The following is a 288,358-nucleotide window of genomic DNA, read 5'->3' as shown; positions in this document are numbered from 1 at the left end:
GGAAAAATTTTCAAATGATAACTCTGCATTTCTGTTTTTAAACTCCGGGCTTAAAAAAATGTGAGAACAGAACTATGGGATATACAGTTCAGCTAAGATGGATTACTAAATGTAACGTTCATCCTAGGTAAGATAACTGCAACTTAGAGGGCTAAAATAGACTAACTAGACTTTCCCAACTATTTTAGCCCTCTATTTACAGTTATCTTACCTAGGATGAAGGTTATTTGAATTTAGCCCATTTTTCAAATGAAATTCGCAAGGAAAACAATCTCCGTGTTCTACTGAGGATCATTTATAACTCTCCCCTGAAATGGCTCTGGGACCTATCTCTTATGCAAGATGGCAAGAGCAATTTTGGAGCATCTCCTATATGTAAAGCCCTGAATTTGGCACTTGGGAACACATAAAACAAGTAAAGATACAGGATCTGCCCTCAAGACACTTATATTTTAATGGGGGATAAAGGGAGAACAGACCATTTATTAAGGGAACTGTGAGTCTTAAGCTTTTCTGTCAGACTTCAGATTTACAAAAGTTCTATTACTCAATTTTAGGACATACTGAGATGATCCGCTCATTTGTGGGCAGGGAATGTGTCTCCCAACTCTGTTATATCACACTCTCCCAAGCGCATAGTACAGTGTATGGCACACAGTAAGTGCCCGTAGATACAACTGATTGATCGATTGGTCACATATCTACTAGTTCATGACATAGAGCTGGTGCCTTTCAAAATAAACTTTTAAAACATGAAAATCATGTGATTGATCGATCCTTCTGATCATTTCGGGGGTGTGCATAAGGTTTTTCAGTAGCTCTAAAGCCTCTCATAATTTGGTTTTAGGTGTGAACTTGAGACCTTTACCATAAGAAGCAGGCACAGTAGTTGCTAGCGCTCAGAACGGTGCTTGGTACACAGTAAATACTTAACAAATACCATATTTATTATCTTGATGGTATATCCATCTTTTTCCTAGACAGAACCCATCTTTTCCTCTGCTCCTCCTCCCCTCCCTATTACCCCTACTCCCTCCCTCTGCTCTACCTCCTTCCCCACCCCACAGCACTTGTGTATACTTGTACATAATTATTATTCTATTTATTTTATTACTGATGTGAATCTATAATTCTATTCATAGAGAAGCAGCATGGCTCAGTGGAAAGAGCACGGGCTTTGGAGTCAGGGCTCATGAGTTCGAATCCCAGCTCTGCCACTTGTCGGCTGTGTGACTGTGGGCAAGTCACTTAACTTCTCTGTGCCTCAGTTCCCTCATCTGTAAAATGGGGATTAAGACTGTGAGCCCCACGTGGGACAACCTGATTCCCCTATGTCTACCCCAGCGCTTAGAACAGTGCTCGGCACATAGTAAGCGCTTAACAAATACCAACATTATTATTATTATTCATCTATTTTGATGCTATTGACACCTGTCTACTTGTTTGGTTTTGTTGCCTGTCTCCCCCTTCTAGACCGTGAGCCCGTTGTTGGGTAGGGATTGTCTCTCTTTGTTGCTGAATTGTACTTTCCAAGTGCTTAGTACAATGCTCTGCACACAGTAAGTGCTCAATAAATACGATTGAATGAATGAATGATTGAATGACTATATCGGGGGTTCTAATTCTCTCTAGACTGTAAGCTCATTAAAGGCAGGGAGTGTGTCTGCTAATTCTGTTGAATTGCATTGTCCCAAGCATTTAGTAAAGTGTACGTACATAGTAAGCGCTCAATAAATATGACTGATTGATTGATTCCGGGGTGAGTCTCAGCCAAGCCCTAGCCAGGGGATGTGGGGAAGAGTCTCCAACTGGTGCTCTAGTCTCTGTTCTGGGCCCCCCCATTTGCAAGGCAGTTGTCTTCAGGGTGGCTCAGTGGAAAGAGCCCAGGCTTGGGAGTCAGAGGTCATGGGTTCGAATCCCAGCTCTGCCACTTGTCAGCTGTTGACTGTGGGCAAGTCACTTAACTTCTCTGTGCCTCAGTTCCTTCATCTGTAAAATGGGGATTAAGACTATGACCCTCACGTGGGTCAACCTGATTTCCATGTATCTACCCCAGTGCTTAGAACAGTGCTCTGCACATAGTAAGTGCTTAACAAATACCAACTTTTTTTTTGCCACCTGCTCTGCTGTCTCAGAGCTGGTAAGGAACTGGAAGGCCAGGTTTGTCTGGCCCTGAGATCCTGCCCTGTGTATTTTGGGGTCCCTGGCCTGCCAACCCTCCTTCCCAAAGCTGGGTGAGCCAAGCCTGGACCCCAGGGCTACCTACCTTCTCTCCTTCTTGGGGGTGGATCCCTAAACTCCCTTTGCCTGGCTTCCTCACACCCTGAAACCAAATGAAAACAGTTCTACTGACACTTCCCACACCTCCACCCGGCAAAGCCCCATTGCTTCCCACTGCTCAGTGGTTCCCTGGCCCAGATTCTGCTATCTGGACTCATATGGCCATTTGTAGACCCAATGAGAGCAACTTCTGAAGGGCTGTAACCTCAGAGATTCTAGAAAGTACCGAAAAAGGAATAATGGTGTTTCTCTGTATTTTTCTTTGCTCTCCATGTTCTCTGGTTCTAAACCTCTCTTCCTGTTTTTCTGGTCATATCTCTCATTCCATTCTTTCTCCCCTCAATCTCTGGAAGTCTCACCTTCTTCACTACCATACTCAAAATGAAAAATCGGCACTTTCATTCGATTGAAAATGTTTTGTATTTAGGATTGTATAAAACGCTTGTCTTTTTTCACTAAGCCAGAGAGGTAGGAATTGAGGATGTCTATGGTCTAATTTAACTGAAAATGTTGACACTCCCTGAAGAAAAGAAAAGCCCATGGGGAGGTGGCTGAAGTGGAAGCATCCAGTTCTCTCTAGAGTTAAAACCATATCTGATCATCTTAAACTTGCTTTCTTGTCCTGGTCTAAGAATATCCAAATAGAAAAGTCTAACAAACTGAGGATAATCAACACTGAAGCAATTATTTTTAGAAACAAAAATGAATCTATGAAGCAACCCTATATTGTCTTGTGTGATAAAGGATCTTCTCTGATAATGCTGCAGGATCAGGGCCTGGCACACAGTAAACACTTAACAAAGACCATAAAAAAGGCCTTTTTGTGTGTCTAACCCCTGTCTTAAGGTGATGGGGTGCAGGTGGAAAAATCTGTATCAGAAAACTGACAAAATAAGTTTTATCTTTCCCTAGAGAAAAAAAAACTTAGGACATGCTGAAAAAGGTAACAATTTAAACCTAATGATTGTGTGCAGAAACTAGTAAGATTCAGTTCTCTGGAGACCCAAATGGCAGTTCAAACTATATCACCCAGAAAATTATCTAAGGGGAGTTTCACCATAGAAAATGGCATTCTGTACATCGGCTCAGAGAGGAGGCGTGGTTCTGTATTATCTGAAGGGGAAAAGAAAAGCTTTGGGTTATTAGATTTTGATAAGGACATCAGTCAATCATTCAGGAGCATTTACTGAGCACTTACTGTGTACAGAGCACTCTACTAAGCACTTGGGAGAGTACAGTTGAAATAATATACATGATCCCCACCCTCAAGGACCTTACAATCTAGCATTGGTAATGGTGAGACTTTAATAGAATACTACATACTGGGATCGAAAGCTGTGATTTCCTCTGGTAGTTTGTAATTTCTGTGTATGCTACTTTTTAAATTGAAAAATAGTCATCGTAACACGTAATTTTCATTCTCCCCAGTACAGTATCTACATTACTCCCAATTTCTGTAGTGAGTTAGGTGACAGTGGAATATCTTAGACCAAAGATTTCTAGAGCAGAAAATCTTATTCCTATCTGCCCTGAAAATCTTTCATCCCTCTTATTTTAGAGCTATTATTATATTTTCACTCAATTCATCATTTAGGAAGCATGAAGTTTGTCAAACAGTGGATGAAAAAGGATGATGATGATGATGATGATGATGATGATGTACTCTCCTGCCAAAAATGGCAAAGAAAACTCAATCCGGTCACTTCTGGTATGTTCTGAGGTGCTCCTGGGGGTTGAGGCCCACAACCCACCGCTGACTATACCCACTGAGATCAGCACTGGTTGTTCTGCAGCACTGAAAACTTCTATAAATACAAGTAATTTATAAAAATTCAATTACTAAAAAGTTTCACAGTATCTATATAAAATAGTTATTTTTAGTACCAAGTGAATGAAAATAATTTGACTGAAAAGTATGTTCCTAATAGGCTTTGAGCACAGTTGCCAACTATTCATTTTGTGGGTGGGGAACAAGTGGATTTGAGTTTGAGAATGTCAGGGGAGGGCTTGGAACAGTTAATGGTTCTCAAAGACCCAATTTGGAGCTCCTACCAAGCTTGCTTAGAAATGGTAAAATCTTAATGGAGGCCTAGAATGAGAAGGCTGGAGGCCCAGCCCAAATCACTGTGGGGATGGAAACAGTCATTTCACTCCAGTAGCCAGAAATCTGTGGGACAATATCCCCCACTGTCATAGCTGCACCTCGATCTAGGCTATGTCACCGATGACTCCTTGCTCATGTCCTGCCTCTGGCCTGGAACTTCCTCTTCTTTCGTCAGAGCACCACTTTCCCCACCTACAAGACCTTATTAAAACCACATCTCCTCCAAGAGGCCTTCCCCAATTATGCCTTCATTTGCCCTACTCCCTCTCCCTTCTGCTTCGCCCATGAACCATATTCTTTGAAAATTTTAAATTCGCCCCACCCGCAGTCCCACAGCTCTTATGTACTTATTATTTATTTTAATATCTGCCTCCCCCAATATCCTGCAAGATCCTGGAGGGCAGGGAATATGTCTACCAAATCTGTTGTGTTCTCCCAAGTGCTTAGTACAATGCTCTGCACATAGTAAGTGCTCAATAAATAATTTTGAATGAAAGAATGCATCTGTAAGGACTCAATAAATACCACTGATCAATTGACTGCTATCTCTGCTAGACTTTTGCATCAGCAGCGCGGCTCAGTGGAAAGAGCCCGGGTTTGGGAGTCAGAGGTCATGGGTTCGAATCCCAGCTCTGCCACTTGTCAGCTGTGTGACTGCGGGCAAGTCACTTCACTTCTCTGGGCCTCAGTTACCTCATCTGTAAAGTGAGGATTAAGACTGTGAGCCACATGTGGGACAATCTGATTACCCTGTATACCCCAGCGCTTAGAGCAGTGCTCTGCACATAGTAAGCACTTAACAAATACCAACATTATTATTATTATTATGTATTCCTGGCTCCATCTCTTCCCTCTCTAGTCCTTACTTCATCCTGATATCCAGATCGTATTCTTAAACCTTAGTTCTGCACACATCTTACCCACTCCTCCATAACTTTCAGTGGTCACCCTTTCCTCTCCACATCAAGCAGAAACTTTGGACCACTGGTTTTAAGACAATCAGTAAACTCTCGCACGATTACTTCGCCACTGTCTTCTCCCACTAAAACTTAGTTGGCACTCTTCATTCATTTCACTCCAACTTTTCACTGTGCCCTGCTCTTGTCTCTCTAGCCTCTGACACATTGCTCTTGCCCTTTGCCCTACCTGGAATTCCCTCCTGTTCCCTGTCCACCACACTGTAGCTCTCCCCCTTTAAAAAATGAGTCTTTATTTTTTAATAGTATTTGTTTAACACTTACTATGCGCCAGGCACTCTTCTAACCGCTGGGGTAGACACAAGGTAATCAGGGTGGACACAGTCCCTGTCCCACATGGGGCTCGCCGTCTTAATCCCTGTTTTTCAGATGAGGTAAGCGAGTTGTCCAAGGTTGCACAACAGATAAGAGGTGGAACCGGGATTAAAACCCAGGTCCTTCTGACTCCCAGGCCCATTGCTCTATCCAAATCTCCAGAACGCCTTTCCTAGTTAATTTCTCCTCTCCCCTGCTTTTATCCCCCAGACAACCATCTGTCTGACTTTGTGATAACCACACATAGAGTATCTACCCTCTAATGTAAAGCTGCACTTATCTAAATATCCAGTCTTCTTCCTTTTCCTCTCTGTAAATAATGTTTGTGCCTGTAACCCTCCCCTTGTATGTAATTTTCTCAAAGGCAGGAATCATGCCTAACTCCACTGTACCCTCCCAACCATTTAGTTTTGTTTTCTGCACTTCATAGGCACTCAGCAAATACTATTGATTGATTGATGTAATGGATAGGCAGCGCAGACCATCAACCAGAGCCAAAACATAAGCGTAGAGCTGAAATTATTTCTGCATATCATGAGGCAAGCTCAGACACAGAACCTGCCCAGAGATGATCTTCCCATGACTGCTTAGTGACAAACACAACAAGTTCTTCTTCTACACAAGGCCTCCTATTAAGGAACATTTGTGCTGTAGTTCTCATTCTGAAGCCACAGTTGCCATTAAGTACTTAAAGATAACTGCCTTCTCTTTTAAGATATGGAGGGACATGGAGTGCAGAATGGAAAGAGCGAATGGGGTTCTTTCAGCCCCTATCTTAGCATTCTACCAAGAAGAGACTTGGGCACTGGGGAGAGTTGTTTCCTGCTGATTTAGCTACTACTTGTACACAGGGGTCTCCACATGGTTATTAATTTCACTCCTTAAAAATCAATAAAAAACTTTATAAAACAAATGAACCGAATAAATGCAAGGGCCTCCAGGATTATGCTCTAGACTTCCGTCTGTTCTTGAGACCTCTACCTTCTTACCTGTGGAAAAAAAACAAATAGAACTGCAGCCAGCTGTTAAAAGCTGGCCTTGGACTGGCCCTTCAGTTGCTTTCCAAACCTGCCCTATTTAGTAAATGAAACGAAAGGCTAAAGAAGGAGGCCGTAAATACCACAGTGCACAGCTGTGGGGCTGGAAGGTTAACCTTCCTCTGCATTATCAGGAGCTGGCCCGCTGCCAGAGACAAGATCTCCGACTGTGTGTACCAGGAAACCTATGACCATGGCTACACTTTCTTGGTAACACTGAAAAGATATTAATGGAGCTAATGAAAAAGCAGATAGGCCTTAAGAAAGAATTTGGGGACGGAACGTGGCATTTTTCCTGCTTTATGAAAATCCTAATGCTTGTGGTTATAGCAGATAGGAAAGGGGTAGTGTAGTTTCATTTTAATTAAAGTAAATAGTGGGATGGTTTATCTACAGGCAAAGCTTTAACCACTAAAACTTTGCAGGTTGCTTTCAAGGTCCTCCTTGCCAAGTTAGAATATGCTTCGTGCCACCCCACTTGAAGTACTGGGAATTCCACAGGGGTCTAAAATCATTATGAGCTTTCTTCTATTCCTGTCTGGACATTTTGCCAGATGTTGCCAGTCAACTTTCCATTTCCTGAACTCTGTGGCCTGGATTCCATATTCCTAATAAAATGCTAAGGTTTAACTGGGTTCACCTTCTAATTTCCATTAGCCAATAAATGGCTCAGGAATGAGGACTAAAATTCAACAGGCTTCTGTTTTGTCAAACAGGACAATAGCCTCAAGGAGACCATAGCTCTCTGGATGCTGGCCTGCCACATCAAATTGAAATCTAAAGATGATTTATGAAGCCCCATTAGGCTATGTTCTAGAGCGCCTGGTGTTAAATGCTAAATATGAAATGCTAAGTAATTGTTGGATGAATTTCTGAAATAATTATTTTAGGGCTCACTCTGATATCCCTGTACCAAACCAAAGGTCATCTCCAGAGAACTGTACTCTACAGTATTGAGCTACTAATTACCATGAAAGACAAGAACATCTTCATGAAGGCTGTCAGTGTAGAAGAATCTAGATAGGATTGATGCCTTACGTTTTCTGGAATGGCTGTGGTTTACATCTCTGTGCTTTTAAATGTTTAGAGCTTTAAAAATTCAATAAGATTTCCCAAAGGTCATTCTTGTTCCCATTTCCTCTATTTTATCATCTTTTTTTTTCACAGCTGCCGTTAGCTGCTGTCATTCCTTCGCTTGGGTGAGCAGGTGAACAGTGTCTCTGTTGCCTGAACTTAATGCCTGCTAAAAGGAGCCGGTCTGTCTTCATTTCATTTAGCCAAAAGTACCCCTCAACTTCATAGTAGTTTCTAGAATGCAGCTGCTGTAGCTCCATCTTGTTCTCTGCCAGTTCTGACTTTCCTTGCTCTTTTTGTTTTAGCAGGATATATGGATCTGTGTTTGTTAAATTCAGGCCCTCATTTTTCCTCTATTACCTCAAAGTCAGGCAAGCTCCCTCAGGCCAAAGAAAATTCTGCCAGTGAGTTAGGAACACAGGAACTTTAAAGATGGAAAAGAGCCTGCATGAACCCTTGCCAAACCCTTCTCCTGTCTAGCTAGTGGAGATTAGTAAAATATTTTTCTTTTCAAAAGCTGATTGTAAAAAAAAATATTCCTTTCTGTGCTGAGAGCAAATGAGTCCTTGCTAAATAAAAAGTAAAATTATTCCTAAATTTCTGCAGTCCCTGAATGTTAACATTTTCTTAAACCCACATGTATTTTCTGCTTATGTCTAGCCTTACAAAGACAATCAAGATAGTGGAAAATGCTCTGGGCACAAGGGGAGAAAAATGTCTCCTTTCTCCTTAATAGGCAAGTCATTCCCTGGGCTAAAATAACAAATCATTATCAATCAAACAATTAATAGTCAAACATCAACAAAGTCAATCAGCTGCATGTCCTTCCATCTTTTTCGTAACAAGAAAAATATGCTCAACCATAGAGCAAGTCCAACGACTAATCTCCCTTCCTTTCCATGCCCAACAAGAATTAATTGGGAAAGAATAAAACAGATTTTACATTCTCTCTTCATGAAGAAAGGAGGCAGATCCTCATAGACTCACAAGTGCTAAGTCTTGACAGTTCTTTTTTTTATGGTACTTGGTAAGCCCTTACTATAAGCCAGGCTCTGTAGTAGGCACTGGGGTAGATGCACAGTAATCAGGTTGGACACAGTTCCTGCCCCACATGGGGCTCGCAGTCTAAGTCGAAGGGAGGAAGAAGATTTTAATCCCTATTTTGCAGATGAGGTAACTGAGGCACAGAGAAGGCAAGTGAGTTGCCCAAGGTCACGTGGAGGAAAGCTGGCAGAGCCAGGACTAGAACCCAGGCTATCTGACCCCCAGGCTCATGCTCTTATCATTAGTCCACACAGGTATGCTGCTTCTCATTCTCCACAACATTTCCAAGATCCACCTCTTTAGATACCCTCTTTAGCTACCCTGGTCTTAAGTCTTGTCACATCATGGTTATAATATTGTTTCAGCCTCCTTATCCGTCTTCCTACCTCCAGCTCTCCCCGACTTCAGTCTCTACTAGTTACTGCTGCATAAAGCAGTCACTGGAAACACATCTCTCCACTCCTCAGAAACTCCCAGTGGCTACCCGTCTCTTTCTATATGAAGCACAAACTCCTCACCGCTGGCTTCAAGGCTCTCTGTTAGTTTCCTCTATTTTACGCATCATCTCTCATCACCTGCTACTTCCCAGCTTGTATTTTCACTCTCCTCAGGGTCACTTTCAAACCATACCTCCTGCTCAACTCTCCTGCCTCCATACCCTCACTCGTGCTATTTCCCCCACCTGGAGCCCCCTCCCTCACCAAAATTCAGCAGACCACATGTCTCTCCATCTTAAAATCCTCCTAAAATCCCACCTCCTTTGGGAAGCCTTACCTGATTAATTCTCAGAACCCCAGTTCCGTCAACCCATCATCAAGTCATACACTTATATGTTTTATTCCTTTCCCCAGTCCTATTGTACATATTCTTTATTCAGTTATTTCATCCAGGTATATTACTATTATATTTCCTGCTATGATTTTCCTCCTCTGGCATCCATTTGTAAATAATTTATGTTTGTCTATAGACTCATGGGAGGCAGTGATTTTGTGTCTTATTTTTGTTGTGCTCTCCCAAGTGTTTAGCACAGTTTCCCACACTCAGTGGTGTTCAATAAAACCACTGGTAATGTGTTATTCCACATCACTGGAAGTAAATTTGCGGGAGTTTGGCATTTAAGACATTAATTTTTCAGGCCACAAATGTACCATTTAGTGCAGGCAATGGCACCCTTTTCATTTGGTGAACGGCGTCGAGAGGCGTAAGAGAGGGCAAATCAATGGTTGAGGTCCATTTCCTTAGGGCTAAATTATCCTCACCTTCTCTGTCCTGCCTTTCCAAACGATGTTGGGTGTAAGGACACGGATAAAATACTAAGCCTTCAATTAAGTCTCCCTCAAATTTCTTTACACATTTTAAGGGCTCCCACCTGACTTTACATAACTCAATCTTCCTTCTCACAGACACTAGTGTATTCTCATTCCCACTTCCTCATCACTTTGAAGAGCTGAACCCACCCTTTACCATTTGCTGTCTCCAAAAGATTTCTTGTGACGTAAGAACAAAATGGTAAAGAAGAGGCCGGTAGTGAAGAATAGAATGACCCCACCTCCAGTCTCCTGACAAGGCACTATGGCAGATGAAATTGCCTCCTGTTGGACTGGACACATGGGACTGGACAGCAGACACTCTGGACCACATGGCTCTGAGCTCCACCTTTACCAAAACTCGGTGTTCAGAGAGGGCAACCTGACTGCCAAGTCCACCTCCAACCTGAGTCTGAATTTGACTCAGCTTGTTTACATTTTGGTATATTTTAACTACAACACAGCACTGGTCAAACTCCTGATTTCTCTTCCTTAAAAGTATAAGGAATTGATAATCTTCACATGGAAAATGAAGGCCATGCTGGTTTTTTCCCTTATGGGAGACATTTTTAAAGACTAAAACCTGCAGCAGAGATTTACCTCATTAATATTTTGCACTGGATTTAGTTATGAGAGATGCCGTCACAGAAATGAAAAGTGGTTGCTAGCCTTTATGTTTTTGAAATGTCACATTACTGTGCATTATCCACTAACACCACATTATAAAGAACAATTTGAAAATTGAAAGCTATATTTTAAATACACTTAGTAGCTGGTATACAGGGCAGGACAATTATTTAAAGAGGCAAAAATGCATTTGATTAGTTTTTTTAAAAAAACTTTGTTAGAAACAGCCTTCAGTATATCTTAAAGGACAGCAAACTGTCATACATCACTTAATTTTTTTAAGCAGGCCATAAAGTTTTAATTAGCTTCTCCCGTATCGGGATTCTGATGTGCTCTGGGCTCAAGATTCCATACTATCTCTATGTTCCTCAGATTTCCAACATTAAGCATAATTCATAAAGGCCAGTACAACTCTTTTCTTTGTAGCTTAGTAACCATTTATGTTTGAGGTGAAGATGTTAATATGGAAATTTTGTGAGCTTGGGAAGATGACGAACTCGATCATTCTAATTTATGACCTTTCATCTAAGGCCAAATGTAAAGGCAACTTCAATTGTTTTATATCTCAAGGCCAGCACATAGCAGCTGTATGAAATTTGGAGTGTTAGACATAAACTTTTATTACCAAATTATAAATAATTTCTCCCACTTAGAATGTTCACCTTTCAAGTTCATCTTGATTAAAACACAAGGGCAGCTGCACCGATTTCACTGAATTACCTTACTACGGTTCACTGTGAAGCACTTCAGTCTTTAAAATAATCCTCCAGCAAGAGTACAGATCTATATCCACTCTTCTCCAGAACTGACTCTCCAACCCACCAAATTAGAGCCAATGCATTCTTCATTTTATTTTAACTTCTCACATTTGGAAATCTAAAAAGAAATCCTTGAAATGTGGATTTTGCAAATCTTTGCGACCAAGACTCGTGATGTCATAGATATTTGTCACTAGGAATAGCAGTATTCCTGGGGTTGCCCATTAGCCAATGTACTTAAAATAATCTCTCAGAATGCATTCACTGAAGAATTCAATAGCTATGACCTTTTTTAAGAAAAGAATAACCCCATCTTTTCTTACCTAAACTCACACTGCCCAAGGAATACAGTTTTCAGCATATTGCTGACATATTCTTATTTCTCCAATCCAAAGAGGGGGCACTGCACCAGGAAACCAATAATACTGATATGGTAAATTGGGAAACAGAACCAGGGGGCACAAAAAGTGCAAAATACTTTGGCCAATAAGGTGCATCAGTAACTATGGGTTGCTTTAAGGACTTTCCTGCCCTTTTCAGCTTTCTGCTCAACAACTCTAGTATTTCTCTGTCACTGATTCAGATGCACACAACCCCCCCCATCAACTGTTCTAAACTTTCACTCCCTCCTGGAGCTCCCAGCCATGCCCATCACCTCCATCCCTAATTCCTGATGACTTTGCCCTACTTTATTGGTAAAATGGAAACCATCATATGTCGAATTTCCAAAGTCTTCCTATCATTCCCTCAACAGTCCTAGGAATTTGCCATTCCTGATCACAGTTACTTTCAGGGAGACAAAAATAAATTATAAATCCAATTCTCCCCTGTCACTTTTCAGTCTTAGTGGTGGATCCAATTGGTTAGAGTTGAGGCGTTCTGCTGGAGTAATGGTCCCTTTGGCCCTAACTTTTCCTATAGTTGTTTAAAGAGCTTTGATTCTCATGTTTCACTCTTCTCAATTTAGTGCAAAGGACACATATATCAAACTTTTGATTAATAACATCCGCTGCTATTTTTCTTACAAAAGGTCTTGGCACAGACATCGGGATCCAAGCTTAGCTGCTACATAACAGATGGGGTGCAGAAAGGTGGGAAAGAAATACTATTATTCCTCAATAATATTAGCCTCAGAGACTGGAAATGGAAGGCTTTGAGCCCACGGTGGTGGTGAAGAGACAGGGCAATTCTTTGGAGTCAGAGGTCATGAGTTTGAATCCCAGCTCTGCCACTTGTCAGCTGTGTGACTGTGGGCAAGTCACTTAACTTCTCTGTGCCTCAGTTCCCTCATCTGTAAAATGGGGATTAAGACTGTGAGCCCCACGTGGGACAATCTGATTCCCCTGTGTCTACCCCAGAGCTTAGAACAGTGCTCAGCACATAGTAAGCGCTTAACAAATACCAACATTATTATTATTATTATTATTAAAAATGCTCCTCCCTCTGTTTATTTCCTAACCCAAGTGTTTGCTCTCGAGAACTCTCTTTGTTGGCCACTTGAACTCATGCTGTATCTCATCATCACTGGTCATGGAGTCATTTATAACCTTCCCAACTCTGAAATCTTCACCTTCCCTCCCTAACTCTATCCTCCCCTGATATTCCCATCCACTGTTGATAAAATCATCATTCTCCCTGTCTTACAAGCCCACAGCCTTGTCATTATCCTTGATTTATCTCTTTTTTTTAATGGTATTTGTCAAGCATGTACTAGGGGCCAGGCATTGTCCTAAGTGCAGGACTAGATAGATCATCAAGTTGGACACAGTCCATATCTCACACAGGGTTCACAGTCTTAATCCCCATTTCACAGATGAAGTAACTGATGCACAGAAAAATGAAGCGACTTGCCCAAGCTCACACAGCAGACAAGTGGTGGAGCGGGATTAGAACCCCATCCTTCTGACTTCCAGACCCGTGCTCTATCCACGAGGTCATTCAGTCATTCACCAAATCCTGATGGTTCTATCTTCACAACATCTATAGAATCCACTCCTTCCTCTTCAGCCAAACTGCCATCGTGCTATCCTGTCTCAACTATTGCATTAGTCCATAATTCACTCTACTGCCTGTGCCATTTTTTGAAAATATCAATCTGAGCATGTCTCCCCACTCCTCAAAAACTTCAAATAGTTGTCCATCCATTGCTGCAACAAGCAGAAACTCCTCGCCATTGGCTTTGACCATCGATCAATTATATTTATTGAGTGTTTACTGTGTGCAGAGCACTATACTAAGCACTTTGGAACGTACGATATAATAGAGGTGGGAGACACTTTTCAGTTCTCTTTCCCTTACTTATCCTCACTCCTCTCCCACTACAAAGCAGCGTGGCTCAGTGGAAAGAGCCCAGACTGGGGAGTCAAAGGTCATGGGTTCAAATCTCTGCTCTGCCACTTGTCAGCTGTGTGACTGTGGGCAAGTCACTTCACTTCTCTGGGCCTCAGTTCCCTCATCTGTAAAATGGGGATGAAGACTGTGAGCCCCACGTAGGACAACCTGATTACCCTGTATCTCCCCCAGCCCTTAGAACAGTGCTCTGCACATAGTAAGCGCTTAACAAATACCAACATTATTATTATTATTACAACCCAGCTCACACACTTTGCTTTTCTAGTGCCAACATACTCGTATTTTCTAATCTTCAGAAACACTAGCAAATACTCCTCTTCTCTGCCTGACCATCATCGATTACTTCCTGGCAGCTCCTATGTCACTGTCTTTAAACTTGCCCATGTCCATTCTAACCTAAAAAAACTTTGTCTGGATCCCACAGTCATCCTATATCCCTTCTCCCATTCCTGTCCCTAGTAATATCCTGACTTGACTAGTGGATCATTCTCCTTATTTGTGTCTCTGCCTCCAGTCTCTCCCCTCACTACTCAGTCCCCTCAATACTTCACTCTGCTGTCTCGATCATTTTTCCAAAATGTCCTTCAACATGTTTTCCCCACTTCTCAAAAACCTCACATTCTTATTCTTTTGTGCATCAAGCAGAAACTCCAGACTTCGGCTTTTTGGCATTCAACTCCCTCCCTCATTCTTATCCACTCTTTTCTCCCACCAGAGTCTTTGTTTTTGCTCAAGCTAACCTACTCACTGAGACTTGTTCTCATTTTACCCGCTGCTCACCTCATTTGCTCACTCCCTTCGTCTTTCCAGGAACTCCTTCCCTCCTTCATAGCTGACCTACCACAACTCTCCCATTTCCAAAGCTGATCTATGCCAAGACATCTCCCCCGTTATTATTTCCACTATTTCAACAGGACATATTTCTTGGGGCAGTGAATTCTCCCAAATTCCTCAGTTACCCAGAATATCAGTCTGCTAATAACGAATATCTTAATCAGAGAATTAGTATTGTTACAAGCGGTTGAAATCCACTATCTGCTGAAGAGAGATACTTTACCCGTGCACCTGTACGATTTTTTTAAAGTACCATTTTCGACCAGCGGTAGTTAGCATATGCAAAGAGAGCATAAATGAAAGAATCTCTGCTATTAGTCTTCCTGAGGCATGTTAGAGCCTCTGATCAGTTAATGGATTCCTTAGTTAAACAAGACAAAGGAGTTCCTGGCAGCTTTTAGCAACTATCAATATCACAGTGCAAATGCGCGCTCCAAACAAATCTGACATAACCCACTTGGAAACATCATCACTTTGAAAATGTATTTATCGCTAGTGCATAGTTTCCCTCTCCCCCCCCCCCCCCAACTGCCCCCAGAGGGACAATAAGGCACCCCCAAACTCTAACCTTGGTTTTACACATTACCATTTCTGTGGCTCTCTGGGAAGTAGGTAAGGAAGGGGAGCTCTGTGAGAAGCAGGGATACTAGAGGCAGATTTAGGATGCTATGTTATAGGCATCTCACCATCTGATCATTGATGCCCTGTGCTGGAAATGGAGAGGGGATTGGGACAAAAAGGTCGCTAGGTCCACAAAAAGGCATCAGCAAGTGTCACTGTACTACTAACGGCATCACATCAAAGACCATGTATTAGATGGATCTTGCCAAAATAAGAGAAAAAATATATTGGCTGACAAGTATAATGGCAATAATAAAGTATAATTATAAATGCTAAGTAAATCAATACAATTTTCTTCTAAGAATTCCTTCCTCTAGACTTTAAGGTCACTGAGTGCTGGGAATGTGTCTGTTATATTGTACTCTCCAAGCACTTAGTATAGTGTTCTGCACCCAGTAAGCACTCAAAATACAATTGATTGATTACTTGTATTAGCTTTGTTCGGGCAGGAAGCATCTCTCCCAACTCACATTGTTCTCTCTCAAGCGCTTTAGTACTATGCTTTACACACGAAGATTGATAATTATGATTGATTGATTGATTTCTCAGGATTTTGGTCCCTTCAGCTTTCTGGAATTGACCTGAAAGCCTTATCTTCATATGTGCTAATCCTTTGATGTGCTCTTGCAAAAAGGAACTCTGAGCAAAAGGGTTAGTGGTTAACAATCAACCTAAATTTCACCTTCCTAGGGCTTAAGAATAAATGGAGCAATGAAAGCCAAGAACACAGCACCACAAAGTTGCCTCATCCCTCTTTCCACTAGCTTAACCGATGGCACGGTGGCCAAACAGTTCCCCCACGCACAACAAAAAAGGAAGTGGGGAAGAAAAGAGCACAAGGGTCTTGACAATGAGACTCCAACGGAAACCACCTGAGTGTGATGGAAAAGCCTGAAAAAAAAAAGCACCCAACATTTCTCTTGAAAAATCACACGTAGGATTTACGTTTGTCCAAAGGTGCGGCTCGGGGCATGGAGAAATAAAGCCACGCATGTCAGTGAAAAGCATGAAAAAAACATTTCTCTTGAAAAATCACACGTAGGATTTAAGTCCCATGGTGCTGCTTGGGGCATGGAGAAAAACCACCAGAGTTTCAGGGAAAAGCATGAAAAAAACCCCCAACCTTTCTCCTGAAAATCACACGTAGGATTAAATTTGTCCCACGACACAGGTCGGGTCATGGAGGAAAAAAACACCTGAGTGCCATGGAAAAACATGGAAAAAACCCCCAACATTTCTCTTGAAAATCACATATAGGATTTGTTTGTCCCATGGCGCAACTAGGGGCATGGAGGAAAATAAAAATTAAAAAAGTGATTTTTGCAGCATTTTGTCTCTTCATTTCATCCACAAAGATAAGTGCGAGGTTAAAGAAAAATGCAAATTCGTGTCTCCACAGCAAAATTTATTCGGCTATTATCAGAGTTTTGGTTTTTATTAAGCAGGACTGTCGCGACAGATGGGCAATTGCTCTGGTCTCGCCCCATTTCACTTTCTAACTGTGGACTGGAGTTTCCGGGGCATTCCTTCAATCGTATTTATTGAGCTCTTACGTCATTCACTCATTCAATAGTATTTATTGAGCGCTTACTATGTGCAGAGCACTGCATTAAGTGCTTGGAATGTACAATTCGGCAACAGGCCATCCCTGCCCAATGACGGGCTCATAGTCTAAATGGGGGAGGCAGCAGAGCAAAAAAAAAAACAAAACAAAAACAAGACATCATCAAGATAAATAATAATGTTGGTATTGGTTAAGCCCCACCCGCCCAGGCGCCATCTTGAACTCTGACCCCTCCCGCCTTCCCGCCCTTCCCGCGCCGGGCGCGCGGCCCTGGGGCCGCCATTTTTGTCCGCGCGGGCTTCCCGTAGCGAGGCCCCCGACGGTTGGCTGGGAGCGGGGGGCGGGGCCTCGGCGCGCCCGTCGTCGCGCGACCGCCGTTGGGGGGAGCGGCGCGAGGACCAGGGGGCTGAGCGCGCGCCAGCGGCCTGGAGGTGAGCGGCGGGGGGCCGGGGAGGGGGATTTGCGCGCGCGCGCTCGCGCGCTCTGCGTCCCTTGGCGTCGCGTGGCGTCGCGTGGCGGCTGGGGCCTGAGCGGGGTGGCGAGGCCTCGCGCCCGAAAGCGGCCTCAGCGCCACCATTTTTCGCCCTCCATCCTCCCTCCCCAACCCTCGCTGAGCTCGGGAGGGGAGGGGACTCCGTCCCTTTGCCGTTGGGCGGTACTCGCCTACAGTGCTCTGCCTCAATAAGCGCTCCGTAAAGAGGGTTGAATGAATGAATGGTTAGGGAGGGGGACCATCCTCCAAAGCAATCCTCAGGAACAACGGGCTTTTAGGGGGACAAACAGGCTGAGGCCCTGGGAGTTCAACTTTGGTATAATGTACTCTTCTAAGCGCTTAATACAGTGCTCTACCTCAATAAATGCTTAATAAATGCAGTTGAATGAATGAATGAATGAATGTGTAGGGAGAGGGACCATCCTCAAAAGCAATCCTCAGGAACAACGAGCTTCTAGGGGGACAAACAGGCTGGGGCCCCTGGAGTTCAACTCTGATATAATGTACTCTTCTAAGCGCTTAATAGAGTGCTCTACCTCAATAAATGCTTAATAGATGCAGTTGAGTGAATGAATGTTTAGGGAGAGGGACCATCCTCAAAAGCAATCCTCAGAAACAACGAGCTTCTAGGGGGACAAACAGGCTGGGGTCCCTGGAGTTCAACTCTGATATAATGTTCTCTTCTAAGCGCTTAATACAGTGCTCTACCTCAATAAATGCTTAATAAATACAGTTGAGTGAATGAATGTTTAGGGAGAGGGACCATCCTCAAAAGCAATCCTCAGAAACAACGAGCTTCTAGGGGGACAAACAGGCTGAGGCCCCTTGATATAATGTACTCTTCTAAGTGCTTAATACAGTGCTCTACCTCAATAAATGCTTAATAAATACAGTTGAGTGAATGAATATGTAGGGAGAGGGACCATCCTCAAAAGCAATTCTCAGAAACAATGAGCTTTTAGGGGGATAGACTGGGGCCCTGGGAGTTCAATTCTGATATAATGTACTCTTCTAAGCACTTAATACAGTGCTCTACCTCAATAAGCGCTCAGTAGATATGGTTGAATGAATGAATGATTAGGGAGAGAGGGCATCCTCAAAAGCAATCCTCAGAAACAACGAGCTTCTAGGAGGACAGAGAGGCTGGGGTCCCTGGAGTTCAACTCTGATATAATGTTCTCTTCTAAGCGCTTAATACAGTGCTCTACCTCAATAAATGCTTAATAAATACAGTTGAATGAATGAATGTGTAGGGAGAGGGACCAACCTCAAAAGCAATCCTCAGGAACAACGAGCTTTTAGGGGACAAACAGGCTGGGGCCTTTGGAGTTCAACTCTGTTATAAATACCATCATTATTATTATTAATGTGCTCTTCCAGCCACTTAGTACAGTGCTCTGCCCACGAGTAAGCGCTCAGTAAATCCGGTTGGATGAAGGAATGATGAGGTCAGAGAGGCAGCATCCTCAAAAGCAATCCTCAGAAACAACAAACTTTTAGGGGGATAAACAGGTTGGGGCCCTTGGAGTTCAATTCTGATATAATGTACTCTTCCAAGCGCTTAATGTAGTGCTCTGCACACGAGTAAATGCTCAATAAATACGATTGAATGAATGATTAGGTCGGAGAGGGGGCATCCTCAAAAGCAATTCTCAGAAACAACGAGATATTATGGGGACAAACAGGCTGGGGCCCTGGGAGTTCAACTCTGTTATAAATACTGTCATTATTATTATTAATGTGCTCTTCCAGCCACTTAGTACAGTGCTCTGCCCACGAGTAAGCGCTCAGTAAATCCGGTTGGATGAAGGAATGATGAGGTCAGAGAGGCAGCATCCTCAAAAGCAATCCTCAGAAACAACAAACTTTTAGGGGGACAAACAGGTTGGGGCCCTTGGAGTTCAACTCTGATATAATGTACTCTTCCAAGCACTTAATATAGTGCTCTGCACGCGAGTAAATGCTCAATAAATATGGTTGAATGAATGAATGATTAGGGCGGTGAGGGGGCATCCTCAAAAACAATCCTCAGAATCAACGAGCTGTTAGGGGGACAAACAGGCTGGGGCCCTTGGAGTTCAACTCTGATATAATGTACTCTTCCAAGCGCTTAGTATAGTGCTCTGCCCACGAGGAAGCGCTCAATAAATACGGTTGAATGAGTTAATGATTAGGGCGGTGAGGGGGCATCCTTAAAAGCAATCCTTAGGAACAACGGGCTTTTTTGGGGACAAACAGGCTGGGGCCCTTGGAGTTCAACTGTGTTATAGTGTACTCTTCCAAGCGCTGAGTACAGTGCTCTGCACACGAGTAAATGTTCAATATATATGGATGAATGATGAGGGCAGAGAGGGGCCATTCTCAAAAGCAATCCTCAGAAACAACGTGCTTTTCTGGGTACAAACAGGCTGGGGCCCTTCAAGTTCAACTCTCTTATAGTGTACTCTTCCAAGCGCTTAGTACAGTGCTCTGCCCACAAATAAGCACTCAGTAAATACGGTTGAATGAATGATTAGGGCGGTGAGGGGGCATCCTCAAAAGCAATCCTCAGAACATGGGCTTTTCTGGGGACAAACAAGATGGGGCCCTTGGAGTTCCAACTCCGTTGTAGTGTACTCTTCCAAGCACTTAGTACAGAGCTCTGGACACGAGTAAGCGCTCAATAAATATAGTTGAATGAATGTATGATTAGGGCGGAGGGGGCATTCTCAAAAGAAATCTTCAGGAACAACGTGCTTTTCTGGGGACAAATAGGCTGGGGCCCTTGGAGTTTCAACTTTGTTATAGCGTACTTTTCCAAGTGCCTAGTACAGTGCTGTGCACACAGTAAGCGCTCAATAGATACGACTGAATGAACTGGGCCCTCTCGCCCCCCCGCTGGGGTTCAATTATAAGAACACATGATATTAGAGGCAGGCAAAGCTTCAGCAAAGGCCAGGGCTGAATCTTCCTCTACTACCAGGCTAGTTGGTGTAATTTGGTATGGATGTGTCCAAATGGATATTTGCATCAGCCCCTCTAATACCCTTATCAGTCATTCAGTAGTATTTACTGAGCGCTTCCTGTATGCAGACCACTGTATTAAACACTGGAGAAAGCAAGTAGAGTTCGCCAAGGGCCTACGTGAAGGATCCCGAGGCTACCCTAAAAGGAAAAGTGTTCGATGTACCTGGCAAGGGCCTCTCTGCTTGGGCATATGCCTTTTGGGGGCTTTTTTCTCCGGGGGGGTGGGCAGAGGGTCAGGGAAAGTGAAACAGCCTGAAAGAGGGGAATGTGAATGACTTCTGGGCTGTGCCGTAGTAGTGAAAGTTTCAGACTGGACCTTGGGTGTCTCATGTGGACTGGTCCGACAGGACTTGTGAAAATAGCCAGCTGTTATGGGCGACAAAGACTGCAACAGTTGCTGAGGTGCCTCCCCTGCCGACAAATAGGTGTGTGGCACTGTGGCACAGCATCAACATTATGCCTTGGTTGCTTTGGCTGCAAGTAAATCGTGTATATAAAATTATTGCGTGCACCTTGCAATATGCTGCCCCCCTGCCAGCGTCTATTCACTCGTTGCATTCTGTGCTGTGGCAGGAATAAGACCGACAAGGATAAGAGAGTACAAGTGTCATTGTCAGCTGTGTGACTGTGGGCAAGTCACTTAACTTCTCTGTGCCTCAGTTACCTCATCTGTAAAATGGGGATTAAGACTCGGAGCCTCATGTAGGACAACCTGATGACCCTGTATCTACCCCAGCGCTTAGAACAGTGCTCTGCACATAGTAAGAGCTTAAAAAATACCAACATTATTATTATTCATTCATTCATTCAGTAGTATTTATTGAGCACTTACCATGTGCAAAGCACTGTACTAAGCGCTTGGAATGAACAAGTCGGCAACAGATAGAGACAGTCCCTGCCATTTGACGGGCTTGCAGTCTAATCGGGGGAGACAGACAGACAAGAACAATGGCGATAAATAGAGTCGAGGGGAAGAACATCTCGTAAAAACAATGGCAACTAAATAGAATCGAGGCAATGTACATTTCATTAACAAAATAAATAGGGTAATGAAATATATACAGTTGAGTGGACGAGTACAGTGCTGAGGGGATGGGAAGGGAGAGGGGGAGGAGCAGAGGGAAATGAGGGGAAAAGAGGGTTAAACTGCAGAGAGGTGGGGGGGGGGTGGTAGAGGGAGAAGGGGAGCTCAGTCTGGGAAGGCCTTTTGGAGGAGGTGAGTTTTAAGTAGGGTTTTGAAGAGGGGAAGAGAATTAGAATAATTTGCATTATTATAATGCAAACCCCTAACATTTGTCAGTTCTTTCAGCATCTTCTTGGTCTTAAAGTCTTCCTGGCCGGATGATTGCATAATCATTCATTCATTCAGATGTATTTATTGAGCGCTTACTGTTTGCGGAGCACTGTACTCGGCTCTTGGGAAGACACCTTCCCTGCCTAAATTTGGCACATGCCTCTGGTGTGGGAGTAAAATGATTTATGTTGCTACATGGTTGTACAATTAAAACAAGAGCCCAGAAGAAAATGTTGCATCAAAAATGGTGCCGTGCTCCCCCATTCCCACCAAAATGAATTTTCTAAAAAAATGCAACTGGGATCATATTGCATTCAAGGGTGTGACCACCGCTTCTCTCTTATCCCTCTGAAGTGAGTGAGAAGCACCTAACAAATACCATTAAAAAAAGCATTTATAAAGAGCTGGATTATTCTGAGCAGCCCATTGCTTAGCAAAGTGGTGGTTTAAAATGAGGGAAAATAGCACTGTTCCTTCTTTCTTTAGTAACCGGGAGAACCTTTCATCCTGTAATGATCCACATCTTCAATTTCTTTGGTAACTTTTTCTTAACCCAAAGCGTTTTCTTCAGTTCTTGTCAGGAGAGTAACCAGGTACCATCATCCCCATTTTACGGACTGAGTCGCTGGATACTAATAATGCGAGAAATTCACTATAACCAGCTTGGACACCGTCCCTAACCCACGTGGGGCTCACAGTCAAAGTAGGAAGGAGAAGAGATCCTGAACCCCCATTTTACAGATGATTGGGATGGCCAAGTACACAAAAAAAATAAAGGTCCCGCTTTCCATTGAACCACATGGTTTCAAGGACCAGGATTCCTTTGTGATAGGAACTATAGAAATGGAGAGATTAATCCCCCAAACCATTTGTTTCTCTGCAACTTTTTGATGTTCTGAATGTTGCTGCTGATCTAGAACTGCGGGCGGTGTATTAGGTGAGATTTCACAGGGAGAATCCATGAGGGAAAGTAAGGATTATCACTTTGGTGGCCGGTGACGTGTCTCTGTAGATGATCAAAAATCACACCTTATTTTTTTTGTGAGTCTTTTTTTGGCCACTATATCTTATTGCAAGCTGTTACTTAATTTACAGTCTTCTGTCACCCCCTGTCTGTTTCAGCACTGCTGCTTTTCAACTACTGCCCCCACTGACAGAGACTCTTTTTGACTCATCTTCCTCAAAATCAGTTTTAGCAAAATAATTTTCAAGTACTACCTAAAGTAGCACCTTGAACTTGTTTTCATGTGCTTCCCCTCCCCAATTTAAAAGCTGGCCTGGCTAGAGATATATATAGGGAAGTTTATTAGAAGCTAAGGATCTGTGTTGGCATTTTAGTTGCTTATGGCAGAAAATGGACTGACTTTAACTATTTAATCAAAATCTATTAATTTTGAGCCTTGAAGCAGGAGGATGTTAAGGCCTATATTCTGAGGGGAACTTTTTTTCCTGAGATGACCTTGCCCAAAGGGAAACCCCTTATGGGCTCTAATGGTTCAAGACTCTTGTCTCCTGCTTCCGAAACTGATGTCAAAAGAGCTGTTCCTTCTGCCTTATCCAATTTGGAAGATTAGAATTTAGAATTACTCGAGCAGAGGGGTGATGGAAGAAGGTCATGTCAGGAATGATTAAATCCCACAGCGAAGGTATAAAGACAGGTGCAAGAAACAGAACTAAGAAAATAAACTACAGAACAGTCCAGTGTCAAATAATTTGGACCTCTAAATGTGAGATATTATGAATCCATTTTTTTCAACTGGGGAGGAAGAGGAGCCGATAAGGCTCCACCTAAGAGGCTTCTTAAAAGTCTGAGCCCAATATTCAAAGCAGCAGTAATTTCCCTTTTTTAAATCCACAATTGGTGATGAGGATGGAGTCTCCCATCAAACAAGATGGATAAAACTCAGTCCTGAAACTTCAGATTCAAGAACATGAGAATTGAATATAGTACCAGTGGCTTGCACATGTCACTCATGCTCTCTCATCCCTGCTAGTCATGCACCCCTTCCTCTGGGTAACGGGGTGCCCCGAGTGAGTCAACGGGAAGGGTGTAGCACATTGGGAACTGCACACAAAGGTTTACATGGCCTCAGTGACCGTGACCTGGAAGGTATTTGCCTTGGTAGTCAAAATGGTCTTTGCTGCCAGTTTTTTTTTAGGATTCCTGTTCGGCCTGCCCACTTTGAAAAATATCCTCTGTGCTTCCGGGTCAGAATCCTTCACCTCTGTTGGCGGAGCCCCAGTGGGCAGAATCAGGACTAGAACCCAGAAATTTCCCAATTCCCAGAAGAGAACCAACCACGGGGAATTGCCCACAAAGGCCAGATAGGTAGTCTGTGGTTCTGGGATTTTCTCCTCCAGCCTGGTCATTTCCTTGGAAGCATCTCAATGAGTTACGTACCAAATTCCAAGTCATAACCACACTGCTTTTTAGCAACCTTTCTGAGATCTGAATGTTAGTAGTTTTTTAAGCATCTTTTTTAGTTAAGGAAATAAAGGTGGAGAGAATTGAGATTTTCTCATTCTATTACTTTGAGGCAGAGCAAGAGCTTAACTCAGGTGCTCAGATTATTGGGAGTTGGCTCTCTGTCTCTTAGCCCAGTCAGGGATTTTGCAGATCCCAAGTCTTGGTCTGAAATCAGGGTGCAGGTGAGTAAGAGTTTTAATAAGAATGGAAAGTATGATCTACAGCAGTGATTCAAAGTTCTTTGAGGTTGCTGAAGTTCCATTTTTGCTCCCGCTTTAAACAGTACAGAGTTAATTGGGTGTTTATACAGGTCATCTTTTGACTGCTATTTCATTGCTAATTTTAAAAAAAATTACTTTTTTTCTTGCAGATAATTATCTTTTAAGAGGACTCTCATTTCTGTTAACCCACTCGATACTCTGTAAAAACTTTTGTCTTTTGTTCCACTGATTGACTTTTTTCCGCTTATTCATGTTCAGCACTTCCCAGAGAAGCAGCGTGGCTCACTGGAAAGAGCACGGGCTTTGGAGTCAGAGGTCATGGGTTAAAACCCCGGCTCTGCCACTTGCCAGCTGTGTGACTTTGGGCAAGTCACTTAACTTCTCGGTGCCTCAGTTCCCTCATCTGTAAAATGGGGATTAAGACTGTGAGCCCCACGTGGGACAACCTGATTCCCCTGTGTCTACCCCAGCGCTTAGAACAGTGCTCGGCACATAGTAAGCGCTTAACAAATACCAACATTATTATTATTATTATGTGCACTGATCCAAAGTGGGAGGAGTTGCGAGGGGATCATGTGAATGTCAATTGAAGGTGGAGTTTTGCACTTTTTAATATTCTTCAATTAGTTTAATGTGTTGGGTTTAAATGAATAGTGCACTGTGTTCTCTTATCCCTTCCCTTCAAGCGTTTTGTGATTTCCTTAGATTTTTCTGTCAACTTTTTGTATGTTCAGTTGAAAAAAGAGTAATCCTAGGAGTATTTCTAAGTGCTATGTTCAGCAACCCCCCCCCCCCCCCCGAATTAGCCAGATTTGTTGTTTTGGAGTTGTTTTACCTATCAGTGGTATTTACTGAGCGTGTACTATAGGCAGAGCACTGTGCTAAGCAGTAAAATTGGAGGATGCATTCCCTGCCCACAAAGAGTTTACAGTCTAGATCATACTTTCAGAATGTTCAAAGTTCATCTAGTCCAGATTTCAGGAACTAAAGCATATTTATATAGAAAGTTGGAAACTAGAGATCTGGAGTTTTAAAGAGCCTTGACTGTCTTTTTTAAAATAAAGCTTTTATGTAGTTCTCTGATATTTTATTCAGAGTAAAGATTTTGAGACTCACAGTTTTCTTTCTGTGGTAGAAAATTAACTTTTGTCTATTTTCTGTTCTTCACATTCTAACCAGGATTATTACAATGAGTCTACGGAAGCAAACTCCCAGTGACTTCTTAAAGCAGATCATAGGACGGCCAGTTGTTGTAAAGTTAAATTCCGGAGTGGATTACCGAGGTAATATGTTACTTCTTCATCTCTCACATTCAATTTTTTTTTGACTGTCTGTTGCATATTATTAGTTTTGGCTACCTCCAGCTCTGCAGTGATGGTGATTTCTATGGGGATACTGCTGTGGAATAGAATTTTGACTTTCAAGATCCTTTGGGCATGGAATTCTTTGTTCAATTTAGTATTCAGGTATTGGTTGATGACATTATAATGGAGCTGATGTGGTTCAGGAAAAAATAGTTTGCTGTGTCTTGAAGGCAGAATATTTGGATAACTACATTTTAGAAGAGCAGCTGACTTTCTTGGCACAAATACAGATTCAATGTGTATATGCCACATGGTAGATTTAATTTTAGTTCCCAATACAGTATCTTTGCTCCTATGGAGAGGAATTAGAATCCTATACTTAGACTGTGTCTCTTTAGGTAGATAAACTGGAAGACTACAATTATCCCAGGAATTGGATCAAGCAGACCTACAGTCTGAAATGTGAATAATTTAGGCCCTTAAATCCTCACTCTGCCTGTTTAGGGATAGCTTTAGTACCTTGAAACAGTAGTAAACATCAAAACTAATTGACTAAGTGTGGAGCGGCAGTATTGCTTTTCCCATATAAACTTTAATAAATCCAGAGGTGATAATCATCTTTCACTGGTTTAAATGTGTGGGGTCCGCCTAGTTTCTTCTTTATTTAAGTAGAGGTTGACTGTCTGTGAAGAACTGTCAACTTGAGACCAACTGACTAGTGCAGCAACATTGTATTTTTTATGTCCTGAAGATCCCTAGTAAATTGGCAGTGCCGGGTAAATATTAAGTCGGTCACAAATCTTTCACTTTTGTCGCTGCAAAACATCAATGCGCTGTTGCAGCGATTGGCAGCCAGAGATGATGCTTCTACAGGGGAGGGCTGGGAAGTTGGCATAATTCATAAGTCTTCTGGTGGAATCCAGGGTCTTGGCGCTCTGGCAGCTGCCTTTTAGGAGATTGTGGCATCAAAGCTGCAGCCCCAGGGCCTCATGCCAGGCTTGTCACCTGCTGCCCTTGAGGTGGTTAAAAGTGAGTAATTGGCAGGAGTTTGCAGGTCCGTGATGGGTGTTCGGAGAAGCAACCGCTCGGCCGGTGTGGACCTTCTCCCCCCAGGTTGGAAGTGGATCTCAACGGTCTTGGCACGGCGTGCCACAGTCAGAGTAGCTCGATATGATGCGTGGACTGGGATTGCTAGCCCCAGTACTCTTAAAAGGCATTGCAGTTAAAGCTGTTCTTTAGGGTTTAAATCTTTAATCAGAATGGTCCTCATTGTAGCGGTCATTCCTCAATCCCAAAGTTTTTAACATTTGAGAAAAATACCTAACTCTTTCAAGTCATTTGTCCCTCGTGAGACAATTTCAGGGGAATGAAGAGGTAAAGATTCCAGATTGATTCTGGAGGTTTGTGAAGTTCTTCCTCAGGTTAGATCGTCTAGCTTGTGCCGTGAGCAGTTTTGTTTTAATCGGCTGGAAGTTTAGCTAAAGGGTTTTGATTCATTTTTCACACTGTTGTGTGACTGGAGGTGGAGGCCATGGAAAAAAGCACACCAGCCATTACTTCCAAAAAGTGTCTTGAATTACTCAGATTGAAGTTTAAAAGATGAATAAGTTGGGGAGAGATTCTAAACACTGATGTTTTCCCTCCCACTGTATGTAGTTTACTTGTAGAATATAAAAAATGTAGCATTATCAGTTGTATCAAATTTTGATCTTTGAAAAAAAGCCTTTCCAGTAATGTATCAGGATTCTAATGAATGAATTTCTTAAGCATTCTCTCCTTTCACACCAAAGCTAGAAAGAAATCGTCATTGTTGTTTTGGGGGAGGATGGGGGTGGAGATGGTGAGTGAGGAGCATATTAACGATGTTCAGACTTAAAAGGTCTCTCTCCTTTTGGAGGTTTTTCTGACTGAATTTGACTGCTTCTCCTTTACAGATTTTCCTGGAAAGCAGTGTTTCATTTTAGAGACATGGATGTGGAGGCTTACAGATGCCTTTTAAATGACATGCTTAAGTGCTGCATAAATAGAAATAGAAGTTGACAAGTGAAACTTTTGCAAGATTTATGCCTCTGTGACAGATTTAGAAGGCATCTTCCTAAGTGATTTCCTAAAGAGCAACCAGGTTGTGTTTAACCACCTTTCCCTTTTAGCTTAGATGATTTGACAATATATTTTAACAGCAGGAAAATAAAATAGAATGTGTGACAATACAATATGTGGCCCTGTGCTCTGTTCCTATTTTTCGCTGCAAGGTCCAATTTACTGAGCCTCTTTTCAGAAGCACCTGCTGCTGCCTTTTTATTTTTTTTATTTTTACAGACTGTGAAAACTTCGTCTTAACAGTTGGGTAAATGTATCTGTGGGGTAGATATTGGAAAAGGATAGAAGAAATTAGCAAGTATGCTATTAGTTTGGGGTTTAAAAGTGAAAGATAGTGTCATTAAGGATCATGTCAGTGGGTTGTAATATAGAAAAATGGTCTTCTGCTTCATAATTGTCATCTTCAGGCTTAGCTTTCAAACTTCAGGGTATTGATTTGCAGATTATTGATCGAGTAGTAGTTTATTTTACCAGGGTTTCTAAAAGGATTTTTAAAATTGTATTAACCGTACACTTCTTTCTACCAGAAAATGTGCTTTCCTAATGGGTTTTGGCTAGAACACTGTTGAAGAACAGTTTTCCAGTGTGAACCTCTTTGGATACAATGAGTCCTACTGTCATAGTTTCCATAATGATGGGTTTTGCACTGAAGGAGTTCTCCAGTTCTGGTTGCACTCCAGTGGATTTACCTGATGAGGTGCTTGGACTTAATCATCATTCAGCCCGGTATAGAGTAGTTGCACTCAGATGTTTTCTTCCTGTGATGCTTCCCCTTCCAGAAACTTTGCCCCAGATGATTCTTCTCCCTTCCAATCCTCCCCCTCCCAAGTTCACTTTACACTTCTCTTGAAGGCACAATCAATCTAAAATGGTGGATGTGAGGTAGTGCAGGGAAGCATACAAGAGTGGAAAAAGCTAACTTTTCCACAACCAGATAAGTGTTCATCTAGTACTCAGTTTACCACCACCTCTTCGACAGAGGTACAGAACTTTGGCGTCCTAACTGGGTGACCCCTTTGAAACTCCCTTAAATTTCTTGAGGAGCTGCTCTCCCAGTGAAAAGAAGCATTTTGGAGTGCTGGACATCATCAAGCTCGCCTCAGTTCAGTTTTATAAAGCATGCTGTATCGACTCTATAGGATATTGTAAAAGAATATGATTTACCCTGTAATTTTCTAATCCGATCTCTTTAACTTGTATGCTTCCAGGTGTCCTAGCTTGCCTCGATGGCTATATGAACATAGCCTTAGAGCAGACAGAAGAATATGTAAATGGACAGCTAAAGAACAAGTATGGAGATGCCTTTATCCGAGGGAATAATGGTAATATTTTCTGCATTGCAGGAATCTCTGTTTCCAGATGGACTAGTTGATAGTTGAAATCAATAATCTTGAATGTTCTTAGGTGTACTTTAATTTTGGTTTTGATTTTTGTTTTTGTACACCTAAGATCTTTGAATGTTTGAAGTAGCTTTGGAGCCGTGTACTGATTCCTCATATGCTTGGGATGAATAACTAGATGACTAGCTTGTCCCAACCTGTACTTTTCCTGGAAGGTATTTCAAAACCATTTTGCAATTGTAGGAATTTGTGTGGCGTATTAGGAAACATTTCTCTGAAGGGGCTTTTCGTCTCTGTAATGTAATTCTATAATTGTTCTATTTAAAAGAAAGAATTGCAAATGAGAGCTGCAAAAGAAATCCTGTGAACAGATCAGAAAAATCTACACAAAATCAGTTTAAACTTGAGTTTCCTTTTTAGATTTCTGATCTGTACCCTGAATTTTGATTTAATATTTTGCTGAATTGTTGCTCTCTGGCCTCAGACCTTCTTCTGTCTCTATTGCTGGCTTTGCCCATGTCTGGCTTCTGCTACATATCCAGACCTCTTCAATCAATCAGTCAACCAATCAATGGTATTTATTGAGCACTTACTATATGCAGAACACTGTACTGAGTGTTTGGGAGAATACAATATAACAGAGTTGGTAGATACGTTCCCTTCCCACAGTGAGCTTATTTGTTAGGTGATTACTATGTAACACACTGTTCTAAGCGCTGGAGTAAATACCAGGTAATCAGGTTGGACATAGTTCCTGTCCCACGTGGGGCTCACAGTTTTAATTCCCATTTTATAGATGAGGTAACTGAGGCACAGAGAAGTTAAGTGACTGGCTCAAGGTCACACAGCGGACAGGTAGCAGAGCCGGGATTAGAACCCATGCCCTCTGATTCCCAAGCCCGTGCTCTTGCCACTAGACCATGCTGCTTCTCAGAGGACTTAATAGAGGAATAGGGCGTTTAATCGGGGAAGGCCTCTTTGGAGGCCTCTTCCCTCCACTGCTGTTGAAGCAGAGATTAGGAGCTGTGGCCCATAGCTGTCCACTGGGCTTGACAAAGCCCTCTTGGCCCTGATCCAGGCCCCGTGTTGCCCTCTCTCACCGCCATGATGAAGGTGTTAGGTGTTGCTCTGAAGCAAATGGAAGACATACTTTGCTGAGGATCATGGCGGCTCCAGTCCAGGTTGGAAGCACTGGGAGGCTTAGCGGGGAGGGAAGGAGGAAAGGCCCATGAGTCTGAAGCTTGTCGCCTCTTCCCTGCTACAGCAGTGGTGACTCGAGGAAGGGATTTGGGATTGCACCTCGCCAGGTCCTGCCTCCCTCCAGTCCTGCAGAAGGCATGTTGGAAGTTGAGGAAGGGGAGGGCCCACCTCTGTGGCACCCCTTTCCCAGGCTCCTTCTCTTAGCTTTCACTCTTTTTTCTGAAGAGACCCCATACCCCAATAGGCTACCTCAAAGAGAAAGAAGCCTGGTAGAGGACTTGGTGGCTACTCCCATCAGGAAGCAAGGTACCAGTTCCGGTGAAGGCAGGGCTCTGAATGTGCACAGTGTGTTCAACACTGTCGGTCTACTCTTGTGGGTTACTGGGCACGTGTAATCCCAGAAGGAGCACTGCCCTACTCTACAATGTTTGCCATGGTAGGGGAGTCCAAAATGGAGTAAATGTGGATCACTGCTTGCTGGCACTAAGTCCAAAACATTGGATTGACTGTGTGACCCCAAATTCCAGCTCTTAACCCTCAAGAATTCCAGGCCTAGTGATGGAAAACCATTGAGATGAGTAAGCATCAAGAACCTGTATAGCCTGGGGTGAGCTGTGCCTTTTGTCCTCTGCCCAGTACCCTCTGTTGGGAAGGAGGTGCCACTGCTGGTTTTTCTTTATTTCCAGAGTAACCCAGAGGACAGTCCTCCGCTCGTCCAGGAGTCTTGACCAGCATGTTTGGTAACCATGGTGATGGCTACCTCTAACACCCACAGTTATCATTGAAAACAAAGTACTTTGAAAATCTGTTCATTTTCCTGTGATTCGCTTTTACCCTCCCTTGAGATAAATGAGTCTTCTGCTGAATTTGCCCATAGCTTTTTCCCATGATCGGATTTTAAAAGCAGTCATCTTTTAACTCGTTAGGAAAATAACACACCTTAATTCATAGTCCCAGCTGCCTGATGAGACCGTTTTCCAGGACTTGGAGAGGAGCCAGGTTTCTTTCTTTGACTCAGAGATTCCTTAAGGTTCAGTCCCCACAAACCTGGCAGCTTCTAAGCAGTCAGCGATGTGAACAACAAGTCCTGACAGACTTGGCCTAAACCACCTTTCTTGACCAGGGTGATAGAGGAATAGTATCTTAAACCTTGCCCATCCTCCGTAGTGCCGCCTCCCGAGTTCAGGTACAGCTGCTGCTGGGCAAAGGGACAAAGCGAGCCCCTAGCGAGCTTGAGTTTATGTCTCTGGAATTTCCACAAAATGGCCGTACCTATTAGTTGTTGGGCAAAATAGTGATGGGGGCGGGGAGGTTGTCGTGGGAAGTTGAGATGGGTGATATTGTATACAGTAAAATCAGAGTAAAAAGAAGATGCTAGGACAGGTATTGGGAAGATAGGGTGTTTGTAGGATGTGTGAAATAAGATCTGGTGTCCAACAGGGTGATTTGATTGTTTTCCTCACCTGCCTCCTGTTTCCTCAGGGGGAACCTGCTTGCCAAATATCAGCATGAATGCTCTTCCTAGGTGACTAGACATTTTCCTCCCAATGGAGCAAGAATTCTGCCCATTTCCCATCTGTTATATGCCATCCGAGGTGCCGGAGTGTCGGCTTATTTTTCTAGAAGCGTAATAATGCCATCTTGTTTTTATATGGTGGTTTATTTCCAAAATATTTTTCCATATATTGATTCGTTTATTTCCATGGAATCTTGGTGAGGTAGGAGGGGCAAAGAATAAAAATCTTTCCCCATTTTGTGTCTCATGAAACATAGTAAGTCTCGTGAAAGTCAGTACCACAGCTGGGGCTGGAACCAGCTTTCTTTGGTGCCAACACAATGCTCTCATCAGTAGACCAAGGGTTTTCAGCACTTTTTGAAAACTGCCCCCCTGCAAACACAAGGTTTTGCCTAAAATGCGCTCTTCCTCATATGCATCTCTATTACTCACCTCTGCTCCCCGCCGCAGGCATTTTGCAGCAGCAAAGCGGCTGACAAAAAAATAAAGCTCTCTATGCCTCACTCTCCTGGGATGCCCTCTTAACACCTGCTCTTGCTGCTTTTCTTCCAGACCTTCCATCGTATCCCTTTCCTGTTCCTACGTTCCTCCTGTAACGATAATTGTATTTATGAAGCGTTTACTATGTGCCAAGCACTGCTGAAAGTACAGGGTAGATACAGGTTATTCATGTTGGACATAGTCTCTGTCTCCCCCCACTAGTTGAATAATAGTATTTATTGAGCCCTTACCGTGTGCAGAGCACAGTACTAAGTAATGGGAGAGAATAACACAGACTACCCGGTGTCCGCCAGAGTGGCTATTTGCCCTCTGAAGTGGAGTTCCCGAAGGCCGTGTTCATCATTCTGCCTGGGGATTTTCTGCAACATTGAAGGCTGGGCATACAAATCCGTTTTTGAGATCAGTTATGTTCTTCAGTCCTTCTAGACTGTAAACTCCTTGTGGGCAGGGAATATGTCTCCCAACTCGGGTTGTATTCTCCCAAGTGCTTAGAGAAGCAGCATGGCTCAGTGGAAAGAGCCCGGGCTTGGGAGTCAGAGGTCATGAGTTTGAATCCTGGCTCTACCACCTGTCAGCTGTGTGACTGTGGGCAAGTCACTTAACTTCACTGTGCCTCAGTTCCCTCATCTATAAAATGGAGATTAACTGTGAGCCTCACGTGGGACAACCTGATTACCTATATCTGCCCCAGCGCTTAGAACAGTGCTCAGCACATAGTAAGCGCTTAAATACCAACATTATTATTATTAGTAGTACAGTGCTGTGCACATAGTAAGCAGTCAATAAATGCCATTGATTGATTCTTGTGAATTGGACCTTTCTTTTCAATTAGTTTGAAGAGAGTTTGGGTCAAACTTTATTTCCTTTTAAAATTGGTTGTCCTGTTTTTCGAGAGGGTTCCTTTTAATGGATTTGTATTTCTTTTTTCCAGTGCTATATATCAGTACACAGAAGAGAAGGATGTGAAGAGAGCCAGCGAGTGTTACATTTTGGACTTTGATATATTTTTAAAATCTGATTTTTTTCATTTGGTTTTTGTTATGTAAAGTTCCTGTTGTCTATAAAGCTGGAGAGAACTCTTCCTTCAGAGCAAGAGATTTTGTAGCCAACACATCCTCCACATTTGAGTTTTGCTGTTTTCTTATGCCTCTTTCAGCAATATGCAGAAAATTATAGTAATAAAAGGATGACAGGATGTGTGTTTGAATGATTTCCCATGACGTGATTGTGCGATATCTTGGAATCTGGATACCCCGATTGGCCAACAGCAGGCCCACGCGAGGCCAGAAGAATGCCGCACCACCAGTCTCTTTGACTTCTTGGTACCTGCAGAAGGTCAGGGCCTGTGGTAGAAGTCCTGGTGGTGAACCCGATTTCTGAGTGTTTTTTCTGGGCTGGGGAAGGATGTGGTTGGGGGAAAGGGAAGCTGGGAGAGTGACAGTACCTCCAAGAATGGCCTCTCCTCTGTCCTCTTTCTTGGTCTCTTTAGACCTTGGATATTTTAATGGTCACCCTGATTTCTTTTGCTTCTGTGACTTGCTGGTCTGTGCCACTAATCTGATGGGGCCCACAGCAACAATGTTTGGCCCAGGAGTTGCCCACTGTCTTTGGGGGATGCTAGGTTTGTATCACTGACTTTATGTTGACCTAAGACCATTCCAGGGTGCACTGGGGGCTAAGAAGGAGTCTTCACCCCTCTAAGACCCTCACGATAGGTTGGCTTCGGCCCCAGAAATTGGGATGACCTCTTGCAAGACTCTATGGGTTCTAGGCCCCCCCTTGCAGGTCCTGTCTACTTTGACGTGTCCTGAGTTTTTTCCACTGGGATTCCCCAGACCAGTAGCTGGCTTGAGGCATGAGGGACCCTCAGTGGTAGTGATCGCTATCTTATATCCCTACCACCTTCTGCTCCCCCTGCTCCCACCCCCAAACACACACACATCCCTCTCTCCCTCTCTCCCCTTCTCCCTCTCTCCCCAGGGGCTTTCTGGAGCTTCTCCAAGGTTTCATGTGGACCAGAAGTGTCGGTGCTTCATGAACGTACATGGGACTGTAAATCCCCCAGTGCTTTTGATTTTAACAATTGCAGGGATGAAAATCAGTGTTGCCTACTGGGAAGGCCATGGGCCTGGGAGTCAGGAGACCTGGATTCTAATCCCAGCTCCATCACTTGCCTGCTGTGTAACCTTGGACAAGTCACTTAACTTCTCTGTGCCTCAGTGTCGTCATCTTTAAAATGGAGATTTAATACTGGTTTGCTCTTCCCCTTAAACTGAATCCCTTGTGGGAAAGGGACTGTGTCTGATCTGGTTATACCGTAACTAATCCAGCATTTGCATGTGGATATGTATCCCTTAAGCACTTGAGATCCACTCAACCCTCAGGCCTTCAGCAATTATGCAGTGTGGCTCAGTGGAAAGAGCCCGGGCTTGGGAGTCAGAGGTCGTGGGTTCTAATCTCAGCCCTGCCACTTGGCAGCTGTGTGATTGTAGGCAAGTCACTTAACTTCTCTGTGCTTCAGTTACCTCATCTGTAAAATGGGGCTTAACTGTGAGCCTCAGGTGGGACGACCTGATTACCCTGAATCTACCCCAGCGCTTAGAGCAGTGCTCGGCACATAGTAAGTGCTTAACAAATACCAACATTATTACACATCTGTAATTAATTTTGTCTGTCCCCTGCCCCTAGACAGACCTTGTGGGTAGGGAGCACGTCTACCAACTCTGTACTGTACTTTTCCAAGTACTTAGTACACTACTCTGCACACAGTAAGTGCTCAGTAAATATCAGTGATTGAGTGGATGGTTTAGCACAGTGCTCGGCATGTAGCATACCACTTTATTGAAGAATATAGGATGTGGAAATATTTACATGCGCTCTCCCATGTACTTAATGCAGTGCTCTGCACAAAGTAAGCATTAATGAATACCACTGATTGATTTCAGTTATTGCTGATATGAAGTCCTGCTTTTAGCTTCCCATGACAGTATAGAAAGGTCTGGCAGGGGATAGCCCTCTGGCACAGGGCCGGGCACACAATAAGCGCTCAATGAATAAAATCGATTGATTTCAGCAATGGCAGGTTCAGAAGGTATGCTCCCTCTTTTATCTCCAGCTTCCCCACTGCACCTGAATAGACCATACAGATAGTCTAGTGAGATCTATAAAAGCACTGTCCAATTTCCATCTGAAGTCATAAAAAGCAGTGGAGTGTAGAGTAAGAAACAAAGCTACTGGCTAATTAAGTTGGCCAAAATAAGGGGAAAAAAATAGAGCTGAGTATTTAAAATAAGAAAATCGAATGTTGGCATTTAAACAATGAGGGCGAAAGGATTTGGACTGAATAGGGTGAGAGGACTGAGGATTAGCCTTGTGCTAGTTAAAGAAGCAAAAACTTTCTTCAGCTGGAGTGTCTGTCAATAAATCATCTCAGCAAATTTTGTTCCCTAGTTCTCTTCGTGATTAGCTTTTCAGATTTCTTCTTTTCCTCACAGCATTTGTGGCCATTAATTTCCTTGTTTTACACACCCATGAGGGAAGTTGAAATCATGGTATAAAAGTTAGAGGAACACTCTTTGGCCAACACGTGGCCCTTCTTCCCCTTCCTCATCACCCCAGTGGATGCTCAGATTACAGCAAAGCTTTACCTGTATAAATTCAGTTAAATGCCAGCCCAGGTTGTCGTTCGAAAAAAATCTCCAGCTTTGATAGTCCCACTTGGAAAGTTTTAGGGATTCATTTCTGGGGAAGTCTGAGTTGAGTTTCACTGGGACACTATCCCGGCAGCAGAGTCGAAAGATCTTTTTGTCTTGCTTGGCACAAGACAACAGCTCTGTTTGTGCGTCTCCTGCTGAGAGGCATTTATAATTTGTTAATGAGCTTTCCAAAGCCTTGTTTAATTCTCTGAACAGTTTTATGTCGTCTTCAGGAACAACAAATACATCTAGACCCTGGTTGAATGAACACCAAACAATTGTGAGAATGTAGTATTGGCTTTCTTTTCCCCATTCCTACTTCCCTCCCACTGTTCCTCCCCCAATGCAAACAGGCTCTTGGGTTAGGGAACCAGAAGTTCAGTTGAAACAGATCCCCCTTTAAACAAATCACCTTCTCCCCCCTTCTCTCCCTTTCTCAGCCCTTCCGTCTCCTTCCAGACACACAAGTACAGGCTAAGAAAGTGTGAGATGTGTTAAGATCGGAAATAGTTCAAAACAATTATTTTTTAATTAATAATAGCGAAAAGGTTAACAGCGAAACATTTCAGAAAGCTTTACTGAGTGCACATAGAAAATAAAACACGCTATACTGTGCTTCAATAATTTATCACTTCTTGACAAGGGCTTGAAAAGGATCCAGTTTGTAAGTACAAATCACCAATTTGCTCTTTTATAAATTACTTCTTTTAAGAAGAAAATGGATGTTCCTCCAAGTGGAGCAGGCATTTGCTCATTTGTTTCATAGAATGTGTGGGGCTGGCAGCTTATGGTGTCCCTTCATTCACCAAAATTAGTTGCTTTTAAAAGCAATTGTTTTTATCTCTGAAAAATCTGTTAGCATCCTATTTTTGCTAACTTCTCTTTCCTGCGTGCATAAGTCTTTATTTCCCTTTTGCCAGCTTCATGGTAGTGTAGTGCTGGGTTCAGTCAAAAGCGACTTGGAGACGTGTTAGGTAATGTTTATGGAAACAAGTGCTGGAACATAGAATTGTAACCACATCAAGTTTACCCAAATAGTGAAACAACATGGTGAAATTACTTTTTCCCCAAATTGAGTTCTCTTAGAAGTCACTCACTGAAGACTTTCCAAATGTATTTTAGCTAAGGCATCATTTGTTCCCAAAATCAAAGTATCACTTGGTTAAGTATTTTTTTCCCCTTCATCTGTGGCCCCAAAATCGGGGGCTTTGGAGTTATAGGTAACTGGCTGTTGGTAAGACATAGAAAATTGGGATGAAAATCGACTGCTCTTCTGTATGATGGACAGATCTAGGTTTTGTCTTTTGAGCTACTTCCTGGCTGGTCTGCCAAGTAGCTAAATTGAATCCTCTTACCTCAACACTATTTACCCCCAAACAAAACTTAAGTAGGGTGGTCAGCATGTGGTGTTATGTTCAGAATTTTCTCCCAGTTTCCAGTAGTTTGTTTTCTATGCTCAAAAGCGTCTGCTACTGGTAGGAGATTTACATCTTCAATATGAATATAAATTGCTTCCCTCATTTCTTTAGGACACTGTTAGGGAATGTAAAACAGCAAATTTTAATGGGCTTGAAATGATAACGAGTAAGATTTGGGGGAGGGGGGTTAAGTTTAGAAACATCTTTCACTTTGACAGTTTTAATATATTCCTTTTTTTGAGAGTGGAATCTCATTTTCCTGAAAAAAAAATCCTCATTTCTGAGCAAGACTAATAAACATATTTTTGGCCATCTGCCGAGTTCGCATGGGTAACTATTGTCAGGTTGAAAAACTATTAGAGAATTATACTGGCCCAATCTGAGTTTCTCCATCTTTCTCTCTCTAGGCAGCTGAAGCAGGATGCAACAAATGCTCTTGGTTACATTTTAGCTCAGAAGCCTTGAAGAATGTCAGGTTGAGGCAGTAGAAATGGGCTTTTTTTATGTTTGTGTGCCCTCATGCCTGCTTCCTGAATTACCCAGAAACCCACATAACTGGTAGCCTTTACCTGCTTTGCTTCCCTCAGCCCACTGCCAGTTAATTCATAGCTGTCCTTATTCAAAGATGCTACTGAAAGTGAGGTCTCTTACCCACCTCTCCTCCATTATTTACAAATAAGGGTAGTTCCTTCTTGGTTTGACCCACACTGGGCCTGGTCAATAGTGGTAATTTATTACCTGTCTCCTATCATTTTTCTAGAAAAGCATGTAGTTCACATCTCCCTCCTCAGAAGCCTCCAGTGGTTGCCCATCTACCTCCACATCAAACAGAAGCTCCTTACCATCAGTTTTAGAGAACTCAATCAACTTACCCCCGCTCTCTGACTTCACCAATTTCCTATTACAATCCAGTCCACAAGCTTCACTCCCCCAACTCCATCCTACTCGCTTTACCTTGATCTCATCTACCTTACCGCCAACCCTTGCCCGTATTCTCCCTCTGGCCTGGAGTTTCCTCCTCTCCCCCTTCATATCTGACAGACTACCACTTTCCCCACCTTCAAAGCTGTATTAAAATCACATCTCCTCCAAGAACCCTTCTCTGAATAAATCCATATTTCCCCAACTCCCTCTCCCTCACCCTTGCGCTTAGACCTGTACCCTTAAAGCCCTTGATATTCACACCACTCTCAGCCCCACAGTACTTATATTCACAGGAGAAGCAGCATAGATTATTGGGAAGAGCATGGGCCCAGTAGTCAGAGACCTGGGTTCTAATTCCTCCTCCACTACTTGTCTGCTGGGTGACCTTGGTTAAGTCACTTCACTTCTCTGTGACACAGTTACCTCATCTGTAAAATGGGGATTAAGACTGTGAGCCCCATAGGGAAAATGGATTTTGTCCAATCTGATTAGCTTATCGCTACACCTGCGCTTAGTACAGTGCCTGGTACATAATAAGCACTTAACAAATACTATGAAAAAAGTCCATCATTTATTTTAATGTCTGTCGCCCTCTCTAGCCTGTAAGCTCCTTGTGGGCAGGGAACGTCTCGACCAACTTTGTTGTACTCTCCCAAGTGCTTAGTACAGCCTCTGCCTGTGCTACTGATTGATTGGTTACAGTGTGCTAAGAAACAGATGAGATTTAGTCCCTGGAACCTGATCAGAGGTCTCCAAGATGGCAGAAAGGTAGTGGAGACAGCTGGGGGCTGGAAAAGTCCAATGTGCCTCCTGTCAGGATTCCTGAGATGCATCCTCTGAGTCAACTGGTGATTCTTGAAGCCTTAGTTGTGTCTACGTAGAGCAATTCCTGCTGAGAGTTTAGTCTTTAAAAGCTATGTCCTATACACATTTAGATTTTTTAAAAAAACCCTTTTCCCCTAGTAGTGATAGTTTTTTTAGGCACTTACTGTGGGCCATTTGCTGTAGCAGTCACCAGGAAAAAATACACATGAGAATAAGACACCGTCCCCGGCCCTCGGGGAGTTCAAAATCTAAAACATCTCTAGAAACTTCTGTTTCAAAAATAAGTCATTGAGACATATCGGTGTCAACTCTGATGATGATGATGATGATGGTATTTTTGTTAAATGCCTACTATGTGCTAGGCACTGTACTAAGTCCTGGGGTGGATACAAGCAAATCTAGATGGATACAGTTCCTGTCCCATGATGGACTCACAGTCTCAATCCCATTTTACAGATAAGGTAACTGAGGCACAGAGAAGTAAAGTGACTTGCCCAAAATCACACAGCAGACAAATGGCGGAGCAGGGATCAGAACCCCTGAACTTCTGACTCTTAGGTCCGTACTCTATCCACTATGCCATGCTGCTTGAAAGAGCCCGGGCTTGGGAGTCAGAGGTCATGAGTTCGAATCCCAGCTCTGCCACTTGTCAGCTGTGTGACTGTGGGCAAGTCACTCAACTTCTCAGTGCCTCAGTTACCTCATCTGTAAAATGGGGATTAAAACTGTGAGCCCTACGTGGGACAACCTGATCACCCTGTGTCTACCCCAGCACTTAGAACAGTGCTCCGCACATAGTAAGCGCTTAACAAATACCAACATTATTATTATTATTATTATTAACATCTTCCTTCTCCTCACGTCAGTCTTGTTCTCAAAGCCAGAAAGGACCCTTGCATAGTCTGGGATCCTTTCCCGACCTCTGCTATTCATAACCAAATCCCAAGCCAAGCTGGGAACAGGGCCAATTTCAATTCCTAAACACTGCATTTCTCTGCCCATCAGGACATGATACATGGGGAATGACTGAGCGCTGCAGCTGTTTCACCAAGGACCTTGTCTCAGGGCTAAGTTTTTGAGGAGAAACCGTGGAAGCGACCTGACTGGTAGCGACCTTGGCGGTCCAGAAACTGGAAGGTCTGCTCACTCGTGCCACTGCGCTCCTGGGTTTCCATGGCCCAGTTGGAGCCATCCCAAGCCTTTGCCGCAGCAGTGCAGCTGACGTCCATAGCGGTCAGTGGACCCATGTTATTTATTCTGAAGAGACCCATTAAGAGGATGAAACTGTTCCAAACCACACCTGACACATTCTTCTCTTTTCCTCTTCTCTTTCCTTGGATGGGGAGCAGTAGTTCCCTCCTGAGCTGCAGCATGGCCAGGAATGCTCCATGCCAAGTATACTTTGCATTTCAAACACCCATTTAAGTGGCCCTTATTTCTCCTAGCTGTGCTCTTGGTGATGCTTTCATTTAAGCAACTTGTATGTTAATGGAAAAATGACCATTCACTTTAGCTTCAGAGGGGAAATAAGGAGGTTTCAAAGCTGTGCTAAAGTCACTTCCCATTTTTAAGGAAAGACACTACCCCATTAACGTTGCTTATTAACATTTAATGCCCTTGATTTAGCTTTATAGGGATTTGCAGAAAGTACTCCCTATACACACTAGGAGCTTACAGTGTACTACAAAAGTGTGGCCAAATATCCCAGCCCATTTAGTGCATCACCTTAAAAAGAAGAGGCCTATTCAGGGAGTTGTCCTATAGTGCAGGGATTGTGTGTTTTGGAAAAATCGTGTGAGGAACCATTGAGTCAATGGGAATTAATAGGTTAGGGGGTAGATCAATCAATCAAATCAGTGGTATTTATTGAACACTTACTGTATTCAGAGCACTGTACTAAGCACTTGGGAGAGTACAATACAACACAATTAGCAAGCACATTCCCTGCTCACAACGAGCTTATGGTCTAGAGCAAAGATACTCAAAAGGTATCACCATACTGACATTTTTCAATATAATTTTCCATATTATGTCAGCCACTAGCAGAATAATAATAATGATATTTATTAAGCACTTACTAGGTACCCAGCACTATGCTAAGCATTAGGTTTCATATAAAGTAAACAGGCCGGACACCACCCCTGCCGCACATAGGGCTCATCGTCTAAAAGGGAGAGAGAACTGATATTTTTTTCTTTTCAGTAGATGAGTTACACACAGGTTCTGAAAATAACAAGCCCCATGTTTCCAAAATAGCCCCAATGCTTTGCAGCAACCTTACAGGTGCACTAACTAAATACTACAGTGCAAATCAAGGTTTTTTATGTAGAGCTCAGTACTTCCGCACCATATGAGATAACCTTGGCATGTAGAGACTCTTCCATTTTTCACAATTTCATATCTTGATCGTTTCAAATTACATCAGTCTGAAGTGTGATACATGTGAAAAATGAAACCTATTAAGGTATTGTTGAGTTATCATTGCCACATTACCTTGTTCTACAAAGTATTGTCTACTTAACTAAAAGTTCTTCAATATTATGTCAAGGCTGCTTAGTACAAGAAGAATAACATATAGGTGCTTTGTGTGATTGGGTGATAAGATACAATATTGGGTGATAAGAAGAATATTGCTGCCATTCCAGCTACTGAGAAAAGGAAATCAGTCAGTGAACAGTTTTTAAAGGCTTTGCGAAGATGCGTATTATCGATTTACTAATAGTAGACTTTTTGGTGGGGCCTCAGAAATGCCACTGCCGTGATGAATATTGCTTCCCTTATTGGTATGTTATTATATGAAGGACATGAGTCGGTACTGGATCAGGTTGGGTAGTTACTTCCAACTATCCTAATGATTGCTGGGTAACTGGGGAAAGAGTACAACCTCTCTGAACTTCCCTGGGACCTTGTAACAAATGGAGCCAAAAGTGTGCTCCTTAACTCTTCCCCTTCTCACCTTGCCTTTACCAAATCATGTTCCTCCCCTCCCATTCTTCAAGCCTTTTTAGAAAGGCACCTCCTCCATGACATATTTTCTGATCCCCTCTGTCATGCTTGTGCCCTCAGCCACATGAGCACCCATAATCAACTAACATGTCTGTTTATCCATTTGTTATTTCGGTCTTATGCATTAAGCAGTGTGGCCTAGTGGAAAGAGCAAGGGCGTGGGAGTCAGAGCCCTGGGTTCTAATCATGATTCCACTACTTACCTGTTGTGGGACCTTAGACAAGTCACTTAACTTCTCTGTGCCTCAGTTCCTTCATTTGCCGAATGGGGATTCAATACCTGTTCTCCCTCCTACGTAGACTGTGAGCCCATCTACCCCAGCACTTAGTAGAGTACTAGGCATATAGCAACTGCTTAACAAATATCACTATTATTAGTAATTATTAGTTTAAACTTTTGGCTATTCATCAACCTGTTACTTGACTTCCCAATAAATTGAGAGTTCCTTGAAGCCAGAAATCAGCTCTTTAACTGCTTTTCACCCAAGTGCTAAATGCTGAACCCAAAATAGGCCTTCTCAGTGCAGTTGTGGATGGTGATGATGATGAAAGAAAAGCAACTAGAAAAGGCAGGGAGAGACTAAAATAAAGGGGGAAAGGAAGAGAGGTAGAAAGAAACCATACTTCAAAGAATATAGGGAGAGAGGATGGGGAAACATAGGCTTGAGTACAGAACGACAAACTGCCACGCGATTTAATGCACCGTTGCCTCAGAGCTAGCCATACCTGCCCACAATGGCTCCTCCATCACTCCCTTGTAGTCGCAGGTGCAGATAGCAACCTTCCGGCCTTCTGCAGCCCTGAATCCCAGGATGTATATAGGCTAGTGCCACTGTCCCTGGCTGTCTTAGACTCAGGAAACTCGCTGTGGGCAGGAGATATGTCTACCAACTCTGTTATATAGTTAGACTGTACTCTCCCAAGCACTTAGTATAGTGTTCTGCACACGGTAAGCACTCAGTAAATGTGATTGATTGACCTACCTCTCTCCCCATCCCATGGGCTGCCACGGAGGACTTGGCTTGCAGCTCTCCAGGCACCTCAAGAGTCTGTGAATAGACACTGCCTCTGGCCTTCGAAATGGCCACCCCCTGTTCTATTTATCATTCTATAGGGGTTGCTGTCTCCCTTTGCCTGTACCGACATGCACCAGAATAGGCAGGCATGGGCCATGCTTCATAAGCGCATAGATTTGGGGGTGCACACTTGCTTCCAATCGCTGCAGCTTGGGGGCCCATTCACCCACTGGCATTTCCCTCCTTTCTGACTGCTTTCTCTACTCTCAGAACCAAAGCCCTACCCTTCCTCCACCCAGTAGCACAAGCAAAAAGCCAGAGAAGAGAGCCAGATTGTAAGACCTTTTTTCCCTCTCCTGCTGTTAGTGCTGCCATGGCAGCAGCCCCCACCCTGCTCCCAATATACCACAGTGGCCATTTTCCTATTCAGAGTCCGGGAAGGGGAAGCAAGAATGTGAGATAGAAGACAGGAAAGACTTCAGAAAGACAGAGTCAGGAAAGATCATGGAGAGTCAGAGACAGCCGAGAGAAGAGAGTTGAGAGAGATAATCAGCAGAGGGCAGAATCGAGAGTGAAGTGAGAGACCCTGAAAAAGATCAGGTCCATGAAGAGATGGAGAAAGAGAGTAAAGGAAAAGAATGACAGGCTGAGAGAAAGGGATAGAAAGGGATCTGGAGGAACAGAGAGAGATGGAAAAGATAAATAGAGACATGGAAGATGAAGGGAAATTGGTCAGCCAAAAGGGAAATGAGAAGGGAAAATGAGCAGAACCAGGAATCTCAAGTAGGGATAGAAACAGCGATTAGAGAGAGGACAGAACTGACAGAGAAATACAGAAAGACAGACCAAAAGCAGAATTGTAGGGCTCTAGGGCGAGTGGAGGAGCATGACAGAAGAGAGACAAAAGGAGGAACAGGGAGAGAATTATAGGAACAAAGGATTGGAAAAGGAAAGAAAAGGGAAAAGTCAAATTTTTTGTTAATCTAGCAAAGGCCATGCATATTCCCTGGTAATAATACAAGTTCTTACAGTGGGGCTATTGTAAAGGTTAATTAAACTAAGATGAAATCTACAACATGCTTTAAGCACTTCAGAGATTAGGGCTATAAAATGATATTTTCTTTATAATTAATAACAATAATAATAATAATAATGACATTTGTTAAACACTGGGGCATGGACTATTTATAACCTGATTAGTACACTCCAGTGTTTAGAACAGTGTCTGGTAATAGTGTTTAACAAGTACTATAAGAAAAAAAAATGTTGGTGGGAGAATAGATATTGAATTCCCATTTTGTGGATGAGGAAACTGAGGTACAGAGAAGTTAAGTGACTTGCCTGAGATCACATTGCAGAAAGGCAGACCCTGGATTAGAACCTAGGTCTTCTGACTCCCAGGCCCGTGCTCTTTCCACTAGACCACACTGTTTTTTCCCTGTTAATAATAATGTTGGTATTTGTTAAGTGCTTACTCTGTGCAGAGCACTGTTCTAAGCACTGGGGTAGATACAGGGTAATCAGGTTGTCCCACATGAGGCTTACAGTTAATTCCCATTTTACAGATGAGGTAACTGAGGCACAGAGAAGTTAAGTGACTTGCCCACAGTCACACAGCAGCATGGCTCAGTGGAAAGAGCACGGGCTTTGGAGTCAGAGGTCATGAGTTTGAATCCTAGCTCTGCCACTTGTCAGCTGTGTGACTGTGGGCAAGTCAAAAAACTTCTCACTCTAGGCTTCAAGGCTCTACATCACCTTGCCCCCTCCTACCTCTCCTCCCTTCTCTCTTTCTACCGCCCACCCCGCACGCTCCGCTCCTCCACCGCCCACCACCTCACCGTCCCTCGGTCTTGCCCATCCCGCCGTCGACCCCTGGGCCACATCCTCCCGCGGTCCCGGAACGCCCTCCCTCCTCACCTCCGCCAAACTGATTCTCTTCCCCTCTTCAAAACCCTACTTAAAACTCACCTCCTCCAAGAGGCCTTCCCAGACTGAGCTCCTCTTCTCCCTCTACTCCCTCTACCACCCCCCCTTCACCTCTCCGCAGCTTAACCCTCTCTTCCCCCCATTTCCCTCTGCTCCTCCCCCTCTCCCTTCCCATCCCCTCAGCACTCTACTCATCTGCTCAACTGTATATATTTTCATTACCCTATTTATTTTGTTAATGAATTGTACATCTTCATCACCCTATTTATTTTATTTTGTTTAATGAGATGTACATCACCCTGATTCTATTTATTTGCCATTGTTTTTATGAGATGTTCTTCCCCTCGACTCTATTTATCGCCATTGTTCTCGTCTGTCCGTCTCCCCCGATTAGACTGTAAGCCCGTCAAATGGCAGGGACTGTCTCTGTCTGTTGCCGACTTGTTCATTCCAAGCGCTTAGTACAGTGCTCTGCACATAGTAAGCGCTCAATAAATACTATTGAATGAATGAATGAATGCTCGGCACATAGTAAGCGCTTAACAAATACCAACATTATTAAGTGGCAGAGCTGGGAGTCGAACCCATGATCTCTGATTCCAAAGCCCAGGCTCTTTCCACTGAGCCACGCTGCTTCCCAAAGCTCTTGCTTTGTCCAAAGCATCTCTGTTTGAGGGACAGAAATCCCTAGAAGCATTCACCTTGTTGACTAATATCAAAGAGTCTGTTACTACATAGGGCATGAGTTCAGGATAGGTATCTGATTTAAAACACAGGCTTTCTTGGTTTTTGCTCTGTCATAGAACTGTGCTTTAATACCAGGCAAGCCATTTTTCTCCGAGGTTTGTTTCTGATGCGGCACCCCTATAACCATAGACCGATTCTCACCATAAGACCAGCACTTGTGTCTTCAGGCAAGAATGTTTCAAGAAGCAAAGAGAGAGAGAGCTGAAATATCTTCGTGGCGAACACCCTCTCCACAGCAGAGAGAAACAAACAAGGGCTCCATCCTATTGAAGCTTCAGAACAGGATGCCAAGACTGACCTTGTACTAAAGTAATTCTTTCCTCCTTTTTGGATCTGTTTTTGTGACAGAGGCTTGAAGTTTGAAATAATTACACAGATGAGGGTTAGAGAGAGAAAAAGGAAAGGATAGAGAGGGAAAGATAGAAAGAGGGAGAGGGAGAAAAAGGAAAGGAGTGAGAAAGAGAGAAAGGGAGAGTGCGTGTGTGAAGAGAAAACTAATAAGATTAAGGCTGGATTTGGGGCTCTGAGGGATAGTTCACTTAGATGTTGAGTATTAGTGGTAACAGCTGTTGTCTTTCCTATTAGAGGAGAAACTGAAGGAAAAAAAAAAGAACTTTGTTTAAAGGATGTTTCTCTAGAATTCTGAAGGGGAAACAATTGCACAAGGCCCGAAGGGAACATGTGTTCCAAGGTAAGTGAAGGATAATGGCAAAGAATGCAGATTCCCCTGACTTCTTTGTGAAAGGAGGAGAAGGTGAGAGAAGGAATAAGTCAGAAGCTGCGAAAGGTGAGTGTGTCAGTAGCCTAGGGCCTAGCACAGTCTCTCCCCCATACGCAGTCTTTTGTATTTGATATACAAGGGGAAAAGGGAGCCTCCTGTTACACAAAGAGCTCCTAAGCTTTGCTTTCCAGGGGCCAGTGAGGAGCAGAGGGGCAGGAAGCCCCTTTCCTTGCTCATCCAATGCCACAGCTAACTCAGGTGCCCAAGCAGCTACAGCAATTGGTCACCATGGTGGGCTCAACCTCTCACTTCATTCCTGCTTTGATACCAAGCTCAGAGAGGGAAAAGGAAAAAGAGGTAGGATGTTTTGAGGGAGAACACTGCTTAGGGCTTCCTGCAGAAAAGAGTATACCGCCTGAAACAACTTTTCTGATTAAGGGGGGGAAACAATTCTGGAGTAGGTAAAAGAATACATTTTGAATGTAATTCACCCACTTCAGCACCCACCCCACTCTCGCACTTTTTTTCTCAGTGTTCTATCTTTATTACCATCTTTTTCATCCCTTTCCCAAGCTCACTTCTTTCTTTCACAAAGAAGTCAAGGTTGGTACTTTGTGTAGCATCAGACCATAAACAGTCAGTCAAATTATTTAAATGTAGAAATATTGTGCAAACCTGTGGTACAAGATATGATGTTCAGATTTTTTTCTTCTTTTTTAATGGTATTTGTTAAGCTCTTACTATGTGCCAAGCAATGTTCTAAGTGCTGGGTTAAGGCATACGTTCCATGATAAATTTAAGAACTGAGGGTTTACCTAGTAAATAGTCAACTCCTGTTGGACTGGATCTGCACAGCTCAAATGAAATTGAGGATTGAACAATTACCTGGTTCGTTCAATGATGGCCCAAAACATAATTCAGACCCTAAAGAGGATTTGGGGGGGGGGGGGGGGTGAGGGGGGAGATTGTTTCATCTGTTTGGACTGTTCTCTTGGCATCTAATCAGAATATTGCTTAGGTCCATCTCACTTGGACTGTGCAGTACCTGCCTTGATTATCGAGAGTTGTAGGGCAGAGGGAGAGAGACGGGGAAAATGAAATCCAGAAGTCATCCCCAAAGTTTATATCGATTAATCCCTCAAACCCTTAACCAAGTTGTGCCCAGGCTATAGCCAGATTCGGGTTTGAGTTTTCCCTGTCCACTTCTGGTGGCAAGGCTAATGAGCAGAGACATGTTAGTAAACAGTGGGAAGGAAGACAAGAGTGACAGGTTATAGATAATTCACAATGCCTTGGATAATTGAAAGACACTTGAGTATTTTAATAGCTTGTTATTTATGGGACAGACAGAAGAATTATGGGTCCATCAGCTAATAATTAATTCCATAGCTTTTCATAGCTTCACATAACAGGCTTAGCTTCAGAAAATGAATTTCATGTTTCTTCTCTGAGTTGTTAAATGTACGAGAGTTTACATACTCAAGTTATCTCTTTGCCATGGGCAGCCTACATAAATTCTAAGCAGGGGAAACTGTAGTGATACTGGAACACCAGAAGGAAGGTGGTTTAATCCTTAAACACCGACTCTAGTTTTGAACCTAGCTACCTGAGCCATTTTCTGATTGTTCTGGGGGCCAAGCACTTGTGGTATACTGATGGATTCATCAATCAATTTTATTTCTTGAGCACATACTATGTGCAGCGCCCTGTACTAAAAGCATGGAAGAGTATGGGTTAGTCAAGAATCTCTCACATTTTAGAAGTTCCTTGTGACTCTCACATCCATATGGAATGTTTCTTTTTTCATTTCCTTGAATTGCATCTGGAGTGAGGTTCCTGATCCTTTTCCTGGCACAGGTTGAGGTGAGGATGAAAGCCCAGGTGGCGGTGTTAGGGTGGGTGTTCACCACCCTCTGCTTGGTCTCGTACACGGCTGCCTTCTCCCACGGAGCAAGTCTTGTGGCCTGTTTGGATATGAAACCCAAACATATCAGAGCCCAGCTCCAGAGCCCCAGGAACAGCTACATCATCATCCACTCCAACATGTCCTCCTTCTCTCCTGGTGACAAAGTGCCAGGTAAGTGCTGCTTCCCAATCTAATGAAATGCGTCTGGGGAGGCCAGTTGGATCAGTCAGTCAACTGAGTGCTTACCTTGTGCAGAATACAATGTATTAAAGTTGGTAGACACCATCCCTGCCCACAAAAAACTTAATAATCTTAAGGAGATGACAGGCATTAAAATAAATTACAGATAGGGGAAATGGCAGAGTATAAGGATTCGTACATTAGTGTGGTGGAACTGAAGGTGGGACGTGGCTAGCAGTGGAGAGAGCTCAGATGGTGTGGAATGACCTCTTGGAACTTCACGACTCCACAGAGTTTCAAATTCTCCAGGTCACGTTCCAAGATTGTGTAGCTCCCAGGGCCGGGTTGTAAGAAAGCAGTTATTTAGCCAAAAATCAGGCACATCCTGGAAGGATTTAAGGAAGAACATTTGTACATATAAAAAATACATGATAACTAATCTCCATGATAACATTCATCTTTATAAATCTTTATAAATGAGGCGGGCAGGGTAGCTCACAAGTGCCACTGCCATGCATGAGTTATGTTTTCTTGCGTCGCCAGGGATAAATGCCATTAGAGTTAGCCACCTTCATGTATTATATATGTACATAAAATATGCATTTTTCTTGTCATTCATCAAGATTAAACCAGTTTGAGGTGTTAGTTATGAGAAATGAAAATGATCAAGACCCCACTGCTTTTGCTCTTTGTCAAACTTTAGGTAACTTTTGGAAGCTAAAGGTGTGCTTGGAACTATCAAAAACAACTCACCGAAATATCTCCATATTGTAGCGAAACTAAAAACGCAATCCAGAAACCAGTATTTCAGCTCCTATTGGGTTAAATATGTGGATCCTGTGGTTAGTTCACACTTGCATTATGCGAATTTCACTTCTAGCAGAAATGTCTTGTTTAGGGCTTTGGCATCTTGCCTTTCATTATTCTCACAGGTAACCTTTCCTACTAAACTTGCAAGACTGGGCAGGATCTGTTGTATAGAAGTATTCCTGTGCAGACAGCACAGGTCAAAGTCTCCTGCAATTTAGCACGTCCACAACAGCAGCACTCTCTTAGAGCAAGGATGACTTTATTTTTCACATGGGCTGATTTTGCATATGGCTGAGTTTGCATACGGCTGATTTTGCATAAGGCCAATCATCGTTTGCTGCAGCTTGGGCAAATATTTCCATAAGGGGAATGCACTTTTGTTTGCATACACATACGTCTTATTCATATATATCTACTTATATACACACAACTGCTTGTTTTCTGTATGCTACAGTGCTTAGAATTTCCTCGTAGGAAATTATCTGGTCTCCAGAAATACTCAGTAAGCACAATGAGCTGTTTTATAGTTAATCTATGAATGTTTTCTATGTATTCATCATTCACAAGTCTGTTGATATAGTCGGGGGCTCCATGGGCCAAGCACAGTTTTTGAGGAGAATTTTCCTGTTGAAAATTCCACTTCTGGCACCAAACTGCATGGGGCAAATCTAATGTTTTGTGCCAACCTAACACTATCAGGGATTATACTGAGCAGGCAAGAGGTAGAGCCAACATTTTGGGAGTCATATCTAGCACCTCGGAGCCTTAACTGAACCACTGATGCCAGCCCGGCCCTCTGAGTTGGACTGAATTCAGTCTTTCCATCTCCCAGCCTCTCCCCTTACCCCTTTGCTCCCTGGAAAGTCTAAAGGCCAGTCTACAGACCCCAGGCACCGAGGTTGCAGAGAGTGGGGAGGGCAGCCTCAGTCACCACCATCTATGGCCAGCTGCTGTGATTTGATTGTAATAATAATGTTATTATTATTATTATGGTATTTGTTAAGTGCTTACTCTCTGCCAAGCACTGTTCTAAGCACTGGAGTAGATACGAGTCAATCAGGTTGGATACAGTCCCTGTCCCACATGGGGATCACACTCTTAATCCCCATTTTAACAAATGATGATGATAACAATAATAATAGAACTTGTTAAGCACTATGTGCCAACCTTTGTTCTAAGTGCTGGGGTAGGTACAAGTTAATCATGTTGGACACAGTCCCTGTCCCACAAGGGGCTCACAGTCTTAATCCCATTTTTACAGGTAAGGTAACTGAGGCCCAGAGAAGTGAAGTGGCTTGCCCAAAGTTACACAGCAGACATGTGGCAGAGCTGGGGTTAATAGTAATGTTGGTATTTGTTAAACACTTACTATGTGCAGAGCAATGTTGTAAGCGCTGGGGTAGATACAGGGTAATCAGGTTATCCCACGTGAAGCTCACAGTTAATCCCCACTGTACAGATGTACATTGCACAACTGAGGCCCAGAGAAGTTAAGTGACTTGCCCAAAGTCACACAGCTGACAATGGCAGAGCCGGGATTCAAACCCTTGACCTCTGACTCCCAAGCCCGGGCTCTTTCCACAGAGCCACGCTGCTTCTCTCGGTTAGAGCCTAGTTCCTTCTTACTCCCAGACCCGTGCTCTATCCACCAAGCTATGCTGCTTCTCTTGCTGCTGCTTGTAGTGCAAAGTTCTTGGCACATCGTAAGCACTTAACAAATTCTATGAAAGAAGAAAGAAATGAATAGGCCACTGTGCCACTGAGGAAGAAATCTGCTCATAGAAATCATTCCTCATCCCAGTGAGCCTCAACTCATTGCTCCAGAATTCTCTCATACCAGGTTGCAATCCAAAAGCACCAAAATTCAAACTCTCTCCCCTTACCTGACTACCTAGTTCTGAAACTACCAGAGTGGTTATGATGCAGGTGAAATCGATAAAATTTTCCATTAGGTTTTTCCACTGCAAATGTATTAATATGTGATTACTGCATTGTCAAAAACTTGGCTATCTTTTTTCCTGAAAGGTACAGAGACTAAGATCTTTAGGGAAAACCTTGATATATAAAAGCGATTTTCGTGAAAGTGAAAATTGATTTTCAAAATCACGCAAAAATGAGTGATTATTTTTGTACAGAGAAAAGTTAACAGGTAACAATTTTCAAAAGAAATGTGGACAGATCATTTAAGTTAGAAATATATTTGCAATTTCTGCTCCTTTTTCATTCTAGTGGAAATATTTGTTTTCGGTACAGAGGAATGAGAGTCTGCACTGCTTAGGGGTTTAGGCAGTAGGGTGGAAAGTTAGGGGCCTTGGGGTCTAACCCAAAACCTGCTCTTGACTTGCATTGTGACCTCTATCACACACAGCCTCTCTGAACCTCCCTGGCCAAAAATCATATTCTTCCCAAGGAGGATTGATAGGAAAAATCAATTTACTTTGCAAATGCCTATGCAAATACCTATAGACTTATCATGAAACAAAACAGTTCTTGTTATTTGGTTTATCTTTGCAGTGACTGTGAGGAGCAGTCGAGACTTCATGGGGTTTTTGCTTCAGGCTCGCAGAGTGTCTAATGATGAAGTAACTGGCACTTTTGTTTTTGTTCCGTCTGGTTCCAAACTGATGAATTGCTTTAAAGAAGGTGACACAGTCACCCACTCAGATAAATCCCTGAAGAGAAACCTGTCTTTTGTGTGGAAGGCACCAGATCAATCCACTGGGGACATCAAGTTCTTGTAAGGAAAGTGAGAAGTCTTGTGTTCAAATATTTTTACATCTAAAAACTTTCCCTGTCATGTGTGTCCTCCTCGGTAGATATTTAAACTTATGTGAACATATTCCCCCCAGATGGAGCTTTGTGGGTAGAACACTAGTTTAAGCGTCAGTAGATTTAGGTGCCAATCCCCCACTGAGTTGCTGAACAACTCAGGACGATCTCTGAGCATCTCTGGGCTTGGTGCTCCCAGCTATAAAATGGAGGTAAAATTACTTGCTCCTCCTCCCTGCCTCCTGGGGGTTTGTGGTGAGGATAAATGAAATAATAGCTATGAATGTGCTTTAAGATCTTGGAAACCAGTCAGTTTCAACTCAGTAATAAAACTCAAGACAAAATCATCACTTGCATAAAAACATCCCCAATTCACCGAGAAGACCCTAATGCTGTATTTTTTTAGTCAGGCCTTTTTTGTTGAATGGAAAAGACTAGGAGGAGTATCGAGTGTAAAATCCCCCGAGGTTTTAGTCTTTTTTTGCTGCAAATGAGAATGAGGTCAGTCAAAAAGTGTAATAAAATAATATCCCTTTAGTTCTTGTATTAATAAAATCTTTCTTTGCCTTTGGATGGCTATTCTTCCCTTTCTGTTAGGATGGCCTGGGTATAATTTATGGGAGACTACATCCTTGTGTCACACTGCTATTCCTTTTTTCAACAGTTTATCAGTAGTCCAGTCATATTTCGTTTACTGGGCAAGGATTGAATCAGTTGTTGTGTCTCAGCAGACACAAAACAGAACACTTTCTGATAGGAGCGAGGAGCCTGGCCCTGACATGCCAACAATGCTGCAGAAGCCTTATGATCTCAAAATCATTCCCTCGGAAGACAGAGGTACTACAGCTTACCCAGCGTATATGTCTCTGACAACCGATGCCTTCATTTTCGTTCATTTCCACTTATAAGTTTCTACTATTGGTTGCCTTGTCTCTGCAAAACCAGGGACCGTAGAAAAGAGCCAGGCTGTGGTAAGTCCACAGGGGAAGTTAGAACGCCCTGAGGCTGGAGGAGTGTTCTGAATTGCTCTGAATCCCCAAGTCAGATTTGACCGATCTGACAGGATTGAGCAAGTGAGGGAGCAAGTTCCCCAGGAATCTGAATCTGCTTCCGGAACAGGCCCCGAAGGACAAACCCCCACGCTCCTTCGGCCAGTGAGAATCGCGCCTTTGCTGCAGCTCCTCAGGAGTGGCAGGTGGTTACTGCGCCCTGAAAAATCCAACTCGGGAAAAGGGCAAATCAAGCCAGTCAGGTGGGACTCAGGGGACTGGGGCTGGGGCTGGGGCAGCTCTCCTATTCACCCTGCCCTCTCATTCTGACCACTTGGAGCGAACTATGAAATCGGGGAATATTGTAACTTCATCCTGGATGCCGATTTGCCTTGGCCCAGATGAGCTCTTTGCCAGAATTGGGGTCAGGACTACTTTTTGATAGCTTTTTGAGTGACTTCAAGGCCTTTTGCCTCATAATGGGCAAATCATTCTGGTTTAAAAATCCCCGTGAGTGCAAAACTCATTATCATCATTTATAATTCTGTAGTAATTAGTATTTAGGCAGATACATTTTTCTCCAGCCAGTTTTCTATTAAAGTCATGCTGTATCTGAATACATCTGCAGGCCTTCTTTCTGATCCACAGTCCATTAAAATCATGTATTTGTATTTCTTGTGTAGATATAAAATCCACCCTGGATTATTCATAGTTTACATAGTAAAGCCAATTATTAAATAAGTGACTGGGCATGGAGGGGTTAACCCTCTGAAGGAACTGGGAGTTTCTTCGATGTTGGCCTCAATGAAGAGGGTGGCATTTCTGGGTGCCGGACACATAACTCAGATTGTTTCCAAAAGATAAACAATAGATTTTTCTAATAACTCCCTGAATTGTTTTATGTGAAAAAATTTTAAATGGGATTAAAATGCTCTAGATTAAAAGGTAACTTCTGGATAATGGAATTACACTTTTCCAAGAGACTGTGAAGTTTCTAAATTTTCAGCGCTCACCTCCACCAAAGATGTAAACCCCAAGAACTGAGACGCAGCAAAGAGTAGACCTTACGAGAGATACGATAAGCATTCCTGAGTGGGTTACATTGCTTGGACAAGGGTTGAGGTTAGCTGCTTTTTCTAGATCTGGTTAGAAGGATTTCAGTTTATATCCAGGAGGACCCTGGTATTTATCCAATATTTATCCGTTGGTATTGGAACTGTTGTTGTGATAGTTGTGCTGTTGTGTTCTTCCACTATTTCTGGATCTCGTTAATATAGCTCCCAGTTCCAGTATCCTTCTGACACATCCAGTGGAATTTATTCCCACCAGCCTGACTAGAACTGCAGCGACAGGATGGGAACACATTCTCACAGGAGATGGGAACCGAGAAATTCCTGGGGATGGCCCGAATCCTCTCGGACCCTCTCTGAGCGGAGTTACTTCACAAAGCAGTGACGGAGGAGAGCAACCAGGCTGGCGCAGTAGCACAGACACTGACGAAATGCTGGAGCCGTCACTCGAAGCCTGGCACCTAGAGGGAGCTTATGCCTTGGGAAGTTTCGGTTTTGAGGAAAACTCCTCTAGCCATCACTCCCTCGATAGGTACTGGGCAAATTCTGAGGGTAATATTCAGAATGGGCCAAGGACCCAGAGCTAGTGAGAGATAAAGTTGTGCAAGTCCCAAGTACATTAAAGAGATAAGGAGCCCCACTGTTTCACCCCTTAATGGAGGGAGCCAAATTGGTAGGGCTTCTCACTTTGGGAGTTTTGGCGGTGACTTACAACTAGTTCAAGCCCAGCTCAGCCACTTGTCAGCTGTGTGACTGTGGGCAAGTCACTCAACTTCTCTGTGCCTCAGTCACCTATCTGTAAAATGGGGATTAACTGTGAGCCTCACGTGGGACAACCTGATTACCCTGTATCTACCCCAGCACTTAGAACAGTGCTCTGTACATAGTAAGCGCTTAACAAATACCAACTTATTATTATTACAGGGACAAGTAGGGAGCCGCTTTAGAGAGGGGTGGATGTGGAACTGAAGCCTGTGACTGAAGGGGGCGGCTCCATCTCCCATCCCAGCCCAGGGGCTTTTCCAGAGAGCCCAGGCTGGCTCCTACAAACAATCCTTTATAGCTGTTGTCAACTTCAGTTCTTCCCCTTCAGTTCTTCCCTTTTCATTTCAGGGCCCGCAGCTCACCAACATCTCCTGGGACCCCCAGGTCCTGCCTGAACTGTGAGCAGAATGTTCAGGTGAGGGGAAGGCTGTGGGGTGCTTTGGATTTTGAGCCTGAGGGTCAGTGGTGAGAGGGTTCCAAACCATCAGGAAAGCAACAGAAGTCTAAGAGTTCCTCCCCTCCTCCAAACTCCAGACGGTACTCAACAAGCACATTATACACAAATGCTACTTGGTTTTCCTAGAGCAGGTGAGGAGGGGTATATGTTCTGAATGGACCCCACATTAATGAAAACTTGCATTAGAGTAAGCACAGTCTGAGCAACTGTATATGTATGTGCTCAGTAGAGTCTGAGCAAATCTATATGTATGTGCTCAGCTCATATTCTATTGTATCACATTCTATCTAGATTGAGGTGTGTTGCCTAAAGGTGTTCACTTAAGTCCCCTGTGGCGTGTTCTGTATAAAGCCTATATGGAAAAAATGCATTATGGAAGAGATAATAATAGTAATGATGATGATGCACAAAGTATGCGCTCAATAAATACTATTGAATGGCGCTCAATAAATACTATTGAATGAATGATAATATTTGTTAAGCGCTTACTATGTGCCAAACACTGTTCTAAGCACTGGAATAGTGACGTCTAGTGGAAAGAGCATGGATCTGGGAGCCAGAGGACCTGCATTCTAGCCCCAGCTCTGCCACTGGTCCGCTGTGTGACTTTAGCCAAGTCACAACTTCCCTGTGCCTCTGTTTCCTCATCTGTAAAATGGGAATTAAATATCTTTTCTCCCTCAATTAATCATATTTGTTGGGTTCTTACTGTGTGCAGAGCACTGTATTAAATGCATGGAAGAGTACAATATAACAGAGTGGACATATTCCCTAACCACAAGTAGCTTATAGTCTACAGTCCCTTCTACTTAGACTGTGATCCTGTGTGTCCTATCTGATTTCTTGTATCTACCCCAACACTTAGTTCACTGCTTGACACAGTAAGCATTTAACAAATACTATATTTTGGTTGCTTTTATTATTATTGTTACTGCTGAGAATGGCTTCATGTGCCTGTCCCCCATGTTTAAATCCGAATGGTACTCTGACTTTAATGCTTTTTTTAAACAAAACCCTAATTTTGTTCTCTGAATGTTATGGTTAAATTGCAAAAGAAATAATTTACAATGAGATCCAATTTTAAGACATTTTAGATCCTGAAAGGGATTTTATTTCTTGTTCGTCAACCTCCTAAACTGAAGGATTTGGCTGGGAGTTGGTTGCGAAAAGAGATCCCACACAGGCCTGGTGTCGTTAACCTGTCAAATAAAATGAAAAAAAAAAAAATATTTTCCCCCTTGACTTTCTCTCCACCCTTAATGAGAGCAGCAAGGGAAAGCCCGTTGTCTAGACTGTGACCCTGTTGTCTAGACTGTGAGCACGTTGTTGGGTAGGGATTGTCTCTCTCTGTTGCTGAATTGTACTTTCCAAGCAATTAGTCGAGTACTCTGCACTCAGTAAGCGCTCAGTAAATATGATTGAATGAATGAATGAAAGGGAATGATGAAGTCACATTGACCGTTCTGCTGTCCCTCTTTGGGATGTCAAAGGGGCCCCGAGACTCATGGTTGAATGGAGAGAAGGTGGCTGAAGGTCAATTTGCAAGCTCCTTGAGGGACATTATCCATTTCCCGAGAGTCCTGTACAGTACTCTGTTTACAGTAGGGGCTCAGCACATTTTTTAGTACAGTTTTGCTTTTTTATGGTACTTGTTAAGTGCTCACTCTAGAGCTTAGTACAGTGCCTGGCACAGAGTGGATTCAAGATAATCAGGTTGGATGCAGTCCCACATGGGACTCATGGCTTTAACCCTCTTTTACAGATGAGGTAACTGAGACACAGAGAAGTTAAGTAAGTTGACCAAGGTCACACAGCAGACAAGTGAAGGAGTTGGTGTTAGAACCCAAGTTCTATGACTCCCAGGCCTGGACTCTTTCCACTAGTCCATGCTGCTTCTCGTTGAGGCCGGGGAATATGTCTTCCAACTCTGTTGTACTCTCCCAAACACTTAGTAGAGTGCTCTGCATACAATAAGTGTTCGATAAATACCATCAACTGATTGATTGATTATATTCTGCTGAAGATGGTGATGATGCCAGTGAAGGAAAAGGTTCACTTGCACAATATAGCATTTCACGAGATCAATACTAGCCTCTCTATGGCATACAATGTCTCTGAAGTTATCGGCAATTGTAAAAATTGATGGGTTTAGTGATTTGTTTTCCCATTTAGCCTCTGTTAGTAATTTCTTCTCTCAGCCACTCCTCATAACAATCGCCTCAAAAACCACGTACGGGACCAGGGGTTAGATCAATGGACAATATAAAATATACATGCCTGCTGATTTACTATTCCTTTGAAGTCTTTGAAGTAGCATAAAGTAAAACATGATATAATATCCTCACTCAAATTTATCAGAAATTACAGTAAGATTAAATGGCCCCTTTTGCATAGGGTCCTGGCATGGGAAAGCCTACTAAAAGCTTTTAGGCCACTCAGAAGGGGCACAAGCAGCCTATCTATATTTGTGAAGAAGGCTATTTTAAGGATACTGGTCTGGGCCTCATCTTGACCACCACAGCCTCTGGGGACTCCTGGTGAGCTCTCTTCCAACATCAGTAATGAATAATTACAGAACCAAATTTCTTTCCTCAAGCTCCAGGCTTCCAGGAGCAGAACTAGGGCTCTTTTTCAGTCTCTTCTAGATCCAAGTTGGGTCCATTAGCCTCTCTTGAGCTTGGGTTCCAGCTCCCATTCTTATTCTGTTTCTCCATTTTGGTTCATTTTAAAGGCGATCCCTGGGACTTCTAGCTTGGCTTTGACAAGAGCTCCTCTGCCCACAGAGATCCTTTTCCCAGCCCACCTTCTCGGCCCTCAGCGCCTCTCAGCCACAGAGGCGGTACCTCGGCGTCTCAACGGGAAAGCCAACTCAATCATCCTTGGAAATGCTCCCACAGCCTCCCCACAAATGGCCACGAGGGAGTCAGCGATCCCCAAAGCTTCAGCCAACTTTTTGTCCCAATCAGCTAAAGGTGGAGAAGAGGAGGAGCAGGAGGAGGAGGGGCAGGAGGGGAAAGAAGATGATAAAAGGGAAGATAGTGGATATACTTCTCCCTGGATGACCAAGCCTATGCCGGGGACTGCAAACCCAAGGCAAGATGGCAGGGGCTCCCATTGGGAGACCCAAATCATGGCAGCCCAACTGAGCATCCTCCTCTGCCTCTCGGCCACTTTTGGGATGGCTCTAGCTGCTGTTCTGCGCTGTCTCCATGACCAATATTGCCACAAGAGAACAGAAGTGTCTTTCAGTGAACCAGACAGTGACATCCCCACAGGGACAGATAGTGAGGAGGTGATGCATGTCAAGAAAATTCGGGAGAATAGTTTTGTGCTGGTTCAGGCTGAGTATAACTGGATAACCCCTTCAGCGGGGATGAAGAAAACTCTAGTCTGAGAACACAATCCCACTGACTCTTTCAGAGAACCTAATGGCAGGGCCAGTCTGAAAGAGCCATGTTAAGCAGAATACCTAGTGCACAGCTACCATAACCACATTCCCTTCTGAATCTATATCAACAAGTATTCTCCAACCCAGAGAAATGATGGAGGGACAGACCAAATTGTGTTTGTTTTTAAGCAAAAGAAGGGATACTTTGTGAGCTCTGTTTTCCTAACACTTGTAATTTAGCTTTTTTTCCTTGCAGCTGCAAGTTCTGTTTGAAGAACTAAATTTAACACAATGAATATTGTATAACTGGCTCGTTAATTAAGCTGCCGTGGCCTCCACGTTCCCTAGTTGCCTTAAGGACCCAGCAGAAATAGAAATAGTGTCCCTCCTCGATGTGTCAGTGTCAGCTCTCGTTTCTCTCAGAAGTTGCGGAGGTGGAGAAGCCAAACCAAACTCCCTCCCTATGCTCCCAGGCTCCCCCCTACCCCATCCAGAAAATCTAACTTTAAAAGAAAAAGTTCAAAATTGATAATGGTCTGATTTAGTAGAAATGGGTGAAAGGTTTTGCAATGGCATGAATTCTCCTATTTGCAAACCTAGAAGCCTGCCCCTTTGGCCTCAGCAATTGATTGGAAGGAAGCAGAGGCTGGAAAGCTTTATTGAACTGAATGAAAGGAAGCAAACTTGTGGTCGTAAATGCTGGCTTTAGGGGATAAACAAGCCGCTTCATCAGGTGAAAATGGATCTGGAGCTCTCCCTGTGCATTTGCACCTGGTGGAGCAGCTTGTTCAGTCCTACAAGCCAGCTGCCGTTCCCCAAAGACCAGCTCAATAAAGCTATTGGCACCAACATCATTTGAAGCACCACCTCTTCCGACCTTTTAGGGAATCCAAAGAAGGGACAACTCCGGCTAGAAGCACTGCTGCTTTATGGAGAATCGTCTGAACCAGCAAGAGCACCCGGCTAACTGAAGTGAGTGCACCTGGGAGGTGATGCACTTGTTTCATAAGACTGCCAGAGACCAGGTGTTGCAAATGATCATTTTCCAGTCAGCGAGTCAATTATATTTACTGAGCGGCTGCTGTTGACGGGGCTCGGGTTGACTTAAAGAGGAAGAAAAGACACATTCTCTGAGTTCAAGGAGTTGATAGTGTATGAGCGGGACAAGGCCCTTTTAAGAAATGGGATAATCAGGGGGTCATATCAAGGAATGGTGCCAGTGTTGCAAGAAAACTCAGCATTCCCAAGGTGAGGAAAGTCAGAGGTATAAGATGGTCAGGAAAATACAAAAACAGCAAAATCAAGGGCCTGGGGCACCATCTTCCTCTGGTTCTGTGCCCCTCTCCTGGGCTTGCCAATTCAGCTTAGTTTAAACCCCGAGTTGAATTTTACAACCTGGTTGCCTGCTTCTTTAAGGAGCCAGGCTGTCATAGTTTAAGGTAAATGGTTTACAGGTGGGAATGCTTCAGAAAACTGAGGGAAGCAGCATGACCTAGTAGAAAGAGCAAGGGCCTGAGAAGCAGCCCCTAGCCCTCCTACAGCAACCTTCATTTCAGGGTAGGAGCAGAAGAGAGACGTCCCTGATTGCTGATGATGGTCTAAAAGGTAGGATCTTGCCTCCTGCAGCTTTTTCTTTCAGGTGAAAGGAGCAAATTCAGAGAATTCTTATGGACTTTATTAATAAGAATAGTAATAATAATTGTGGTGTTACTGTGCTAGTGTAGTGATAAGATAATCGGATCAGGCATAGTCCCTGCCTCACACAGATGCTGTGGTCTAAGGGAGAGGGAGAACAGTTATTTTACTCCCATTTTACAGATGTGGAAACAGGCAAGGGTGGTGCCAGGATTAGGATCCAGGTCCCTTGACTCCCAGGTCTCTGCTATTTCCATTAAGCCATTCTGCTTCCCTACTTTCCTTTCTCCTTTTTAACCTGTCCCCTTCCCACAACTCACTTGGTTGCACAGATAGCCGTTTCCTTTAACCTTTGGGGGTCTGATATCCAGCTGAGAAATTTTTGTTGACCCAATTTGAGTCTTGTACTGTAGGAGCCAAGTAGTAGCACTCTGCTGGCCTGTAATCAGGATTACAGACATCCTTCATGGCCTGGGTCTAGTTCTTCCAAATCTTTCTATAGAAGTCCAGTTGAAGATTTAAGGCACACCAGCATGGGGGGAGTGTGTGGGAAGTGGGTTTTTTTTTGTTTTATTTTAAGGTATTTGTTTAGTACTTATGTGCCATGCACCATTGTGGTAGATAGAGAATAATCAAGTTGAATATAGTCCCTGCCCCACTTAGGGCTCATGGTCTTAATTCCCATTTTACAGATGAGGTATCTGAGGCACAGGGAAGTTTAGTGACTTGCCCATGGTCACCTAGCAGACATGTAGCAGAGCTGGGATTAGAACCAGGTCCTCTGATTCTCAGGCCTGTGCTCTTTCCACTAGGCCACACTGCAGTGTCAGAGTATGGAGCAATTAAATATTTTTAAAAGAGCCAACTGAATATCTTAAAATAGCTCAATTGTTCTACAGGAACAACCAGACCATTAAATGTAAGCAGCTGTGATTTGGGAGGAGCTAGACTTGTACTGAATGTTTAGGGGAAACACAAAAACTCCCATGGTAAAGGGGCCTGTTTTTTTGTGCAAATGTTTATTCACTTCTTGAGGGGTAGTTGAATTCCATGTGGTTGCATTACGTATTTATTCTAGGATGCACTTCTTTTTTCATTCAGAACCCTTTTTTGATGTTTCCAATGGATTGTCCTTTGGATACCGTCATTTCTGTAAATCACAGTTTAGAACTATCCCGTGGAGCTGAACTGCCTGGCTTCTGAAGCTGTCTGGCTGAAATTGTTAGTACTAAGAAATAAAATCATAATTAAGCGAGAAAATAGGTCATCAAACCGGTAAATATTTAAACAAGCGTCACGTTTTATTTTTAAAATTCCCTAGGAATGCATGGTAGTTTATGAATAAATTACAGATCATTTTGCCTTCCCTTAATATCTCTCTGTTAGTGTTTAAGCACTAAGGCTATTCTGGATAAAGGAGCTTTGAAGAAAAATTGGCTTGGTTACTAAGTTACCTCAAGAAAGCCAAAGGCACTCTTTGGAGCTCTGTGAGGGTTTGTTAGACAGATGGTACTTGGTGCAATTCAAGGATTCAGATGAAGATAAAGTTACCAACTCTTCAGTGGCAGAAAGAACTGTGAATGGGGGTCCTTTGTCAGGACATTAATGAGAAGTGTAGGTGTCTCCCTAGGGAGACCTAAGGAAATTGGGATAATGCTATTTAATCTAGCCTTCCCAAAAGCTACTGGGCCATTCATGCCCAGTAAAGGAGCAGAGCAGAGTAGAAGGCTGATTTCCTTTATTTTTTTTTTTTAACTAAACTTACTGGGGGAAGCTAACGGGGAAACATTTTAACGGGTGGGTTTACTTTTTGTTTTCCTTTGAGAACTGACATTCTTTCTGCTCACCTGTAAGAGAACTAGACAAGGCAAGTGAATTCATGTTCGTAAGGCACCAACTGCTCTTGACTAGAAAAGGACCTTGTCTGTGCTGAGTGCTGTATGATTCATCCAAATTAGCATGGTACCTAGTGTTGGAAATGCTATTTTGGATGATCACCAGGGGCTGGATCTCTCTCAGGGTTCGGCCTTTTGATGAAACCTGTACCATTTGCCATAACTCAACTTTTACTCTTTGGACAATAGGTAATAATGGAAAATCTTTTTCAGGCATCTCGGTTTCAGGGAATTACAACTTGAATGTTTTGGAGGCCATGTACCCTTGGGAGCTAAGGCTAAAGGTCATTTTAGTGTAATGATGTTCAGGATGAAATTGCCTCTCTCTCTTCCATTCATCCACTGGTTTTCCTGAGGTGTCTCTATCCACACTTTCTACTCCTTGTGGGCAGGGGTCATGTCCATTGTAGAAGCAGCATGGCCTAATGGATAGAGCACGGATCTGGGAGTCAAAAGGACCTGGGTTCTAATCCCAGCTCCATGACTTGTCTGCTGTGTGACCTTTCATTCATTCATTCAATAGTTGCAAAGCACTGTACTAAGCGCTTGGAATGTACAAATCGGTAACAGATACAGTCCCTGCCCTTTGACGGGCTTACAGTCTAATCGGGGGAGACGGACAGACAAGAACAATAGCAATAAATAGGATCAAGGGGATGAACATCTCATTAAAACAATAGCAAATAGATAGAATCAAGGTGATATACATCTCATTAAAATAAATAGGGTAATGAAAATATATACAGTTGAGCGGATGAGTACAGTGCTAAGGGGATGGGAAAGGAGAGGGGGAGGAGCAGTGGGAAAGGGGAGAAAAGAGGGCTTAGCTGAGGAGAGGTGAAGGGGGGCGGGTAGAGGGAGCAGAGGGAAAAGGGAGCTCATTCTGGGAAGGCCTCTTGGAGGAGGTGAGCTTTAAGTAGGGTTTTGAAGAGGGGAAGAGAATTAGTTTGGCGGAGGTGCGGAGGGAGGGCGTTCCAGGACCGCGGGAGGACGTGGCCCAGGTGTCGACGGCGGGATAGGCGAGAACGGGGGACGGTGAGGAGGTGGGCGGCAGAGGAGCGGAGCATTCGGGGTGGGCAGTGGAAAGAGATAAGGGAGGAGAGGTAGGAGGGGGCAAGGTGATGGAGAGCCTCGAAGCCTAGAGTGAGAAGTTTTTGTTTCGTATGGAGGTCGATAATAATAATAATAATAATGTTGGTATTTGTTAAGCGCTTACTATGTGCCGAGCACTGTTCTAAGCGCTGGGGTAGACATAGGGGAATCAGGTTGTCCCACGTGGGGCTCACAGTCTTAATCCCCATTTTACAGATGAGGGAACTGAGGCACGGAGAAGTTAAGTGACTTGCTCACAGTCACACAGCCGACAAGTGGCAGAGCTGGGATTCGAACTCATGAGCCCTGACTCCAAAGCCCGTGCTCTTTCCACTGAGTCACGCTGCTTCTGGCAACTACTGCAGGTTTTTAAGAAAGGGAGTGACATGCCCAGAGTGTTTCTGCAGGAAGATGAGCCAGGCAGCGGAGTGAAGAATAGACTGGAGCGGGAAGAGAGAGGAGGAAGGGAGATCAGAGAGAAGGCTGACACAGTAGTCTAGCCGGGATATTACGAGAGCCTGTAACAATAAGATAGCCATTTGGGTGGAGAGGAAAGGGCGGATCTTGGCGATATTATAAAGGTGAGACCGGCAGGTTTTGGTGACGGATCAGATGTGTGGGGTGAAGGAGAGAGCCGAGTCAAAGATAACACCGAGGTTGCGGGCCTGAGAGACGGGAAGGATTGTCGTACCATCCACAGTGATAGGGAAGTCAGGAAGAGGACAGGGGTTGGGAGGGAAGATAAGGAGCTCAGTTTTGGGCTTAGACAAGTCACTTAACTTCTCTATACCTCAGGTACCTCATCTGTAAAATGGGGACTAAGACTGTGAGCCCCTTGGGGGACAGGGACTCTGTCCACCCTGATTAACTGGTAATTACTTCAGCGCTTAGAACACTGCTTGACACAGTAAGTGCTTAACAAATACCATCATTATTAGTAGTAGTAGTACAGTGCTCTGCAGACAGTAAAAACTCAAATACTATTGAAAGGCCTTTAAGAAAGAGATTACTTGGCAGGAATCAGTGGATGGTTGTGTGAGGTGATGGGGGCCAGAAATTGGAGTGGGAATAAGAGTGGAGGGGCTAGAGGAGTTAACCTGTGAGGAATAGAGTATGAATAGCATCTCTGTTCTCTTCCTATTTGAAGGGAAGTTTCTGAGCATAAGCAGTCCTCACCTCTCTGATTTCTGACTCAGAAAAGGATCCCATGATGAGTTTGTGGCTGTAGAGTATGTTAAGAGATGGGGTTTAGGGGTTCATCACTTAGGCCCTTGGGGAGATGACCGTCCATTTCCAGTAGGTGGACAAACCTTCCTCGAGCAGCTCTGTTATCAGGAAGAATCCTTTATTTCTGGCCTTCCCACATCTCTAAAAGATGCTAGACCACAACCTATTTTATATTAAAAAAAAAAAAGAAACATTACTTGTCCCTGTACAGAGGCTTTGGAAACCCCAGGGGCTGAGTTTACATGTAGTGAACTTGATCTAGGCCACTGAGAAGTGTTTCTCATTCTTTAGTGCTCCCCCCCGCCCTTTATTTTTTTTAATGGTATTTGTTAAGCACTTACTATGTGTCAGGTACTATGGTAAGCGCTTGGGTAGATACAAGATAATGAGGTTGGACATAGTTCCTATCCCACTTAGCAATCACAATCTTAACCCCCATTTTACAGTTGGGGTAACTGAGGCATGGGGAAGTTAAATGACTTGTCCAATGTCACACAGTAGACAAGTGGCAGAGCCAGGCTTAAAATCCAAGTCCTCTGACTCCCAGGCCCTGTACTCTAACCACTAGGCAACATGGCTTCTCCTTCCCCAGCTTGGAACCTTGGTTGCAATACTCCTTTATCAAGGAACTAACTGTAGGCTTTGGGGTAGATGAGCACCAGCAAATGCCCATTTGACCAGGTGATTTATCACCAGTAGGAGCCATCCCAACATCCCAGCTGCCAAAAGCCTTTTTCATCCCCAAGAAGGGAAGTCCCAGGCTAATGTCGGAGACCATGAATCAATCTGGTCTGACCCCTTTCATTCATTCAATGGTATTTATTGAGGGCTTACTATGTGCAGAGCACTGTACTAAGTGCTTGGAATGTACAATTTGGCAACAGATAGAGACAGTCCCCGCCCATTGATGGGCTTACAGTTCCTGGGACTCTCTTCTTTCAGATTCAGGACATCTAGGTCGGGTGTTCTCTGAGTTGGGTGAGCACAGGACTGGAGTAGCCTCTCAGTTGTGGTTCAACCTCTCTAGCAGGCAGGATTCCAGCTGGTGCACTTCCTGTGGAGTATCCAGCTGCCTGCAGTCAAGGAAGCTCCAGTCTTCATTCATGTTACACAGTTTTATCTTCCAACACCAGCCCTCGCAGCTAGTTGCCCGAGGAGACCCATTCCCAAAGAGTAATGGATGGGAATTGCAATGAGAAGATAGAGGAGGTAGTTGGACTGTTTGAGGAACCAAGCGGCAGGATAGAAGTCATTGGAGTGTTTTGTTCTGCTCTAAAGTCGGGCAGGACAATTGGATTTCAGAGAGTTGGCTTTTTTTGGCTGCTCTCAAAAGGGGACCTCAGGAGTAAGACACAACCAACAGGGACAAGGAGAGAGTGAAGGTGGAGGAAGAGCTAGAATCTTGGTCTAAAGTCGAGGGGTTTTGCTAGTCTGTCCTGCAGGGATCAGTCCAGTACAAATAGAACCAACTTAATCATCACTTCGCCCTCCTCCATCTTGAGCTCTTTGCCTCCCTTCAGTGGAACTCTGTACTAACTCCCTATTTCCAGGGACATTTCAGGACATCCCATCTCCCTACGGATTGGCAGCAGAACCTCCTGCATAAAAGGGGCTGCTAGAAATATATTCCACTAGATATTAAAGGTCCATATGTGTTTCCTTGATTTATTGCCAGGCCAGGCAGCAGCATCTCTAAGCCAGGGGTGGGGAGGGGGGAAGAAGTGTCGGGGATATCCATTTTGACTAATGATTAATTATTATATCCTAAGGTGATGTTCTCCTATCAACCGATAGGCTGAGAAAAGACTCAAGCCTGCTAGGTTACACCACAGGTCACAGCTGCTCCCTTCGGATTTTCAGATTGTATTATCCATTACAGATGGCCTCTTCTCATTTAGAACATAATTTGTTGTTCTCTGGAAAAAAAGCGCTGACATTTCATATGCGAGCCAAAGATTAGAATCCCTGCCCAGCTTGGAGGTGGAAGTACATTAGGAAGTGGTGTCCCTGTATCAAGGACATTAAGCCGTTGGTGGTGAGAGATGGCACAGGCAGTGACTTCCTGATCTTTTTTATGCAAATGCCTAGTTCCGGAGGCCAAAATGTTTAACCCAGTCACACGAGATGTCACCATCATTTCCAGCTCCAATTGTAGCCTGAGAATTATTATTATTATTGTTGTTATTATCATCATCGGGCTTGTAGGGACTGTTATTTTCCAAATCACTTTGAGGTTGGTTTTCAGGGAATCAATCTCTCTTTTTTTAATCTTGGCTTCTTTGCAGAAAGTGCCCATGTGTTTTCGCACCCCTCCCTGCCGACTCCGGTCAACCGGCAGGGAGCAAAGTAGGTTTGCCCTGCTTGCTGTGGGGGGAAGAAACCTAAATCCGGAGTTGCGAAGGCCCTCTGGCCAGGGACTGCTCTGAATTCAGTGACTCGTCTGGGAAAGGGACTCAGGCCTGCTGCAGCCTGGGTAACTAGCTCACTTACTACCCTTTGTGCCATTTGGGCAGTGGTAGAACAACTTGTATGAGAAGCCTGAACTCGTTTAACCCCTTGATCTCCGCTCAGTCAGCACCATGGCCATATTGGAGGGCATTAAAGTTCACAGCTGCTCCCGATGGAGTCGAGTTGGGGGTCAGCATATGCATACCGGAAGCTGACTCTCCATACTAATGTAATGCTGCAAACCTCAGATGCAGAACCTTCTGTGGGGCACTGACCTGTCCCCTCCCCCCACCCCCCCGCCCCCGAAAAAAGGGCAGAGGATCCCCTACCACACACAGTGGTCCCTGACCTCCATAGACCCTAGGACTGCTGCGTCAACTCTCTGCAAGTGTTGATTCAGCTCTAGAGGGGCCAAGCCATCACACCTCCCACCCCCAAAATCACTCACCTCCTTTATCCCCTTCAGGAGGCCCCCACTGTCCTTCACTTCAGAGAGGTGTGTGTGTACGTGTGTTCGGGAGAGTGACGTCTGAAGGAGTCATTTATTATGAGGCTAAAAATGTACCTTGATTTGCTGCAGCCTCTTCCTACTGTGATCCGGGGAGTGATCGTCCTCTGGATAAACAATCCCAGCTCCAGGGCCTAGGCCTATACGTGGCCCCATATTTCAACCCCAGTGGGCAGCCTCTATAATGATCCAAGCTAACTTCTTCCTTCTACAGGCTTCCTGCTATTCCCACCCCAGTCAGGAGAAATGGGTCCCATTGCTACTCCATGGAACACAGGCTTCCCTCCCAATTCCAACCAATCCCTGTTTATCAAAATCAATTCATTGGTGGTATTTGAGTATGTACTATGTTTAGAACACTGTATTAAGGACTTGGGAAAGTGCAATACAACAGAATTAGCAGACACAGCCCCTGCCCATAAGGAACCTGATATCACATGACACGAGAACTGGGCATAGGTGGGGAGCTGGGAGAACAGGAGAAAATTGCAAATGACCCTACCCAACCAAGGCACTCGATCATCTCACTCTCCATTAAGGAAGGACTGATCTGAATGATTACCAAAGATAGGGGAGGAACAGCAATCTATACTCCATTTTCTTCCGACCTCAACCGGGCTCTGTGCCTCAGAGGATTCTGGGTACTAATTCTTGACCACTGACCCAGAGGTAACACCCAAAAGTCTCTTATATTCTCTTTGACTCCATATCTCATCTGTAGAATGGATTTATAATTCTCCTCTTGACCACCTTCCCATCCCACAGGTTGATGGAGCGTGGCTATAATGTCCTTCAGATATGTAATTCCAGGTGTCGGTTATCTAAAATTTATCAACAGATAGAGAGAGCTGTTAAGAACATAATCAGTGTTAATACTGGACCAGAACAACAGTAAAATCCAGCCCACCGTTCAGTCTCCAATGCTGACAACGCGATGCTGTGTGCAAGTTGCCGTCCGTGACTTGGAGCACCTTTCATCTTTAACTTTCCTTCCAGTGGTACATGTAGATCGCTTGTCCTTGAATGATCTAAACTCCTCTTTATTATGGTATTTGTTAAGGACTTACTACGTACCAGACATTGTACTAAGCCCTGGAGTAGACACAAGCTAGTCAGGTCGGACACAGTCCACATCCTGCATGGAGCGCTCAGTCTTCCTGTTTTACAGATGAGGTAACTGAGGCACAGAGAAGTTAAGTGACTTGTCCAAGGTCACACAGCAGAAAAGTGGCAGAGTCGGGATTTGAATCGAGGTCATAATATTTTTGGCTTGCACAACTTCCTGTTGTAACAAATTCCAGATTTTTACACTTGTGTGAAGAAGAGTTCCCTTTTTTTGCTTTATATCGCCCACCTTCAAACTTAAGGTGGAACTTACCTTGAGGGGTGGAACCTGGGGAACAATTCCTTGTTGGTGCAGTGTCCTTCATGATTTTCTGAACTTCAATCATGTCCCCTCTGAGCCTTCATCTTTCCTGGTCAAAGAGCCTCAGTCTTTTCGGTCCAACCTTGATTGGATATACTTTTGTAACTAAGGCCTTGGCCAATTACAAACCTGCCTAAGAAAGCTTGGGTTAATCCCACAAAGGACTGTTTGTTGAAGCAAAACTATAATTAGATGAACTTTATCTTCCTGTTAACCATCCCGTTGAGGCGTGAAGTCAAAAAAATCATTCCTGTTCCTAGATTTGGGTTTAAGGAAGAAGAGATTGTAGCAGAAACATTTATTTACTGCTTACTGTGTGCAGAGCATGAACTAAGCACTTGGGAGAGTACAATGCAACGGAGTGGGTAGATGTTTTCCTGCCCACAAGGAGTTCACAGTCTAGAGGCTAAAGATGTCTTCACAGAAAGGGCCTCACAGACAGAAAGATGATTTTCTGTCTCTGTCATGATTTTCTGTCTCTGTCACTTTCACAAACAAACTCATTTCTTCCTCTGCCCACTCCAACCCAAACCAGGGTCAAGGCCAGATGCTTGTGTCTGTGGGCCTGTACAACCTCTGGATTTGAGTTTGGGACACTTCCAGTGAGTCCAGATGATCTTTCGAGGGTTCGTTTTCTGGAGAAGGGGCTGCTAGAGTTTGGGGACTGCCTGTTCGATGTCATTAGAGTGTGAGGTGAGGACAGAGCAGTAGCTGAACTCTGTAGTTGTTCAGAATTTTTTACTGCTTTCCCCAAAAGGTCACCAGGAAAATATAATTAATTATGATAACTACTGTGGGCCAAACATTGTGTTAAGCATTTTTTGATGGTATCTGTTAAGCACTATGTGCTAGGCTCAATACTAAGAAGTGGGGTAGATACAAACTAATCAGATTGGACACGGTCCATGTCCCATATGGGGCTCTGTCTTAATCCCCATTTTAAAGATGAGGTAATTAAGGTACAGAGTAGTTAAGTGACTTGTCCAAGGTCACCCAGCAGACAAGTACCAGAGCCGGGATTAGGATCCTCGTCGATGCTCTTTGCACCGGGCCACGCTGCTCCTCAATGTATTTAAAACCGATCCGTCACAGTCCCCGTGTGTTGTCTTGTTTTTGTCTGTCTGTCTCCCCCAATTAGACTGTGAGCCCGTCGTTGGGCAGGGACGGTCTCTATCTGTTGCTGAATTGTATATTCCAAGCGCTTAGTACAGTGCTCTGCACATAGTAAGCACTCAATAAATACTACTGAATGAATGAATGAACATGGAATTCCAAATCTAAGAAACAGAGAAAACAGGCCTCTTATTCCCATTTTATAGATGAGGAAACCGAGGCTTGCCCCAGGTCGTATCGCCAACCAGTGACAGAATTGGGTCTAGAACCCAGGGTCTCCCGACTCCTAACTCCCTGCTACTTCCTCTGCTTTAGAGAAGCAGCGTGGCTCTGGGGAAAGAGCCCGGGCTTGGGAGTCAGAGGTCATGTGTTCGAATCCCTGCTCCGCCACTTGTCAGCTGCGTGGCTGTGGGCAAGTCACTTCACTTCTCTGGGCCTCAGTGACCTCATCTGTAAAATGGGGATGAAGACTGTGAGCCTCACGAGGGACAACCTGATGACCCTGTACCCCGGCGCTTAGAACGGTGTTCTGCACATAGTAAGCGCTTAACAAATACCAACATTATTATTATTATTATCATTAAACCGCCCTCGGGAACAGCTCAACCCACCCCTAGGCTTTGTACCTTTTTAAAGGTTAGAACAGAACCGAAGGCCTAGAGCCAAAACCTGGCCTTGACCAGGGCAGGCCGGCCAGAACCGGGAAGGAGGACAAACTACTCATTGTCCCCGCATCCTTCGAGGTGAAATTCTCAGGCTGTGTTTAGGGTGACTGTGGCTCTATACTATTACAACACTGGCTTCCTCAACTGCCAAAATAAAAGAGCTTAACGAGGATTTATTAGTCACAAATAAATCGCTCGGAAGCAGAGACAATGAAGCTTTGTTAGACTGTCCCACCTATCAAATCTCCCCGTACAAAATGTACCTTTGTTTCAAAAGGTCTCTTAGAAAAGTAAGGGTAGCTCCCGGCAAGGGTTGGTTACATCTCAGGGGCTCTTTCCCCACATTTAGTGGTGGAGGGGGGAAAAAGGAGCCCGATGGGCGTTTCGCGCAGTGTAGTCATCGATGGAAACGACTTGGAATGGGTCGCTTGTAATTTGCGCGTCTGTTACCGCTGTGTCTCCACTAGAGGGCAGCCTTGGTAAATGTATAAGGTGCTCTGTCACGACCCGGGGATGTCTTCGCCTTCCAAAAGCAAAAAGGCCCAGGCAGTTTCAAGTTTTAGAGAGGATTTCTCTCCCCATTTGGCACTCTCCTTTACGGCCCCCAGAAACACAGATGAATCCCGAAGCTGTTAGAGGAACCAGCCAGCTGGGTCCCCTTTGCTGTGGTCTCTGCTCCAGGATCTCATTCATTCATCCAATAGTATTTATTGAGCGCTTACTGTGTGCAGAGCACTGTACTGAGCGCTTGGAATGGACAAGTCGGCAACAGATAGAGAGTCCCTGCCCTTTGATGGACTTACAGTCTAATCGGGGGAGACAGGCAGACAAGAACAGTGGCAATAAATAGAGTCCAGGGGAAGAACATCTCATAAAAACAACGGCAAATAAATAGAATCAGGGTGATGTACATCTCATTAAACAAAATAAAATGAATAGGGTGATGAAGATATATACAGTTGAGCGGACGAGTACAGTGGGATGGGAGAGGGAAAGGGGGGAGAAGAGGGTTTAGCTGCGGAGAGGTGAAGGGGGGGTAGAGGAAGCAGAGGGAAAAAGGGGCATGGCAGGCATGGCTGGCAGCTTACTCCTGAAAATCTCAACTACCCCTCACCTGTTGGCAAACCCTCCCTCGTTGCTCAGCACCAGGCAGCCCATTTTCAGGCTTCGTCAAACTCGTGTGAGGTCACCTGAGAGCTTTCTGAAGTGGGAGGGAATACCTTTATTGCCGAATTGTACTTTCCAAGCGCTCAGTACAGTGTTGTGCACACAGTAAGCGCTCATTAAGTACGATTGAATGAATGAAATGTCTTTGTAAGAACTGGGAAATCCACTGCTACAATCCATGGTGGCAGGAGGCGGTCAGAACTCTTGGGCCTGGTACTTAGAGGGTGAAGTGAGAAAGACCAGTGAAGAAAAGACCAAAAGGTCAAGGATGTTTTCCGTGTCTGCGTGGTGTAGCGGAGAGAATTGAGAGGAAGGGCGAGAGGAAAAGGAGTTTCAGTGACACCCTGTCCCAATGATCTTTTTTTCTTCTCCTCCTCTTCTTCCCCTCTTGAAGCCATTCTTCCCTGTTAGAATCCTGGCGGAATTCTGTGACTCGATCAAAAAGGTCTGGGAGCCAGGGTAAAAGAGGAACTTCTAGAAAATCCGTGCGTCTTTGTCGACTTCCCCTTGGCTAGTAGTCTCCTCTTCGGTAGAGATTTCCCCCACTTACATAGGAGGTCGTTACTGGCCAGACTTCTTGGAAAAGCACCAGGCAAGATCAGAGCTGTGGCTCAGGAGTCAGGCGATTACAACCCGGATTTCAGGCCCTGCGATTTCTGAGGAAAAAGGAAGGGCAGCTTAAATCAATTTGAAAATCAGGTTAACCAAATTCTTCATAACTCTGGGGAGGAAATGTTGGGAGCAGAGAAGATTGCATGATAAGGATTGGCCGTCCCTTCGGGAAAGACTCGAGGCCGGGTAGCTACAAAACATTTTACCATTCTAGTTTGGTTTACCTTCTTGAGGTATTTGAGGGGCAGTAGCGTACGAGGAACGGACAGAGCCAAAGAAAGAGGGATGAGTGCTGATGATTTCCCCCCAGTCAGTACTTCTCTGAAAAGTGAAATGGAGGCTGGAGGCGCCCTGCTAGAGAATTCAGTCAAGGTTTGGCTGTGAAAGCAGGTCAGAGGTAGGGCAAGTGAGTCAGACCCCTCTTCCCCCCCATTCCTCAGAGTCACTTGGGATATTGTGGGAGGGGTCTTTTTGGGGGGCTAATAAAGGTAAAGCTCCCTCACCTCTCCCTCCTGCCTACGTAGTGCTCCCGGCTCTCCTGGGAGTATAGTGAAGGGAGGTGACTGAGAGGGAACTGGGCTGTGAACTGGGATGGTGTCTCCTAATCCCTGATTTGCAACCTGAAAGGATGTTCATTTGTGGGGTGAAGATTTCTCTCCTCTCAAACTATACCTGGGCTAAATTTGGACATTAGTGGCAATTTATTTTAAACGTTATTTCCCAGCTTCTCCCCAAACTTAGCGCTTAGGCAGCAAGCATATGGTCAGATCTTCAGCTTGACTGAAAGGTTTAAGCTTCAAGGGTTATAAACACTACCTTACAAACTTTGTCTTAGGGTTGTCTGTTGCAATCTTTCCCATCTGTGTTATTCATTATATCCCAACTGGGATCTTGTCTGGTTCGGTCATTTTCTAAAAACATCATTCTATGCCCATCTCCCCACTCCTCAAAAACCTCCAGTAGTTTTTCCTTGCCTCTCAGCATTGAGGAGAGACTCTTATCGGCCTCAGAGCACTGTCAGCTCTCTTTCTCTGTTCTCCACCCCCACCACCTTCACTCTTCTCCCACCACACCCCAGTTCACACCTTACATTCTGTGCGAACGTCTCTGCCCTGACCGTGGCTCTTGGGTAAATGGCAGGTCCCAACTTGGCTGTGTGGCGCAGAGGGAAGGATGGATGTGGAAGCGAGTGGTGGAAATGACCCTCAGGCCTGGGTGTCAGTGCGGTTGTGGGAGTTCGGAGCTCTCACCGTGGAATACCCCTGGGCTGGGTGATGGGGCTCATGCCCCGCTTTCCGATATTAATGCTCTGTGAATGGCAGCCACAGCCGGTTCGGTTATCAGAATGGCTGTCTGAATCCGTGTCTCTTTCATGTCAGTGCAGTATCACTCTTCTGGGAGGAAAGCGTTTATTTAGTTTGGAATTAGGTGAACACACAGAGGATATTGCCCCTTGTTGGCAGGAGGCAGTCAGAACTCTTGGGCCTGGTACTTAGAGGGTGAAGTGAGAAAGACCAGTGATGAAAAGACCAAAAGGTCAAGGATGTTTTCCGTGTCTGTGTGGTATAGCGGAGAGGGTTGAGAGGAAGGGCGAGAGGAAAAGGAGGTTCAGTGACACCCTATCCCAGTGATCTTTCTTTCTTCTCCTCCTCTTCTTCCCCTCCTGAAACCATTTTTCCCTGTTAGAATCCTGGTGGAATTTCTGTGATTTGATCAAAAAGGTCTGGGAACCAGGATAAACGAGGAACTTCTAGAAAATCCGTGCGTCTTTGTTGACTTCCCCTTCTTTTGCTATGAGACTTTAGAGCACATCGTTGCCACTTGTCTCCCCTTCCAGGCTAATTGTTGCTTTCTGGGGAAAAAGAGAGTCTCTTTAAAACTTTGATTCAGGGTGATCCAGACCAGTCATTCATTCAATCATATTTATTGAGCGCTTACTGTGTGCACAGCACTGTATTAAGCACTGGGGAGAGTATACTATAACAATAAACGGACACATTCCGTTCCCACGACGAGCTTACAGTCTAGAGGGGAAGACAGACATTAATATAAATTAATTACAGATTTGAACATGAGTGCTGTGGGGATGGGTCGGGGGGTTAAGTAAAGACAGCAAGTTAGGGCCATGCGTAACGGAGTGGGAGAAGAGGAAAGTGGGGCTTAATCAGAGATGGCCTCTTGGAGATGTGACTTCAGTAAGACTTTGAAGGAGGGGAGAGTAACTGTCTGTTGGATTTGAGAAGGGAGGTCGTTCCAGCCCAGAGGCAGGACGTAGACGAGGAGTCAGCAGCGAGATAGACGAGATGGAGGTACAGTGAGAAGGTTAGCATCGGCATGGGGAAAGGGGAAAGTCAGGCTCTTGTTTTTTTCCCCAGAAAACACACAGGCCTCGCTACTTGGTCCCCACAGAGTTGGGAGCTGTGAAGGGTCAAATGTGACATGGATTTCTGCCCAGAGAATGGAGGAGACAACCTTATTTGCCGATGACCAAATAGCCTGCCACAGGCTGGTAATGATTTTCTGTCATGGGCGGCCTGGTTGGATTTGAACCAGTGACCTAGAGGTAAAAGACTCTGTGTAACCCTCTGTAATAAACAGCTTGCTTTTTCTTCCTTATCCTCGGCACAGGTCAGACTTGCTGCTAATAGAGTATCTTTACGCGATCTTTTTTTTTTTTAATTTTTGGATATTCTTCTAAATGGCCCTCAGGTTGGGTGAGCAAGGCCCAGTGGCCCCTCTTCACATCATTAGAATGGCAAAGCAGGAAATCTGGTCACCCTCTCTGACAGAATCCCAGCCCTGGCTCTGCCTGGCTAATAATAATAATAATAATAATGGTATTTGTAAAGTACTCACTATGCACCAAGCCCCATGCTAAGCACAGGGGTAAATACAATCAGATCAGACATGGTTCCTGTCACAAATAAGGTGCTCAGACTAAGGGGGAGGAAGAACATGTATTTAATCCTCAATTTAAATGAGGAAACTGAGGAACAGGGAAGTTGTGACCTATCCAAGGTCACACGGCAGGCAGAATCATGACTAGAACCCGGGCCTCCTGACTCCCAATCCTATGCTTTTTCTCCTGGGGTTCACCTCTTCTTAGCTGGCTCACTAGAGTGAATTTATACCACCCCAGAAGCCCACTGGGGCCTCGTCCAGGAGATGCCATCCCTCCTGCATGTTCATGCATGCACAGTTATCTTAATAGAGCTCTGAGAGGAAGCCTGGAATGTGAGAAGTGCCCCAACCCAAAACTCCTAAAGAAGCAGTGTGACCTAGTGCTTAGAGCACAGGCCTGAGAGCCAGAAGGATGTTGGTCCTAATCCCAGCTCTGCCATTTGTCTGCTGTGTGACTTTGGGCTAGTCATTTCACTTCTCTGTGCCTCAGTTACCACATCTGTAAAAAGACTATGAGCCCTATGTGGGAGAGGGATTGTGTCCAACCTGATAACCTTGTAACTACTCCAGTGCTTAGAAGAGGGCACTAGAGTAAGCACTTAAGAAATACCATTAGTAGTATTAATAATAAAAAAGTGTGGTGAGGGGGGCGAGAGGAGACGGCTGCAGGTCATCTGGGTGGGCCAGACTCAGTTGGCTGGATCTATCCTGGCTCAGTCTGTGCCCGTCCATACTGCCGGGAGCCATGGGGTCAGGGGCCAGGCCCTGCCCATGCCACGCTCTGCTCTTTGGGGCGGGAGAGTGGCAGGCAGATGGATGAGTTCTGGCCAGGGGACTCATAAAGAACCATTGGTCAAGGATTATGTTTCTCAATCAAGAGGTCAGGCCTCCCCAGACCCAGGAGGATTCTGGAGGGTCAGGGAGAGCGGCAGGGCGCTGCTCTGAGCCATTGTTTGCAGAGAGCGGAAGCAGAAGTCCCGGTCTACCTTCCTCCTAGCCTTTAAGACCAGATGCTCTGACCCTTCGGACCACACCACCAGGTCTTTCTTGGACCTAGCTGGGCCCCAGGCCAAAGTGGCGGCTTTAGCTGAAGCCTCAAAGGTATTGGGTCTAAAGCGCTCTAGGGGTTGGGATTTTTAAGCTGTGCTTCTCACTGAACCTCGATCTCGCCTGTCTTGCTGCTGACCCCTGGCCAACGTCCTGCCTCTGGCCTGGAATGCCCTCCCTCCTCAAATCTGACAATTACTCTCTGCCCCCTCCCCTGCTCTAAAGCATAACTGAAGGCACATCTCCTTCAAGAGACCTTCCCAGACTAAACCCCACTTTTCCTCATCTCCCACTTCCTTCTGCATCGCCGTCTTGCTCCCTTTACTCTCCCTGCCCTCAACCCCACCGCGTATATCTGTATATTTATCTGTAATTTTATTTATTTGTATTGATGTCTGTCTCCCCCCAGCTAGACTGTGAGCTCATTGTGGTCAGGGATTGTAACTACTTGTAGTTGTTCTTTCCCAAGCACTTAGTACAGTGCTCTGCACACAGTGAACTAAAACCGGAAGGAAAGGGAAGCAGAGCATCAAATGTGAAGCTCACAAAACTAGCATTTTTTGGTTAAGATGGACAATACATTTTGTTCTGCCGGAATGCAGGTTTTTTCTGTGTTTGCCCACATGGTGTTGGGAAATTAGGTAGTGTCCATCCAACGTGGGAGTGGAAGCTGTGGCTCGTGTACCTTGTTGGGCATTGTGAATTCCACAGTGTGTGCTTCCCTCAACACGGGGTTTCATGTGAACCCAATCCCTGTGTTTTGGGAGAAAGCGTGTAGGCTGCTTGGTATTCTTAGAGCAAGCAGGGAGAGACTAGGGAGAGTGGATCCTGTCTATAGATTTTTCTTACCTCAGAGCTCAGTCAGAGGTGCCAGGAACATTACAGGGGTGACAATACTCACCAGAGTAAATTTAAAATTCAGCCTCTGATGCCTTGGTCAGAAAATGAAGTGGTGATTCATGTCCTGGTCACTTTCAGACTTGATTGCTTAAATTTAATGAACTCTTACATAGATCTTCTATGCAGATTATAATCTATGCGTAGGTTGTACGCTACATTTTAACCAGCTTCCATCAATCGCCGAACTGCATCTTAAATCGCATATCCCTTTTAAGATCTCTATTCATCTAAAGCCCTGAAAACATCCAGGAAATTAGCATTCACCCGGTTTGGAACCTTCGATCCAGGCAAAAATAGGTTTGATAATAGGGATGCACTTCTTTCTCAGCTTGAGACCAAAAGCTAAAGATGATTGTCCCTCTGGAATTGAAAAAGCAAAGGCAAAACTGTAGGGAGTGGAGAAATCTCTGGGGGTAAGTTGAACAGTCACATAAAAATCTGTAAGTGATCAGTTGGGCACTTAAAATATCAAAATAGGTCACTTCATTATCAGTGATATTTGAGAGCTTATTGTGTACGAAGCACTGCACTAAGCACTTGGCAGAGAGCAATTCAGCAGAGTTGGTAAACGTGTTCCTTGCCCTCATAGAGCTTACCTCATAAAAGTGTATTTAGTCCTTTTCCTAGATTTCTTAGGGAGTGGGGATATGAAACTTAGGATCATTGATGCCCTATTGATTTTTAGATTCACTGATGGTAGATCTAAGCTACTGTACTTAATATTTAAAGATGTTTCTTGCCACCCAGGTTAGGTAATAATAGTATTTGTTAAGCACTTGGGAAGATACAAGATTATTAGGTTAGACAGAGTTCAGATGAGGTAACTGAGGTACAGAGAAGTTTAGTGACTTGCCCAAGGTCACACAGCAGGCACGCGGTGGAGCCGGGATTAGGACCCAAGTTCTCTGATTCTCAGACATGGGCTCTTTCCATTAGACCACACTCCTCCTCAATGTGTTGTACTTCACATCATTGCTGCAGTTTAATATGGGAATCTCTAATTGTAGCAAATGCTTGCAATTCACTATTTACACCCTCTTGCTTTTATTCCTGGCGCTCAACAGCAAACAAAGCATCCCCAGCGTCACAGGCTTGAGTCCCATCTAAGATGCTCAAACAGCATCTTAGAAGCAGCGTGGCTTAGTGGAAGGAGCACGGGCTTGGGAGACAGAGGTCATGGGTTCTAAACCCAGCTCCGCCTCTCGTCAGCTGTGTGACCTTAGGCAAGTCGTTTAACTTCTCTGTGCCTCAGTTACCTCATCTGTAAAATGGGGTTTAAGATTGTGAGCCCCAACTGGGACAACCTTGTATCTCCCCCAGCGCTTAGAACAGTGTTTGGCACATAGTAAGCACTTAACAAATACCACCATTACCATTATTATTACGCTCGGAGAGGTTTCCGAGTCTCTCTCTCTCTCTCTCCTTAGTATTAGTGGCTGCTACCTGAGTCTAAGACTGCTGCTCTACAAGTCCTTCGTACTCCCTTCCTCTTCTTTAAACATTAAATCTACAGGGCAAGTCAAGTAATTATGACAAGACTGGACTATACTAATCTTCCTCCTCATCGTCTTCTTTCCACGGATGTGTGGAAATTTTGGCATAGGCTCTGCTGTTAAAGTTGGCTGGGCTAAGTATGTAGCTGGCTGGCTCTGGCTCTTCTGGCTCTTACAGTTTTTCTGACCTTCAACATTTTATACAAATAATGTCAACTCCCATAGTTTAGTACAACTAGTTGAATAGTTTCTGTCCTGCTGCCTAGATCAGCTGGAAAGGACTGGTATCTCTGCAGAGGTAATCACTGAAGATATTTAAGGTTTGGGATAAAAGAGACCCATTAACTTCCTTGGGCTCCTCTGGCTGGGGGATTTCTGCCTTGGTCCCACCTTTGCACAAAGAAGACATGCCTGGCAATATCAAAATAAGGAGTGGCTTTGGTTTTCAAGGTTATTAGAAAAAGGTAGAATTTATTTGATATGGACCAGTTATGTGGAACATTATAAGGTGTTACAATGCAGTATCAACTGGGAGTAAAATAAACAACAATTATTTTAAATCAATGAAAATATTGAGAACTCTTGAGAGCAGCCCCTTTGATTATTAACCGATCTTTAAAGTCAAGTCAAGGGTTTCCAGTGACATAGGAGACATCTTTTGTTACAGAATTATAGAATCTCCAAATTCATTATAAACCATCAGAATCTTTGATACATCCTCGAGAGACAACATTTTGGTACTTAGCATAAATACAAACTAAAATGTAACTAGATTGAGGTGCATTTCAAAGAGGAAGATATTTTAAAGTTAATGGCACCACTATTCTTTAAAACAAAGCTAAAAATGAGAAGATTTACATTATCACTGAGCAGAAGTATCAAACTAGAAAACATAGAGAAGCAGGTCCAGGTGACAAAATTTGCTTTCCCCCCCCAATACAATTACATAAAGTTCACTTTCATAAAAAAAAATATTTAGGCACAAAGGAATGAATGAAAAAGTTTAAAGGACTACTAAAGGTAACAATATTTCAGGAACTTAATACATTTCTTTGGGAAGGAGTTAGAGTATTTCAATTTTGTTTTTATGTTCATTTCCAAACAATATCCAGTATTTGTATGAAAGCACTTGCTGAGACATATGGTAAAAAGGGCTGAAGACCAGTCCTAGAAACAAAATATAGACTATTTCTAAAAGCAAAATTAAAATTGAGTCATTCCATCTGAGGTTGAATTTAGATCCATGAACACATCTACGCCAGGTGTTTGACTCAATAGGAGAGGTAGATCAGTTGGCAAAAATAAAAGCCGTGAATCAAATGCCAGGGAGAAGCTACAGTGTCTCGGGGCTGGGATTTGTTTTTAATGGTAAACACACATGGGTTTCACTTTTCAGTAATTCTGGAGTTGAAACCAGCTCGGAGGAACCAAACTGCTAAAAACTACAAATACGCCTTGTTTCCCTGCCATCTGGGTTTTTAAAGCATTGGGGAAAAAAAATCACAATAAATGGACAAGAAGATTATATAGGGGGGAAAAAATAGCAGCGGGCTTCTGTCTGGGAGAGAAAATTCTGCTTCTAACCTTAAGTGCTTAACAGGGATAATGGGAGCAAGCGCCCCAAAAGCCTGCTATGCGAGACTTCCATATTTCCTCTTCTCAAGTCCCTGATAGCAATGGAGGGGGCTTCCAATCAGAGTTGCAAAGGTCCAAAATGGTGGCTTTCTGCCCTGATAGTTCTTTGAAGTTTATTGCCCCCTCCCCAGTCCTCACCACCCCCTCTTAAATCCCTATTCCCTTTTCACCACCAATCTCAAAATGAAATTGACACCTCTGCTTACAATGTCTTCATTTTATATAGTACTCTCCCATGCGCTTAGTACAGTACCCTGCACATAGAAGCACTCAATAATACCATAGAATAATTGACTGATTCATATCAGTCTCCTGATGAGTCTTTTTGAGGGGTCTGATACCACAAGCCTAAATTCCCACACATAAGTACATGTGCTCATATACTGATTAAATATTTAATACAAAAAGAAGACCAGGGAAGGGAAATAGCCTTTTAGAAAGATTTAACTACGACTATCAGTTTCTTCTGCAGGCTAAGCACTAACAAATTCAGATTATTTTTCCAGGAATAATTATTTTTTATCACCGTAGAAGTAAACCAACTGCCTGTGGGAACCTACTGCTCATGAACTGGGGCATTCCCATTCAGAATCAAAATGGCAGGGCCATACCTTAAACCAAAGATAAAAGACATCTGGACAGGATTGGGGAATTCCTGAAGTCTAGGAATTAAAAAAAAATCTCAGTCGCATTAATTCATCAGCACCTCTGTAACAGTATTTTCCACATTAGTGTTTGAATCTACTTCAACATAATTTTCTTCCTCTTGTCATTTTCAATGCAGTCAGAACCTCCAAGTCTGCAGGGAAAGCCAAATCAATCCTTGAACGTATAAAAATTTAGACAGCCATTCTAGGTTACTCAGTTTTGCTGTCTTTTGAATAAGCAGCAATGTTCCAGTTGAGTACTTATTTTTCTTTACTGCTGGCTATGCAGAATATATTTATGTAACATTTGCATACATCCTTGATCTTTGCCCCATCATATACAGAAGAGCATAATAAAAGTTAATTTTCAAAGGTACAAACAACTCTGAAATCTGCCAAGAAAAAATTGCCTTGAGAAAATCTCAGTGTTCAAAAGCTCTCAACTACAAGAATATAAAAGACTGTGTTGTGGGTCAACTCTTTCTGTAAAAAAAAAAAAAGTCTATTATGAATGTGCATTTAGCTGGACTTTTTATTTTTGCTACTGCTATTCAGATTTTTGTGGTAACCTGGTGTTTTGATACCTGGTGCTTGAACCTGATTGCTCTAAATTTGGGTGCATTGTGTTAGTAAATGGAAAAGGAGAAATAATGAAGGAATTAGGAAAAGAATGAGCTGAATAATTTGTTCAAATCTCAGTATCAAACCTTTTCCCCCTCACTGCCAATACACTTCATAACCCAACCATCAGTCCATTTGTGTAAAGAAACTTATGATGCACTTTATATAATAAAACCATATTATCATGCACAATAACGTTTTTCTTAAGAAACATCTCTTTTTAAGGAATGTCTGGATGACTATTGACAAATGCTAATGATTTACACTTTTTCAGCTTTTAATCAATGAATGGTCCCATGCTGAGAGAACACAAATAACACAGAAAGAGGCATGTCACATTTAAAGGATGAGGGAAAATCTCAGAAAAAACAACGTGATTATGAATAAAGCTTTAGAAATAATTGTCCTAGAACTTGCCAGCCAAAGGGTATTCTCTTGGTCCCTTTGACCTCTTCGAAACAGTGTCTACTTGGAGGCTAGAATAGCAGGAGAGATGGTGAAGGGAAACCGTATTTTGCTTGTTGTTAAATAGTATGTCTCTTCACTCCATTAGAAAAATAAAAACTTCAAAATACTGTACAACCGCCGGCAGTATCCAACCAAGTTGGTTTTGGAAACAATGTGCTTGCCAAATGCATATTAAGGCACTTAAACAGGTAGATCTTTTTCTTATAAAAAATAAAATATGCATTGAAGCAACATTCACAAATACAAGTCTTCTGAATTGTTTGTGTACAGTATTGTACATATATACACTGTGACTGTAAAAGGATCATTTCCAGTGTTATACAGTCGGTCTTGTCAACTTCACTCCCTAAAGAAAGAAAGATATTCAGTTCAAGAGTCGCCAGGTAAATACTAATATACATTTAGTAAAGTTGCACACAGAATTGTAAAAAAAAAAAAAAAAAAGCCCCAAGATCTCAAAATGCACCCGCAATTAGCTATAATTTTGCTACCAAAGTTAATATATATTACATTACATATTCTCTATATATATTTATATATATATATAAATCCACTATACTGGATTTTTTTTGCCTTTTGAGGCACTTTTCAAGATACAGTATGTGATAATTTATTCACCTCTGCCACACAGGTTCTATTTAGGTAACATACTTGGACATAGAGAAGCAGCGTGGCTCAGTGGAAAGAGCACGGGTTTGGGAGTCAGAGGTCATGGGTTCAAATCCTGATCCGCTGCTTGTCAGCTGTGTGACAGTGCTCTGCACATAGTAAGCGCTTAACAAATACCAACATTATTAACTTCTCTGGGCCTCAGTTCCCTCAACTGTAAAATGGGGATTAAGACTGTGAGCCTCATGTGGGACAACCTGATTACCCTGTATCTACCCCAGCGCTTAAACAGTGTTCTGCCCATAGTAAGTGCTTAACAAATACCAACATTATTATATGAATCACCAATATATGATCAAGCAGTCAATGGTATTTACTGAGCACTTACTGAGAGAAGAGCATTGTACTAAGTGCTTGGGAGAGTACAATACAGTACGTAGATGTGATCCCTGCCCTCAAGGGACTTGAAGACTAGTGGGAGCTCATATTATTATCCTAGTATTTATTTGGAAGCGGATCTCCCTTAACAAATCACAGAGTAACAAATTGACCTATAAGTCTCTGATGAGGGAAGCCTTAAAATGCTTTCCTTAATCTTGTTTCTGGATCTCTTGGTAAAATGGCAGTAAATGACTCTCTTGGGAGGCAGCACTCCGTTTGTAAGGAGTCATAATTTACCAAAGGATAAGTTAACAGTCTGGATGACAATTTATTTCTGAAAGACAAGTTAGTTACTCTACTTTCCACGGCAGAATTAGTTTCATTTTTTTATCTCAGGAGGCAACTAAGAGCTGAGGTATTTTGAAATAGAAAGATGAATTAGCCAAACCAAGGTCAGACCACAAGTCAGTGGGTGAGCTGGGGTGGAGACCCAGAATTCCTTAAATCTCCCTTTTCCTGCCATCATTACTAGATCAAATCTTGCTTTTATCAGAATAATCGTTAACCTCTGGAGGGTGATCAATGTGGCTAATTCATTTCTATGGCTAAACACTTACAAATAGAAAGCATCTTTTCAATTAAAAAGAATTGAGGGAGAGGAAATACATGAATGCAACCGAGACTTAAAAAAAAAATACTTGTCACAGTGACGGGGCCTTTTTTCATGGCTGAGGCAGTTCTCTGAGATCTTGGGGTGGGGGAGTGTCTCACTTTTCAAGTGATGGCCTCCTGCATGCCTACTCACTTCCATTTTAACTTAGGTAGCTGACAAAAATGACCCTACACACTCAGGCAAACAAGTGTTGTTATGGGGAGAAAATGACTCCTAAAGAAGGGCTTCATTTTATTGGAAATGAAGCTCCCTATTTTGTTTCCAAGTTAATGAACCAACCAAAGCAAGTTTATAACAACTGCTCTGCAAATCAGAATCGCTGTGACAAGGGAAAACATTGCTTAATTATATTTTGTTTATCATTAACAAAATTGTAATCCAACCTCCATGGTTTATTTTATCCCATCTGGTGGTAAAACAGATAGAATGCATCACCTATTGCTAGTGTGAAAATAAATAATTGTAGATAGACAGATTTTACATAAAGTGGATCTGGAAAGTCACAGACAAAACATTAATTTCAGTGGCCATTCCTTTGTTGAAGTGACTTTTAGTCAGTCAGTAAATCGTATTTATTGAGTGCATACTGTGTGCAGAGCACTGTACTAAGTGCTTGGGAGAGTACAATATAACTGACACATTGTCTGCCCACACTGAGCTGACAGTTTAATATGTGAAATATCAACCATCACCCAAATACAAATTGTTTCATTATATTTCTTTCCAGAAGCTGTTGCGCATGGGAGAAATGAGGAATGCTAACAAATACTAGAGCATAAAAATCAAGACCTCGTCAATAGCATGTCAATATTACTGTTTACTCTAGCACAAATCCTTTCCTCTATTCTAGCCAAACCATACTTACCTTCTGTCTGGAAACCATCCATGACTTTATTGTGGGGACTAACACGCTGCCCAGAAGAATCTGAGCTGGATGATAGATGAGTAAGGGCACAGATATTAGGGACAGATGTGCGTGGCCTGCAAACACTATCTTCAGCATTGGAATTCCTGGTGAAAAGAAAACAGATAACAATGCCTCAGTTTCTGTTTCGAAAAAATTTTCTAATCAGAACAAAGAATAGTTTTCCCCGAACCCCACCACCCTTGCTGGACTGTATGCTCTTTGAAGGCAGAGATTACACCTCCTAAACTCTATTATATTCTCCCAAGTACTATAGCACAGTGCTGTACACCAAGTACTCCACAAATACTGCTGATGGCCAGATTGAAGTATTTGCATTTCCTTGACATTTCAACTTCAGAAAAGGAAACATTATTCGAGTCGTTCTTCTCTGGAAGTGGTCTCGGAACTTGGGAATGGAAGATTTGGGGGTGTCAGGAGCAGGCTTTGAGGAACTGGGGTCCCCTCCTGCTCTGCCATCATGGGGTGCACTACCCGGAGTGCTGGGAGTGGCAGGCTGTGGCCAAGGCTGCCTGTGAGCTGGTTGGCTTGCATCTATGGCAACAGCTTGCCATTCCCTATGGCCTGACAAAGCTGCCCACCTCAGGGCCCACAGGGCCACTTTCAATTCACCAGTACGTGGAACTTGCTCTCCTCAGCGTGCGTGGGGTTTGGCATCATGGTGCCGCTGTCTCACTAAATGTGGGTCTTGGGCGGCACCACCTCGGCACCCAGGGGTAGGGAGCTTTGCCAGTCCAGAAAGAAGTGGTGGGACTGGAAGAGGGAGCTATAGCATCTCCCATTTCCTGCCACTGCCCCCAAGGCGCCCGCCCTCTAGCAGCTCTGGCTGCCCATCTCCACCCGTTCTCCAGCCTCTAATCGGGGCTCCTTAATCACTTCTGGGGTTTCTCCGCTTCATCCGAAGGCAGAATGGAATCGGGGTAGGGGCTCCCTGCCAGCTTGGACCGACTCAGCTGCCACCTTTTCCTTTTCTTCTCCACACACACCTCCCTCCTTCCTTGGCATGCCAGCCAAAGGAGCCCAGGTGCCCACAGAGAGGGTAGAAGGTCAGAGCTGTGAGCCACTGATTAGAGCACGGTATAAGAGACAGTGGGACAAGGGGAGGAAGGAGAAGGGAGGGGATTAATTTCCCTGCAATGATCGGGCGTAATGTCAGGCAGGGATCCTGGGCTACATCATGAATTAGTTCATTGTGTCTTCCTGGACTTTACGCATGTGTATGCTGAGAACTGGAGGTTTTCCTGTGTCTTCCTTGTGTAACATATCATGAAACGTAGGCTCTCAAAGTCAGTTAAATTGTCTCAGTAAACTATGTTATGAATGAACTTATGAGTTATTTGTAATTACAGTGACTTCACTGAGGCGTAAAAATAGGTGGGGAACGGAACCCTGATTTTTAAACATTCTCTCTGCTTCCCGTACTACTGGAAAACACTATACATTAACTAATTAAGGTATCTGTTAAGTTCTTACTCTGTGTCAGGCACTGTACTAAGCACTGGGATGGAAACAAGCAAATTGGGTTGGACAAAGTCCCTGTCCCATGTGGGGCTCACAGTCTCAATCTGCATTTTACAGATGAGATAACCGAGGCACAGAGAGGTCAAGTGACTTGCCCTAGCTCACACAGCAGACAAGTGGCAGAGCCAGGATTAGAACCTATGACCTTCTGACTCCCGGGCCCATGCTCTATCCACTACGCCATGCTGCTTCTCTACAGATGGTGTCATGGGTGTATATTTCAAAACAGTGCTCTGCAATTGTCATCCTTTACTGAGGACCTGCAGTGAACACTTTTCTCTAGTTTGGATCGCAAGGAGTTTAGGTATTGCCAGTCAGTTTTTTTTATTGCTTGGTTTCATGCTCTAGATTGTTCTATAAAAGACTCTGTTTTTCAGGTGAATAGCTTGAGTAGCTGACATTTCCTGTTTTGCTTTGTTTCGGTTCCCCGGAGAACAGCTTCTGAAAAGGGCCTAATCTTCTAAACAATAACTAGTGCTTTTGGAGAACACAAATAGCTTTCATTAGTACACAACAAGGGAAGCACCCTGCTTGTTCAATTATTTTTACCTTTTCATAAATTTCAAATCTTTATGCAAAATACATTTCACAGCTTTTTTTCCCACAACATAGCATCCATTATAAACTCCACCACCATGAAATCCTCGACAAGAAAAGCTTTGACAGTGGATGCTCAGATATTTTTTCCAGCTTTGACTTTTCCAAGCTTGTAATATGTGCTATTCCTCTTTAACACATGTTTATTTTTTTTTAATTTCAATTCAGAAGGGGCACTAGATTCTTTGGACCTGAAAGGTGAAAGGCAGTAAGACCAACAGAAGGGGACAAAGAATGCTACCATTCCTGATTTATAGATTCATCATGTCTCAGACTGTAAACAGGTTGAGATCTGAGGGTAGTTGAGAATCAGTCAATCAGCATGGCTTACTGGAAAGAACATGGGCTTGGGAGTCAGAGGTTGTGGGTTCTAATGCTGGCTCTACCACTTGTCTACTGTGTGTCCTTGTGCAAATCACTTAACCTCTCTGTGCCTCAGTTACCTTATCTGTAAAATGGGGATTAAGACTGTGACCCCCATGAGGGACATCCTGATTACCTTGTATCTACCCCGGTGCTTAGAACAGCACTTGGCATATAGTAAGCGCTTAACAAATACCATCATTATTATTTGAGTGCTTATTCTTACAATATAGAGTGGGGAACATACATTAATATACAAAAATGAATTATGGATATGTATGTAAGTGCTGTGTGCTGAGGGTGGGGTAAATATCAGGTGTCCATGTGCATAGATGATGCAGAAGGGAGAGGGGGTCAGAAAACACAGGCTTGATCTGGGGAGGCCTCTTGGAGAAGACAAGACCTTAATAAGGCTCTGAAGGTGAGCAATGATAATAATAATAAGAAGAAGAATTGTTATATTTGTTAAGCACTTACTATATGCCAGTACTGATACGAGATCATCAATCCCATATAGGGTTCAAAGTTTAAGCAGGTGGGAGAACAGGTACTGAATTCCCAGTTAACTAGAACTAAGTGAAAACTAATGAGAAATAGAAGAGTGTGGTAAAAGAGAGAGGGTTGAATTAAAGAAACATGAAAATAACTCTGAGCGCAAGTTCGGTCTGATTATTTAAGCAAGACTGCCCTGATGTTGAATTTCAATCTCTAGACTATAGTCCCATCTTGGCTACAAATCCAGGCTCCCCACCTAGCTACAGTATGTTTTATGGCAAATTCCATTTCCTTAAAAAAGTGGATTTGAAATAGAAGCACTGGTTTGCAACCAAATTTCATTAAATGGTGGTGCTTTAACTAGGATAGTTACATGAATGGAAGAAGTTCACTTGTATCTTGTAGAAAGAAAGAAAAATGTGAGTGGAAAGGGAAAAGAAAGATCTTGATATTTTTACTCATGTCTTTTGGTTCCATATCATTATTAAGATACCAAGATATCACTGTAAAGATACCAAGATCCTTCTTTTCCCTTTCCACCACATTTTGCTTTCTTTCTACAAGATACATACAAGTAAACTTCTTCCATTCACACTGGAATTAATATCATTTTTAATTTTGAGGCAATATAATACTTATAATACTGAAGCTAAACAAACACAGCAATGGCATCACTATAATAAAAATCTTTTAACTCTGAATTTTGCTATGACCCCAGTCCTGCTATGACCCCAGTCCTGTTCATCTGCAACCCTACACCAGTCTTTTTTATCTCAGTACCTCTTTTTTCTAATCAATCTGAAATAGCACTGGAAAATATCTTTTTCCAGTACTGCTTTGACCTAGTCGTCCCTTTCCTAAAAGACTTCCATTGGCTGCTCATTAGAATGATCCTCCTTAGATTGGCCAAATAAGTTTGTGGGGCAAGTTCAGGGCAGGAAATCGATCAATCAATGGTATTGATTGAGCGCTTACTAAACTAAGTGCCTGGAAGAGTACAATGTCCTAGAGTTGATAGACATGATATCTGCCCACAGGGAGTTTATGGACTAGAAGGGAGACAGGCATTAAAATATGCTACAGATAGGAGAAATGGCAGAGTATAAGGATATGTATATAAGTATTGTGAAGATGGAGTAAATATCCAAGTACTTGAGGATACAGATCCGAATGCATAGGTTTCGAAAAATGGAGGTGAATAGGAGAAGTGGGGGCTTTGTCAGGGAAGGCCCTTTGGAGGAGATGTAATTTTGGTAAAGCTTTGAAGGTGAGGAGAGTGGTGGGCTGTTGGGAAATGAAGGGGGAAGGAGTTCCATGCCAGAGGGAGGATGTGGGCAAGGGGTCGGAGGCTAGACAGGCAAAATTGAGCTATGATGAGTAGGTTACAGGTGAAAAGGGTATAGAATGGGTTGTAGGAGGAGATCAGTGAGGTACGGTAGGAGGGGGAGTGCTGATTGAGTGTCTTACAGGAGTTTCTTTTTGATGTGGAGGTGGATTGGCAAACATTGGAGGTTTTTGAGGAATGGAGAGATGTGGACCAAGTTGTTTTTCAGAAAAATGATCCAGGCAGATAGTGAAGTATAGACTGGAGAGGGGAGAGACTGGAGGCAGGAAGGTAAGAGAGGAGGCTAATGCAGTAGTCAAGGCAGTATATAAATGCTTCAATCAGTACGGTAGCAGTTTGGATGGAAAGGAAGGGGTGGACTCTAGAGATATTTATTGTGAAGGTACAGTTGTCATGATTTGGTGGCAGACTGAATATGTGGGTTGAATGAAAGCTGACTCAGAAAGATAGAGGTGTCATCTTTAGCAATGGGAAGGTCAGGAGAGGACTGGGTTTGGGTGGGAAAATGAGAAGTTCTGTTTGGACATGTTACGTTTATGGTGTCAGAAGGCCATCCAAATAAAGAAGTCCTGAAGGCAGGAGGAAATAGGAGATTGCGGAGGAGAGACATTGGGGTTGGAGAGGTACACTTGGGAGTGGTCTACTTAGAGATGGTGATGGAGCCGTGAGAACTAATGAGTTCTCTGAGGGATTGGGTATAGATGGAGAATAGAAGGGGCCCCAGAATTGAGCTCTGAGGAACTCCCATAGTTAAGATTCAGGTTCTAGTCCTGTCTCTGCCATTCACTGCTTGACCACGGGAAAGTCAATTAACCTCTCACTGAACTTCAATTTCCCCTTCTGAAAAATGGGAACAGCAGTACCTTTCCTCACTTCTTTTCAAGTCAAATGAAGTGAGATATAATAGACGCATGCTATTCAGCTTGCTACCATCTAAGCATTAGTAGCTATCTACTTTGATCCCCTCTACATTCAATCTGCTTCTTTTTCTAGACCATGGACTTTCTTTCCTGCCTCCACCACTGACTTCCAACATCCTCCACAAACCATTCATGTGAAACACCTCCTGCTTCTCATTCACCAGCCGACTGCTTTCCCCTCAGGATTCCATGTCAAAGAATTAACATTAAATGATGGCAGACAGCAATTTTGGCACATGTGCAGAATGAAAAACTCCCATCCTTTTGCTGCCTAGAAAAACAGTCCAAGAGGGCCGAGACTGTGTTTCGGACACTGAGCATTCGGTCATCTCTGAGCACTCAGATGGAATGTTCTGAACTCATAATTGTTTTCGCTCAGCCTTGGCTCACCTTGTTCCTTCTTTATTTTCAATTTGGGGCATTTCTTTCTTCCATCCCTCTCTCTATCCCCAATTCCTTCTTTCATATCTGTTCCCATCCATATTTTAGCAGAGCTCCTACTCGGAGCATTTTTACTTATTTCATGGAGCCACAACTGGAGCTGGCACAGAAAGAAAGAGGAAGAGAGACCAGTTTTTTTTTCCCTTATTCCCTTGATCTTCCCCAATTTTCACTGATCCATATTGCCATTCCTTTAGGGGAAGTGGAAGTTGATGCTTCTAGCTAGTGCATCCCTATTAGTGCAAGTAGCCCAGCAGGAAAGACCATAGATAAAGAATCATAATAGTAATAATGATAAATAATAATTTTGGTGTTTAAGTGCCAGGCATTCTTCTAAGCACTGGGGTAGATACAAGATAATCGGATTGGACACAGCCTCTGTCCCACATAGGGCTCAGAATCTTAATCCCCAATTCACAGGGGAGGGGACTGAGGCACAAAGAAGTGACGTGACCAGCCCAAGTTCACACAACAGGCAAGTGGCCAAGTAGGGATTAGAACGCATGTCCCTCTGACTCCCAGGCCTCTACTCTATTCTCTAGGCCATGCTGCTCCTCTTGAGTGTGTGTGAATCTGGGAAGAGCCATCTGGGTTTGCTTCGCTGACATTTCAGCTCAAAAGTCAGACATTTGGTCAAGCCTGATCTGAAAGGAATCTGTGCCATCTCAGGTACCTAGATCCCATTCCATTTGGCTGACGTCATCCTGCCTGCTTCTCTACTCCAAATGACCCAACTGTTCTCTCCCTCTTTACTGGGTTCATATTTTTTCAGACTTTATTAGCCCAAGTCAATCAACCAATGGTATTTAATGAGCCCCACATGGAACATAGACAATGTCCAACCTGATTTGCTTGAATCTATCCCAGCACTTAGTAAAGTGCCTGGTACATAGTAAGCACTTAAATACCATAAAAACAAACAACACAAAAACACTTCTGTTGGAAAGACCAGGCCACCTTTAGCAAACTGTAAAAATGAAAATAATAAAAACTTCACAGTCCTTAAAAGTGTTTTTTTAAAGCACACTTAAGTAATACGGTTCTTTTCATCTAGCAATCACTGTAGTAATATAAATGAAGCAAATTAATTTTAATGCTCCAAGATACTGATTCTGTGTCACCATGGCTGACAGGATCCAACTAGGCTTTCTGAGATAGCATTTGACTTTATGGAAGTGAACACCATGCCCACATTTACAATTTTACAGGGACTTTATGCTGTCATGCTGAAAAATGTTGATAAAACATTAATCAAAAAATGCCTCTTTAATACAATGCATTGTCTGAAAGATGTTAGAAGGCACATATTGTAAATGGATTCTTTTTCTGACTAAAGTAATTTCTACCAAAAGCATTTTCCCACTGCTATTCAAGTACACAGTGTGGATAGATAAAGAGCACTTTCTCAGCGCATTACTACCTGATCCGAACACTTGGGAAATCACTAATGTACAGCATGCCATATTTCCATGTCACAAATGACACATTTGTCTAAAATTATCCAACAGAGTTTGACAATGCAGCATATTCCATAAGCAGAGCTTTCAACTGACATCTGCCAAGTAGGAAACTTCAAGGAAGAGCTTTCTTCTTCTAACAAGCAAGTAAGAGTTTTCTTTTATCTTATGTCCATGATGGAAAGGATAAAACATGAAGTACCTTAACACAGATATTTATGTTTATTTGATGTTTTCTGCATAAGCAAGCTCCCATCAAGGCAGCATGTCACTCTGCACCATTTATAACTTTTTACTGGATACAGTTTTGAGAGAATTTGAAACATTTTCTTCACTTATTAGATGGACTTTTATTTCCACCTCAGAAGAGTAGGTCTGCGGATATTAATCTACTTTTACAACTCTTTCATTTGCAAAACAAGAGTGATGGGACTTTCTCTTGCTCTTCTCTCCCTCTCCTCTCCCCAGTCTTACCTTTCTCTTCATTCACTTTCTGCATTTGCTTCTTTGCTTTACAAGCTTTTAGGACAACACTACAGTGGCCCTGTTCAAGATATACAACTCACCTACCTCTATCGATTTGCCTCTTCCGGCCAACATTCTGGACCAAGTCCTCCTCTCCTCCCAGCTGGACTGCTACAATTATTGGAGACCTTATTGGTCTCCCTGCCTCCAGTCTTTCCCCTTCCAGTCCAACCTACAGGCTGCTGCTCAGGTCATCTTTCTAAAAGGCCATTCTGAATGGATTGCCCTTCAAAAATTTCTAATGGCTATTTGTTTCAGTTTGTATCCAACAGGCACTCCTATCCATTAGCTTCCACACCAGGTTTCTCCATTTGGTTTTTCTGCAATTTTACTCATTCCTAACTGCACCACGCTAGTGATTATTCGGTCTCCGGCTAATTATTTATGCCATTCTCTGTACATAGAACTCCCTCCGCCCTCAAATCTGCAAAACCATGTCTCTTCCCACCATAAAAATAATAATTATGTGGTACTTGTGTGCTTACTATGTGCCAAGCACTGTTTTAAGCACTGGGGTAGATACAAGTTAATCAGGTTGGTCTCAGTCCCTGTCCCACATGGGGCTCACACTCTTAATCCCCATTTTCTAGATGAGGTAACTAAGGCCCAGAGAAGTTAAGCAACTTACTCAAAGTCACACAGCAGGCATTTGGCAGGGCCAGGCTTAGAACCCAGGTTCTTCCGACTCCCAGGCCCATGCTCTATCAGCCTTCCTAAAAAGTCACCTCCTTCAAGAAGGAGGCAATTCATGAAAAATTCCTACCTTCTTGGTTATATCATTCCATCTACCCCCTCTGGCACTAATGTGTATGTATACATGTATATTTATTCTACAAATGTATCCTCTCTGCTTTTGCTTTATCCGTTGTACCAATTAATCAATATTATTTACTAAATGCCTACTTGGAAAAGTACCACAAAAGCAAGATGCACACCCTTTACCTTTAGACTGTAAGCTCCTTCTGAGTAGGCAATGTGTCTACCAACTCTATATTATACTTTCCCAAGTACTTAATACAGTTCTCTGCACACAGTGAGCACTCAACAAATGTGGCTGACTAACTGCCCTCCCAGGAGCTTACAATCTAACAGGGGAGGGCAAAATTCTTTAGAAGTGGTGGAAGCAGGAGGAAGACAAGGGTGTAACCAGTAATAGTGGGTCTAGATAATTTGCTCCGTTCTACTTCCATCAAGCAATCGGATGTTTAATACTGACATTCCTGCAGCTGCTGAGCACAGAAAAATTAGACCCAAACAAATTAGAAATCAAAATACCAGCTAAGCTATTTATGGACTGTATACCGAGGATACTTTTTATTTGTATGAGAGAAAGACTGGAACAAATGACATGGGGCAAAACACAGAACTACAATCACCATAAGAATAGGCAAACAAATTTCCTGCATAAAATGGAAAAAATAATTGGAATGGAACATCTAATTTGTGTCCTTCGAAGTCTAGCACTGGGTCTGTTTTTTATCGTAACAGAGCTGGACATAATTTCATCACCCGGAAGAGCACAGTTCTCTTAAAGCTTCATTCAGCTGAATCCACAAGGCTTTCCCCATTTAAATGCTTTCTCTGACATCTATTGAGCTTGTAGACTTTCTGGACAGCTTGGAACTATACTGCTTTCCTGCTTTGGTTGGCACAGCAGTTTTTATTTAGTCCTTAAGCAGCAGCATGGCCTAACAGATAGAGCACGGGCCTGGGAGTCAGAAGGACCTGAGTTCTAATCCTGGCTCTGCCACTTGTCTGCCTCGTGGCCACAGGCAAGTCGCTTAACTTCTTTGGGCCTCAGTTCCTCATCTGAAAAATGGAGATTAAGACTGTAAGCCTTTTGTGGGTCAGGGACTGTGTCCAACCTAATTAACTTGTATCTACCTCAGTGCTTAGTACTAAGCTTGCTAATAAGCTTGCTAAGCAATTGACCTTGGCCATTACTTAAATTCCACCTCCTGCTAGGAAATCCTTCTAAAGGGCCCATATTTGGCATGATCACCTCTGGATAACCAGACCTCCACATCAATAGTATAGTCTAGAGGGTAGTCATTGTTTCAACTCTATTATAGTGTACTCTCCAAAGTGCTTAGTACAGTGTTCTGCACACATTAAGCATTCAATAAATATGATTAATGCAGGTGCTCTTTTTCAGCATCATTTACTACAGACTATCCCACAAAATCTCAGCTACCCGGGCAGTGTTCTACTTATTAAATGCATATAAGGTTTGAGGCAGAAACTCAGTAATCTGCTCTGAGAAGTAAGAGAAGTGAGTGGCAAGTGGTTCATAAAGGGGTCCTGGAAGCATGTGAAGAAATATTCCCTGGCAAATGTTTAATTTTGCCCTAAATTTCATGTAGAAATTTAGCACAACAAGTATAATAATAATGATGGTATTTAAGTGCTTACTATGTGCCAAGTACTGTGGTAGATACAAGGTAATCAGTTTGTCCAGAGAAGCAGCGTGGCTCAGTGGAAAGAGCACGGGCTTTGGAGTCAGAGTTCATGGGTTCGAATCCCGGCTCGGCCACTTGTCAGCTGTGTGACTTTGGGCAAGTCACTTAACTTCTCTGTGCCTCAGTTACCTCATCTGTAAAATGGGAATTAAGACTGTGAGCCCCACATGGGACAACCTGATTCCCCTGTGTCTACCCCAGCGCTTAGAACAGTGCTCGGCACATAGTAAGCGCTTAACAAATACCAACATTATTATTATTAGTCTTAATTCCCACTTTACAGATGAGGTAACTGAGGCACAGAAAAGTTAAGTGGTTTGCCCAAGGTCATGCAGCAGACAAGTGGCGGAGCAGGGATTAGAACTCACGTCCTCTGACTCCCAAGCTCGTGCTCTTTCCACTAAGCCACGCTGCTTCTCATCTACACCTTACTTCTTGAGTAGGGAGTGACAATGACAGCGTTGCATCAAAACTGTGAAAGACCAAATAAAACACAATGGAAAAGAGCATTTGATGCATGAGTGTCAAAAGGGAGGAACTGTGGGAGAGCCATGGAGCACTGTGGCCTTGACCCTCGAGATCTGGATCTCAGGGAACAGTCGTAGAGGTATTTTTTGAGATTCCACTTAAGGCAGCACACTGTTCCAGTTGGATATTTGATGTCTAGATGATCAACTTTCTATAGGATTGGTTCTAATTATTTTGTTACAGTGAACCTTCATCACAGGAGTGAATAACTTCACAGGGGAGAGAATAAAGGTTGTAGCCGGACTAATAAAAATCAATCTTTTGGACTGGCTGATCCAATAGCACTGGATATTTAATGTTTAGTGTTGATTGGCTAAAGGTAAGATTAGCATTAGGGACAGAGGGAAGGTGACGGTGTCAGAAGCTTCATCACTATTTCATGTCTGAGGATCAGTATTCACGATGGCTCATCTTTGACTATTCCATTTTGCTAAATGATTTTTGTGGTAAAGTATGTTTTTACTTGTATTTATGTGCTAGGATTATTTAAAGTTTTGAAGTCACTCCATGATCTGACTCTGCCACTTACCTGCTATGTAGCTTTGGGTGACAACTTCTCTGTGCCTCAGTTTCCCTACCTGCAAAATGGGGATTGAAAACCTGTTCTTCCTATTATCTTGTATCAGCCCCAGCGCTTAGTAGAATGCTTGGCATATAGTATGTGCTTAACAAATACCACTGACATTATTATTACTTACATACATCTTAAAAACATCCTCACTCAATTAGTTCCAAGGCAGGTTAAACACAGAGCATACCTGCCACACAACTGCCTCTGTAAAGGTGTCCTGAGACCAGCACATACCATGTTTTCTCACATGTGTCAACGTTACAACATCATTAGCGATCTCAAGCTTCAGTGTAAGCTCTCAAGCTTTGGTGACAGTCCAAAGCCTTCAGCATCCTGAGAGCATCCTGAGACTAAGGAACCTTCTGAGGCCGTCTAACTTCACATCTCCTCCAGGGTGACTTGTCAAGGAACCCACCGACTATAATGTAGCTTTAAAAAGTATGGAGAATTACTTGATTTTTTTTGTTTTGGGGTGCTTTGATGGGGGAAAAGATGGGACAAGGAGGAGTTGGTGTCATCATCATTTTGGATCTGAATGCACATCTATTTTTTATTGTAACAAGGCATGGGGGCTGCTGTCATTTCAAACCTGCAATCTGTTTTTTTAGTGTCTGATTCAATTAAGTGAACCTCAGGGAAGAGACACAACTAAATAAATAATTGGAGAGATGGAACTCTGAAATGACAATTGTTATTCATCGATCTCTGTTTCCAAGTCAGGATTGAGAGATGTAAACTTCAAGTGAATGATATCTCCTGGGTGAAATTCTTCAGTTCAAACACAGTAAACAACTGTTGTTCTCTGATGCACATTTTAGTACTGCTAGAGGCAAACTTTCTAAATATTAATAAAAACTTCACTCCTGGCAAAGGACACGGATGAGGGAAATGAGGCTGTTCTAGGTCTCTCAGATATGTTAAAGGACTAATTGAAAAGCATATGCTTCAGGACAGAGGAGAGGGGATTACCTCACTTCTTGTGTAATTTCCCTTTTGGAAATACAGAGGATCTGCCATTTGGAGAAGGGTAGTTGATCAAATGTAACATGGGAAATATGTAGACAGAAGTAGCATGAGCCTCTGTGGGATTATGTAAAAACCAAGAATTGTATTTTATATTCCTCTTAGGCTTAATGAAAGGATGTACCTAGCCTAAAATCTTCACAAACTGACACTCTGGATCTAGGACTGCAAGTCAGCTTTCTTGAGACTCATCATTTTTGCTCCAATCTCTAATTTTTTGGAGATATTTCTAACCATGATAGTTTCTCATATATTAACTTCTATTAAATGGGATTCTAAAATCATAACTTGAATGGACAAGCCTTTTTCCTAACCCCCTCCTTTTACATTTCTTAAATGGTACTTCCTACGTGCTTACTATATGTCCAGCATTGTACTAAACACTGGGAAAGATACAAAATAATTAGATTGGACAAAGTCCACATGGGGCTTAGGGTATAATAATAATAATTGTGGTATTTGTTAAGTGCTTACTTCTATATGCCAGGCCCTGTACTAAGCTCTGGAGTGGAGATGAGTAAATTGGGTTGGACATAGTTCCTGTCCCACATGGGGGGCTCACAGTCTTAATCCCCATTTTACAGATGAGGTAACTGAGGCACAGAGAAGTGACTTGCCCAAGGTCACAGAGCAGACATGGCAGAGCCAGGTTGAGAACCCATGTCCTTCTGATTCTTAGGCCTGTGGTCTATCCACTAGGCCGTGCTCCTTCTCATATAGGAGAGGGTAGGATTTAATCCCCATTTAACAGATGAGGAAACAGGCTAGGAGAAGTTAAGTGGCTAGCCGAAGGACAAGCAGCAGACAAGTGGTAAGCAGAGTGACTTAATGGAAAGATCCGAGGCTTGGGAGTCAGAGGACTTGAGTTCTAAACCCAGCTCTGCCATTTGTCTCCTGCGTGACCTTGGGCAAATCACTTAACTTCTCTGAGCCTCTGTTACCTCATCCGTAAAATGGGGATTAAGATTGTGAACCCCACGTGGGCATTGGCCTGTGCCTGACCTAATTATCTTGTATCTACTCAAGTGCTTAGTACAATGCCTGGCACCTAGTAAGCACTTAAATACCATTAGAAAAAAAGGGGGGAGATAGAGTCAGGATTAGAACCCAAGTCCTCTGCCTCCCAGGCCCATGCTCTTTCCACTAGGTCACACTGCTTGCCACTGAAAATACTTCAAGAAATATGCTGTTCAGCCGACAGCCAACCTCAGACCACAGAAGCACCTTCTGCAGGTCCACTCAACTGTCATTAAGATGAAACAGAGAATCAGCTTCTCCTCATCAATCAATGAGTTTGAGTCTACGCAGGCGGTCCATTAGAGGCTGGGTGAGCGGCAGATAGCGAGCTCTCTGGGCGGCCTCATCAGGGGGTAGAGCACTCTGATTATGACCTCCTCAGCACTGACCACTGGGCTCACCTCAGAAATCCTTTTTGTTGAAGGCTGAACCTCTGCTCCCCACTCAAAATGGGGAAGCTGGGCTGCCTCAGAGGAAAATGACATCTTAAAAAAAAGTGTTTACTCTGGCTTCCTTCTCTCCCTACGGAGAGAGAATGTGTCTTGACCTGAACTCAAAGAGGAAAGCACAGATAGCCTGGTACCGTCGTTGATGACAATCTGAGACTAAAACATTACATGTCACAAGGACCGGCTGCTCTTGCGAACCAACCATCAGACAGGAACAGAAAGTTATGTCGGGAATTTCCTTAAGTCCAGTTGTCCTCTAAAGTACATGCCAGGTTCTGTGGCACCATAATAATACTAACAATAATAATATTAATGTGGTATCTGTTAAGTGCTTACTGTGGGCCAAGCACGTTACTAAGTGCTGAAGTAAATACAAAATAATTAAGTCAGACACAGTCCCTGACCCACAAGGGGCTCGCAATCTAAACAATGCTAATAACTAAGGTATTTGTTAAATGCTCACTATGTGCCAAGCACTTCACTAAGCACTGGGGTAGATATGAGATCATTAGCTTTCCCAGTGGGCTCACAGTCTAAGGAGGAGGAAGAACAGGTATTTCATCCCCAAATTCCAGATGAGAAAACTGAGGCACAGAGCAGTTAACTGACTTTCTCAAAGTCACCCAGCAGACAAGTGGTGGAGCTGAGATTAGACCCCAGGTCCTCGGACTCAGACTTGTGCTCCTTCCTCTATACCTATGCTTCTCGTAGGTCTACCTATACCATACTACAAAATAGACTACATGCTGATGCTTATTTGTCCAAGCATCATCTGGCACATGCCTTTCCATTTCTTAAAAAAACAAACCCCAAAACAAATGAAAAAGCACTCTTCAATCCAATTCCTTACCCTTGGTTTCCTAGTTTGTATCCAGCCTTTCCTATCAGCTCTCTTCACCCACTTCTTCCCAGATCACATCCTTGGCTCCTTCCAAGCTCATCCTATAACTGTACCTCAACCTGGAATCCCCTCTCAAAATCTGTACAGTGTTTTGCACTCAGCAGGTGCTCAGTAAACCCAATAAATCCTCACCTCCACCGACTCTAGCAAGAAACACTCAACCCTTGTAAGCGAACATCAATCAACCCGTGGTATTTTTTGAATGCTTACTTGGTATTTGCTTAGGATAGAACAAGACAACAGAGTGGGGAGACACATTCCTTGCCCACAGTGATCTTACATGAGGGGCAGATTCGATAATGTGAAGGGGCTTAGGATCCTCTCCATGACATGGGTGGATGGAGATCTTAGGGAGTCTCACAAAGATTTCTTTTCCACAACTGCAGATCACATGTATGATCCCAAACAGGCAATACAAGATGTTTGTCACATAGGGGCCAGATAAGGAAGCGTGGACCATTTAGTGCAATCTTTCATCACTACTGGAAAAACAAATCCAACACATGTTCTGTTGATGACAGGATATCCACCCTTCTCACCCTCTAAAATTAAACTTAGGTTAAATAGGCAGGCCAAAAGAGCTTCTGAGTGCCTCAGAGATAGGTTTATGACTTGGGAATTGCTTTGTTAGGAACTGTTTACTCCAACCAGACAGGGAGACATAAAAATGTCCTAATATCTCTGTGTGAGCAGTACAGAAATTAGACTTTTCAGTCAAACTCATATAAAAGATGATTTTGCACTGACTAGAGCAACACAATTCAAAGCAACACAGTTCAAATGAGACAGAGTGTGTGCATTCTCCCTTTCTCTCAAAGACTTAAAATCACCAAACGAATAGAAAATTTTCAACTGTAGATCTGCTTACCCTACATTTTAAATTTTCTCTGAAAATAACCAAAACAATCCCAAAATATATATATGCTCAAAACAGTTACAATTTGATTTACGCGCACCCTCAGGAACAAACATAGGTACACACCTCTTTTCTCCTGGGGAATGTTCATGTGAACGTATGGGGTTAGATAGATAATTTCCCAGGAAAACAAATGGCCCATCAAATGCTCTAACCTCTAAAACTCTTGAGAGGAATGGCTACATGAAATTTAAAAAGGAAATTCAAATTCCCAAGTGTTTTTTTAAATGACAATCCTTTCTCAATCCAATTGATATGGCTGGCTTTTGTATCAGCGATGGTCCTATGAGCTCTTAGCTATTTAATCTCTGCTACATAAAATATATTTTCATCATTATGTAAATAATGAGCAATGTCAAAATAAAGCGCAATTTGCAAGATGGGTATGATGCTATATGAGTTACTTAAGTGACAACCTGGAAAGGGCTCCATACTGATAAAATATAAAATTATCTTCCACATTAGACTGACACTATATGTATTGTTTTAGTCGAACCACAGTGATAGCCTCTGCACTTCCTTGAGGTCTCCTCTTTCTTCCTGAATGAACTCCAGGGAATGGCAACATGTCAGGCTTTCCAGATGGATTATGTGAAGTCATAGCTCAATGTCATTTTCAATAGGAAGCCTCATAATTAAAGGTCAAATAGTCACTTCATCTGCAATCAATCAATAGAAAAAGTACTAATACTAAGTACTCATCAATCAATGGCAAATGCACTAATAAAAGCAATGAATCAAATTTCTGCACGTGTGTAGTTGCATGCACTGTGCATGTGTGTGAAGAGTGAGCTGGAGCAAAAGCAAGAAAAAATATTGAAGATGCATGCGTCATGTTGGAACGGGGATACTTCATCTTTTGGCGGGAGATCTTGGGACTTAATTTGAGAGTTTACTTAGAAGAGTGAACAAGAACTGGTTGAATAAAAATAAGTAAATAATTATAGTAGTCAAACTTTATACAAAATGTTCATGTTACTAGAAATATTGATCAGATGGTGATGGTAAAGGGGAATATAAGCTTAAAAAGTCTTCATCTTTCCCATCATCATCTGATTCATATACCTAGTTATATAAATATTTTGTATTTTTTAAGCTTTAAAGCTTCTTAAGTTATTTTATCTTCTCAATAATCTTCAGTTGGTAGATGGATAGGCATGCTGATTATTTCATTTTCCCTGCCTTCAGATAAAAGTCTTCCATTGTTCTTAAGAGAGATGTTATTATTGATACTTTCCTTTTCTTACTTTTTACTGTCTCTCCATCATATAAATGAGGGGGCTATCAGTATTGGAAAAACGGATGTGAGACGGGCTGACCGAGGAGGGAGTAACTGGAGTGAGAGTGGAGAGGCAACAAGGCTCTGCACATAGTAAGCACTCAATAAATGCCATTGAATGAATTAAAGGGCAGGGGTGATGCAAAAGGGAGTGGGAGAAGAGGAAATGAGAGTTTGGTCGGGAAGGCCTCTTGTAGGAGATGTGCTTTCAATAAGGCTCTGTAGATGAGGAGAGTGATCATCTGTTGAATATGAAATGGAAGGGAATTGCAGGCCGGAGGCAGGATGTGGGTGAGAGGCTGGGGATGAGAGAGATAAGACTGCAGTTCAGTGGGAAGGCTGACAATAGAGTATCAAAGTGTGCAGGCTAAGTTGTAGTAGGAAATCAGTGAGGTAAGGAAGGCGGGGACTAGGTGACTGAGTGCCCTGAAGCCTATGGTAAGGAGTTGTTGCTTGATATGGTGCTGGATGAGCAACCACTGGAGATTCTTGAGGTGATGACCTGGATTCCTTATTTTCTACACCTTACATGGAAGAACACTGGGGCTATTTTATGTTATTCTCCATAAAGTACCTGCCAATTCCCTAGAGTCTCTGAATGACATAGATTTTGATAAGGTTTCAGAGTTTTCATTCAACTTTAACAAATAAGCAACATGATCCACAGATTTTTTGCCTGATGACCGGGATAAATCCTCTTAACTGGCTGAAGCTCAGTCCTTAGTGATCCATTTTTATAGACTGAATGCGTCCAGCACTTTTACTCTTAATCAGTTTGAGTTAATAATAAACCTGATTGTTTGACCTTTCAGGAATACATCCAAAGCAGTAATGAATTTTAAGAAAAATCAATAGTGGATTAGAGTAAGACCTTCCAAACACAAGGAACAGCTTTTCCTAAAGAAGAAATCCATAGCCTTATCACCCAACTACTGAACTTTCAACTTTAAAGTTTTCCCTGCCTCCTTTTCATATGCATTTATTTTCCTGATGTAACATTAGTTCACTAACATTCTTGTTGGGCTGCATTTTCTTTGGGAGGAGGAGCTATGGGACCAAGGCAGGAATCTTGAGTAGGGAATCCTCTCTAAGGAGACTAAATTTCCCAGAAGGGAATGTACAGGAACTGGAAATAGCAAAACCTCCTTTAGCGGCTACATTTCCCCAGAAGTTATTTCCCCACACTTCCTATTTACTCAAATGCCCTGGAGGCAGGATATTTAAAAGGAGACAGCGTGGCTCAGTGGAAAGAGCCTGGGCTTGGGAGTCCGAGGTCATGGGTTCGACTCCCTGCTCTGCCACTTGTCAGCTGTGTGACTGTGGGCAAGTCACTTAACTTCTCTGTGCCTCAGTTACCTCATCTGTAAAATGGGGATTAACTGCGAGCCTCACGTGGGACAACCTGATTACCCTGTATCTACCCCAGTGTTTAGAACAGTGCTCTGCACATAGTAAGCGCTTAACAAATACCAACATTTATTTATTTTTATCTTCACCCAGGGTTTAGGGGTGCCTGCTGAGAAGGATGCTGCCTTGATCCCTGGATGTTTAGAGAAGGTGCTAGGGAATGTGGAACTTTCTGTTAATTTCCTGCTCTTCTGTTAATTTCTGCCCTTCTCTGAATTTCAAGTGGCAGAGTGGGAATTAGAACCTGCGTCAGAAGAACCTGGATTCTAATCCAGGATCTTCCACTTGTCTAATCTGTGACCTTGGGCAAGTCACTTCACTTCTCTGTGCCTCAGTTACCTCTTACCTTATCGGTAAAATGGGGATTAAGAATGTGAGCCTCATGTGGGACATGGACTGTGTCCAACCTTGTATCTACCCCAAAACCTAGTACACTGCCTGGCACAAAGCAAGTGCTTAACAAATACCATAAAACCCAAACAAAAAACATAAAACAAACAATACCAAAAACCAAAGCCTCCTGTATGTGAATACTGATCCCTTTCTAAAATATATACCCCTCTCTCAATGCTTCAAGAGACGTCTCAATACTTTTCAAAGATCTGCTACAGCTTCAAATACCCCTAGATTTGCCCAGGGCAGTGGAATTACTGATATTTTTCCAAGGCATCATTATATCACCCAACAATGGTAATATTAAGTTTGAAAATTTTTAATATTTTCCACTTAAAAAATGAAGGACAATGAAACAGCATGGCCTAGTGGCTAGAGCAGAGGCCTGGGCGTCAGAAATCTGTGGTTTCTAATCCCAGCCATGCCACTTATCTGCTTGTGACCTTGGGCAAGTCACTTTACTTCTCTGGGCCTCAGATACCTCATCTGTAAAATGGGGATTGAAACTGAGTCCCATGTGGAACAGGGACTGTGTCCAACCTGATTTGCTCATATCTACCTCAATGCCTAGTACAGTGCTTGGCACATAGTAAGTGCTTAACAAATACCATAATAATAATTTTTTTTATCATTATTCTTTACTTACACACGGGGGGAATCGATTGCCTGTCAAATCTAAATCTTTTCCATCAATTAGAGCAAATGGCTAAATACCTCATTTTTGAAAATGAACCAAGGATTACTGCAAACGATAAGTTCTGAAATTTAAGGAACTATTGGAGCCTAGAATTTTAACTACAAATACTGGATATCTGAATTCTGATAAGTGAAGGCCCTTTGTGCATCTAAATTATAAGACTTGGCTGTAGTGGGGTCGCACTGAAAGTTATCTTTCCTTTCTTACATTCACTTACCTAATGTGAGAGATTTGTGTGTAGAACAGAAAATGATAGCCACCGTGTCCGCTGGTGTGAAACCAGAATTATTCCTAGGGACAGAAATAAAAAAAATTACTAAAACTTTTTGTAAAAGCCTGTTTAAAATAACATAGATCACAATACCAGTCAGTATCCATTTGTGTGTTCATATCCTTTTGATCAACCCCCGGGAGAGAGATAATTCTAGCCTCAAATGGGTAGGAGTCATGGTTTGCAAAAAAATTGTTAGTTTCTAAGTTACAGCAACTCTGTAACTCTTTTGAAAAGTATACAGTTTGGGCACTGTAGGTCATCCAAAATTACTTAGGCATTTTACCTCATTCTTGTCAAATGCACTGCATCATTAAGTTACTTATTTCTCCTTGCACTCAACAAGAGCATGGCCAGCAATACAAGAGTAGAATCAACTCCGTTACGTAGGGTCTCGATCACCACAGCTCACTCATCTTTCTCTATGAGGCTCCATCATCAATATCACCATCCTCATCTGGCAGAAGCTATTTAGTAAACTGGGTATACTTGGAGCTGTGGTAACTATTTCTTCTTCACTTCTTCAACCTACTGATTAGCATCCTTAAGGAGTTAATGGGCGGTAACCATCGTTCCTGGCTAGTTAGGTGTTTGCATTGATAGGAGCTGGAAGCTGGAAGTAATGATGTATTGAGATGCCTTTCAGCTCTCTCCATCTATGACTATTTCAACACGAATAACTGAACATAATCAAAGCTCTTCTCAAAACATTACATAATTCATATGTAACTCATAACTTCATTATTGCTAATGATTATGATAAAAATGATCCTGGCCTCCTTTTCATTTTCATCAACTTCATTTTTCCTTCTGAAATTTTATTATTATATGGTTACGTGTTTTTCTAACCCTCTCAACCTTTTATAATGTTCACGTTCTGTTCCTATTGCAGAATTGTTTTTCTTTTAATTCATTTGGCTTTCCCTTGCAATGCTTCATTTCTTTTCCTTATTTGTGATTTTTTTCTCCACACTTTTACTTTCCCCTTTTCAAGCTGGGTTTTATTCCAGACATTTTTTTTTTGGCTTTTCTTTGCTACTTTTCTCTCTATTTTCCCCTTTCAATGAGCTTCTCCTCCACTGTGTCCCTTTAAATTTGTTTTACCTGTGGCTATTTTCAGGGATATCTTTTTTCTGCCATTTCTCTCCTGTATTTCCTCTGCTCACCAAGCCAGGCACTTTTTAGTCCATTCCAAAGATCATTTCTAGTTTCCTCATAATCTCTTCCCCCCTTTGAGCCTCTCCTCTCTCTCTAACTATATTCTCTCCCTGAATTCCAGAGACACTGTAGGACTTTTACAGGCCCACAGAGCCACAAACACTGGGGAGAAGAGGCTAGAACTGTATATGACCAAATGTGGTTTCATGAATCATATCACTTCCCAGGCTTTTTACTTGAGAATCTGGGAAGTATTCTAGAGCCAAAGAAATAACCATAACATTAGACAAGTCCATTACTTTTCTTTCCTTTTAATTTTATTTTTGGGGATTATAGACAAAGATAAATGGATACATGGCAATTTGTAATAATGCACATAGATAAATGAGAACACAGTGTAATAAATCTTAATACATAATACTATTTCCAATAAGGAAAATAAATAAGAGTCAAATGCAGCAAAGAAACAGATCTGGCAAGAAAGGTATTAGAATCAGGACATTTTAGGAATGGGGATCATGTAACAAAACATTTCAGACTTGTATTTTCTTTAAGTCTTTTTTTTCCACACCTGTCCCTATCTCACAGGATGCTGTGACGCTCCAGTGTAATGATATGACAGTACTTTGGAAAAATGAAACCACTGAATAGATTTAAGAAATCTGTAAACATTTGTTTAAAATGTAGCCTAGAAAACTGCATGTGTGGGGGAGAAATGAAATATACTTTAAAATTGTAGAAAAATGTAGAAACAGCATGGCCCAGTGGAAAGAATATGGGCCTGGAAGTCGGATGTTCTAATCCAGACACCAGCACTTGTCTGCTATAATAATAATAATAATGTTGGTATTTGTTAAGCGCTTACTATGTGCCGAGCACTGTTCTAAGCGCTGGGGTAGATACAGGGTAATGGGGTTGTCCCACGTGAGGCTCACAGTTAATCCCCATTTTACAGATGAGGGAACTGAGGCACAGAGAAGTTAAGTGACTTGCCCACAGTCAGCTGACAAGTGGCAGAGCGGGGATTCAAACTCATGACCTCTGACTCCCAAGCCCGTGCTTTTTCCACTGAGCCACGCTATATAACCATGGGTAAATCACATCTCTGTGCCTCAATTACCTCACCTGTAAAATGGGGATTAAGACTGTGGGTCATGTACCATGTGCGACCTGATTATCTTGTATCTACTCTAGTAATTAGTTTAAAAAAAGAAAAGCTGTGAAAATGCCTGGCCCATTGCCTCCTTGGTCCCTCGCAGTAAGTCAGAACCTTACATCTCTTTTGCTAATTTTAGCTCAGACCTCTTGGATCATCTTGGAGGATTCAGTTAGTCTCTATTGTTAGAGTCCTTACCTATAGACACTGAAAAAGTGGTATTTGGAGATTGTAAAACAATATATAATACAACTTATGATCCATTGACTCTTCTTCAACATTAGTGACACCAATATTGTGTACAAAAATAAATGGAAAAAAATTATGATTCTGCTCCAGTTGAAATATTTTCAGCTTCACTTGCAATACTGTTAGGATATTTGTTTCAAATAGAAATGATTTCGAATACCTCATTTATTGGATTTGGGAGTGGGAAGTGGGCAAAACTATTTCCAAAGCATGTTTGAGAAGCAGGGAAATGCATCCTAGACATTTAATTGAAGAGAAATTGAAGGTTTTATCTGAACCTAAAAATGGAATGTCCAGTTCACCTTGTGGCTGAAACTTTGAAATCCTAGTTTACACATCTTGTGATCTTAGGTACTTTTTCATCTTCACAAATGACAGTGCACCAGCTAATGCAAACTTACTCCAAAATTACTCCCTTTGTCCTAACTAATGGAAATGGGTGAAGCATGTCAGCAAGTATCTGTGGAATGTTTACAGGTGCAAAAGTTGTGAAGCCCTGCACTAGGCTGTACACACCATCACATATTACATTTCTGGTATATATATTCAGCAATGTACATACCTCGTGGAAAAGATGAAAGTTAACAGCATAAAGCTTAGCTGAACTGAAAATACTGAAAGAAAAGGAAACAAAAATAAGCCTTAAAAAAAGCCATTTAAGCCACTCACATTTTAGGCTGTCACGCATAATGACTACAAATAGAAAGAAAAGATGAAAAAATGGTACTGTGTATCATTGTTATGATTGTTGTTACGTGTCTATGCAGATCAATTCCACTTTTAACTTTATCTCCCTACTTCATTCCTTCTTCCCTGAAGAAAGATAAATGGTTCGCTTTGGCTTACAACAAGTTCGCATGCAAGTCTTTCTACTTAAAATCTGCAACTCACTTATGATCCTGTCTCACCCAGGCCAAAGAAAGCAATTTCATATATACCACCTTATCTCAAATCTCCCCTTTTCCTTCCCAACACGCAATAGTTTAGGCATAGCATAAGAATGTTTGATTTATTTATTTTCAGGCAAAATATCAGTATTGTTATTTGCTTCCAATTACATTAGGCTGTTTATCAAATACACCAGGTGTGGGATTTCAAGATATCTTTGAAAATTTCAAAGATAATTTATAAAAAAATCTGACTTCTTTCAGGCATAATAAATTTATTAATTATTTCATAGCACTCAGGGACATCATTACAGAAAAATTTGGAACAATGTTACTATATGAATAGGAGGGTTGTCACTGTCAAGTTCTTAAGACAAAAAATTGTAATCCTGCTTCTGTTTTCACTTGAAAAATGTGCAAAGCTTAAGGGAAATGGTTGGATTCTGTGAGATTCCCACGCAATTCAAGCTCAGGTCACTTCTTGACCTGCCTTTAGACAGTGGCCAGCAAACATTGTGAGTGCTTAATGAATTTCTAACACTAGGAAGATTAACACCTAGAGTAGAGTTCCTTTACCACACAGTGGGATTTATATTTTTAAGAGATTCTTATGGAGGAACTAAAAATGCCTCATGATATTTAGGGCACACCTAGAACATGGCTTGTAGTAGATTTCTAAAATACTATCCTCACAATCATAATCACCAGTATTTAGTGAGCCCTATTATGCACAGAACACTGTGCTGGGCTCTTGGTAATATCCAATAGAAGTTACATGGTTTATGGTTTTGATTGAATAATAAACTTAAAATGTATTTTAAACTAAATGTACAGCAACAGCAACAGTTCATCCATTATCTCTACCAAATGGCAATTCCATTTGCCAAATACCAAATCCAGTTCCTATGCCACCTTTAGCATGATAATTAGAAACTGTTCACAGTGAGTTCATAGTGGGTGCTGAAAGGTCATCTCAATCTTCCCTTAGCAACCATGACATCAATATAATGGGTATTCTGTTTAACAATATACTGAATAATACTATTCTTTTAAAAAACAAGACACACCTAGTTCTTCCATAATACATGTTTTTTACAGCAGAATTTGGACAGAATGCTGTTAGAAAACTAGGGAACGTTTTTCCAGCAATGGATATTTATCACGACAGAACATGATATGATATCGGAAGGAACGGTGATGAGCATGCTTGTGGCATCAATCAAGGTGCAATTATTATACATGTGTTTTCCTTATTATAGACTTCATCAGGAATGTAACCCCTTTGTTTAGGAGAATTGAGTAATGCTGCCTTAGAGGGAAACCTAATGGTGCATTAGCATCATGCTTCTTTTTACAGTGGAATTACAAAAATGTGTTGAGAGAAAACAATGGAGCATTTAGAATTTTTTCTTATCTAACATTTCTAAAATCTATTTTAAAAGGGGAAAAAGTCACTGATCATTTTTGCCGAGGAAAATGAATGGTGGGAAGGATAGTAAATCCACAGACTTACTTATGAACACTATTATAACCAAGCTGAATTTATCCAGGTCAATATTTGGATTAGAGAAAGTATCACAGAACGTTGTATAGATAATCATAAGGAGCACACTGCTGCTGATTGCACCAAAAGGTGGTTTCTTCCTCTCGAGCCAATCCTTTATATATCTTCGGACAATCTGAAATACAGAAATCAACAGGTTGCCTCTTTCCAGAGATGTAAAGAGCTAAGTTGGGCATCACAAAGTGAATCTGACAGCCGAAAGACATAAAGGGAAAAGAATAATTCGGATGATGGCCACAGTGGATTTCAAAGCTTCTCTGACACACAGCTCTTCTTCAGGGGAATTTAACATTTGTAGTGCAACTTCCACTGGGCGTCCATAATGAGAGTATATTTTCCACTACATTCAAATCTGTCCTTAATCATGCCAAATGTTCTTTGCTAGCTGTCACTGAGATATGCCCATTAAGCATCCCCAAAGTTTATCTCCTCTGCTGATCCTAATGGATGTCTGTAATTATCATGGTCCCCTTTGCATCAACAGACAATTCCAAGGGCAACTTTGGGAATCTTAAAAATCTGACATCTTCAGGAACTTCATGATGGTAGATAATCGAAAGTGATCCATGGAACACATTAATATTTAAAAAGCTAGAGATGCACCAGAAGTTTTTAATTAAATTATAACTCATGCTTGAAAAGCAAAAGTGCAAGTGTTGTGGGAGTTTAAATAATTCAAACTCTGACTATCTGGAGTTTTTATAAACCCAAAGACAAATGCCATTTGCACGCTTTTAGAATGCCAGAATTAACACTTAAAAATGAACAAACCTGCCGCACGCAGTACAACTTCACAAGAAGAATGAAACAAAAAAGTTGTTTTGTGGGATTCTTTAGCTGTAAAAGTTACTCTGATTGTAAAGTAGTACTTGACAGAATCAGAGAGAAGTTTGGCTTGAACATTACATGTGTGCTGCTGTAGTTAAATCTTCTATTCCATTTTTAGGGACAAACTTTTAAAAAAGTTACATCCTAGATGACGCTTGTGTTATTTTTTCACTTATTACATTATCCTGTGAGCCTGCCTGACAGGAACAGATTTTATTATGGCTGCTTACCACGATCTAAAAACAATAACAAAATCAGAGAATTTGTTCTGGCATTCCAAATGGCTCCTGTTTTGTCCAAATCCCTTTATCATTAATGTAATTTTTTTAAAGAAAGACTTATTTCAGCAGAAATCTCTAGTCTGTGGCAGGTATCATGCCTACAAACCTGTTATACTACACTCTCCTAATGCTTAGTACACTGCTGTGAACAGTGTCTGCACTCAGTAACTTCCCTTGATTGATTAATTAAAAAAAAATCTCTGGATGCCCCAAATTCACACCTTTCTAAGAAAAATGCTGGATTTTCTTCAGAATTACCCACAAATGACTTACTCCTGTTAAGGAGTGTCTATCATTAAAGCAAGGCCTTGAAAATAATGCTGAGAGTAGAACAAAAACATGAGAGGTCACACTGGAGAAGCAGCGTGGCTCAGTGGAAAGAGCATGGGCTTTGGAGTCAGGGCTCATGAGTTCGAATCCCAGCTCTGCCACTTGTCGGCTGTGTGACTGTGGGCAAGTCACTTAACTTCTCTGTGCCTCAGTTCCCTCATCTGTAAAATGGGGATTAAGACTGTGAGCCCCACGTGGGACAACCTGATTCCCCTGTCTACCCCAGCGCTTAGAACAGTGCTTGGCACATAGTAAGCGCTTAACAAATACCAACATTATTACTGGATGATTAGAATGCCATGTTGGGTGTATTAAAACAGGGGCAGAGGACAGAAAACAAATCTGGTTCTAAAATACAGGTTGAATAATGTCCATTCCCCTCCTCCAACCCACAAAAAAAAAAAAGAGGTTGAACCACCAGGTAATAAACCCACAAATTTAACCCACATGAGAATTTTCTAGCCCTTCCAATTTAGACACCTAATAAGAAATACTTTCAAAAAACCTAGTTATATATAAAATTAACTGTATAAACAGGTTGGCGTACTTTCCACTCACCTCCCTGCCTCTTCTTGGGAAGGCAAATTGATGGTGGTATAATTAGCGTATTCTTCCCAGGTAATTTTCACAGCAACTTTTACGGGGACTTGGGCAGAGAGAAGAAAGCACTTCCACAGGACTAACATAGTATAAGTATGTTAGCCCACTTCCTCACATTGGACACAATCTTAAGAGCAGTACCCAACACCAATTGTGTTTGGGGAAGTGGAGAAGAGGGTGCCAGGATGTATTTTCATATTTTATATTTTCAGAAATGTTCATAGAGTCAGAATTTTCATATGTCCAGCTTTCATATTTTTAGAAAACAACAAAAGCCTCTTTGTAGTCCCTGGTCTTCCTGAATATTTCTCTAGGGAAGAGGGGACATTCTGAAACTCTAGAACACTGGTGGTAGTGACCACAATTTTAGGATCAAAGTATAAAGTTGAGGTGAGATTAATGTACCTTTTGAAAAAGGTTCACCAAATCTTATTCTTGACTAATTTCTCATAAGTGCCACTTCATATTTCACTATAAAATACACTTCAATACACTTCAGCTCCAATTCTGGATGGATTGGGCAACTCTGATGTGCATCTCTGAATGTTAAATTTAATAAATCATTCACTTGCCTTTAATTACCAGAGATTATGGCTGCGTTTAAAAACTAATGGTTGAGAAGAATGTGTGAAAGCAGAGTTTTAATAGTTAGGTAATGCCTTCTGATTATTGATGCAATATTTCAATTTTGTACGAGCTTGAACTACATCATTCTACAGTAATTAAGATCAAAATCTTCAAAGTTTGCACTGAATGTTAATAGGATTGTAACCTAAATTTGATTTGGATTTTTTATATAAGTCTTTGATCTAAAGGTAGTTTCAATCTCCTAAAGATAATGTATGGAGACTTCATACAACTTAAGAAGAATCTTCTAAGAAAAACCTTTTAAGAGATGAATTACAATAATATTTCCATGAAAGAGCAGACATCATAATTTCTGCTTATTAAACGATCCACAAAGTTAAAGTTTTGGATGGTAACAATTCTTTGATTTGATTGTAAAGTGCTTTATTAGAGTCTAGGAATACTATGGGCAAAAACTGTGACTAATCTAAATGAGTCGCTAAACATCTAAATATAATGATATGTTCCCTGTAGGTAATTGACTACTACATATTAGATTATTATAAAAACAATTTGAGTTGATTTGATAAAATAACATCTCTGAGATACATTGTCTATAACCTCTACAGTTTATCTGAGGAAAATACCTTTAAAATATTAAATCCTATGAGCACAATCCCCCACTAAAAAGCAGCCCCCAGATTCAGTCTTAGCAAGAGGAAGCCATGTACCAAGTTATGTTCACCCAATGTCACAACATAAGTGTTGATGTGGCAGTCTTTGACACATTCCTAGGAACAGATTTTGGAAATTTATAAAGATTTTCCTAATTTCATAATTATTAAAGATTTTCCTAATTTTATAACTATGGAGGTATGTATACCTAATATGCACTCACGTTTTTCTTGACTTGATTAAAGATATTTATTTTACAACATTCTTTTAATGGCAATACAGACCCCAGATTTTTCTCTAACTGCCATGTAGGGAAGCAGCGTGGTTCAATGGAAAGAGCCCGGGCTTGGGAGTCAGAGATCACGGGTTCGAATCCGGGCTCTGCCACTTGTCAGCTGTGTGACTGTGGGCAAGTCACTTAGCTTCTCTGGGCCTCAGTTACCTCATCTGTAAAATGAGGATTAACTGTGAGCCTCACGTGGGACAACCTGATTACCCTGTATCTACCCCAGTGCTTAGAAAAGTGCTCTGCACATAGTAAGTGCTTAACAAATACCAATATTATTATTATTATTCTTATTACAGAGAAAAAGTAAATAAAATGTGGACAGTTTGCCACCCATCAGAGCTGTAAACATTATCCTTCCCAGAAGTAAAGCATATCTCTGTAATTCATATTAAATGCAACCTGGTAGCAGCACTTTTCATCTAAATGTTTGGTTGAGAATTTATATCTACCCTATGCCTACCTGGTAAGCTTCTTGAAGTCAAGAACTATATATTATTGTTTCTCTGCACCAAGGATCGATTGATAAATATAATGGTAATGAACACGATAATACAAATGATGGATTTTTTTTAAATTCTAGCAAACAACTAAAGGGGCTGCCTGTGTCTTATGTTCTGCACAGATGCCCAATTTTATCGGTTGGGTTGGAGGGGACCTGAACAGTGCATCACCCTGTGCTCAGCTGCCTTTTGGACGGTTCTTTTATCTAACCCACTGAACAGCAAGCTACAAGGAGAGGGGAGGTAAAAGGGGAAAGGAACAGGAACTTTTTTCCCAGAAAAACCACCCTAATGCAGTCATCCCAGACCCGAATGAACCCAAGATAGAGGCTGGAGAGTGTGTGTGGGGGTCTTAGAACTGAGTCATAAATGATGCTTTAAGAATATTACTAAAGATAGTACTTTGCAGCCTGAGTATTTGTATAATTCCACAGTGTGGACCCAAGTTAAAGTCCCTGCCTTCAGGGAGTTTTCACTCTAAAGGGGAGGCAGACAAAAATGACTCATAAATAATGGATGCAGGAGGAAGAACAAAGATATAATACACCAGGATGAGATAGCTTAATAAATAACTGAATATACAAATGAATACACAAATATACATAAGTGCTGAGGATAGAAACAAAATACACTAGTGCTAAAGGTGGCTGTAAAGTTGTCAGTTTCTAGGGCTTGTGAATTCACTGGAAGTTTCCCTTGAGGTGAGGTTTTACAAGGGTTTTAAAGACGGGGAAAACAGTGGGTAGGCTGATTTGGTGAAGGGGAAAAGAGTTCCAGATAAGGAATAATGTGAGTGACCAGGCAGAGGTGAGAAAGTCAAAAGTGAGGTAAGATTAAAAAGGAAGCTTTGGCAGGAACAAAAATTGTGAGTGGGTGAAAATCAATTTGTACATGAATAGAGACTGGTGGAGAGCCTTTAAGACAATTTTTAGTAATTTTTGCATGATGTTTAGGAGATGGGCAGTCACTGAATATTTTTGAGGAATGTAACACAGTGTACCCAGTGATATTTCAAGGACATGGACGTGGTATTAACTGAATAGGGATAAGGCTGGAGGGAGAGCAGCGGAAGCTGACGTAATGGTCTAGCAGTGCTACATGAGAGCTTGCATCAGGGAAATAGCTGTTTGGGTGGGCAGGAAGAGGGAGATCTGGGAAATGTTGTGGAGGAAAAACTGGCAGGATGTATCAGGTGACTCATTGTGAGGGCTGAAACATAAGGAAAAGTCCGTGACGAAGACACTAAAGTAACAGGCTTTGGGATGATCTGGTAGGAAAGCTAATAGGTGGGGAGGGTTAGGAGGCAAAATGAGAAGTTCAGTTTAGACACACTGAAGAAACAACTTTGACTTGGATAATAAATGGGAAACAATCAACACACTTTGACAGATAAGTGCCCCAACTGTCTCTTTGCAGAGGAAGAAAAAAATGATTCTGAGAGGCAGAACGGGCATTCTGATAAAGAGGTTAGTTATGTATGCCTGCAGGATCTGTACTAACTCACTTATGTAGTTTATAGAAATTTAAGTGCAGTATTCTGGAATATGTGACAAGTTCTCATTATTTTCCACCTCTCTCCCTAAGGAGACAGAAAATATGACAACTTCTTTTTATAAAGCCTTTATCTTATTGTTTCACCTCTGGCACTTGAGTTTTTCTTCATTTCTTAATTATCAGGAAGGGTCCATGGCCTATAGATTAATAGAAACATCCTGGAGTAGAGAAGCTTCAGTTCCATTTTCTGTGGCACCAGTGAGTTGCTTCCAACATTTAACATTGCACATAGCCCACCCTTTGATGAATGGGAATAATGATGCTTAACAATAAACTCGGCGCTCCTAAGATGATCCGTGCTATGAAGTATCAACCCACTGCTTGTATTTTTCACTTTTTATCTAAGATTTCTTTCCTTTTCTCCCTTGTCATTTTCCTCACAGGTCACTTTTAACAGGGTGCACAATAGAATCTTTTTTTTCTGAATAAAACGTAAAACTCATTCCCCTAGCAGAAGGCAACTCCCCATTTTCCCTTTCACCCCAGTTAGCCAATATTCTTCACTTACTGAATACCATATTCCAGTATTAGTGTTGTCCTTTGGTTCACAGATGTCACTGCCAACGTTGGTGAGACTGTACCCACAAATGTGAGTGTATTTGAGAGAGACTCTCCTGCACACTTTGTTCATGGAAATACAGAAGTGTTCTTTTTCTAGCTCCTTGCCATACAGCTGGAGCATTGTTCAGGCACTAACGGTCAAGACAGGAGACATATGTTCTTTTGCCAGCATGACTCTATTCCACTGAACCAGTTAACTGATATTTCTTTCTTATTGACTAGCATCTTCATTCTTTTTTTCCTTTTTTCATTTGAGTTTTTCCTACCATCTTTTTTCATTTCTCAGTTCTGTTTTCACTTCTGCCTTATTTACTGATGTTTTGTAAAAGTAACACATCACTGCCCAGTCCCCTGGAAGAGAAACATTTGAAACTCAGTATGTGTAATTCCTCTGCCAACACTTCTTCACTAAATTGGGATATTTGTATTTGCTTTCATGTCCTTTTCATACACTTTTGTTGGACAGTGATCATTTTCAACTTTGATGTCCTACCTTCTAGTAGCTTGAACCAGGGCAAAAGCTTCTGGCTATTGATGAGATACTGGAGATTTTTTTTCATGTCCGTCAGTACATGATCGATCTAGTCCTGGATTTGTCCACTGGGATATTCCCCTTGCCATCTTATTTTTGAGTGTACTGTATTGTAGAAGGAAAAAATGATAAGGAATATGTACTTCTCCTGAGAGAAATTTGGAATGTGATTTGGAAAGGAGAAGCAGTGTGACTTAGTTCACAGAGAAAAAGCCTGGGAGTGAGAAGGGCATGGATTCTAATCCCAGCTCCACCACTTATCTGCTGTGTGTCCTTGGGCAAATCACTTAACTTCTCTGTTGCCACAGTTACCTCATCTGTAAAATGGGGACTAAGCCTGTGAGCCCCATGAGGGACAAGGACTGAATCCAACCTGATTAGCTTGTATCTACCCCAGCGCTTAGAACAGTGCCTGATACATAGTAAGCGTTTAACAAATTTCATAAAGAAAAGAGAAAGGTTTATAAATAAGTTAAAGGTGGCAGCATAAATGGGGGAGAGGGGGAGGGTGAAAAGAATAGGAAGAAATATAAGGCTGAAATAGATGATCTTTGTGGCCCTGAATAATGAAAATGGAGAAAGGAGAGCAAACATAGTATAAAATTCTGAATTCAATCTGTCACCAAATCCTCTGGCGCTAACCTTCATAGTATCGCTGAAATCCACCCTTTCCTCTCCATCTAAACTGCTACAACATTAACCCAAGCACGTATCCTCTCAGCCCATGGAATACTGAGACTGCACTGGGAAAATCCAAAGACAGAGATCTGGAAAGAGATAGATCAGCACCCACAACTTAGAAGAGAATGGTTTGTCATTGACTTGTGACGGTAATTCTGTTGTACTCTCCCAAACACTTAGTACAGTGTTCTGCAAACAGTAAGTGCTCAGTTAATGAGAAGCAGTAGATAAAACATGGCACTGGGAGTCAGAAGGACCTGGGTTCTAATCTCAGCTCCGTCACCTGTCTACTGTGTGACCTTTGGCAAATCACTTAACTTCTCTGTGCCTCAGTTACCTCATCTGTAAAATGGAGATTAAGACTGTGAGCCCCATGTGGGATATGGATTGGGTCCAACTTGATGAACTTGTTTCTACTCCAGTGCTTAGTACAGCGCCTGACACATAGCGCTTAAAATACTATTAAGAAAATAAATACAATTGATTGATTGATGGAAGGAACAAAGCTGAGTCAGATAAAAGGAAAAAATATGAAATGACCAGGCTCCTAATGAAGTACAGCCTATACATAGCTATGTAATTCTATAGGTATCAAAAAATTCTAGAATCCCAACAATAGGTCTTTAGCTTTAAAGACTGTTCAATGTGAAGTGCCTGCTTTTAGGTGACAGACAATTCACCAATGGGGAGACCCCAGAATGCATAAATGAAAATGTTCAGACATACTTTTTTTTATTATTTATTCATAGAAAACAGTGGGATTTTGGTGTACTGCTTTGAAAAATGTTCAAACTAGTAGAATATAATGAAAGTGTAGTGAAAATTCTATTTCATTAACATTTAATCATAAATCACACTTAAACATAAAACATAAAATAAAAAAGCTGTCATAAGCACTTAGGTGTTGAAAGAAGAGAAGGCTGTAAGAAAGGAAAAGGAAATATTGCAGTGGCTTTCATAGTTTTTTGTTATCTGTCAATTCTGAAAAGAATTAAAATCCTCAAAACAAAGAAACAGGCATCTCTGGGCAAACTTTTCAAAACTAAAGGAAGAGCAGAAACTGCTTTAGAGACTGATCTTTCCACACACACAAAAAAATCTTTTTAACCTACTCCATGCAAGGGAAAAGTCTCTTGACACTTGAATGTAGCTCATTATTAGTGATATCCAATATTCATGTCATCTTTTTATAATCCTGCTCTATGCTGACAAAACTATACAAAAACTTAGACACTTCAACAAACACCAACTTTCACATGCTTCAAAATGAGTTTATTCATACTGTAGGTCTCTGAGCTCTTCCCCAGTCCACATAAAGGAGTTACAGAAATTGTAACTACAGATTACCATCCATAACTGACTTTTTTTTAAGACCGACAAAATCAACATGATGTTAGACTAACTTCGTTCATGACATAAGCCAAATATACAGTGGCGAACTACTACCTAACATTCGGAATGTGATCAAGAATGTCTCAGCTTAAAATCACCCTCAACAAAAGACTGACCTGACTTCCTCTTCTTCATCATTTCTTTTGTATTATTGAAAGCTATTTAGATAATTTCTTTTTCATAATTGCTCTAATAATAGTTCCTTTTCAGTGTCTAAAATCCAAGGTATATTTTACTTATCGAGGATCAACAATGGTACAGTTTCTTCCTTTAAGGAACTTGCATGTACAACTCACTAACTTTTGGAGAATTTCCCAAAAGTGTGGAATCAGATTCCACTTTGCGAAATTATAAACAAAACAGATGAAAACAAATTTCCTTCGAATTTTAAAACGAACCAGTAATCATTGCATAGGGAGTTAAACAAAGACTTCTGCTGCTGCCTTACACGAGTGAGGGTGAAAAAGGAAGTATTTCCAAGGCTCATTTTTGCTAGTGATTTCATGATTTTTCTATTATTTTCCCCAAACTTTTCATTGATGTATACTCACACTTAAGCAAAATAGTAATAGTGAGATGATGGATCTCAACTATGAGGAATATATAAACCCAACCTTATGAACCTACTTCTCTGAGGTGATTTCCTATATGTTTAGTTGTTCTAAAACTGAGTTTTCACTTGACATTGTGCATTTGCCTGGATAGAATATAATGTAATATCAGAAAAACCGACTTTGGGGCATTCATTGGTCAAGGTGTGAGGCCAATAACCTGACTTTTCTTCAAAGTTCATTAAGAAGCCCAGCATAATAGAGGGTGGTAGTCTAATTTGTGATGATTCTTTAAATTTTTCACATGAATTTTGTTTTCTTAATCTTACTTTGCAAATGTTGACAGATCAGTCTTCCTAATATGTGCACAATATATCAGCTTCCTTCCATTTCCTCATACTACCATGAAATCCAACAACAAAAATCAATATTCTTCCAAAAAGGCTCGAAATGTGTGACAATCTGCAAGCCTAATATATATGGGAAGCAGCATGGCGTAGTGGATAGAGCATGGACCTGGGAGTCAGAAGGTCATGGGTTCTAATTCTGGCTCTGCCACTTGAGTGACCTTGGGCAAGTCACTTCATTTCTCTGTGCCTTAGTTACCTCATCTGTAAATGGGGATTGAGAATGTGATGCCCACATGGGACGGGGTCTGTGTCCAACCCGATTTGCTTATATCCACCCCAGGGTTTAATACAGTGACTGGCACATAGTAAACACTTAACCAATACCATTATTATTATTATTATTACATCACTTAGATTGAACTAATGTGATATATAAAAATGAAATACAAATGTTTACTATAATTTTGTGATGAATTTGGCACTCATTCGCAATAGCACTCACCCCAAACTTCACTCTGCCCTTCCAGCTCTTCCATTCACTTCATTCATTCCATTACATAGAAGAATTCTAACATCATTTCATGCATAAATGAGAAAGATCTGACTTTACCTGCCCAATAATGAGAGGAACGACCACAGTCATAAAAAGCTGAGAAAATATAGATGAAAAAGGCACAGAAGAAGATGATCCAAGCTGGAAAATAAGAGAAGAAAAATATCCGGTTAATGGCTATTTATAATGGTCTTATAACTTGAGTTTAACCCAAACAAAACCCTGTTAGTAAAATAATGCATTACAGCACAAATTCACACGCATATACACATACTAGCTAGCTATGTAGTTGGAGAAAATGAAGTGCTTTCATTTTTATAAATTAAAAATTGCTCCATTTTTAAGTCATTATAAATGGAGTGTTCTTTGCAAAAATTGATACATTTGATAATTATTCTAGCAGTGAATATAGAGCATTCAAACTTTTAATTTAAAATGTTAAACTTTAGAAATGCTATTTCAATAGCCATGCTGATAAAAATACATATTTTTCTGTAATGGGACTTTTCTTCATGCAATATTTAGATATGACTTCTTGATTTTCAATTTTAAATATTTATCATATGTAACTAAATACAGTTGTGAAACCACTAAGACATTCATCTGTATTACTGCAGAATGATTTTTTATTTTCCCTTTTGGTAAAACTTGCAATGGCTTATTCAATGAGAACAATCTTCCATTATGTTCTTAATATATGCTACTTTAGTTTAAGTTCATATTGTCTGTTTGTGATATCCAATTTCTGACAGTTATCTTACCTTCATACTAAATTTACACTACTTATGAAACTTAAAAAAAAGGATGCCTCTTTTTCCATGTCACTGTTGGGGATCTTTCTTTCTTCACAATGTGTGTAATTTTACTTCAAGTTTCTCCCTTCTCTGAAAGCAGATAATGTCTTAAGATCCTGATGGGCAGCAAGGGGATTGGGGGTGGGGGGAGCGTAGTTGGGGAAATATGGGAAGGAGATGAGGGAATAAGAAGGCAGAAGACATCTCAGATTCTGAATCTTTTTCTTAGGCTTCAATAGTCATCAGGTTTTTTCCAGCTTTTCCCTCTTGTGCAAATCAGAGAAGGTCCTGGGTCTCAGTTCTCACAACTAAAACATTAGACAGCAAAAGAAATATCCAATAACTTAATACACCCTCATCTCCTCTGTTCTTCTAATCCAGTGTCACTCATGACTGCATACTTGTTTGCTCTTCCCATATTTATTTTCCCTCTGACAAATTTAAAGCCACAATGAAACAAAACCTCAAATAATGGAGTTTATCTGTGGACCACTAGGAGATGGTAGGATTAGGATTAGCATATTTCTCTTTGAGCAGAAATAATAATTGTGTTACTTGTTAAGCATGTACTGTATGGCACACACTGGTGTAGATACAAGATAACTGAGTCCCATATTGGCTCACAGTCTAAGTAGGAGGGAGAACAGGTATTGAGTCCCCATTTTTGCAGATGAGGGAACTGAAGCATAGAAAAGTTAAGTTACTTGCCCAAGGCCACACAGCATGTAAGTGGCGGAGCAGGGATTAGAACCCAAGTCCTCTGACTCCCAGTCCCAAGCTCTTTCTATTAGACCACACTACTTCTCAAGAAGACCATCTGGGTTCGACCTACTGCATACTAACTGCTGCAAACTGAGAAGCAGCGCGGCTTAGTGGCAAGAGCACAGACTTGGGAGTCAGAGGAGGTGGGTTCTAATCCCAGCTCCGCATTTGTCTGCTGTGTGACCTTAAGCAAGTCACTTATCTTCTCTGTGCCTCAGTTACCTCATCTGTACAATGGGGATTAAGACTGTGAGCCCCACGTGGGACAACCTAATTACCTTTTATCTACCCTCAGCACAGAGGAGTGCGTGGCACACTAATCACTTAAATACCATAATTATTACTATTACTATTCCTTTAAAGCCCTGACATCCAGAAACAACACTGTGTTGATATGTTTCAATGAGAAATAAGAAGTTGGAGGAAGATGATTTGATGATAATGGAAAAAAGGGGAAATTTTAACATGAAGCTTATGTTACTCCCAAGCCTCATATCAAGGAAAACTCACTCATAGAACATATTCAATCCAACGCTAGATGAATGTGCACTCTCAGTTTCTTCTAATAATGTAGCATGCCAAGCACCAAAGGGCTAATATTCTTGTCAGAATTTTCCTAAATACATTGTAGCCAAAATGCATTACGGCAGAATTGGGTATAGCTCACGGCTTCTATCACACCTAGTGAAATTCAAGAAGGCTTGTATAATAAAAAAGCCTGTTTTAAACTTTTCAAGTTTTGTAAAACTAAAACTTAAAATGAACTACTGTTCTTTGTTTTTTCTGGCAATTTCCTGACACTTAACTGTGGTCATTAGTACATCTACAAGGAATCAATCAATCAATTGTATTTATTGAGTGCTTTCTGTGTGCAGAGCACTGTACTAAGCACTTGGGAGAGTACAGAACAGACTTGGTAGACATATTTCCAACCCACAATGAACTTACAGTCTAGAGGGAACTCATTTCCACTGCTTAAAATCAATTTCTAGCAACATCTGAATTCTGTACAGTTGCAAAGGGCTCCCTTTGTAACACTAATGAAGGACTGAAAACACAGAGGCCATATGATCCTGTCATCTGCTAGAAACAGCATTTCCTTGTAATCAAATCACAATCAATTCACAACTGCCTTACGGAACTATGCCCTCTAGTTTTGCCATAACCTTCTTTTCAAAGAGTACAACGGAAACACGTTTAGCAGAAACGACCACACCATGAGGCAGTGTCAAAAAAACAGCCTGGATTTGAAGGTAGCAAACAACATCAGGAAGTGACAATCTTCATATGCACACATTATAGGGATTTCTGGTTGTTCTTTTCGGTCACTTTACATACCTGATTTGAATCTCTCCATCAGTAGTATCCTCCTTTCGCCCAAGGACTGTAGAATATTTCCTGATTTAACAAGTGAAACCATAGCTTCACACAACCCCTACGACTACCGGCTTGAACACTTTCAAAATACTGCCAACTGCCTTCAGTGGAAGAGGAAGAGGAAGACTGCAATGGAAGAGGTGGTGTCAGGGAAAACAGTTGCCAAACCACTGAACCCGAATGGGTTTGGCACTGTGCTAGTTCAATTCAATGCACAGGCTCCAGGCTCATGGGGCCTGTGGAGAGATCCAGTCCCACATAAGCCTAGAATGGACAGAGTCAGGCACATTTCTCTCCACAATTTCACCAAAGCACTTCAATCCCAACTCACTCATCCTACCCCAGTTCCATCCCTGATCAGAATAGATGTACAATTTGAGAAAACCACCAGTGATTTTCAACACAAAGCAGAGCTTACAAAACAAAACAATGAAAGATACCTTTAAAATGTAAAGATTTAAAGGCCACAGATGGAGTATCTACTTGCTCTTTAGTTAAGATTGACTCTGCATGAAAAATGAGCGAGCCTTGTACTTTTCCAGGCATAATCTCAAATGTGCCTTTGGCCAGATGCTCAGTCTTTTCTTCTGGTTGCCAGGCAAGTCTTCACTGACTCAGCTGCCTCCCTAAGGATGTCCAGGAAGCTACTTAAACTGGCCACAGTTGATTCAAAAGAAAACAACTTATGCCAATTAATGCCAAATTAGATTCCAACACTGAGGTTTCCTTCTGCGCTGAGTCCATTTCTGAGGGAGTTGTCCTTAGGGCTCGCTTTCTCACCATCTCTCTCAGACATAATCTGCTTTCCCTAGGCTGGCTCCTCGCACTTCATTAATTACACTTCCAACCTGTTTTTCCCTGCCTTGGGCCTGAACACAGCTTTGAGAAGGAGGCTGATACACAGAAGTGATAGCAGCAGTATTTATTGAGCACCCACTTGGTGCAGAGCATTTATACTAGGCACTGAGGAAGTACTGACTGATCGAATGATTAGGAAGTACAGAATAATGACGTGATACATTACTTGCCCACAAGGAGCTTAAACTCTAACATAAGACAAACATAAAAACAAGCTAGCGAGGTTAATAATAAATTAATTGGCTCTATACATGAGTGCTAAGGAGGGTGTAAACAGGTGCACTTATCTGCTGTGTAAACTTGGACAGGTCACAACTTCTCTGTGCCTCTGTGCCGCATTTGTAAAATGGGGATTATAGCCTACTCCTTCCCAATTAGACTGTGAGCCTCAAGTGGGACAGGGACTGTGTCCAACCTGATTTTCTTGTGTCTAGCCTAGTGCTTAGTACAGTGTTTGGTACATAGTAAACAGGCAAATACCATGGAAAAAAATGGGCCTGGAGTTGTCTGAAGGGATGATATGGCTCAGTGTACAGGGAAATTCATCAGGGAAAGCTTGCTGGAGAAAGTGGAATTTTATATTTTACTTCTGTAAACTAGTAGGGCTTAAATACCTTCTGCAGCCTCCCATTTGGAAAGCACAAAAGTTCTAAGTGAACAAACTTCAAAAACAGGTGTGATGTGCACTAGCCACCCACTGTTTATAACATCACTTCTTAGGACAACACTCTGATTAACACATCACATATATCATTAGTCATATGAATTCTTATGAAAACTACAGAATCCTGGATTTAGTTTCAAAACATTGGAAAAAAAATCACTTTCTTGCACTGCTCCTTAAACAAACAAATAAAAAAAAGGAGCTGTAATTGCTGCCCAACCTGTTGGCTATTTTCCCTCCTTTAAGCCATGTCTCTACCCTTCCCATTGCTCACTCTGCTTGACTGCTGCAGGCTAGTTTGCCTGCCATTGTTGTCTCCACTGCTGTTTCAGTTTGTGAGATTTTGCTCCACTGCTGTCTGTTCAGTCTTCCCTGCTTGCAGATGCACAATTTGGCTTAGAGACAGACAGTTCAGTTTGATGCCTATTGTTAGCACACTATCAGTAACATAAAAAGGTGCTAGTCTCCTTGATACTGATAAAGTTTTTGGTTTCTTATTCTACTTGGTCTAGTCATATATTGTTGGATATTGGAGGAAGCCAGGGATATATCTGGTACAATGTAGATGATATCATTATAAAGGAGACTTTCCTTTGTGCAAGATGGTTCATAACATCAGTTTTCTTAAGGTCAAAGAGTCATGTTGATATTGCAAAGTAGCTGACATCCTCCTGAGAATCTTATTTGTGTGTATTTCTGGGGCAGTCATCATCATCAAAATCATTATCATCATCACTCAGAAACACATGCAGGACTGTATCAAGGACTTTCAAAGATGCCTTCAGCTTTGAGTTGGAAGACTTGATTCTAAATTTCTTGTTGCCTTCTCAAGCAAGGCAGCATAGAATAAATAACTTGAACAAGACTAAATCAATCATTCATTCTGGCTAAACTTTGCTACTGATGGGGAAAATGTCAGACAATGCAACTTTCACTGACTTGACTGATCAAAAAATTGCAAGCACCATTAGAAGACCAGGGTGAAATTCTACAAATCAATTCATCAGTGGTATTTACTGAGTGCATACTATGTGCAGAGTGCCTAGTAAGCACTCAGGGGAGTACAATACAAGAATTAGCAAGACTGAGTGCATTTAATTCTCTTCATCTTCACTGGTCCTACCACAGGCAATGAGGGGGTAAAACACTGCCACCCCCTACAGAGCTAAAGGTTAATGGGTTGTGAGCTTCATTTATTCATTTGTATTTATTGAGCGCTTAATGTGTGAAAAGCACTGTCCTAAGCGCTTGTGAGATGTTCAGAAGGTACAAGACACAGCCTGGAAATTGGATCAACAAGCTGGGAAAAAAATTGGAAATTCTGGGGAAAGACATGGGTGGGTGATTGTAAATGCAGCACTCAAAAGGGCAAAAATACATACCAGTATTTGCCAGGCTCTTAGAACAGTTCAAATCTTTTTTACACCAATATCGAATAATTCCAGTGGAATATGGATTTCGTGCTACCATCATTTAAGTTACATTCATAATTCAAAAGACAACACTTTTAGAACAAAGAATGTAACATTCTTGTTAACATTCTGTACTTATTTCAGTTCCAAAAGAAGTGCTGGGTCTCAGTTTAAGAGATGGAAAGTCATTTTTCGAGCCTCAAAACAAACTGCATTTAATATGTAGGATTAAAGAAGGAAGAAGGGATAAAGGATAACAGAGCTTCATTTAATAGTTTTTTTCAGGGCTTACCTTGGCCTCTAAGAAAAGCCAGCTAAGTAGTGAGTTCAAAATACACCAAAGGAGATTGTGATTAAATATCCTGAAATCCTTTTTTGATGCTCAGTCACACTGATATAACCTATCTATGCTTTAGCTTTTCCATTTGGATAATAACACCTGTGCCTAACTACTTTAATGGATTTTGGAAGTAAAAAAAGATAATATATATGAGTGCTCTCTGAGGTGAGCTCTTATGAGGAAAAGTGCTGTCTTAAATCCAAAGAATCATTACGGGAGCTAGCCATAGTAAACACCAGGTTAGTTTATCTAGAGAAGTTGGGGAAAACTCCTTATCAGAAGTTTTAAAAATGGGTTAGACAGTCATCAATTTAGATGAATTTCAATGTTAGTATGGTGATCTGCACAGAGTATGCACTTAGTAAATATGACTGAATGATTCTATACCCCCATAGGAGTCAATAGCAGGCCCTCGAGGTAATTCCTATCACAACTGTCTATTAGTATTGTTAAATGAAGAAATAGCTCACTTTTTTGTATTAATTCCCACAAAATATTATGAATAAGAAGAACTTTGAGGACATTGAGTGGAGTGGCCTGGGCAAGGGATACTGGTCTCTATTTCTACTTTACCCAAGAGCAGATCATCATCACCCTCAATGAGTCACTCAATAAGATTGAATGAATGAATAAATCAAAAGTCACATAACACTGGTCTTGGAGATAGGGGTACTCTTCAGAGAACCAATCTGGTCCCTACCATCAAAGCATTTCATTCATTCATTCAGTAGTATTAATTCAGCGCTTACGATGTGCAGAGCACTGTATTAAGCGCTTGGAATGTACAATTTGGCAACAGATAGAGACAATCCCTGCCCGATGACAGGCTCACAGTCTAATCGGGGGAGGATTTACATTCCAACTGCAATAAAATCTAAAAAAAGAAGTGTTTCCCTTCTCTGGTCTTCAATATTTCCAACAATTAACATGGGAAAATAAAAATGTCTTTTAGACCATTTCTAGGTGATAAAAAACCCAGCATCTAAGCACTTGGGTACTGGCCATCTCCCTCCCCTCCATCTCATCCTACCTGCAATCTATCTCCCCTGTTAAACTGTAAGCTCCTTGAGGGTAGGTTCATGTTTACCAACTCTAAAACACTCTCCCAATCATATTATTACTGCACAATGCTCTGCACAAAATAGCATTCATTAATATCACTGACTGAGCTTCTGGAGTTATAATGACAGTTTTGGGTGCTGGGGTGAAGAAATTTGTACATTTCCAAGAAGGAAGGAATTTTTCCAATTCATAGGCACAATCAGGAGTCAAACTTACAAAATTAAATGTCCTTTTGTGATCAAAACCCACTCATAGTTATTTCTTTTAGTGAATGCACTGCACTGTGATATGCAGAAAACTCTACTAGGCAGGGAAATAGGAGGAAAATTAATAAACAGCATTCTTGACTTCATGGAGCTTATTCTCTAAGTGTGGGGGAGACAATGATGAAGAAAAATCTAACTTTTGAAAACATTAACAAAGTCTTTAATACAGCAACAGCACTTGACCAAACTTAGAACCAACACAAATAGCCAGCTCAGGGCCCCAGCAATTTCAAATCTTCCCTTCTCTTAAATCAAGCATTTACATCACTACACATAAATTGACAGCCGAAGCTAAACAGAGACTCAGGAAACAGTATGAATGCAGTTGGGCTGGCATTACGCTATTAAGATCCTTATTTCTTAAATTATCTCTCATTTGGATATCTCTAAGGCTTGAGGCCCAATACTTGGCTGTTTTTCAAGTTGATCTGAAAATGTATTCATCTCTTAATCCTGGTTTTAGAATATTTTTCTGCTGAACCAATAGAACCACCATTTTAAGCAAACCGAGATAAAGAATGCTGAAATAACATAAATCTGATGTTACAGTACAATGAATCTAGAAGTAGAAAGTTTGCTGGACTGTGATTCTGACAGTAAGAGAAGTGTTATGTAGCCATACCAATAAAGGGGGTAAAAAACAAACCCTCCCAACCTAGCTTTCTCAAAAAGCACTCACTCAATAAATACCACTCCTTAATTAACTGGGAAAAAATGGGTAAGGAGAGACACAATTCAGGAATTCCCATGATTCTCCTACGGATGATTTCTGTGACCTTGGTGATTTAGGGTCACCCATCACATATGATTGAATGAACATCAATCAAGGCTAACCACTTCAGCTCCAACAATTTCTCTTAAAGTGGCCATCTTAACAGGGCAACTATAGGGATGGTGCTTGCAGTCATAAGGAAGACAGCTACTGTGACAGTGCATGACTTATTCAGTGCATTATTGTTTCGACAATTGGTCGTTAGAAAAATGTAGAATACTTAGGAAAGAATTCATCTTGAATGACCACTCTAGGATTGAAACAGAATGTAGGAGGGTCTGTGCTTTTTGTGGTAACATCACTGAGTTAGGATGAAGAATTAAGGTCCTGTCCCCTGCTGGTCTTTAATTTCATGTCTCATGATACTTTTTGTAAGAATGGAAATCTTCACTCTGTTAATTTGGTCAAATTCTGGTTGGGCAATTACAATGTAAAGTCAGAGTTTCCTCCTGAAGTTTCTATTAGATTAGAAACTGATGGGACATTTCTAAAGTCAGAGTTTCCTCCTGAAGTTTCTAATAGTTTAGAAACTGATGGGACATTTCTTAGTTACTCTAAGGGTGGATGCATTTTGGCTGCATTTCAATTCACATAAAAAGATGGTGGGAAGCAAAAAATGGAAGAATATGCAATTTGTAAAATACATTAGGTGTTACTAATGATTACAAGTGCTTTATTCTTTTTGAGATTTAATTAGCTGCTACTATTATCTTTATAGCTCATCTAATTCCTCAAGTGCTTAGTGGCAAAACATTTTCTCTTTTCAACTCAACAACTGCTAATCCAGCATCCAGAGAGCCAGACAGCTGATGAGAAAATGCAAGGACAGAATTTAAGCAATGAACCCATGAACTATTAACAAATCAATAGTGCAGCCAGGAGCTGAGCTCAAGACATCCATATCCTAATCTCGCACCCAATCAGCTCTGCCAGGTGGCTTCACATTGCCCAGAGGAGGCTGCCTCACTGATATTAATAAATACTGATTCTACTCAAAGAATGATTCAAAAAGTCATATGCAAGCTGTGCCAAGAATTCCAAACTTCTATTTTTTTTCCTAATGACCTCCTCTAACAGGTTGTAGATGACTTTTAATAAAAAGGATTAAAGACTAAACATCAAAATACTCACAAAAAGCAGCAGTAGCAGAGGTGTTATAATGATGCCCTGAAAGAAATAAAAGAGATGATGATCATTTATCAGCCTGAAAAACAGAATGCTTTCTTTGCTGCTTTTAAACCCTGATACATGGAAATACTTATTCTCACTTTGGTTTAATAAAATCCAGGAGATAAAAATGAGGGAGGTTTGGGCTAGAAAGAACTTCTTAGCGTCTGTGGGAGAGTTATTTGTATTCACTGCTGTTAAAAGTACAATCACCAATCTTCCTTAAACCTGCCTTTTACTTTTTAGACCAAAGTCCTCCTTGCGCATTACATGTGCATTATGGAGGTACAGGCTGATGCCGGCAGAGCTTTCTACTAACTTGGATAAAGTGCCCCTCTTCTAGAGAAGACAGGTGGTTCAATCCCAGTTGTGGGTCTCTCCTGTGCAAAGACCACGTCAGCTGTGATGAATGAGATGTCGTGATTTTATAATGTGAACTGATCTCCCCTAGGAAATGAGCTGAGATCTCAAAACTCATTTCACTTGATTAGACTCTACGTCTCCATGGTAGAAGGCAAGTCTTTCATCTAATTTAGTCACACAGGACCTCCTCAGTCCCTTCACCTCCCCTAGGCGGAGAGAGGAAAAAGATTTGTTTTCTTCAGTGACAGGGAACAGGTTTGAGGCTGTAGACGATCAGGCAGAATACAAGTTTTTAGGTTTCTTAAGGGCAAATCTTTACAAGGAGTTGTTTGAGTTGGGAGTTAACATGACAAGTTTCAGCTTTAGAGCGCCAAATGATACCATCCTCTTACCCAGTCCTGCCTTCTTGGCATTTTATCACAATTTAAAGATGCTATTAATTACATGCCTACTATGAGCTAAGTGTTGTTCTATGCACTGAAGCTGATACGAGATAATCAGATTAACACATTCCATGTCCCAAACATGGCCCAAAATCAAAGAGGTAGGAGAGCAGGCATCTCATCTCCATTTTTCAGAGGAGCAAACTGAGGCATAGAGCAGCAGCATGGCCTAGTGGAAAGACCACAGGATTGGGTTCTAATCTCATTCTGCCACTTGCCTGCTGTGTGAACTTGGACAAGTTACTTAACTTCTCTGTGCCTCAATTCTTCATCTGAAAAAGGGGGATTCAGTACCTATTCTCCCTCCTACTTATATTATGAAACCTCATGTAGGACAGGGACCTCACCCAGCCTAATTAACTTGTATATACCCCAGTGCTTAAAACAGTGCTTGACACACACTAAGTGCTTAATACCACTATTATTATTATCATTATAATGCATAAGGTCACAAATACAAGGCTGGGAAGAAGGGGCACGGAAACCTGATGCAATTAGCTCAGAAAAAGGTACATGTGACTTTGGATCCAAAACCTTCTCTTGGTGGGCAGAGTGAAAATCAGGCTGTGAAATGCGCCACTGACCAGCCCACGGAAGAAGGATCAGAAATTTTTTATCTGGGCTTTTAACACCATTAAAACTTCAGAGATATATGTGGTAAAGAGGGTGAATTATATAAACTGGAACAGCAAATGTTGCTGAAGGCAAATATGGGAAAATGTATATATTATACCTAGTTCACTGTGAAACACCATCATTTAAAACCCCATCTGGCTCCCCTCTTCTCTGGATGAGTGCTATCAAAAGTTGAGTGCACAGATATAAGCAGATTGAAGACTGGTCCGTCTGACTGAACACTGTGGCCCGTCCTTTAGATTCAAGGTCACAACACAGTTTTAGCATCCTCAAAATTGGGGTGGGGTGTTAAACTCTCTGCCTGCTGACCATAATGGAGTCAAAGTCACAGAGTGATTTGACTTGCCTTTCACAATCTGCTGAGAAACATTCAGGAAATCCATTTACACCTCTGATGTGAAAGACTGGCTGAATATATTTCAATGATTATTTTAGTGGAAAGGAGAAAAAAAATTCAGCATGACCTGAAATACTAATATTAAAGTATGGCTCCAAATAGAATCAGACACATTATGAACCTGTGAATGCACTTCTCTGCGCGAGGACTCACACAAATGGTAAAATTGAAGAGACCATAGTACAGTTGTTTACATTCCAAACAGGAAATGGTTAGCCAAAGGTATATTTATTCAATATTTCATGGCAGTGATTAAAATGGTCAAGTAGGTACTGAAGTTGGCATCTCACTTCTACTTCCTCCGGAATGATTCTTTAGGACAAGCTGTACAAAAAGTGTATTTTTTCATTGAAGCACAATACACATATAATGATATATTCAAGGGGATGATGAATTCAAGGTACTGGAAGGAATCGAATAATGGTTCATTCACATTGGCATCACTTAAGTTCACTGCAAGATGACTTCTTAGCTTGGGATCTCACTCATCCTGCCTCCCGATATTGATTTCAATAGCATTCACACCTGGACTTGAAGACCTCCTTTCCTACGGTGACCACTAAATCAACCCTGCCAACGTACATTTAGTAGACTGGTTTCTTCGATTACAGCATTTCTGAACAGTGACCTTTCTTCCTAATACGCCACTGATGGAATTGAAGATATTAGCCCAAGCCAGTACTAGTCAGAACTCAAAGACCATAAAGAAAAACATTTAAAAAGAAACAAAGTGTTGCCATTTAAAGTCTGGTCTCTTACCACATTTAGGAGACAAAAAGATATCAGTCTTATCAACCCTGTCAATATTTCCAAGGGTTTTACAAAAATCTGTCTTTGAAAGGATTTTCCAATTGGGAATATCTACAAATTGTTCAGATTTTAAAATAGGTTTCCATGAGCTCTGATGATTTATTCCTGCTTTTTCTAATCAATATCCACAGTCTAGATATACCTATATGAAAACCAGAGAGACAACTTGGGGCAGCACCTACACTTTCCCTAGAGGTAACGTGCTGCAGAGATCGCGCCAGATGGGCAACACTGAAGATTTTGAGAGAGTTTGGTCCATGATATTCTCCAGTAGCTGATTCAAGAATACTGTGGCAATCCATCAATCAATGGTATTTACTGAGCACTTACTGTTTGCAGAGAAATGCATTGAGCACTTGAACTAGCCAATAAATCAATCAATAGTATTTATTAAGCACTTAATATGTACCAAGTGCTTGAAAGAGTACAAGTGTTAGCTGATATGTTCCCTGCCCACAATGAGCTGACAGTCCAGAGACTGTAACTCTGAGACTCTGTAGCCAGCAGAATAATGAGCTGCTTCAATCTGATCCTTTAGCTTTCTCCTCGAAGATGACATTTTTGAGCCCCTGTAGCATCTCCTTAGCGTAGCCTGTGTTGAGAAAGAGCTTAGTAAGTGTTTCAGCAGGGCGTATGCTTCATGTTTGTAGATCCCAGTAAATATGCCATTAGGTCCAGATGCTTTGACATTTTCTGTGATTCTTCCGCAATGGGGGCTTCCTCAATAGCTGGTATGTGTCATGTCTTCACATGTTGGAAGGTTTTCCAATGTTTCTACTTATTTCTACCTTCAGTAGTTGAAGGCCGACTACGGAAATGCCACAGATCACTGTACTTGCCTACCTACCTGCTGTAAACATCAGGTGCTCACTAAGTGATATTGATGATTAATAATTCTACACATTCAAGAGCCTCTAGATATGTCCATCTGGCATTACACTTAGCTGTCTTCAATCAAAGGCATTTATTGAGTGCTTATTACGTGCAGAGCACTGTACTCAGCACTTGGGAGAATACAATAAAACAGAAATAGAAATGTTCCCTGTCCATAATGAGTTTACAGTCTAGTTTTCAGCCTGACACACTTCTCTTTAGAGGGGACTGCATTTTTACATTTTTATTCCTTGCAAACATTTTGGTATCATTGGTTCTGGATTCCAAGAAGCAATTAAATAATGAACTGAACATATCTTTCAGGAAATTAAAATAATATAAAATAATTTTTCCAGTTCCCCAGCAGAGGGCAACTGTTACACACTAGGACTCTGTAATTATACGACAGGTTTATACACCACGAATACTAAGAACCACTTTGGAGTTCAAGTAATTTTAAAACAACATTGCATTCTGAATATATGCAGTACATTATTTTGGTGGAAAGGCATAAACTGGCATGAATTTATATGAAAAGAATGTTCATTTTGTTACTAACACCACTCCAATGGGAATGAAAATTACAAAATTACACTACAAATGAATACATGTGACAAATATGAAGTTGTTTTTCTACATATTCTCTGTCTACCTAATGCAACTTCTTCATCATGAAAGCAGATGATGGATTCTCCTCACAGCACTGAACTTTTTTATTCATTAAACTGTTATCTTCAAAATCTTGTGATTTAGCCTTTAGTGGAGCAAAGAGGTGTAAATCTGAGAGTGGAAGACTGAGGCTATAATGAAAGCATCCTGATGTGAAACTAAGGGTGTGAAAGAGACCAAAATCTTTTTCACGTGTCAGTCATGCTGAGTTTTTTCTTAAGGGTTTCAAACAACTTCCCTGAGTTAATCATGGCACCTAACGGCCCAGAATCCACCAACATGGCTCCCTCTCTGATCTACAATAAATATGCCATAAGTTTGAAAGAGTTATCTCCTTGAGGGCAGGAAACACATCTACCAAATCTGTGCTACTGTACTCCCCCAAGCACTTAGTACAGTATTCTGTACTCAGAAAGTGCTAAATAAAAACACTACATTGATTGACTGAGGTTGTGTTTTGAACTATTACTTGGCTGGTGATGTCTGATGGTGGTATTTCACTGACTGTTACTTAGTTTCAGTGATATAACAATGAACCCACGTGCCATCATCGCCAATGACAATGAGCAGTAGAAACTCCTCACCTTTGACCCCAGTGTTCAACATTCAAGCTTTTTTTCCCCCATAAATTGATTCTTGAGCTCCACTATGCACAAATCTTGGGAGTATCTAAGTGCTTATGATGAATATGACTACAGGTATTACCAACTGCCTCACATAAATCATATGTTGCAAATACAGATATCCTGTTTAACCAGAATGCCAAGCCAACTTTTGATGATGATGATGATGATGATGATGGTGGTGGTATTTGCCGAAGCGCTTTCTTTGTGCCAGGCACTTTACTAAGTGTTGGAGTGAAGACAAACTAATCAGATTGAACACAGTCCCTGTCCCACAAAGGGACTCACAGTCGCAATCCGCATTTTAATTAACTGTGGCATTTGTTAAGTACTTACAGTGTGCAAGGTACTGTACTATTGCCGTGATGGATACAAGAAAACTGAGTTGGACACAGTCCCTGTCCCATGTGGGGCACACAATCTCAATCCCCATTTTAGAGATGAGGTACCTGAAGCACAGAGAAGTGACGAGACCTACCCAAGGTCCCACAGCAGACGAGTGGCGGTATCGGGATTAGACCCTATGACCTTCTGACTCCTAGGCCTATGCTTTACCCACTATGCCATGCTTTTTCTCCATGCTGCTTCCAGTGTCACTGCAGGCTAACCTCACTGAGGTTAGCTGGCCACATGGATATTCTCATTCTTGAAAGCTCTGCCATTCATACAAGAAAAATCACATAGGAGCCCAACAATACATATACCCTAAATGCCTATGAATATCTATCTTCAATATGACCCTCTTCTGTAGAAAGAACCTCCCATACTATGTTCTGCTTCACAAGCATACCTTTGAGTCCGTCATTCTGAATGTGTGATGTAATGCTCTTTCTTGACTGACTACAGCACTGTTCAACTTGAAATTGTCTTCTGTGAGACCTTGGAAAAGTCACTTTACTTCCCGGTGCCTCAGTTACCTCATCTGTAAAATGGAGATTAAGACTGCGAGTCCCATGTGGGATGTAGACAGTGTCCAACCTGATTAGCTTGTACCTACCCCAGAACTTAGTACGGTGCCTGGCACATAGTGAGTGCTTAAATAACATAAAAAAATGGACAGGAAATACATTCATCATGATCTCATATCACTTTCCTGGATCATTTTTGTTATGGGGTAAGAAATAAGAGACTTTGCCTTCACTTAAACCCTCATAAAATGAAGAATTATGTTTGGTTAAACAAAATTAGTTGTGACCATTTTGTGTGTGTGTGAGTAGGTGAAGGTTTATTATAGTTAACTCATACAGACTCATATAGAAGCAGTACAGTAGTAGATAGAGCACAGGCCTGTGATTCAGAAGGTCATGGGTTCTAACCCCAGCTCTGCCACTTGTCTGCTCTGTGGTACTGGGCAAGTGACTTCATTTTTCTGTATCTCAGTTACCTCATCTGTAAAATGAGAATTGAGACTGGGAGCCCCTTGTGGGATGGAGACTGTGTCCAACCTGATTTGCTTGTATCCTTCCCAGCACTTAAAACAGCGCCTGGCACATAGTAAGTGCTTAACAAATACCATCATTATCATTATTATTATTATTACAGATGTTTCTCCTAAATTTCCACAACTGAACTTTCTTTGCAGAAAGGGTATGCTGTGCATCTTGTGCAGCTAACTGATGCTCTATCGTAGTAATTTTCATGGACAATTCTGGGGGGCAGAATTTCTATTGTAGTTCCCCAATAGGTTAGCGTAGTGGTTTTCTTGGACTTAGAAATATGGACTTAGAAATGTGCTTGAATCTCATTATTAAAAACATTAATAACTCTTGCTAATGCTTTTCTGATATGTGTACATGTTATCACTCATTATAATGGAGACCATGGGTATAGGGACATGCACCCATGTACACAGTCACATATTCATATAAGAAAGACCCACTACCAAATGAAAACTAACTTGCCTTTGACTATTGCAGTAGCAAAACAATTAAAGTGAATGACAAAGTTTTCCAAAAATTTTGAAAACCGATTCTTCCTTGGGCAAATCACTTTTTTGGCCCTCCACTAGAATCCCCTATAAAATAAAGGTAATGTTATTAACTTTTAGTAAGGGCAGACTAGAGTGAATAATTACTACATGACTGAAATGATTCTGCATACATAAAACTGTTTAATATTCCAAATGAGGTAGTAAGCGTCTTCATTACAGGGGAAAATTACTGAATTAAAACATTACTTTTACAGTTCTGGTTCTAATTCTCTTTAATCAAATTGTTTTCTACTTGTGTAGTACTTACCAATAAAAAAAATATTCCCAATGCCACAGAATTACAAAAATATTATGCTATATGAAATGATTTTGCACTAGGTGGTGCTGTGGGACCTTTATACCATCTCTTCAAAAGTTCCACATTGCTGAATTTGTTATGCTGTCGATTCTGTACATATATATCTACATGTAAGATCTTTTGAGTTACTTTCTAGAAGCAGCCAAAGATATACAAGGTCTAAAATGAAACGACAGAGATGTTCTGGCAATAAACTCATTGAGGAACACATGCCCCCTTTCATAATTATATTAGCTTCTTCCAACTCCTCTAAATACACAATAAATGCCACTATAATGAGGTCACATTCTTTAACAGTTACACTTTTCAATTACCTTAGAATAGCTTAAGTAATTCTATCAATGTGACTAAAATAGCCTAAAAGTTCATGCCCAATAATTTTCTGTTGAGAAAATTAAATTATGCATTTCCTAAATCACAGATCTGGATTCTTAAGTCTGATTACTTTATCCTCCCTTTTTCTATTTTCTATTAGTCTAGAGTGACTAGACTATTTCTCTCTCTCTCCCTCCAATCTCTAACCTGTCTCAATATTCACACTCCAGAAAGACACAGGCTCAGGGAAGACATAACTGAAGCCTACAAAAGCATGAATAATGCGAACAGGGCAACAAGAATTGCTGTTCAACAAATTCCACAGTATCAGGATGGGGGGGGGGCACACATGGAGCTGCAAGATGGTAGATTAATACAAATGAAAGAAAATACCCATCACACAGTAAATGGGAAGCAAATTGAATTCATTACCATAGGAAATTCAGAAGAAACCAGTAGGTTCAAAATGACTTTGTACAAATTCACAGACGAGATGTTCATAATGAACCACTAGAAGGAAAGATAGGAAGGAGTTAGAAGGGGAAAAGTTAGGAATGATAGATATGTCCCTAAACGTCAAGGAGGGCAATCATCATTGTTCTTCCAAATATCCTTCATTCATTCAATCCATATCCTGATGTCATTATGAAAGTCAGCATATTGGACAGGATTCGACCACAGGTCTGATCCAGTTGCATCCATATAATTACGGGTGCAGCTCACAAACATACACGCAAATGTTTACGAACACTTGCCATAGAGGAGAACATTTTCCCAACCGTATCTGACCTGTCATTAAATCTTCATGCTAGTTGGATAACAAGTATCTGCATATTTCCAGAGGGGATTAAGTTATTTGAAAAGCAAAATCTTCATAAAGACTACCTTAATAGAAAGTGCTAACAGAAAGTACTTGTCTGGAATGTTAGCTCTCTGATGATGTTTCAACACAGATGGATCATTTAAAGATTGTCTCTACCCAGGAGAATGAAATAGCTACTCAGTTAGGTGATGAACTAGAACGACCAAGAGTTCACCAGAATCCAGGGATGAGCTGCTCAAAGAGCATTTGATATTAGCTGGTATCTGCCCCTGTTCAGGATTACAGAAACTATCTCCCTCTTACTTTCAGTTCCTTTGTAACTGTGAAGAAGCTGAAGTTCAAGCATTATGGACATGAATAAACTAGTTAAAATAGGGAAGAATCAAAATAAGGAAGGAATAAAAGATTCCAATGCTGATGTGGGTTACAGTTCTATGTCTTGGAAAAATTAATTTGTCAGGTAAATAACTTTTTCTCTAATGACTAATGCACTACTGCTTATGGCTCTGACAGTGTCCATGTCATGTAAAGCTTAAATGCTAAGTCCAAGAGAAAATATGTAGACTACTTTACTACATTAGATGAGGCATTAGTCTCTCACCAGGATCTGAAGTACAGCTATGAAATTTCAAATAGTAACAACTTTGGAAAGGGAACAGAAATATTAACCAGGGAACAGTCAAAAAACGGCAATGAGGTATTGCAATCTCCGAAGCGCTTAGTACAGTGTTCTGCATATACTAAGTGCTCAAAAAATACCATTGATTGATTGACCCCTGTCTGCAGGAATGCTCATTTTGCTGAATGACACAGTAAATATAACAAAGTCACTTTTTGTTTGTGGGGAGGGAGGGTCAAGACAAGGAAAAGTAAATGATGAAGATTAGCAGTCATGATTTTCATTCATAGTCTCTCTCTCTCCCCACTCTCCATTTGTCTACGGATAGGCTTCAGGTTTTGAAGATGACTAGCAAAAATGAGATTTTATCAATGTAAAAGACTGTGCTTGGTACAACTCATATGAGACCTGTAGTCCCTTCCACACATGTAAATGGTGTCCTTTGTTGGAGCATGGCCTATGGAAAAGAGCATAGACCTGAGAGTCAGAGGTTCTGGGTTCAAATTCCAGCTTTGCTACTTAATGATGTTGGTATTTGTTAAGCACTTACTATGTGCAGAGCACTGTTCTAAGCACTGGGGGAGATACAGGGTGATCAGGTTGTCCCATGTGGGGCTCACAGTTTTAATCCCCATTTTACAGATGAGGGAACTGAGGCAGAGAGAAGTTAAGTGACTTGTCCACAGTCACACAGCTAAGTGGCAGAGCCGGTATTCGAACCCATGACCTCTGACTCCCAAGCCCGTGCTCTTTCCACTGAGCCATGCTACTTGCCTGCTGTGTGACCTTGGTCAAGCCACTTAACTTCTCTGTGTTTCAGTTTCCTCATCTGTAAAATGGGGATTCAAAACTTGATTTCCCTTCTACTTATATTGGGAGTGCCATGTGGGGCGGGGACTGTGTCCAACCTAACTTGTCTACCTCAGTGATTAGAACATTTAGTAAACATTTAACAAATTCCATAATGAATAAGGCCCTCTCACTTCACTTAATCACAGATTAAATGTTGGGATGCCCTGCCAGCGAAAATGTGAGCTCAGTACCATTTGTGATTCTGTGCTGCCATATGCTGAGTATAGTAGGTAAGTGGCACAGATAGAACTCAGGGCACTAATGGAAAAGGAGGACATAGGTCATGTGGTACATATAGGTTTCACAGCTGTTTGGAAGGTGAAGACATTACAACTGCTGTATGGGTCTTCATTTAGTCTGAAGCTTGCTTCCAAGTAGTTATAATTCTTTATGATTCTCCCAAAGGACCTGTTGGCCTTTTAAATGTACTTTTCTATTTGTTCATTCATTCCTTCGATTGCATTTACACCTCTTAGTTTGTAAGTTCATTATGGGCAGGGGACGTGTCTGCTAATTCTGTTGTATTATACTCTCCCAACAGCTTAGAACACTACTCTGCACTTAGTAACTGCTCAATAAATACCACTGATGGATTGATTCTAAGGCTGCATTATTGGACAATTTGGATCTAGATGATAAATTCAAGGAGAGTATTTAATTATTACTGATGGAGCTTCTTTATTGTGCCAAGTGTTTACCAGGGAAAGCTGGTACAGACGCTTGGTTATTTTCAGTTCTAAAATTGGTTTGAAAACATTTGCATATTAGGGCATAGTCTAGTCAAAGGATTTATAGTGAATTCTTCGCTTTTTGAACTGTATTGAGGAGGTAAAGAAGTGAGGAAGTGGTGATAGTGGAGTTCCTTCATAGGTCTGGGGTTTAGGAGATGAGTCAAGAAGTGGAAAATAAATCTTTACCTCCAGAATGACAACCCACAAAATGTTCAGCTATACCAAGTGTACATAGTAATAATTTGACATAAATCTCTTTCTAAATACTCTTTTGTAACAAAAGCCTATCAGAGCTAATATAACATATATAAATAAAGTATAACTATGAATTATTTCCATTTTAATCCTCAGCAAGATTTTAAGGCTGTAAAATATTTTTGACAGATCTATAAAATGAAAAATTTAAACCTAATCGAGCTCTATCCGCACCTCCCCCTCACCATCATCTCATTTTCCAGAAGAAAAATAGGAAAAAGAAGCACTCTTTATAGACTAAAGAATATTTAATACTGTCAGAATTCGAATAGGTGTGATTCATCCACCATTCCACCATACAAATCTTTATACCATGTTGCTAATTCTCATATATCCACTGATTAATACTCTCTAGGATGGAGTCCAAAACACAGACATTACAAAACCCATTACATTCACAACTCACAATTCTCACACTGCTTGCTAAGACACAGGATTTGAGAGTTTATTAAATAAAGGAATCTAATTATTCTATTTGAAAATGTCATTGTCAATACCAGGTTCTGAAGCATAAAAAAACCAAACCTTTGTGAATATCCAACTAAACCCCAAATTAAGTGAGGCATCTCAAGGATACGTGCTGGAAGGTTGAGTTTTGCTAATAATACTGTACTAATAATTTTGAGCTGATGATAAAGTTTAGATATTTAGATCACCGACCCATTCTTCAGCTGTAAAATGCTCTATCCTTGCTAGAAGAAACTGTTTTTGTGAAATGCAGGCTTATTTCTTCCAGACTACCCTTCTAAGATTTTGCTATTTCTAGGTAGACTTGGAAAATTTAAAGAACTTAAAGTGCCCCCACAGTATGATAATCTACAGTGTGTTTGTACTGGTGTTTTCTGCCCACCCTTAAAGCATCAATTATAAACAGAATGTACAACTAGAGCTGTAGCCAGAGTCATAGACTTATCATGGTTTCTAGAATGGAGCAAAAGCACAGGTTTGCCATTTTATTGTGACTTTAGAAAATACATCACAGAAGGTAATACAGGGGGAGATCTGAAAAGGACAAATAAGATTAACCCGTAAAATACTAATTTAATTTCAGAAATATATGAAAATTGAATTGAAATTTTACTGGAAAAAAAACAGAACGGCAAACATGAAACAAAGTCAGCAATCAAATAAAGTGTTTGACTTAGGATTAAAGTATGGGGCATTTATTTCATATATGCAGAGAAGTAACAAATTTTCCCATAAAATGAGATTAACCAACTTTTAGAAACAAGAAATAATCAATCATATTTGAATCTTTTTTGTTAAAACATCCAACCTTAGCAGTGTTGGTAATACAATTCTGTTGTACTGTACTCTACCAAGCATTTAGTACAGTGCGCTGCCCATAATAAATACTCACTGAATACCATTGACTGATTGTGACCAAATCTGGTTGGTTATTGTTATGAAAACTCTTAAACTCCTCCTCCATTCAAATACACTTGGGTACAAATACTTAAACTCTCTTGCTTTTCATTACCTGTATTTCAGTTTCTAACTCCCCCAGCTAGACTGTAAATTCCTTGAGGGGAGGGATCATGTCCACTAACTCTGTAACACTCTCCCAAGAGCTAATTACAGTTCAAGGAGTAAGTGCTCAATAGCATTAATTGATTCTCCCTTAATAATTTTACATCCTCTCTTGAAGCCCATGAATATTAAGAATAGGAATTTATAATGTGTGATATTTTAAGGAATTAAAAATTTTTAATTTGTGGAGTACTGTAGGAATTTCATTATTCTACCATTCTTCAATGGTTGGGAAATATATCACCTTAAGTATTTTGTTTCAAGTGTAAAATAAAAACAAAACACCACCCTTGGCACTCCAAAATGCTTTACAAATATTAGGGGGAATTGACAGTGTCTTTTTCCTATGAGGTGCCAAAGAATATTTAAGAATTTAGGGGTTCAGTGTTCAAAGAATACTCTTTTATGGAGGAAACAACAGTACCTAGAGCATAGCATTTAAATTCATGTAAATTTTCTGAACTACAGCATATTTATAAGTAAATTATTGTGCTGCAACACTTTGGGAAGAATTTTTTAAGCCTGACAATAAAAATAATTTTGTGATAATATAAATGGTAAGCAACAGGGCAAAGAGTATGTAATATTAATTTCTGGGTATATAACATGTTCTTCAGCTAAGTTTATAAAAATTAAATCATGTTTAAAGATCGGTGGTAAAACACTGTTAGTGAATACCTGAAAAAGAGTTAGAAACCAAATCAGTGCTCTTACTTCAACATTAAAAATGGTTACAATAATTTCCCCAGCATCCAAAGTGCTATAATGGGCACTGAATAAAGCCATAAGAGTTTCACAAAAGGTTACTTTCTAGGCCTTAGAATTTTTAACAATCGTTTTATACAAATGCCAGATTGAGCATCTTAAAAAATTCACAAGCAGCAATTAGCTACCCTGTAGCACCAAATTCATTACCACTTACTACAACAGTCCGACTATGTGTTCCATATATAACTATTACAAGCATCCGCTAAATTACTTAAACCCATAATAGAACAAGTTGCCCGGTTTTTTTTTAAAATTCTGGAATTCAAATGCTGAAAATTTTCTATTACTCTTCTCTTTTAACTACTGTAAAATAGCTACATGTTATCACAATCTGAATTATTCAAACTATTTTCTAGAAATGCAGGTTTACTAAGGGTCTTTTCTCAGATAGCCGACTCCAACTAGCCCCCCAATAATATATAATAAAAATAACGATAAGTAGCATGCCCTAGTGGAACCTGGGAGTCAAAGGACCTAAATTCTAATCCCAAATCCACCTATTTCCTACTCTCTGGCCTTGGGCAGGTCATTTAACCTCTCTGTGCCTTAGTTGACATCCATAAAATGGGGACTAAAGACCTATTCTCCATCCTACTTAACAAATAAGATGCAAAAAGATAGTGATGATACTTGTGAATTTAATTGCTTACTCTGTGCCAAGTACCGTATTAAGTACTTAGGTAGATACAAGATAATCAGGCCAGACACTGTCTCTGTCACCCATGGGGCTCACAGTCTAAGGGGTATTTCATCTCCATGTCACATGTCTAAAAGGTATTTCAGCAGGTATTTCATCTCTGTTTCACAAGAGAGGAAACTGATGCCCAGAGAAGTTAAGTGACTTGCCCAAGGTCACACCGTAGACAAGTGGCAGAGCCAGGATTACAGCCTAGGTCCCCTCTTGCCACTTTGCCAGGCTGACTGGTATATGCACAGCCAAAGGGAGAAAAGCCTTTAGAACAGTTCAACTGAGTGCTTGTTTCTGTCTGCCAAATTTGAGCACTTTAAGGACATTTACTAAAAATAATAGATATGTTAACCATGCCAGCGCACTAAAGTTTCATTTTCTCTGCCAAATTGTCGTAGTGACTAAGTGGTAAATGATGGAGTGGAAAAAGAGGACTTTGCACAATATAATCCTTTATAAATTTAACTTGGGTATCTTGGGACAACTTTGCTTCTCTATCCCAATGATAGGAGAAGATATATTTGCAATTTGCTTTGTCATCATGAGACGAAAAGAGCTGGATGTAGGTGAGGCATTTTTTTAATGGCATTTAAGCACTTGCCAGGTACTGTACTAAGCACTGGGGTTGATTCAAGCTAATCAAGTTGGACACAGTCCATGTCCCCCATGAGACTCAAAGTCTTAATCCTCATTTAACAGATGAGGAAACTGAGGCACAGAGAAGTTAAGTGACTTGCCCAAGGACACACAAAAGACAAGAAATGGAGCGACAATAAGAACCCAGGTCATTCTGACTCCAAGCTTGTGCTCTATCCACTAAGCCCTGCTGTATTTCCGCAGGCTGCATGTGGACTGGTGAATCTGGTATCAAATTTTGGAGAGATCTATCTTTTGGAAATACCTGTATAAATAACAGATATATTCCTGACAAGAGCTCCACTGAACTTTGTATATCATTTTCATAGTACTCAAAGCATAGATTTGCCTCAAGTAAAGTGCACATTAGCTGAAAGCTTCCAAACAATGTAATAACTTTCTAAGCAAACCCCGAAGGCTTTATTCAAGGCCAAATATGAAAGAAATTTGATGATTATATAGTTCATTTGATCCTTGAAGATGGCCCAACATCCACTTTGGAGATTCAATCATTCCAATTGACTTTTTTGTGGAGCAAATGAGCCGGGTAAGTAACTGGCTACATTCCACTTGAGTCCGTACCTACTTAACAATACACTGCAGCCCAAGTCCTATTTTCAAACCTTTCACTGACTTGTTCACATGCTGGTGTAAAGACAGAACATCTTGCCTTCCCTGGAAGTGCTACACTTATATAAGAATGTATACATTTGGGTTTAATTACCTGCAGATATAAGAAATGTAAAACTAAGTCCACACCTACGATCCATCCTGTTCAGTATTCAGCTTCAGAATGGCAGTAAAGGATTCTGGGAAGAACTGTGTCATGGTTCTCTCCTTGACATCTCTCTTCAGAGTCAAGGATGAACCATCTAGTATGCCTAATTTTCCCCTCTAATTACTCATTTTGGGCCTATTTTCCACGAATTTATCTATACCCCTCTGATAGATTTGCCATTTTATGCTATTTTCTGAGAAAACAGAAGTCCTAATTAAGGAATGGATCCCCCACGAAGAAACTATTGTTTCATGAATATATTTCCCTATTTTCCCTTTGCTACCACAAGTATTAAAGGGCTTTTTTAAAATAGGCATATGAAAAATTATATGATACAGTAAACTCTGTTATGATGGGAATGAATGACCACAGTTTACTGAATTTGGAGCACTTCAGGAGATGCAAATCACTCAGAAATTTAATAATGAAACCAGTGATTTCAAATCAGCCATCCAACAATACTTCTCTTTGATTAACAGGCCTCACATAAGTGACAAGGAAAGTAGATTGTTGGCTTCTCCTGTGAGACATCAGCCTTTATCTTGGAAAACTACATATTCTCTAGCAGGTGTCATATATGTTCATCAATAACATAAGCACTTTTGAGTTGAAAACATGCGGGGCTGGTTTGCTTATGAAGCAAACTTCTACCATTGTCATACAGTTTTATCCACCTGATTTTCCTGTCACTGTAGACAGCAACACCACCCTTCCTGTCTCAGAAACCCTTAACCTTGGCATTATCCTTGACTCATCTCTCTCATTCATTCCACATATTCAATCTATATCACTAAATCATGAAATCCTGTCAGTTCAACCTTCACAATATCACTAAAATCTGCCCTTTCCTCTCCATCCAAACTACTACCACATTAATCCAAACACTTCTCTTATTCTGCCTTACTATATCAGCCTCCTTGCTGATCTCCCTGCCTCCTCTCTCTCCCTTCTCTATTCCATAGTTCACTCTGCTGTGCAGATCATTTTTCTAGAAAAACATTCAGTCTATTATTTCCCCACTCAAGTACCTTCAGTGACTGCCCATCCACCTCCACATCAAACTCAAGTGTAGGTGGATCATTTACTTTACATCAGCCATTAGAGGGCAAAATACTTATCACAATTAGTAAGAACAGTATTATAATACTGATAATAATAATAATTTTGGTGTTTGCTAAGCACTGGACTAAGCACTGGGGTGGATTCAAAGAAATCGGGTTGGACACAGTCCCTGTCCCAGATGGGGCTCACAGTCTCAATCCCCATTTTACGGATGAGGGAACTGAGGCATAGAGAAGTTTAAGTAACTTGCCCGAGGTCACACAGCAGACAAGTGGCAGAGCAGGGGTTAGAGAAAGGAGAAATGAGTATTTTTTCCAAGAGTTATGAGAAATGCTTGCAAAAAAAAATTGGGGGGATACTTTGATGCGGTCTTTATGTATTCATTTATTTATAGCATTTGTTTAGCTCTATTTGTACCTTCATATATACATATGTCCACAGATGTACATATACATATATATGTATATTATATATATAATATATATATTTAAAGCACTGTTCTAAGTCCTGGGTTAGCTACAAGTTAATCATTCAATTGTATTTATTGAGCCTTTACTGTGTGCAGAGCACTGAAATAAGCACTTGAGAGAGTACAATATAACAATAAACTTACATATTCCCTTCCCATAATGATCAGGTCAGACTCAGTCCCTTCCGGACACGGGGCGCCCACTCTTAGCAAGAGGGCCAAAAGGTTTTGAATCCCCACGTTACAGTTGAGGAAATTGAGGCACAGAGAAGTTAAGTGACTTGTCCAGCAGGAGATGGGGGGAGATCCGGGATTAGAATCCAGGTCTTCTGTCTCCCAAGCCTATGCTCTTTCCACTAAACCAGGCTGCTTCCTTCAGTCCTGAAGTTCAATAGGAATTCCAATTAGGTTCATGACGCCTAATACACCTCATCTAACTGTGATTATTCTTGCTTCTCATTGGCCACTATCTGTTAATAATAATGTTGGTATTTGTTAAGCGCTTACTATATGCAGAGCACTGTTCTAAGTGCTGGGGTAGATACGGGGTCATCAGGTTGCTCCACGTGAGGCTCACAATCTTAATCCCTATTTTATAGATGAGGTAACTGAGGCACAGAGAAATTAAGTGACTTGCCCACAGACTCTCCTCCAATGTTTTGCATCTATAAGACTTTCAAAGAAAATCTTCCACAGCATATACCCAACACAAAGTACCCACAATTATTTCAAAACCATCTTCAGTCTTCTAAATGAAATGTATTTGCAGCTCCTCAGTTCAAGTTGAATTTAAATGTTTTACAAAACATGAATTATCTATTTATTCTTCTGCAAACAAGGGACCCTTTCTGTGGTACATTATTTTGCTGAGGTTGGTTGACAAACTAATATACTGCTTTTTCCAATCTAGCTGATGAGCTATACTGCTCACCTATATGCATCAGTAATTATGCTTTCAATTTATTATTCATTTTCAATTAGTTTTGTATAAACTGGGAAAATAAGTCTCCAAAAGTGTCCATGGTCAGATAACCATCAAAAACACAGCTGATTTAACAAACGAGCACTCAATCAATGAGGCACTGAGGCACATGACAAAAGCCAGTCAAAATTCATTATATTCAAGAACCTTTTTTAAATTCCACTTCAGTGCACTGACCCTGTGGCTCAATGCTAAAGACTTTACAAGGTTTTCGGAAACATTCAGAAGGGAGTTTTCTTTTTTTTTTTCTGGCATTCACTCAGTTGCACCTCCCAATTAACACTGCCAGACTCCTTTCTAATCAATTATTCATTTAGATGACTAGCATATCTTTGGAGCCCCCTAACTCTTCATCAGAAGTGTGCAAGAGATGACACATACATGTCTACTCTACAGAATGAAAGGCGGACTCTAAACTGGTTTTAACGCCAAAGGAGAACAAGGCTAAAAGAAGTGAAATCAACAATTTTAGTCAAAGTTGAGCTTCAGGGGAGCTGCAGGCAGTGCACAGCATGAGAGAATTTGGCTTCAGAAAGTGCCCATGTGTTGACAGCTGAATGAGAGTTTGAAGGTTTAATGGTAAAAAATGTTCTGTCGATGATAACAGTACACATTACTTCATTTAACCTGGAATGCCAATATTCTTCAGTAATTCTGGTAGCCGATAGTAATCAAAATGCATTCCTACGGGTTTTGACATTAACAAGCCAATATTTTTACATTGTTAACCATACCCACCTTGATTAACTAAATAAAGGAAATGGAGTTTCGAAAGAATTGTTTTGACCATGATATATATTAAGGGAATTAGCCCAGGTTACAAACAAAAAGACTCAAACCTTGTAGTTATTCTTGTGTCTAAATGTTAAGTGCACCAGGTATCATGATCAAATTGTACCATACTATAGATGTTATGTAGATTTCTGAAAATTTCATATCTGAGGTGAACTCCTCAAGAATGTAAATATTTGAAATGATGTAGTTTGGGATTAACTTCGGATCAAACAAGATCCTCAAATCATATTGCTTTGGAACATCAATATCAAACCTTGAAATTGAGAGTTTTCTCCCAAAAATCAATTCTTTAAAGTACCTGTACCTCAATTTTAGGGAGTGGAGCCAATTTTTGAAAAACCCACCCAATGAACTACTACTTGTTCTAAAGCCCCTACTTGTTCTTATGTTTTCAGGGCACGATGAACTTTGCTAAAGATGAAAGGTCTACACAGAAGTTGGACCATTTTCTTTTGTAAATAATTTTAACAGTAATCTGGGAGGGAAACATTGCTCTGAAAGGCTCATGAAAATGAAATATTCCTTCATGGCATTTCATGGCATTTATATTAGACACAACCTCACCACTTTTATTACAGAAATGGGGAACTTCTTAGAGGAAAGGGCCTAGAGAACACAAAGGCACAAGTATTTCCAGGGATATTAAGTATCTTCTTAGCATACTTTGGTGGGTGCCCATTTCCAACAGTAAGCTACATTCCAGTGATCACATTCATATTTTCAAAATCTTGTAAAACATCAAAAGATATTGTTTAACACAACTAAATTTAATTGCATACATTGCTGATGCAATGCCCTTAGTGGACCAAAAATAATGCTAAGTCATCAGTAACACAGTTGATCAATATTTACTAATCAAATATGAAAGAGGAAGGGGAGGAATGTATAAGAAAACAAGTTAAACAATCCCCCAATTTAAACAAGATAAAACACTAAAATAATTTGCAAAACAATTTCCCTGTTATGCATTTAATAAACATGTGTCAGAAGAAACAAAATCACAAGAACTCAAGGAAAAAAAAATCAATTAAAATAAAGTCACGGGAAATGGCAAAGAATTGTTTCTGGCAGTTATTTGATATAATATGGTTAATATTTCTAGTCAGTCAAATTAACGCAATTTTGCCACTGTAGATTTACAGTTACACAGCATACATTCCCCAGAGACTTGTTCCAAGAGTCAAAGTAATAAATTCCTTTTTCTTTTTAAGTGGGAATAACTTGACCATTTACTTATCAGAACCATACAAGGAAAGCAAAAAACCCTCAAAAAACCTAAATGAATTTGCTGTACAGTTAAACATTAAGTCCCATTTGGCCATACCTTACTCCTTGGGTTGCCTTTTGAAAGTCCTTAGATAGAAATTGGTCTATTTATCTCTCCATCTGTATCAATAGATATGCTTTTATTTCTTATCTGTTCACCTAGCAGTATAATGTGTTCTGTGCCACACCATTATTGATTGAAAGAAGCTCAGGCAAGACGGTGTGTCAGCTTTTATTCCTACAGGGAAACCACTGAGCTGAATGGCAAGGCACTTAAGGTCAAATCGGGATTCATCTCTCTGTGTAGCTATGTTAAAATTGTACGGCACAAAGGGAGAAAAAAAAATGCAGACTTTGCAAGCACACAAAACAAACACCAGCATTTCAACCTTTTTCTTTTCATCTTTCTCAAGGGGCTGGAAGAGGAAGCCTTTCAGAAGGAAACTCTTCTTTGTGCCCTGGCTTTGTAAATATTCAATTAATTAACTTTAAGCAAACACTGTTCCCTTAATTATCTCCCACTTGATAACTTGTGCTCTCCCACTTTTTTCCTTTTGTTTCATAATGAAAACTGGAGGACCCTTAGGGTCCAGTGGCTAGTGCACCACATATCCCTTCCAATCATCCCGGCTCTGCCACTTGTCAGCTGTGTGACTGTGGGCAAGTCACTTCACTTCTCTGTGTCTCAGTTACCTCATCTGTAAAAACGGGATTAACTGTGAGCCTCATGTGGGACAACCTGATTACCCTGTTATCTACCCCAGTGCTTAGAACAGTGTTCTGCACATAGTAAGCGCTTAACAAATACCAACATTATTATTATTATGATAATGATTTGGATTTTCAACCGAATATGAACCCAAAGCTCTGGAAGGCCACATCTGAGAGATTCTGTTTTCAGAAACTCAAGGAAAGATCCCTGTCTAAGAACTAGAAATTTTTAGTACCTAAGAAAGAAGAAAATTTAGGATTTCCTTTTGTGGCATTACCCTGACTTCCAAAGAACTGTTCTTGCTTTCCCATCCTACACTAACATCCAGGTATTCCCAGAAGGAATGTGGCTCTAATTTATCTCCTCTGGGTGGACGCTTTACATTGGCCTCCTCCCTTGCCAAATCTAATGGCCTCTAATCCATTCTAATCTCCCTCAACTTTTCTGCAGCTTCAAAATTGTGAATCACCTCCTTGTCCTGGAAATGATTACCTCATCTTGCTTTCACTGACACTGTTCTCTTCTCCTAGCTCTTTGGCCACTCTTTCTCAGTCTCTTTCACTGGCTTCTACTCTGCCTTCCACCCCCTAATTGTGTGGGGGTCCCTCACAGCTCAATTCTGGGTCCTTCTAATCTCCATCTACAGCCACTCCCTTCATTCACTCCCATGGCTTCAACTCTAATCTTTACACATGTCCTACACAGAACTCCATATTTTTCCACCCAAACCCTGTTTTCCTGACTTTCCCATCACTGTAGACAGCACCACTACCCTTCCTGTTGCACGAGCCCATATCCTTGGTATTATTCTTGACTCATCTCTCTAATTCAATACAAATATTCAATCTCTAAATCCTGTTGGTTCAACCTCCATAACATCGCTAAAATCCACCCTGTCCTCTCCATCCACACTACCATGTTAATCCAAGCTCTTATCCTAGTCTGCCTTGATTACTTTATCAGCCTTCTTGCTAACCTCCCTGCCTCCTGTCTCTCCCCATTCCGGTCCACACTTCGCTCGGCTGCCCAGATCATTTTTCTACAAAAGCATTCAGTTGATGTTTCCCCACTCTTTAAGAACTACTGGAGGTTTCCCATAGACCTGTTTCAAGCGGAAACTCCTTACCATCAATTACAAAGCACTCAATCACCTTGCCCCCTCCTACCTCACCTTGCTCCTCTCCTACTACAACCCAGTTTGCACACTTCCCTCCTCTGATGTTAACCTACTCACTTGATCTCTTGTACCTCACCACCGACTTCTTGCCCATATCCTGCCTGTGGCCTGGAATGCACTCCCACTTCATATCTGACAGAAAATGCCTATCACTCCTTTAGAAGCCTTATTGAAGGCACATCTCTTCCAAAAGGGCTTCCCTGACTAAGCCCTCATTTCCTTTTTTTCCACTCCCTTCTAAGTCACCCTGACTTGCTCCCTTTATTCATCACCCCTCTCAGCCCCACAGAATTTATATATATATATATATATATATATATATATCTCCATAATTTCTTTATTTTTATTAAAGTCTGGCTCTCCCTCTAGACTGTAAGCTCATTGCGGGCAGGGTACGTGTATGTTATATTGCTATATTGTACTCTCCCAACCACTTAGTACACAGTTCTGCACACAGTTAAGTGCCCAATAAATATGATTGATTATGTGATTGTACTAAGTGCTTGGGAGAGTTCAATATAATTATAACAGAATTGGTAGACACATTCCCTGCCCACAGTGAGTTTACAGTTTAGAAAGGGAGACAGACATTTATATAAATAAATTAAGGATAAGTACATAAGTGTTGTGGGGCTGAGGGAGGGGTCCTGGCTCAGTGGAAAGAGCATGGGCTTTGGAGTCAGGGCTAATGAGTTCGAATCCCAGCTCTGCCACTTGTCAGCTGTGTGACTGTGGGCAAGTCACTTCACTTCTCTGGGCCTCAGTTCCCTCATCTGTAAAATGGGGGTGAAGACTGTGAGCCCCACGTGGGACAACTTGATTCCCCTGTGTCTACCCCAGCGCTTAGAACAGTGCTCTGCACATAGTAAACGCTTAACAAATACCAACATTATTATTATTATTAAAGTGTATGGGTGACAAAGAGGGAGTGGGAGAAGAAGAAATGAGAGATTAGACAGAGAAGGCCCCTTGGAGGAGATGTGCCTTCAATAAGGCTTTGCAGGTGGGGAGAGTAATTAAGTGTCGATATGAAGAGGGCGGGGGCTCCAGACAGAGGTGGGACATGGCTGAGAGGTCGGCAGTGGGATGGATTAGATCGAGTTATAGTGAATAGGTTGGCATTAGAGGAGCGAAGTGTGCGGGCTGGGTTGTAGTAGGACAACAGCATGGTATGGTAGGAGGGGGCAAGGTGACCGAATGCTTTAAAGCTAATGGTAAGGAGTTTCTGTTTGATGTGGAAGTGGAAGGGGAACCATTAGACGTTATTGAGGAGTGTGGAGACATGGACTAAGTGTTTTTATATAAAAATAATCCAGGCAGCAGAATGAAGTATGGACCAGAAATAGAGAGGTCAGCAAGGAGGCTGATACAGTAATCAAGGTGGGATAGGATAATAAGTGCTTGGACTAATGAAGTAGCAGTTTGGATGGAGAGGAAAGGGCAGATTTTAGCAATGTTGAAAAGGTTGAACCAACAGGATTTAGTGACATATTGAATATGTGGGTTGAATGAGAGTGATGAGACAAGAATAACACCAAGTTTAAGGGCTTGTGAGACAGGTGATTCCAAATTTATACCTCTCCAGCCATGATCTCTTTCCTTCTCTGCAGTCACACATTTCCTCCGGCCTTCCGGACATCACTACTTGGATATCCTATCGACTTCTCAAATTTAAGCTAATCAAAACCCAACTCCTCATTTCTCCATCCAATCCCTGCCCTCCCCCGACCACTCTTCTCACCTTTAAAGTCCTCCTAAAATCATAACTCTTCCAAGAGGCCTTCCCTGACTATAGCCTCATTTCCTCTATCTGCCTTGCTCGCTGCACTGCCGACGCACTCAGCTCTGTACCCCTTTAACAATCGATAGCCACTCCACACTTGGGCCTATAATTATAACACTTCTGAAATGGCACTTGTTTGTTAAGCCCTTACTAAGTACATATGTACACATCCTTATGCTTTGCCATTCTCCCTATCTCTGTCTCCCCTATAGACTTTAAGTTATTTGTGGAAAGGGAATGTGTCTAGCTACTTTATTTATTGTACTTTCCCCAAATCTTAGTACAGTGCACTGCACACAGTAAGCACTAACAATCCATTAATTTACTTCCGAGAAAAAGCTGAACTCTCCTTGGCTAACCATGAGCCTGGACCAATAAAGTAGCATCAATCCATCAACTGTATTTATCGAGTACTTAGTGTGTGCAGAGCACTGTACTAAGCTCTTGGGAGAGTACAACACAACAGTTTAACAGACACATTCCCTGCCCACAACGAGCTTACAGTCTAGCATCATTCTAATATGTTTTCACATCCCAAATCTTTCAGGAACCAAGCTCAATTTTTTTCTGACATTCTTGCTCCATCAGTGAAAATTCACATATACAACAGCTCTGGTTAGAATTGTACAGTGTAGGCTTCTAACCTGGATTTTTCTTTAAGGTCTTTTCAGAAGAAGACTGACAAAGTCCCCTTTGATTAAAGTTACGACTTCACAGTAGTGGAGGCGGATGAACCCAGATTGCAGCTGGTTTCCCATATTTTCCATAAACAAATCTGGCCACCTTAATTTCATCAATTTCATCATAATGTTTAATTTCATCATATTATATTCCTGCATCAGTAAGAGGGATCCTAAAAATATGATCCTTTCATTTTAGGGCTGGACCCAGAGCTTCACTGAAGACTTGTACTCACAAATCACTGCTCCCAACATCTGGCCTACCTTAGCTTCCAAACTTCCCAGTATAATAATAACTGAACCAGGGCCCAACAAAACCCTTTGGCAGAACTCTTCACAACTGCTCTGAATCTTATCAGAGAAAACATTTATTACTCTCAATATTCAGCTATCCTCTAATTCTATCAAAATAATCATCTCTCTCAATGATTTAATATTTCTTTTTCAGACTAAGCATATATTTAATTCACCAATATAAATGTTTGCTGTTGTTGATAGGATTTGTTTCTCAGAAGATTCGACCAGCTCAGCAGTGTGATCGGTCTTTGGAGAACAATGACTCCAACAGAGAAGCTCCCTGCTAATTACTGGCTAAGGCTATATACTGCAACTGTGGAAGAAGGGGATTCAAAAATAGACATATGGATTAAAAAGGATACAATTATCCTCTTCGAGCCCACTAAATTGCCTGATTGCTTTAGGAATAGAATAGAAAGCCAAAGAGCAAGCCTGGGTGAATGTATCTTTAAACCACAAAACTTGAGGCCCACTTGGTCAGTGAGAAAATGATTGGAAAGGGAACGTCTGTGTTAGCAATTAGATGCTTTTTGCTAAACCAATGCCTTCCCATATTGCTTCTCCTCTCTAAAGAGCTAATATACCGTGGACTCCCCTCTCTCACTGGGTATTTTCAAGGATATACAAAAAAATAAAACAACAGCTCACCATTTAGTAATGAATCAAGATATATTGCTTCTGGCTGAGGGATGTAAAACTCCTGATAGCTTGAAGAATGGCCCCAAGCTCTTGCCAAATTATGCAGTTCAGAGTTCATTCAGTGATTCATATTACAGAGATCGGCTTGCAATATGTCTGGGTTTAGGGATTTTTTTTTTCCCTTTAGGGTTGAGGAAAGGGAGCTTGGTGAGATCTCCCATCTTTGTTAGGACACAGGTTGGACAAAATTTGATATCCTCCCAGAGAATAGCTATTCAAAGGATATATTCCTTGTGAAGCTGTGTAACAAGAAGTGCAGTTGATTAGGTGCAAGTACCTAAAACCCATGAAAATGGTATTATTTACATAGATAAAAAGTGTGTTTCTGCATATGAAAACAAAGGTATGTTGTGAATGTAAATTAGAGGGATGATTTACAGAGGACTCACTACAGGTTATTCACTAATTAGGAAGCAATACGGAGGCAGAAATGTGAATGATTTTATTGTGGCTGTACAAGACAAAGAGTTGATCCTAAGATTATTGAAAATATTGAAACCATAAAATTAACTTGTCACTTTCACATGTATAACTACATTTATTTTTTAAATTGAGAAATTGATGATTGGAAAGTGATAAAACTTTCAGTTTCTGAAAGCAATATTTTATTACTCTGTGCATGATGATTATCTAAAAGAGTAACTAGGGACCCTGAAAAAAATAAACTCCCTTGATTCTTAATTATGGTTCTTACAGCCATACTGCATAGACAATTGAATTGGTAGTTCTATTTACCTGAGGATCACAAAGTGTTAGCAGTTAAGTAAAGAAATGAAAGAACCCAAGGCACCTGTGGGTGATTTTGGAGTTCAGATCTCAGAATTCCATCTTGATGGAATGCTTGCCTTATTTTTGGATGACCCTAATTTCAAATAGAAGCCCATTATTGGGTAGGGATTGTTTCTATCTGTTGCTGAATTGTACTTTCCAAGCAGTCAGAACAGTGCTCTGCACACAGTAAGCGCTCAATAAATATGACTGAATGAATATCACAAAGTGGAAACCTTACCCTTGAGAAACAACAATCCACTATTTCCATTATGATGAACACTGATCCAACTTCCTCCAAAAAGCAAACTACTGATTTTTACAGTAGTCAGAGGTAACAAGTTTCCAGAACTCGACTGGGACAGGACTATTCTTCCCTGAACATGATAGGAATGTTAGGCCATGTGTGAAGGTGATCTACAGAAACTCTCAGAAATCTAAATTAACAAGGGATTGCATACATGTGTAGCTACAGAATGAAGCACAACCCAGGAAGGGACCCGAGGTCAGTCATTCATTTCCGCTTTAAATCTGTTTCAATTAAGGGTATGGGATACTTCATTTAGTCTTTTTTTCTTAATATTCTCTGAAGACTGGGAGAGGATACTTACTACTCATCCCAAATGAACTTCACAACCTCTATATTCCCAATTCCATCCTTTAAGAAGAATCTTCATTGGGACATGCAGGAATGGCCATGACCTCCCTCTAGAGCCTGTCAATGCTACGCCTTCATCAGCCAGAGGGAGTTCATCAGTCTTAAGGGGCGTAGAGTACTCTATTCCCCCTCCCGGAGGGAGCAGGTTGCCCGAATCTACAGCACACTCAGCCCAAGATGGCCTTGGGCGATTGTTCTTTAACTACCATAGAAAGGCCCTTTCCAGAAGCCAGCCTTGAAGACAGACCAATTGTATTATCAATCACCAAGACAACATTTATATCCTTTTTGCAGCTGTTATTTGGCCATCACAAGAAAACTGCTTAGCTCTAGAGTTTATAATCTAACAAAGGGAGAGATTGCAATGAATCTTAACTTACAAAGCATTTGTCGCTACAAGATGTGAAAAGTAGTTAAATTTCTAAACCTATAAAAGAGTAGTTTACCCCCGTAGAAAAAGAAAATGCACAAATCTATTCTTATGCTCATGGGAACTGGGCAAATTATAACCCTAGAAGAGGCTTTGTTACAAAGGTTAGTCTTTTATTTTTGACGGTAGTCTAAATAGTTTTGCTTTTACAAGCATGATGCAAAGAATCCAGATGCACAGCACTTAAGAATCATCAGTAGAATTGTAAACTAATATCCATAAATGGCTACTGAAATCTATTTACACATCATCACATACAGGTAATTCATCTCATCATTCTTTATATGAACTAAGCCCCTTAATGGGCTCTTGAAAAATGGCCTATTTATGATATCTCTTTGACATGCAAATGCAGTTTATAATACAGCTCCAAAAATGGAATTTTTAAGTCAGAATATTTTTTTACATCATTTTCAATCATTAGAGCCTTCAATCAAATTTGGTCTTCCAAAAAATAACTAGTATCTTAATAATACTTTCCCTTCAAAGCATAAGTGATACATGCCAAAAATACTTCTCCCCCCTGAAAAGTCCAATTATATCATTTCAAGTTTCAGAAAATAATAACAACAACTGTAGTGTAAGTGCTTACATAGATATGCTGCAGGGTCCTCTTCCTACAATCAGTGCTATTTATTGAGCACTTACTGTGTGCAGAGCATTGTACTAAGCGCTTGGGACAGTACAATAGAATTAGTAGACCCAACCCCTACCCCAAAGAGCTCATAGTCTACAAGCAGCTATTATTGACCAGCTAATGAAATACACTCAGTTCCCCTTTAATGTAGGGTTGCTTTATGGACAGACAAAAAAAGAAAAGTCAAAGATATGATCTGATGGAAGAGAGAGGAAACAAACTGATGAAGCTACCATAGTTAAAAAGTATGAAACTAGATATTAATAATTGGCACAAATGAATTAATAATAGTCACAAATATACATCAATACTTAAGTGTTACAGAGATGATGGGATAGCATGACAAGGAAGGTGGGAGAATGCAAATGTCCATTTACTACCATGAAGTATTTTTGTTTTCCAAGGATCCACTATTCCCAGAACACTGAAGTAAGATGTTGGGAAACTATAATGAACTACCAAAGTCAGGGCCTGTTCACAAATACCTTGCAGTCTAAAGGAGATAGAGAACACAGAAAAAGGCAGTTTCTCCAGGGAAGAAGTCCAAATAGTCATTATTCAAACATGGAATCTAACACGCCAAGTGAAGTTTTCTCCCATCTCAGGGCCTCCAAGCTCTTGGATAATTTTCACAATGTTCTAAGGCCCAGAATGAGAGCTTGTGCCCCTTGCTCTTTCTGCGGGTCAGGACTTCTCCCAGATGGAAAGCATTGTCAAGCCCCTGTTTTCTTTTTCACCCGCCCTTATCCTGAATCCATGACCACTGTCACCTTTCCCCTCTCATACAGTGACCTGGACTCTTGGTGGCTCAAGAGATGTCGGATGTCTGAGCCATGAAAAGTAGCATGGCTCAGTGGAAAGAGCACGGGCTTGGGAGTTCCAACTCTGCCACTTGTCAGCTGTGTGACTGTGGGAAAGTCACTTCACTTCTTGGTGCCTCAGTTCCCTCATCTGTCAACTGTGAGCCTCACGTGGGACAACCTGATTATCCTGTGTCTACCCCAGCGCTTAGAACAGTGCTCTGCACATAGTAAGCGCTTAAATACCAAGATTATTATTATTGTTATATTGCTGCTGCTGATGAAATTTTCCAGAGAGTGGAGAAAGTGAGTTTGACCACAGTGTCCCTCTATGGGAGGTGGGTAGGGGGGTGGTAGGTGATGGCCACAAAACTTTTTGAACTGGATTCTCAGGCTTGCTCATCCCAGGTGGTAAACAAAATCTGAAAGTTTCCATTAAGGGCTGAAATGAGTCAAAATGGGACTTTCTGGCCAAACAACCCTTTGAATCCCATCTCCTCCCAGTCCCACTGCCTAAAATCCCTGCTCCCTTTCCACCCCGAAGTATAAATGAAAACCAAGCTCCTCTGTGTCCAACGAAGCTTGAAGGAGAAATATTTCAAAGTTAAAGTGACTGAAATTCTGAAAACTCCAAAACATCCTTATTTGCCATTCAAGAAACATGCATTTGTGAGTGTTAAAGGGGGAGGAGGTTGGTGAAAACTAAAAACCAGAGACTGCAACAGAGGATAACTGAGGAAACACACATTTGAACAGTTTATGACCTACATAAACTGGAATTGTAAATTCAGAAGGAAAATTGATGTTCCGATTGAAAGAAGAACCTAGACATATAAATCCCTTTCCGGTAACCCATCAACCTCTACAGCTATACCAGGGTCAGCACTCTTACTTGGCCTCAGGAAAACAGATTAAGTAAGCACGCGTGTAAAATGAAGTACATAGGAAATAATGTGAAGTGTATTAATGTGTTCCCAGGGTCCAAAAATAGACTCCAAATATAAACAAATTTTTTAAAATTATTTGTCCATAGTGAAGTATTTTGAATTAGCTTATTTACTTTTCAGTATTATCTTTCACATTCTATTCAGCAAAAAAAGTGCTAACAGACCAGAGGTATTATTACTGATGTTAAATAGATTGGCCATTATCTATGCTAAATTGAAATGGGCTATAATCACAGCTTAAATAAGACAATATAATTCAAAAAGAAAAGAGAGAATAGCCTAAATCAAGGTAAACCACGAAGCATTCTCTCAAAGTAAGAGTGTGTTCTCAGCAATACTTCCTTAAAACTCATTAGCCTATCTGGAAAGCACACGAAAAGAGTGTGGAAAAGAGAGTGTTATAATGGAGAATTGTCCTAAATCTAAATTCCAAATCAATTTCAACATTCCTGTTCACATAAAATATAACTGAGAATAAAATTTCTGTATTCCTAAATCTTGGAATACTGACAAGTTAATTGCAAAAGAATGTCAGGCATCCATGCATGACTGTGCAAATTAATGCATCTGAGAAGAACCATCTTAGCTCCAGACTTCTTGTTGCCAGAAAGGCAAATTTGGGCTATGTGACATCATCACTAGAAAAAGGACTATTCCAGGAAAACACAGAGAAAGAATGTTTGAACCCTTCCTCTTCATCTGACTTCAAAAATGAAGACTACTTCAATTCCAGTGCTCACAGTCTAAGAAATAATTCTGTAGGGCATTTTTTATCAGTCTTGGTCATGTGCAAGGGGGTGGTGGATCCACTATATTAAGGGCAGATGAAGTCTTCTTTTCTGAAAGTCAATATATCTTCTTAAAGGTCCCTGAACATCCCTAACTACAATCAGTAATTGTCATTAAAAGCTCTCATTATATGGAGTAAGTGTAATTAGAGAGTCTTGCCCTCACAGGGTGTAGCACACAGAGAAGCCTGGGAAGGTTCATAAATTAGTGCCAATTCAGTTTCCCTCTATCTCCTATGTAATCTGCTGTGAGAGAGAAAAATGGTATTTACACACATTAAGGCAAAAGCCCACTGGCCCCTGCAAAATTAGCCTAAAACACTAACTGCAGTTATTTGAGGGACTCCCTATTTCATTATGTGCCTCAGAAATAAAAGGGATAAAGTTTGCCATCAATAAACCTGTACATAACTGCTGAACCCCGCAGATTCCTAGACATTAATAATTCAAGATCTTGTGGGAATTTTGTCATGGTGGAGATACGACTTGTCTGCAAACGGAGCTCAGGGGATGTTCAATATGATCTATTCCAGTATACACACACAACTACTACATTCATCATGGGCTAGAGCACGGAAAACATGATTCTCTTCTACAAGACTTTTAGAAATAATTTTGTGTGGTTCCCACTATAGCATTCCCAAAACACAAAATGAACACACTCTCCCACCCACTGCCACACACGGTTTAGTAGATGAAATAGCATTAAATCTTATCAAATAAAAGAGCTGGCATGCACATTTGATTGTGTATATCCACATACATACAAACATTTACAAATGTGAGCAGTCACCTTTTGAATAGATAGTCCAAACACAATGACCTCATGCCTTTAACACCAGGCTACTCATTGTATCTCAATCTCCTCTACCTTGCTGCCGACCCCTCCATCCATGTCCTGCCTCTTGCCTAAAATGCTCTCCCTCTTCCTATCCGAGGGATGATCACTCTCTCCACCTTCAACGCCTTATTAAAAGCACATCTCCTCCAAGATGCCTTCCCTCACTAAGCCCTCATTTCCTCTTCTCCTGCTTCTTTCTCCATCACCCTTGCAATTGAATTTGCTCCCTTTTTTCACTCCTCCCTCAGCCCCACAGCACTTATGTACATATCCATAATTTATTTATATTAATGCCTGTCTCCCCTCTAGACTGTAAGTTCTTTATGGGCAGGGAATGTGTCTTCCAACTCTATTATATTGTACTCTCCCATGTGCTCCGCAAACAGTTAGAGCTCAATAAATAAAACTGCCCGACTGATTGATAATGGCCCCTTCCTCTTCACTCAATTGAGTACTACACTGATTTATTATCTTAATCATATCACAATTAGACTTTTGCCTCAGCCTCTACCTGCTTCAGATTGAAGCCCAGATCTGCAACTTCGTTCTGCACGCATCTCTTCACTTTTCAAAAATTGGAGATAATGGGTATCCATTTTCCTTTACAGCAAGCAAAAATCTCCATACCGATAGCTTTACATTCTCACTTTGAGATAATGCTTCAAGGTTCTCCACCTACTCCACCTCTTACATGTCTGTTCTCTTCACATACTACTCTCTACCACACACTTTTTATTCCTTTTTCCCAAGCTTACCTTCTGATCGCACCCCACTCTCAACTCTCCCACCTGCAAACGCCTTGTTCATGTGCTCCTTTGGCCTGGAGCTCCCCATAATAATAATGGATAATTATGGTACTTTAGCCTATGCGCTAAGCACTGTTCTAAATGCTGAGGCAGATACAAGTTAATCCGGATGGACACAGTCCCTGTCCCACATGGGGCTCACAGTCTAAGTAGGAGGGTGTAACTGAGCACAGAAAAGTTAAATGACTTGTCCAAGATCACAGAACAGACAAGTGGTGGAACCATGATTACAACCCAGGCCCACTGTCTTCCAGGCCTGTGTTCTTCCCATTAGGCGACACTGCTTCTCTGCTTCCCCACCTCTTCAAATCCATCACATCCCAGCTCTCCCCATCTTCAAATTCCACCTCCTCCAAGAAGTCTTCCTCAATTAATTCACAACACCTAAACTTATATCAACACAACATCCACCCTTCGCACTTTAGATATTTTATTCCAACAGGGAATGTGTCTGTTATATTGTTGTGTTGCACTTTCCCAAGTGATTAGTACAGTGCTCTGCACACAGTAAGTGCTCAATAAATATGATTGATTCCCATCCTCAGCATTTACATCCATATATGAATTCAATTTTTCAGCAATTTGCCCCAGACACATTTGTACTATTTCCTGTTATTTCCTTGGTCTTCCTCCTGCTTTTGCTATTTGTATATACTGCTCTATGACTCTTTACTAGATGATATGCTCCTTGAGGGTAGGCAGTGTGTGTCTTGCTGCTGTTGTAGTCTTCCAAGCACTAAGAATAATGCTTTGCACTCAGTAAGTGTTCAGTTGATTGACTGATTAACTGGAGGAGCAGAAGGCATATAGAAACCCTCTAATCTGGCATACTCTGCCTGCTGTTACCCTCAGCTGTCCTACTTTTCAGTTTGCAATCAATCATATTTATTGAGTGCTTACTGTGTGCAGAACACTGTATTCAGCACTTGAGAAAATACAATTCAACAATGAAACAGACACATTCTTGGCCCCAAACAAACATAGTCTAGAGGGGGAGATAATCTAGAGGTGGCTGGATTGTAGTAAGAAATCAGGGAGATGAGGTCGGAGGGGGGAAAGGCAATCGAGTGCTTTAAAGCCAATGGTAAGTAGTTTCAGTTTGATGTGGAGGTAGATGGGTAACCACTGGAGATTTTTGAGGAGCAGGGAAACATGGACTGAATGGTTTTGTAGAAAAATATCCGGGCAACAGAGTGAAGTATGGACTGAAGTGGGGAGAGACGGGAGGCACAGAGGTCAGCAAGGTGGGTGATAAAGTAATTAAGATGGGTTGGGATAAATGCTTGGATTAAACATGGTAACAGTGTGGGTGGAGAAGAAAGAGTGGATTTTAGCAATGTTGTGAAGGTTGAATTGATAGGATTTAGAGATTTATTGAATATGTGGGTTGAATAAGAGAGATGAGTCAAGGATAAAGCCAAGATTATGGGTATTATCTAACTAGAGGTTTGGGGTTAAGGTCAGGGGTTGGAATGGTTTGCAAGTAACATTAGGTGTGAGGTACCAGGGGTGAAACTAGCCAATACCAAAATTCTTAACATTTATAAGGACTCTCCAGATACTTTCCAGGTACAGTTTTCAAAACTCTTAAGAATAAACAGAGTCAACATAAATTTCCCAGAATGTCAGCCAAAGGTCAGCATGAGAAGAGCATGGCCTAATAGATAGAGTCCAGGCCTGGAAGTCAGAAGGACCTGGGTTCTAATCCCAGATCTCCCACTTGTCTGCTATGTGTCCCTGGGCAAGTCACTTCACTTAATAATAATAATAATAATAATAATAATAATAATAATAATAATGGCATTTGTTAAGCACTTACTGTGTGTGCAAAGAACTGTTCTCTGTGCCTCAGTTACCTCATTTGTAAAATGGGGATTAAGACTGTGTGCTCCATGTCAATCATATTTATTGAGCATTAACTGTGTGCAGAGCATTGTACTAAACGCTTGGGAAAGTACAATTCAACAGACATCCCCTACCTTACAGAATGTGGGACAGGGACACTGTCCAACCTGATTAGTTTTTAATCTACCCCAGCGCTTCAAACAGTGCTTGATACATAGTAAGAGCTTAAATACCATCATTATCACAAGACCACTATTTTCCAAACCACTACCAGCACAACTGGCACCTTCTAAAAGTTCAGGCTGTCTGCTGGCCGGGGGCATGCCCAAATCAAATGTCTGGGGTTTAAAAAGCTAAGGGAGAAGCTGAGCAAAATGGACTCATGTGTAGTGGGTGGGACGGCCCCCGTTTAGACTGTGAGCCCGTTATTGGGCAGGGATTGTCTATCTGTTGCCGAACTGTACATTCCAAGCGCTTAGTACAGTTCTCTGCACATGGTGAGCGCTCAATAAATACTATTGAATGAATGAATGTCAGGCCCCACAGCTGCAGTGGCACACCATCTCCAGCTAGTCAGGAACTGGAAATAATAATAATAATGGTGGTATTTGTTAAGCCCTTACTATGTGCAAAGCACTGTTCTAAACGCTGGGGGGATACAAGGCAATCAGGTTGTCCCACATGGGGCTCACAGTTTTAATCCCCATATTACAGATGAGGTAACTGAGGCCCAGAGAGGTTAAGTGACTTGCCCAAAGTCAGCCAGCAAGCGGCGGAGGCGGGATTCGAACCATGACCTCTGACTCCCACGCCCGGGCTCTTTCCATTGAGCCACGCTGCTTCTCTGTCCTTCCTTCCTTACAGTCTTTAAACTGTAAGCCTGTTGTGGGCTGGAAATGTGTTTACTAACTCTGTTGGACTGTACTCTCCCAAGCGCTTAGTACGGTGCTCTGAACGCAGTAAATGCTCAATGGATACCATTGATTGATTCCTTTGTAATGGGTCAGTAGCACTTCTTCCAAGAAGCAGGTACCTAGCTACTCTAATTTTCCCTCCCTGTCCAAGGTCACGTTGCATTATTTAAGTCTGAGTTGGATTTTATGAGAGAATATGCCAACTACTCCCAATGAAATGCAAAGGTTTCATATGATTCGTCAATTATTGGAAGGTGACCATCATGCCAAAAGAATGACAGGGTAAGTCTCAAGGCACCAGATATATGAGAAATACCAATAGCCTCGCTGCCAGTCAGTGGAAGCGAGACCGAACAAATGCTGTGGATAAACTGAATTTAGTATTCCTTTTTAAACTGCATATAGATGAGATCCTTAAAATGCCATAACCGACATATTCAATGCTGTTATTCATGATCAAAGTGTAATGGACAAGATAATAATAATAATAATGTTGGTATTTGTTAAGCGCTTACTATGTGCCGAGCACTGTTCTAAGCGCTGGGGTAGACACAGGGGAAGCAGGTTGTCCCACGTGGGGCTCACAGTCTTAATCCCCATTTTACAGATGAGGGAACTGAGGCACAGAGATCCAGCCAATGGATAATATCCAGCCAATACGATGTCATTTTTGAGGGGAGGTATTTAATATCATTGTGCTTTCAGGTATTTTTCTTATTTCAAACGATGGATCGATGCAACATAGTTGGAGTTTTTCAGTGCTCACTTTTGATTTAAGAGCATTCAACAGCTGTCAGGTTCATTAGTACAGTGCCTCCAGCATTTAGTACAATGCCTGGCACATAGTAAGCACTTAACAAATACCATAATAATTATGACACTCTCACCTGAATTCTTCTCTGCTGTGTATCACAGGTTCTTCTCATTAGAGGATAATGCCTTGTAATGGCTTTTCATTTCCTTCCAACACCAATTATCCTTCCTCTCTGTCAGAACAGTCTTCAGAGTGCTAAGCAGAGGCCTGCTTCCAAGGCACCAGTTCCACGAGGGCCCTGAGCTCTGGAAAGCCATTAGCTTTGCTCCCAAAGCTCTTTTGTCAGGGCAGGTATCTGGCTACCTTTACCTCAGACCCAGAAAGGAGCCAGAATTGGCACCAAGAGGTCAGTTCCTTTTCTGTCCCCTTGCTGGCCCCCAGAAGCCCCTAGTCCATTCCAGTGCTTCCTCATGCCCTCATCAGTTCTGAAATAGGGCCAGGATTTCTTCTAGTCCCTACTCCCCACTTTCTAGAGATTAGAGAAGCAGTGTGGCTCAGTGGAAAGAGCACGGGCTTTGGAGTCAGAGGTCATGGGTTCGAATCCCTACTCGGCCACTTGTCAGCTGTGTGACTTTGGGCAAGTCATTTAACTTCTCGGTGCCTTAGTTACCTCATCTGTAAAATGGGGATTGAGACGTGAGCCCCATGTGGGACAACCTGATTCCCCTGTGTCTACCCCAGCGCTTAGAACAGTGCTCTGCACATAGTAAGTGCTTAACAAATACCAACATTATTATTATTATTATTATTAGTAGTAGTAGTAAAGATCAGCCATCCCATCAGTCTCACCTCCAGCCCCCACATACTACCCCCATTAGGCCAGTCCACCTAACCATCACTCCACTTCCCAGCGCAGCATAAAGTCACAGTTCTGGTTCTGCCCGCAACTCTTGCTTGGGGGAAAGCAGTTGCAGCAGCATTAGAGAAGGCAGTCCAGGAGAGGAAGGTAAGTACACTCTTCCCTCCTCCTCCTTCTCTTTACTTCTTTCCCCTTCCATCTCCTCATCCCACTCTCCTTCTCCTTCTCCCCATCCCTACCCTTGGTTCCCACTTCACCCTCCTCATCCTTCCCTCATTCATTTTCTTCTTCCTCCTGCTCCCTCTGGCCTTTCTCTCTTCCACTCATCTTTATCTTCTTTCCCTTGTCTTCCTTTCCCTTTCCCTTGTCCACTCTCCTTCCTTTTCTCCTCTTTTCCTTCCTCTCCATGGGTCCGGGCTAGGGTGGTCATTCACCCAAATTTATGCTGGACAGTCAGTTTTATAGCTAGTCTGATCCCTCTTCAGCACTAATATGGCACCAGCTGCCTTTATTTCTGGTATTTTTATTTAAACCTGCACCTGTCCCCCAGCACCTCCTCCCCTCCCACACACACCATCAGTGGCCAAGTCTCTAAGTGAGTGGGGCAAAGAAGAAAGGGAAAGAAAAAAAGGGAAAAGGGGGCAAAAAGGAAGGAAATTTTCTTCCTCTACTCACTGGCTTCTTCCTATTGCATATGTCCCACCTCCACAATACCACACCCAAATTTGCCCTGGAAACAAAGAAAAAAGTTGGCATCCCTGTCCCCTTCAAAGAACATAAGAAAACACCAGATTGTGCTGCCATTTTCAATTTTCTTATCCAACTGGCTCATCCTGCTGGTTCCAATTCTTTAAACACAGTAAGAAGATATGCATGAAAGGAAAGGGTTAGAGCTCCCCTGAAAAATCAAAAGATTCAGAGGCCAGAAAGGAAAATAACATTTGTGGCAGAATTTTTTTAAAATGAGTTTCTCTCCATGATGGACATTTTACTAAAAGCTTTAAATAAAATGTGTTATTTTATGCATATAGTATGAGTCTAAAGCTCAAGAACATAGAATAAGGTTGATAGTTTTATATTGCATTACTCTAAATAAAGGAGGAATTGTTGCTGACATCACCTTAAATATACCGCATATTGACATGTTTTTGAAGGAATTACTGTTGTATGGCACAAGTCAAAATCAAATTTAGTTCAATCAACTGCAGTATGTATTTTAAAAGCAGGGATACATTATGATACAAATATTTGAAAGAGCCTCTATCAACGTCCCTTTTTGAATGCCCAAATTTTGGTGCAGCATTTAGCTGAGGCAAAAAAAAATCCTAAGATGTATGAATGCATCCATAAGGACACATTACACTGTAATTGGCCAACAACTGCTACCTCAGAAAATACAAAATACAGAACTTACATCTTAGATATTCAGCCTTAAATGTATAAACCTATAAAAAAAGTCACTAGTATTTGAACATAAAAAGAGAAAAAGGGAGAGGAACAAAAACAAAAGAATTAAGTCAAACACACTATAAACTGAATTCAGACTTGGGGATTTTATAGGGAGTTAATCCAATATAAGCTAAATTTGATTTTCAAATTCTATAGTATTTGATTTCTTTCCTAAAACTAGTTTATGCTCAATCCCAGAAGTTTTTCTTTCAATGATAAACTACAATTCTAAGTAGAATTTTTATTCAAGTAGGAGTTCTGGTGGTTTTATTTTATTTTTTTAAGTATTTATGAATTGTATTTGTGATTTTACTCTCCCTAAACATTACTTTTGACTTTAACACTGTTAGGACAAATGTAAGAACCAAAAGATGGCTAGTTAAAACAAGCTCCATTTAAAGCCATTCTGCATTAAATGGTGCCTGATTTTAATGCACCACAAAAGAGCACACAATGGCATTTTGAAGTAAAGGAGGCTCTTGAGACTGATGGGACCTATTTCAGATAGCATGGTTCCACCTCTTATAGAATATAACAAATAAGAAAGGCAGACATGCTTTTATGACTTTTTTTCACAATGCCAATAACATAAAATTGGACTAATCTTTATTACTCTTTGGTAAGGGAAACAAAAACAACAAAGATATAAGGAATGAACAGAAGGAAGCACACTGAATTTTAGACCCCCAAATGATACTTAAGAATAAAAATTGTGTTATACTGACTCTCAAAATACTCTAAATGGAGAAACGTTCATAGCAGCTCAACTGCCCTCTAATCTCTGGATAAAGAGACAGATGACAATATAGCATCAAAAGGATTCTCCAGATTCGACAGTGGAGGGGGCAACTTTACGATAAAGCAGAGAATCTAAATAAACTGTACTAGATCTTCAGACAAAAAGACATTTAACAAAATCTAAGAATGATGGACAGGATTGGGCATCATGATCAGGCTGGTAGATTAATAGAGCATAATAAGAAAACATTCACAGACTTCAGCATGACAGAAGCTTTGTACTTTATAAAGGAAATTTAAACGATAATGACAAAAGGCCATGAAGGATCAAATGTGGCTTTATAAAGATTGATCAAAGATCAAAAAAATTCAAAAATTAAAGGAAAAATGTTGCATGAGTTATGGCTTGCAAGCAAAGGCCAGTAAGAAAAAGAAAAGGAGGCAAACTAAAATGTCAAGAAAACGTGTTGTAGAAATGCATCAAGGAGTTCAGAAACAAGGCAAAAAAGAGAAAGCTATAGAATATTGAGCTGGTGAGAGAATAATAATAATAATGTTGGTATTTGTTAAGTGCTTACTATGTGCAGAGCACTGTTCTAAGCACTGGGGTAGATACAGGGTTATTATGTTGGTATTTGTTAAGCGCTTACTATGTGCAGAGCACTGTTCTAAGCACTGGGGTAGACACAGGGGAATCAGGTTGTCCCACGTGGGGCTCACAGTCTTAATCCTCATTTTACAGATGAGGGAACTGAGGCACAGAGAAGTTAAGTGACTTGCCCACAGTCACACAGCTGACAAGTGGCAGAGCTGGGATTCGAACTCATAAGCCCTGACTCCAAAGCCCGTGCTCTTTCCACTGAGCCACGCTGCTTCCCATGTGAGGCTCACAGTTAACCCCCATTTTACACATGAGGTAACTGAGGCCCAGAGAAGTGAAGTGATTTGCCCACAGTCACACAGCTGACAAGTGGCAGAGCACAGCTGACAAGTGGCAGAGCCAGGATTCAAACCCATGACCTCTGACTCCCAAGCCCTGGGTCTTTCCACTGAGCCATGATGCTAGAAAGACAGTGAAAATAAATGCAAGAGTGAGAGATAGGAGATTCAATACTACCAAGCCTCAGAAGCAGTGAAATGATATTCAAGGGGAGTAGCACATTCAAACCCAGTCATTTTTTAATAGTATCTGTTAAGCATTTACTGTATGCACTGTACTAAGTGCTGGGGTAGATACAAATTAGTCCCTGTCCCAGATGGGGCTCGCAGTATTTATTCCCCATTTTACAGTTGAGGTAACTGAGGCGCAGATAAGTTAATTGGCTTGCCCAAGGTCACAGTGCAGACAAATGGTAGAACAAGGTTTAGAACTCAGGTTCTTCTGACTCCCAATCCCACGCTCTATCTACTAGGCCACACTGCTTCTTTAGGACATGCTCTTCCAGTAGCTCCAGACTGTAAGCTTGTGGTGGACAGGAAACGTGTCTACCAACTCTGATGTACTGTACTCTCCCAAGCACTTAGTACAGTGCTCTGCACACAATAAGTGTTCAATAAATGGAGAAACAGCATGGCCTATTGGACACAGTACAGGCCTAGCAGTAAGAGGACCTGGATTCCCTTATAAAACTTCAATTAGTGTAGCTTTAAAAGTTCATCAGTCAGTTTACCCAAATGGATGCAAAGCTTTATCAAGTAAAAATTGGATATAGCTTTTTGACAGCATCACCTAAATTCCAAAATATAAAAAAGTAAATTATAATGGCTCAAATATGGATAAATAAAATTTGTCCTAGGTCATTTTTTTAATCTTAGAAAGTCCAAACCACATTATAATTTGATCCTTATTTTTCTAATTACCAATAGGATAGGGCTTTGCTTAGTAACCAGCTTGTATACAGCATTGTTGAAATTCTCAGAGTACAAAGTTTTGAGAAATTGCAATAATCAATAAATAGAAATGATGAAGCAGGCCACAAGATAAACAAAAATAAAGAAAAATGGGGAGGGGAAACTTTGAACATACTAACATTCAATGGCATTTACTTAGTGCAGAACACGGCACTAAGCCTTGGGAGAGAACAGTACAACAGAGTTTGTAGACATTCCCTGTCTGCATGGAGCTTGTAGTCTAGAGGAGGAGACAGAAGTTAAAAGAAGTGACATGCTTATGAACAGACATGACATAATAAAGACTTTGGGGAAGCTCTCCTGTATTCATCAGCTTTCATCATAAAAAGGCAGAAGCCACACTATATTGGATATACCTTTGCACAGAGTAAGCACTCAATAACTCTGAGTGAATGAAAGAATGAAAATGAATAAGAACTTTCTTTAAGTATAAAAGCTGAGATACTACCAAAGAAATCCCCTTCCTTTTCCCCACACCCAATATCTCCAAAGGTTGTTTATCATCTGGGTTTCTGCATTAAACTAGGCCCACTAGGGGTTGGACCATGGAAAATGAAAAGATCACGCTGACACCATGTTTCAGAAGGAATGACGGCCCAATTCCATAACAGCATAATTGATCTTAAATCCCTTGTCCAGAGGGACTTTTCCATATTAGATAGCTACTTTTGCTCTATTTTGGCAGTAAAAATTACCAACTAGGAATACCTAGGTCTGTGAGTGAGGGTAAACTGGTGTAGACATAATTAAAGTGGTTGTGTGTGAGGCTGATTGTGACTGTGGCTACCTTGAAGATTCCTTAAATCAAGATGTTTCAACTGAAGCAGCAGCATGGCCTAGTGGAAAAAGCATGGGAGTAGAAGTCAGAAGATCTAAATTGTAATTACAGCTCTGTCACTGGTCTGCTGTGAGATCTTGGACAAATCACTTTCTGTCTTGAGTTGCAAAATGACAAGATATCTGCATTCCCTGATTCCTTAGGCTCTATGCTCCATGTGGGACAGCGACTGAGACCAATCTGGTTTTCTTGTACCCATCCCAGGGTAGAGCACAGTGTTTTGGTATATAGGAAACACTTCATAAATTCTATAATTAACTGTTCTCCTCTTTTACCTGGCTGTAATTGTTTGGCTGTTTACACTAGTTACCCGTCATCTGAATTTGAAGTCAAGCAACTCCCTCCCCGCTGACATGGAATCTTTGCACCCGCCTTCGTTGCAGTTAATGAAAAACGAGGAACTGAATTTCCTGTCTTCTGATGCTTTACAATGACATTTAAATGTGGAAGTTTGTTATTTCTGGATACTTGCCTCTTTATTATTTTTATTTAGAAGTAACATGAATTCAGTTGCTACAACAAAACGAAGTGCACTTCACTTGTTTGTTGTCAAATGCAGATAAAAGGAAAAGAAAAAAGAACAGTTTAAATGTAAAAGCCACCTTCTCCCTAACTGCTGAACCAGCTCATACAATAAAATGAATAATTAACTACTTGAAACTTCACATGTGCAAAGCACTGCAAGCAGACCAGTGGCATTTTCACTTCAAATTTGTATAGTCTTTAGTCAATACACTTCATCTGCATTTCTAACACCTGCTTCAATGAGCTGTAAAGTACCCTGTTATCTGCAAAATCTTCTTTCATCTATGTACTGTCCCTCTATCCAAAGGAAATTCACAAGATGGCAGATAATTATTTAGTTTAAAAGATATACAGGCATTCTCATGATCTGTGAAAGGCATTTTCCTTTCATATTTTTTTAATTGAAAGATCATTTTTTAAAAGGAATCCCTCTAATTGATACTGTCATACTTTTGGAGCTTTCTTTCTTCAGTGTTAATAATAATTTCACCCAGAAAAAAAAAACAACTTCTCACTATCCTAAAAATATACTATAATGCATTTAGAGAATGACAGAATATGCATTAATGGGCTATTAATGCATGCCTCAAGTGTACTGGGAGACTGAAAACTGTACAGAGAGACTTAAACCATTCCTGAAGTGTACCAATAGTTCATTAGTGCATACCCCCAAAATTCCTTCTTAAAAATTTCATGAAAAATCGCACATCTCTAGTTCACATATAAAGGTTTGTAAACAAAATGAGCTAGTTTATGCACAATATACATCTCACTCTATTTTATATGTAAATGTATATTTAAACATATGTGAATACGAGAAGCAGCGTGGCTCAGTGGAAAGAGCACGGGCTTTGGAGTCAGAGGTCATGGGTTCGAATCCCGGCTCGGCCACTTGTCAGCTGTGTGACTGTGGGCAAGTCACTTAACTTCTCGGTGCCTCAGTGACCTCATCTGTAAAATGGGGATTAAGACTGTGAGCCCCACTTGGGACAACCTGATTCCCCTCTGTCTACCCCAGCGCTTAGAACAGGGCTCGGCCCATAGTAAGCGCTTAACAAATACCAACATTATTATTATTAATACATACTTGCAGACTAATGTTTCAAGCAATTACAGATGTATTGTGCATGCCTGAGAAAGAAGTTGGGGAGTAGAAATAGAAAGAGATACACACACCCAAGCAACCACAAGCAACCACATACACAATCAGTCACTGAACATTCACACTCCTAGAATTTGCTACATTTACTCTGACGAACTTGATGTTGAATCAAGCAGCAGTGGTGATGGGAGGAGGCAAAATTAGTATTATTGGTATTATATTTGTTAAGCACCCACCATGTGACAAGCACTGTTCTAAACACTTGGGTAGATACAAGTTAATGAGGTTGAACATAGTCCCTGTCCCACATGGGGCTCACAGTTTAAGTAGGGGGGAGCACAGCACTGAATCCTCATTTTACAGATGAGGAACCTGAAGCACAGAGAAGTGAAATGACTTGCCCAAGATCACACAAGAGGGAACCAACAGAGAACAGGTCCTCTGTCTGTCGGGACCGTACTCTTTCCACTGGGCCACACTGCTCCCCTAATGAAAGCACTGCAGCTCCAGCAGTTTGCCAGAGCCAACCCAAATATAGCTAGTCAAATCTCCCAACTCCCAATTCCCACAGAAGTCGGTACAAATAATCAGTCTTCTCTTGCCTGCATTGCTCTTACTCCACTCAATGAGGCTCCGCTCCTCAGCCATTAGCTGTCCAATTTTCCCGATCCAGCACTCACATAACCTGCACTGTGAATTTTGGCCAGTCAGAACAATGGCAGTGACATTAAGCAGCTCTTTCACTTACCTTACCTATTATTTGTAACTGCTCTGGCCTGCTCCTCACCAAGATCATCTTTCTGGGAAACTATTATTTGACGTAAGCAGGTGTGTGTGCTTCAGTGACTATATGAGGAGTTTTTAATCTTTCTCTATGTCTCTATGTAATTGGGTGTGTCTGTGTTTGTATAAGTGATTCCGTGTGTGTACGTGTGTATACGCAGCAACTCTATGGTAGGCTGGTGTCAAGGGGAAGGCTCTGCCACTTGCCAGCTGTGTGACCTTGAACAAATCACTGTGTTTCAGTTTCCTCATCTGTAAAACCGGGATAAAATACTTATTCTCTTTCTCTATTAGACTTTAAGTCCTATGAGGAGAGGGGCTGGGTCCCATTTGATTTTCTTGTACCTACCCCAGTGCTGAGCACAGAGCAAGAGATTAATAGATACCATCATTATTAAGTAGTTTTGACTCTGGGATGGCAACTTTTATCAATTTACATTAAATTGATGAAACTAACTTCACATATATAATTCAGTCCAATCCACTAAAAAAAAAAAGTACCATTAAAAGCAGCCCAAGAAAGTAAGAACTGTCATTTCTAATAATGGCTGTAATTTTCAGGTGGACCTCTAATTGCCAATTTGGTTAAGGAGTTGATTGGTAGTGGGGCAGAAGATGAGTGAGGAAAAAACACTAGTGATTTAACCTCTAGTATTCCCCTAAAGACAAACATTTGTCACCTTGACAGCAAGGTGAAAGGTTTGCAGCTAGCATGCTTATAACAGGGCTATCCTGTTTCTCTTCACCCTGGGGACTTCTGATTTCTGGATGGGCATTAGCTGAACAGATGATGCTGATGAGCAACATGAAGGAAATGGGGAAGAAAGGCCAAGACCTAGCAAACTCACAAGCTTCCAACTGAAATGTTGCTTTGGAAAAAGGCCCCGAAGGTTTCACATTTTCTGATGTTCTTATAGACATTTGACTTTAGGCAAGAGTAGACAACCTTATAAATTATCAACTAAACACTCATTGTCAAGGGTTATTAACAGCATGGTTCACATTACTAATAGTTAACAGTCTGTCATGATTCAGATATCCTGGGTATGATATTTCTATTTCCAATATAAACCTCTAATTTCCAGGGCTTATAACTCTAATGTAAAAATTTGCTGCAGGCTGAAACTCGGCGTAAAAATGAGTCTGATTTTTATTCTTGATGAATACACATAACTCCAATTAGCATTAATGTGATTACGCCCATGCATCAAAAAAGAGTTATAGGACCCCCATCTTAGCCTAAGAGCAAAATTGCCCGCACTGTTTTCAAAAGTAAAATCACAAGGGCTGTTTAGAAGTTAAAGATGTTTCAGACGCTGAAGCTGTTCATTTCAGAGGCACTTTAGTACTCATGTGACGTTAGGAATTACAGGCATTTCTGAGCTCCTTTGATGAATGGAATTTTAAAAGTGATTAGCCCATGATTCAAACTTATACTTTCACTTTGAAAAATATCTAAGGATAAATGGCAAATTCAATGTTTAAAAAAAAAAAGATCATCACTCCAAGTGCTTTCCCATTCCTTTTGAATATTTATACAGCACCCGATCATTTTGGCCTTTAGGCACTTGATTTAAAGCAAGAACAGAATTCTTTGGAGAAGAGTGTAAGGTTTATCCGGACAGTAAAATCAAACACCTGCAACAAGGAAAGGGAGCAGGAAAAAGCAGAGGATGGACAAAAGAGAGGGTATTCAAATAGGACAGAGCGTCCAGGGGAGGGCCGTTGAAGGAGAGCCAAGTGGGGATATTTAGTCTTCATTTAAAGAGACCTTACAACATGCTTTTAGTATCTATATTGTGTCTCAGCTAATGCCCCGAACTGATCTGGTCTTCCCAGGAGTCCCTGGGTCTTGAGATAGTCTGGACTTGCCAGGGTTCCTTGGCAGAAAGCCCTGGGTTGATCAATGCCAATGGAAAGAGATAATAACCACATCACTTGACCTTCTATTTACAACTCCTTCTTTCCAGGCAGGGTAAGTGAAATACAGAGAGCAAGCTGAAGCTTTTATGTGGTGTTGTGCCCTTTGGCTCTCAGGTATGGCCACTTATTGCTAGGCCAGTTTTTAGTTTATGGTTATGCCTTGCAGCCTGGGGACTCAGCGATATTTCTGCTTCAAGAATGTGTGTGTGTGTGTGTGTGTGTGTGTGCATGTATGTGTACTGGTGTAAGAAATGTATGTGAAAGTTATTTGACAGAAACCCCAAAAGTCTCTTCTACCCTCCCACCAAGGAGACTGACTTTGTAGTAAGACATACTGTAAGAACACTTTACAGCAGTCATCCTGTCATCACTTAATTTTTGTCCAAGGTACCTGAACATTTCAGAGAACATTTTAAAACACTGGTATGCTTTTAAGGCATTAGCTAGCATGCCAAAGCTAATTTTCCCTCTTGCCAAACTATCACTGCAAAATAGTAATCCATTCAATAGGGTAAGAAGTCATTTCCCAAAACTTATCAAAGAAGCCAGAGAAACAACTTGTTTTTCGGTGAAGGGGCGGGGAAGGGGGAAGGTGGAGGAGGGGGGTGTCTTTCATTTTTTTAAATGCTATTTGCTAGGTGCTTACTATGTGCCAGGTACAGTACTAAGTGGTGGGGTAGATAGAAGCAGCATGGTGTAGCGGATAGAGCACAGGCCTGGGAGTCAGAAGCTCATGGGTTCTAATCCCAGCTCCACCACTTGCCTGCTGTATGACCTTAAGCAGGTCACTTCAGTTTTCTGTGTCTCAGTTCCCTCGTGTGTAAAATGGGGATTGAGACTATAAACCCCTTGTATGACAGGAACTGACAACGTGATCTGCTTGTATCCACCCCAGTACTTACTAGAGTGCCTGGCACACAGTAAGCCCTTAACAAATACCACAATTATTATTATTGTTATTATTACAAGCTAATCAGGTTGGACACGGTCCATGTCCCTCATGGGGCTCAAAGTCTTTTAAAGCCCATTTTACAGATGAGGTAACTGAAGCACAGAGAAGTTAAATGACTTGCTCATGGTCACACAACAGACAAGTGGCAGAGCTGGGATAATAATGTTGGTATTTGTTAAGCGCTTACTATGTGCAGAGCACTGTTCTAAGCGCTGGGGTAGACACAGGGGAATCAGGTTGTTCCACGTGGGGCTCACAGTCTTAATCCCCATTTTCCAGATGAGGTAACTGAGGCACAGAGAAGTTAAGTGACTTGCCCACAGTCACACAGCTGACAAGCGGCAGAGCTGGGATTCGAACTCATGACCTCTGACCCGTGCTCTTTCCACTGAGCCACTCGGGACCTCTGACTGTGCTCTTTCCACTAGGTCATGCTGCTTCTCAAACTTCTAGCAGTGAATTGCTATCTAGAACCTAGAAAACCATCCTGAAGAGCACAAACTCAAATTTTGCAGTTTTAAGCCATTATATCAACTAGGATTAAAATCTGATATTTTTTAAATTCAAATTTTAGGACTACATTAGTCTTCTACTTTATTCCATCATCACAAAACACACCGCATCATGAATTTAACAATTAAATATCTTCACGCATATTACTGTGAGTTAAGCAATGACAAGACTAATAGGTTCCATATACTGCACTACTAAATGCTGAGTTATTATTAATAATTGATCTACCCAAGAGAATCTAATCATCATTACCTGTAGTATTTGTTGAGTACATATTGTTTGCTAAGCACTGTATTAGGTGCTGGGAATGATATAATCAAAGTAGAAGATGGGTCCCTGCAGAAATGGAATACTACACTAGAGATGGGAAAAGTCCCAAAGGACAATACTGTACTAAAATGGAAGTATCTTTCATTGAAACTCACCAACCTTAAAACAGGCATGTCAACCATTCCAGTTGATGGGCAAGGTATGGTTTTATTTTCTTTTGAAGGTCACATTTTTAAAAAGGTGCAAATTACTAATGCTATTTTTAAAATGATGAGTGATCTATTATTATTAAGTAGGTCAAAAGGAAACAAAATTAAGACAGCTCTATTCTCTAATTCCTTGCAATATTATTGGTTGGGCTCCTGGGTGGGCAGAGACTTTAGTGAAACATTAGGAGGGAGAAAAGGCAGGAAAGGGAGAGACAGAGGAAAATATGACAGGTGTTTACATATGTGGGTACACACACAGAGACACACACATGCACACACACACTCATCCTTACACATTTAGGCCCCTTCAGCCTCTTTCTGCCTTACATTTCTACTTAGGTTGGCTTCATTCTGCAAAGTTAGGCAGATAGGTGAGAAGAACAGAGCCTCTCAAGGCTTGCACCTGGAACTGCTGTATCTATTTTTTCCCCAACTTCGCACCAGAGCAGAGCTATGGCTAGTGAGTCAAGTGCTGTAGACTCCCCAACACACCTCCCCACCGGAGAAGTTAGTCTGGGGTATCCTGAGCTCTCAGCCCTGGACCATCCCTGGCCCTGAGCCTGGACTTCAACCAAATAGATGCACTGGCCATTATTTATATAGACGTAAACCCTCTTTTATAAATGTGTTGGCTAAGCTTCAGAGTTTTTTCCTGACACGGCCCTTCTTTCAAAGCTAAAAGGGAATGGCTAATGGAATATGTGCATATATTCATGTTAAGAGCATGAAAGCGACAATGAACTCAATCTATTAATTTTTTTTAAGTAGAGTTTTCTTTAGCATTCATTTGGAACCAATTCATTGGGGAGAAAACTGACAAATGTAAATCCTCTGAAACAATACTCAATAACAATTTCCAGCTCCATGTTGAAAAAAGAAAATAGTTGAAAAAGCACTTTTTGAGAAACAGTCTTAAAGAATTGGATCTCTCTGGGTTCTAAAACAAATCCCAACATAAATAAGACTTGAAACACGAAAACCATGTAAATAATATAGAGTATCATATTTGTATGAGAACTGCTTATAAAATCATCCATTTAAACTTCATTTGAAAAGTCAAATGTCAGGATAATAAGAACAACTGTGGTATTAAGTATTTACTACATGCCAAGCACTATACTAAGATCTAGGGTGGATACAGGATAATCTCAAACACAGTCCCTGTCCCACATAGGGTTCACATTCTAAGTAGACAGGAGATCAGGAATTAAGTTGAAGAAACCCAAGTCCAGAAAATTAAATAATTTGCCCAAGGTCATTCAGCAGGCAGGTGGTAGAGGCGGGATCGGAAAACAGATCCCGTGTTTCCCAGGCCTGCGCTGTTTCCACTATATCACAATACTTCCCAGAATAGTACAAATGTTCAGAAAATCAATCTGGTAGAGCTGCTTCAAAGCCACCACAAAGGGTAAAATATTTTCCAGAAAAATATTTTCAATCACGTAAAATTTGATGACAAAAGAAAACTGAATAGAACCGTCAGGGGCGTACCAAGACTCTACCGCACAGTACAACAACAGTGCCATAAAGCATGGCATTTTGTTTTGTTTCCTTCAGGGCAGAGAATGTGTCTGCTAATGATGTTGTACTCTCCCAAGCAATGAGTACAGCGCTCTGCACTTAGAATGTGCTCAATAAATACCACTGATGATTAAAAAAGGGGAGAAATTGCAAGAGGTTTGGGGTCCAAAAATGTAAATTGAGATACCATTAGGTTCAATTGATGGATTTCATAGCACAGTACAATGATCTCTGACAAACTGATTTCTTCTGCTCTACATGGATGCATTAATTTGGTATATATGTTACTCTGTTAAAACTTCAGGATAATATAACTGTCAACAATATACAGGCCTTCCTTCCAGATGACACCATGGCCATGGTTCCCAGTAAGCCCTTGGCACACCACACCTTCCTCTATCTTCTCTGTGCCGCTAGGCTTCAGGTTTCTGGATAAAATGCATGTCTCTCATACTACCATATAAATTATTTGACGCTTCAGTCCTGTTCTTAAAGTAAATAGCATATAATTGCACCCTCATTGTGGGCGGGGAAACATGCCTACCGAACCCTAACAACAGTAAATTTTTGTTGTTGCCAATATAAATGTCAGGAATGGAGAAGCAGTGTGGGCTAGAGGATAGCACAGTGGCCTGGAAGTTAGAACCTGGCTGCTAATCCCGGCTCCACCACTTGTCCACAGGGTGACCTTCAGCAAGTTATCTAACTTCTCTGTGCCTCAGTTACCTCAACTGTAAAATGGGGATTAAGATTGTGAGCCCTATGTCATGGTATAGTGGATAAAGCACAGGCCTGAAAGTCAGAAGGTCATGGGTTCTAATCCCAGCTCTGCCACTGGTCTGCTATGGGACCTTGGGCAAGTCACTTCACTTCTCTGTACTTCAGTCACCTCATCTGCAAAATGGGGATTGAGACTGTGAGCCCCATGTGGGACGGGGACTGTGTCCAACCCAATTTGCTTGTATCCATCCCAGTGCTTAGTACAGGGCCTGGCACATAGTAAGTACTAAACAAATACCATAAAAAAAGGAATACAAGGCACTAGAAAAATGTAATGGAGAAAATGCCAAAGTCACATGAAAGTAATAATCAGAGGTAAAGCTCTGGGAAAGAGGTACGTTTGGCTTTGCCTGATTCGGTCACCCAAGCGATTGACTTAAAGATGCAGATACCTGACAGACACCTTAGGTGCGGGGAAACATCTATTGATGCCTGTTTTCTTGTTTTGATGTCTGTCTCCCCCCGCCCCTTCTAGCCTGTGAGCCCGTTGTGGGCAGGGATTGTCTCTCTCTGTTGCTGAGTTGTACTTCCCAAGCACTTAGTACAGTGCTCTGCATAGCTAAGTGGAAAGAGCACCGGCTTGGGAGTCAGAGGTCGTGGGTTCTAATCCCAGCTCCAGCACTTGTCTGCTGTGTGACCTTGGGCAAGTCACTTAACTTCTCTGTGCCTCAATTATGTCATCTGTAAAAATGGGGATTAAAAAAATGTGAGCCCCATGTGGGACAATCTGATTACCCTGTATCTACTCCAGCGCTTAGAACAGTGCTCTGCACATAGTAAGCACTTAACAAATACCATAATTATTATTAATTTGACTGGAAGGATTTTTTTTTCCACCCAGAAGCAGCTGACTCTATAGAGTTTGTCTTGAATGCTTGGCTGTTTGGGGTTTCAGAGCAATACTGGAGCTCTCTCACTTAGCTCAGTTTTATTTCTCCTGGTTAACAGGCACCCGTCACTCCCTACTTAAGATCCTATTTATGATCACCCAATTCTCCCACAGTGTGGGGGTTGCATTCTTATAAATTCCTGAATTAAGGAAAATTTGCATTGTAGTAAAGTGTCCATCTGTCCATCTGCCCCCTACCACGCACGCACACACAAACACTTTTCTTCTGACACCCTGCAGTGTGCAGTAGTCAAAAAGGCTTATACTGCTGGACAAAAGCTTCCCAATTCCCCAACCGCATTCTAGTCAAAATGCAGAGTGAAAACATATGTTCTGGTAGAACTGAGTATATATATGATAGGTAACTGGGACAAGAAGCACCCAAAGTCCCTGCTTATCAGAAGTGCCTGGAAGAATCTAGCATGATGAACATAGTCCGGAGATTCAAAAGGAGAAAGGCTGTCATTGTTAGGCTAACTATTAAGGGAAAAATCCATTCAATTTTCCAATTTTAAATCCTTTTTGTAAATCCAATTACATGTCTTTTCTTGTGCCATCTTCCCTTCTCCTTTATTCCCTGATGAAAAGGACTAAACACTTCACAGCTTATTGCAAAACTTGACCCAAATTCTCCAGTCCTTAATCACATTTCCATGATTTTCTTGTTTACACATATTTATATTTTTATGGCAATACTCTGTCCAGAGTCCCAAGTAGTATCCTGCCTCTGACTTACCAGAGTCCGATAGAGGGAGCTGGTAATATGATGCTTTTTTATAGCACAAACTGCATTAGATTTCCTTTGCTGTTATATCATGTTGCAAGCTCATATCTTTCTGACTGTTCATTATCACTCTACTCCCTTTTGTCATAACTCCTTTCCAAGTGCTTCCAATTCCTATCAAATATCTGTGTTTGGATTCATTTTTCACAAAAGCATTAGGCTGCATCTGTTCACTTTGTGGTTTCCCATCTATATTTTTAACCTTTCTAGGTCCTTTTCTATCATTTTTCTCCATCCCTACTTAGCAATACAATACTAACTATGCAATAAATTTCAAGTTATTTAGTTCCCCAAATTATTAATGAAGATCCAGATTACAAATACCTAGCAAACCCCCAAAATAACTCACTAGTCCAAAGCTTCTTCACACTTATTTGTGTTTGTTGATCAGTGTACAGTGGTCATATATCCAGTATTTTTTTTTTCATTTGACATGTCTTGAGATACTTGAATCTTTATTAAAAATGGGATGTTATTTTATAGCTCTTGTAAGCCTTTCACTTTCTAGTCTTGTAATTCTATTATGAAAAAAGGCCATTAACCTAGTCTTGCATGATTTGTTCTTTCTGCTCCTGGGTCCATGATCCTCTGGATATTTGCATATCATTTCTGTTAATATTTCTTATTTACTGGTAATACTTGCAAATTAGGTTACTAGAGATCAAACCTAAATAGTAATTGCCCAATCATTCTTCTATGCTCGTCCCCATTTCACACTTCAAATGAATATAATTTTATTTGAAGTAATTACATTAATGTCATATGTAATGCACTGAAATAGCAACATCATTACTTTTGCAATCAAGAACACCGATTCTATTTTTTTTTGATCGCATCATGCCTCTGTGAAGAAGTATTGGTAAGGCTGCAAACCTAGGCATACATATGAAAACATTCTGCATATGTGAAAAGAATGAGTTAGGGGTCACTTGGTGGGAGTTGTTAACAATTGTTAATCAATCTAAAGTGGTCATATTCTAGGATATGACCACTTTCTATACTGACACTACAATCAAGTGAGGTGCCTTACACTCTTAATGCTATTTTTCATATAATTTCATGTGGCAGACCACATGATATTCACTATTACTATCATTGAGCACAATTCTCCCAGAATTTTAGGTTTAATGGCCTGGGATATGAGGTGAAGGAGGGAATAGAGATGTATGTGTGTGAGGCCTGACACCAGGTTGAGGGCTTAAAATCAATCATATATACTGAGTGCTTACTGTGTGAAGAGCACTGGGCTAAGCACTTGAGAGAGTAAATACAACAGATTTGGCAGATATGTTCCCTGCCCAACAGTCTACTCCTTAGTAGTAAGACATTTTCAGATGCACTAATTCCTTCAGATAATTAAGGAGCTGTTTAACACAAATTACACATACATTGTGTGTACTCTAAATACTCCACCAGTGTTTAACTTCAGGCAGACTAGATTTCATTATTATATTACCACTATTAACACCCCATCACTCTCAGTGTTGAGTGAAGAACTGGAATTTATTCAACCCAATGATTTTTTCAAATTTTGGAGTTAAACTGAATTCCTGCCTTTGCTTTTTAAATGCATCATCAATCAATCAGTCATATTTATTGACTGCTTACCTTTCAGGGCACTATACTAACAGCTTGGGAGAGTACAAAACAACAATGTAACAGACACATTTTTTACCGACGATGAGCTTACAGTCATCTTTTAAAAAGATCCTTCTGACTTCCATTTATTGATATGTTCCCATTACACAGCTCATTTTCTCATCAGGCAATGGATGAATACCTTTAAAGATAGCCTAATTTTTGAGCAAAAGCCATTTTTAGAAGAGATCCACCCAGATGGTCAAATTCAGACAAAGTCAGGTTTTCACAGGAATTGCAGTAAGAAAAGGTTCTTCTCAGTCTAAGACTATAAGACCCTGTCTTGATTGTTTTAGGGTTTAAACCTGACCAACTGATGCAAATAAATGACATAGAAACTAGACTGAAACAGAGAAGCAACATGGCCCTGTGGATAAAGCATGGGCCTGGCAGTCAGAAGGATCTGGGCTCTAATCCTGGCACTGCCACTTATCTGCTGTGTGAGTTTGGGCAAGTCACTTAACTTCTCTGTGTCTCAGTTACCTAATTTGTTATATGCGGATTAAAAGTGTCAGTCCCAAGACCGTCATGGACTGCACCCAACCTGATTAGCTTGTATCTACCTCCTTCTTAGTAGAGTGTAAGCACACAGTACGTGCTTAACAAATACCATTAAAAAAGCCCAAGAACAAAAAATACTCAACTTTTTATAGGATATTTGTTAGTGACATTTTTAACAGCTTCTTGTGTGCAGAGAATGTCTACCAACCCTTGTACCATACTCTCCCAAGTCCTTAGTACAGTGCTTTCACACAGCAAGCACACAATAAAAAGCACTGATTGATTAAAAAGCCAAGTTCAATTTATTCCAAGAATGCAAATGCAATGTCTCTTAAAAGTGCTGAACATTTACCAAAGTGCTACATATGTTGGACAAAAGTCTAAATATCATCATCATGATTCTTAACAGGGTGACAAAGAAGCACCATTTGGGACTGGGACTGCATCCAACCTGATTAACTTGTATCTACCCCAGTGCTTAAAACAGTGTTTGCCACATAGTAATTGTTAGAACTTAAAAAGCTGGACATGGAAACAGCAAAGCATGGTTCCTAGTACTCACTGGAGTCCAAATCTTGTAAAAAAAAAAAAAATAATAAAATGACCTCAGGCACCCAATCACATATACCTGAATTACGATGACCAGCTTTCAGAAATTTTGAGACCCTCAAAAGTGAAATTTGAAATATTTTTTCATATGTTACAGAGTTTCCAATGTTTTCTACATAGATTAGTTTTTGAGAGAACACTACAAATGCACACAGGCAGGAACATCATCACTAATAATAATAATAATGATGATGTCATTTGTTAGGCACTTGCTTTGTGCCAGGCACTGTACTAAGTGCTGTGGTGGCTACAAGCCAATTGGGTTGGGTACAGCCCCTGGCCCACGTGGGGCTCACAATCTCGATCCCCATTTTCCAGACGAGGAAACTGAGGCACGGAGTAGTGAAGTGACTTACCCAAGGCCACATAGCAGACAAGTGGAGGAGCTCAGTTAATATTTACTAAGTGCCCACTAGGTCCTTGCCAGCACAGAAGAAGTTTCTGTAGTGGGTGTGATTCAAAATGAAGAAGAGTGAATCCACATGGTCATGCATTTCAGGAAGTCTTTTTACAAATACCAAAGGAAAGATGGTTGATTTATATTTTAGCTGAATGAGTGAATGGTCAGGTGTTACCTCAGTTCCAGGATATTTGAAAAATGAATAAAAATAAGGATGAAAATACATGGCATTTGTTAATGGGTAATAAAATACCTTCAGTCAATTGGCTAGTTCCACAATACTAGATTTCTTTAAATGGTAATGAAATCATTGATAAAAAAAATCCATCACTATTAAAAGAAAAAAGTTGGCTCAGCCTCTACCAAAAATTAGATTTGTAAGTTGCTGGTCATTCCCATAATTTAATCTATGTCACAAATTTGCAAGAAAAATGGACACCGTGACTAATGCATTCACTTACTGCCCAAGTCCTGACAGGCAGTGTAAAGCATAGGCTGTTAAAATGGAATAGGTAAAAATTCCATATGTTTTTATTAACAAAGACTTTTTATATTTAGGATGATTATATTTTAGATAGAGGTCCTATTAGAATAAATCTGAAATGAAGTTATCACAATACTTGTCTTACTGAAAAGGTTGCTGTGCTTACCTCAAATACTTCCACACTCTCAGACACAACACAAACACAGGACATTTGCATAAGTACAGCATACGCAGATATGAAGATTTATTTAAAAAGGAAGTCCTTAGGGGAGCTTTTTCAGATAGTATTCTTCATTTAGTACCTTCTCCCTCAAATTATATTAAAAACTTAGCAATGTCTCTGAAAAATTATTTAAATGGAGTATGTGGGCAGGAGAAGAAGTTTGCTCTGGACCCTGAGACACAAATTCTGGTTGCTTCTCCCCTCTTACCCCTTACATGGCACTTTATTGGGTCAGCTATTAAACAAGAATGTAGTAGGCTAGGGAGCTGGGGAGTGGGAAGGGCTAGATGTAAGGGAATGGGGTTTGGAAGGAAAGCTTAAAGCCCAGGATACTCCTGGCACCAGGAGTTTGGAATGTACATATTAAGAACTACCTAGGCTTCCAATGCTCATGCCCCGACCTCCACAATAGTCCAGGCATGTTCAAAATCATGCCACATCTGGAGTGGATCTGAGCACCACTCTAGACTCTAAGCTCCTTCTAGAGAAGAATCAGGTCTACCAACTCTGTTGTACTTTCCCAAGAGTGTAGTACAGTGCTATGAACATAGTGAGTGCTCAATCATTACAACTGACAGAATTATTCACACTTAAAAAGGAGCTCAAATACTTTATACTCCAAATGTCACTGCCCTAGGGGCTATTATGATAGACCTGTTCCTAGAAGGGAGTCTAGAGAGCAGTGGATATGGGTGTTCTCCACAACCCAGTTTTTTAGAACACCCATTTTTTTCCCCTAAGATTTTTCAATGCAGTGCAGAATGCGCCCAATAACTTCATTTTCAGCTCTCATCACAGTTCTCTGGAAATAGTAAGGGGTACTATCTCTGGATTGGGCCTTCTGAGCTAGGTTTGACCAAGTTTTATTTTTTTACCCCAGAGAGGCATTAAACAGTAGAAGACCACTACTTTTGGATGTTTTGCCAAACCATATCCAAGCTTCAAAGTTATTGCTAATCTTTTCTAAATCCATTAATTTTTGTTTAGATGCAATCCCTCTAGACTGTAAGCTCACTGTGGGCAGGGAATATGTCTACCAACTCTCGTGTTCTAATAGTACCCAGCGATTTCACTCCAATTTCAAAAAGGTATATTGCTCAAATCATAGATGAAGAAGTCTAAATATTTAATTCTTGGTGATCTGGTTTGCCAACCCGTGGAAGGGATGTGGGGCAGATAATAGCCACTTTGGCTTTTGATTGCAGAGATGAATGGGGTGAGAATTCCAGATTGAGCACTTCCCTCCTAGTGGACCAATGGCTTCTTTAAATCTGGAAACGGCTCTCCATGCCTTGGCTTTCCAAGGTGGAAGATCCTGACAGCTTCCTTTAGGATGAGGAATTCTGACATCTCCCACTAACTTGAAGTCCTCTACACTGTAAGCTTGTTGTGGGCAGGGAATGTGTCTGTTATATTGTACTCTCCCAGGCAGTTAATTCACTGCTCTACACAGAGTAAGTGCTCAATAAATACAAGTGACTGACTGACTTGAATGAGTACAAAGGGCAACATGGCTGCCTGTTCCTTTCTCTTTCTGTAAGGCTGATCGTCATTTCTATGATTCTATGATTGTTGCTTCTATGCGAGAAGCAGTGTGGCTTAGTGGCAAGAGCCCGGGCTTGGGAGTCAGAGATCATGGGTTCTAATCCCGGCTCTTCCAACTGTCAGTTGTGTGACCTTGGGCAAGTCACTTAACTTCTCTGTGCCTCAGTTACATAATTTGTAAAATGGGGATTAAGACTGTGAGCCCCACGTGGGACAACCTGATTACCTTGTATCTACCCCAGTGCTTAGAACAGTGCTTGGCACATAGTAAGTGCTTAACAAATACCATCATTATTATTATACTCTCCCAAGCACTGAGTATAGTGCTCTGCATGCATTAAGGGCTCAATAAATACCACTGACTGATTGACGCAAACAGAAGAAACTGTTTTCAGAGAAATAATTTTGGTTGTCAATACGCATATATACCATAAGAATATAGAAAATGCCACAGTAAGTCAAGCATTCCGTTTCTGATGGTAGAGACAAAGAAAGGGTGTTTGGAAGAACAATATGACAGTTGTCTTATCCAAGATGATGGTAATCATCCATCCCCAGGGTTAGGGATGTATCAATACCCTCTAAGTATCCATTATAAGCCTCTGATCCAGGGATTTATACAAATCCCTTTTGTGAACTATTGATATTTTTTGGCCTGCAAAAAATACCAAGTTAAAAAAAACCTAAAACATTCACAATTGCAAAAAAATTTGATACTGTGTAAACAATAAAGCTGAATTTTCACATATCAACTTCTAAGTCATATTTCTCCTACAAATTCCCTTAGAACAACTTTCCTCTTAGGTATTGTGATTCAAACAGAAGGCTATGAATTTGTGAATATTTATCTAATATTTTGATGATTGAACATCATCCAACTTCTACAATAATACACATGTATGCAACACAAGGATGTCATTTTAATTTCGGCATACAAACTTTGACATTTACTAAAGCACTCCATTAAGGGCACAAATTACCTGAGATAATTTAGAAAGACTTATCTGGGTTGGACTTTTGCTAATGTCATCTTCAAATTAAATTCTATATAGGCATGTAAAAATTCATTTCAACATTCGAAAACTGAAAAAGCTCAGACTGCATCAAAAATGTGTGGTCTAAATTAAGCTTTCTAATAACTTTTCTTCAGAGTTCATCCTTTTGAACAAAGGTACTATGAATTTCTAATTCAGTTCTCTGAATTCCCCAATTTTGTATTTCAAAAATGTCCTTCCCTTTGGATGTGTTGATAGTAAAATGTGAATCTGTTGAATCTGTGTTACCATTTTTGCAAAGCATTCGCATTTTTTAAAAGCAAAAAGTCTGATAGCCAACCACCCTGAATGACTAGAATGCTATCCGATTTTATTAAAAACCCATCAAGGGAGAAAACTCAAATCACTTATTATGCTCCACAATTATTGTAAACCAAACTACTTAAATGAGAGGAGATAATGACATTAGCTTCTCAACTTAAAGCAATCCTCTATGGCATGATTCTAAAATATTCTCTTGGTCTGAAATTTATGTAAATTGAATTCATCTATCATTAGTTATTACCAGCCCAGCTACATAAAAAACAGTTTTCTGAAACAATTAGTTTTTTAAAAAAACACTGTGTTTTAATTAGACTTGGGATATTATTAAACTCACGATAAATGTGTACAATGCTTTATTTTGCACCCCCAGCTGCCTGCAAATCACAGGAATGTTTAAAAAAAACCATCAACTGAATCTCTCCTTTTCCTTTTTAACAAAATTAATCCAGTAAATAACACCCTCTTAAGACTCCCTGATAGGAACACCTGAAGACCACTCACTCACAACAGGTCATAGGTTAATTTCCCCTTAGAAATTTTCATGATATATAGATGTTTTCTATTGTATGAAACTAATTACCAAATTACCTGAAGAAATAACTTGACCCCCGTATACCTTAAAAGTTGATGAAAGCTTCCGACAATTATCACAGGAACAACAAAAGATCAACTTTAGAAGTGTTCCTTTTCGTGAGAACATTAAAAACAGCATCTTTATTAATTTGTGTGTGCTAATTAAACAGAATTTATATTAGCTTTCAGTTCTGCTGCCTCAAATTTTCTCCACTTAGGCCTCTGAGAGGGCTGTAAGACAATCTTCATCACATCCAATGAAGTAGGGGTCTAGAAAATACTTTGGGTAGCACAGATTTACTTGTCCTTCATGTTTTTCAAGGACAAGGATTAGTACATCTATCTGGATCTCTTAGCTTATTATGATAATAATAAAATTATGGCATTTGTTAAGCACTTACTATGTGCCAAGCAGTGTTCTAAACGCTGGGAGTAGATACAAGGTAATCAGGTTGAATATAGTTCCTATCCCACATGGGGTTCTCAGTGTTAATCCCCATTTTGCAGATGAGGCAACTGAGGCACAGAAAAATTAAGTGGCTTGCCCAAGGTCACGCAGTAGACAATTTCATTCATAAATAAATGAATTCAAATTTAGACCTATCCTATGTAAAGACCTTCCCTCAAATGGTTGGTCTCCATTTTTAAAAGGAAAAGAAGGGAACTTAAAGGAAATCCAAACCCTTAACACATAATTATCTTAAAGAATTACCCATGCTAAAAATAGCCTTACCAAAAATGAAAATATGTCATTGACCTCATTACAAATATCTGCTAAACCATGACAATAGAAGACACTAGAAAGCTACGGCATTATCACTATTTATAAAATTTAAGTAGGTGAGCATAACTTGCATGAGTTTCTTTTCTACAAGCATTTATGCCAAATCCCTATATACATACTTGTGGGTCATACTCTGTGTGTGCTTATTATATACTGTTCATGTTTGTCCACAACAGAAAATGCAGTTAAGACACATAGGTAAAGGAACAGCAATCCATTTTTTAAAAAAGGATAGTAATTTCTTACTTAGGCTCTCAAAGCAACTAATACAACAATAATTTTATTTTTATTCATTTGTAAATCAACCTCTTTTAACTGCTTATGGGAAGTATGAAATATAGAAAAGCCTGCCTTTTAAGTAATTTTCACACATTTGACAAAATTTCAGGAATATAAATAAAATTATTTAACTAACAGGGGAACAATAAGCCACCATTCTTTGGCAGTTTTTGAAAACCCTTAATAGTAAATCAAATTTTTCAAGAACTCTCATTTTTTTAGGAACCATTAAAAAAATGCAATTCAGTAACCAATTCAACTTTGTTAAAAGCTTCCCTTCTTCATAAATAGATTTTGGTTTGCTTGTATGAAAAGCCAAATTGGTTTAGGTTTCTCTCTCTCAATCTTTTTCAGATTATTTTGTAAAAACCTTCCCTCAAAAATATTTCCAGATTTTCAAACATCTCCCTAAATATTTCCTCAACATCTGTGGATTATTTTCTAATAATAATCCTCCCTCCCCCATAGTTTCCTCAAAAGCACCAAAAACAGGGGCTTCATTGACAGTGAAACATGCAAAATAAATGACATGTCACCAAGTAAATTAGCATTCCCTTTTCAACCAGCTGGGTCATGTTTCCTTTTCAAAATCCTTGGCCCCTTGATACAAAGTAATAGTAATCTAATAGACCTCATTAAATGATCAATATATTGACACAGCCCTATGAGGCGAGTCTTGTATAATAATTGATTCTTTTTACCCATTAAATGGAATATAAAACTCACACACCTAAATTATACTATGGAAGATCAATTGTCCTCATTTATGAACTAATTTTCTTTAGTGCATGTAACTTAAAGAGAAGCATTTTAACAGAACAATAAAATATATCCAATTTCCATCAGCTCTTCCAAATGAGTAGATTATATGTTGACCTCTGCCAACTTAAACATTTAATATTACTTACCAAAAAACTTCCAAAGGCTGAATTAAATATAGCAGCTGCCTAGAGAGAGAAAGAAAAAAACATTGACTCAAAGTAAACAGACACAAGACTGATATTCACTCTTCTCTCTCACTCCACAACCTTGAGACACCCACCCACCGTTTGGCAAAGTTAGTCACCGTTTATAAAAATTACCAGTGGCCTGTACTTTGCAGAGATGGGTAAATTCCCGTTTGGGAACTCAGACATATCGAGACTCAAAAAGCAAGCAGAAAAGGCTTGCCACTCTATGTTAGGAGCCTACAAGAGCTAGAAAAAGAATCATCACCAGACCAAACTGAAATCTTACCAATATCCACTCAACTTTGGATGACGAGAAAAATCAGTTACTGATTAGTTAGTTCAAGAAAATAATTCTGATTAAAACACACATATTTGAAGTGCAGTTAACTAGTTTACATCACACAGTATTTTAATAGTTCAGTAAGCCTAAGCACTATGAACTAGCAATTATTACATGAGATCCACTACACATATCAAATATCAGTAACACTGCAAAAATTAAAGGAGCTATACTGTTAGCTCTAAGAAGAAATAACTTGAGTTTGAATGGTCATAAAAGAAGCAATTGGCAAAAACTTTAGAACTCTTGTGCTTACCTAAATATCCAGGAAACATAAGATGGAAGTAACATAGCTTTTAACTTTAAATCACTGTTCCATGAAGCTATGCCTGAATCTTGACTTTCCCAGTTCCCAAAAAGGATAGACACTGTTGTGTGACATCCAGCCCGAAGATGGAAGAGAAAGGAAAAAAAATATATATATGCAGTGAAAGGGAAAAATGGGGGTGTGGGGAAGAAAACCCTCAATTATGTGAATTGTAGATCCAGAGGAGAATGGAATTAATCATCATGGACATTTGCAGGCAGAGCATAATAAGAAGAGGATGTCAGTAGTAAGTTTGAATAAGGTCCAAAGCCAAGCTAAGAGCTGTAGCTGAACCTGCCTTCTGCTCCATAAGAGAACGCAATGAGAGTGAATGGGTAATGAGATCCTTGGCTCCAGAGAGCTTAGCTCTCCTATTCAAGTTCATAATTAATTCAAAGCTTTGATAATTTCATTAGATTCCTTCCTTGCTGGCCCTATCAATAAAAGATGGCACTGGACCGCAGTTCCTCTGTGGCACAAGCACAGGCACAAACTGGGGAAACCTTTGCTTACTGATAGGGGCAACAGCATATGGTACTCCATGTTGCTGAGGGAGAATGGAAAAAGATACAGCTAAATAAAACATTACGATGACAGGTGTAACTACAGTGACATACTTTAGCACATCTTGCTGATCAGAATTCCTTTGGTGAGGATAAAGAAGAGAAAAGTGAAGGTCTAGGAGGCTTCCCATGTTCACAGTGAGAAGTGGGTGGCCTTGGAAATCTTGAAGCACCTTCTTCAGACTAGAGTTGATCTTCCACAAGACTTGATGGAATCACATGCTTTCCTCACACTATTTTGAATCCAAATTACTTGGAACACTACAAGTATTCTCCTTCCTCCTCATTAAATGGATGACATCTCCATTGAAATCTTTTAATTTTCCCTCATCTTAAGCAACTAAAGAAGCAGCTAGATCACTGGCCTGGTTGTGAAAAGGATCTGGGTTGTAATCCTGGATCCTCCTCTTGTCTGCTGTGTGATTTGGGAAAATCACTTCCCTTCTCTGTGACTTAGCTACCTCATCTTGTAAAAGATGGGGATTAAGATTGTGTGCCCCAGTTGGGACAGAAACTGTGTCCAACCCTATTTGCTTGTATCCACTACAGCGCTTAGCACACAGTAAGTGCTAATGAATTCCACTACTACTATTATAAGCATTTTAAAGACAAAGGGAAAAATAAGAAACCAGTGCCAACTACCCTCTTCAAGGTATTTGAAGCAGCACTGTTTTAATGGATAGAACCTGGGTCTGGGAGTCAGAAGGTCATACATTCTAATCCCAGCTTCACTGATTGTCTGCTGTGTGGCCTTGGGCAAGCCACTTCACTTCTCTGTGCCTCAGTTACTTCATCTATAAAATGGGGATTAAGACTGTCAGCGCTTTGTGGGACAGGGACTGTGTCCAACCCAATTTGCTTGTATCCACCCCAGCGGTTGATATATAGTGCCTGGCACATAGTAAGTACTTAACAAATACCATTATTATTATTATTACTATTATTACTATCTGCCAATAAGACTATCTATTTAATGCCTATCTCCACCTGTAAACTGTAAAGTCCTTGTGGACTGGGATCCTATCTACCAAATCTGTTGCACTGTACTTTTCCATGTGCTTAGTACTATGCTCTGCATACAGTAAGCATTCAATAAATCCCATTGATTGATTCATCTTTTCCCTGGGTTTCAGAATGCTTCCTGAACAGAACTAATACCTCCTGAGTGACATGACTTCCCCACACCAAGGAAAAAAGAAAATGGAATAAATCTTCAGTGGTTACATGTGCAGGAGCTCAAGAGGCAAAATCCAACATGCCGGGAGCACTACATTCTACCCTATAAACATAAGATGCCTTAAAGGACTGTGCACTTCTTTGCTTTGAACAGAATATCTTGGGGTGCAAAAGTTCCCACCGGCAGACATGCTTAATGCAAAATGAACAGCTACAAATCCAAATGGGAATTCCCCCTGTAGAATTGGGTCATCCCATCTCACAACGCTCATGTACATATCCTTAAATTATGTTATAAATTACTAATTTATATTAATATCTGCCTCCCTTTTTAGAGTGCAAGCTCATTATGGGCAGGGAATATGTTTGTTAATTTTGTTGTATTACACTCTTCAAAGCTCTTAGTAGAGTGCTCTGCAGAGAGGAAGCACTCAATACTGACTGATTTCCTTCTGAAGAAAAAAAAAAGCTGTTCCAAGAATACTATAGAGCCACAGGCAGAAAGCAGTCACAGATTTCTCATCTGATGGCCACAACAACACAACCTGAGCATACATGAATTCTCTTGACTGGCTTTCTCTATCCCCACACATTCTTAGTCATGCTTTCCTATTAACATTCCATTGATTAGTTTTCTTCTGCTGGCCATCATCCAACTCTATTCCTCCTTCTACTTTGGATGCATGAATTAAGACAGGGCTCCAAGCTGCTAGTGATGGAGGAGGACACAAATCCCAACTGATAAATCCTTGATGGTAAGAACCTTGTCTTTTAACCTATTTTGTACTCAACCCAGTTTTATACCACAAATTGTTGAGCATCCTGCACATACTGACTCAATAAAATCTGTTGAATGATAATAGATAAATCTGTTGAATGAATAGAAGGCAAAGCAAGAAGTGTGGAAGACAGAGGGGCCCGAAAGTGAGTCAGCGATGTGCATATCATTAAAAAAGAGTGTGTATTGTAAGGGCTGGTAAAAGATCAGGGAAGGGAATACCATAACTTCCAATACTGAAAAGAAGTCTTTCCTTATGCTTAATTTAAAACCATTTTTTTTGGTCAGTCCTCCACTGATATAGTGAATTACAAAATTAAAAGCCATGACTAAATAGTCCTTAATCCAATCTCTTCCAAACTCAAATAATAATAACTCCATTACCCTTTCTCATAAGCCCTACTTTCCTACCATTATTCTAGACTGCATCCAGTTTCTCCAATTTTTCCTTATATAAAAAACCCCACACTAGAAGTGGCTATCTAAATGAGTACCCAGAAAAATAGTGGATTATTTACCCAATCTTGCATATCTTGCACTATCACATTCATTGTTCTTAAAACCACTAAGGTTCTGACTCATTTACCTGATGATCCACTTTGACCTGTAGGATCCTTTTCTGATTTTGTTGTGCTATGGTTATTTCCCTCTTTGCAGTTGGCTGGTTTTTCAACCCTAAATGCATTATTTGCCGCATGCCCCCATTTTATTTATATTTATTTATTGTTACAGTGGATTTTATCTTATTTTTGATTATTTTTTGAATTTATAATAGTTACTATAAATTTTAATCTTATATGAGCAACCCCCAAAAAAATGTTATCTAAAGATTAATGCAAACGGCAGAAGTGGATCATGAAAACGTGTGTTTTCCTTTAAAGGCCTGGTTTGAAGTTAAATAGAATTATCTCATTTATTTCTCACCTAGTTGACTTTCAATTGTCATAAACATAAAAACTGATTACTCTAGTACAGAGTTAGCAATGCCTATCAGGACTAAAATGCTACACTGCACATTTCCAATTTGCAGTATTCTTTTAACATGACAGATACAGCATTGTGAGCATAAATCAGTATTTCTAAACCTGGGGTTGATACCCAGCTTTGGAGAGCAAAGGTCTGTGACTAGCTCTGAAATCAGAACTATTCAATGCCAGCAGCAGCATACCTATGTTTTAAAAAATGTCCTCCCTTCAGTTACCTTGTACTAATCACAATGTTTGCCCCTCTTCCCCACCCATACTGACTGTGACAGTGTACTGTTATATATTGTTTATCACCTCATATTCAATTCTCACCACCTTCCTGTTAACTCCACTGCACTAAATAAAGGAAAGACATTACTGTGTAGTAGAAACATTGAAATTCCATCACAGTTCTGGAATTAGTTTTTTTTGTTGTTGGCAAGATAATATAGGGTAGAAATGGAACAGAATTAAAAAAAAATAGAAAATTACTGGTATCAGTTAAACTCTCCTGGGATAATCACAATGATCCAGAATCCATTTAAAGTGGATAATGAATACAGTTCTGACAATCTTGGACAATGAATACCTAGAAGTTAATATAGGGATTTAAAGCTGCTTAGAAGGGTCTGTAGTTTTTGCACTGGATAGGACCATTCTTACCACAGAATGAACTAGGGTACTTGTCTCTGGTGAAAGGAAAATGAGGTGGGTGCTCCTGGAAAACTCCAGATTGACCAACTGCAGGAGCCAGGGAGAGCACACTCAAATGACTGGCCAGCTCACAAATGGAACTGCAACATCTTTCCCCTTTCCCTGGATCCAGAATAAAAATATTAATAATAATAATGCTTGTTAAGCACTTACTATGTACCAAACACTGTTAAGCACTTATGCATTAAACACTGTTCTAAAAGCCGGGGAAGATGCAAGTTAATCAGGTTGAATGTACTCCCTGTCCCATATGGGGCTCACAGTTTAAGTAGAAAGGAGTAGGATTTAAACCCCACTTTATAGATGAGCTAACTGAGGCACAGAGAAGGTATGTGACTTGCCCAAGGTCACACAGCGGACACGTGGCAGGGCGGAGATTAGAACCCAGATTCTCTGACTCCCAGACCCAGGCTCTTTCCACTTGGTCATGCTACCTCATGGGTCCTACGCGAGTCCCTTGCTTTAGAAGCTCCTCAAACCATCCAGAGAATCCCTGCAGGAAATTAATCCTCAGTAAGTCAAAGAGCTCCAACCAATCGACTGTATTTATTGAGCGCTTACTGTGTACAGAGCACTGTTCTAAGCACTTGGGAGAGTACAATATAAAAGAATTGATAGACATGTTCCCTGTCCACAATAAATTTACAGTCTAGCTCCCAGATTTATGGGAAATATCTGAACTACTGGTGAAACATCAACTTTGAGAGACTACTAGATTTTAAACTACTTGAGGGAAGTGACTATGCCTACTAACTCTATTGCAGTTAATAGTTACTACTGTACTATAGTAACTCTACAAAATGCTGGGTACCGTTGAAGTAGGTACTCAATAAGTACTATTGATTGAAAAAACTCACTTATGTATTTGCTTCTTGGACCATAAAAATTAATCTATTGGATAAATGAATAAATCCACTGTCAAATTTTAATGAAAAACACATTTTCTGAGCTCCAATGCTTACTCCTGCCCTCTCTGGCTTCAGAGGAATGGTAATCCCTCTCCTCCTCTGGGGCTCTTTATTGAAAAGTACCACTGTAGCCCATTATTCCAGTGACAATATATTGGTCAACCAGTAGAGTAACTCTACAAACTGCTGGGTACAGTTAAAGTAGGTACTCAATAAGTACCACTGATTGAAAAAACTCAGTTATGTCTTTGCTTCTTGGACCATAAAAATTAATCTATTGGATAAATGAATAAATCCACTGTCAAATTTTAATGAAAAACACATTTTCTGAGCTCCAATGCTTACTCCTGCCCTCTCTGGCTTCAGAGGAATGGTAATCCCTCTCTTCCTCTGGGGACCTTTACTGAAAAGGACCACTGTAGCCCATTAATCCAGTGACAATATATTGGGCAATCAGTAGGGGGGCAGCAGGTGCTTGAGGAGTTGTGGAATTTTTCAAATATTAGTACTATTGCATTCACTGCAAAATCATCTTCTTTAACTATGTAACATATCCTATGTTTAATACATCCTGAAGTTATTTCTCAGCTCCTGTAACCCCACATTTGTAAAGTCATTTCCCAGATTCCTTAATTCCGAAGCACTGAGCCTGTTGCAATGCAAGCAGTAGGCTTGGAATTCAGTAAGAGTGTAAAAACAGTAGCCTGAGCTCAGACTGTAGGCAGGGGGAGGTACTGGGGCTAGAAATCATTTTGGGAAATTTGTTTTGGTCATAAATCCCATTTGGGCAATAGATGAGCCTTGTCTGGAAGTGCAACCAACCCTTGGATTTGTAGCTGCACCGCATTATGAACTCTACCATTCTCTCCCCTTATTTAAATCAGCAAAATTGGAAGCCGAGGTTTCTCAATCAAATCCTCGAGAAGCTGCTCAAAAGCTTGAGAAGCAGTGTGGCCTAGTGGAAAGAGGACGGGCCTGGGAGTCAGAAGGATCTGGGTTCTAATCCCAGCTTGCCATTTTTCTGCTGTGTGATCTTGGCCAGGTTACTTAACTTCTCTGTACCTCAGATACCTCATATGTAAAATGGGGATTAAGACTGTGAGCTAACTGTGGAACAAGCACTCTGTCTACTCTGACTAGGATGTACTCACCCCAGTGCTTAGTACAGTGCTTACCATAGTAAGTAACAAATACCATAAAAAAAAATAAACGAAAAAAGCTCGATGGCACTGAATTTGTCTTGAGCCACCACACCTCTGTTTTGATAGCAAAGGAATCTCTCTTCATTTTGTGGCCATTTCCTGACCTGTCAATAGCCCTACAGACCCAGGCAATAAAGTAGTTGTGTGAATGTAGTCAAGAGAAAGTAGAACAGGAGAACCTTTTTTCCACAATATCCAGAGTCCTCCCCCAAGTCTGGATATTGTCCTTCCCAAATCAGATAGCCAGTAATAATGATAACAGTACTTGCTTCCACTACCACCTTCTGTTGGCTGAGATGAAACTGGAAAAGAAAGGGACTCAGGTCGTACAAATTCCTGGTTTCTTAGGAATAAGGACAAGTTCAATCAATCTTCAGTTTTTATTTTCCAGACCACATGCTGGGTCACACCAAAGTTAACAATGGTTTGAAAATCACACAGTCACACCCACTACACCTGCAGCCAAAAGTGCTAGAGCAACAACCTTCTCACTGCCAAATCTGACTGGCTCATCTAAAAAATATCTTGATTTTTGGGTCAACTTGAACTGACTGGAGACATGTATCACTTAATATAGTACTAGTTCTCTACAAACAGGAAGACCTCATAAAGCTTCTCTATTTAAAAAAAAATGAGGTGTATTAAATAGCACTGTATAATGATTCTCATTAGTTAGTATCCCAAAAATCTGCAGTTGTGATCATTCTGATAGGTTCTTAGCCCCTGCTTCTTCCCTTTGTCTTTCCCATGACCACCCACAAGAAAGCACGTTTTGATGCAAAGTAAGAAGCATCTGATCTACAGAGACTCAGTTAAACAACAAGCTGTTTGGGTTACTTGAGAATATGCAGTGGCAGCAAGGACTTAAGGGTGGGGAAGTGCAGGATGGGGAGGGAAGACACCAGCATTTCCCCCCAACAGCTGTTCCTCAGAGGTTTAAAGAAACACTCAGAGGCACTAGGAAGGTAAGACAATAATAAACTTACACACATGCACATTCTTAAAATTGCATTAAAATACTTCTGCAATTTAGATGAAATTTTTTTAAAAACCACTAATGATCTCAGCCTTTTCTCCTCTCAACTCACTGGCCAGACTGAGATTTCTATGGTCAGTGACCTCCTTATAGCCAAATCCAAAAGGTTATACTCTACCCTGATCTTCCTTGACCTCTTGGCAGCCTTTAAAACTGTGGACCTGTCCTTCCTCCTCCAAACACTATCACGCTTAGGTCTTCCTGACAGTATTACCCTGGCTCTCCTCTCAGTGCACTCTTTCTCATCTTCTTATTGTGGGCATTTGACAATTTTGGGTCCTCTATACTTGCTTTCTCAACCAAGCTCAACCATTCACATGATTCCACTTCCACTTTTTAAGTTATTTGTTAAGCACTCACTATGTCCACTTCTATGAAGATGATTCCTAGGCTCTAGCGCTGACCTTTCATCTAAAAGCATTCCCATATCCCCTAGTGATGACGCTGATGATTATGGCATTTGCTAAGGGTTTACTATGTGCCAAGCACTATTCTAAGCAGTGGGGCAGATACAAAATCAGGTCATACAAGTTAATCAGGTAAAACACAAAGCCCGTCTCACACGGGGCAAAGTTAGAGGGAGAACAGTCAGTGAATCCCCATTTTACTATTGAGGAAACTGAGGCACAGATAAGTTAGTGACTTGTCCAAGGTAACCGAGCAGGATATTCATGAAGCTAGGATTAGAACCCAGGCCCACTAACACCCAGACCCATGCTCTGTCTACTAGGTCACGTGGCTTGCCTCTAAGACATCTCCCCTTGGACCTGTTGGCATCTCAAACTTAAATTAAAGCAGAACTCTTCATTTTTCCCCCTAAATACACTCTTCTTAATTTTACTATCTCAGGGAATTCCTGTCCCCAAAACCCCAGCCTCAACATCATCCTTAACTCCTCCCTGTTCTTCAACTTTCATAATTAATCCTGTCAGGTCTTCCTAGAAAATTTCTTCCAGATCTTCCCTTTCCTCTCTACCCAACAGTTTATCAGCTTGCTAAACTCCCTGCTTATCCCCGCTCCAATCTATACTACATATGCCTGCCTGAATCAACTCCTTGAAGCATCACTCGGGATACATCTCTCCACTGGATTCTTATGCCCCTCTAAATCCAGCAAAAACACTTCACGATTGACTTCAAATCATTCCACCTTACACAATTGCTCTTCTCCACCCACTCAACTCACGCTTTTCACTCCTTGCAACTGTTTCTTCTAACTGCATCAAGTTCTTGACTTTCCTGCCTTCTCCTCCTCACTCATGCTTTTTCCCAGCTGGAAACTCCTTCCCTCAAAAAACCCGACAGACCTCAACCTTTCCATTTTCAAAGACCAACACCCATGCCCTCCAACAAACCTTCGTGATTAATTCTCACCACCTTGGAAAGTAAAAACCCATCAGCCATCATCATACCCATCCTCAGTAATTATTTAAATGTTTATTCAATTACATATTCAATTATTTAGTTTGATAATTGTTTGAAAATATTATTTCTCTCTTTCAGAATGTAAGCTTTTTGTGGGCAAAGAACACGTCACTGCTATCCCTGCTGGTAGCAGTCAATAAGAATAATCACATTTACTGAATGCTTACTCTGTGCAGAGCACCGTACTAAACCCTCGGGAAAGTACAATGTAATGGAGTTGGCAGATTCAATCCTTGACCACATGGAGTTTACAAATTACAGGGAGAGTGATGTTAAAACAAATTACAAATAGGGGAAATAGTGGAGTATAAGGATATACAAATAAGTTCTATGGGGATGGGGTGAGTATTAGAATGCTTAAGGGGTACACAGCCAAGTGAGTAGTTAACACAGAGGGTAGGGCCGAAAGGGAAATGAAACCTTAGTACGGGAAGGCACCTTGGAGGACATGTGATTTTGGGTGGGTTGGGTTTGGAAGGTGGGTAGAGCGGTGAACTGTCAGATATGAAGGGGAGGCAGTGAAATACATTTACTGAACCCCAGACTGTCGGTCCTACTGATGAGGAAGACAGTAGAACTTTTACTTTTCAAACACCATTCCTAACCACTTCCTGCCTCCTCCTGCACTTCTTAGGATAGGGCCCTGTACTTGGACAGTGGATTTTCCTCCTTTTATAAAACCGATGTGTTCTCACATACTTACCCAGTAATCCAGAACTCGGGGGCTACAATATAAAAATGTTGGGCCTTTCTGATACTCAGAATCTTCATGTCTAGAGAATGTTAATAAAAATAACTGTAATGCACTTTGCAAAAGGAACTAAATTTAGGCTAAACAAGTTAATTCTGAATAGCTGGCAGGATGATATACCACGCATAATGCATATGTAAGATGAAATTTCACTGTATTTAAGTAGTTGTATCAACCCTAAAACAAAATACCCACAATATAATCTCTTTCTAGACAATAAGAACCCCATTTGCAATTCATTTAAAACTATTAGTTACTTTGGAATCTATACAGTAACAAAAGGAACAAAGTTTAATGAGCCTGTAATACATTTTACATGTTTGCACTGCATTGATTAATGATTATTGATTCACAATTCAGAATGAAATGATTATTGAATATTCCGCAATTTAGTGGGTACATACCACTGTACTAAATATGCTTGGGAGAATACAATGGTTGTCCATGCCTCACCACATCAGATACTCCTGACCACTGGCTTTAAGGTACTCATCAGTTTTGTCCCCATTACTTATCCTTAATCTTCACCCACTGCAATCCATTTTTTTTAAATGGTATTTGTTAAGAGCTTATTATATGTCAGGCACTACACTTAACGCTAAACTAGATACAGACTAATCAGACTGGACACAGGCAATGTCACAGATGGGGCTCACAGTTGTAATCCCCATTTTTACAGATGAGGTAACACCTCACACCCTTCAGTCCTCTCAAGCCAACCTAGACACTGTGCCTCATTTTCATTTCTCTGTCGACCTCTTTCTTAATCACCCGTTCCTCCCTGCTTAGAACTCCCTCATCCTTCGCATCCAGCACTGCTCGTCAATCAGTCAAGGGTATTTACTGAGTGATTACTGTGTGCAGAGATCACTGAACTAAGTACTTGGGAAAGTACAATACAATAGTTTTGAAAGACATAATCCCTACCCACAAGGAGCTTAAAGTCTAGAGAGGGAGACAGACATTAAAATACAGACAGGGGAAATAGCAAAGTATAAGAATAAATAAATAAGTGTTGCGAAGCTGGTTGTGGGATGCTCCAAGTGGACAGGCAACAGAAAAGGCAGGGTAATAGGGAAAATGAGGGCTTAGAGAAGACATCTTGAAAGAGATCTGATTCTAGTAGGACTTTGAAGGTAGAGAGATTGGTGGTCTGTCAGATATGAAGGGGAAGTAGTTCCAGAGTAGAAAGAGGGTCTTACTATAGTCACATTCCTCCAGAAAAATCTTCCTCAATTAATTGCTGATCTCCCCATTCTATTTCCACCCCCTATAATATTCCAGAACTTCTGCATCACCTAAGCAATAGGGTACTCACCTCCTCATACATACAATGAAGGATAATGAAGGGTTTTAAAACTCTGTTGCTTCCCCCTACCCGTAATTTAGTTTAATGTCTGTTTCTCCCTACACTTTGTAAGTTACTTGAAGTTAGGGATTGTATCTACTAAAATTATTGTACTCTCCCGATCCTTTAGTTCAGTGCTCTGAACAGAGTAAGTGTTCAGTGACTACTGTTGATTGATTACAACAGAATTAGACAAGATCCCTTCCCTCAAGAGTTTACTATCTAGTGGAGGAGACAGACACTATAGTAAACTACAGCTAGGATGAAGTAACAGAGTATATAAAACATGTACATTAGTGTGTTGTGTGGGACTGGAGTACTTAGGTGGCCCAGAAGTGTTGATAGGGGAGTTGGGGGAGATAGGTGAGAAAATTAGAAATTAATCAAGGAAAGCCAACTGGGGCACATTCAAATTTAGGAAAGCCATCATTTATTAAAACAATTAGTACCTTGAACACAAAGCTAACAATAGTGCCTCATATTATTACAGTAGTGAAGCTTCTTCTCAACAGAAAAATCTAAAAGAATATTGTAAAACAATAGCAGGGCATCTTTCAAAACAGGTAATTTTAGGGCCTATGACAGTAAACAGTGGCCTTCCAAGAATCATTTTTGATTTCTTGTTCTAAAAATTTTTTGAGAACTGAAAGATTTTTGTTGATACTCTCCACACTGAATTTTAATAGCTAACTAACTGCCTTTCCCCTATAAGATGAATTTGTGCTCAATACTTGACTGTTTCCACAAATCCATTTCTAGACAAGAATGGAAAAATATATTTAATGTCCTTATTGTTGGCCAAGGGGTTTTCTGTTGTTCTTGTGTGTAACCATTCATCTCAATTCAAGAAAAAACTATATATCTACTATATATATTGTTTCAAGTTTCTGGTTGTGGGTGCTAAATTGAATCAGGTGTCCTCTCCTCTTAAGAAAATTAAGTTGCTTTTGTGCAAGAGCGTTTTAATGAGAACAGAGCCTGCCGACATTGATAAATGGGAATGACACCAGAGAGAGCATGTAAGCAGGACAATATGCGCATGTTACAGTCTTACAACCTATTTTTCACCGACTATTCTGAATGACTTTGTTGTTTCTTAAGGGGCCTATTAATCTCAAATTTAGTTATTACACAACGTTTATTTGAACATATATTCTGTGGATGATGACAGTTAATAAAGGAAATCTTTCACAAGCTGTATTTTTACATATTGTTCCAACTACAGCTCCCAGTCACTCCATTGTATTGATGGAATAACCCACTATTTGATGCAGCTTTAAAAAAGGCACATATATTCAGATTCCTTTCTGAGCACAGGGGGACTCTTAAATTACAGTTAAAATGCATACAAAAAATTGTGGTTCTAAATAGCAGAAGAAAATGGACACCTTAACCATCCAACAAAAATCATTTAATGTGCAAACTGACCCTTTTAGGACAATCCAGATGCCTTTTAACACTTTTAACGGTCTTTTCAAGCTTAACTATATAATATGCTGTTAGTTCTTCATGCCATCGTACTTTCTCACAGAAAAGCGAATGGAAAGATCAATTTTGTTGAAGTGCAAAAAGAATCAGATGTCATAGCCATTTTGATTTTCTGCTCTGTATTTTTCTGACTTATCACCAGTTTCATCAAACATGATTGCTGTGTATTTCTTATTTCTGAATCCCTTGAATCATATTTGAAAAAAAGTTATGGCTATTATTTTATAAAATTTTGCCTTAAGTTTCCATGTCAGTTTCCTATATATTTTCTACAACTCAGAACAAGTAACTGGCACCTACAAACTTGGAATTCAAAGCTGGTACCTACAACTTGAAACCTATATCGGTACCTACTCTGAACAATCTAATGTACCAGGGTTTGAGATGACGTATATTAATTCACATTACATTAGCTGTAAACAGTCACAACATTTCAAGATTAAAAGCCCCAAAACAGACATTTTATCTTCTTTACCCTAACTTAACTGCATTTACAAAAAATGGATCATTTCAAATCTTAGCTTTGGTCTCTGATCTACTTTAGATCTCTAATCTACTAGACCCATTAAACTTAAAAAGCTCTTCTATGAGCCAAAAGATATAAATGAATATATATATATATATATACACATCTATAGAAACACTCTTTGTGAATAATAAGAAAAAATGTTAGCTCAACTCTTCAGTCTGATGTTCATTAAAGATTAAAGAAAACATCATAAATTAAATTTATATCAATTGGAAATTAAATGCTGAATTATTATTTAAAGCGCTTTACTTCATTGGTTTCAACAGTCAACATCAAGCATTCCACTGATTTTTAATGGAAGCTCCACTGAAATTCAATACTTGAACAGAGGGAGTTCTGTGTAGGAGAGGGAGTTTAAATCAATACTATTGAGAGGTTCTGCCAAGATTCAAAGGACTAAAAACTGAAGTAAGCTAAAACACATACACACATTCTCTCTTTATAGATATATGTGTATACACACATTATGCACATACATATACATACATATACACACATATACATACATACATGCCAGGACATGTGTGTAAATGACAAGAAAGTGAAAATACTGGTCTTCATCCAGATTCATTTCTCCTCTCCATTTTACAACTATTCATGTCCCCATTTTTGTATGTCCATATGCAGACCCATATTCACTAACACGAGATATGCTCACATATATAAATGCTCCTATCTACAGGAAGGAAAGGCCGCACCCAAAATGAAGATGGTAAAGACCATACGGACCATACTTACTTTATTAAACTTTTGAATGAAAGTTGTAAGAACTTTCAATAGACTGTTCTATTGAATATAAATTTGTGTTTACTTGGTATTCCTGTGCTTCAAGATCATTTATACACTGGAAGAGTATAATACAGCAAAGCATAATGCCTAATTTTTTTCCAAGCACCTAGTACAGTGCTGGGTCCACTGTAAGTGCTCAGTAAATACCACTAACTGGTTGACTGCCTTTCTTTGGCAAATACAAGCCCAGGAATTTTGTTAACTATTTAGAGCATGTTACAATTAAAAATGTAACATCTGTGAAATGGCACTTTTCCATACCAGTGTTAAGGGTACTTTAAAAATAAAAAGTAAACTTAATTAGTAACCATAAATATTACAACAAACTGAAAGTCTTTTCTAGACTGATCTTGCCTTGGTGATTGAAAGCATATTAGCATAGTGGATCAGGCAATAGCTGCAACACCACAACTAATGGACTGCCAGAAGATGATTTAATAAAGAGGCCCAGATGAACAATGGTGTATAAGTAACTCTGCCAACCTGAGGCTTTCTTCTGGCCCAACATTTTATATCTGCAAGTGACTTTCTCAAAAATATATATATATATCTGAGAAGGTATTCTCAAAAAGATGCAGAGTAATAACAACCTCCCAAGCACACTCTTAAGTTCTGAATTCTCAGAGATCTTAAAACTGTTATAAAAACACTTAAAGGTCTTGTCCCCAGATCATTCTGAAGACGTATCATCTATAACAGAATTAACAAGTCTAGTTAAGCAATGCATTCAGCAACTCCAAAGAGTATTACTTTTATGTTTCAGGGAAATAAATTAACAGCTAAGTGTTTGCTTGCATTTTAAATTAAAATGTGTGCTTTTTCTGAAGTAAAAAAATTCACTGTAGTGGTTTTTATAGAAATATAATATAGTGTCACCATTTCGTTCACCTGGGACAAGGAGGAGAAACACAGCAGGGACAAACAAAATACCCCTCTGGAGTATACTTGTCTCTGGGCATAAAAATGGGGGTGGTACTACACAAGATTCAAATTCTAAAAAGAAGACAAAGTGGAGTTATCATCTTATTCATTAGAGGCTGGGACCTGTATCTGAATTTCTCTCAAAACAAGAAGGAAGTTCATGAGGTATTTTTAACAAAGCAGAAGACAGGCTGTGAAAGAAAACCATTCCACTTGCTTGATCCAATGATCTTTGTTTGGAGAAGCTATAAATGTGGAATTATTTCCAAAATCCACTAATGCACCAAGTCAAACCTCTAAAACTCCCTAATCCCACGGAAATAACTGCAAATAAATGAAAGAGAAAATTACACCTTGCTGTTTGCAATTTGGAATGAGTGAATTATGGCTTTAAACAGCTTTTTGGACACAGACCCTTGTGAGGTAGGAATGAAATTATCAGTGGTGAATTTAATAACATAGGTGGACCGTAAATGCTGTTATATTCTCCATAAAGGCATCGCTCACCCTTCATACCTAATACTGGACACTAGAAATTGTTTTCATGAAGAAATATAACCTGCATATATGGGGTAATGCCCACTTACTTTACAAAAAGTATAAGCAGGGATCATATCTTCCAACTCTATTCATATGTACTCTCCCAAGCGCTTAGTATGGTGTTCTGCACAGTAAGTGTTCAATAAATAAGAGGCAGTCAGCGGAATTAGATGCAGAAAAGAAACACTGCATCCATCATCTCCATAAAAATCTTCATAGCAAGAAAAACTTCCTTTCTACAGCATTAGTGCACACAAACTATGCAAGGTGTCTGGTCTAGCTTGTTAAGGAATTTGAAAATAGGTGCCAACTTTTCAACTGAAGGCCAGATGTAAAAGGGTTCTGAATATATACACACACACACATATGTGTGAGAAGCAGCGTGGCTCAGTGGAAAGAGCGCAGGCTTGGGAGTCAGAGATCACGGGTACTAATCCCGGCTCCGCCACTAGTCAGCTGCGTGACCTTGGGCAAGTCACTTAACTTCTCTATGCCTCAGTTACCTCATCTGTCAAATGGCGATTAAAAAACTGTGAGCCCCACATGGGACAACCTGATCACCTTGTATCCCCCAGCGCTTAGAACAGTGCTTTGCACATAGTGAGCACTTAACAAATACCACAATTTTATATATATAAACATACACACATGCCAGGACATGTGTAAATGACAAGAAAGTGAAAATACTGGTCTTCATCCAGGTTCATTTCTCCTCTCCATTTTACAATTAGTCATGGAAAGGATTCTGGAAGGGAACAAACTTCAACGAATTTATAAGTCAGGAAGCCACAATGTGAGGTGTTTTTGGTCCTGATTGGAAACTTTTAAATGATGTCACAAACTGGGAGTCCAGTTCAAAAGACTGTGGGGGTGATTGCTCCATTGCTCTATGGCACTGGCAACTTAGAACCTGACCATAATTCATTCAATTGTATTTATTGAGTGCTTACTGTGTGCAGAGTACCATACTATGCGCTTGAAATGTACCATTCAGCAACACATAGACAATCGCCTTCTTCAGTTGCCATTGTTTTTACGAGATGTTCTTACCCTTGACTCTATTTATTGCCATTGTTCTTGTCTGTCCGTCTCCCGATTAGACTGTAAGCCCGTCAAACGGCAGGGACTGTCTCTATCTGTTGCCGACTTGTTCATTCCAAGCGCTTAGTACAGTGCTCTGCACATAGTAAGCGCTCAATAAATACTATTGAATGAATTGCCACCACCCTGGTTTTAGCACTTGTCAGTCAACACCTGCATCCACCTCCTCAAAGACTACCCTTCCTTCAGCCTCTCCTCTCTCCAGTCTATGCCTCACTCTGCTGCCTGGATCATTTTTCTAAGATGTTTGGTGAATGTCTTCTCCAATCTTCAAACACCTCCATTAGTTGCCTTTTCCTCTCTGCATCCAGTAACTGACTTTGTGGTACTCTGTTCTGTCTCCACCACTTTAGTTTGATCCTTTCCCCAGCTTACATGCTTCACTCACTGTGCCTCTCACTGCTGACATTTTACTCATACACTTTCTTCCGCCTGGAACTCTCTCCCCCTTAAAACTCGAAAGACCACTGCTCTCCCCACCCTCAAAGCACACCATAATTGCTCAAAAAATATGACTGACTTCAGAAATCACACTCCAGAGGAAAAACTTGGGTTTTACTTGAGATGACCATTAAATATCCAGGATATTATAAGTAGATATTAAGAGTAGGGCACAACCTCTTCTAGGACTACTCTATTTCCCGCAGCACAATGAGGTCATCGTACAAAGAAACATCTCCTCTCCTTTACCCTTCTCACTCTGTTTTTCATCTTGTTGGCCTTAAAGTCAAAGAAGTTTTTATATTATAAAAATAGGCATGTTTTATATAAAATGTATTCCCTTAGCCACTTTTTACATCTATTTTCTAATCCCCAACTCGTTTAATTAAATTCAGCAAAAAATTAAATTGTAATTAACATCTTTTGAGGGATTACATGTACTAATCACAATTATGCAATGAATATTTGAAATACATATATTTTGTTATGTGATCTGAAGTGCAAATCAGAGACCAAAAGGGATGTTTAATAAAAATTATATACTACTGAAGTCATCACAGGATTTAGGGAATTAGAAATTAGAATTTTTAGGGAAGTCTATAGATAATGGGATAAAAAACCAAAAGGACTTAATAAACATTATCAAATTAGTCTATCCCAAACATCCTCATGATTTTAAAGCTCCATTTAGCAGGTTGGAGTTTCATTTTGTAGTGCTTTATGTGTTTGTTTTAAATATTTAAATCTTACTCCTCTATAGGAGATAAATATAAAAATCCTTAAAGTCTAGGATCAAAATTAGATCCCCAACACAAAATCAACTGGCAGACTTGAGAGGAACATCTCAACACTTCCCTTAAGTCAACAGTGAATTCTCCCCAAGAGGAAGCATTTCAAGCTGCAGTAACGAAAGTGGGCAACTCCGCCTCAATCCAACTTTCTTGATCCCTTCGACGGGCTGAAATTAAGATACTACTTTTGGTGGGCAGAATGATTATGAGCTCAGGGTAGGTTCGGAGTCACAGGAGTAATGAGGAAGAAAATATGAAAATGATGTCTGAGATTAGACTGTAAATCAATCAGACAATGGAATTTATTGAGCACTTACTGGGCCCTTACAATGCAACAAAGTTGGAAAACACAATCCCTGTCCACATGGAGCTTCCTGTCTGAGGACAGGGAATAGTGCCTTCCTCTGGACAGTAAACTTGTTTTGGGGAGGGAATGTGTCCACCCATCTTGTTATATTGTACTCTCCCAAGAGCTTGGTACAGTGCTCTGCACACAGTAAGCACTCAATAAATACAATTGATTGCTTCTGCTGTATTACCCCAACTGCTTAGCAGAGTGCTCCATCCTCAGTCGGTGCTCAATAAATACCATTTCCTGTTTGGCTGATTGCTGAGGGAGGGTCCAAGATCTATGCGGCGGGAGAAGGAAAGGAGGGGCACTGCTCCTTTCAAGGCTCTACAACGCAAAGGCATGAAGCTTCCGAACAGCAGCCCAGAGAGATTCCAGGAAAGGACTCTTGGATTGGAAAATCTGATTCTGGCCTCAAAGAAGAGCCTGAGAATTCTACAAGAGTCGGACATGAACCACAAGTATAAATGAAGCCTTTCTCGATAACACTGCAAGATAACTAGCTTTTCACATTTTCTCCCTTTCACATCAGCCACTGTTGAAGTAGGGCTTTTTCTTCAAATGAATCATTATTTCTGGGAATAGCCTGCCATTTTGTTTAAGCAGTTCTTAACCCCAATACCTAAACCAGATCTACTAAGAGCCTTTCTGCCAGGTAAGCATTTCCAGAGGAAGTCAATGTCACTCTCATTTATGAAACCAGGGAAAAGAGTGAATTCTCCTGCCAGTAAAATAAGAGTAGATAACACAGCCCATTAAAACCACCCATGCCACTACGTTAGCAGTGATTAGGCTATCGATGAATTGGGTTAGAAACAGCATCTCATTTTAAGCCCTCTATCAAAAATTACGAAAAATGTTAATGCAGATAAATGATAGATTCAAATAGTTTCCTATTGTTTCAACAAAACAGAAGAGGAACATGCAGTTTTCTTAACCAATTAGATGCACAGTACAAACCCAGCATTTTTTAAAAAATCACAGAATACTGCTATAAACTATAGAGTAACAATTCAGCAGAGTATGAAAGAGTAATCAAGTTCCTGAAAAATACACCTCTGTCAGCACTGCATACTGGTACCAATGTATTACAGCACCTTGGTTTAAAATAAATCAACATTAAGTGCCTGCTTTGGTAAGCACTTCATACATCGTATACATCAGCATTAAGAAGGCCTTATGCATCACAAAATGGAAAAAGGAAATCAACTACCGGGATTTACAATTAGCACATTTATTTTACCCTTTTTCTAATAAACTTCTCTTCCGTACCTACAGTAAAATCCTCCTTCAGACTTCCCTCCTTCATTTACATATCTGTGCAGACCTATTCTTTTTTTCTTCCAGGCCCCTTTGCCCTTTCAATCATGAAGCATATTACTCCACTGTCAGTGCAAAGCAGTTCCTAACAACAGGGAACCCAGCTGGGATAGGAAGAGGGCAGCAGGCTCATGCATTAACATAATAATCCAACTGTGTTCCCATAGGCCCTTAGGGCAGACAGCATATTAGGTAGGCCTCCTGTGCAGACCCTAGTGGAAGCTGCCTTATCACCTGCCTATCAACCTGTGGCAGCTATAGCCGACTCAATAGCACCAGCTCCTGCCAAGCTGTGGTGCCCAATTACCTCACTACAAAAGACAGAAATCCATTTTTCTATGTCTGTTTAATGTACCCGACGCATTTCCTTATTTATGATTCGAATCTGCGTTTCTGCATTGTTTCCAGGGGACTGACTTATTGCCTTTTAACTTCAAGTATGCATCTAAAGGCCGAGGCGCTACAGCCAGCAGGAAAGGAGACCTAAAACAAAATTTCAAATGCAAAAGAATGGTTTCCCAAATGTAGCCATTTCGATGAATAGGTTTTTTGTATAGGATTGCTCAATGAAGGGGGGTGAGAGAGAAAACTCACTCTGTAGCAAACACTATCTTCTAGAGAGAAATGAACACCGACGGTTTCTTAAAATTTGACTTTTCTTTTGTCTAAAGGATGCCCATATATAGCCAGTTCATGGACATGCATCAGATGTATCTGTGCCCCCGCAATACCCCTCTTTGGAAATTGCATGAATCATTACATTGGGCTGAAGAAAAGGAATGCAGAGATATAATACTGAGAATTCAATGAAATTCACTGAAGATTTCACTTGTGTCTCTAATTCTACTCAACCTTCACTTACTAGTGCTTCATAAAGACTTTTCAAAAAGTACATTTAATGCTTACTCTTTTTACCTTGAAATAAAGGAGTCTAGCCATACACAGTGTTTTTTTCCCCCATTCCACAGATTTTGTGGATACTTGTTTATATGCACTGTGAATAGTATTTTAATGTTCTTGTTAAAAGCACCTTTGATTTACTACAAACATACTCTTTTTTACCCATCTCTGTGGGGAACATATCAAATGTGAGTGAAGGGTCCCTGCTATTAATAAGGTACAATTTAAAAAATCAGACAGGAAACCTAAATTTTATTCAACTTAGTAAATTAGACACAGAAATTTCTTAACAAGGAAAAACATTTTCAACAGAACCAGGTATTTCAAGTAGCCTAAAAGCAGCACTTTAATCTGAATTTCTTCCAGTTACACAAGACCCTACATTCTTCACATGGAAATGAACGTATGTGAAAATATTTCCTGAGATCTACAATGCGGTAGGGAGATTAGGCATCATAATTATAGGTAATCAATCTAATTTAAAAGTGTAGCTCTCACTTTAACTGGGTCACAAGCAAATGAGAGGTATCAACTTGAAACTGATTTTCTGTCTTACTTGTTTTTCATTAAACCTGTGTTATCTTGTATCTATCCCAGCACTTTAGTATAGTAAACATGACTGTGTACATTATTGTATAGCAAATTATAAAGGCATTTACATTAATCTGTTCAGAACAGCAGATGAAATTTGCCAAATTGATAGCTCTTCAGCACATACATGCCAACTGGGATCAACCCAAGTTAAAAATTCCAGCCTATCTGCCATTTGCCTATTTCTGTCTTTTACCAAACCTTGAAAAATTCAAATAAATAAGAAAGCAATTCCTTTTTTGTGTGGATAAGCTTTGTCACATATCCTGTAATGCATGATACAATGATGGAATTCAAATTATTCTCAATTACAAATATTAATATTCAAATGTTCATTTGGGTGTGTTAACAGCAAAATTCTCCATCCCCTTCTTGCTCTTATGAGAATTCCAGTTCCTTTATCTTTTATGTCTGACAATGACAAAATGCAATACCTCTTCCAAGTCTATAAAAGCAAACATAGATTTTTGATCCAAAAAACCCAATAAAACAAACTTTCTTCATATCGTCCAGAAAATATAGTAGCCAGTGATTCTTTAAAGGGATATGGAATTATAGTAAAACAGTTATATGTACTGTAGTAAAAATGAAGCACATAAAAACAACAATCCAACTGTTCTCTCTACAACTACTAGCTAGTTCATTCATTCATTCATTAAATCGTATTCATTCACTGCTTACTATGTGCAGAGCACTGTACCAAATGCTTGGAAAGTACTATTCAGCAAGAAATAGAGACAATCCCTACTCATCAATGGGCTCACAGTCTAGAACCAAACTTCTGCCCTTAAAATGATCCTGCCTCTTTTGGTTGATCTAAGGAAAACCAATGCAGTGCCTTGGATAGCACAGATTTGCCAGGGAGATGTGTGATGTCAAAAATAAGGACTTTACTTCACACCAGATAAAATACTATCAACAGAAGGGAAAAAAGGAAATGCAATTTTCTAAAAATGAGTTAGTCTTTAGAAAATACAATGTTCATTCATTCAATTCAATAGTATTTATTGAGCGCTATGTGCAGAGCACTGTACTAAGCGCTTGGGATGAACAAATCGGCAACAGATAGAGACAGTCCCTGACGTTTGACGGGCTTACAGTCTAATCGGGGGAGACGGACAGACGAGAACAATGGCAATAAACAGAGTCAAGGGGAAGAACATCTCGTAAAAACAATGGCAACTAAATAGAATCAAGGCGATGTTTAAATATGATGCACAGAACTAGTCCAGAAAAACATCCTCTTGGGGAAGTGTCCTTTATACTATACCCTTCCTATACTGAATTCACTAGAATAGAGAATTTTCCAGAAAATTTAGCTAAATCTTAATTCCAACCAAGGAAATACTTTGCCCCAGAGAATTAGGTAACTAATGCAAGGCTGTGGGGAATTACTTCTCTGGATGTTTTCGTAAGGTCCATGTCATTTGGCACTACAGAGCTGGTCATACTGGTAATTTTCATGACACTCTGCCAAAATAAAGACTATGAAACGCAGGGATTACACATGCCATTAACTGTGATTCTCCTTGAACAGCCTTTCAGCTGTTTTGGCACATACACTTTTCTCCAGGCAAAAATCCCCAGGCAAAAATAACTGAAACACTTGTACTCAGGAAGTCCTGCCTCACAAATATTACACCTATGAATCTGATTATCAATTGCAGTTCCATTTCACATTTAACCACTTAATTCTCTACCTAATCAAGATGAAAACAACTGCTTGAAAACTTCTGCTTTTGGTATAATTTTCTATTCAATCACTAGCAATGCCCAATATTCCATTTTCATCAGTATTTTCCACACAGAATTTCCACACAGAATTTTTCCACAGCCATTATCAAATGTTAAATCACAAAGATTCTAAAATTCAACTCTTTTAATTCCTTTCTGAACTCACTTGTTTTAAACTGTTCTTTCCCTTTGCAGAGACCTTCAATCTCTATAACCCTCCCCCCAGCCCAACTAATTCCAGGTTATCATGCCCCGTTTGGACTACCTACCCAACCTCCTCTCTCAGTGCACACATCCACTTCCTGAACTTTGCCCTCTCCACCAGTCTCAATTACCTTGCCTCTCGTGACTTGGTTAATGTCACACCACCCTGGGTCACTTCCACAATAAGCATCAGCCCCATTTCTGTGCTCAGGCTGTAGAGCACTGTTGCTGGAAGTTCAGGCACCAGGTCAACTTCGATCACATAAAACATCCTTACCTGATATAACTCTGCCCTCACATCTGCTCAGCAACACTACTGCTTCTCTCTGATCACTTCTCATACCCACTGCCCCAGCAAACCTTTAACTGCCTCCTGAAACTCCTAGTGCCCCCCCACCACTGGTGACCTTTGTTGAAAAAGGGGTGAGCTCCCCAAAATTCTCTCCCTTACCTCCCCACCCACTCTATCACTCTTCTTGGCCATTTTCCAAGAGGAGATTGCCATCCTGTCTCAAAATCTACTCCTCCATCTGAGCCCCATACCATCGTTTCTCACCTTCTCAAAACACGGTACCCCTCCTTCAACTGCCATCTTCAACCACTCAGTTGCTGATGTCGCCTTCTCTGCATTCAAGCATGCCCTACCCTTAAAAGAAAATCTTCTCTGAAGTCCACTGCACCATCTAACTATTGCCCCATCTCCCTTCTGCCATTCCTGTCCAGATTCCTCAAACTGGTTCAATAAACCCACTATCTCCACTTTCTCTTCTCCAACTCACTTCTTGACAATCTACAATGTGTTTCCTCTCACTTCTTTCATTCAACAGTACTTACTGAGCACAAACTGTGTGCAGAGTACTGCACTAAACACTTGGGAGAGTACAATAGAATAACTAGACATACATCCTGCCCTGTTCTTCCTCCACAACAGAATCAACCCTTCCTCTCCAACCAAATGGCTGCCACGCTGATCCAAGCACTTGTCATATCCTGGCTTAACTACCTGAATTAGCCTGGTCTCTGCTCTCCCTGTCTCCATTCTCTCCCTCCTCCAATCCAGTCTTGACTTTGCTGCCCAGCTCTGGTTTCTAGACACATCTCCCTAGTCTTCAAAACCTCCAGTGGTGGACCATTCCACTCTGCATCAAGTAGAACCTCCTAACTTGAATTTAAGGCACTCTTCCTCCTCCTTAACCATTCTGTTCTCCCACTACACCCTAGCTCCTACTCTTCACTCCCTTCAAGCTAACCTACTCATGGCACCTTGTTCTCATCTCTCCCACTACTGACTTCTTGCTCACACTCTTCCCTCTGCCTGAAACTCCCTCCACCTTTATTATCCAAACCACAGCTCTACCCAACTTCAAAGCCCTTTGGAAATCATATCTTCTCCAGAAGGTCTTTTCTGATTAATTTCTAACTTTTCTGCCTCGTAATTATACTATTTACTGAGTACTACGAGGGGTTTGGGAAGTACCAGTTAAAGAAGTGAAACATTCTCTGACCACGAGGAGCTTGCACTCTAACATTACACCCCCCAACTTCCACTTTGGGATAACCTAAACACTTAAGCATCACAACCCACTGTGGCACACCTTTACATATCTCATCTATGCTATTATTTCTTTCTATCTGTAATTTACTTTAGTATCTGTCTCCTCCAAATAAGTTGTCAGCTCCTTGAAGACAGAAATCGTGTATACTAATTCTATATGCTCCCCAGGATCTAGTATAGGGCTCTGCAAAAAGTAGAACACTGCCTGATATCATCCTCATTACTGTGTCCAGAGCACTGTCCTAAGTGCTTGGGAGAATACAACAGAGATGGCACACATTGCCTATCCAAATATCGCTATCAAGCTTACACTATTTAATTTTATAGAAATTCTGTCTGAACATGATTCTACAAATGCTAAAGTCATCAGTTAGCACCAATTTTAAAGATATCTTTAGGCTGCACTGACATCATTCTCTGTTAGATTATCCTTGATGTTATCATTTCGGGTTTTCACCCTCTCCATCCTTGTTCTCTTACCTTGCTGACTCTCTAAACGGCCTTAGAGAAGTCCTCGGGGTTTATAGTGCAGGATGGAATGGTGTCGGGGAAGAGAAAGGGTCAGCGGCACTCCTGAATAGAAGCTTGCTGCCCAGTACCTATAAGATCAACCTAAAGTTGGGTTTGTGAACTGGATTCAATTGCAACTCAAATAAAGGTACCAATACTCTCTTAATTGGGGTGCAAATGAGACTAGAAACAAAATAGCCATTAAATAGTAGACAGTATTCACTGAAACCCTTTATGAGGATCTTGGCATAGTGGATAGAACACAGGCCTGAGAGTCAGAAGATCATGAGTTCTAATCACGGCTCCACCACTTGTCTGTTGTGTGACCTTAGGCAAGTCACTTCACTCCTCTGTGCCTTAGTTACCTCATCTGGAAAATGGGGATTGAGACTGTGAGCCCCATGTGGGACAGGGACTGTATTCAACCCCATTTGCTTGTATCCTAGAACTTAGTACAGTACCTGGCATGTAGTAAGCACTTAAAAACCATGATTATTATGTCTTTCGGCACTAAATAAAATCTAAGATTCTTCTCATTTGCCAAGACTTCTTTTAGATTCTGCCATCAGTTTATCAAGAAACTCAAACCCAAAGGCAGCCACTGAAGACCAGGGCAGATATTCTAATACTACTGCCCAGAACTCCAGATGAGAAGACAGAGGTATCCAAAATTAACACACACAAAAAGATGGGATTCAACAAAAATGTTCAGTATCTCAAAAAGACTTTGGGGACTTCATTTGATACAGAAGTAACCTGCAGAGCTAACATGTTGCTGGACTGTTTTCTCTGATGGAGTCTCCTGTCAGGGATGATGGGTGAGCCTCTGTCCTGAAATTCTGGATTAAGAACCCGTGCGGAGGAATTGATCTCCAGCACTACACATACTCTCTGGTCCCTGCCAGTCATGTTCCCGCTGGGGCAGGGAGAACACCAAGAAAGAGTGGCAGTGCAGCATATTGGGAAGTGCATGTATTACCCTCAGCAAATTTCAAAGAAGGACCAAAATTTCTAACCAAACCCATTTAGGTTTTTTCATTGAAAAACATTTTGAAAGCATAACAACTTTTGTATCTTAGTGCAACCGGCATATTTAATCAATCTGTGCATCTTTTACTTTATTCTAACTGCACCATTACATTATAACATAGATAATGCTTATTGCAATAGCAGTTAAACACTTCATCAAAGGCAACGCACTAAATTATGTAGGAAAGGGGAAGGGGTGAGGAGAAGAGCCAATACAGAAACAGATGAAGGGATTATTTATGGGTTGGGCTTCCTTAGTTAACTCCAATTTATTTCAAATCAGGGAGCTGGGAGCATTGTCCAGGATGGACAGAATAACCAAAGCTGGAGAGAGAGAGAGGAGACGAGCAAAATGGAAAGTGGGGGTAAGGCAGAGGGTAAGTGTGAGGCAGACAGAAAGAGGTCAAAGGTACAAATAAGATTCCCCCACCTCTGTTCTCTAGAAAGAGCAGATTAATGATACAAGCAAGGTGGAGGCAGGAGGCTTCCATTTCCCTTATCCTTTTCCTCCGTCCAATTTAATGGATTCCAATGGGGAGATTTCCATCTGTAGCCAGATGATACAAAAAGAGTTTCCCGTGCAGTTGATGATAGTGTCATGATCCTGAGAGACTGACTCCCCTGATTCCCATGACTGGACATTCAAAAAGAGATGCCAACCACAATAATGGTGTTACAGAATCAAAACTGTGGCAATACTTCACCATGCCGGATGATGAATCAGTTCATAAGTATGAAAAGTAAAACAATAAAGGATCACTCATCATTGCATACATACAAAATTCAGATTAACTTCTACCATAGGAATGAGCATGAATTTGCCTCTCCAGCCCTTTGTGCAACTGGTCACTTTCTAAAATGTATTTGTTAAGCACTTACTACATGCCAGGCACTTTACTAAGCTCTGGAGTTGATACACAATAGTCAGATTGGACACAGTCCCTGTACCACATGGAGCTCACAGTCTAAATCAGAGGTAGGAGGATTTAATCCCCATTTTATAGATGAGGTAACTGAGGTACAGAGAAATTAAATGACAGAGCAGGCAAGTGGCAGAGCTGAGATTAGAACCCACATCCTCTGACTCTCAAGCCCATGCTCTTTCCCTGCTCTTTCAAGGTGGACTCCTACCTTTGAATATTTGAAATAAAGCAACAGTATTGTCTAGACTAAAACAGTTAGATTCACTGAGACCCATAAATTGGTTCTTGGATCTTCTTTTCTTTGAAGGGTGAAGGGGCATCTTGACCACTACAGAAAGAATATATAATCTTTCAACTGTATTACCATATCTTTAATTAGGACAGAAGACATTTTTAACTTTAAGGCCCTAGATTACTGGTCCTAGAGAAAGCTACACAATAGTAGTTAAAGGAGAAAAGGCTAGTTAATCATATTTGTGATAATGACTTTTTTAATTATTATTATTATTACTCAAGTAAAGACAGTCATGGGTTTTTGCACCACAGGACTGATACACAGTACAACAAATGTTTTCATACACCTTGTTTAACAACCTTTTGTTCTTTGCCTTTATATCTTTATCTGGAGATAAACTCCAGATATATGCTTTGAGGGTTAAAATTAGACTTCTAGACCACCTAGGAGCTAATCTACAAGGAATATGAGGAATGGGAACTAACAACAACCCTAAAATGATATAGGGACTTAGAATTTATACACAATGTAAACAGGTTTGAAACAACTGGGCATTTAAACTAGGATTTCAATAAGGCTATCGATGTGGGGAAGCAAGACATACATGATCCAAAATGATTTAATCTAAATTCATCAATCTAGATAGTTGTGATCTGAAATCTCCACTGAAAATAGTTGTAAATGGAAAGGCAGTTCTCAGAGGGACTACTGGAGATCGAAAGATACATATTTACACCAAAATTATCTATTACTATAGTTTTCAAATGATATAAAATCACCACTGATTTTGCAAATAGGTGTCTGTGGACACTGAGATCATTTTACAATTTTACATGCATTATGGGTTATTTAATTTCTTTTTGGATGTGTTGCATTAGAAACTGTGCTCAAATAAATTGTATCCAAAAAGAAAAACACATTAAAATTTAGGGTTACTCTCCAAAAAGGGTTAATTAGAAATACAAATTTTCTCAGACTGTTAATAATGGGAATGATACATACTATGTGCCCATAAGTAATTCTCAGGTATCTTTGATCTTCAGCCCCACGCGATTCCTTTTGCCTACCATAGCCTGGCCTCTGGGACTCTTTCAGAACCAGACATCTGGCTACTTTGTTGTTTTAGACTAATCTCATCCCACGAGAGCTCAAGAAATGACACCAGGCAAGGAGGGTCCTGGCAAGGGAAAAAACATTAACAGGGTTAGCAGATTTTTTTGAGTGGACTATATCAAAATTGCCTTCAAATTTCTACAGGGATCTTGTGAGCTGCTCCATACTAAGACTTTGCTCTAACATAATTTGAATGGGGATTTATATCATTACATCTTTAAAACCTATCAATCATCTTTACGAAGGCACTAAATGCTAATGGGGAAAAAGTACGATGGGTAAGGCAAAGTTGAAGGAAGAAAATAATCAAATTTGTTCTGCATCTATTTTTAGGATTGGATGATATCTGATAAAAATATTTTTAATTATCAGCTACAAGATTCTGACTAAAAACTGTAGGATAATTAACATTTGCAAATCTTCCATTATGTCAACTGTCTAGACTACTTTTTCTTCCTTCAGAATGCTTTCTTAGGTCTTTAACTGCCAATCAACCCCAAGATTTTCAGTGAAGTACACTTTTTTTTATTATAACGTGTATAACTGTGGTAACAATCATGAGTAAGAAGGGAAGTTCTAAGCTTTTGAAATTTAGAAAAGCCAAAGAAAGGATGATTTTAGAAGTGTCAAAGGTCATCAATATTTTTCCCAAGACTACAAGTCATCAATATTTTACCACCATTCTAAGTGATTATCGTTCAACTCTAAAATTCATATGTAAGGAGGAAGAGAAAATGATTTACCATACATTAGCAAAAGATACACCAAAAAGAATATTCCACGTATTGTTTGCCCTATTTCTAAAGTATTCTGCTTTTTCCTTAATAATTAAAACATCCCTCAATTTCTGCCAATATTTATGGACTTGAAAAAGAACTTAAAAATCCACTAGCACTAAATACCCATTCCTCTGGTTTCCTTCGCAAATGACACTTATCACAAGTTCAGTGTATTTTCAAGACCTACTAACACCAAATAGAAAACTATATAGCAATATATATGCATATATATAAATGTGTACTAGCAGATTATGTTTTGATTCTTGGGTGGTCCCAATATTTTTTATTTGATGTCATTATTAATGGAATCAGTCACCCCCAAGTTTGTGATATTAGGAGATAATACCTCAAGGAATTAAAGCTTAAAGGAGTAAACATTCTGATTTATGAAAATTTCAGTAGCACAAAGAGTGAGGGTAAGGAAAAATGAAAATAAGCACACATACACACACACACACACGACACTTTCTGTTTTAAATGTGTTCCTCACCTCCCAAAGATACACAATAGACATGAGAGCATTAAGTGAAGAAACAAACAAAAAAAATTTAAAAAATCACACCACCAAATCTCTGGCACTTCAAAAGGGTGACAGAAAGTTTGGTCAGTGATGTTTCTGGTGCCAGTGAGTTTGCTACTCTGACCATGGGCATTTGGTATATTATTTCACTTACTTCACCATCACTGAGAGTCACCATTCCTCAGGAACCTGAACTCCTTTGAGTCAAAAGAGATCTGAAAAAACTGGTTAACTAAGGTACATTACTAACAAGCTGAGTTTCAGCTTGATGAAAGTGCATGGATTGCCCCATTATAAACGATCTTCTTTAGGAGATCTTTCCCAACAGTAAAAATTAATACCTTATTTCTTACACTTTGACACAATGCTCTGCAAGGTTACAGTGTAATGACCCCAGTGCTCAGTACAGTGCTCTGCACAAACTAACCTATCAATACAATTGACTGATTGCTCAAAAGTTTACCTTGGCCTAAATACCACCCCTTCACCTTGCACTCAAACTTTTAAAGCACCACCACAAGCTAATCATTTAACAAGATCATGAAAAACAACACTCAGGTCAATTGTAAAGGAATTTACCTTAATTATCATCAATAATAGGAGTGGAATTTGGAAACATTTTTATCACTGCAGTGATACAGTACTTCTGTCCCCTAGACTGAAACTTCCATTTTCACTTCCACTCTGCAGAAAATACCACTCGCTCAATTTATTGGATCGACAAAGTGTTATCTTCCTTCTAGGAGATTGAATGATGGCAATTGTCCCTCTATTCATTCATTCAATAGTATTTATTGAGCGCTTACTATGTGCCGAGCACCATACTAAGCGCTTGGAATGTACAAATCAGTAACAGATAGAGACAGTCCCTGCCCTTTGACGGGCTTACAGTCTAATCGGGGGAGACAGACAGACAAGAACAATAGCAATAAATAGAATCGAGGGGATGAACATCCCATTAAAACAATGGCAAATAAATAGAATCAAGGTGATGTACATCTCATTAACAAAATAAATAGGGTAATGAAAATATATACAGTTGAGCGGACGAGTACAGTGCTGAGGTGAGGGGAAGGGAGAGTGGGAGGAGCAGAGGGAAAGGGGGGAAAAGAGGGGTTAGCTGAGGAGAGGTGAAGGGGGGTAGAGGGGGAGCAGAGGGAAAAGGGGAGCTCAGTCTGGGAAGGCCTCCTGGAGGAGGTGAGCTTTAAGTAGGGTTTTGAAGAGGGGAAGAGAATTAGTTTGGTGGAGGTGAGGAGGAGAGGCGTTCCAGGAGCACGGGAGGACGTGGCCCAGGGGTCGACGGCGGGATAGGCGAGAACGCGGGACAGTGAGGAGGTGGGTGGCAGAGGAGCGGAGCGTGCGGGGTGGGCAGTAGAAAGAGAGAGGGAGGAGTGGTGGGGGGGCAAGGTGATGGACAGCCTTGAAGCCTACAGTGAGAAGTTTTTATTTCGTGCGGAGGTCGACAGGCAGCCACTGGAGGTTTTTAAGAAGGGGAGTGACCTGCCCAGAGCGTTTCTGCAGAAAGATGAGCCAGGCAGCGGAGTGAAGAATAGACTGGAGCAGGGAGAGAGAGGAGGAAGGGAGATCAGAGAGAAGGCTGACACAATAATCCATCCGGGATATTATGAGAGCCTGTAACAGTAAGATAGACGTTTGGGTGGAGAGGAAATTACATTCTATTTTATTATTCCTAATATTTCTACCGCTTATTATTTGTCTGTAATGAAACTTCAATCCAGATCCTTTAGCAGTAGTTTGCAAAGACAGTATGCACTTCTACCAACCCTTCTAGTAAGCAAATTTCCAGGAAGGCCTCTGGAATTTACCAAAACTTGTTGGAAACAAAGAACACATGTAGTCCAAACACATGCCTCTGTCTTCCAACACATGCTCCAAACATGTTTATTTTTAGAGAAGCAGCGTGGCTCAGTGGAAAGAGCACAGGCTTTGGAGTCAGGGCTCATGAGTTCGAATCCCAGCTCTGCCACTTGTCGGTTGTGTGACTGTGGGCAAGTCACTTAACTTCTCTGTGCCTCAGTTCCCTCATCTGTAAAATGGGGATTAAGACTGTGAGCCCCACGTGGGACAACCTGATTCCCCTATGTCTACCCCAGCGCTTAGAACAGTGCTCGGCACATAGTAAGCGCTTAACAAATACCAACATTATTAAACATTTTAATTTATACATTATTAGTAGATATCAAAAAAATACTAGCTCCTGTTGGAAAGAGCGCACACCTCAGAGTCAGAGGACTTGCGTTCTAATCCATCTCTGCCACTTGTCGCTGGGTGACTTTAGCAAATCACTTCTCGATGCCTCAGTTTTCTCGTCAGTAAAATGGGGATTAAATACCTGTTCTTCCTACTAAGACTGTGATCCCAAAGAGGGACAGGGACCTCTTGATTATCTTGTATCTACCCCAGCATTTAATACAGTGCTTGGCACAAACTAAGCACTAAGCTAATACCTCCATTATTATTTCATAGGAGGATTACTGGAATAATATAGAAATATGAAATTAAATAGACGTTCTATGCTCTGCATTCAGTAAGCACTCAATAAATGATTGACTGATTGCTTGAGAAGACTGAGACAGATAGGCTCAGAGGGTATTCATTCATTCAATCGTATTTATTGAGCGCTTACTGTGTACAGAGCACTGTACTAAGCACTTGGAATGTACAGTTCGGCAACAGATAGAGACAATCCCTGACCAACAACGGGCTGACAGTCTAAAAGGGGGAGATAGACAACAAAACAAAACAGGGTAGGGACTAAAGAGCAAGACTCCTCATCACCAAAGGATGACTCTCTTTAAATCACCTTTTCCGGATTCACAGCATTTCAGACTTGGGATGGGAAGAGGCTAGTTTAGGAATCTGCAGTAGCAGAGGGTAGCTCCTTCTCCTCCACCCTGAGATTGGGGCAAATGGCAGAAGTGGGTGGGGGACAAAAGAGAGATTCCCACAAAGAGGGGTAGGAACCAAAAACAATTATCCCCTCAAAGTAGCATCTTAGTCAGTGCTCTGCACAAAATAAACACTCAGTAAATACCATTGACCAACTAATTGATATTTCTACCACAAAGAATGTCAAGAAGGACAGAAAACATTAAGTTGGGTGGGTCATTACTTTTACCCATTAAGACATTCTTTGTAATTTTCTTTTTAAGTGGATACTTTGCTGATAGTAAACATATGGGAAACAACTTGGCCTACTGAAAAAAGCATGGAAGTAAGAGGACCTGGGTTCTAATTCTGGCTCTGTCAGTTGCCTGGTGTGTGATCTTGGGTGAATCATTTAACTTCACTGTGCCTCAGTTTTGTCATCTGTAAGATAGGAATTTAATGTCTGTTCTCTCTCATAATTAGACTACTAGCCCCCAAATCAATTGTATTTAAGGAGCGCTTTTTATGTGCAGAGCACTGTACTAAGTGCTTGGGAGAGCACAATACAACAGAATTAGCAGACTCATTCTCTGCCCATAAAGGGTATACAGTCTAGTCCAACCTGATTAACTTGTACCCACCCAAATGCTTAAAAGAGTGCTTGACATATAGTAAGCTCTTAAATGAATAATAATAATACACACTGTAATGCTATCTATAAATTACAAAGCTCAAAAGTTCTCGCTTTACTTTACAAAACCAAGTTTCTAACTATGGTCTACCTAAGGCAACACATGTTTTCACAACGCAAACACCATCCCGATACTTTAAGCAATTCTAATTACTCAAAAGAATCCCGCAAGTTATTTATATAGGATGAATGCTAAAGCTAACATGGTTTTATTTGATTTGTAAAATGCATATACAAACTTACATAAAATACAAAGGTTTTCTGCCTAAATGGCCTATCCATTTAAATACCTTGCTTCTTACAATGCTATTTCAGAGTGATACAATTGTGGTAAATAATGTAACTATAGAATTTCTTTTCTACATTTTAAAAGGTTTTAGGACAGAGATGTTTTTAACTTTTAAGATACTAGAAACAGTGAGGCAGGAAAACTCAGAGTGATTTTTCTTGGTATCACAAGAAACAAGTTAGAATCTTGTTTTAATACTAGTAAGGATGGACAAGAGACAAGAAAAGGTAATGATGCTAGAACAAAATGGACTACAAAAGAGAGAAGGTAATGGTGCTAAGACAGACTGGAGAGAAACAAAGAAAGAGAAAGGTCTGAAAGTGAATCTACCACTGGTAGTAAATAGCAAAGTGTTTATTGTGGATAGACACTGTATTCACACCCAAAAATACACCTTGGCCTCAATCATCTAGAGTCTTTTTAAAAAAGCAAAAAAAAGATTATACACATGGCAGAGTTTTCCAAAGCTTTGAAAAAAAATTTTGAAGAATATACAGAAGTGAATGAACAACTGAGGGGCTGTGTTGTGCTGTGTTGTGTTTCCCTTTCATAAGCAAAGAAGTAACTAGAACCTAGGATAGTTCATTAAATGGTCTGAGTTTATTTCAGTCTAACAATTCTTGAACGATTTCCCCATCTTACAGAAAAGGCAAACAAGGCACAAAAAGGCCAGGCTAAAAATCAATCGTAAGGGAAGAAAAAGCTCCATAGGTGAATCAGTTCTTCCTCTCTAACCACTAGACAAACAGTGACTCTTCATAAATGTTTCAGTGAGTCTTTATCTCCACGTCTTGGCTTAGCGATTATCCCCACGGACCTGTGACTACTTCATTTCTCGATGTTATTCCAGAAACTGAATTTTCATCCACTATTTGCTCTATCATTATCTTGATCTTTAATCTCTAGTAAAATTTCTCTCAAAACTGTAGTTTTAATGATAGTAATGAGAGCTTTGTTTACTTTTCAAGCAGATGGAAAACACTTTTTGAAATATACTGTGCTTGCCATGACCTTGGTCTTTGGTTTATAGTGTTCAGTGCATATAATAATGTTTCTTGCCCAAGAGACAATCTTACGATCTCTTTGGAAAAGATTTAGGAGCTAGACCCACAAACGGCACTGCACACACCCCTTCTTCACTTACTACCCTCCTATACTGTCATACCGACATGTATCACAGTATATTTCAAAAATCAGAAGATAAAAAACCTTAAATAATTTTAATTTGCCCTGAAAATATTTCCAAAAGTTGTCTCTAGAACACAGTCAGTTCGCCTACAATGTGTGTGCTTCGCTTCACATTTTGATAGGGCGCAGTGGAAGAATTAGAGAACATGCTTCCAACCAAGAACATCAGTCTGAGTAAAGACTGTTGTGGTAACAGAAGAAAACGGGCTTTGGACACTAACTGTTATAAAATAAATTGTCTTTAATTTAAGATTCTTCAAGAACACAATCCCTGTGTTATAGGAGAACTGGAGCAGTGTGGCTAGTGAAAAGAGCACTGGCCTAGGATTCAGAAGACCTGGGTTCTAATCCTGGCTCTGCAACCTGCCTGCTGTGTGACCTTGAGTAAATCACTTAACTTTTCTGTGTCTCAGTTTCATCATCTGTAAAATGGGGATTCAATACTTGTTCTTCCTCCTATTTAGACTGCAATCCCCAATTTGGGATGGGGACTGCATCTACCTGATTAACTCGTATTTACCCCAGCACTTAGAACAATGTTTGACAAAGAGTGAGTGCTTACCAAATACCATAAAAAACCCACAAGTGACTACAAGTTTGTTAGAATAAGGATGTTATTTTCACTTTAGATAAGGTAAGCCCATGACCTTGAACAAAAAATTCTGATGGGAGATAGGTACCTGTTTTTTAGCTCTGAATCTATTCCTATTGTCTTATACTGATATCAGGGACTCTCACTGGTTTTTCCCCTCTAGACCATAAGCTCGCTGTGAGCAAGGAATGTGTCTACCAACTCTGTTATACTGTACTCACTTAACCACTAACTTCAGTGCTTGGCAGACAGTAAGCGTGCATTAAATATGACTGATGGATTTCACCTTGGCCTTGATAAGTGTCACTATTATTTGATGGAAGGGATCCATCTCATGACCAAATGTTGACTAAGCCACAGTCATATGAAAATATCTCTCTGCAAATACCTTTTGGCTCTGCAAACTGTGATCAGTCAGGCCTAACTGCTTGATATATTGCAATACCTCTATGTCTCCCACTGCAGGGTTTGCTAGTTATGCACTGGAATTTCCACTTGTCAATCTTAATTTTTCAGCTCGTCATTGACAATGAGAACACTGTATCTACTGCATTTGTAGGTTCATGCCCATGACTAACTCTTTGTCCACTCTATGTATGATGCAGAGGTAACACTAAGGTCTGAGGGCCCTTCTAACTGTATGCTACTAACTACAATAAACTGGGTAAACATATTGACTGGAAACACTATGAAAAACCTTCTATCGACCAGTGAATTTGCAATTGTGAAATATTATATTAAAAATGCTGAAGAGTACACCAAGGAAATCAGAGCCTTATTGGTATCAATCCTCCAATTTTAAATGGCAGCCCTCCTTAAAAAAAAAAAAGATACCAACAAGAGTTTTCCCTGATTGTCTTACAATCTCAAACTATTCTCACTTTAGTAATCAATGGGAATATTATCTTCCAGAGTGCATGTGCTACTCATTACAGTTAATTACTGATTTGCCCACACCTCATGTAGAGGATATATTATTTACTATTAAAAATGCAAGCAGGGTTTTGTGAGCTTCCTCAGACAATAGTCTAGCTTAAAAAATCAACTAAATCAATAAGTCTTTTCTGTTTCTAAATATTTCATTAGAATATTAACATAATGTGAAGCTCAAAATAACTAAAACAACTTAATGAACCAGATAATCCCTGACAGTAAAGACAGTCCTCAGAGTAAATTAGGAGCAACAAGAGACCCAATGAGTGTGGTGCAATTTGAGCATGGGTGCACTGCTCAAAATGATTTCCTAATGGCCAAAGTGCTAATACACCCCTGGAAGCACCTCTTCTACTATCAATAAGAAACTTGGATCCTGGAGAGAATAGGGCCTAACAAATTATAAAATGTTATTAGTGAACTCCTTTTCTAATTAAACAAATAAATCAATTAAATGTAATTCAACCTTTTCACATTATATTACAGCTGTTTAACAATTTTAATTAGTAACTACTCTGACAGGGTACAAGCCATTTGTGGAAGGCCTAGTGGAAAGACCAGGGGCCTAATAATCAGAGGAACTGGGTTCTTGCCACTCGCCTGCCTTGTGACTTGAAGTAAATCACTTCACTTCTCTGTGCTTCAATTCCCTCATCTGCAAAATGAGGCAGCAGGCACTACATATATAAAGTACAATAACACAACAGACCACTTTTTTGTATGCCTATGAGGTCGGGGCTGTCGATCTAAAATGGCCTTTTCAGCTACATTACAAGTTCACCATCAGTGGTGTCTTCTTTTAACACTGACAACTATATAATCTGTTTTGCTAGTAACAATAAGAGACTGAATTCAAAAAGTCTTTGACAACTGTCAATACCTTTGCTTCCACATCTAATAAGAGAAGAAACTATTTCATCCTCTTCATGTTTAAAGTGCTCTACTGCTTCTGAGTCATTTATTTTTTTTTCTAACAAGATTCAATTATTGTTCTGCACTTCCATTAGGAACTTGGACTACTTTCTCTGGATCTGTGGCCCAGAGAACAACTAGTTTTAAACAACTAGTTTTTAAGCAATTTAGTCTTTCCTCACTTTCTAATTCATCAGTGTGGCTTTGCCTTAGGAAACACTGTTACATCTCTGTAACCAAACTTTATTCCTCTATTGCCCTTAACTTTTTGACCTTCATTTTCTTTATTTTGCTGGTTTCTCTCTCATCTTCCCTAGAATCCAAAATTCCCATGATTTATCACTGTCAGGCTTATCCTAAAATACAATAAACTCATTTCTTTTATGACACACCAAAGTGTATTTTTTCTTTGAAATATTTTGGTTTTCCAAAAAAAAGCATAGAAGTAAATTCCATATCCACATTTTTAATCAAGAGGGAAATGCTCTGAACTCACCTCATTTCCACCTACTGCTTTGGTTAAAATCACTGCAGAAGACACAGGAGGAGGCATGCAACCTACTGTCTGCAAACTGAAAAATGAAGCAAGAAATAATTGTAAGTGTGATTCTTTCTATAAGTCAGCTCTTAACAACTAGCAGAACTGCTCAATGCACTTGATGGGATGTACATAGCCTGATGACTTTAGACATTACCCTATATGCAGTTTGGCTCAAAGGGCTGAACAATAAACTGCAAATTCACAGACTCTGAAGTACACTCCTCTGTACTGTAGACTTGCCAGGTACCTTTATAATTTGGGCTATTGCAAACACTAAAACCCCCTGTGTGAGGATTCAAAAAATCAATTTAAAAAACAACAGTGGAGGCTTTGCGGGATGTTAGAAAAACTAAACTTTAATACATCTGGATACACTATTTAAAAGTTTTCACTTGTTGAAAATACCTCGGGCTGTACCTTTTGAACATTAGAAAAATCAAAACTTCAGTGAGTCCAAGAATAACCACTCAAACCTGTCCTTGCTTGTAAAGTCCTCTCTCTAGAAAGTTCTGTTTAAGAAAAAATTATTCCTTGAGGCTATTTTTAAAGAATGAAAAATGAATATCAAATTATTATTATCAAGATAAAGGTGAAATTTAGAAACATAAGTGGAAAAGTCTGTGGATTACTTTACTGATTTACAGGGAAATTCTGAAGAGCTGAATTCCAAGACCAGAGCTTGTGTTGGCTAAATCTTTTCCATATAACAGCTACAAACACAAAGCTTCACCAAAAAGCCAATTTTAAAATACCAGTAGAAAGACCCAAGTTGTGTACAGGCTGAAAGAAGTGAAGAGGTATATTGAAGCAATAGAGATACAAAGGGAGAGATAGACCCTCTTACATTCAAACGCTCGTGTACATGTACGAGTGCACACCCACACACATTCACACGAAAAAAAGTGAAACTTCAGCTAAGGGGAAGCCAACAGTGTCAATACACCATTTTCCGGTCAAAGTTCCCCTCAAGTATCGTAAGGAGTTGGTGGAAGCGGTAGATGTGGGACCTGTTGCTATATCTGGCTCGAGTTTCACCTACCCTGCTACCACTGCTGGCAGTCCCCAGCTGCTAACACTACCAAATACCCAGATTTCCAGCCTCCACCAGGGAATTCTGGCCAGACAACGATGGCCATGGCAGTGACAGCCATAACCGTATCAAACAAAAACTCTTCACCATTCTCTTTAAAGCTCTCCATCACCTTGACCCCTCCTAACTCACCTCCCTTCTCTCCCTCTACAACCCAGCCCGCGCACTGTGCTCCTCTGGTGCTAACCTTCTCACTGTGCCTCCATCTCGCCTGTCTCGCTGCCGACCTCTGGACCACATCCTACTTCTGGCTTGGAACGCCCTCCCTCCTCAAATCCACTAATTACTCTCCCCCCTTTAAAGCCTTACTGAAGGCACATTTTCTCCAAGAGGCCTTCCCATTTTTCCTCATCTCCTTCTCCCTTCCTCATCACCCTGACTCACTCCCTTGGCTCTCCCCCAGGCCCCGTCCCACAGCATTTATGTGTATATCTGTAATTTTATTTATTTATATTAATGTCTGTTTACTTGTATTGACGCTTGTCTTCCCCCCTCTAGATTGTGAATTCTTTATGGACAGGGATCGTTTCTCTTTATTGCTGTACTGTACTTTCCCAAGCACTTAGTACAGTGCTCTGCACACAGTAAGCATTCAATACGACTGAACGAATGAAAGGCAAATAACTGTTCTAATTCAGGATCATTTTTGCTGCAGCTACACTACTCTAAGAGTCAGGACTGGGGCAGCCAGGAGAGAATTTACTGGGATACGTTAGGCACATGAGTAACATACACTTCCCCTTGTGCCCCAGCCCTGGGGATGGCACACCAACACCATAAACCAGACAGCAGCAAGTTTATATATATATATATATATACAGGTAGATATATTCACATAGATAGATATACACACAGATACACACATATCCCCAAAAATCACAATGAGATTTCGGGGGTGTGAGATTGGGCTGTTTTATTACACAAAACAAAAATGTCCCTTTCAAATACTGATGTAAGCAACTGCCAACAAATATATCTGGGAGTGGTGTACAGGAAGCTGAAGCAACAAGTGACTGCTCTGTGCCAAAAGGGATGATGTCAAGCTCCACGGGATTCTCAAGTTTAATATTTTTTAAAGGCTGTGGGGGGAGAAGCTTCATTTTACTTTTAGCTCTCTTGCAGCACTTCACTTTCTCCTCCGAGTAACTGTTCTGTTCCAGAAGACGGGACAAAGTCCAGCTCCAAGAGTTCATGCTCCAAGAGTTCATCAAGTGAGAAAAATAGCTAGGGGTGGTTTCAATTTACTTTTTGATCTCCCCCATCATTATTATTATTATTAATAGTAGTAGTATTTTTGTATTTTTTTAAGGGCTTAGAATGTGTCAAGCACCATTCTAAGGCCTGGGATAGATACAATTTAAGCTAAGACCCAGTCCCGATCCCTCATGGGGCCCACAGTCTAAGTAGGAGGGAGAACAGGTATTTAATATCCACTTTACTGTTGAGGAAACTAAGGCACAGAGAAATTAAGTGACTTGCCATAGGTCGCATAGCAAACAGTTGGCAGAGCTCACATTAGAAGCCAGGTCCTCTGACTTCCAGGCATGTACTCTTTCCACTAGGCCATGCTGCTTCTATATATTTCTCTCACCTACTCCATATCCCTCCCTCTACTCTTCCTTTCCTTTTTCCCTTTCCTTCCCCTCTCTGTCTGTGAAGCAACCATGGGATCCACCTCCAGATGCAACCATAAATTTGAGCCTATAGTCAAACCCTTCTAGAGCCATGCCCAGGGCGAGGTCACAGAATGACAGAACAGGTTCAGTTGAGACTGTGTTCCCACATTTCGTGCTTCCTCCACCCTGGAGACAACAGCTCCTTGTAGACATGGTGGCTGTAGCATTGTCAAACACATCTAGCCCCCACCCTTGTCAGGAAGTAAACTCGGCGTTTTGGGACAGTTAAGGGGTTCACACTCCTGCATTTTAGCTTACGCCTGACAAGACCAAGACTTCAATCCATCCAGAATTCTATCTTCTACTTTGCTAAAAGAGAGTCAAATAAAAAGGAACCACTTAAGATGCTAGTTAAGTGTGAAGAGAATGGGAAATACTGAGTGGGAAAGCCATCCAGAAGAATGGCAGAAACAGAGAACACGGGACAGAACCCAGGAGTTGTGAGTGAAGATTATGACAAGATGGTTCATTTTTCCATTCTGGAATATCATATTTAAGGTCATTTTCATTTCAATACAACATATTACATATTCTCAATTTGATATTTATAAAGTTAAATGCACAAATTCCTGATCCTAAAGACAAACCACTACCCTTTGATGATATACTGCAAATTCAAAAACTAAGGAAAAAATAATGTGCTCGACAATCTTATGGGAGAGAACGGTTGTTTTATAAATTTACAGCATACAAAAACACATCATTGAGTGAATCCCTGGCATAACTTCCGTGATCTCTATGAAGATCTTTACTGCATTCTATTCTTGTTAATATAGTAGTGGTTTTCCTCTCCTGTACTCTCTTGATTAGGTGATATTATTATTCAAAATAATGCTATTATCAATTTCTTACTTTCCTTTGCTTCCCTCTTATTCCTAAAACAAAAGTTTTATCCCTTGACAAGTAAGCAGCCTTCTTTAAGGACAGTGGTGGCTCTCTCTTAAGGACTCCATTTTCTGCATTTAAAACTCTACTGTAATCTCCCAAGTGCTTAGTACAATGTTCTTCACAGAGTAAGCACTCAATAAATACTACTGACTGATTGACTGCAGATTTTTCTTCATGGCTGGGGTAGAGCAACCTTTTGTTTCCCATTAACCTCTCATGGTTGGTGCTAAATTGAAATTATTTCTTTTCTGTCACTTCAAATCATTTAATAAATGTTGCCTTTCAAAAACCAGACAACATTCTCAAGCTTTAGCACAAAAATATGGCTCTTGATGGTTCTAGTTGCTCTTGCAAATTCAGGTTGATGTTTTTTGAGCAGAATGAAACAAATTATCCAAATATCTAAATAAAAGCTTGTCCCTGGTTAAAAATTAATCTCTACACATTTTCCAAAAGTAAATGTTTGTTTTCACTGAAACCAGACAGAGCAAATGCTGTGCTTATCTGAATAAATCTAGTGACTCGACTCAGGTTTTTAAAAATGGAATTTTTCTATCAAGTAATATAAATTTTATACTCAGTGTATGTATAGATTTCAGATTCTCTTATACCGTCCCCATCCTCACACAATGCATCCTTAAATCCAGCAAGATTCCCTAATAGAAAAGAGATCTTCTACAGATTTTAACATAATAAGCTGATAAGCTTTCTGAAACCCACAACTATAGTAATTAAAGATAATAATAACCCTGCATTATTTTAATTATGAGATGTCAACACAAAATAAATCCCTTACCCCTTAAAGAAACCATTCCAGAAAAAGATATCCTTTCAAAAGCAGTCATTCCTTAAAAAAATAAACATACCCTTTTATGAGCCATTCATTGATGGGGGTGATTGATAACAGTTGAAGAAAAAGCCATATTGCTGTTGGGAAGAATGCAAGAGTAAAGATCTGAACAAACAGGTGCAGTTTTATGTGCATCAAAGCACTGGTCAGCTCCTGGGAAAAAAGAAAGATATTTTAGACAGGAGGCAGCTATCATTAGAACAACAAAATCTATCAGTTTAAATGCTGGGATTGGTTTGAAACTAAGATTTTGTAAAAAGCACATAAATAGGAGCAAGGACTACAGAAACTGATCTTTTTCCATTATTATTTTTAACATACTGTTCAAAAATAGCCAACTGCTTTCAAGTATAATGGTTGTTCATACTTAGGACAGTACATTAGTGTCATGTTAAATATGCCAAGGTTAGCCTCTTTTATAAAGTACATATTGTAAGTAGTGAAAACAATTCAGTGTATACATACATGCATACATACCTATATTTTACATATTGTATATATTATATTTAAATATATACATATAAACAACAAAACACTTGCACTTGAATTGCTCTGGGTAACTGCGTGGTCATTCAATTCAAATAAAAGAAAATAAGTCGGCCTAAAAAGCCGATTCAGGTATTCAAAATATACATCAGGCACATGCACCTCAAGTGAAGTATATTTAGGTTTGGATCAACACAGAGCCTGCCATGGGGCTCTGTGGTGGCTGGCAGAGCATCACAAAGCTGATGATCAACTGGTTGTGGAAGGTATGATGTAAGATTCATAAGGCTTGGGCTTGGCCACATGGACGTGCACTCCAGATGACCCCCAAAGCTCCCAGGAGCTTCTGTCTGATTCCAAGTTGGGCCCAAGATACTCATTCTTTCATTCAATAGTATTTATTGAGTGCTTAGTATGTGCAGAGTACTGTACTAAGCGCTTGGAATGTACAATTCGGCAACATGCAGAAACAATCCCTGCCCAATGACGGGCTCACAGTCTAATCGGGGGAGACAGACAGTAGAGCAATACAGAACGAAACGAAAACAGGACAACATTACAACAAAAACAAGACAACATTATAAAACAAGACAACATTATAAAACAGGACAACATAGTAGCTACAGGCACTACTGGAAGCTTCAATCCAATCTGAGGCCTGAAATGCCATTCCAGAGTGGACCAGAATTTCTGAGATAGCCTCAGGCCAAATGAGAGTTCTTGGAAATCCTCCAGAAGCTTAAATGGCATCTTTGCTACCTGTTGATGGCAACTATTTATTCTATTTATTGCTATTGTTTTTGTCTGTCTGTCTCCCCCGATTAGACTGTAAGCCTGTCAATGGGCAGGGACTGTCTCTATCTGTTGCCGATTTGTACATTCCAAGTGCTTAATACAGTGCTCTGCACAGAGTAAGCGCTCAATAAATACTATTGAATGAAGTAGCGTGGCTCACTGGAAAGAGCACGGGCTTTGGAGTCAGAGGTCATGGGTTCGAACCCCGGCTCTACCACTTGTCAGCTGTGTGACTTTGGGCAAGTCACTTAACTTCTCGGTGCCTCAGTTACCTCATCTGTAAAATGGGGATTAAGACCGTGAGCCCCACGTGGGACCACCTGATTCCCCTGTGTCTACCCCAGCGCTTAGAACAGTGCTTGGCACATAGTAAGCGCTTAACAAATACCAACATTATTATTATTATTATTAACTACCAAGCCAATCTCCAACTTGTTTACATAAACTGTTTCTCCTCTTTTTTTGACCCACATTTTCCCACCCCCAAATGCCAAGTTCCTTTGAGCTCCTGTCCCATATGGATCCTGTTAGCCCCACCTTCCCTACTCCAACATTCCATCTCCTGAAACTCCCAACCAGACACACCCAAATACCAAACCCACACTGTATTTTTTTTTTCAAACTTCCAGCCCACACCAACAAGAACCTCAATGCTACAGGGCAACAGGGACAGGCTTGAGGCAGGGAAGGAGGCCAGGGAATGTACCACTTCCACTCTCCCCACTTTGCTGCCCTGGGTCCATTTCCACCCTCCGTATCCCATCTCTACAGATTCCGGGCAGCATGTCTCAGTCCTGAGACAAAAAAAAAAAATTGCAGGGTTAAGTATTGCCTAGTGGACAGTGCACAGGACTGGGAGTCAGAAGACCTGGGTTCTAAATTCAACTCTGCCACTTGCCTGCTGTGAAACTTCTCCATTTTCTCTCCTGCAAAAGCACTTGGGTAAAGCACTTGTTCTCCCTCCCCTCTTAGACTGTGAGCCCAATATAGGTCCGGGATGACTGTGTCTGATCTGATTACACTGTATCTTCCCCAGGGCTTAGCATATATTTAACAAATACCACAATTATTATTTTAAAAATTAAAAGGTCCCAAAACAGGTTTGAAATTTCAGGGTGGAGAGTTTGTGTGTTGGGTTCAGGATATGGGTGCCCCACATGAAAGGAGGGAATGGGTTAAAAAAAATAAAATAAACGTTCTTAAATAATGACTTTCCAGTACAACAAGGAAAAGCAACAAGGAAATCTCTGTTGTGCTTGTCAACAAAAGCTAGCAGAGATGCCCTGCTGACTCAAGAACCCTCTGAAAATGACCTTGTAAAAGCAAGTTGGGTGAGCAAATGGATGAAGGGCTGAGTGGCCCATCTTTCCTATCTTTTCATGCATTTGTAAAAATATCATCCATTAGTTGTCCGAAACAATACCCAGCAGCCCCTTAGGTATAAATACCTATGAAAAGCAGTCCGGCCTAGTGGAAAGCGCAAGGGCCTGGGAGTCACAGAACCCAGGTTCTAATCCCAGCTCCACCATTTGTCTCCTGTGTGACCTTGGCCAAGTCACTACATTTCTCTGGGCCTCAGATACCTCATTTTAGAACAGTACTTGGTAAGTGTTTTAAAAATACTGTAAAAAGAAAATCTCACAGGAGACCCACCGGGTTTAGTGGATATAATATGGGCTTGGGAGTCAGAAGGTCATGGGTTCTAATCCCAGTTCCTCTGCTTGTCTGTGTGACCTTGGGCAAGTCACTTCGCTTCTCTGTGCCTCAGTTACCTCATCTGTAAAATGGGGATTGAGACTGTGAGCCCCACGTGGGACTAGGGACTGTGTCCAACCCTATTTGCTTGTATCTTAGTACAGTGCCTGGCATATAGCAAGCACTTAAATACCATAATTATTATTTTTCTCCCCCTCTAGACTGTGAGCTCACTGTGGCAGGGATTGTCGCTCTTTCTTGTTGTAGTGTCCTTTCTCAAGCACTTAGTACAGTGCTCTGCACACAGTAAGATCTTAATAAATACGACTGAATGAATGGTGCTGTCACTGCCACCTGACCACCTGACCATTCCAGTGACATCTCGCACAGCCCTAGCCCCACAGCCCCAGGGCCTCCTTGCTTCATGAGATGGCAACTCTCCAAGAGGGGAGGGGCTCTCCTTGTTTGAACATCACCACCAGGAGGAATGGGGAGACAGTAGCATCAGTGAAGGCAGCACATCTCCTGTGAGTCCCACCTCCGCAAAAATGTCACTTGGAGGAGGTTGGGGAGATGAAAAGAGTAAATGGGCTAGGATTGAGGAGCAGCAGAAAGTGCATAGGCCTGGGAGTCAGAGGACTGGGGTTTTCTTCCTGGTTCTGCCACATGCCTACTGTGTGAGCTTGGATGTGTCACTTTGCTTCTCTATGTCTCAATTTCCTCATCTGTAAAAAGGGAGAGGTGGGGGGCAGAGGGAGTAAATACCTGTTCTCCCTGCCCCTCAGACCATGAGCCTCACGTGGGACAGGGCCTCCTTCTGACCTGATTAACCTACCCCAATGCTTAGTTCACAGTGAGCACTTAAATATCGCAATTTGACCATTTAGGACAGATAGTTGAGGAAGTTCAATCCTCAAATCTCTCCCTCCCCAACCAACTGATGTTGGGTAGCCAGAGGATTCTTAAAATCACTGCTGCCACTTTCCCTCTCCTCTTAGCAATACTCGAACAACTCCTTAGTCCCATGCTAAAGGGAATGGTGTCCCTCCTAGAGACCTGACAACATTCAGGTTATCACCCTATTTATTTTGTTAATGAGGGGTACATCTCCTTGATTCTATATATCTTGATGATGTTGTCTTGTTTTTGTTTTGTTCTGTTTTGCTTTGCTGTCTCCCCCGTTTAGACTGTGAGCCCGTCATTGGGCAGGGATTGTCTCTGTGGCCGAATTGTACATTCCAAGCACTTAGTACAGAGCTCTGCACCTAGGAAGCACTCAATACATACTATTGAATGAATTAATGAATTAATGAATGAATGAAAAGGGAGGTCAACTGGTCAAACATCAGTGACTCAGACCCAAGAGTCCTGCTTCTCAGGAGTATAAGGTCAATCAATCAATCATTGGTATTTATTGAGTACTCTCCCAAGCAATTAGTGCAATGCTCTGCAAACAGAAAGCGCTCAATGAATATGATTAAATGAACTTCTTTGAACAATCACCTAAGATTGTCCTTAGACCCAGAATGTCTATTTACAAGTAGATAAAAATATGGGAGTCAATGTGATTTTGCATTTTTAGTTATAGAATTGTAGTATATTTCCTCAAAAGTGTATTTTCCCTTTTAGCCTCTCCTGACTTTTCTCTTCAGGAAGAGCTAAAGGGGAGTTATAAATGATATTACTCTATCTTCTTTACTTTAAAAACCCTTCGTTTCTCTACTTAAAGAGAACTCTGTGTTCTGAAACACTCAGATTACCAGGAAACATGAATTTAGGCTGCGACTTAACCCAATATGCTTAACATAGGTAAAAGAAACAGAAACATTTCTGGTTTAGTAATGAAGATCACGATTTAGAAATATTAGCAGGTCCAAGAACCAAATGGAAAGCTCAGGCAGCAACTGCAGTTTAAAAATAAATTAAGCAATAGTACTGTAGAACAAGTATAATCTGAACAATATAAATTGTGAAAACCAATAATTGCCCATAATGGTTATTAAAATTTAGCATAAGTGTAAATCAATCTGCCAAAATCACAACAGTTGTAGACCCAGTCCCAGACGTGAGCAGGCTCTCAAGTACACTCTAATTCTCTTTAATTCCAAAACAGTACTATTTTGATAGTCCTAGAAGTCAGGTTTACCAATGAGAACCTCAAAGTTAAAATAAATGACATAAAAAGCATCTTTTGCTATCTACTTTATGTCCCCCAAAGTTTCCAATACCTCAGTTTTTAAGGACAGGCCACTGTTAAAAAATATAGCTGAAACAGCGATGTAGGTTACAGTAATCTCGGGCTTCAGTGGACCTAAAAAAAAAAAGCCAAGAAAAGTGAATCACGGCAAGACATTTGGAGCAAATAAAAAAAAGGGGAATTACTAAGGCTCTATTATATGAACAGCAGCTCTCAAGCCCAACGAAGAATTCCGGGAAGCATCCTGAACTAAAAGTAACCTACCCTTTCACACCTATAAGGTGCTAACCAATTGTGGGAGGGAACCAGTGGTGGTACTGGTTATATTTCCGAGCCACCTTCTGATGCAGAGCTCCAGGACCAAAAGAGAACCTACAAAATAGCATCCCATCACTCCAGAACCAGCAATAAATCCTTCCAAGCTGTGACTTTGTTTCTTCTCAGCTAAATTCTGAGAGTGCACTTGAAATGGTCAGTTAACATCTTCATGGCACCAAGCTACAGTGCTTCTTTTGGGCATCAATGGCTCATATTCTTGTGATCTCTTAAAGCATCAGTCCCTTATTGCCTCTCAAAGTTGCTGAGAAGCAGCATGGCCTAGTGGATAGAGCACAGGCCTGAGAGTTACAATGTGGGTTCAGAACTTTATTGAGGGCACATCCCCTCCAAGAGGCCTTCCATGACTAAGCCCTCCTTTCCTCTTCTCCCCCTCCCTTCTTTGTCACCCTGACTTGCTCCCTTCATTCATCCCTGCTCCCAGCCCCACGGCACTTACGTACGTACCTGTAATTTATTTATATTAATGTCTGTCTCCCCATCTAGGCACTAAGCTCATTGTGGGCGGACAATGTGTCTGTTTATTGTTGTATTGCACTCTCCTAAGCAGTTAGTACAGTGCTCTGCACACAGTAAGCACTCAGTAAATGCAATTGAATTGAATGAATTCTAATCCCAGCTCTGCCATAGGCTTGCTGTGGGACCTTGGCCAAGTCACTTCACTTCTCTGTGCCCCAGTTACTCATATGCAAAATGGGTAATGTCCCATTTTGTCTGTGAGCCCTATGTGGGACATGGACTGTGTCCAACCTGATTAGCTTATATCTACCCCAGCACTTAATATAGTACCTGGCACATAGTAAGCACTTAAATACCACAAAGAAAAGTAAAATATCTCCTTTAGAACTAGGGAATACATTTGTTCTCTGGGAAAAACCTAGCTGGCCACACATTCTCTTCTTTTCTTCTTAATGCAAGTCCCTAGGGGCTGGGCTTCTTGTCATCTTGTGTACATCTGGTATATGTGCCCTGAGCACTGTATCCACTACACAGATAACTTGAATAACTAAATCTGGATCATAAGGCAGGCATCAAGTTCAAAAGGGTAACGTCAAGAAGCAGCATGACCTAGTAGAAAGAGCATCAGCCTGGGAGTCAAAGAGCCTGGGCTTTAATCCTGGCTCTAGTCACCTGTTGTGACTACAGGCAAGTCATATAACTTCTCCGTGCCTCACTTTCCTCATCGGTAAAATGGGGAATATCTCTTCTCCCTTCCCCTGGACTGTGAACCGCATGTGGGTCAGGGACTGTGCCTGACTGTCCATCCTATATTCATTTATTCGTATTTATTGCACACTTACTGTGTGCAGAGCACTGTACTAAGCGCTTGGAATGTACAATTTGATACCTACTGGGATGCTTTAGTAGGGTGCTCAGCACATAGCAAGCACTTAAATACTACAATTATTATTAAAATTACTTAATAAAGGTAGATTCTTTCAGGGAGGGAATGGAAAACATAGGAAGAGGAAGAGAGTCCTGCCACAAAATGAATTTTTGCTGTAAGAATGACACAATCATTAGGGCTCATTAAATTCTGGCGTTTTTTACTTTTTGGTAAAAAAAAAAAAAAGAAATACTTGTGGTTTATTAAGAAAGTCAGAATACAAATTATTTAATGGAATGTAACTAGCCAAATCTAACCAAGGATATCATACTATTGGTTTATGCTATCCGTGTTTTTGGTTTCTTAATAGAAATTATACATCATTTGTAAATGCAAATATAAACCAGTTTCTTATTTAGAATTCTACTTTATGAATGCATTAGTTTGGATTAAATAAATCTGGAGCTGGAAACCAGCCACTTACTCTGAATTTCAAAAGAAAAGATCCTTTATATTCTTGTGAATGAATGATACGTTGTTGATCTGTAAAGCCTAATATTGTATGAATGTTATCAATGCTCTCTTAGTTCTAAGTTGACTGGCTCCTACCTGTAAGTTATATATTTGCATCTAATATGACAAAGTGTTCTTAGTTCTGTTCTACACATACAAAGTGAACGTGGCTCTCCCATCGTCACCACACCCCCACCCAGACCCACTGAATGAGTATAGACTGAATGGCAATATATGTTCTTCTAGAGCAGCAATATACGTTGAAAAGCAGGGTGGCTTAGTGAGAAAAGCACAGGACTCTGAGACAGGACACCTGGATTCTAATGCGAGCTCTGCCACTTGCGTACTGTGATGCTGATCTTGTTAAGTGTTTACTATGGTGTCAAGCACTGTTCTAAGCATTGTGTCACCATGGACAAGTCCCTTAGCTTTTCTGCATTTCTGATTAAATACCTGTTCCGCCTCCCTCAGTCTGTGAGCTCCTTGTGGGGCAGAAACTGCATCCAAACTTCCTCGTGGCTTATCACAGTGCTTGGAACATAGTAAGCCCTTACCTATCACAGGCATTAGGTACAGGATTCCGGCTAGCTCGGACTTTGGCAATCGAAAAAGACGGGAAAACTGAGCCCAGAGAAATGGATGAGTTGACAGGTGGGTTCCCAAAAGAAGTCACAGCCTCAAAGCCCATTCCACTTCTGACTTCAGGCTGCAGTTCCTGGGTCCCCTACCACGGTCCTGAACCTCCTCAGTGCTCTGAGGCCCAAGGTGGAGTAATGAAAGAAAAGTGGAAGGGAACCCTCCTTAGTGGGGACCCAAAATCCAGAAGTGGTGAGAGCAGATCAAAAGGGGCTGCAGAAACAGCATACAAGCCAAGCATTGTTCTAAGTGCTGGGGTAGATACAAGGTAATCAGGTTGTTCCATGTAGGGCTCACAGTATTAATCCCCATTTTACAGATGAGGAAGCTGAAGCACAGAAATGAAGTGATTTGTCCAAGGTCAAACAGCACATGGGGCAGAGCCAGGATGACTCCCAGCCTGTGCAGCGTGGCTTAGTGGAAAGAGCACGGGCTTGGGAGTCAGAGGTCATGGGTTATAATTCCAGCTCCACCACTTGAGAGCTGTGTGAGTTTGGGCAAGTCACTTAACTTCTCTGTGCCTCACTTAATTCATCTGTAAAATGGGAATGAAGACTGTGAGTCCCACGTGGGAAAACATGATTATCTTCTATCTACCCCAGCGCTTAGAACAGTGGTTGGCACATTGTAAGCGCTTAAATACCATCATCATTATTATTAGACCATGCTGCTTTTCTAAATATGCTGACAGATGCTGTCAGGACAAGTGACAGGCCATCTTATAACAACAGGGCCGGGGGAACAACCAACCCATGTGGGTCAGACATACAGCTACTCTCAAAAAATATTCTACTCAAAAAATATTAACTGGTTTGGAGATCAGGCCACACAGGTTGCTGTTACAACATTTTTTTATATATAAAAAAATAGGTGCCAGATAACCTACTAAAACTCTGCTTGTCTATCCGGTAAAAACAAACCAAGGAAAGACTGTAAATTCATTGTGGGCAGGGAATGTGCCTATCAGTTCTGTTATATGGTTCTCTGTCTAGTGCTTTGGACAGTGTTATGCACACAGTAAGTGCTCAAAAAAAAAAAAGATTGAAAGTCTTCTACTTAGAGAAAAAGCAGCCATATCTCCTGCAGGTTTTTGAACCTACAAGGCCCACAAGGAAGGAAATGATCATTCTGAAGGCATGTTACACCCAATTAAAATGGTGAGCAATTTCAAATGGTGAGCGACAACATCTAATTCCAAGACCTTCAAAAGTCCAGTCGGAAATACAGCACACGTTCACCTCATACTTAATACTTATAATTGCAGAAAATTCTGAAGGAAAATGAACTTAACCATCCCCAGCAACTTTACCCAGTAATTTAAAGAATGTATTTTTTCTACTTAAAACTAAACTTTGGAAGAGATTCTAGTTAGCAGGATATACGCTGAAGCCTGAACAAGAATTTCACTATCATCAGACCTCTTTTTTATGCCTCACCACAAAAAGTTAGAAGCACAGATGGCAATTCTTATAATAACCAATGGCACCATAGAGTTTTCCTGGAAGTCTTTCATTCAGACAGAGGTTTGAACTGCTCACAGTAGCTACTTTCTGTAGAAAACACATGAGGCGGGAGTACAAATTCTAAAATCTCTGCCTCTAAGGCTGTAAACTTTGCACAGCTAGTCAATCATTGGTTTTTTTTGAATATTTACTACGTGCAGAGCACTGTACAATATAACAGAGGTCATAGACATGATCCCTGTCCATAAGGACCTTACAGTCTACAGGAAAAGCCATTAAAATTAGAATATGGATGGGGAGATAGTAGAATAGAAGATGTCATAATTCCATACTATGGGGTTCAGCCACATACATACAAAAATGGGTGACCACATTTCACAGGGAAAGATCTGACAGTAGATTTTAAAATTTTACTTAATCTTACTGCTAATAACAACCCTGTATCTCCCACACTGGGCAATTATCAGAAGGAAAATGTTTTAGTAATTCAGCTCAGAACTCAAGAGTAAATTTGAGTTGGGCAGGCAGGATATTTTTGTGAAAAAGGGAGTCCTCATTTTTGCCTCCTGATGGGTCTGGAAAATGGCTTGACAGCTGCTGCCCAGAAATGCCTGTTTTGCCTCCCGATGGGTCTGGAAAATGGCTTGACAGCTGATGCCCAGAATGCCATTTTTGCACTTCCCCTCCCTCCTACCTTTGCCACCAGCCTTCCTATATTCAGGACAGTATCAGGTTGAGAGAATAGATCTGGGGATTTAAAAAGCCCAAACTGTTATCCTTCAGTCAGGGGCACCTGTTGATGCCTGGACAGAGCCAGTGGTAGGTAACCCTAAAAGTGTTCATCGTAGCTAAACGAGAGACAATCACTTGGATGTCTATAGTTGGGTTTGCCTCAAGCAGATTTGGGGGGAAAAAAAATCTGAGTTTTCTTCAGAAAAAATTATTTCAAAAAGCATCCCTGCCACTTACAACTATGGTGAACCGTAAATAGCAATTTTCAAAACAAGAAGCAGTGTGGCCTAGTGGAAAGGGCATGGGTCTGGTAGTCAAAGAACCTGGGTTCTCATCCTGGCTCCACCACTTGGCTGCTGTGTGACCTTGGGCAAGTCATTTAACTTCTCTCTGCCTCAGTTTCCTCTACTGTACATAAACTGAGAGGCCCAGGTGAAACAGGGGCTGTGTCCAATTGATTAACTTGTAACTTCCCCAGTGTTTAATATGATAATTATTAATGTGACAAGTAATAGAATATCCTCAATTTATAGATTATAAAATGGAGAATATGTTTATTTTGCCCCAAAATTATAGAAGCTGAGATTTTTGTTTTCATAAATTACCATTCTAACTCCAGCAGTTACTTATCGTTGGAAATCCTTGACTTAAATATAACCTACTGTGCTTTTTCTAGCTTATTTTGAGGATGGAGCTGGGAAGAGTTCACTTCCTAGGATACTTTCCCTCACTAACTAAATGACATCCTTTAAAGGAATTTCCCTGAAAAGACTTTGCCTTGAGAATTTACCATTAAGACTGGGTCTACAATAGCAAATTTCTTGGGCAATTCAATCTCTCCAAGTACTCTCTGCCTCTCATTATCTAGAAACTACAGGTGACGAGGTTTTTCAATTTAACCACAATTACCAACATGTGTTTCCCAGCCTGAATTATTCTGATAATTTGCTACTGTGGACTCAGCCTAAATAAATTCATGAGCAATATTCTTCATTTTTAAAATACCATAAAATTACATTTCTCCAATTTTACTGGGTTATGAAATACACCTACCCTGGAGACTGTGTATTAATTGGTGCTCACAGAACCTGCTTCCTGTTGGAGGTTAAGGATATCAAACCTCTAAATTGTGAGTATTGTACTCTCCCAAGTACTTAGAACAGCATTCTGCTCACAGGAGGCACTCAATATATACAACCTAAATCACATCTCCTCCAAGAGGCCTTCCCTAAGCCCCCCTTTTCCTCTTCTCCCATTCCCCTCCGTGTCACCCTAACTTGCTCCCTTTATTCATCCCTCCTCTCTGCCCCATAGCACTTGCGTACATTTCTGTCACTCATTTGCGGACAGGGAATGTGTCTGTTTATTGTTATACAGTACTTTCCCAAGAGCTTAGTACAGTGCTCTGCACACAGTAAAGTGTGTTCAGTAAATACGACTGAGTGAATGAACTTATTGACTCTTGAAGTTTGGAAACGGACAAGATAAACAATCTGAGCAAAGTAAACAGTTGCCCCTCAAATTAAAAAAAAATAAAATAATGAATTTATTTTTTGTAATTGAGAGCAGCAATTAAAAAACAGGAAACTGATCTGCCTCAGATAGCCTGCCACTACTTAACATAAGTGTGGCCCAGTGGAAACAGCACAAGCCTGGGAATCAGAGGATCCGGGTTTTAATCCCAGCTCTATCACTGGCCTCCTGGTGTTCTTGGGCAAGTCACATAACTACTCTGTGCCTCAGTTTCCTCATAGGCAAAATGAAGATTCAATCCCTGTTCTCCCTCCGATTTAGACTGTGAGTCCCATATGGGACAAGGGCTCACATCTAACAAATCTGTTGAACCGTACCCTCCCAAGCACTCAGTATAGTGGCCTCTAGACTGGAAACTCGTTATGGACTGTGAACTTTTTTATACTGTACTCTCCCAGTGCTCTGCACAGAACAAGCACTCAATAAATAGGAATAAGGACTGTGTCCAACCAGATTAACTTGTAGCTCCTCCAGCACTTAGAACAGTGCTTGACACCTACTAATAAGGGCCATTCTTTAAAAAAAAAAAAAGGGGGGGTAGGTCGCTAAACCCCATTAATATTGTCACCATTCCCACCCCCCGCTAGTCATGAGGATCCCACTATTCTGCACACTGGGGCGTTTTATTGTCTGCCTCCCCATCTAGACCTTAACCTCATGTGAACAGGGAATGTGCCTACGAACTCTGCACTCTCCCAAGCATTGAGCCCAGTGCTCTGTCCACAGTGGGCACTCAGTAAATACCCCCGCCTGCTCAGCAGCCGCTAGATTTATCTATTTTTTTGTTTGGCTGTCTCCTCCTTTTAGGCTGTGAGCCCGTTGTCGGGCCGGGCCTCTGTGGCCGAACTGGGCGCTCCAAGCGCTTAGTGCAGTGCTCTGCACCCTGGGGGCGTTCAATAAATACGACTGAAGGGCCTGGCAGCCGGGGGCCGAGCTCGGAAAAGCAGAGCCGGGCTCCGATCCTCACCGGGGCTGGTGCTGCACATTGAGGCGGGGCACACGGAAGTGCAAGTTGCTCAGGGCCGGGCTGGGTGTGCAACGTGTCAGTCCGCCAGGAAGCTTCCATCTAAGCCCGGATCCTACAACGGCAGCTGGAGGTTTCCTCCCTTAACCCCCTCCTCGAAAGAAAAAAAGAAAAAATGGGACCCCGAGCTGGGGAGCGACAACTCCTGGGTCCGCAGGATGCTTTTAGTTAGGCCTTAAATATCCCCCCTGGGTCCCCAGGATGCTCTTAGTTAGGCCTTAAATATCCCCCCTGGGTCCCCTTTTCACCTACTGATATGCTCAGATGTCAGTCATCTCCAGCCCTTTCCTTCCCCGGGCCGCGAATATCGCCAGCAAATGAAAATAAAGTCTAAATAATATTAGCTCTTAATGATGTGCCTATATCTACGATTCTGTTTTGATGGCTTACTTGTTTCGCTGTCTCCCCCTTTTAGACTATGAGCCCGTTTTCGGGCAGGGATTGTCTCTCTCTGTTGCCCAGTTATACATCCAAGCGTTCAGTACAATGCTCTGCACCCAGTCGGCGCTCACTACATGCGATTTTGGTGGAAAGAGCACGGGCTTGGGAGTCGGAAGTCGTGGGTTCTAATCCCGACTCCGCCACTGGTCTGCTGGGTGACCCTGGGCCAGCCACTTAACTTCTCTATGCCTCACTTCCCTCATCTGTAAAATGGGAATGAATAATAATAACGTTAGTATTTGCTGAGCGCCGACTGGGTGCAGAGCACTGTTCTGATGATGATGATGGTATTTGTTAAGCGCTTACAATGTGCCAAGCACTGCTCTAAACGCTGGGGTAGATACAAGGTAAACAGGTTGTCCCACGTGGAGCTCACAGTCTTCATCCCCTGTTACAGATGAGGGAACTGGGGCACAGAGAAGTTAAGTGACCTGCCCAGGGTCACACAGCTGTCAGTGGCAGAGGCGGGATTAGAATCCAAGACCTCTGACTCCCAAGCCCGTGCTCTCTCCACTAAGACTGTGAGCCCCATGTGGCACAACCTGATGACCCTGTATCTACCCCCAGCGCTTGGCAAATAGTAAGGGCTTTAACACATAAGCAGCGTGGCTCAGTGGAAAGAGCCCGGGCTTGGGAGTCAGAGATCATGGGTTCGAATCCCTGCTCTGCCACTTGTCAGCTGGGTGACTTTGGGCAAGTCAAACTTCTCTGTGCCTCAGTGACCTCATCTGTAAAATGGGGGTGAAGACTGTGAGCCCCACGTGGGACAACCTGATTCCCTTGTGTCTACCAGGCGCTTAGGACAGTCCTCTGCCCATAGTAAGCGCTTAACAAATACCAACATTATTATTATTATCGAATGAGGGAGGGAGCGAGGAAGACGGTAGGCTCCCCTGGGAAAATCCCGCTGAGAATGGAGCGACAAGCATTTTATTTTTTTAACCAATTACGACCCCCCTCCCCTTTTCACCGACTTAGAAATAAGCATCGCCCCGCTGCTTCCCACGCCCTCCTCTCCCCCTCCCCAACTAAAATTGGGCAGGGATTATCTCCGTTGTACCTTCCAAGGCTTGGTCCAGCGCTCTGCCCATAGTGAGCGCTCAATAAATCCAACTGCATGAATGAAAAGCGATGGAGGGGGTGGAGGAAGGAGCCCCACTTACCCGCTTTCACCCCCACGGAGGGCTCCAGTTTGGCGGCGGCGATGACCAGGACGATTCCCAGCATGAACCATTCCTTTCTCATCCTGTCCAGAAGCCCCATGCTGGCTGGGCTGGGATTTTATTATTTTATTTATTTATTTTTATTTGATCTGGGGGGCGGTGGAGGGGGGGGCGGAGATGCCTTTCTCCCTGCAGAGGAGGGTCCGGGCCCAGCTGGGGCGGCTCGGGCCGCGGGGGCCGCCCAGCAACCGGTGATGGACAGGTCGCCCCGACCGCCGCCATCACTACCACGCGCCCGCTAATAGACGCGCAGCCGCCCCCACCGCTCCTTCGTGCCGCCGTATTTACCGGTGTTCTCGGGCCTCATCCAGTCATTCAGTCGTATTTATTGAGCGCTTACTGGGTGCAGAACGCTGCGTTAATAATAATAATGTTGGTATCTGTTAAGCGCTTACTATGTGCAGCGCACTGTTCTAAGCGCTGGGGGAGCCACGGGGAATCAGGTTGTCCCACCTGGGGCTCACAGTCTTCATCCCCATTTTACAGATGGGATAACTGAGGCACAGAGAAGTGAAGCGACTTGCCCACAGTCCCACAGCTGACAAGTGGCAGAGCCGGGAATCGAACCCATGACCTCTGACTCCGAAGCCCAGGCTCTTTCCACTGAGCCACGCTCATTCAGTCGTATTTATTGAGCGCTTACTGGGTGCAGAACGCTGCGCTAAGCGCTGGGAAAGAACCAGTGGGCAACAGATAGACTGTGACCCCAACGTTGGGGAGGGATTCATTCAATCAGGCGTATTTATTGAGCGCTCACTGGGTGCAGAACGCTGGACTAAACGCTGGGAAAGAAGAAGCTGGCAACAAATAGACTGTTATTAACTTCTCTGTGCCTCAGTTACCTCATCTATAAAATGGGGATTAACTGTGAGCCTCATGTGGGACCACCTGATGACCCTGTATCTCCCCCAGCCCTTAGAACAGTGCTCTGCACATAGTAAGTGCTTAACAAATACCAACATTATTATTATCCCCCGTTGGGTAGGGATTCATTCTTTCAATCGTATTTATTGAGCGCTCACTGGGTGCAGAACACTGCACTAAGCGCTGGGAAAGAACAAGCGGGCAACAGATAGACTGTGAGCCCAACGTTGGGGAGGGATTCATTCAATCAGGCGTATTTATTGAGCGCTCACTGGGTGCAGAACGCTGGACTAAACGCTGGGAAAGAAGAAGCTGGCAACGAATAGACTGTGATTAAGTTCTCTGTGCCTCAGTTACCTCATCTGTAAAATGGGGATTAACTGTGAGCCTCATGTGGGACCACCTGATGACCCTGTATCTCCCCCAGCCCTTAGAACAGTGCTCTGCACATAGTAAGTGCTTAACAAATACCAACATTATTATTATCCCCCTGTTGGGTAGGGATTCATTTATTCAGTCGTATTTATTGAGCGCTCACTGGGTGCAGAACACTGCACTAAGCGCTGGGAAAGAACAAGCGGGCAACAGATAGACTGTGAGCCCAACGTTAGGGAGGGATTCATTCAATCAGGCGTATTTACTGAGCGCTCACTGGGTGCAGAGCGCTGGACTAAACGCTGGGAAAGAAGAAGCTGGCAACAAATAGACTGTTATTAACTTCTCTGTGCCTCAGTTACCTCATCTATAAAATGGGGATTAACTGTGAGCCTCATGTGGGACCACCTGATGACCCTGTATCTATCTCCCCCAGCCCTTAGAACAGTGCTCTGCACATAGTAAGTGCTTAACAAATACCAACATTATTATTATCCCCCGTTGGGTAGGGATTCATTCTTTCAATCGTATTTATTGAGCGCTCACTGGGTGCAGAACACTGCACTAAGCGCTGGGAAAGAACCAGTGGGCAACAGATAGACTGTGAGCCCAACGTTGGGGAGGGATTCATTCAATCAGGCGTATTTATTGAGCGCTCACTGGGTGCAGAACGCTGCACTAAGCGCTGGGAAAGAAGAAGCTGGCAACGAATAGACTGTGATTAAGTTCTCTGTGCCTCAGTTACCTCATCTGTAAAATGGGGATTAGCTGTGAGCCTCATGTGGGACCACCTGATGACCCTGTATCTCCCCCAGCGCTTAGAACAGTGCTCTGCACATAGTACGTGCTTAACAAATACCAACATTATTATTATCCCCCTGTTGGGTAGGGATTCATTTATTCAGTCGTATTTATTGAGCGCTCACTGGGTGCAGAACGCTGCACTAAGCGCTGGGAAAGAACCAGTGGGCAACAGATAGACTGTGAGCCCAACGTTGGGGAGGGATTCATTCAATCAGGCGTATTTATTGAGCGCTCACTGGGTGCAGAACGCTGCACTAAGCGCTGGGAAAGAAGAAGCTGGCAACGAATAGACTGTGATTAAGTTCTCTGTGCCTCAGTTACCTCATCTGTAAAATGGGGATTAACTGTGAGCCTCATGTGGGACCACCTGATGACCCTGTATCTCCTCCAGCGCTTAGAACAGTACTCTGCACATAGTAAGCACTTAACAAATTCCAACATTATCATTATCCCGCCATTGGGTAGGGATTTATTCATTCAATTCTATTTATTGAGCGCTCACTGGGTGCATAACACTGGACTAAGCACTGGGGAAGAACAACTCGGCAACACATAAACTAAGCCTGTCGTTGGGGAGGGATTCATTCATTTATTCAATCGTATTTATTGAGCGCTTACTGGGTGCAGAGCACTGGACTAAGCCCTGGGAAAGTACAATTCGGCAACAGAGACAATTTGTACTCAACAACGGGCTCACAGAGTATTCATTCATCCGGTCGTATTTATCATCCCGGCTCTGCCACTGATCAGCTGTGTGACTTTGGGCAAGTCACTTGACTTCTCTGATCCTCACTTACCTCATCTGTAAAATGGGGATGAAGACTGTGAGCCCCACGTGGGATAACCTGATTAGTTTGTATCTTCCCCAGCACTTAGAACAGTGCTTGGCACATAGTAAGCGCTTAACAAATGCCATTATTATTATTATTATTATTAAGCACTTACTATGTGCAGAGCACTGGACTAAGCGCTTGGAAAGTACAATTAGGCAACAGATAGAGACAATCCCTACCCAACAATGGGCTCACAGAGTATTCATTCATTCAGTCGTATTTATTGCACGTTAACTGTGTGCAGAGCACTGGATTAAGCGCTTGGAAAGTACAGGGTCGTTTACTGGAAAGAGCAAGGGCTTGAGAGTCAGAGGTCGCGGGTTCTAATTCCGCCTCCGCCACTGGTCAGCTGTTTGACTTTGGGCAAGTCACTAAACTTCTCTGTGCCTCACTTACCTCATCTGTAAAATGGTGATGAAGACTGTGAGCCCCACGTGGGACAACCTGATTTCCTTTGGATCTACCTCAGCGCTTAGAACAGTGCCCGGCACATAGTAAGCGCCTAACAAATACCATAATTATTATTATTATTATTGTCTGTCTTCCCCCTTCTAGACTGTGAGCCCGTCTCTCTTTGTTGCTAAATTGTACTTTCCAAGCGCTTAGTGTGAGAAGCAGCATGCCGTAGTAGATACACCACGGGCCTGGGAGTCAGAAGGTCATGGATTCTAATTCCGGCTCCTCCACTTGTCTGCTGTGTGACCTTGGACAAGTCACTTGACTTCTCTGTGCCACACTTCCCTCATCTGTAAAGTGGAAATTAAGACTGTGAGCCCTAGGCAGGACAGGGACTGTGTCTAATCCCACTATCTCTGTGTCTACCTCAGCGCTTAGAACAGTGCCTGGCACAGAGTAAGCGCTTAACAAATACCATAATTATTATTACAGTGCTCTACACACAGTAAGGACTCAATAAATACTAATGAATGAATGAATATGAAGCGCTTGGACAGTACAATTCAGCCACAAATAGAGACAATCCTTGCCCACAACGGGCTCACAGTCTGGAAGGGGGCCGAGAGTATTTGTTAAGTGCTTACTATGTTACTATGTTACTATGCTGAGAAGCAGCGTGGCTCAGTGGAAAGAGCACGGGCTTTGGAGTCGGGGTCATGAGTTTAAATCCCACCTCTGCCACTTGTCAGCTGTGTGACTGTGGGCAAGTCACTTAACTTCTCTGTGCCTCAGTTACCTCATCTGTAAAATGGGGATTAAGATTGTGAGCCCCACGTGGGACAACCTGATTCCCCTGTGTCTACCCCAGCACTTAGAACAGTGCTCTGCACATAGTAAGCGCTTAACAAATACCAACATTATTATTATTATTATTATTCCAAGCACTGTTCTAAGCACTAGACTAATAATAATAATAATAATAATAATACTGATGATGGTATTCATTAAGCGCTTACCATGTGCCAAGCACTGTTCTAAATGCTGGGGTAATAAAAATAATAATAATAATAATAATGGTATTTGTTAAGCGCTTACTATGTGCCAAGCTCTATTCTAAGCGCTGGGGTACATACAAGTTAATCTGCTTGTCCCACTTGGGGCTCACAGTCTTAATCAGCATAGGCTAGTGAATAGAGCACGGGCCTGGGAGTCCGGAGGTCATGGGTTCTAATCCCGGATCGGCCACTTGTCTGCTGTGTGACCTTGGGCAAGTCACTTCACTTCTTGGTGCCTCAGTTACCTCATCCTTTAAATGGGATTGAGACTGTGAGCCCTATGTGGGACAGGGACTGCATCCAACCTGATTTGCTTATATCCATCCATAGTAAGTGCTTAAATACCATAATTATTATTATTATTGTTGTTATTATTAATCCCCACTTTACAGAGGCACAGAAAAGTGAAGTGATTTGCCCAATGTCACACAGCAGTTTAGTGGCGGAGGTGGGATTAGAACCCATGTCCTGTGACTCCCAAGCCTATGCTCTTGCCACTAGGCCATATTATTATTAATTATGGTATTTGTTAAATGCTTACTATGTGCCAGGCACTGTACTAAGCGCAGGGTACAAATAAATCGGGTTGGACACAGTCTCTTGTCCCACTTGGGGTTCACAATCTCAATCCTCATTTTACAGGTAAGGTAACAGAGGCCCAAGAAGTCAAATGACTTAGCCAAGGTCACACAGCAGACAGGTGGCGGAGTCAGGATTAGAACCCATGACCTTCTGCATCCCAGGCCCGTGCTCTATCTACTACGCCACCTAGAAATGGTAGCAGCAGTAGTAGTATCATTGTATTTGTACCATATGTACCATTATGTACAAATATCATAATTATTATTATTATTATGTGCCAGGCATTGTACAGTGTCTCAGTGCTTAGTACAGGGTCTGGCACATAGTAAGTGGTTAACAAATACCATAACTCTGAAGATGATGATGATGATGATTATTATACTAAGTGCTAAAACTGGCTAAAAACTGTATCATAGGAAGGTTTCAACGTTAGACACTTGAGAAGCAGCATGGCCCAATGGAAAGAGCACAGGCTTGGGAGTTAGAGGACCTCGGTTCTAATCCTAACTCTACCACTTGTCTGCTGTGTGACCTTGGGCAAATCACTTAACTTCTCTGTACCTCAGTTCTCCTGTTCTCCCTCCTTCATAGACTGTGAGCCCCATGCGGGTCAGGGACCGTGGCCAACTAATTAGCTCGTATCTACCCCGGCACTTAGAACAGTGCTTGACAAATACCATTTGATACTTAGCAAATAAATATTAAAAAAAAAAAATTTGTGGGGATGACCTTATTTTGCATTTAGACAGCATAAATTTCCATATCTAGGAAGGTGAATCATGGGAGAAAGTATTCCAGTGGAGAGATGACATTAAGTAATTTAAGTTGAAAAGACAAAAGCTACTTAAGAAATAGGACCGAGAATATTAAATATGAAGCAAAAAGAAGGCAAGTGGAGATACATAGTAGGTAGTTTACAGTACAGCATTTCTTATAGCAGTGTATTACTATGTATATAGTCTATACTTATTTCTAATCTATTGAAGAGGTACTATTATCGTTAAACATTGTGCTCATGCAAGTTGCTCCTGTGCAGATTTACTGCTTTCCACAAATTCTCCTTTACTATCTTCAGTACACTGAAGCTAAACTTAACTCATTTGAAGGGAGTTTTATGTTCACTTTGGGAAGGGCAGATAAGTATGCGGTCTTTCTATTTCTTCACACTTCTCCATGTTTGTCCAAGCTGGCCCCTCTGATTCAATCAGTCAAATGTATTGAGTGCTTACTGTGTGCAGAGCACTCTACTAAACGCTTGGGAAAGTACATTATAACATTGGTAGACATATTCCCTGCCCACAGTGAGTTTACACTCTAAAGGGGAAGATAGACATTAATATAAATGAATTATGGATATGTTTGAAAGCGCCGTAGAGCTGAGGAAGGGGTGAAAAAAGGGAGCAAATCCAAGTGCCAAGGCAATGCAGAAGGGAATGGGAGAAGAGGAAATGAGGGTTTAGACAGGGAAGTCCTCTTGGAAGAGATGTGTCTTCAATAAGGCTTTGAATGTGGGAAGAGGAATTGTCTCTTGGATATGAAGAGGGAGGGCAATCCAGGCCAGCAACAGGATGTGGGCGAGAGGTAAGTGGCGAGATAGACAAGATTGAGGTACAGTGAGTGGGTTGGCATTAGAGGAGCAAAGTGTACGAACTGGATTGATATGGAAAAGCAGTGTGGTAAAAAAAGGAGGGGGGCAAAGCGATTGAGTGCTCTAATCTTACCCCAACTTTGATTGTTCATCTTTCTCTCTTTATCTCATATTCTCTTATCTTTTAATTCCTCTCCCTCTCAAAAGTAAAAAAGAAAATTAAAAATCAGTGTTTTGACATGTTAGGTTAAGCAGGCATTTGGATAAGTTTCTGAAATTTGGGTCCCTGATCTATCACCTGAAAAATGAGCAGTGAAACTCTGAAAGGGTTCCTTAAGAACAATTGTCAGGGACCATGGTAAAGGACAGCCCAACAAGGGCAGCAACAAGGAAATTCATTCATTCATTCAATAGTATTTATTGAACACTTACTATGTGCAGAGCACTGTACTAAGCGCTTGGAATGTACAATTTGGCAACAGAGACAATTCCTGCCCAATGACAGGCTCACAGTCTGAACTGGGGAGACAAACAGCAAAGCCAAACAGAACAAAACAAAAACAAGACAACATCATCAAGATAAATGGAATCAAGGAGATATACACCTCATTAACAAAATAAATAGGGTAATAAATAATCCTGCCTCCATTTTACAACCATAACAGCTACCAATGCCCCTCCCCTATCACAGTCACTGCTGTAGCCTCGACCACCTGCTCAGAGTGATCTCTGAAGTAGCCATGTGGCCACCTTACACACAGTTCTTATGGGAGCTACCTGTGATCATGATCAATGATCATGGCAGAAAAGGGGAGAACTTTGGCTGAAGTTTCTCCTCGCTCACCTGCCCCTACTGATACTGCTGAACTGTGCTTAAGAGATCGCCTTGCTGAAGAAATGTTTCTGCTCGAAGGTGGAAGATAAGGTGTAGGGAGGGAAGGAAGGAAAGAGGGCTTTCCCAAGTGGGTTGGGGGGGGGGGGGGGCACCGTCTGTATGGTTAGTTTATTTTGTAGATCTGACTCCCTATTTTTCTGGCTTATCCTTTTCTTGCATTTTTCATCCTCCCTAATCTTGAGCCACTGCTGTTGTTGATGTGCAAGGGGTTTTATAAAAACAATCACACTCAGAACATTTTTTATAGAGGCTTGAGGCTAGGTCCCCCGAGAAGCGACAAGTCAGAGAGACTGCCAGGATACTGGTCTTAAAAGGGGAGTTACCTATAAGAGAAGGCAATACAGGAGATGAACAAGTTTAATTCAACCATAATTATTGAGCATTTAATGTGTGCAGAGCACTGTACTAAGCACTTTGGGAAGTACTTATAACAATAACCGGACATTCCCTACCCACAATGAGCTTACAGTCTACAAGCCACAGGCTGTTATTCTCTCTTGTTAGCAGAAAGAAAAGGCAGAATTACAGAGGAAAAGCATGAAATCCTTTCAAGTGGGCTGGAAGCCTAAATTCAAATGGGGAAGCAGTCAGATTGACCGGAGTTTCATTCAAGTGAAACAAGTTGTTTCTGAATGTCAGCCATGTACCTGCTTTACCCTAGTGTTTGGGCATTTTAATTTGTTTTTCAAAGCAGCATCACTGCTGCATTCATCTAGTGATAGTCATCTGATTCTGTTGAACTGAGAAGTGTTGAAGTTTTGCCTACCTTGAAGTGTAGACCAATTTTTGTACATTTAATAAATTTCTGTTCTAGAGCTAACTGTAGGAACCAAAGGAAATGACTCTATGTTTCCAAATCCTATCTGGTTAGTGAATATGTTTAACTTGAATTTTAATCAGTGCACTTCATTTCTGATTTAGTAGCAGTACCAGTTGAAGAGAAGAGAGAAAAAAATGTAGAATTTTTTAAAAATGGTATTAAGCCAGGCACTTTACTAAGCACTATAAAATAATCAAGTTGGACACAGCCCCTGCTCCTCATGGGGCTTAGACTATTAATCCCTAATATAAGGGATTAAGAGAGAAAATAATTGAGGCACAGGAAAATAAGTGACTTGCCCAAGGTCACATATCAGGCAAGTGGCAGAGCTTGGATTGAAATCTGAGTCCTATGATTCCCAGGCCCATGCTCTTTCCACTAGTCCACACTGCTTCTCAGTTGAATCTGAAAGGATCAGTTGTGCAGGATTAAGGAGGACCTATAAAGAAAATCAGAAAAACACTGGAAACAGAGGAAGATGAGCTTTCCCTGTAAGTAGATTGTCCCAGGTTGTTGGCCCTTTGGGAACTTTAAATGAAGCTTTTCATGAAGGGCTAAAGTGAAGGAAAATTCATGGAGATGACCAATAATATTTTTCATGAAGGCCAAGAGTTAAAAAAAGTCCCAAAAGATCATCTCCCTGATCTGTGTCTCCTTAACCTGGATCTAGAGGTTCCTTTTACCCTGTAAAATAGCCACAGTTTATATTCTAAAATAACTCTCCATAAATGGCACCAGCCAACAATTATCCCGAAGAATGAGTGGAGTTCAGTAAAGGTTGCCTTGGCTTTAACAGTCAACTAAAATGAACGTGGTCAGATTCTCTTTGCCAGTGCCTGCATGCATTGTTTTACTTATCTGTTTGTGTTTTTACAAGCTTTATCTCAATACCCCTATGGCTCCTATGTGTCCTAATTACACCCAGGATTGTCTGCTCCAGGAATGAATGCATTTGTTGAGTCTTGGTAATGAGGCAGCTCTGAGTCATCTGAATTCAGCCTGAACGGGAATTCTTCATATATTAGGATACAATGATAATATAGATTTATTTGTAAACAGAATATTTGGACCCTTATATAGGAAGCAGGTTATTGTCGTTTTTTAGGGGGAGGGCAGGTAAAACACTATAAAATTTACTCCCCCCTATATCGTTACTGCTTGTACCTTTGCACAGCTGCATATATGTTTTCAAACTACAATTTCTCAGATACCAAATAGGTTTCCTCTATACATGCATGCACACACACACACTCACACAGAGTCACACTTCGAAGCAGGCAATTAACAGTGAGATTTTATCCAAATGTGTGGAGCTGATGAGTCACGTTCAACAGTCTTCATATTGCACATATAAGAATTGTCCCTTGTGCCATCACATTTATTGTTTGCATTGATTATTTCATTTCTTTCTCTGTGTCATGATCTTAAAGTTTTCTTCTGAGAGTCATTCTGTTTCTAATTGCTCTGTGCCAAAGTTGTCCATCTTCTGCTGCTGTCCACAGTTCTGCCAGGTTTTACGTTGTGTTTGCGAGGGGCTTTGTCCTCCCTATATACCGTCTTCCCATTTCAGGTCATTAATCCCTGTTGTTGCCCATTTTCCCTCCCCTAACCCTCCCACCAACCAGGTTGCAAGTAGCATTGTTTAGATGTCAATGGACTGACAACATTCTATGACTTCCTAGTCTTCTGCCCAGATAATTTTTCTGAAGAAAAGTTGAATTTACATCTCCCCACTCCTCCAGAATCTCCAGTGGCTTTAAAGCACTCAGTCAGTTTGTTTCCTCCTCCTTTTCCTCACTGATCTCCTACGGCAGTCCAACTCGCACATTTTACTTCTGCAGCACCGGTTTTCTTACTGGGTTCATTTATCTTGCTGCCCACCTCTTTCTTTCTGATCTGCAACTCCCTTCCCCTACATATAGAACAGACCACCACTCTTCCCACCTTCAAAGCCTTATTGCAGTCACCTCACCTCCAAGAGGCCTTCCCCAATTAAGCCCTCATTTCCCTGTCTCCCTCTACCTTCTGCGTCATCTCCGCACTTGGATCTGTCCACTTTGGCACTTGGTATACACCCCACCCTTAGCCCCATATTAATGTGTGCCTTCCCCCCTAGACTGTAAACTTGTGGGAACATGTCTGCCAACTCTGTTGTATTATACTCTCCAAGCACTTAGTAGAGTGTTCTCACCTCGTAAGCACTCAGATACCACTGATTGATTGGTTCCCTCCAGAAGACCTATCAAACATATCTTTGAAAATGTATGTATTGCCCTATCCAAACTGGAGGACTACACAGTCCCAGTTCATTGGATAATTGATTTTCCTTCAAGAAATCTCACAGAGGGAACATGCAGCACCTGTTCAATCGGGTTAAGTAGGCTCTGCCTAGTAACAAAGAAGAAGTAATACACTGAAGCAGAAGGTTACGATCATTGGTTTCGGTAATCAGAACCAAGTTAATTCAATTCTTTGCCATCAAAGCTAGCCATCATTAAATCAAGTATTGCAGGGAAAGATTATTTTTAACTCTTTTAAAAGTTACTTTATTGATTTTCATTGTTGACTCAGTCTTAAATTGTCAGAGAGTAAAACACAAAGCTCAACTGCCAAGGTAACCTAAAAAAAGTTCATTTTTGAACAACTGGCTCTTTCAAAGTTGGGAAGATTTTTCCACTTGCAAAAAAATGTTCATCCCTGTAATATTACAATGGAAAGAATTTATTGGGTTCCTTTCCCTTATTTTTGGATCTGGAAGAGAGTGACGGATGAACAATGATTCTAAAAATTACAATGGAATTTTGCTAATGTAAACATAATTTGAAAATGTAAAATAGCTGGCTAGATAATTTCCAGAGTAAATGGCTGAAAGCCTGTAGATCCTAGCGTGGCTGAAGTCCTTAACAGAGATAAAGTGCTGTTATGTTCTTTGATAGCTTTGCCTCTCCCTAGAGCAACTTCACTCTAATATTAAATAAGAAAATTCCATCTCAGATATGGAAAGATATGTTGTTCACCGTGAACCACTGGTGGAATCTCTCAGTCCTTGTGCTCCAAAATTTAGGTCTTTAGCTTCTGCTGCATTAGTGTTAAGGAGTTATGCATATGCATTTTCTTACTTCGTACAGTAAAGAATTTCTTCAGTTTGGTAGATGTAGTGATGCATCTTTTTTTAACATGTAATTTGGGAATGTTCTTGGTGGAGAGGTCCATCTATTTGAGTGGTTTGTGGAATCTCTTCATCTAATAGTGTCTCAGTCTCTTAAGTGGAAAGCTGTCTTGCGAAATTAAGGACAAGGAGGAGAGGAGTCAGCAGTGGATGATAATCTATCGGGTGGCAAAGTAAATAATGGAAAGGAAATGCAGCCAGAAAGAGAGAGATCATTTAAAGGCTATTAGATGACAAATCCACTTCAATGCCGTTATTGTACCTGTAAATTTAGAAAGATGATAATGTTGACAAGTCTTCATCACACAATCTGCATCATTAATAAATGATGAAGAATAGAAAGAGTAAAAGAAATAAGAGCCAATAGTCTGTGCATAAGAATATCACAGAAGAACGTAGGGAAGGAACTACACACAACACGACAAAGGACACTCCTACTAAATACATCAATGACTGAAATGAAGAAGGAAAACTCCAAAGTCTTGCCCAGGTGAAAACAGAAATAAAGGCAAGCTTTTTGCTTAAAGCAGTTATACATAAATTGACCTTGTTCAGTCAAGCATCTGGAGACAATAGGTCAAGGAAACATAAAACTCAAATGGAATTTTAGGAAGTTGAAGTATGCTCAAGGAAATTCAACAATTGACAGATGGTCTACTGCATATTTCCCAGAAGAGCAAATTCCAAGCATGTCGAGATTCTACCCAGATATCAAACACTCTTCCACCAACCCAATTGACACCATGGCCACCACGTCATAACTGAAAGACAAAAGGAATAGGCTGATCTAGAAGACTAATAAGAAAATCCAGTAGTTCAGAGAGCTATTAGAAGAAGGCCTCTTGGAGAGGTGGTTTTTTGGAGGGTTTAGAAGATGGGAAGAGTGGTGGATATGAATGGGGAGAGAGTTCCAGGCCCAAGGGAGAACACGGGCAAGGGATCAGTGGCGAGACAGATGAGATCAAGATACGAAGAGTAGGTTGGTGCTAGAGGAGTGAAGTGTGTGGCTTGAGTTGTAATAGGATATGAACGAGGTTAAGTAGGACGGAGAGAATTATTTGAGTGCCTCAAAGCCAGTGGTCAAAATCTTAAGATCTTTGAAAATAGGAACCCACGTCTTATTTAAAGTCTATCCAGAGCCTGTGTACCCTCACTCAGTAAATAGCTAATAAAATTTACCTTCCAGCTCTGTTATATTGTACTCTCCCAAGCACTTAGCACAGTGCTCTGTAAACAGGAAGTGCTCTGTAAATACGATTGATTGACGATAAAGAAAATGTGCTTCCTAATTTGTTTAATTTTCTCAGTTTAACCTCTTCTACAAAAGAGATGACTCAAGGGGATGAGGCTGGCTATACTTTTGTAATTTCCCTTTAATTAGTGGATAGTTTACTACTTGAAGGAGGATTTCAAATATGTAGCTTTCACTTTAAAATGTTTTAGTATTGAAATGCCATCTTGAAGGGATCCTTGACAAATGCTTCCTGCTTTGAAAAATGTGTTACAGTTTGGTAGTCCAAAGAACAACCAAAAAGCACCTCCAGCAATAAGAGGAGGGAACAAGAGAGAGAAATTCCTTGTCCTCAGCTCAGGAGGCTTTGAGGACAGCTCAGTGCATGAAGTTCTCCCAGAGCTGTTTTACTGGCATATCTTCACAACCTATAGAACATTAGGAAGCTGTTTTCACTCCGGATGAGTGACTGGGAAGTGCAATCACGTAACAATGCCCTCCCCCATCCCCGTCTTCTAATACTACATCCCTGTTCTCCTCTCTCACTTCCTCTCCAACTGGTGCCCTCCATAATATCCCACCTCCACATTCCCATTCCTTCCATCCTGAGCAAATTCCCCCTTTGACCTTGCCCTCTTTCTAACCCAATCAAACCTCCTTGCTGTGACCAAGCCCTGATTCACTCACACAAGATGACGCTTTTTCCCCACTATCTCCCAATGTGGTGGACCTACCTTCTCCCACTCCCCACTCACAGGAAAAGGGGAAGAAGTCTACTTTATCCTTAGCTGCCTTTGGCCCTGTGGATGACTCCCTTCTCCAGGAAACACTATCTAACAACCTAATCTGTTTTCACCAACACATTTCTCTCCTGGTTCTGCTCTTACCTCTCTGGCCAGTCCTTCTCTCTCTCTTTCGCTGGCGCTTCTGCTGCCTAAACCCTAACTCTGAGTGTCTCTTAAGGCTCTGTTCTGAGTCCTCTTCTCTTCACACTCTACATTCGCGTCCTTGAAGGACACAGCCACTACCATGTCTTCAACTATGTGGATGTCTCCTAAATTTACATTTTAACCCTAATCTCTATCCTCTGCAATCTCACATTTCCTCCTGCCTCCAGGACATTTCAACATGGATGTCCCACTGGCACTGAAGAGGCATTGTAATTTCTAAAAAGAAACAATAGAATACATTTAAATGTTGACTGATCCCTGCGGTGTTACCAATACTTTATTTCAAATCTGCAAATTGCAAGTTTGGAACTTTCTTTACCTAAAAGACTCTGTGCTGGGCAACCCTACTGAAGAGAAGTTTGGTAGTGTGGAGCTGCATCCTCCCAATGTCTGTCAAAGCGAGGCTAATGGACAATTCCTAATACCAATGAGAAGGCAATCCATAAATCAGTTGTATTTATTGCATGCTTATGGTGTGCAGAGCACTGTGCTTAGACCTTGGGAGAATACAATATAACAGAGTTGGTAGACCTGTTCCCGACCCCCAAGGAGTTTATATTCTAGAGGAAGGAAGAGCATAACAGAGTAAAGGCAGGTAAATCATGGCAGTGTTAGACAGTAATAATAATTATTATGGTATTTGTTTAGCACTTACTATGTGCCAAGCACTTTAGTAAGTGCTGGAGTGGATACAAGCAAATTGGGTTGGATGCAGTCCCTGTCCCAAATGGGGCTCATAGTCTCAATCCCCATTTTACAGATGAGGTAACTGAGACCTAGAGAAGTGAAGTGACTTGCCCAAGGTCATATAGCAGACAAGTGGCTGAATGAGGATTAAAACCCATGACCTTCCGACTTCCAGGCCCGTGCCCTATCCACTATGCCATGATGCTTCTTGAGGGCTCTGATACTATCACTGACATTGCTAACAGAATAAATGTTTCAATGATATGAAAGCAATATGATCACTTGTCACGAATAAAGCTGCTTGCTTTCTGTGCTGTGTTTAGCATGAGCAATTAAACCAAAGTTTAAAGTAATGTCACATTCTAGTTCTTGGCAAAGAACTGCAGTCTTCCACCATATGAATGAGAGGATTAAAAAAATAACTAATTTGAATAGGACTATTTTCATATTGAATGTCACAAGTAGCCAGGCTCAGTGGTGGGCTAAACTACTTGAAAGCATCCTTTTCTAAAAGAGGAACACACCTTAATCATCATCCTGGCTCTCCCAACTCTGAACTGTGTGACCTTAGGTGAGTCACTTAACCTCTCTAAACCTCAATTCCTGCATCTCGGAAACAGGGATAACATGTACCCGCCTCACAGACAGGAAAAAATAAGATAATTGATGTAAATGTACTCCCCAAGTTCTCAGTACAGTGTTCTGCATTCAGGGCTCAATTAATGCTTTTTAGTTGATAATTACTAATGGATCAGTTTTTACCGCAACCAATATCCCATGCCTTTTACACAGGATTTCCCATTTGTCCAATAGGTGGCATATTTACCAACTGGTGAAAAAAAGCCTTTTAACCCATCCCAATTTCCTTATTTGTTAAGAATGGTGATTCTCCCCAAAACAGTCTTATCTTGTTGACTAAATAATCTCTCCTATAACCAGATAAAATGAAGACTATCTGAAAATGAGGTAAAGTTTATTGAAAATGTATCTGTTTTCCCTCATCTGTAATTCATTTTAATATCTGTCTCTCCCTCTAGACTGTAAAGCTCATTGCGGAGTGGGATCAAGTTTACTAACTCAATCAATCAATAGATGGTATCTATTGAGCACTTACTGTGCTCAGCGCACCGTTCTAAGTGCTTGGGAGAATACATCAGAGTTGATAGATATGTTCCCTGCCCACAATGGCATTGCAGTTTAGAGGGGGAGACAGGCATAATAATATAAATAAATAAAAATAAATAAATAAAAATAATTTATATCATTTATAGAATGTTCATAAGTACTGGGGGGCTGAGGGTGAGTAAAGTGCCAATGATGTCCAAAGGTCACAGATTCAAGTGCATAGATGACACAGAAGGGAGAGGGAGCCAGGGAAAAGAGGACTTAATCAGGGAAGGCCTCTTGGAGGGAGATATGACAACTCATATTGTTCACGATCACTCAATAAATGCCACTGATTGGTTTTCTGAGTTGCATCATCAACGACAATATACCCTCTGCAATATAGCGGACAGATTCTACGATTCTACTTTTCATTCTCCTGTCCAGTGACTAGTTTTTCTGAACACACGGTATGGACCTTCAGGTGGTACCCACGGCAATAATCAGAACTCATACAGTATGTCCCCAGTGTGCTTTATATTAATATCTGGCTGGTAATTTAATGGTACCTCTAGGCATAAACAAAAGTTTATTAAAATAGCAAGTAAAACATTACTGAACAGTGGACTGCCTTTTAAATTTTATATTCTGCATTCCAAATATGAAGAAACCCCATATTTTGAGAGGAAGCATAAGATGCTGTTTGAAGCAACACTCACATTTCATTAGTGAAATTAGATTTAATCTACTTTGAACTAAAGAAACTGCCAGCTTTTGGGGTTCAAAATCCTTTGGTTTCCGGAAAATGTGCTAATGATATGAATAGAATTCCTTCCTCCTTCCACCAAAATAAACCTTCTTCCAGATTTGTGGATCTGAAAAGCAGCCTAATGTCTGAAAACAAATGAATGCCTCAAAGAACAGTAACCATGTGCCCTTTTCAGGGAGGTAACTGTGCAATATCCACAATCTCCATACCACGATAATTTAGAGTCAATCTTATTTCCTCAAAGGCTGATAGTTTAGAGTTGTTGACGGTAGCATTGGGCCTTTCTCTATTGATTCTAGCATCTAGAGTAATGTGACATCATTAGAAGTATTGACCTTAGCATCTATTGCCCTGCAGCTTTGTATGTCACGAGACTCTGAACATTTGGGCTTTGTCCCTAAAGAACGTTGCAGAGGCCACTCATCATAACAAAAACCCAACAAAAAACCTGTGTCATTCTCCACTCCTCTCCCCCCAGAGTATTTTTTTTCAAGCAACTATCCATTACACATTAAAAATAAATTCATCAGTTCTAAGCAGAAGGATGTAGCTCTAAAGATAAAGAAAGGTTTCCATACCTTTACATTCTACTTGTAAAGTGGAACATTCAAAAATCAACAGACCCTCGAAAGCCAACAAACTAGGCTCCAAATCCTATCTCCAACTTTATCCCTATTCTTACCCCTATTTCTAACCCTCATCCTAGCCCTAATCTTAATTCTAACTAAATTTTCCTTTCAAAAAGTTCAGTCTTGACCACATTCCATTTTTGATTTTTGATATGTTAGATTTCTTTGAGAACTGAAAAATCACCTAAAACCAAGTATGTAAAATCCAGCTATCAACAAATTCCAAACATCTGTTTCCAAACATCAAAATCAACCCAATGGCAATAGCAGTTATGGAAAAACCTAGTGAAGAAACAGATTCAGGTTGGTGCTAAATTAAGGAATAGAATTAAGTTGAAGGTTGATATAAAGATTAGCATAAAGGTTAGGTTATAACTGATAACTGACTGATCTGTTCTCAGGTTTCTTTCAGTTGTTCTGCCCTAGTGGGTTTTGTCTGCTGCAGAGGTTTTGAGGGCATAGACCTTGTCTACCTACTCTACTGTTGTACTCTCCAAAGCATTTAGTACAGTGCCATACCCTCAGTAAGTGCTCAATAAATACCACTGATTGAATAAATCCAGCAGGTCTTTAGCTCTAGTGTATTGGGCTCTCCCAAAATGCTTAGTACAGTGTTCTGCATACAGTAAGCACTCAATAAATACCATTGAGTGATTGATTTGTCTAAATCAGACCCTTACACAAGACCCATTAGCCCATTTTCTATTGCAAAATAATAATAATAATGTTGGGATTTGTTAAGCGCTTACTATGTGCAGAGCACTGTTCTAAGCGCTGGGGTATACAGGGTAATCAGCTTGTCCCACCTGAGGCTCACAGTCTTAATCCCCATTTTACAGATGAGGTAACTGAGGCACAGAGAAGTGAAATGACTTGTCCACAGTCACACAACTGACAAGGAGCCTGAGAGTGGTCCCGCAGTGTGGCTTAGTGGAAAGAGCATGGGCTTGGGAGTCAGACGTCATGGGTTCTAATCCTGACTCCACCACTTGTCTGCTGTGTAACCTTGGGCAAATCATTTAACTTCTCTGGGCCTCAGTTACCTCATCTGTAAAAATGGGGATTAAAAAAACGTGACCCCCACGAGGGACAATCTGATTACCCTGTATCTACCCCAGCGCTTAGAATAGTGCCCTGCACATAGTAAGCACTTAACAAATACCATTATTATTATTATTAAGTACTGTAGATCTATAAACCCCATTCCAAGTGAACTTTAGATAGAGAAAACAGTCATTTAACATACAACTGTCTGAGGTTTATGACTTCTTACTCTGAGATTTGATTTACTGAACCTAGAAAACACTTCCTGATGGGAAAGGCACTCACTAAGCATTATAATTAGAACACTTTTGAGTATTAGATGTTAGTATCAGAAGACAAAGGAGATGTGATATAATTTCCACACACTTAATAACAACAACTGGTATATTCTAACATTTTTAAGCAGCAGTAAAAGTAACACAGGAAATACAGACTAGCTTTCCACATAACCCATGTCCTCATTAATCAGTTATTCTTAGGTGTCTCTGTAACAATTATTTGCCATCTTTAGGCACCCTCAAGGGACAGGATAGATAATAGCAAATCTACACCTAAGGCAACACAAGTTGAAGCTACTAAACCTAAAGCTAATACCAAAGAATTACCGTTAAATCTAATACTAAAATATTAATACTAAAGCTAATACTAAAGCTCAACCAGGCAGCCCTGACATACTTTAGCTGCTTTGTTGTCCCAGAGCCTGACACAAGATTCCTGTACTTTCCAAGCACTTAGTACAGTGCTCTGCACACAGTATTGGCTCAATAAATATGATTGAATGAATGAATGTGGCTGGCATTCCCAGGAGAAGCAGTGTGAAAAGAACATGGGCCTGTTCTAATTTTGCCACGACCGCTTCTCCATACCTCAGTTACGTCATCTGCAAAATAAGGATTAAGACAGTGAGCCCCATGTGGGACACGGACTCCTATCCAACCTGATTATCTTGCAAAGTACCTACCACATAGCGCTTACTACCATTAAAAAAAAATTAAAAACCTCCAGCTAATCCTCACACCATTTCCTCCAGCGAGCCCAAATCGATCTTTCAATGAATTTGGGGTCTTCTCCTGCTAACCAGCCACCCCCTTCCCCACCACATCCAAGTCTAACTCTTGGGTGACAGGGCCCAGCTTTATATCTATTGGATGAGTTGCTTGTGGAGTCAAAACCTACCTACCCACATGCTTTTAATCCAAAGGACTCACCTCTAGCCAGGATTTAACTGGTCCTCAGAGGGCTCCCTCTTCTGTGCCCTGAGCCTGGGTAACCAGAACAGAGGTGTGGTTGCCTCAGAGTATCGCCACTCCCCAGGTGGTGGTTTCTACTATTTGAGGCAGACCCCTCTGACCTCTGGACAGGTAGGAAGTCTTTCTGCTCCATCTCCAAAGCCTCCTGTCCCTGCTGAGCAAGATAATCTATCTGGTTGGAAATCCGGGCTTCTTCAGCAATTTCCTTCCAGCACTGGCCAACTGGACACAAAGCACTCAGTGAAGTGTTGCAGTCAACAGTTATTTATTGATGGAAATAAAGCAAACACATGATTTTAGCTGCAATACTTATTCTATCAGAGTCAATCAATCATTTTTTAATAGTGTCTGTTAAGCGCTTACTATGTGCCAGGCACCGTACTAAGTGCTGGGGTAGATACAAGATAATCAGGTTGGATTACAGTCCCTGTCCCACATGGGGCTCACAGTCTTAATCCCCATTTTACAGATGAAGTAACTGAGGCATGGGGAAGTTAAGTGACTTGCCCAAGGTCACATGGCAGACAGGTGGCAGAGCTGGGATTGGACACTGGTCTAACTTCTAATTTCCAGGCCTGTGCTCTATCCTCTGGGCCACATTGCTTCTCATCTGCTTCTTAACTGCTTCTCAGTATTCAGAACTAATCAATCAATTACTGGTATTTATTGAGTGCTTACTGTATGCAAAGCACCATACCTAGCATTTGGGAAAGGTATTTCTTTATATCTTTCAACCACACAGAGTGTGGACCAAACACTGGCATTTTATGACATGTAGCCTTCTGGCTTTAGTGAAAAAAATTATTTTCCCTGTAAAATTAGTGAAACAGGAAGAGAAAAAACATATGACAGGCTGGTCTCAGAAAAAGCAATCTGACAACTTAGAGATAAAGTTTAATTAGGGAAGCAGGGCTGCATCCCATCTCATAAAACTCATCTTTATTAAATTTAGGTTCTCTATTCCTTCCATACTACATTGCTTTTAGCACTTAATGTCCAAGGATATGAGATTCCTTTCCACTCAGGCACTGGCTTCAGGGGACAGGGTTCTAATTTCACCAGTTTCTTTGCCCTATTGGCCTTTATTCAAAACTTTCAGTGGATTCAACAACTGAGAAAATATGCAATTTCCTGTTACATTTGTGGTTCAACTCTGCCGATGAACATTTTTCTTAAAGGGAGAATAAGTTTTTACTGAGCATTAAGGGACAGTCAAGACCTCAACATTTCACTAGCTGAATGATTCAGATCTAAAATATTCCCTCTGTAGTGGTCATCAACTTTCAAAGTGACTGGATGAATAACTTAGTACAGTGGACAAACTGATTTCTCTAAAAATCATTCCTGGCCCTGTTGTTGTTTAGTAAAGAACAAGGTTCTTATGCTAGGTTTCATGAGTTACATGTGGGTTTTTATTTTAGAAGATGGTGATGATAGGTGCTCATATTCTCAAGTACTGGAGTAAAACTGCCTTCCACAATATTTCTGCATCAGTCAGTTAATTGTATTTATCGAGCACTCACTGTGTGCAGAGCACTGTATTAAGAGCTTGAGAGAGTACAATATAACAGAGCTGTAGGCACATTCCCTACCCACAATGATCTTACCATCTACAGGGGGAGACAGACATTAATATAAATAAATAAGTTATGCATATGCACGTAAGTGCTCAGGGGCTGAGGGAGGGTGAACAAAACGGGCAAATCCAAATGTCAGAGTGATGCAGAAGGGAGTGGGAGAAGAGGAAATGTCTATTTTTGCATTTTGGCATTTGAGGGGTTAAAGAGAACCCCTTCCCTTCAGTGTAGCCCCCAAAAGCTAGAAAACCCCACTTTCATTCAAGGGGAAGAGGATGAATAACTCTTTCATAACATCACTGTATACAACCTCACCTTACTAAGGAGAACAGGAACATGAGAGAAATTGTGTATTCCAACCACTTTAGAAACATCATTCTTAAAGCGATGTTTTCCCAGGAAAATGGAGAGAGAAGACAGTTACTCACGATTTAGATTCAATAAACCCACTGTTGAGAAAAAGGAGTTTTCCAGACATTTTTAATGGTATTTGTTGAGTGTTTACAGTGTGCCCAATGCTGAACTAAGCACTGGGGTAGACACAAGCTAATCAGGTTTGACACAGTCCTTGTTCATTCAGTAGTATTTATTGAGCACTTACTATGTGCAGAGCACTGTACTAAGCGCTTGGAATGTACAATTCAGCAACAGATAGAGACTCCCACACAGGCCTCACAGTTTTAATCCTCACTTTACAGATGAGGTAGCTGAGACAAAAAGAAGTTAGGTGATTTGCCCAAGGTCACACAAGCAAGTAAGCGGTAGAGTCAGGATTATAACCCAGGTCCTCTGACTCCCAGTCCCATGCTCGATCCACTGGGCCATGTTGCATCTCAATATATATTGACGGTCTATATTGATTATCATCCAGAAAATTGCTCAACTTTCCACTTCACTTTGGATAGACTCAGTCTTGGTATAGGCCAGTGCTATCCTCCCCTCCAGGGTTTGAGGGAAATGTAGAGCTCCATGCATTCCTTCCAGGGAGCTGACAGTGCTGTTGGGATTACAACTAAGAGCAAAGGTAAGAATTGGTTGTCCTTCACAAAGAGGGTAGGAAATGGTCTCCCCAGAGTGGGTTCTCCAAAGGGCTATTAATTCTAAAAAATGTAAATGATCATTTTGTGGACATTATAAAAAGAGAAACTTGAATAAAAGAGCAGAGGACCCAGTGGAACCGAACGGGTCACTCTTGCCCACCTAGCCAGCTAGATGATGACGATGCCTCCAGCATTCTGACCCTGGCAACCATGTTTGCTCACCCCTTGAATGCCAATGCTTTAAGGGGAATATCTGTAACCCGGACCACTTCAGAACTGTCTAAAAGCACATACTCATTTGGGAAATGTAAAATCCAGCTCAGCCTGAAGGAAGAGAAGTTCTTCCTCCTCCTCCCTCCTTTCTCCAACTTGCTTTGGGGACTCAGGAACCCAGAAACCAGGAAACCAGGAGCACAGGGGTTTCCATTTCAGAAGTAGGAAAAAGACTGAAGAGGCAGATGCTGATCAGAGGCTGCAAGCTTTGCATATTCATACTGCTGAATTGTTAAGCATTAGAAAATTCAGGTAATGAGCATATGATAACTCTAGCTGCCTTTGTATTGCTTGGGGGTTTGCTGTTCTAGTGTTCTCTTGGCAGAAACTGTTCTATCAAGTCGATTTTTTTTCCCAAATTGAATCAGCACTTGTACATTGAAGTTTTCAACATCACCCATAAGATTTTTAAGGGCTTGTCAAAAGAATTTTCAGAGTCTCTAATCATGAATAAAAATGATTTCAGATATCATCTTTATCGCATGTTTTATTTCATGAACTTAATTTAATTGATTGAGTTGAACAGTATGGATTGCTAGATGGTGGCTAATAATGGATAGGATATGTCATGGGCAGGCAGTGGATTTTAAGGAAAGCCGTGCATTAAAAATAGGTTCTTTTCAAGTATCTCAAAATATAGGGGTATGTGGGTGTCTGTAGGAGTGGCTGGGGATTAGAACAGTATACCAGCATTAAAGTCTTCATCTTTATCATTAGTGAATGATGACGGCTGCTGGCCTATTTTCATTCTCTACTAGGCTTCCCTGTTGCTTTTGCATTCCCCCACAACCACAGCAATTTCACAGAAGTTCTTCTTCTCTCCCCACTCCTCCACCACCTGGTTCACCAGCCCGATCGCATTATTCTGTACAAGGTGAAAGGCATTTTAATACCACCTGACTTGAACTTTATTTTGAAGGTACGGTTTTAACCTCATCCAAGAAAAAAAGTTTTAAGTCTTTTGTTAAACCCCACTGTGTGCCAAACACTATCCTAATCAAAGGGATAGACATAAGATTATTAGGTCAGACTCGGTCCCTGTCACACATAGAGCTCACAGTCCAAGTAATAAAGAGCACAGCTATTGAATCCCCATTTTGCAGTTGAAGAAACTGAGGCACAGATAAATTGTCTGCTGTGTGACCCTGGTCAAATCAGGTGGAAGAGTGGGATTTGAATGCAGGCACACGCTCTTTCCACTAGGTCATATTGCTTCTTAATACGTTTGGAAGCATCAGGAAAATTTGCTGAGTTTTCCCAGAACAATTGGAGATTAGGCAGACCACTTCCACTATCTTGGCCTCAAGAAAGTAAGCAGGATTGTTATCCTTGTGCCATCATCCTCTTGAGGAGGAAAGACCGAGTCCACTGATCCAGTGAGAGATTCTGACACAAACCCATTGTGAAATATTGGAGCCATTTCCTGGGGATCAGTTCCCCCTTAGTTCCCCAGGAAAAAGTGACTGACCAGATTGAGAGTTCCCCCCCCCTCCAAGAATTGTTTCCCACCCTCCTGCTTTTACTCTCTCTCCAACTTTGAACCTTGGGGACATCTACGTTAACACTGATCATCTCTCTGATCCTCCCACCAGCTACTTCCTCGCACTTCTCAATTCCATTTCTACAATATCTCCAGAATCCACCTTTTCTCTCCATCCAAACTACCACCATGCTGATCCAAACACTTATATCCCATCTTGATTACTACATCGGCATCCTTGCTGACCTCCCTGCCTCCTGCCTTTCTCCACTCCAGTCCGTAATTCACTCTGCTCTCTGGATCGATTTTCTAAAAAATAAAATTCAGTTCACATCTCCCCACTCCTTAAAAACTTTCAATGGTTGCTCATCCACCTCTACATCAAAAAGAAACTCCTTACCATCGGCTTTAAAGCACTCGATCAGCTCTCCCCCTCCTACCCTAACTCACTGATGTCCTACTACAACCTGGCCCAGACACTTTGCGTTTCTAATGCCAACCTGTGAGAGCTATAGTCTACTTAAAAGCAGCTATTTTCAGGATTCCTGTTAGATACTGCAAGTAGTCTTTTGGTCACCACTGACAGATGACGTAGTCTCAGCAGTAACTTCCCTACTTCTAGTTGTTTCACCTCTCCAGTGCAATGTGGTATAGATCAGACTTTAGAGGGAAACATATTACCTTACCTTCCCCTCAAAAACATGGTTGAAAATATTTCTGTATCATAATTTTTGATTTTTTTGCATGTTAGATGATTTTTAACACTTGTCCTATTAATGCATCTGTTTAAAAGACATTTCCTTTTCTTCTCTAGGCAAGTCTATAAAGGGGATAGCTTTTGCAGGGGCTTTATTCAGTTGGTTGGGGTAGAGGGAGGAGAATTGCTTCATAAATTCCCACAAGAGAAACAAAACACTCTTTTTCAATCCTTATGAAAACAGCTTGTTTTGAGGATGTCTCTCCAAGAGACAAGATGTTTATGAAAAAAAAACAAAACCCTTGAGGTTTTAATATCAAATGTGTTTGTAGAAAATAGCAAACAAGCTATGTTTGGATAGAACGGTGACGACCACCCACCGACGAGGTTCACTTCACATTCCGAGGGCTACAGAGTAGATGGCACAGAGGGCCACATGTGTCTTGTCATTAACTTATTGAAATTAATACCTCAAACTACCAGCTACTGTAAAGAAAAAAAACCAAAGACATAAAAAGGAAAGGTCAAGTGACATGGTAATTCATTAAAGAGTATATATGAAGTGCCCATTGTATCATATGGTCTCAAAACCTTGGAAATCCCCAAATCAAATTATTTGTTCCCACCCTGGGAGAGAGATGCACTCAGCCCCCAAATGAAGCTTTTAGTTAACCATTAGAGAAGTTAAGAACTTACTTTAAACTGGGAAAAAAGGCAGATAAGACTGGGGATAGGAGAAGGGAGAGGAGGATTCTTGGAAGTGGTAGTTTGTTTACACACCTGCTGGTACTTTGAGAGTGCACAGAAAAAACAAATCACTTAATCACTTGAAAGATTACATCAATCCACCCAACTAATTCAACTTAGCCAGAACAGAGTATTTTTGAAAGAAGAATGGGATAGTAGAATCAGTATCTCAGTAAAAAAACACTATGTCACATTTAAGCAATAAGCTTTGGTACGTATTAGTTTATGAGCAGGATGAAGCAAGGAAAATGATATTATTCATGTTCAAAAAGACAGTAATCCCATTTTGAATACAAATAAAGCTTAATGATAGTGTGAAGTGATGTGTATATTCCCTAAAAAGCAAACCAGTCACTGCGTATTTTATTAAATAACTTGTTTAAATGTAGGATTTTGTATTATTTACAAATGAACCTCTTCTGGTATTCACCTTCTGCTGGAATACATCTTGTTTGCATTTGGAACTTCCTTATTCTTAAAAGTATATCCTAAAAATGTTCCCCTTCATAATAAATAATTATATTTGCAAGCTATGAAAATAATATTTATCTACATATGTCTTCTCCTTCAATATTTCCATTATTCTACGTTTTTTCACCCCTTATAACAGCATTGTGCTGGTTGGCCTCATTCATTTTCCTTAAATTCATATTTTCTAGAATCTTGTTGTCCAAATCAGTTATTTTATTACCCTCAGCCTATAGGAGTTGTAAATACTTCCTCTTCGTTCTATTAATCTGTCACTTTTCCATTTTAACTTCATTAATTCTTCATGCCATTTCCCACATAATGCTGCTATCCTTCCAATATTTTTCATTGAACATCCTATTACCCTTTTAATTTAGGCATTTTTCATATTTAGGCATATTTAGGCAAATATACATATGCATATATTTTATTTATGGTATTTAAACACTTACTATGTGCCAGGCACTGTACTAAGCACTGGGGTAGATAGAAGCTAATCAGCTTGGAAACAATCCATGTTCCACATGAAACTAAGTCTTAATCCCCATTTTGTAGATGAAGTAACTGAGGCACAGAGAAGTTAAGGGACTTGCACAAGGTCACACAGCAAACAATTAGTGGAGCTGAAATTGGAACCCAGGTCCTTTGACTCCCAGGCCCATGTTTTAAGTCACATAGCTGTTCTACCACCACTTCAAGTTTACTATGTCTAAAACAGAACCTCCTATCTTCACCCCACAAACCTACTCCTCCTAATTTTCCCATCTCTGTAGCTAATAGTAATGGTACTAATCTTCTCCAAATTTCTTGGATATCAAATTCTGACTTTTCTCCAAAGTGGAAATCCTCAGTTTAAGTTGTTTTGCATTAATATGAATGGCATTTACAGCATTCTAAATTTACATTGCTTCAACTTCACCTGTTCTCTCTTAACTTTCAAGTGTGGGACATGAACTTTATCTAACCTGAGTATCTTGTATTGACCTAGAGCTTAGTACAAAGTGCATAACAATCCTATTATTATCATTCTTCTTATTATATTATTATTATTGTTTGGGGGTCAGGGAAGGGAAGAAACACTCAGAAGTAGACAGGTTAATTGGAATATTTGGGCCACAAGTACTAAGCACAGAATTACAATTGTGAAATGGTAAAAAAATGATGAATTCAAGAATTAAGGAAAGCAAAGGAATTATCTACTCTTAAAAGTAACCAGAGGTGGAGAAGGCAACCAACCACCAGTCCTCTAGGATTAATTCTTCACAATTCAAAGAAATACATGAATCTGGGCCTCTTTATTAGACAGCAAGTGAAAGGGTTGAAGGTACAATTTATGTTTGATCTTCAGCTCAGGGGCAAGACTGCCTGATCGTTGGAAGAGGTAGGCATGGGGGAATCACTAAGAGAGACAGGTAGAACGCAAGTATTAATGCGGGTTCAAGAGCAAAACAGATAAAACACTTAAAGGTTTAGTAATAGGGACAAATCTGCTATCTGTGCTCCAAACTGGCCTGGATGTAATCTCAGTTTCTAATAATCCTCCCTAAAGATTTATTGAACTTCCATATATGTTCTGAAGGCCCTCTGGATCCACAATTGCTACTGTACATATTGATGGATATGTTTTGCCCCTTTTTCTAGCATCTCCAGAAGTAATGATTGATAGTCTTTTTTATGATACCCTAATTTTTGAGAATGGATTTTTATAGTCAGCTATTCTTACTCTTTTGCTGACATTTTATGTTACCTTTTAAACAAATTATATTTTAAGATAATTTCAGTGATTAAATGTCTTTGAGGTTTGGGTGGTGTGGTGTGCTGAATTTCAAAGGCAGAAACAAAAAGTTAGTCTTTGAAATGTTAAAATAACTTAACTTTCCCTTTGGAAGAAAACACCCTTTACCCAATTTGAAAAATTTTCCATTCCTTGGATATTTTTATTTTTCTTAATGATCATAAAAATATATTTAATGAGCAAAATTAAACATCCATGACTTGTAGATTCACACCAGCTAAAACCTGCAGAGATTTGGGGGGATTTGAATTCGTAGCTTTCTCTTCTCTTCCTCACTGAACATGCACATCTGAACTCATCTTGTTTTTTGTCTTTGTTTGGCTGTTTTTCTGCCTTCCTGGTTCACCAGAGTCACCATAATCACCAGTATTTATTAAACTCATAGAGTGTTCAGTGAACATGCAGCTAAAATAAAAGACAAGGTTCCAGCCACTGCATGGTCCCTGTTCTGGGTTTTCCCAACAGGATTGTATAGGATTCATTTATTCATTCAGTCAGTCATATCTACTGAGCACTTGCTATATGCAGAGCACAGTACTAAGCACTTGGGAGAGTACATTATAACAATAAACAGATACATTTCCAGCCCACAATGATCTTACAGTCTAGACTGACTGACTGACAATATCTAGCTCTTCTTCTTTTAGGGGTTTCCACTGGAGAAGCAAAAAATCAAGGCATTTGCAGGGGCACCAGCTATTAACTGAGTCAGAATTGGCCTTCTGAACCAGGAAAGGGAGTTTCCAGCCCCACAACACTTATATCAATATCTTTATTCTCTATTATTTCCCCTCTCCATAATTTATTTTAATGTCTCCCTCTGTAGAGTGTACTTTCCTTTTTTTAAAAAAATTATATTTTTAGGCACATAGTCTCTGCCATGTTCTTGTGGGCAGGGGTCACTTTACCAACCCTACTGCATTATACTTTTCCAAGTCCTTAGTAGAGTGTTCTGCACACAGTAAATTGGTCAATAGGTACCATCTATTGATTGGTTGATGTGTGCCCAAACTACTCGGAAATTTCTATCACTCACCAGGAATGGCCAATTTCTCTGTTGCTGTGACTGCAAGGGCAAATTAAGCATTTACTGTGTGCAGAGGAGTGCATTAAGTAAGAGGTTGGGAGAGTAAAATACTACAGAGTTGGTAGATACTTTCCCTGCCCACAATAAGCTTACAGCCTAGAGGCTGGAGGCAGACATTAATATAAGTAAATATCTGGTGAAAATGACTCTCTTCTTCAACACTGGCATCACCACCAATGCTGCTGCTTCCACTGCCACTGTGGCTGAACAGTTCTGTCACTCAATCACTAGGCCTATCCTGGGTACGACCTCTAACAGCCTAAAGTGGAACTTAATAGATGAGATTGATTGATAGCAAATGGTAAAGGGGGATTGGAGGTGAAAGCTCCGAAAGTGTTGCGTATCTTTAGAATCTACTTATTCTCTAACAGTACCTCGCTACTCTCCGACTACAACCCAGCCTTCACACTTAACTCCTCTAATGCTAACCTTCTCACTGTGCCTCGATCTCATCTATCTCACCGCCAACTCCACGCCAATGTCCTGCTAAGCCCCACCTTTCCTCTTCTCCCACTCTCCTGCATTGCCCTGACTTGCTCCCTCTGTTCTTCCTCCCTCCCAGTCCCACTGTAATTAAGTACCTAGCTTTGTCTAGGCTATAAGCTTGTTGTGGGCAAGAAATGTATCCTTGAATTCTTCTAATGTACTCTGTCAAGTGCTTAATACATTGCTCTGCACACAGTAAGAACTCAATAAATATGATTGATTGAATGAATGATCTGCACCTCCTAGGTACAGTATCTATGTCAGCCAAATCTTTGGGACCACCATCTGCACAAGCCTTGCTTTCAAGTCCCCTGCACACAGCTCTCCCAACTTTGTTTTTTGTCAATTCCCCCACCCCCATTTATCCCTCTTCACCTTCACCTTCCTGGCCCTTCAGCCTTCTCGCTGTTCTGCTCGTTTTGCTGCTAACTGTAGTTTCGGCCCCATTTTGCTTAGTTATTATTACTGGTCGCTTCCCTTTCTGTCCTCTCCCCAATCCACTGCCAATGCTGTTAAAAGCCAGGCTGAGTCAGGAAGAGAGGGACAAACTCTTCTTCAGGCAAGTCACTGAAGCTAGCTTCAGATCAGGAACTGACCTTGCAATTATTTTGATTACTCTGTAAATACTTTCATGTTGGCTCTTCCCGGTGGTGGGCAGGAAACACAGGAAATGCTTGTTGCTATTGTACTCTCCCAAGCACTTAGTACAGGCCACCACACCCAGTAGGTACTTAGTCAACATTATCATTACTACTGCTACTGGTGCTGGGACACTAGTTACCCAAATATTCACTGTCCAACAGTTCTCCTGGGTCACCTCATAGATTTTGGGAGTGCCCTGGAGACCATTTTCTGTTGTAGAAAATGGGGACTATTTTAGGAGAAAAAAATATTTCTCTATTTGAGCCTTTCAACTGGGGAAGAATTAGTTCAGGTTGAAAGACCCTTATAAAATCCCATCTCCTCCCAAAGTTTTCCCTGATTGATCTCTCATCTTAATACCTTATATCCCCCATCTGCCATTTCAACACTTCCCTGTGATCCTATCTTTCCATTCTATGCCCCCTTCAAAGTTCCTCCTGTCACCCTCTGGATTCTCTCTATGCCCTTTCTAGGTTTTCTACCCCATCCCCACTTTCTAAGTCTCTCAAGCCCAGGCCCGGAAGGGAAAAAGTTTCACTCTGCCTGGATGTCACTTCTCTTCAGCTCTCCTGAACCCTGAACTCCTCCTTTCTTTCTGCCATTAAATTAAGAAAGCTCAAAATAGAAAACAAAATTACCTGACCCCCTCCCAGTGTTGACCGCAATGATTGGTTCATATGATTGGTCAGAACTTACATTCTTTACCACTTCTCAAATAGCAAATATTCCCATTAGAGTTAATCAGCTCGTGAGGCCACGATCGGCTACTAGGTCACCAATTCCCATCCCCATTGCCAAGTCTGACAAAAAGTCTTGGAGATACACTATGTGGCAGAGAAAAAGAAACCCCATTTCAAATGTGCTACTAATTATTTATGTTCCTAATCAAAGCCTCAGCACTTTTACATGCATGGCTCACTACTCTTGCCCACCCAGGCCCTGAGGCTATTTTCCATCTCTGAGTAAAAACCCCTGCAATGATGGTTTTGTAATGAGAACAGTACTGTCTCTCTCTGTGCAAGTGATTAGTCCTCATTAAGAAACTAATTGCTGCCATTTTAAATTGCATAAATGCAAAAGGGGCTTCTGCAACAAGAAAACCTGTTTTGACTTCTTTCTTGGGCAGCTGTTCCGATATTTTTCATAATTTAGAAATCACGTGTGTCTTTGTGGATTATTGAAGACACAGATACGATAAGAGGTAACTACAACAGACAACAACTGGAAAGAAAAAATCTGCCTTGACCCACCTTGGAACCCACTGGCTTGGATAGTGATAGTTAAATAACAAGGACTTGTCCCTTCCCTCTGCTGCAGGGAATCCATTCGCTCTATCCCCTTCCTGGTTTCTTTCTTTCTTTCCCTGAGATTTATGCACAGGACAAAGGAGTTGGTCAGTCCTGCTGGGAAGAAGGGGTGCCCAGCTCCCAGAAGGACACAAACCCCACCTCCGAGACCATCAGAAACCTAATCAATCACTGCACTTGGGAAAGGACAATACAGTAGAGTTGGTAGATGTAACCTCTGACCACAAGGATCTTACAACCTGCAGGTGGAGACTGACAATAAAACAAATTACAGATTTGCACACTTTTTTTCTTAATGGTATTTGTTAAGCATTTATTATGTGCCAGGTACTGTACTAAGTGCTGGGTAGATACAAGCTAATCAGATTGGACACAGTCCCTGTCCCACATGAGGCTTACAGTCCCCATTTTTACAGATAAAGTATTTTTTACAGATAAAGTAACTGAGGCACAGAGACTAGCCCATGGTCACTCAGCAGACAAGTGGCAGAGAAGGGATTAGAACACAGATCCTTCTGACTCCCGGGCCCGTGCTCTATCCACGTAGCAGCAATGATAACAGCTTTGGCTGCCACTGAACTGTGTTTCTGAACTCTGTCTCTCCTCCTTTCTCCCTGTCTTCCTTTATATTTCTGGCTCTGTCTGTTTTTCAATCCTTTTTGGCTGCTCCCCTCTCCTACATTAAATATCCCCAAATCTGATCAACTTGTGGAATTGGAAAGCAAAAATGAAGAATCAGAGTGAATCTAAGCAGAAAGCCCAGAAAAATAAAAAGGAACAGAAAGCTCCTTTTTTCTGCCGCTCTGTTTCCCCCAGGATTTGGGGAGAGGGAGCAAAGTGCTGACCAAGTTTTCAGAAAAGTAGGAGAATAGGGGGTAAAACAATAATCCTAAAACATGCAGCAAGAGCACTTCTACACATGTTGAATTTTAGAGTATTTGCCTGTCTCCCCAATAACTTGTTCCTCTTTGAGGAAAGGACCTATATCATTCTTTTTTTGATTCCTCACAGCACTTAATTCAGTATTCTGTATCTAGAAGTTAATCAAAACCTGTTGTTGATGGTGATGATGATGATGATTTCTGACCACTAACACTTCCCCCGGCAACTTCACAAACAAAACCCACAGCTCCCCTGTAGAAGGATGAAGTGCCATTTAGTCAAGGTTCCTTTAAGAAAAGCAGGAACTAAGGTTTTCTGAATGTGGAAAGGGCTTCTTTGGATTAACAGGAAAAGGGTGTTGAGAGCAGTACTGGTGAAAGAGAACCTGATATTCAGGGGTGATTTGAATCCTGGGTGTCTATCTGGGCTCTTGAAGATGAAGGATGGGGAAGGAAGGGCTGTAGAAGGGAAGAATTGTGAATAAGGTACAGTTACAAGTTAATTTAGGAGGAGCAAAGAATGTGAGCTCTAAACAGGCCTGGCTTCAGACATAATAGAGGTAAGAAAAGCAGTATGGCTTAATGGAAAGAGTGAGGACCTGGGTTCAAATTTCAGCTCTGCCATTTGCCTTCTGTGTGACGCTGGGCAAGTCACAACTACTCTGTGCCTCAGTTTTACCTCATCTGTAAAATGGGGATTAAATCCCTGTCTATCTTTCACCTTGGACTGTGATCCCTTGTGGGACAGGGACTGTGTCTGACCTGACTGTCTTGCATCTACCCCAGTACCTGGCATATAGTAAGTGCTAAAATACAGCAATTATAAGTAGTGTTACCATTAAGCAATGTTGCCAGGGTAGCATGTGGCAAGTAAGGTGGTGCCTGAACAAGACCTTTTAAATATGGCAGCCACACATTAGCAGAGTCTCTGCCAACTCCACGATTCCCTCTGATCTTGTACAGCTCTGCCACTTGTCAGCTGTGTGACTGTGGGCAAGTCACTTAACTTCTCTGTGCCTCAGTTACCTCATCTGTAAAATGGGGATTAAGACTGTGAGCCCTGCGTGGGACAATCTGATTACCCTGTATCTCCTCCAGCACTTAGAACAGTGGTCTGCACAATTGCCAACATTATTATTATTATTATGTGTGCAGCAGCCATCTTTAAAAGGTTTTAATTGTACAGCATATTCTATTTCTTCCCCTAAGGCCTCTACTTTTCCCTGAAATAAAAAGTCAGAGGATGCTCCTGAAAAGGCTTGTTTGCTAATTTAAATGCTAGGGAGCCACATGATTGCTGATTTCTCTCTCTTCCGTTCCCCTCTCTTTTCACATCTCCAGCCTGCAGCCTGCAGTCATGAAGGTTAGAGTTATGGGAAGCTCTGAGGTCCAGGGCAGGAGTCTCCAGAGAGTGGTTGGAGACTCTGGAAATCACTGTTTCGCCACTGAGGGTCGGTGAGATATGACATCACCCAGATACAACCCACTGCATCATCACGTTGAACTCTGTGTGTAGCATGACGTACTTGCAACTTGCATCATTTGGGGGTGGCACTTCGAACTCTTATCGCAGAATACTGGAAGCTGGCCTTGGCTGTAGTAAATAACTAGAGTAATCAAAATAATTAAATTTTTACAATAAACATATATACACTAGGGCTAATAAAATATGTACATGTTAGCAATCGCCGCTGCTTGGTTTCCTAGGATTGCCTAGCAGGAACCAAGAGCCATTCAATCAGTGATATTTATTGAGTGCTTACTGAACGCCAAGCACTATAGGAAATGCTTGGGAGAGAACACGGTAGAGTTGGTAAACACATTACCTGCCCCCATAGTCTAGAGGGGAAGATGGACATTAAAATAAATTACTGATGATTGAATGGAAGGGCAAAGGGACGTGTGGACTGTAAGCTCGTTGTTGGCAGGGAATGTGTCCAATTATTGTTCTTTTGTACTGTCCCAAGCATTTAGTACAGTGCTTTGCATACAGTAAGGGCTCAATAAATAGGACTGAGTGAACAAATGAATGCTGTGGGTCTGGGGTGGAGTGAATATCATGTCTTTAAGGAGGACTTCAGTCTGTATCTCCTAAACACTTGGGTACTCACTCTTCCTCCACCCCCACAGCATCGTAAACATCCTGATAATTTGCTTTCTCCACTGTCATTTATTTTAATATCATTCTCCTACATTGGTTGGTAAGATCTTTGATGAGGGTGGGGATCATTTGTATTTACTTTTTTGAACCCTCCCAAGTGTTTTGTATAGCACTCTGCACATGTAAGTGCTCAGTAAATACCACTTATGGATTGAAGTAGATAAATGCTCTCTGAGCTTCCTTCAGTCAGCCTTGGGAGAAAGGACAGGTGGACAGACCCCAAATAATGCCTTTGCTGTTTAGGGTGTTTATCTGAGAGTCAAGGGGTAGGGTTTGGGCAGGGGGTTGCTTTAAGAAGGTCTCCAGTTCTCATTTATTCTGAAACAGGACAACCTAATAATAATAATTAATAATAATTATGCTATTTGTTAAGCACTTACTATGTGCCAAGCACTGTTCTAAGTGCTGGGGTAGAAGTTAGTCAGGTTGGACACAGTCCCTGTCACACAGGGGGCTCCCACTCATTCCCATTTTACAGATGAGGTAACTGAGGCACAGAGAATTTAAGTGACTTGCCCAAGGTCACACAACAGACACATGGTGGAGGCAGGATTAGAACCCAGGTCCTTCTGACTTCCATGCTGTACCCACTAAGCCACGCTGCTTCTCAACCTGAGAGCTTTAGGACTTCTTCTGGCACCTGAGCCCTTCAACAGTGATTTTGAAGAATATTTAATCTGGGAGATGGGCTAAGGGGACTCCAGTCCAGCACACTGATTAGCAGAGGCTGTGAATTGTGAGATTTGGAATGCAGAGTGTGAGTCCCTAAAAGGGATAGAGCAGCTTCCAGAGAATAGCCCTGGCCCTGGGTAAAAAGAGCACTGGTTTTATTGCCTTATAGCCCTAGGACTTACAGCCCTAGGACTGGCATCATTTTAGGGAGAGTGATCCCATGTCGTCCTAAAAATAGTCTGCAAGGGCAGAACCAGTGTACTTGTGACTATCAACCAGCATCACCTGTGGGAGAGCAGCTGCCAATCGACCCTGACCCTGTAGTAATTGCAGATGGGTGACTGCCCCTTTGGAGATGAGGAACCAGGACGTTAACTTAGTACAGTATTTAGCACATAGTAATCCCTTTTTATTATTATTATTATTATAATTAATAATTAAAGAAGAGAAGATGGAGGCAGAGAGAGCAAGGCACAGGCCGTAGCAAGCGGTCTCCAAATCAAACCTGTTTCTGCTGAATTTGTTTCAACTCTAACATAAAATCTAGAATCATCTTCTTGGCCCAATCCTTGTGTAGCAAGGGGTAAATCTTTGAAAATAATACTTAAAATGGAAAAACTGATGTAACCTTAGCTTTAGTGCCAAAACTGGGTCACCTTAGTTGGAACAGGGGGTGGGTTGTAAAGGGAGAGGAAGAGAAGGGCGAAGGGAGAGAGGGAGAAGGGGATAAGGGACAGCATTCACCTGCTTCCTCTCCTGCTCTGTCCTCTGCCACTTTCACCCACGGAACCCACCAAACAATAATATTTATTGAGAGCTTACTGTGTGCAGAGCATTGTATTAAACACTTTGGAGAGTACAGTGCAACAAAGTTGGTAAACATGTTCCCTGCCCACCAGGAGCTTACAGTCTAGAGGGGGAGACAGCAGAGAAGCAGTGTGGCTTGGTGGATAGAGCATGGGCCCTGGAGTCAGAAGGAACTGAATTCTAATCTTGTCTCTGCCATTTGCCTGCTATGTAACCTTGGGCACATCACTTGAACTTCATCTTGGGGAGGGTAATGTGTCTTTTTGTTGTTATACTGTACTCTTCCAAGCACTAAGTACAGTGCTTTGCACACAGTAAGTGCTCAATAAGTATGATTGAATGAATGAATGAACTTCTCTGTGCCTCAGTTACCTCATCTGTGAAATAGAGATTAAGACTGTATGGGACAGGGACTGTGTCCAACTCGATTAACTTGTATCTACCCCAATGCTTGACAAGGAGTAAACACTTAACAAATATCAACATTATTATTATTATTACAGAAATCAAAGTAAATTTCATATATGTGCATAAGAGCTGTGTATTAAGTGCTTAAAGGGTACAGATAGAAGTATATAGGTTGCACAGAAGGGAGAACAATTAGGGAAGGTCTCTTGGAGGAGATGTGATTTTAGTAAGGCACTGAAGGGGGGAAGTGTGGTGGTCTATCATATATGAAGGAGGAGGGATTCAGCAGAGAAGGTCCAAGGGCAGGCCAGGTCATCTGGGGCCAGAACCCCCATTTCTTCCCAGGTCGTGATGATGGGATTGACACTGGCTGAACTAGTCTTTTCTTGGCCTTGTTTCTGTCAGGATCCTTGAGTGCATGAGTCCAGGGATCAGTAACTCAAGAGACCAGAATGGTGGTCATTTGGATAGAGAGAAAAAGGCAGATCTAGGAAGTGCTGTGGAGGAAAATCCAACAGGATTTAGCAACAGACTGAATGTAAGAATTGAAAGAAAGTGAGGAGTCAAGGATAATACCAAAGTTACGAGTTTCAGAGACAGAAAGGATGGTAGTGTTGTCAACTGTGATGGAAAAGTAGATTTGGGAGGGACAATAAGAAGTTCACCTTCAGACATTAGACCTTAAAGTGCTGGCAGAACAGCCAAGTGGGGACATGTGAAACCACAGAGGAGAGGAGAGGTCAGAGCTATCGTGATAGATTTGGAAGGCATTAGCATAGAGGAGATAGCTGAAGCCATGTGTATAAAGTCAGAAGAGAAGGGGATCCAAAACAGAGCCTTGAGGGACAGTGACAGGGGAAAGAGACAGAAGAAAAAGCAGTGAAAGACTAAGAAGGAACAGCCAAAGAGAGATAAGAGGAGAACCAGGAGAGAACAATGTTGGCAAAACCAAGACTGGATGGCAGTTTTAGGTCTGTGGCCGGCACTGTCAAAGGCAGACAAAAGAAGGATCAGGGTAGTTTAGAATAGTTAGATTTGGCAATGAGGAGGACACTGGTGACCTTGGAAAGGGTAGTCTCAGTGGACTGAAGCGGGTGGAATCCAGTTGGTAGAGAATCAAGAAGAGTTGGAGGAGAAGAAGTGGAAGCAGCAGATGAATACCACTCATTCGAGGAGTTTAGACAGTAAATGGAACGAGAATATTTATTTGCTATTGTTTTAATGAGATGTTCATCCCTTTAATTCTATTCATTGCTATTGTTCTTGTCTGTCCGTCTCCCCCGATTAGACGGAGAAGCAGCGTGGCTCAGTGGAAAGAGCACAGGCTTTGGAGTCAGAGGTCATGAGTTTGAATCCCAGCTCTGCCACTTGTCAGTTGTGTGACTTTGGGCAAGTCACTTCACTTCTCTGTGCCTCAGTTACCTCATCTGTAAAATGGGGATTAAGACTGTGAGCCCCACGTGGGACATCCTGATTCCCCTGTGTCTACCCAGCGCTTAGAACAGTGCTCGGCACATAGTAAGCGCTTAACAAATACCAACATTATTACTGTAAGCCCGTCAAAGGGTAGGGATTGTCTCTATCTGTTACCGATTTGTACATTCCAAACACTTAGTACAGTGCTCTGCACATAGTAAGCTCTCAATAAATACTATTGAATGAATGAAAGAATAAAAGAAGGATCCAGGGGGATCCAGGAGTGGGATTCAGTTCCAGAATTTTGCAGTGATTCATTGGATTACTGAACTTTTGATTAAGTCTTTGTTGGAGGAACCATTCTAAAGTCAATTTCTCCCCCAGCTCATCACGGTCCTTCTGTTATGTGCTCAAGGGTCTCTTCAGTGCCTTGAAAAGTGGAACGAACTATGGGCAGAGTTTCTTCTGAGATTCATTCATTAATAAATGCTTATTCTCTACCCATGTTGAGAGGGGACAGGGAATAACAAAATAATAATAATAATATAATAATAGTAATGATAACTGTGGCATTTTTTAAGCACTGGGTGGATACAAGCAAATTGAGGTGTACATGGTCCCTGTCTCACTTGGGACTCACAGTCTTAATCCCCATTTTACAGGTTCTTCTAACTCTCAGGGCCGTGCTCTATCCACTGGACAATACTGCTTCAACATGACTGGGAGGTGGGGGGCAATGTGTATCATTCACTCAGTAGTATTTATTAAACACCTATGCAGAACGCTCTACCGAGTGCCTGGGAGACTGCAACAGACTTCTAAGACACAATCCCTATTCTCAAGGTGTTTATAGTCTACCGGGGAGAGACAGACACAAAATATGGAGAAGCAGTATAGAAAGAGCATGGTCCTGGGAGTCAGAGAACCTGGGTTCTAATCCTAGCTTCATCACTTGTCTGCTGTGTAACCTTGTGCAAGTCACTTTACTTCTCTATGACTCAGTTCCCTCATCTGCAAAATGAGGATTCAACACCTGTTCTCACTCCTACTTAGAATGTGAGCCCCGTGTGGGACCTGATGATTTTATATCTACCTCTGCTTTAGAGAGTGCTGGGCATAGAAGTACCTAATAATTGCCACAATTATTCTTATTATCACTTTTAATATTATTATAAGGCAACAAACAGTAATTGGGTGTTTGTTGCCTGTGGTATCAAATAACACTAGTTGTTAGAGAAGCAGTGTGGCTCAGTGGAAAGAGCACAGGCGTGGGAGTCAGAGGTCATGGGTTTTGATCCCAGCTCTGCCACTTGTTAGCTGTGTGACTGTGGGCAAGTCACTTCACTTCTCTGGGCCTCAGTTCCCTCATCTGTAAAATGGGAATTAAGACTGTGAGCCTCATGTGGGTCAACCTGATTACCCTGTATCTACCCCAGTGCTTAGAACAGTGCTCTGCACATAGTAAGCGCTTAACAAATACCAACATTATTATTACTTACCCAGCGTGTCTTATCATAGGGTGGTTGTAACCTGGGATATGCCTATTCTTCCTTCCTTGGCCAGGCCATACCATGGAGTGTGTTTCTTAAGAAAGTGGAACTCTTCCCCAGCTCACAACATGGGGTCTGATTAGCATTTCAGTCATAAGCACACAGGAAAATTAAGCATTAAATTGTTTCTGTTGAAAATATATGAGGAGTTTTGCCATTAAATAGGGAACTCACATTCATCGTCTATCAGAATTGGCAAGTTGTGATATTTTATAACACTATCACTTGAATGAAGAAGAGCTGAAACCCATTCAGGGAGTATAAATCACTATCAACTGGGGTAGTGGATAAAGCATGGGCCTGGGAGTCAGAAGATCATAGGTCCCGATTCCAATTCTGCCACTTGTCTGCTGTGTGACCTTGGGCAAGTCACTTCACTTATCTGGGGCTCAGTTACCTCATCTGTAAAATGGGGATTGAGACTGTGAGCCCCACATCGGGCAGTCACTGTGTCTTACCTGACTAGCTTGTATCCACCCCAGTGCTTAGTACGGTGCCTGGCATATAGTGAGCACTTAACAAATACCACAATGAATATTATTAATTATTACTATTACTGACCCCATTTCAAATCATTTATACTACCTAAGCTTCCAAGAAGAATTGCCTGGCTATTTGAAATTTTATACATCTTTCAGCAAAGTCAGAGATCCATATACTAATCTAGAATTCAGGACTATCATGTAGATTTTTAACTATCCCTGAAGTACTTGAAGTTCACCAACTAAGGAATGCATTGCACTGGTCTGTACACGAAGGTTTTTAAAAAATCTGCGGTGGAAATAATATGGATCATATATTTCTTTGTAACTTTTCTTAATATACCTCATTTAATAATTTAATGCAACTTGCTGAGTTAAGTTCAAATATTCTTCATTATAACCACATCTGAAAGAACCTCACAGACTAGAAAATCTTGTAGAAAACATGACACATAGTCCTGCTAGGTCCATGTTGTAGTCATGCACAACCCCGAGGCAAGTCCCTGCCTCTCGCCAGCAGATTAACTACTAGGACAGGAGATGGGCTGTCACTCTCTAAAGAGAATAAATTGACTTGGATAGGGTGGGGGATGGGATACAGTGTTCCCTGACTTATCTGTCACCTTAATCCCTCCTGCTCCTGGCCCTGTTCCCCATTGTGCCTCACATCTTGAGACCAGAACTCCAGAGAACTAGGGGATGGATGGGCCAGCTCCCTAGTTCCTTGACCCCATTTCCCCACTCTTGTAGCTCCCAGTGCTAGAGTAAAGGCAAAAAGCTAGAGATCCAAAAGCCAGTCACAGTGAGGCCGAGGTGGGGAATTCACATCGGGTCAGTCTCAACACATTCCAGTTCCACTCAGCTCCTTACCGTGGCAGGGAAAGAAATTCCAGCATGGTGGGGAGGCAAGAAGTAATCATTCGGCAAATGTGAGAGATAGTTCTGGTTCCACGATCCTCAGAGTGACTGTGCATGCCACCTCCCTCAGCCGCCCGCTCTTCTGGCTGCCCAGAACCGTAGTGGAGTCGGGAAGCTAGGCCAGGGACAGAACACTCTCCTGTTGATTACCCCTTCAGTCAAGGGCACAAATGCAACTGGCTATGGGGAGACCCTGGTAGGATTTGCCAAAAGGTGGCTTGGTGTCCCCTTGCTGGACAGCCAAGTGAGAGGCACCGACAAGATGTACTTCTGTACTGGACGCATAGTCTGTCTCTAGAGACAAAGCAATGGGCATGGTTGAAATCATATAGTTCAGCCAAAAAAAATGGTTTGACTTTAATTTGATGGATTTAAAAAACAATCAAAGGGCTTTTTTCAAGTTTTTGTGATAATTGCTTCACCTTCTGCTTCACATTGGCCGAGAACCCAGCAGCACAGTTCATTACTAATGATAGAGCCTGGTCACTAGGAAAGAGCTTGAGAGGGTGTTAGGACCAGGCTGCCTCCAGGCAACTGCACGTCTGAGCCATGCAGAACAGATGGTGGCCTTCTCCATTTTTAAAGCTGTTCAAGCGTGACCATTCCACAACCCCTCTCCATAGCCCAGTCTGGTGTTTTACTCTACATTTAAATCATTTTTCTTTATATCTAACCCAATTCTCTATTGCTGCAATTTCATTTCCTCTTGTTTGATCCTCTGTGTGAAATATGTGCTATATTCAAGACCAAGTCAGAGACTGATATAAATGATACAAATGTAAGCTATTACTTCATTTCCTGCTCAGGTTTTAGAACCAATTTTTTTTTTTAATTTTTAAGGGTTCCAGTCCCTTAAATATCCAAGGCATCAACTCTAATTGGCACCTACAATTAATCATATAAGAATGCAAAAATGTTTAGTCTAAGACAAATACTCAGACCTGAGTTCAGAATCAAATTAAACCCATCACAAAGCTGCAGGTCTAATAATTTTGCCTAATCCCACATCAGCACCCATAAATTTGAGACTAGAACAGGGTAAGCAATCCCTTAAAATCGGAAATTGCAATAAATTCCAGCATATTTGTCAACCCACAAACATTTTGACTAGCAGTTGTCTCTGCAAAATTCTAATATTTAGTCCAGAGTCTGAAATACAAATTTAAATCAGTGTTGGAAAAATCAAAATGAAGGGCTGAAAAAGTATAATTAAAACCTAAAATATAAATATTGTTGCACTATTAATTTTCATGAATAGTTGCAATCCATGAAAATCTTTACCTATTTATAATAGTCAGGATCCTTTTTGCTCCACTTTTCCCAGCCCTTACTGCTCAGAAGACTCTACTTTCCCAGAAACTAGATTTTCCTCAGCTGGTCACTCCATCTTCCCTGTCCCATAGACTCACAACTATAGTGTCATTTTTGTCTCATCTTTCTTATTTCATTCATTCATTCAGTAGTATTTATTGAGCACTTACTATGTGCAGAGCACTGTACTAAACACTTGGAATGTACAAATCGGCAACAGATAGAGACAGTTCCTGCTCTTTGACGGGCTTACAGTCTAATGGGGGGAGACAGGCAGACAAGAACAATGGCAATAGAGTCAAGGGGAAGAACGTCTCATAAAAACAATGGCAAATAAATAGAATCAGGGTGATATACATCTCATTAAACAAAATAAATAGGGTGATGAAGAT

General features: G+C 41.0%; 3 protein-coding genes and 1 non-coding gene across 8 annotated transcripts; 3 read left to right on the top strand and 1 right to left on the bottom strand.

Moving 5' to 3' along the window:
* Nucleotides 1-17,224: 17,224 nt before the first annotated feature.
* LSM6 (LSM6 homolog, U6 small nuclear RNA and mRNA degradation associated) lies at nt 17,225-33,548 on the top strand. The gene is made up of 4 exons (XM_001510497.5): nt 17,225-17,325; nt 25,555-25,658; nt 28,988-29,101; nt 33,268-33,548. Exons 2-4 carry the CDS (start codon nt 25,565-25,567, stop codon nt 33,300-33,302), a joined length of 243 nt encoding a protein of 80 aa, XP_001510547.1. The 5' UTR covers nt 17,225-17,325; nt 25,555-25,564; the 3' UTR covers nt 33,303-33,548.
* A 12,812-nt stretch (nt 33,549-46,360) lies between these two features.
* REELD1 (reeler domain containing 1) lies at nt 46,361-60,659 on the top strand. Its single transcript, XM_039913810.1, has 7 exons — nt 46,361-46,584; nt 48,472-48,691; nt 52,025-52,247; nt 52,944-53,116; nt 54,546-54,890; nt 55,418-55,518; nt 58,292-60,659. The coding sequence occupies exons 1-7, from the start codon at nt 46,573-46,575 to the stop codon at nt 58,952-58,954; spliced, it is 1,737 nt and encodes a 578-aa protein (XP_039769744.1). The 5' UTR covers nt 46,361-46,572; the 3' UTR covers nt 58,955-60,659.
* Nucleotides 59,641-59,757, top strand: MIR1392 (microRNA mir-1392). The gene has a single exon (NR_034855.1). It is a non-coding gene; the product is annotated as a microRNA mir-1392 (primary transcript).
* An 18,869-nt stretch (nt 60,660-79,528) lies between the features above and the next one.
* On the bottom strand, nt 79,529-246,883 carry SLC10A7 (solute carrier family 10 member 7). 5 transcript variants are annotated; one of them, XM_029076822.1, is made up of 13 exons: nt 246,657-246,741; nt 244,996-245,146; nt 237,520-237,602; nt 232,332-232,468; nt 227,767-227,842; nt 189,860-189,898; nt 129,308-129,343; nt 119,927-120,010; nt 109,575-109,740; nt 107,737-107,788; nt 104,558-104,631; nt 84,977-85,122; nt 79,529-82,794 (listed from the first exon to the last, which is right to left on the bottom strand). In XM_029076822.1, the coding sequence occupies exons 2-13, from the start codon at nt 245,012-245,014 to the stop codon at nt 82,765-82,767; spliced, it is 942 nt and encodes a 313-aa protein (XP_028932655.1). In that variant the 5' UTR covers nt 245,015-245,146; nt 246,657-246,741; the 3' UTR covers nt 79,529-82,764. The 5 variants fall into 5 exon arrangements, with proteins under 5 accessions (XP_028932655.1, XP_001511276.1, XP_028932656.1 ...); XM_001511226.5 differs by lacking the exon at nt 244,996-245,146 and having other exon boundaries at nt 246,657-246,879; XM_029076823.2 differs by lacking the exons at nt 79,529-82,794; nt 84,977-85,122; nt 109,575-109,740; nt 244,996-245,146 and having other exon boundaries at nt 246,657-246,883.
* Nucleotides 246,884-288,358: the final 41,475 nt, after the last annotated feature.

This window comes from Ornithorhynchus anatinus, chromosome 12, assembly GCF_004115215.2.
Source record: "Ornithorhynchus anatinus isolate Pmale09 chromosome 12, mOrnAna1.pri.v4, whole genome shotgun sequence".
Lineage (NCBI taxonomy): Eukaryota > Metazoa > Chordata > Mammalia > Monotremata > Ornithorhynchidae > Ornithorhynchus > Ornithorhynchus anatinus.
Note: the sequence above shows the minus strand (reverse complement) of the source record. Positions and strands in the feature narration are given on the sequence as shown.

What these genes read in the sequence shown, in the direction of transcription:
- LSM6 (XM_001510497.5), top strand. Translation starts at nt 25,565, where the DNA reads ATGAGTCTACGGAAGCAAACTCCCAGTGACTTCTTAAAGCAGATCATA. An exon ending in TTCCGGAGTGGATTACCGAG is followed by an intron (nt 25,659 to 28,987) that starts GTAATATGTTAC and finishes GTATGCTTCCAG; the next exon opens with GTGTCCTAGCTTGCCTCGAT. An exon ending in CTTTATCCGAGGGAATAATG is followed by an intron (nt 29,102 to 33,267) that starts GTAATATTTTCT and finishes TCTTTTTTCCAG; the next exon opens with TGCTATATATCAGTACACAG.
- REELD1 (XM_039913810.1), top strand. An exon ending in ACTGGGGACATCAAGTTCTT is followed by an intron (nt 52,248 to 52,943) that starts GTAAGGAAAGTG and finishes TTTTTTCAACAG; the next exon opens with TTTATCAGTAGTCCAGTCAT. An exon ending in GTACTGGGCAAATTCTGAGG is followed by an intron (nt 54,891 to 55,417) that starts GTAATATTCAGA and finishes TGTCAACTTCAG; the next exon opens with TTCTTCCCCTTCAGTTCTTC.
- SLC10A7 (XM_001511226.5), bottom strand. Translation starts at nt 246,756, where the DNA reads ATGGGGCTTCTGGACAGGATGAGAAAGGAATGGTTCATGCTGGGAATC. An exon ending in CTCCGTGGGGGTGAAAGCGG is followed by an intron (nt 237,603 to 246,656) that starts GTAAGTGGGGCT and finishes TTTTTTTTTTAG; the next exon opens with GTCCACTGAAGCCCGAGATT. An exon ending in GCCTGTCCTTAAAAACTGAG is followed by an intron (nt 232,469 to 237,519) that starts GTATTGGAAACT and finishes CTTTTTTCCCAG; the next exon opens with GAGCTGACCAGTGCTTTGAT.